General features: G+C 44.4%; 17 protein-coding genes and 2 long non-coding RNA genes across 38 annotated transcripts; 7 read left to right on the forward strand and 12 right to left on the reverse strand.

Annotated features, from left to right (window-relative positions):
* Positions 1-6,352: 6,352 nt before the first annotated feature.
* Positions 6,353-11,809, reverse strand: LOC108925129 (ras-related protein Rab-35-like). The gene is made up of 7 exons (XM_018736890.2): positions 11,743-11,809; positions 10,104-11,128; positions 9,222-9,272; positions 8,715-8,838; positions 7,454-7,578; positions 7,010-7,134; positions 6,353-6,861 (listed from the first exon to the last, which is right to left on the reverse strand). The coding sequence occupies exons 2-7, from the start codon at positions 10,156-10,158 to the stop codon at positions 6,712-6,714; spliced, it is 630 nt and encodes a 209-aa protein (XP_018592406.1). The 5' UTR covers positions 10,159-11,128; positions 11,743-11,809; the 3' UTR covers positions 6,353-6,711.
* A 3,651-nt stretch (positions 11,810-15,460) lies between these two features.
* On the reverse strand, positions 15,461-27,181 carry LOC108925133 (matrix metalloproteinase-25-like). The gene is made up of 11 exons (XM_018736896.2): positions 26,929-27,181; positions 25,534-25,629; positions 21,441-21,573; positions 21,055-21,202; positions 20,564-20,865; positions 18,182-18,361; positions 17,925-18,021; positions 17,621-17,703; positions 17,221-17,370; positions 16,678-16,965; positions 15,461-16,009 (listed from the first exon to the last, which is right to left on the reverse strand). Exons 2-11 carry the CDS (start codon positions 25,627-25,629, stop codon positions 15,771-15,773), a joined length of 1,716 nt encoding a protein of 571 aa, XP_018592412.1. The 5' UTR covers positions 26,929-27,181; the 3' UTR covers positions 15,461-15,770.
* A 9,925-nt stretch (positions 27,182-37,106) lies between these two features.
* On the forward strand, positions 37,107-42,267 carry LOC108925132 (uncharacterized). 2 transcript variants are annotated; one of them, XM_018736894.2, is made up of 2 exons: positions 37,107-37,377; positions 39,738-42,267. In XM_018736894.2, exon 2 carries the CDS (start codon positions 40,440-40,442, stop codon positions 41,616-41,618), a length of 1,179 nt encoding a protein of 392 aa, XP_018592410.1. In that variant the 5' UTR covers positions 37,107-37,377; positions 39,738-40,439; the 3' UTR covers positions 41,619-42,267. The 2 variants fall into 2 exon arrangements, with proteins under 2 accessions (XP_018592410.1, XP_018592411.1); XM_018736895.2 differs by having other exon boundaries at positions 39,743-42,267.
* Positions 42,268-44,576: 2,309 nt separating this feature from the next.
* Positions 44,577-56,901, reverse strand: LOC108925134 (uncharacterized). Its single transcript, XM_018736897.1, has 8 exons — positions 56,173-56,901; positions 50,275-50,473; positions 48,774-49,059; positions 48,074-48,290; positions 47,103-47,222; positions 46,217-46,290; positions 45,839-46,093; positions 44,577-44,815 (listed from the first exon to the last, which is right to left on the reverse strand). Exons 1-8 carry the CDS (start codon positions 56,246-56,248, stop codon positions 44,774-44,776), a joined length of 1,269 nt encoding a protein of 422 aa, XP_018592413.1. The 5' UTR covers positions 56,249-56,901; the 3' UTR covers positions 44,577-44,773.
* A 6,235-nt stretch (positions 56,902-63,136) lies between these two features.
* On the reverse strand, positions 63,137-71,960 carry LOC108925146 (paired box protein Pax-6-like). Of its 4 annotated transcripts, XM_029246861.1 has the most exons (11): positions 71,627-71,960; positions 71,241-71,394; positions 70,751-70,854; positions 69,155-69,398; positions 68,403-68,626; positions 67,752-67,919; positions 67,150-67,232; positions 66,699-66,855; positions 65,129-65,199; positions 63,566-63,698; positions 63,137-63,414 (listed from the first exon to the last, which is right to left on the reverse strand). In XM_029246861.1, the coding sequence occupies exons 5-11, from the start codon at positions 68,506-68,508 to the stop codon at positions 63,317-63,319; spliced, it is 816 nt and encodes a 271-aa protein (XP_029102694.1). In that variant the 5' UTR covers positions 68,509-68,626; positions 69,155-69,398; positions 70,751-70,854; positions 71,241-71,394; positions 71,627-71,960; the 3' UTR covers positions 63,137-63,316. The 4 variants fall into 4 exon arrangements, with proteins under 4 accessions (XP_029102694.1, XP_029102696.1, XP_029102693.1 ...); XM_029246863.1 differs by having other exon boundaries at positions 70,751-71,394; positions 71,836-71,960; XM_029246860.1 differs by having other exon boundaries at positions 70,751-71,394.
* An 8,210-nt stretch (positions 71,961-80,170) lies between these two features.
* On the forward strand, positions 80,171-85,541 carry nosip (nitric oxide synthase interacting protein). Its single transcript, XM_018736893.2, has 10 exons — positions 80,171-80,542; positions 80,877-80,965; positions 81,073-81,178; positions 81,965-82,046; positions 82,140-82,275; positions 82,704-82,870; positions 83,065-83,181; positions 83,913-83,983; positions 84,096-84,204; positions 84,844-85,541. The coding sequence occupies exons 2-10, from the start codon at positions 80,896-80,898 to the stop codon at positions 84,913-84,915; spliced, it is 930 nt and encodes a 309-aa protein (XP_018592409.1). The 5' UTR covers positions 80,171-80,542; positions 80,877-80,895; the 3' UTR covers positions 84,916-85,541.
* A 63-nt stretch (positions 85,542-85,604) lies between these two features.
* Positions 85,605-91,040, reverse strand: LOC108925142 (sarcoplasmic reticulum histidine-rich calcium-binding protein-like). 2 transcript variants are annotated; one of them, XM_018736904.2, is made up of 6 exons: positions 88,407-91,040; positions 87,827-87,903; positions 87,175-87,243; positions 86,818-86,872; positions 86,674-86,710; positions 85,605-86,532 (listed from the first exon to the last, which is right to left on the reverse strand). In XM_018736904.2, the coding sequence occupies exons 1-6, from the start codon at positions 89,473-89,475 to the stop codon at positions 86,496-86,498; spliced, it is 1,344 nt and encodes a 447-aa protein (XP_018592420.2). In that variant the 5' UTR covers positions 89,476-91,040; the 3' UTR covers positions 85,605-86,495. The 2 variants fall into 2 exon arrangements, 1 of the variants encoding a protein (XP_018592420.2); XR_003797172.1 differs by lacking the exons at positions 85,605-86,532; positions 86,674-86,710 and adding an exon at positions 86,717-86,730 and having other exon boundaries at positions 86,818-87,243.
* A 718-nt stretch (positions 91,041-91,758) lies between these two features.
* LOC108925154 (transient receptor potential cation channel subfamily M member 4-like) lies at positions 91,759-117,555 on the reverse strand. Of its 2 annotated transcripts, XM_029246857.1 has the most exons (28): positions 117,223-117,554; positions 113,930-113,991; positions 113,666-113,843; positions 112,244-112,424; positions 108,131-108,300; positions 107,828-108,005; positions 106,884-106,948; positions 106,574-106,810; positions 105,498-105,600; positions 105,265-105,386; positions 104,079-104,372; positions 103,788-103,889; positions 103,462-103,590; positions 103,107-103,236; positions 102,068-102,213; positions 101,317-101,429; positions 100,682-100,786; positions 100,507-100,553; positions 100,180-100,412; positions 98,603-98,718; positions 97,858-97,990; positions 97,229-97,403; positions 96,820-96,985; positions 96,225-96,406; positions 95,090-95,222; positions 93,574-93,646; positions 92,834-92,927; positions 91,759-92,559 (listed from the first exon to the last, which is right to left on the reverse strand). In XM_029246857.1, the coding sequence occupies exons 1-28, from the start codon at positions 117,295-117,297 to the stop codon at positions 92,534-92,536; spliced, it is 3,768 nt and encodes a 1,255-aa protein (XP_029102690.1). In that variant the 5' UTR covers positions 117,298-117,554; the 3' UTR covers positions 91,759-92,533. The 2 variants fall into 2 exon arrangements, with proteins under 2 accessions (XP_029102690.1, XP_029102689.1); XM_029246856.1 differs by having other exon boundaries at positions 103,107-103,590; positions 117,223-117,555.
* An 88-nt stretch (positions 117,556-117,643) lies between these two features.
* LOC108925127 (protein ADM2-like) lies at positions 117,644-129,619 on the reverse strand. The gene is made up of 5 exons (XM_018736889.2): positions 129,580-129,619; positions 120,261-120,380; positions 119,338-119,460; positions 118,971-119,120; positions 117,644-118,329 (listed from the first exon to the last, which is right to left on the reverse strand). Exons 3-5 carry the CDS (start codon positions 119,439-119,441, stop codon positions 118,176-118,178), a joined length of 408 nt encoding a protein of 135 aa, XP_018592405.1. The 5' UTR covers positions 119,442-119,460; positions 120,261-120,380; positions 129,580-129,619; the 3' UTR covers positions 117,644-118,175.
* LOC108925128 (uncharacterized) lies at positions 120,329-123,919 on the forward strand. The gene is made up of 3 exons (XR_001965382.2): positions 120,329-120,407; positions 120,906-120,964; positions 123,679-123,919. It is a non-coding gene; the product is annotated as an uncharacterized LOC108925128 (long non-coding RNA).
* On the forward strand, positions 126,726-134,415 carry LOC108925126 (synembryn-A-like). The gene is made up of 12 exons (XM_018736887.2): positions 126,726-126,949; positions 127,267-127,368; positions 128,754-128,846; positions 129,458-130,065; positions 131,469-131,604; positions 131,710-131,898; positions 132,241-132,335; positions 132,447-132,597; positions 132,688-132,783; positions 133,192-133,336; positions 133,438-133,714; positions 134,020-134,415. The coding sequence occupies exons 2-12, from the start codon at positions 127,276-127,278 to the stop codon at positions 134,144-134,146; spliced, it is 2,010 nt and encodes a 669-aa protein (XP_018592403.1). The 5' UTR covers positions 126,726-126,949; positions 127,267-127,275; the 3' UTR covers positions 134,147-134,415.
* A 537-nt stretch (positions 134,416-134,952) lies between these two features.
* Positions 134,953-142,894, reverse strand: irf3 (interferon regulatory factor 3). The gene is made up of 12 exons (XM_018736906.2): positions 142,657-142,894; positions 142,290-142,346; positions 141,794-141,960; positions 140,596-140,851; positions 140,293-140,336; positions 140,146-140,188; positions 139,138-139,281; positions 138,193-138,318; positions 137,818-137,908; positions 136,523-136,824; positions 135,849-135,967; positions 134,953-135,602 (listed from the first exon to the last, which is right to left on the reverse strand). The coding sequence occupies exons 3-12, from the start codon at positions 141,956-141,958 to the stop codon at positions 135,465-135,467; spliced, it is 1,428 nt and encodes a 475-aa protein (XP_018592422.1). The 5' UTR covers positions 141,959-141,960; positions 142,290-142,346; positions 142,657-142,894; the 3' UTR covers positions 134,953-135,464.
* Positions 142,895-144,134: 1,240 nt separating this feature from the next.
* On the reverse strand, positions 144,135-172,016 carry LOC108925141 (proline-rich protein 12-like). 3 transcript variants are annotated; one of them, XM_029246854.1, is made up of 15 exons: positions 170,782-172,016; positions 160,604-160,761; positions 159,598-159,759; positions 152,884-157,283; positions 152,560-152,748; positions 150,466-151,084; positions 149,808-150,277; positions 149,190-149,306; positions 147,849-147,982; positions 147,208-147,632; positions 146,827-146,946; positions 146,629-146,726; positions 146,399-146,530; positions 146,031-146,126; positions 144,135-145,438 (listed from the first exon to the last, which is right to left on the reverse strand). In XM_029246854.1, the coding sequence occupies exons 1-15, from the start codon at positions 170,862-170,864 to the stop codon at positions 145,304-145,306; spliced, it is 7,338 nt and encodes a 2,445-aa protein (XP_029102687.1). In that variant the 5' UTR covers positions 170,865-172,016; the 3' UTR covers positions 144,135-145,303. The 3 variants fall into 3 exon arrangements, with proteins under 3 accessions (XP_029102687.1, XP_029102686.1, XP_029102688.1); XM_029246853.1 differs by having other exon boundaries at positions 147,208-147,635; XM_029246855.1 differs by lacking the exon at positions 170,782-172,016 and adding an exon at positions 169,209-169,240 and having other exon boundaries at positions 147,208-147,635.
* A 291-nt stretch (positions 172,017-172,307) lies between these two features.
* Positions 172,308-177,186, reverse strand: prrg2 (proline rich Gla (G-carboxyglutamic acid) 2). 3 transcript variants are annotated; one of them, XM_029246865.1, is made up of 7 exons: positions 176,396-177,186; positions 175,408-175,496; positions 174,806-174,969; positions 173,663-173,696; positions 173,082-173,202; positions 172,771-172,914; positions 172,308-172,618 (listed from the first exon to the last, which is right to left on the reverse strand). In XM_029246865.1, exons 2-7 carry the CDS (start codon positions 175,487-175,489, stop codon positions 172,579-172,581), a joined length of 585 nt encoding a protein of 194 aa, XP_029102698.1. In that variant the 5' UTR covers positions 175,490-175,496; positions 176,396-177,186; the 3' UTR covers positions 172,308-172,578. The 3 variants fall into 3 exon arrangements, with proteins under 3 accessions (XP_029102698.1, XP_018592424.1, XP_029102697.1); XM_018736908.2 differs by having other exon boundaries at positions 176,332-177,186; XM_029246864.1 differs by having other exon boundaries at positions 176,252-177,186.
* Positions 177,187-186,355: 9,169 nt separating this feature from the next.
* On the reverse strand, positions 186,356-211,957 carry LOC108925140 (AP-2 complex subunit alpha-2-like). 6 transcript variants are annotated; one of them, XM_029246780.1, is made up of 22 exons: positions 211,403-211,957; positions 209,706-209,917; positions 205,112-205,305; positions 203,254-203,383; positions 202,920-203,021; positions 202,146-202,405; positions 200,012-200,180; positions 199,788-199,925; positions 198,970-199,152; positions 197,520-197,617; positions 197,153-197,384; positions 195,918-196,106; positions 194,965-195,116; positions 194,347-194,409; positions 193,873-193,950; positions 193,451-193,533; positions 192,167-192,256; positions 191,931-192,054; positions 191,050-191,166; positions 190,240-190,309; positions 188,020-188,154; positions 186,356-187,418 (listed from the first exon to the last, which is right to left on the reverse strand). In XM_029246780.1, the coding sequence occupies exons 1-22, from the start codon at positions 211,467-211,469 to the stop codon at positions 187,341-187,343; spliced, it is 2,964 nt and encodes a 987-aa protein (XP_029102613.1). In that variant the 5' UTR covers positions 211,470-211,957; the 3' UTR covers positions 186,356-187,340. The 6 variants fall into 6 exon arrangements, with proteins under 6 accessions (XP_029102613.1, XP_029102614.1, XP_029102615.1 ...); XM_029246781.1 differs by lacking the exon at positions 194,347-194,409; XM_029246782.1 differs by lacking the exons at positions 193,873-193,950; positions 194,347-194,409.
* Positions 211,958-215,775: 3,818 nt separating this feature from the next.
* On the forward strand, positions 215,776-220,835 carry LOC108925157 (protein arginine N-methyltransferase 1-like). The gene is made up of 10 exons (XM_018736929.2): positions 215,776-215,865; positions 217,086-217,181; positions 217,520-217,675; positions 217,807-217,870; positions 218,046-218,188; positions 218,272-218,359; positions 218,504-218,619; positions 219,137-219,287; positions 219,387-219,508; positions 219,627-220,835. The coding sequence occupies exons 1-10, from the start codon at positions 215,839-215,841 to the stop codon at positions 219,708-219,710; spliced, it is 1,047 nt and encodes a 348-aa protein (XP_018592445.1). The 5' UTR covers positions 215,776-215,838; the 3' UTR covers positions 219,711-220,835.
* Positions 220,391-226,451, reverse strand: LOC108925139 (prolactin-like). Its single transcript, XM_018736900.1, has 5 exons — positions 226,412-226,451; positions 224,828-224,946; positions 224,621-224,725; positions 221,784-221,966; positions 220,391-221,314 (listed from the first exon to the last, which is right to left on the reverse strand). Exons 1-5 carry the CDS (start codon positions 226,449-226,451, stop codon positions 221,126-221,128), a joined length of 636 nt encoding a protein of 211 aa, XP_018592416.1. The 3' UTR covers positions 220,391-221,125.
* Positions 226,452-232,035: 5,584 nt separating this feature from the next.
* Positions 232,036-236,821, forward strand: LOC108925145 (uncharacterized). The gene is made up of 3 exons (XR_001965384.2): positions 232,036-232,350; positions 235,586-235,695; positions 236,582-236,821. It is a non-coding gene; the product is annotated as an uncharacterized LOC108925145 (long non-coding RNA).
* A 4,885-nt stretch (positions 236,822-241,706) lies between these two features.
* Positions 241,707-266,155, forward strand: LOC108925156 (serine/threonine-protein kinase BRSK2-like). 5 transcript variants are annotated; one of them, XM_029246803.1, is made up of 20 exons: positions 241,707-241,796; positions 241,907-243,143; positions 245,629-245,723; positions 247,110-247,195; positions 247,718-247,858; positions 251,005-251,121; positions 251,425-251,458; positions 252,518-252,586; positions 253,096-253,242; positions 253,723-253,754; positions 253,886-254,050; positions 255,053-255,150; positions 256,351-256,504; positions 259,942-260,002; positions 261,287-261,566; positions 262,382-262,430; positions 262,540-262,663; positions 263,473-263,683; positions 263,984-264,073; positions 264,170-266,154. In XM_029246803.1, the coding sequence occupies exons 2-20, from the start codon at positions 243,056-243,058 to the stop codon at positions 264,379-264,381; spliced, it is 2,253 nt and encodes a 750-aa protein (XP_029102636.1). In that variant the 5' UTR covers positions 241,707-241,796; positions 241,907-243,055; the 3' UTR covers positions 264,382-266,154. The 5 variants fall into 5 exon arrangements, with proteins under 5 accessions (XP_029102636.1, XP_018592444.1, XP_018592443.1 ...); XM_018736928.2 differs by having other exon boundaries at positions 241,707-243,143; positions 256,354-256,504; positions 264,170-266,155; XM_018736927.2 differs by having other exon boundaries at positions 241,707-243,143.
* The last annotated feature ends 3,094 nt before the right edge of the window (positions 266,156-269,249 follow it).

Below are 269,249 nucleotides of genomic sequence, written 5' to 3' on the forward strand. Positions count from 1 at the left end.
TGCCCTGTGTGTTGCTGGGTTAGGCTTCAGTTTGCCGCGACCCCGCTTGGGACAGGTAGCTTCAGACAATGTATGTGTGTGTAAGTTTCATTGGAGAAAAGTAAACTCACTCACTGTGGTTAAGCACTTGTCCAAAGCAGGGTCGCAGCAGTCCGGAGCCTATCCTACAAGCACAGGGTACCAGTGGACCGCAGTGAACTCATCCTACGACTTGTGTCTTCTGCAGTTTGAATATTTCAGCTTTTGGTCAACTGGACATATACTCTGTTCAAGGGTACTACATCCTCATCCCCACTAGAGTGCCTTTGAGTAAAGTGCTTAGTGTCTAACTGCTCCAGTAAAAATGCCAAAATGCGTCATATAACATGCTGTTACATTAAAGAGTCTACTAAGCAAAGCAATTAACTGCATTATGCAAAAAACTGATTTATCCACAGCTGTACTCATATATCGATGTATTCTGTTTCATGGCAAATGATGAGTACTTATTTGAATTCCAACAATAACAACTACTTTAGGTGGCGTGCTCCATTCATTTATGGATGCTTCTGCTGGCCACTATTGTAGATTTTCCTGTTGTCCAACACCTTGGACAATCCTACTATCCAGAGGATTTCAAATGTAACCAAAAACTGAAAACAAAGGGATCGTGTACTACACTGGGCGCATCTCGGCATGGCTTCGCGAGCGAAGATTAGGAAGGATAGGGTCCACGTCTGATACACGAATGCTGGTGGCTGATGAGACCAATGCGAGACAGGCATTGTCTGCCACAGTGGTTGCATGGGAGGGACTGGTTTATGGTTGGTGTTGAGGGAACAGGTTCTTCTGTTTTCTTCTCTTCTCCTCCATGCTGGCCCTGCGGTTTATCTCTAACTGTGCAGTGACCTGCTGAACTGTCAGCCTACACAAGTCTCTGTCAGCGGCCTGGGATGTCCACTGAGAGTGATCAATACCGCAGAACGCGAGGGACTTTTTCAGAGTGTCCTTGTATCGCTTCCATGGTGCCCCTTGGTCACGATAACCTGTGGACAATTCGCCATAGAGTAGAATCTTGGGCAGGTGATGGTCGTCCATCCTGGAGACATGCCCTGCCCAGCGCAGCTGTATCCTGAGGAGCATGGCCTCTATGCTAGTGCACTCTGCTCTTTGAAGGACTTGGATGTTGGTGACATGATCCATCCAATGGATGCCGAGAATGGCACGGAGACAGCACTGGTGAAAGCGCTCAAGAAGTCATAGGTGGTGATGGTAGATGACCGAAGACTCAGCGCCGTACAACAGGGTGGTCAGGACGATGGCTTCGTACACCCTGATTTTTGTGTCTGCTTTGAGGTTTTTGTTGTTCCAGACAAGTCTGGAAAGTCGGCCAAAAGCACTATTGGCTTTGGCCAGTCTGTTAGTCACCTCTTTGTCGATTTTGACATCAGAGGATATCTTACACCCCAGGTAGCAGAATTGTTGGACTAAACTACAGGGCACATAGAAAGGGATTTAACACACCAGCATAAAAGCACATACATTATATTATGAGGAAATGATGCAAAGAACGGCTCAGTTACACTTCTGTTCCACTTCATAGACACAATACCAAAGAGATGCCAGGTCAGATTAGCACGCCTGCAGAGAAAGTCAAGTGAGCGACAGGGGATTTCGGTCAGATTCACCCCAGGTGCGTGAGGTTTCTTGCACTACGCTCCAGTGCACCATAGCATAATCATAGGGTTGTTTAAATATTAGTAAAGGAAGAATAACAGAACTTTTTTTTGTTTGAAACCTTAAAATCATAAATTCCTTCACGGTTTCTGCATCAGAAATACTGCTTAAACATTTTAAGTGGCGTATACAGTAGAATATACAAACAGGATGAGTTTAAGAAAACAAAAGTAGAACTGAATCAGATTTTTATTATTGCTATTCATACTTCTTCAGTTCATTGTTTTAAATCATCAATATTTATCTTAGCTGCTATACAAATAGCATTTAAGCATTAGTTAGAAAGGGGAGCAATTGAAACAGGAAGGTCTTGAGCACACACATGTCCGATGACTGCTGGAGTCCAATGAGATCAGCTGGCAAAGCTGAAATGAAAGTTCTAGAAAGATCTCCCAGAGTGCCAATCCATCCACAATAAGCAATATTACAATATTACCATTGTTCAAGAAGCTGTATTTTCACTACACTGCAAGGTGGACATTAAAGAAGCAGGAAAGGATGAAAACAGAATCCATTGACCTGTCACTGTGGACTGAGGAAAAGAAACAGATGGATGTTGGATCAAACCATAACTCTTGCTGGAAGCACAAATGATGAGACTGGGGTTATGATACTTCGCACACGTCTTGCTACAGTTGGATAATCTCAGAAAGACGGCAATGCTTGGAAAAGTTGAAGAAGAAGAAGAAGAAAAAGAAGACAACTGTAAAGCACATGGACAGACTCAATCACAGCAACAATAGACACAACCCTCTTGAGCCACAGGATCTTAATAAGAGACAGAATATTCTGGAGACACTCTGTATCAATGGTCACCAAGACTCAATATTAATTTAATAGCAAAAAAACAGTATAATTAGTATAAAAAAGATTCTTAATGAGGTGCTCTTAACATAGCAAATACTCTCGTTTAAGTTGTTTGCATCAACAAGTGAAAGAACTGATTAAGCAATAAATGGGAAAACCCTATTTATTATTCAGATATACGAACACAGACACCGTATTACAGTGTAGAATTCCAGCACATTAGAGTGACACTCAGCACTTTGGATTATTTACAGACTGTTACCATGGTGCTGAGAGGACGTCACTTTATAGCAGGATCAGACGAGACTGAAACCTTGTCTCTTTGTATCTTTGTCTCCTTGTTCATGCTCAGCATTGATAGATTTACTGCAGGTTTATAGGCCCTTCAACTGGTTTTAGGAAGATGCATTTAAGCTGAAGTTTGATGGAAATATGCATATATGTTGAATTCCAAGATAAAATGTATTCATTGTTTGAAAATGTTTTAAGTGTTTGCAAAATGTTAGAAATATTTCTGTAACATGAGAAGGATGCAAAAGAATATCAAGCAAGATAACTGTCAATCATGGAGCTCGAGTGTTAGAAATGGAGCAAAGACATCCACACGTCTACAACCAAGCAGAGACACAATCATGTGCCACACACTTGCATACCTTTATCGGATTTTTGACCAATCCAAAAAACAGATGAAAATCAAGCTGAAATTTTTTTCTTCATTTACCTTCAACAGAAACCAGAAGGGAATCTTCATACTTTCACATGTATTCAAATACCAAGGAAAAAAGTACCAGCTAAGCTTCCTTAAGGTATTTTGATGGAATTTATTCAGTCCAATAAATGCCTATAAATGACATGAGGATTTATGACTATTCAGGGAAGCTGACAGCATAGTGGTTAGAGCTGCTGCCTTTGCACTCTTACCTACTGCTCTCATACCCTTGAGTAAAGTATTTACTCTAAATTGCAGTAAAATCACCCAGCTGTATAAACGGATAAACAATTGTAAGTACCAAAACATTGTAAGTGGCTTTGGAGAAAAGAGGAAGCTATACGGTGATTATACGAAAACATGTTCAGGTCAAACAACCAAGAGCTTCAATGTTACCATGTGCACCATTTCAAAAGAAATGTTCCAGAAATCATCTTTGAAATTTCTGCAGAGGAAACACAGCAAGTGTGTCTTACAGTGAAAGTTCAATAAGTGGTCTGCATATATACATTCCTTCTAAATATTGTCAGTCACACGTTGCCAAAGAATGCGACAGTGCATGTAGGTGTGTTAAACATTTTTTAAACTGTACCGCGGGATTTACTTTATATATCTGTTTTCCTTTATCATTACTTTATTTCTGACCCGCACGGTATATACTGAGATCACATATTGTACATCTTGTGTATGCATTGGGGGTGCGGTGGCGTAGTGGGTTGGACCGGGTCCTGCTTTCTGGTGGGTCTGGGGTTCGAGTCCCGCTTGGGGTGCCTTGCGACGGACTGGTGTCCTGTCCTGGGTGTGTCCCCTCCCCCTCCGGCCTTACGCCCTGTGTTGCCGGGTTAGGCTCTGGTTTCCCGTGACCCTGTATGGGACAAGCGGTTCAAAAAATGTGTGTGTGTATGCATTGCTCTGCTTTATATACCCTAAAGTCAGGCAAGTACATTTACAGCTGTACTTTGCACACACAAGTGTACTGTGGGGTATCACACACCAGTACCACAGTACTTAGAGTTACTTTCTTACAATGGGAAGGTCCTGGGTTTAAATCCCATCTCCTGCTGTAGTAGGGTGACCGAAAGGTAGCAGAGTAAAAGAACTTTTTCTTTACAGATGAACTTGAGTAAAAGCAGAAAGTATTGATGCCAAAAATTACTCTATAGGGTTCAAATCTCCAAAAATGTAAAGTACAAGAAAGAAAGTAGATGTAACTCTTTACTACTCAACTCTGAAAAGGCAGTAGTAAGTGTTGTGGTGGTCATACTGGTTATCCCACCTCCTGCTGGAGTACCCTTGAGCAAGGTACTTACCCTAAATTGCTCCAATAAAAAGCTGTATAAATGGGCAAATATCTGTAAATAGCTTAACATAGTAAATGTAAATGTTACAAGCTCTGAATTCCCTCCTCTTTCACAGGAAAGTAGCATTTTTTCATTAATGAAGACACATCAATTAGAAAACAATCATTTTATTGTGTGTTAGTCAGTGGAAAATTTTTGCTTGCTTAACATTTTGGCGGGAAACAAGTTCCTCATGGTTCTTTGGATTCCGGCTCCTCAGTGCCGCCCTCTAGTGACTGATTTTAGTCATTACAGCATAAAGGACAGCGCGTGCTCTTCTGGCCCTGTGCGTGACCCTGGTGCGACCCTGGTGCGATGTGTGCGCCGGCCTGAACCCAATGGTACGGAAGTACATTGCTGCTAAAATAAAACATGTACAAACAATGGGAATGCTTTTAAAGTAATTTTATTACATCCTGTAATACACACCCTAAAAGGACACCAGCCTATCGTTTAATTTTTGGTTAAATTTGATGTGTTTTAGTTAATTTATTAATACTCAAAATGTTTGGTGGGGAAAAAGCATCTTCAGGTTTTACATGGCATCCTGTCTTTTGATGCAAAAATGAAGAGCAAGATCTACTTGACATGTAATTTCTCAAGTGCTTCCACAAAAGACTCACATTACATCAAGTTAACAGCTGCAATATTATTAGTTGTAAATTTACTTTGTCTTTTTTCATCTAGAATGCCCAGGAGGGGTGGACTGCCACTGGTACATTGACTTTCACTGGGGAGTTTTTGTTCCTTTCCTCTATGACCAGTAGACATACTTACAGCTATAATAACTGGATGGATAATGTATTGCTCTAGTATATAACCTATGTTCAACATTCTTTGTCATTGTACGAGAAGAGCTCTGTAAATTTAAACTCAACTGAACACACACACACACACATTTTCAGAACCGCTTGTCCCTTACGGGGTCACGGGGAACCGGAGCCTACCCGGCAACACAGGGCGTAAGGCCGGAGGGGGAAGGGGACACACCCAGGACGGGACTCAACTGAACATTGAAACAGAAAAGTCACATTGACAACTTCACTTTCTCATCTTAATGTGTCAACTTGGCCAAAATTCAAATTGACAGCTATTCATTTAACACTGCCATTATTCAAATAATTACATTTGATCAGTATTAACATTTTCACTAATTGCCAGTCATTACTACAGTAACTACCAAATAAGAAAAAAAGCAAGAAAATTAATCTGAAAATTTTTCAAAAACATGTAGATTAAACAAGTTGTGGAATGACAGCAGAAAACTCAAATTTTGAAGTAAAATGGTTATAAAAAATATTTACTGAAGTGAGTAAAATTTGGTTGAATACCAAGTATCTGTCAGCTACAGAAAAGGTTGTTGAGTTTAGGCTGGTCCACGGTGTAGGTTGTAAGTTCCCTGACAAAAACTAGCAAATCATAACAGTTTTAATAGCAAATGCTACTGAAAATCTGTATCTGGGAGAAAAAAAAAAAGTTGAGTAAAAACTTAGTTCTCCCCCCACTTAAAAACTGCCTTGAAAGCTAGAAAATAAAAAAAATTATAATTTTGGAAAACAAAATTATTTGCATTTGTCCAAGACACAGGTTATTTTTACAGCTTAGCCAAGAGTTCTAGCAGCAGGAGACTCAGTCAAACCAAGAAACCTTCAGATTGTACAGCAGCGGTTCCGACCACGTCGTCACCTGCTCTCCCTCGTGACTGACACATGGGCTATGCATTGTTCCTAGAACCCACAGCCTGCTGGCAAGACCATTATGTGTACTGCACTTCCAAAGAAAGAAGAGGATATCTGTCAGGTCACCGTGGGGTCAAAATAAATAAATGCTAAATCTTTTATTGAAGACCTTTAATCTTTACTGAAATTACACATACAAAGTAGACAAACATCTCAGCTGATCATGGTGCAAAGGTTAGTCAGTACAATGCATAACCTTAAGGCCACACTACAGAGTCCAGTTCATGAGTAAGGTATGTTACATGTCCAGTTCTTTTTAATATTTAAAAAAAACATTCGTAAAATAGTGAAAACATTCAGCGCGTTACAGTGGTTAAATGGACACTATCTCCTTTCTCTGTCCACCTTATTGCAGTTTCAGTGTTTTAAGTACTTAAAGTGTTATTGTCCTTGGGATTTATTAGCAACACTTCTTGCCCCTCTTCCTCCTCTCCCTGTCTCTGTGGGAGTTGATGTTAACAGTGTCTTTTGCTCGCTCTCGTTCCCTCTCTGCCCGCATCTGGCTCTGCTTCTTTGCTCGAAGCACCATGTGAGTGAAGGCCATGAACATCTGGAGAGGCACAGGAGACAAAGTGGAACATCAGCATCAGTTCAAGAGAGGGGAATATATGATCATGTAAAACAAATATTTCACATTTCAATAAATCTGAGTCAGAAAAACAGGCTCTTCAATGTGGGGCTAATAGGCAGTTCCTCACTTCTTCTACGTTGATGTTTTCCTTGGCACTCGTCTCAAACACTTTGACGCCGACTGATTCGCCAAAACGGTGGGCATCGTGGGAGTCCACCTGCTTTTTTGAAGGGTCGTCATTCTTGTTGCCAACTTCAGGAACAATAACAGGGGTACAAAGTTTTTAAAAACAGAACTGAGACGGTCAAAGCATGATGGACGCAAAACAAGAAAAAAAAATACATTTACAAAATCTTTTTCAGTGCATCATATTCTGACCTTTATGTGAATTTTTTAATGATAGTGCACTTCTATACAATTCGAAAGTTTTAGGTACAATTTCAAATTTTTATTTTAAAATATTTTTAGTTGGGTACATACGAGCACAAAAAAAAAAAAAAAAATCTACTGAATCATTCTGAACATAAGGCAATTTCCAATAAAGTTCTACATTTAACAAAACAAGTCTCACCTAGGATCTTGCAGACATTGTCACAATTCTGAGAGATCTCATTCAGCCATCGCTTCACATTAACAAATGACTCAGGGTTCGTGACATCATATACAATAATAACACCGTGAGTGTTCCTGTAATACCTGTGTAAGAGGAGGGTGAGAAAGAAAAAAGTGGGGAAAAAAGTGAATGACTGGTCTCATGAAAAAGAATGCAGTTAAAAAGTAATGCATTGCAGCTACGTTGTTCCATCAGCCCTCACTCAGCGATGACTTCACTTAGTTCAGTGTACACTTTGTGAGTGGAGAAGAAACCACAAGGACCAGGGAATGTAATTACGTATAACATAAAAAAAGCAAAGAGTTAGAACTGTCCAGCTTGCAAGTCACAGCTAGTGTGATATCAGATACTGTGTCCCCATTCACAGAAACAGCCCTTTTTTGGAATGTGCTTCATATTAACACTATGGCCCCCAGCAAAATAACTTGCACCGTGTTATTTCCCACTGGCTTACACTGCAAACATTCAACATCATAAACAAATGTTGTAAATTTGGACTGGGGCTTCCACTGGTACACCAGCAACTAAGTGCTGAACATTCATGTTGGATTAACTGGACAGAGCTTTAAACTTTTTTTTTTTTTTTTTGACTGCCTGTACATTTGTAAACTTGACCAAGAAAGTTAAAAATAAAAAAAAAAAAAAAAAAAACTCTTCCAAAGATTTCTACTGCTTTATTGTGGCCAATTTGGTAAGATGTAGTAGTTCTGAGCAAAACATTCTTGGGAAACCCTGGAAAAGGTCACCTAAATATCTGTGCTGCACTAAGGTCATAAACAGTATGAATAATGGTCATATACACTATGAACAACAAGGGGAATTAAAAAAGTATCTGAAATAACCTGACATTCCAAAAATAGTTGTGCATAGTGATGTTTCTGCTGTTCAAAAAAAGAAAAAAATTCTACCCATTCACTCATCCTAATGCAGCCGAACAGTCATTTAGCTGACTGCTTCTCTCCAACACTAGATACAATAATGTAACCATTTGTACAGCCAGGTAGTTTTTACTGCAGCCCTTTAGGGAAAGAATTTTGCTCAAGGGCACTGCAGCAGTAGCACTGCACCAGTAACCTTCAGATGAAGAACAGCAGCTCTAACTACTGTGCCACCTGCTGCAGATCACAGCTAACTGCATTATCCAGCTGGAACATTTAGGGTGATGACACACTCCTCTACCCATTTCCCAGTAAAAGCACAAAGTGTTTATATGTATTACGTGGATGTGATGGTCCTGAATCTCTCCTGTCCTGCAGTGTCCCAAATCTGTAGCTTGACTCTCTCTCCATCGATATCCACGGTGCGGATCTTGAAGTCCACTCCTATTGTTGTGATGTAGCTGCCTGGATGCCATGTACAACAAATGATACTGTTAACAGACCAACGTACAACAGTAAAAAAGACACACAGAGACAAGCGTATCGCAATAAAGCGCCACAACACACACAAAAACAGAGAGTCTGAGCCGCTTGTCCCAGGCAGGGTCACGAGGAGCCAGGGCCTAGCCCAGCAACACAGGGTGTGGGGCTGGGGGGGAGGGGACACACCCAGGGCGGGACGTCAGTCTGTTGCAAGGCACCCCAGGTGGGACTCAAACCCCAAACCCACCGGAGAGCAGAACCCAGTTCAACCCACTGCGCCACCGCATCCATCCCCCAGCACCACAATAATGTCTCAAAATTATCTTTTTCATCCCATATGAACTGGCAGGAATGAGAAGGCTCACCTGAGAAAGTGTTATCGGCAAATCGTAGCAACAGACTGCTTTTCCCAACATCTACACAACACAAAAACATAAGACCGTGTCAGTTATACAAGACATATGTATCAAGATACAAAATTTAACTGATCAAAAATGTTGTAACACTAGATTAACACATTTCACCCAGATGCTTTGCTTTTATTGCCCATTCTTTGTACTTTACTAGTAGTAAATTTTACCAAAAATTAATGATTAATTATAATCTATGTTAATAAATAGATACAATAATAGTAGTAAGGGACTAAACTGACACAAAGTGAGTCAAATTATTCAACTGCAACGTATTCTTTCTTAACCTAAAATCATTTCTGCAATCATACATTTACCCTTCACTCCATTTTCAGAAATGCTTATTCTGGGGGAGTTACAGTGGTAATACATTCACATATATTATTTTCAAAAATTAAAAGCCCTTGATTACACGTTTTATAGTTATTTGATTTAAATTAAGATTTTTACAGAAAAGCTGAAAATGATTACAAGTTGGTTACAATAAACGAAACTAAAAATGCAAATCCTAAGAAAATAACTGACCAGTTTGGGATATCTGATGGGGGGGGGGGGGGGGGGGGGGAGAGACACAGCAAAATACCATAATTGAATGTGATAATACACAGCAGACAAATATTTAAAAAATACTAACACCATTGAACCATATGAACAATGCTTACAAATATGTACAATTTAAAAAATGTTAAAGAAGGGCACTTCTTAATAGCCGTTTTTTTTTTTTTTTTTTAAGTTTTCCCTTTTCTGGATCCAGCAACTATATTTTCTGACTTAAGTTATGAAACTACGGAGTTAATTTAAGAACTTTCACAGGTATTTTGTGTTCAAATTACTGACTGGAGTCTCCGATGATGAGCAGCTTGAAAAGATGGTTGTAATCCTTGGCTGCCATTGCTGCAGAAGGCTGTTCAGCCACAAGGAGAAAATTCCAGCTGTGAGAAATCCCAGTTAAAGTTCTTCTTGATTTCCAGATCAGATGATGTAATTTTTGTTAAAAAAAAAAAAAAAAAAAAACCCTGTAAATCACAGCAGCTTAATGCAGCAGACAGTCGATCATTTCTGTTTGCCAGGTCACTCCCTGTTAATTTGATTCATTCCTAAGCTACTGCTAAGAAGCATCACTCCCAGTTTGCTACAGAGGTATATCCCTGCATTTCCCTACTTTACCACACCACATTTTATTCCATGCCAAAGCCCGCTGCTGTCTTACTCAGCTCTTCCCATTTTCTCCCATGCAAATGTTTAGGTTATTGCTTAGGATCCATAAAAAAGACGTGAAGTTAATTCCAGCCACGAATCAGCAGTGCATCCAAGTGTCGTCCTCCCAATCTCCGCCTTCAGCTCTTCACAGCCCCTCAAGTCCACGTGTCAGACAGCACTCACATACCTATAGCTACCTGGACCTGCGGTTGCCAACGCTAAAAAAAAGCCGTTTTACTGAAAGACGACCCCTTTATATTGTATTTTCTGTCATTTTCGTGTGCGCGGGGCTTCCGTGCACAAATATCCTAAAGGGGCAACACTCATCTTTGTTCCTGCACTCCAGTCTCCATCTCCGCTCCCTCTGCCACACTCATCCTACCATCTGTGGAATGTGCACGATCACTGCAATCTAGGCAATAAAATTTAAATAAGAAAGAGGTGACAGGGGTGAGGGGAAAAAAAAAAAAAAAAAAAAAAAACACTTCTCAAACTTCTTAATCTCAACCCTCCAGTTCACACTTCCTTCCTCTCTTGGTTACTTGTCTCTCCCTTTATTCTTCTTCAAGGCTCTTCCTTCTCAAACAAACAAAAACAAACAAGCATGTGCTTCGGGACTCTCTTTCCTTTCTTCTTCTCGCCGTTCTTCCTCAGTCCCTGGGCTGTAGAAAGATGTAGAACAGAGGGATGTGTTTAGAAAAAGAAAGTGGGGGAAAAGGGTACTTTTAAGGAGCGGGACGCAAAAGGCCGAAGGAGGAAGAGGAGGAACGGGTCACATGTCGCACTGGCGCGTGCAAAACATACACTTGTAACGTCACCGCTCACACACCCCGAAAGCAAACAGTCATAATCGCAGTACCGCGAGACATTCATAAATGATACATATCTTTATACTTGGCAACTCCCTGGTGGCCACGTTAACGCCACGATATTAAAAAAAGAAAAAAAGAAAAAAAAGAAAAAGGGCAGGAGGGTAAAACCGGCCCGTGCTGTGTCAGTTTAATGAAAAAATATGCCATCCTTCATAAGTCAGCGCAAAAGCCGTGTAAACTTTCACGGAGAAAACTAGGACGTTTAAAGTGAAACTGAAAGAATCAGCGACAGAAATTTTCTGAAAGTTTGCTGTAGGACGGCGAAATCAAGTGACATGCTAGCTAATTAGCATTTGTGATCCGAAAAATAAACTACTTTTTTTTTTTTTTACTCGCTGCAGCATGTTAAAAGGAGTCTGATGAAAAGATTAATGTTTCTTTATAGAAAGTGAATTATTCATTACCCGACCCATCCCAACCGACAGCTGGGGCGGTGGAGGGAGAGAAAAAGGAGACGACGACGACGACGACAACGACGACGCAGCCGCCGCTCCGCCGGATCCGAGTCTCGCCCCGGGCGGCGGCCTTCAGGAAAGTTCGCGGTCTTCGAGTGGCCCGAGGGTTCGGCAGCCCGCAGTAGGCCGCACCTGAGCACAGTATCGACTCGCGAGCGCCGGTTCGCTGCGCTATTAGCGGGCAGTCAGTCCCCCCCCCCGTTCCGCTGTTCCGCTGTTCCTGTCCCCTCCCTCTTCGCTCAATCCCTTCCTGCGTCAGGATCCTCTTTTCTGCGGCGCTCTTGCGCCACAGCGCGAGAAAACCGGCCGCGCCTTTTCCTCTCGTTTCTGCTTCTCCTCCCTGTGAGACACCGGGGCTCCGCTCATTGTGCTTTAGTTCCTGAAACGGGCTGTTAGGTGCTAAAATACTGCACTCGAAGACTCCAGTCTCTAAATTAATAAAAGTACGCATAGATACACGCGCACATTCAAATGCTGATACTGTAATATTAGTGTAGTGGCGCTGACGGTATGTGAACCTAGTGTGGATGGTCATTATTTCTTGTATAAAATATTAAAATAAACTTACAAAATTTAAATGTTAAATTTTAAAATTAAGTTATAAATTAAGTAAACGATAACGATTCACACCCCTGACTCTACTTACCTACTTGGCTTAATCAGTACAACTTTGGCTTCACTTATTTCACACTTTTTTTTTTTTTTAAATTAAAAACTTTATTTAATAAAGTTGTTAATACAATACACAATTAAAAACAAACATCAACAGATTTACGCTCAACCAAATCCAAAACCACATTTCCTACAGTTGATCAACAAAGCCAGGTCAACAAAACCATTACATAAAATGCATTATCAAGACAGTAACAAAGTCTTTCCCGTAACAATCCCCCTTCCTGGCTTCAAAATATATAATTCACTATTTTACACTTTTACACTACTTGTGTGTTTCTACTACACACACAACTTTCTCTGAAGAACATATGGAACTGGTTGTTACACACTAGGCTATTACGTCAGGAGCTCCTACTAAAAAATAATGATAATTATTATTATTAGTAGGAGCTCCTGACATAATAGATGTGTAACTATTATTATTATTATTATTACAACACACCTATTATGTCAAATGAGAAACATAACTATTTCGTGGTAAAATTAAGCGACACAAGGACTTCACCTACCTTCAACTAGCACCGTATGTGACATAAATATATCTAGATATGGGCATGAATTATGAATAGGTTTAAATAAGTATAAATACATTTTGTAATTATTTATAAGAAGATATATGAACAATATGCGCAGAACACAAACACAGTAAGGCACCATTACAGGTGGTCCCCGATGTACGATGGGGTAACGTTCCGCGAAACCCATCAGAAGTAGAAAATATCATAAGTCAAAAATGCATTTAATACACACCTCTGCATGACAGACCGGGAGATGTGGATCGCTGCCCAGCATCTCAAGAGAGTATCGCACCACATATCGGTTTCCCAGGAAAAATTCAAAATTCAAAGTATGGTTTCTACTGAATGTCTATCACCAGCTCAACATCGTAAACTCAGAAAAATTGTTTTAATGGAGGCTTTATACATAGCGGCCAACTGGTAGTGCAGTGCTTAGCACTGTTGCATTTGGATGCCAAGGTTTGTAGGTTCCAATCCCCCCTCCAGCTGTAGTACTCTTGAGCAAAGTTCTTACTCTCCATTGCTACAGTAAAATGACCCAGGTGTATAAATAGGTACATACTGGCAAGTAGCTTAACATTCTAAGGTGCTCTGGCAAAAAATGAATGAGTGTAACTGGACTGTTTACAGCAAAGGTTCTTTTCCCACTGTCATTGAAGGCAGGAAGGTTTCATTTATTCATCTATTTGCAAATGGGTCCATCCCCTCATTTTGATTGCTACCTTGGCAAATACCAGTTTTCACTGTCTGGAGGACTGGGTCAATAATAACAAAATCCTTATGAAGTTCATAGAGCTTCTCCCAGATGTGTCCCATCCTATTCCCCCAGATCACACACTGCATGGTCATCTCTACTTCCCTGTGCTTGTTTTGGCTCTGGTGTCTGGCCCATAAATATTCTTTAACTTCCTCCATTCTTAAGTGCAAGAAGTTTTCCCTTGTCTCTCCCCCCTCGGGCTTAACTTTAGTGGGGTTTTTTACAGGGCGTTTGCACTTGTGTTTTGCCTTCTAGAGGCTTCTTCAGCACTTCAGAATTGTACTCTGCTAACCATACGATCCACCCAAAGATAGTTTCTGGTCAATAGGTACTAAAATTGGCTGTGATGTGGCTCTGTTGTTCTGCATATGCTGATGGCTTGCAAGCACAGTAGCACAACAAAGTGGACAAATCTTATTGACTGTACCGCATATAATATTAGTCAGAAACACTCATAGGTCAAGGACAAGGTCACTAATTCCATCAGGCACTGTGGTGCACTGCAGAGGCCAAATGGCTTGCCCATCTATTCGTACAGGCCAAAAAAGGTAGTAACGGAAACTTTTCCCCTATCTTCTTCACTGAAAGAAAACTGGAATAACAGATGTCAAATTTGGGGTTTAGAAAGACCATACTTTCTTGAGGGCATCCAAAGAGTCCTCTATTCTGAGAAATTAGTAGGCATCCTTGCAGGCAATTTTATTGAAGCAAGTACACACACAAACACACCATCTGGAACTGCTTGCCCCATACAGGGTCGCAGGAAGCCGGAACCTAACCCAGCAACACAGGGCGAAAGGCTGGAGGGGGAGGGGACACACCCAGGAGGGGACACCAGTCACAAGGCACTCCGAGTGGGACTCAAACCCCAGACCCGCCAAAGAGCAGGGCCCAGGCCAATCCACTGCGCCACCGCACCCCCTTGAAGCAAGTAGTTTATTGAAAATAGTCACAATATTAACAGTTACTGTCGTTCTTTATTTGAACTATAACTGTAGCGGATGCCAGGGGAAGAAAAGGAAAAAATTGTCTTGCCAACAACTCCATAAGATGAAAGGGCTTCCTCAACGTCACCTATGTGCCTGGTATGGTGGACTATGGCGATGAATACATGTGCATTTTGTAAGCCCATGCAAAATGTGTATGTATTTAGTTATAGTTGAGGCTAATTCTAAACAGCTTGAAGTTCAGCAGATGCAACCCGTTAGTCCAGATAAAACTATCCAAGTGTTGTGAATTTTTTTTTTTTTTAATCAAATATGGAGTGTTTCAAGTTTTGGTCAGTAAAAATGGGCTACAATTTACATGTGAAGAGTTTTCAACATTCTTAAAGGATCAAGAATGTTTTACTCTCTTCTGTTTCTCAGCTAATGGACTTGCTACGTGGTTTCTGCCTGTCCCCCAGGGTTCTGCTAGTTGGCAACAATGTCTAGACTATTTCTTGCTTATTTATTATAACACCCCAAATGCCACAACTGAAAATGAAAAATATTTATTGTAAATGTGTGTGTGGGGAGCAGGTAGTGTACTGATTACGGCAGCCCCTTTGCACTCAAATGACTAAGGTTCAAATCCCACCTCCTGGTATAGTACCCTTGAGCAAATTTTCTGTAGGTAGGGAAGTGGGTAAATCATTGTAAGTAGCTATATACAGTACATCACTTTGGAAAAAAGTATCACCCCAAAAGCATAAATTCATAAAAAAATAGTATTTTATTTAGGGTGTGTTGAAACTACATCAAAATTCAGAGAATATAATTGATTTTGCTCCTGGTATCATGTATTTTAAAGTACATGATCTGGAAGAGAGGGTCTGAAAGGTAGAGAAACAGGGTTAATAGTCCGATGCAACGTTGATGTTAGTGCCTAGATCACAGTACGACATTTCTCCTGTCTCGTTTACAGACTTTTACATTCTCTGTGGATTTTTCATGTGGAGCGATATCACAAATATTCTAAGGTATAAAAAGGACTATAGGCTGTATTTCCAGTTTTAGATAATTAGCAACAGACATTGTGCAATGTACTCACCAAATGACATTTAGTGAGAAAACAACAGAAAATACAGAAAAATTCAGAAGCAGCCAGTCTGCAGTTCTAACAGTGGAATCTGCAGTGAATGAACAAATGCAGTTATCATCCCGTGGAGGAGGCTTGGGACATCGCATCCAGTCAACCGCTGTTGATTTGGCAGCTAATGCCTCCTGCTCCGTTTCTCCGCTCTTGAAGATCCAGTACGAGTTTCCCTTGAAGAAATAAGCCTCTCCTGAGTCAGAGATGGAGAGAAGACAGCGACAGAGAAGGTGGATTGTATGTTAATTTGTGGGGTTTTGAAGAGTAGCGGCATACAGAATGTAAAATACAGGAAACAGATGGTTAAGAGTCGGTTAGAGGTAAGGAAGTTCTTAAGGAAGTTCTTTTCTGAAAATGTGTCACAGCGAGAGTGTGTGTTGTATGGATGAGTGACCTATTGTAAGTAGTGTATCTAGCAGTGTAAATCACCATAGTGAATAAGGCGTGTGGACTGATAACACTACATAGAGTTCGTTGGAAATCATTTTGGAGAAAAGTGTCTGATAAATAAATAAATGTGAATGTAAAAAATTTAATGTACGTTGATAGATTCTTACTTTCATTGTCTCTCACTTTTACAGACTCTTGATGTCAGTAAAACAATTGTATACATTTGTACACAGATGCTGTTAGTAGACATATTATATGCAGGTTCTAAAGTGGTTAGAGCATCACTTGAAGTAATAGGTTTGAATCCCACCTTCTGCTGCAATACTCTTGAACAACATACTAACCGTGAATTATTCCACTGAAAATTATCCAGCTCTATAAAGGGGTAAATCACCGTAAGCTGCTTTGGAGAACTGTGAGCTAAATATGTAAAAATAGTATTATGGCAGTGAAAATTTTCCATTTTCTCACCATTTCTCCAGCTTATAATATCATCAGGATCACAGGGCACCCCTTTCCACAGAGCAGCATCATGAGGGTATCCATCATCTGGATTTTTTCTGAAGATTTTTTCTTCTTCAGTAAACCTCCAGAATTGCCCTTTGCTGAACAAGTAGGTCTTTCCATTGTGTCCCCACACAAATACAGCGTCCACCCTCTCGACCTCTGTCCCATCACTCGCTCGCATCCCCAACTCTGACAGTGGACGTGGGTACCCAGGGAGAGACACTGTGTCTTGGAAGACCCAGTATTGATTCCCTGTGAATGCAGAGTAAAAGAAAGAAGTTCATTATTAGTATTACTGACAATAGTATATTCATATTTTACTTCTCACTGGAAAATACACATAGTCTCGAAAAGGAACATATCCCTGCTACTTTCATGAAAACTGGCCGACTCCGTTCATGACATTTTTTAAAATAGATGATCAGATCCACCCAACTCCATCCACTCCAGGCAGTTTCTGAAATTATAACTTTATCAAGCCTGAAGTACAACACTGTTGTATCTCACCAATGAAGAAGACAATGTGACTGTCACTCCGCTCGTATACTGCATCTATTTTCTTGGTTCCTTCAGGAAGCCCCATCCAGAAGTTCTGAATCAGTGCTGGAGCAAGTGAGACTAAAGAACCTGATCGCTGTATACGCCAAAAGTACGGACCTGAAAGAATACAGTACAAAGCAAGAGCAAATGTGGATAAAAGGACGCAAAAACAGAACCTGGAAAGCAATATTATGTAGAACAAGGCAGAAAAAATCCTGAATTATCAGAGTAGCCATGAAGGTCCAGAGATGTTCCTTCTTCACAGCAGAAACTAAGTGCAGTGCAACTGCACATGAAGGTAAAGTTTTTGGAGGACAACTGGACAGCGGTTAAGGCATCTGGCTACAGCCATGTTGCTTGTTTTCACCTTTGAAGAAGAACACTTCTCCTCTGATGTTGGCCACAGCATCAAAGCCACCCTTACAACGATCTGGAAGAGATGAGTCTGGTCTGAAAGGTGAAGAAACGGGGTTAAGAGTCAGATGCAACATGAACATTAGTGCCTAGATCACAGTACATTTCTGCTGTCTCGTTTACAGATTTTTACGCTGTCCGTGGATTTTTCATGTGGAGCAATACCACAATGTGTTAAAGTATAAAAAGTACTATAGGTTGTATTTACAGTTTTGAAAGATTACTGTAATTATTATGATATTTCTTAATAAACTTACTGTTGTGTTGGTTTTGAGGGGGGAGGACTGGGGAGCAGAGGAATCCTAGGAGTTGGAGGAGCTCCAGGATGAGGTGTGTTCTGGTCCATCCTCTTCCCTTTTTGATAAACGGAAATATGTGATGCTCATACACTATTCATACCATCTGATAATTTTTACATTATGGTGACAAGAAATAGTGGAAATGTTTGACTGAAAGAGGAGAAAGTAGAGAGGCTGAAAGACACTTCGGAAAAGTCAGGTACGTGTCATCTCACCATACAGCATCTGGATACCAAGTATGTCATCCTTAGGAAGGGTATAACGGTTTATGTCCCCCACAGGTCCCTGGTAATAGGGCCTCATTATAGATGGGTCAGAGGACGAATGAGAGAGGCCAAGAGCATGGCCAAACTCATGGACAGCCACTGTGAAGAGGTCTGTGGTGGAGCTGTCACCTGAAGGATGGAATGTGGCAGATTCATACATAGCTTGCGTGAAGTTGTTATAACATTGTTATAATAATGTTCAGTTGTAGTAATGTTCGGTTTTCAATCTGTAATTTACACACTTCAGAAATTCTGATTTGAAAAATACAGTACAAATTCACCTGTTATAATTTTGCATGTAGCCAGCCATATGCTACATAGAAACACTATGTGAATTGTTGACACTTAGATATGATTATGATAGTTATGATTATGTATTATTCATGTTCCAGTTGTGAATTTTCAAAGATTTTACAAACATTTTTCTATTTATTTATTCCTTTTTTTTTCATTTAATTGTTGGCAGTAAAATGCACCTCGAGTGGCAACATACAGTCAGATTTATTCAACCCATTTCCCCAGTGTTTACATCTTGTGCATCTGGTGTTTTGTGAGTCCTGATGATCAGTAACACGATGAGGAATGTTGGATATTTGTGAGATAAATAAGCCAACAATCACCTTTAAACAATAATTTGTGAAAGCATTTTTACTTTAATTAAATCATATTTAACCATTATTTATTTATTTATTTATTTATTTATTTATTTATTTATTTAAGAAAGTGTGAATTTAAATTGTGACTTTTTTAATTAAAATTGAGTTTAAATTATTACTTAATTTTAAATTAGTTTTGTTTCAAAGTTATCAAAAAGCTAAAAGTCTTACAGCATACTTTTTTTTTCGGAGACTTCTATAAAGGCAAATAAAATGAGGTACGCCTCAACTATTACACATGACTGCATGGACAATAGTAACTAAACCTTGAAAATGAACAAAGTCGCCAGATGCTGAGGAATGTTGTCCGTGTTGTTTCCAGTAGAAAAATAATTACGTAAAAGTCTTGCAATGGCCTGGTACCCCTACCTCACGCCCTATACCTCCAGACCAGGCTCTGTACCACAGCGACTCTATGTCAGATGAGTGGTTGATGAAAATAGAAGCAAATTAAATAATTACAGCTTTATTGTAGGTTTTTACAGAGCCTAACCTGTGAATAAATGAAGGGATGTGTGCGTTATTTTGACTTTTTAAATTGTTTACCGAACAGTGCTGGGTCACAGCAGCGGATGAGCGGAAAACTTGCAAATACATTATCATACACAAATCATAAGGGCTGAGAGTAAAAGGGTTGCAATGTTTCACACATGTATCCACATAGCACTCTGTCATACAGATCAAATATTTGTTTTTCAAGTGGCAGAAAATAAACACTTTTCTCACCCACCTATTTAAAGCGGGAATTTCCAGTGTGAACCATAGAATTAAAATACATTGCCTTGACAATTATGTAAGGGTAATTAGTTTACTTTGTATAATGTCATCAAAAAAGAATGTGGGTTGTGTTTTCATGAGAAAATACAGGGGAACAAACCTTTAAAGGTTTATTAATTGACAATGAAGTCAGCATCCTGATTAGTCAGATACATCAGTGTCCTAGAAGTGATGGGAGGCAGAAATGCCCCAGAAATGGACCAGTGCTGTACTATGAGATTCGTGCTTAACAGAAATTAATTTAACAGAAACTTAATAGGCCTTATGGGCAACATAAACTTTGCACACTCTGTCCATAGGAAATGTAGTGTACTTCCACTCTGGAAATGTACAGAACTAAAAATAAATCTGCAAATTGTTTCTTTTTTTTTTCCTCCAGTCATTAAGTCCTTGCTCTACTCTGATTGTCTTCCATCTGCCTTCAAAACTGCCAACATCTCATTGCTATTAAAGAAACCTTTCCTGATCTCCATCCGTTTGCCCCTAGTTGTACATCTCTTTGGAGAAAAGCAATAGACCAAATTTAAAAGATATCAAAAAGTTTTGAAGACGTTTTTGACAAAGTTTTTTTTTTTCTGAATAACCTAAATTCAGATTAATACAGATTATTGTGAATGGTTTTGACTTCCCCTCATAAATGTGAATGTAAGCCAAATGTTTTCAGAATATAAAACACTGAGGTGTTGCATTGCATGGGCATTGATAAAACTAAATTATAATTTATTCTATTAAATTAATCACATTAATTAATCTAATATCTTGCAGTAAATTTTTTATTCATTATATCGTTATCTGACATTTTTAGCAGAACCAAACCTATAAATAAATCCAGAGATTAAGCTCCAGTATCAGCACTAAATATGCACAGAATTTAAAATAAATATAATTCTGAAGATACCTCCATAGCTCCAGGCTTCATCATCATCGAAATGCGTGTCTCCTGCAATGTCATTGTCACTTGTGGGAAAGAAAGCATGGGCCAGGGTACCACCTCTGCCATCAAAAGGGTACCCATCCTCATGAAAACGACTAGCAAAGGACACTCTGATGTCTCCATGTTCCGTTCCTCCTCTGTCATTGTGAGAAAGAAGTCTGAAGTTCAGAGGAGTGACATCGCTCCAGGCTTTCAGGGCATATGTTAGGATTGAAGGGACACCTTCCTTGGAGAGCGAGGATAAGTGTGATGGATAACTGTGAAGACTGGAAAAGGAGAAAAAAGAGAAAGAGGGAAAACAGATTACATAAAAAGCAATGTTTTAAATGTTTTAAATAAGATAAGATAAGATAAGATAAGATCCTTTACCATACTTTCCTTTATGCAATCTTAAAAAGTGCCATAATGGAGACAGAGTTGCCTTGATAACCTCTCTGATTTTACAGAATACACACCTCCAGGTAATTTCATTCTTCTGCCAGCGTGATCCTGACAAAGTGTATCTTTTCCTTCTCTTTCTCCTTTTCTTCAACATGTCTTCGGCTCTCACAATGTCAGGGAGAGAGCAACGTGGTGTCGACATGAGCCGAAGAGTATCTTCATCTGTTCGGAAATGTAAGAGGGGATTGAAAACTGTGAATGTTGGTGTGTGGAGTGTGTGTCCATGTCTCTGTGAGCAGAGGTTTTCTTTTTTTTTTAAATCATTGCAAAAAATGTATTATTATCCCATTGCTGTCACAGTAGTGAGCAATATACCAATACAGTATCAGAACAGTAACAGTGTGGAGAGTGGAGCCCACTGATCAGACACAGATAGTACACGGGAGAAAGGAGAAATGACCTAGAATTCCAGTCTCCTTCAAGCCAGCAAACTTTTGCATTTCCCTGAGCGCTCTCTCGATACCCTGCTTCGTCTGAAGCCTCCCTATGTGGCGGTCTGGAGGCTGTAAGTATCCGTACCGACTTAGCCAGTCCTGAAAAGAGGAGAGAAGATGCAGATTAATCAGCCAATTTAAAATACAGAGTCTCTACTCCTCACTCCAACTGATATTGAAATTGAAATTGAAGACTTTCTTGTCATTGTACTGCTGTGCAAAAACAACAAAATTATAATGATATTTCCTGAGTTCTTCAGACAACAACATAAAACAACTATATAAAACGCAACCGCTTAAGCATAAAATAGAAAATTAAACAAAATAATACAGTAAAACAGTAGAACACAGTACAGTAAAACACTAGAATCTAACTGTAGCACAATCTTGAATGATTCCAGATAAAAAAATTAAACATCGTCTGAGACACAATCTGACTGGCTGAACCGCCTTAGCATCAGCACCCCTTCCAAACTTTTGTAGATTTACCCATTAACCGGTACAGAAGATACTGTTACTATGGCGACAACTGTGTCACAGGTTTAGGTAGATATAAGCAGACTGAATTTTACATCGATCCAATTATTGTATGATACTAAGTACATGGAATATAATTTATAATCACAATATATATCCAGTGGTTTTCACAAGCTGTATTTCCAGTAATATTTGCAACTGTAGTGCTGTTTCCATTTCTCTTTTCTCTCATTTTCTCTGCTACTCAGCAAGGACATAATTGTTTGTGTCTGTGGTTTCCTGACAAGAGTTCATGTACAAGTCATCCACAAGCACAAGGAGTCTTAAGCTGCTTCAGCGTTAGACCTACAGTAGTGTAATAATTTTTCTAATAAAATCGACATTACAAAAATGAGTATATTTTGCCGTAAAAAGTTTGTAACATAGTCGGAATAACAATGCACCCTGATGGATAATGCCTTACAAATGAAATAGTTGTCAGGTAAACTTGTTGGTGATGGATGCGTTACTTTCTTTGGTTTTTGTCTGTTCTGCCATTGCTCCATTCTATTTAATGTTGTAATCGCTGCAAGAAGTTTTATGACACTTTCTTATGATAAAGCTCCTCCTTTTAAAATAAGTAACATTTACCTGGGCATGTCGATACTTCTGTCAGTTTTGAAAATTCATTGTTCATATCAAACCCATTTCTGGAAAAGTTGGGATATTTTCTAAAATGCAACAAAAACAAAAATCTGCAATTTGTAAATTCCCTTAAACCTTTAACTGGCAAAAGTACAAAGAAATGACCTAATGTTTTGGTTGACTAACTTGATTGTATTTCATAAATAAGCAAATTTAGAATTTGATGGCTGCAACACACTCAAAAGACATTCAAGTAACACTGTTTTGGAAGATTCTTAACTGGTAAAAGGTGAGGGTACCATGACTGGGCATAAAAGGAACGCCCAACAAAGGCACAGTCTTTGCATGCAAGGATACAACCCATCCTCGTGGCTCACCACCACTTTGTGCCAAATTTCGTGAGAGAATTGTCAATCACATCCAAAAGAACATTTCTCAACGCGAGATTACAAAGAATTTAGGTCTTTCACCATCTACAATACATAGTATTGTGAAAAGATTCGGGGAATCCGGAGAAATCTCAGTGAGTAAAGAGCAGTGCCGGAAACCCATAACGAATGTGCGTGACCTTCGAGTCCTCAGGCGGCATTGCATGAGAAACCGTCATGCTACTGTGATAAATACAGCAACGTGGGCTCGGGAGTACTTCAGAAAACAACTGTCACTCAACAGATTCCGCCGCTTCATCCAGAAATGCAACCTGAAACTATTACACAAGGAGGAAGCCGTATATCAGTTCTATGCAGAAACCCTGTTGAGTTCTCTGGGGCCGAGCTCATCCGAGATGGACCGAAAGGCAGTGGAAACTGCGTGCTGTGGTCAGACGAGTCCACGTTTCTGCTTGTTTTTGGGAAAAACGTACGTCGAGTTCTCCGTGCCAAAGACAAAAAGGACCACCCAAACCGTTATCAGCAACAGGTACAAAAGCCAGCATCTGTGATGGTGTGGGGGTCCATCAGTGCCCACAGCATATGTGTGAAGGTACCACTGATGCAGAGGTATTTATTGGGATGTTAGGGACGTATGCTGCCATTAAGGCGACGTCTTTTCCTCGGAACTCCATGGTTATTTCAACAAGACAATGCCAAGCCTCATTCTGCAACGTGCTACACCAACGTGGCTTCGGAGACACAGAGTGTGCGTGTGTTAGACTGGTCTGCCAGCAGTCCACATCTGCCTCCTATTGAAAATGTATGGCACATCATGAAGAGGAGAACCTGACAGCGGCGACCACAGACTTGAGCAGCGGAGGTCTAGTGTCAAGCCAGAATGGGCAAAAATTCCACTAGTCCCCAAATGATTAAAACATGTAATTAAAAGGAAAGGTGATGTAATACAGTGGTAAACCTGCCCGTGTTCTAACTTTGAGTGTCTTGCAGACATCAAATTCTAAATTTGTTTATATATACAAAATACAATTAAGTTGGTCAATGAGAACATTGAAAATTTTTTCTTTCTACTTTTGTAGGAGAATTAACAAACCGCAGATTCTTGTTTCATTGCGTTTTAGAAAGCATCCCAATTTTTCCAGAAATGGGGATTGCGGAAAGCAATATTAATTAATAAACTCAAGATACATAAGTGACTTTCAGCACTGCCACAATCATTGAAACTTGATAAAAGAGCATTTTGTAAACTATGGAGTTATGAAAAATACGAATTATGAATATAGACTTGTGGTCCCAGCTGTGTGAACCAGTTTATTTCAGTTGCTGTTGTTTCTGTTTGTTTTTGTTTTAATGTCAAGGAAATACTATAACATCAGTGCAATGTACGACACAAAGACAAAGACAGAAAGAAAAAGTGCAAATATTAGAACTGTCTGCTCGTTTTAGAAAACTAGCAATTACATTATTTAGAGAAATTAAACAGGCAATTGCTTGACCTAAAAATTCAATTTATGTATGTACATCAAGTGTTATAAAACCATAAATGTGGAAATGGGTGAACTTCCCTGTTTGTGTTTGTCAGATGAGAAGCGAGTGTGTTTCATTTGCTGTTGTTCTTGTTCTTTTTCTTTTGCAATCAAAAAATTTTGTAATATTGGTGCAACAGCTGTGTCACAGACTCCGAGCACAAGCTAGAAAAAGAAAGACCTGCAGCACCTTCTGATCAACGATATCACTTAAAAAAATTTTATTTCCGATTGAAAATGACCCGCTATTATAATTTTAAGCTAACAGGAACAGAAAATTCGCAGCTACATCAGTTGGAAAAGTTAAAACTGCAGCTGCTTCATATAAAAAAATTAAGATCAACACACACCTATAAAAATTTTAAGACCTTAAATATGAATATGAGTGAACTTCCCCATTTTAATCTGTTTAACAACCCATTAGGGCAAAGGAATAAAATTTCATTTCAACCCTTTTGTCCTCTGTTTCATAAATAAACCTCACAAAAATCAACGGCAACTTAATTTAAGTAAACTCTTCAGTTTATGCTTATTTATTGTCTCTTTATTGGTGTTGTATTTACAGTCTGCGTGTGTATTGCCTGGTTTGTATCTATAATTTTTACACCCTGCAGGACTCCAGATCTGTTGTTCTGTCCAGTCACTGGGTATATTAAGTAAGGTGGCCCAGTGGCACAGTGGCACAGCAGTCTCACAGCAGCTGGCTGGTGTGAGAGGAGGTGGGTTCAATCCTACTCAGTCCGTGCGGAGATTTGCATCTCATCCTCCTGCCTATGTGGGTTTGCTCTGGTTTCCTCCCACAGTCCAAGGACATGCAGGTCAGGTGGACTCTAAATTGCCCTTAATGTGTGGAAGGGTGAGTGTGTGTGGCTACCCTGCGATGGACTGGCATCCCATCCAGGATGTACAACCCTCAGCCTTGCGCCCAATGCTTCCGGGATAAGTTCTGCATCACCGTGACCCTCATCAGGACAAGTGGTTATTGATCATGTTATTACTTTAGTCGAATGAGCTCGTGATTCACTCCCGCAATTGATACTTACCACCCCTCGGGAGTACTGGTCCGCAGGAGCGCATAGCACACACACGCTCATGGAGAGCAGGGCTACGACCACAGCTCTGCCCCCCATGGACAGCATCTGCATGCACCGTGAAAGCACATGATTAGTTTTGTTTCTGGTGCTTTGGAGGCAGCAGGTGAGGCACGGTGATTTTGCTTCACCTTTTACCACACCAGAGCGAAAACAGGGACAGTAGGGTGCTTCCCATTTACTCGGTCTTATTGTGGGTCAGTTCCAGCACTTTCTATCTCAGATCCCCAAACCAAAGTTATAACTTCCACATTTACTCCACGTGTTTTCATGATCCAGCCACACACACACACCATTATTCTAGTCTCACGTTGCACAGGTACTGGGTTCAAATAACTGCTACCTTGCTCCATTTACCTTTGATCAAGGTACACTACTTAGTCTGAACTGACGCCCTGTTGTATAAATGGAAAAATCAAGGTAAAGTTAACATTTCAGGTTATATGTCGCCTTAGACAAAGGCGTCAGATAAAGAAATGTTAACAAAAATGGTATCAGAATATCTGTTTAGTAATTACATAAAGTCATGTAAGGTTGCTCATTTTCCCTTAAAAACAGATCGTAGCTTGTAATTTTCTACATCTTTTTCTGTACCAGGCAGTGCGATCTGGAAGAATCCTTGGTTTTTACAGTTTCTGTCCATCTCTCATTCACTAAAATGGTTTTGTTGTTATAAGAAACATCAACTGACAGTCAAAACTTAACTTGGCTGTTGAAATATCGCCGAAATTGTGTGTCCCCTGACCTCAAAAATCTGTGTGTCTCTGTGTGCCGGGTGTGGTCCGTGAGTCAGAACTTTACCGCTGTTATAAAGTAACGGTTCACCAACAGTACAAACAGTGGCAGAAAGTATTACAAAGGCATTTTATGAAGAGAGGGAGGCACGTGTTCACTGGTGGTCAATTATCATCTAAAATAAACCTCTGGGGGTCCAAGTGCCTGCGGCAGCCCACCCAACATTGTGTGCTACATTGGGACTGTATCTATAAACTAAAAAATGGTGCAGTAAGGATGTAGAGAAGACAAAAGTGACTGTCCAGCTCATCGGGTGAGTATCACCCAACATTAATACACAATGCGACGCTTCATTGAAACAAGAATTCACTGTAAATTAAATAAAAGAAACACGCTGGAGGACCCCGTGCTGCTAAATAGGAGGTCGACCGCTGCCATCCACTGCGCCAGCCAGCCGGCACACAGCCCTGTTCACAGACCCAAGTATGAAAAACATAGCACAACACTTATTGGAAGGTTTCAAAAGTCAATAGAAGCACCTCAAGCTCGTGGAAGTTATTGCGCGTAAAAGAACTCTTTTCCTAAAGCAAGAATGTCCAAAAAGCTACTCACATAGTCACCCAGCAGTCTGTGCAGGACTGAGACGTGCAGCCTCCTGAGGTCCTTTTTCTTAGCGATCTCTTCAGGTGAGAGGGGCGAGGAAACGATGAGGACTAGTCAGCACCACTCCCACCGATGAGTAAAAAACTGAATGGTACAGTCCCAGCCATAGGTGATGTGGTAATCCCCTCCTTTTCATTGTTCTGACAGCCAAAAATACAGCCAAGCCCACGCGTATGTCAGTCATTCCTCAGTTCTGCGAGGGTCATACCGTGCTATGAAGCTGCTCCTGGAGGTGGACAGGAAAGACGAACGAGGGAGAGGTGGAGAGAATGCAGTGCGGACCCCAACCGACGTTCGCTACTGTAGCGAGCACTTCCCTTTCTGCCGTCAGGCTTCTTGTGATCTATCGCCTTTTCACAGGCCATTAAAAATTCGAGACCCACAGCCCTCAGGTCAGTATTACAATGACCCACAACTTTAAACAGACAATAATAAATTAATGAAACACATATTGCCTGCATTGCATTTATGATACAGTTGATACACGTCTGGGGAGGTGAGGTGGCGCAGCGGGTTTGTCCAGGTCCTGCTAAGTAGCAGGTCTGGAGTTCGAGTCCTGCTTGGGGTGCCTTGTGGTGGACTGGCATTCTGCCCGGAGCGTGTCCCCTCCACCCTTGCATCCCGTGTTGCCAGGTTAGGCTCTGGCTTGCCGCAATCCCACATGGGGCAAGTGGTTTTAGACAGTGTGTGTAATACATGTCTGTTACATTTACAGTATTTTTATCTTCAATACTAGATCATCCTCCCACCTCCTGCTGGCAGCTCACCAGGGTAAATGTAGCAAGTAAGGATTGCTCAGGTTGAGTTGTGGTGAACCGCAGTATGTCCCTAGGTTTAGCTGCTGGCTCAACTGGGATCACCTCTCCACCCAGCCTGAGTGTTCATTTCTTTGGCTCCTGCAACCCTTCAGGCTTTCCCTCCCCCCTGGAGAAAAGTAAAATTATTGTAAGACCTCCATTTCAGGCTAAGCAGAAATTCTGTGACCTCAGATTTCTACTTTCCTGTTCTCAGATATCTGGCTCATTCTCAGCTCTAAGTCTGGTAGCTCTTGGAGTTCACCTGTGGGACCTCTATCAACCAGGAGAAAGAACCAAACAAGGACCAAACAACTTGACTCCTAGGAGGGATATTCTTTGGCTTTACCTGGGCACACCCCAAGGAAATGGAGAGTTGAGGTGTGGCCATCTTCAAGGTCTGGGATCAGGCTGTGACCAGCTGAAATGGTAGAGTAGCTATGATACGATGGATAAGATAGGTCAGGAAGACTTAACTCAACAGCACTATCTGTTCAGTGATTTTTGAGCCGCTTGGTAGAGTCCCAAAGGACTCAGATAACATCACATCCCAAAACTGACTGAGAATGGACTCAAACCATTATTACTAGTTTCTCATGCTCCTTGTCAAGTTATTTTTCGGACCATCAATAGGTTTGGTCCATCTTATGGGACAGAGACAATCAAGTAACCATTCTCATGCTCTCCACTCACAAGACACTAATAACAGTTCCTAAAATCAGTTTGAAAACTATAGGTGGCAGAGCATTTAGGTAGTGTCCCTAAGCTTTAGAATGAGTTAGCAAACGAGACGTAAGATGCCCATTCAATGTCAGCCTTAATATCGGGATGAAGATTTACTACATTAAATTAACTTTTAAGACCCTGGTTATAGCGCACAAATGTATCAACAGAACTGCTCATAGCTATTTGCAAGACTTGATCAACCACTACACCCCACTCCACATCTGCTCGCTTGGTGGTTCCATGCACGAAAGGTAAAGTACGGAAGTTCTCGGTTCTGGCTCCGTTGTGGTGGAACGACTTCCACGAGCCCAACCCGGCAAATCCCTGGCAGCCCATCATGCCTTACAGACCACAAAATCATGAAACTTACACCTTACAGATCTGGATGCTTTTGTCCATGCTGACTCTAATGGGCTTCAAACGTATTCTAATACATTTCAGTGCCCAGGATGGGTAGGAAGCAGAGTTTTATTTTTCTCCCAGTTCCATGGTCTGGGAGTTTTATTTTTGCTTGTTTGCTTTATTCTCCCCATCTGCTGAATGGCTTATTTCTGAATAGTACATAAGCAAACTGCCTTCTGTATTCATTTTGACGTTGCTTTCTTTTTATAGACACGTGAGTGAACTCTATGTGCTAATTTAAAGTATGGTGTATTGACACGTGTCCCTTGTCGCCATGGCAGAATGCCCAAGAGGGGTGGGCAGCCACTGGTATGTAGATTCCCAGAGGTTTATTTTCCCACCCCTACAGTTGGGAGATTTTTTTGTTTTCCTCTCCACTGTTGCCACCTGGGTTGTCTAAGAAAAATTATCTTCTTTATGTCTGTAGCCTTGGAAAATGAAAATCTATATTATACCACCCCCTTCTATATTGTACCACTTCTTGGAGGAATGTTCAGTGCTCTGTGTCACGTTGGTGAAAAAAGAGCTCTATGAATATAAACTGAATAGAACAAAATTGTTCAGTGCTCTTGACACCAGGCTGAAAAGCTCACCTTATAAAATAAATTGAAACGATATGAAATTCCCCTCCCACTGAGTGTCCACAACACACCAAGTAGCACAAACCTCATCTGGTGACATCACCATTCTTGAGTACCACTCTTTTTAGCTGCATTTTCTCAGTCTGTGTGGAGTTTGCATGTTCTCCCCGTGTCTGTATGAGGTGCCTCCAGGTGCTCTGGTTTCCTCCCGCAGTCCAAAGACATGTTGTTCAGACATGCCAGAATCTCTTTGAGGCCGACCGAAAGTCTTCCTCCATGGCCTCACCGAACTCCTCCCAAGCCCGAGTTTTTGCCGCGGCGACTGCCAGAGCCACGCTCCGTTTGGCCCGTCGGTACCCGTCAGCTGCTTCAGGAGTCCCATGAGCCAGCCAGGCCCGATAGAACTCCTTCTTCAGCTTGACGGCATCCCTTACTTCCGGTGTCCACCACCGTGTTCGGGGATTGCCGCCGCGACAGGCGCCGGAGACCTTATGCCCGCAGCTCTGAACCGCCGCCCCGACAATGGAGGTGCGGAACATAGTCCATTCGGACTCGATGTCCCCCACCTCCCTCGGGACCTGGTTGAAGCTCTGTCAGAGGTGGGAGTTGAAGACCTCTCTGACAGGGGCCTCCGCCAAACGTTCCCAACAGACCCTCACTATGCGTTTGGGCCTGCCAGGTCTGTCCAGCTTTTTCCCCCGCCATCGAATCCAACTCACCACCAGGTGGTGATCGGTTGACAGCTCAGCCCCTCTCTTCACCCGAGTGTCCACGACATATGGCCGAAGGTCAGAAGAAACGACTACAAAGTCGATCATCGACCTCCGACCTAGGGTGTCCTGGTGCCAAGTGCACTGATGGACACCCTTATGCATGAACATGGTGTTCGTTATGGATAAACCGTGACTAGCACAGAAATCCAATAACAACTCACCGCTCGGGTTCAGATCAGGGAGGCCGTTCCTCCCAATCACGCCCCTCCAGGTGTCACTGTCGCTGCCCACGTGGGCGTTAAAGTCCCCCAGTAGAACGACAGAGTCCCCAGTGGGAGCGCTTTCCAGCACGCCACCCAGGGACTCTAAAAAGGCCGGGTACTCTACACTGCCGCTAGGCGCATAAGCACAAACGACAGTGAGAGACCGTTCCCTGACCCGAAGGCGCAGGGGAACGACCCTCTCATTCACCGGGGTAGACTCCAACACATGGTGGCTGAACTGGGGGGCTATTAATAAGCCCACACCCGCCCGCCGCCTCTCACCTTGGGCAACGCCAGAATAGTGGAGAGTCCACCCTTGGTCGAGAAGAGTGGTTCCCGAACCCAAGCTGTGAGTGGAAGTGAGCCTGACTATATCTAGACGGTATCTCTCAACTTCCTGCACCAGCTCAGGCTCCTTCCCCGCCACTGAGGTGACATTCCAAGTCCCAAAAACCAGAGTTGGCGCCCGAGGTTTGGGTCGGCCGGGCACTCGGCCCCGACCACCGCCCAAATCACAATGCACTGGCCCCTTACGGTTTCTCCGGCAGGTGGTGAGCCCACCGAAGAGCGGCTCCACGTCGTGGCTTCGGGCTGAGCCCGGCCAGGCCCCGTGGGCATAGACCTGGCCACCAGGCGCTCGCATGTGAGCCCCCCCCCAGGCCTGGCTCCAGGGTGGGGCCCCGGTGACCCCATACCGGGCGGGGTAAACGGGCGCCTTGATTTTTCCTTCATAAGGGGTTTTTGAACCGCGCTTTGTCTCGTCTGTCATCCAGGACCTGTCTGCCATGGGAGACCCTACCAGGGGCATATAGCCCCAGGCAACATAGCTCCTGGACTCATTCAGGCACTCAAACCCCTCCACCACGGTAAGGTGGCGGTTCACGGAGGGGTCACTGGAAGTTGCTTTGGAGAAAAGTGTGTGTTGAATAAATAAATGTAAGAAAATGTAGTCACAGCCATTTGTGGGGGCAGTGCTACACGGGCAGGACAGGGGCACAAGATACACATCTAAATCAGTGAAAAGAGCAAAAAGAGTTTCGAAGAACTCAAAGAACAAACTATTCTGTGGACAATATTCCTAGTCACATCTTCAGCTATCTATCACAATCCTCCACTTACCACAGACACCAGATCTTTATTCAAGGGAGCTGTACATTCAGTCCAGGTCTGATGACGTCAACCCGCATTACACTATATACCATTACTTCATTACTAATGCTCATTGCTCGTAACCCACGGACAAATTAGGCGTTTGCAGTCTCCCTGATTTCACACCAACCATCTACGGTCAAGAGGCCCAGAGAACTGAAATACGGTCAGCGTTGCCACATTTGGGCGGGGATTAGACAGTTGGAGTGCAGCTTGGTGTGGAGGAAACCGCTCGACATGCTGTGTTTCCGTATTTGAAAAGGAAAACGTACGCAGCATAAAAGTGCAATAGGTGTGTACCTGTGGTTAGAAATGAAACTCTTTAGTTACTGGTTACAACTATATTTTGAAGAAAAAGGCAGTTACAGCTTTTCATCTTAACGTCTCTCATATTAATGAATGATAATAATGTTCTCCCTTGATTATATGGAACCTGGTACGTATAAATAGGCAGAAGTTTTCTCAAAGCATTTGAACAGCATCAGCTAGAGATACATATAATTTTAAATGACCGCAGTATTCTTAAATGTCAAACATGTAGATTGTTGTTAAGAAAATAAGATGGCTCATCAGCATATTGTTTCGTAAAACAAAATTTTCTGGTTTACGTTTTTAAATTTCCGTATTTTGTTTTAAAGGCCTTGGATTAGCTTTTTGTGCCAGCAGTTCAATAATTTATTTTGGATGAGTTTAAGCAAATCTGTTTAATTTATCTTGGTCACCTAGACTATCTTGCAGTGGCATCACTAGGGTTGGTGTCACCCAGTGCGGAAACCCTCCCCCCATGGACCTCCTCCTCATAAATCATAATTCCCGTATATCACTGAATGTAATGGCAATAATAGTGACGTGAACAACTAGCAAAATTAAAATTACACCTTTAAATTACAATATCATACACACAGCCTAAATGTATTTACATTTACATAGTTTTATGTGGTCAAAGTGAAAATCTGGGAAGAAAACAATAGAATTCGAAGTAAATACATTTAAGAATTACATCAAAATTATGTTTATTTTAACATTATTGATAGAGGTTCACAAATACTAATTACCACAATACTGTAGCAAAAAACACCAGAAAATGTGACAAAGTGACTATAAGAGCGAAGCGACTACAAAAACAGCAGCTGCGACGAAAACAAGAGCGTGGAGATGAATCCATGTGATCTGAAGCGTCACTGTAATTATAATTGTAATTGTATTGTAATTGGATAATAATGAGAGCTCTGAGCGAAGCGCATTGGAAGGTTCAAAAGGTCAATGAGCACAGAGTTTTACCCTTGTAGGAATATTGATACATGTAAACTGGGCTTTATTATGAAAAATGTTTTTTGTTCTATAACTACAGGGATATTTTTATAAAAAAAATAATACATTTCTGTTGAAACACTGCACAAAAATTTTGTAGACAATCATTTTGGTGTCACTCCCTCTACTGGTCCGCACCCCCTAGTGACGCCACTGCTACTTTGCTTGTTTAAATATTAATAAAAATCTATCAGCATATTACGGGAAGGATGTTACAGCTAAAGTCCATCAGGGGGCAGAAATCGGCTTGATTCTAAGAGGTTGAGGCCAACATGCAAGAGCACCAGTGTCACGAAACACCCAGTCAGTCCTGATATTAAATTAAGGCTTTTAGGAGGAAAAATAATAACTCTTCAAGGAATGGTACTGTCATGATCCATATTCTTTTTCATTTCTATTTGAATGCATGTCCTCAGACCTTCCAGCAGAAGATAAGAAGTGGTTTCTGTGGCGTGTGGGAGTGCCCTGTATGTGAAAAATTTAAATAAAGTGCTAAAAAGGAATCGTGTCTGATGATCCAGGGGTATGAGAGCTGGTTTTATAATTAGCTGACCCTTGGTAATTGCCTACGCTGCTTAAATTTGAGGCTCTGAATGTTGCAACAGAAGTCGCGTTTGCTGCTAAAATTGAGAAAAAGGAAACTTTGAAAAAATTAAAAACCTTACTTAATAAAGAAAGAGCTTTATTAGAAATGTGAGGAAGATTTTCCACCATATGTATTATGTTAATATAGTGTGATGCCTCGCTGGCCTGCACCTTTAAAATACACACACACACATTTTTCAGAACCGCTTGTCCCATACGGGGTCACGGGGAACCGGAGCCTACCCGGCAACACAGGGCGTAAGGCCGGAGGGGGAGGGGACACACCCAGGACGGGACGCCAGTCCGTCGCAAGGCACCCCAAGCAGGACTCGAACCCCAGCCCCACCAGAGAGCAGGACTGTGGTTCAACCCACTGCGCCACCACCTTTAAAATATTGCAACTTAATACATAGACGTGGGTCCACGCACTAAATACACACACACACATTTTCAGAACCGCTTGTCCCATATGGGGTCGCAGGGAACCGGAGCCTACCCGGTAACACAGGGCGTAAGGCCGGAAGGGGAGGGGACACACCCAGGACGGGACGCCAGTCCGTCGCAAGGCACCCCAAGGGGGACTCGAACCCCAGACCTACTGGAGAGCAGGACTGCGGTCCAACCCACTGCGCCACCGCACCCCTACGCACTAAATAATATATATCTATTTGTTCCCTTAACAAACCTGAGTCTTGAAAATAAGTTTAGTTTTCATTCCATTTTCATTTGTTAAAGTATACATTTGTCTTTTACAGTATACATGTATACATTGTCTTGTATGTATACATTTTTTTTTTTAATAGTAGGAAGGTGATCAGGAATTGTCAATATTCTGAGTATTATGCAGCTACTCGTGAGATGAGCATTGGTTCATATGATGGAAAGAAACAAACTGTACCTAATCACACGTCCGCAACTGTTTGTCTTTCTCCTAATGTAATGAACATATTGTATTTCTACGAGATGTTTGTCGCTTTGGAGAAAAGCGTCTACTAAAGTAATTCGTGCAAATGTAAATTCTTCTCTACATAAGCCAATTTCACATACGTCATAAATAATAACATAAAAAATAATGCATTTTATGCATAGATTCAAATTTTATTTTTCCTTCTTTATACCTTCTATTTATCTACAGTATATGAAAAATTAACATACTTTCTGTCATGTGCATGTGTGTGTGTGTGTGTGTGTGTGTGTGTGTGTAGAGATAGAAGTTCTAGGGGTGTTGGACTGATTCACGGCCACGAGGTGTACACCTCTAAGAACTCAGTATCTTTTTGTGAAACCAGACCCAGGTGATTTGTCCTCACCAGTGGAAAGATGCGCAGGAGTGACACAAGCCAACAAAGTCATCCAGTAGTGAAAGGTTGCTAGACCAGCTACTCCCTCCCACTTCCCTGCCACGGTGACTCAGGTCTTTAAAGAGTGAACAGCTCAGAGTGAAACTCTAATTTGTGCCTCTGAGCTCAACCTGCAACCTCGACAGCAGTGCCAGTTTAGCCAGTTAGTCAATTTCAGTTTGCAGACACCTGTTGTATTCTCAGTTAAAGCAGTCTTTTTATGAGCCAAAGTGACCAGTCTTTCAGTATAACTGTTTTGAACTACAGTGGTGTTGTTACCTAAATGCAACAGAAAATCAATTCCATCCTTTGTACCTAGAATACCTTGGAGGGGTGGGCAGCCACTAGCTCTTGGACCCCGAGGTTATTTTGCTCTATTGACTTTTGATAGGGAGTTTTTTTGTTTTCCTTTCCTCAGTTGCCAGCTGGGAAACTTCATGGCTTTAATAACTAGTATAGTTCTTATAGTCATTGGAAGTATAACCTTTTCACTATAGGCTCACTTTATATCTGATATATTTCTTATTGCTACTCTATATCTCTTCATCCTTTGTTCAGCACCATGTCACTGTCAGAAGAGCACTGTATAAAAATAAACTGAATTCAATTCAACGAAATGAATTGAGTGTAGATTCGTAATAGACCAAGTATCTTAAATTTACTGTCTACATAATTATAATAGTACTTCTACAGTTGTTATAAAAAAAGAAAAATCTAAGAAGATGATGTGATTGGAGTCATGTATTAGAGTAAGTAGTATAGGTATTAAACTATTCATTAAACTATTGAAATCATTTAGACCAGAAATGAGTTTACAGGAAGTTAACGTGTACTCATTTTGCAAGAAGAAAGATGGAGCAAACAAGAAAGGATGAAGGCAGGCCCACATACCACATCCTCTTGCTTTCACATGTTATGTTGCCGTGGTATCAAAACATCTTTTAGATGTAAACGTCGAACAAGCTCCTGTATGGAGCTTTTTCTGCAAGCGCACGCAGGTGTGCCAAGACAGCAAAAAAGGAGCAAAAGTGTAAGCGGGAGAATCAAAGTGTATGCAATTGCTAAGATGATTAAGATGCATCTTAAGTAATGTGGTATCAAAACTTCAGAAAAATCTTTGCTCATAAATGAAACATCTGCCAAAACAGTGCAATTTGCATATATTGGTACAGCTACGGACGGCCTTTGACATGGTGACATGCAGTGCAGTGTCGCGCTGGATGCCCTAAATACTTTTGACATTTAAGGTTTCAAGCCTTAGTTTCATGCATTCTCCATATATGCTTCTTCATTTGCGCATATTTTCTTCTGAATTTCTAAGAAAGAACATTGTAATTTCTAACAGTGTTCGCGCAAACAAAGGTTAATGCAGGGCTTACACTGTAGAAGGCGGGTTACTACTGCGCAGAGGCTCAGTTCACAGTCCTGGGTGTGGTGAAGCAGCAAAGGGAGAGCTGATATTTTAGTGGTTAGTGCTACTGCCTTTAGCTCTAAAGGTCATAGGTTTGATCTCCACCTCCAGCTGTAGTACCCTTGAGCAAGGTACTTACCCTAAGTTACTCCAGTAAAACTACTTAGTTGTATAATTGGGGGGGTTAACACAGATGAGTACAACACTTAAAAAAAAAAAAAAAAAAAAAAACGTGTCAGCAGAGGCAACCAAAGATTCCTTTTCCAACAATTATAATATGTAATTATGAATGTGGTTTGCCCAAAATAAAAAACACAGGGAATCAACAAATAAAATGAGGAAATGATCTCAGGAGCTTCCTATTTTCTCAAAATGACATGATGCTGAACAAGTGCGAGGAGGAAGTGGCATGTAAAATATTGCTTGCAAGGTGGTGTTGGAAAAAAAAAAATGCTTAGGCGAAGAAAAGTTATCGTGAACTCATAGTGTTACTATGAAATCACACGCACAGCGGATGCACGCATCTATTTTATTCACATTTTAAAAGGCAGCAGAATAATTGGATTTTTTAACCCCCTTATTTATACCTTATAAATAAAATGATTACATGTAAAAGTGGGAGTCATTAATTAATTCATTTCATTCATCCACTTATAGATACAGAAAATGTATTTATATCTTAAAAAAAATTACCAGTGGGTGAAGTAAATTATACAAATGCATAAAACACTTAGGGCCATCAGGTCTGAAATTTAAAAACTAAGTTATATTCAATAGAACCTAATTACAGTGAAAGGTTTTTTTAAATGATTTCACAAGAACTGGACCCCACCTCTGAAACACACCCACGCGCTACTTTCCAAAACATATCGCATTCTTAATTCATCTCACAATCATCTCACTATCCAGCAGTCTGCACATATTTCCTTTCACTCGAAGAAGACTTCAACCGGTAAACCTGAAAAAGTGACGTTTTGGCTTTCAAAGCCTTCCACTGTGACACATTAACAGAAAGGGGAAGACAACGGTTGTAAGAGGAAGAGAAAGACAGACACTGTTGAAAGCACGCTTCTGTCAATGGCTTTTTCATTCCTTTCTAACCGTTCTGCACAATGACATGAAGGTAAGCAGAAGAATATTTCCTCTAATATAACGAGTGTTTGTCTACACTCAAGAAACCTTGAATTGAAAAAAAAAAAAAAACTTCTTAAACATTAAGAAACATATTTCATGGACTGGTCCTTCTATTTTTTCATATTCAGAAAATTCAGCTTTGTGGCTGCAAGTGAGAGAGTGTTAGCTATAAGGAAGCTACTTGGTTGGGGCGTCAGGTTCCTTGTTAGGAATTAATTCCAAAATAGATCCGAATACAAAGTCACAGTGCGGGGAAGTTCATAGATTCATATTTCTGTATTTTCTTTATGTGAAACATTTGCTGATAATAAACTTCTGCCCTTTACTGAAAGATGTTCGTTCCTATGAGGCATGTTTCCTGCATGCTTCATGCACGATACTCAATACCTGGCATTAAAGCAAGATAGAATGGTGAATTCTTGCCAAAACCAAAAAATCAGGCGTTAAACTGAAATCTTTGACACTCTTTAGCATGTTGCATATATATTTAATATCTACAGTGTACTGAACTTAAACATTCAATACAGTATATTTCATTCATATTTCAGCCCACTAATGTCAGTATAGATATTAAGGAGTGTTAAAGTTCTGAAAAAAACACATAACTGTCTTCAAAACAGATGTACGACTAAGTGTACGGAACAACCGTAGTACTATTTGTACTGGGATTCAAAGGTGATTTGCTGCGTATGACAAAACCAGCGGTGCGTGAAAAGAGCTCTGAAAGAAGTGTCTATTTTTCCCTGTACGCAGAGAGAAAAACCTGCCCTCTGGAAACTGAGTCAAAACTCAACATTGGCAGTTTTACAGCATACAAGCAATCCAGTTATGACGAATTTGCAGGCAGTACAGTGGTTAGAGCTCTAACTATTAGGTCCAAATGTGGCCGGTTTGAATCCTACCCACTGTCGTATTGCAAATTACTTAACATACTTTGCTCCGGGGGGTGCGGTGGCGCAGTGGGTTGGACCGCAGTCCTGCTCTCCGGTGGGTCTGGGGTTTGAGTCCCCCTTGGGGTGCCTTGCGGCGGACTGGCGTCCCGTCCTGGGTGTGTCCCCTTCCCCCCCCCCGGCCTTACGCCCTGTGTTGCCGGGTAGGCTCCGGTTCCCCGTGACCCCGTAAGGGGCAAGCGGTTCTGAAAAATGACATGACATGACTTTGCTCCAGAAATAAATGACTGCATTGTAATGGCGCCGAGAGGGGCTGATGTAGAAGAACGTAAATAGTTGGTGTAAACGGTGTCTATTCCTGTACGTAGTCCTGTTGTCATGTCCATGCCCGCACCACAGTCGACAGCACCTGACACCATTCAAGTACCCGACTGAGCGCTCGCCTTTAAAAGACCCTCCTCAGCTCCCGTACGCTCACAGAATCTCATTTGAGACAACCGTCCTCCTGCGCTACGTCCTGCTCGTCCTCATCCCTTGCTTCATGTATCCGTTCTCCGGTTTCCCCCTGACCACGTCCTTGGATCCTCACTCTCTCTCCAACCACCGATTGACCGACTATTCGCTCGTCCTCGACAACGAGAACTCGCCTGATCCCTTGATTCCTGACGAACGACCCTGCACTTGGGTCCAGCCATCCCGGCGTCCTCGGTTCCGCGTGACACCCGTGTTCCGTTCTGATTGACTCTTATGTTGCTTATGCTTAGTTTAGAGGAATTCTGCAGGGTTCGAGGGGTGACCTCTCAACCGTTGTGTGGAGTAGGGGGTCTTGGAGTGGCCTGGGGGAGCTCTCCAGTGTTCATAGACTGCTTGGTACTGTGTGGGGTGTCTTTGTGAAGGCTGCTCTTGAAAAGACATGTATGTGGTCGATCCAGAGCAGTTTCCAGAAACCCTGAGCCTGTCTCCACTAGTTCCATGGGGGGACTCTGCAGTATCAATGGTTGTAAATAGTTTAACACTATAAGTTGCTTTGTAGTGAGGCAGCTGGTAATGTAACAATTAGAGCTGCTGCCTTTGGATCCAGAGATCGAGGATTGAATCTCTTCAGCCGCAGTACCGCTGAACACGCTACTTATCCTAAACGGCTCTAGTTGAACTACCCGGCTGTATAAATCGGTAACTGACAATAGCTTAACATTGTACATCGCTTTCGAGAAAAGCACCGGCAAAACGAATAAACGTAAATGAAGGAAAGCATCGGTGAAACGAATAGAACGAAATGAACGAATGAATAAATGTAACTTCCTTAAGTGGGTTATGTTCTGAGCTCTTTGAATTGTTCTAGAGATGGTTTCAGCACCTCCTGTCTTTGTACGAAACATTTGCTTAAGTGACATTGCAGTGTTCTTTCTCTCTCTCTCTCTCTCTCTCTCTCTCTCTCTCTCTCTCTCGCTCTAATAAGCAAAGAACAAGAGAAAAAAAGGAAGAGAAGGGAAGTAAGTCTCCAAAAGATGTGACTGTTACTTCACCACAGAAACACAGAGTGGAGATCAAGACGAAGATAAACGCAAATGGTCACGGCAGACTCTGAAGACCTACGTCACTGCTGAAAGTGGACTACAACACAAACTAGAGTGTGTTATAAACGGACAACACACTTTCAAGGACATCCAGCATCTAAACACTGGATTAAAAGATTGAATTTTTTAAGGACAACATCTACTGATGCAAATACCAGAACAAAACCTTCTTCTGAAACAGTACATCTGTGGGAAAAATACAGCATAAGACAGAAAGAACAGCAAAAATAAAGTAAATACAATAACTGAACCCAACTTTGAAAGAAACTTTGAATATTTTAGTCAAGTGCCGACACACCAAAAAACAAATACCTAATTAATTTATACTACAAATTACATCATATTTGTTTCGGAGCAGTGCTCACACTTCGCCCTCAAAATTGAACTCAAGATTGATACCAGCACCAGTTACTGCGACAACCGTAATCTTCAAGGAAGAACTTCACCATTTTCTTCAGAAGCGTGTGAATGAGCTCCATTTCAGAGAAAACCTCGAAACCTCGTAAAGTCATAGGGTTACCCAGCCTGGAACAAAATAATTAATTCTTTTGTACATCAGCAAGACGTACCCCGATATCGAGTTGATGAAAGGGTTAAGCTACAGCACCTTCTGCACAATGAGCAGAATTAATCATACAGTGTTTGCACTGATTTTTGTCATCCTATTTCTTAAGTTTCCTCCTGTTCCTGGCCAAACTGTAACATCACAGCAGGCTTTGAAAGAAGATGTAAACAGTCAAACCACAGAAGTAGGTGTCACAGAGCCTTTGGAGGAGACATCGCATCCACCTGAAGCCACTTCCCCAACTCTCAATGAAACCTTTATTTCATCTGTGGAACAAACCACTGCTGTGGGAACTACTTCTGGGCCTGGTCTGGGAACATCGCCCTCTCATTTCTCGACCATCATTCCTACTCCAGAGACAACGGCCGAGGCTGTTAGGCCGAGCACTGCTGCTGCCGCTCCACAAAAAGCAGAGAACGTAACGACAGAGGGCATCTCAACAGAATCTACGACCCCTCCTAAAATTTTCACATCCAGTCCTTCCATCACAGCAACTGAATTTAACCAGAAAACAGAAAGAAGCACAACTGAAGATGTTTCTGAAAACATCACTGTCACTTCTGCAACCCATCTCATTCTTTTGGAGACAACAAGTCCCACTCCCGCTGTCACCCATGCTCAGTCCGCTTCTCCTGCGGAGACGAGCTCAACTCTTAATCCTGTCCACACAATTTTTACCACCCCCGCCAATAGAAGTGGTTCAACGCCATGGATTTTAATAATTATTTTGATTGTCTGCATTATCTGTGTGGTGTTGATAATCACAGCATGCGTCAACAAGAGGAAGAAGAAGAGGTCAGAAACCTTTAGGTCCAGCTTAAGAAATGGAGGCAGCCATAAGGCCAAAAAGAAGAAAGGCGCAGGGTCAGATGCCTGGGCGGGACCCGTGGCTCTCAATGGAGACAAGGACTGGGAGGCAGCAGCAGAGGATGGAGGGAAAGGGGAGGAGACACTCAAACAAGGGGATGAGGTGGAGGTTGTACTGAGCACGTTCACAGCTCAAGACAAGGAGGACGGAAAGGGTGACGCAGGAGAGGACAGGGTGAGACCGAAGGACGAGGACAACAAGGCAGAAGAAGTGCCACTGTTGTCCTCGGCCAAGGATCCAGAGGAGGAGATACCCCTTCCTGAACCCCTAGAGGGTAGGGAAGGTGAGGAAGACGAAGGTGAGACTTTCTGTATGACATCTGCTGTGTAATAGTAAAGACAAGATATGTCTGGAACCAAGTGAAGATCTACAGACTCTAAGTGGACAGTGCAGCGACGTGCTGGGGAACGCTGGGGCCTCACACTTCCCCGGTCGCGTGTCTAAGACATGTGGCTTCATGAACTGGTGACTCTAAATTGCACTTGGTGGACCGAACGCCCTGCAGTGGACAGGTGTCCTGTCCAGGATGGACATGGCCATGAACACTGGGCTTATTATTGCAAACCTAATTTTGATTGTGAAAGGTTACATCAACGTGTACTGTAATTGCCAATTTTTCTGTTTTTTTTTTTTTAATTCAAGCTTCCAGATGGGATGTAATGTATTTGCTTCTTAATGAAAATATGATTCTATTAATGCCACTTTTTTTGCTGCTCTTTTTTTGTAAACCACATTTTCGTACACATAAGGAGCTCATTTGCTTCAAACTGGTGGCTAATTCTTGTGCTTTTAAAAGCAGTGGCTATAAAGGAATTAGTTGCCCCAACCTGAACCACTGAGACGTTGCAGTTTACTGTAAATTGTGGTCGTAGATGGAATGAGGATCAATCTCAGGAGCTGTCATTATTTTTCTGCTCTTTTGCTGTTGTTAGGGTTTGACAAAATGCTACTGTCTTGAGATAAATAATAAATGTATAATAATGACTATATTGTGGTATAATGGTATTGATTTTTCTGTTTCTGGAACGTTTACTGTACATAACAAGATAACATGATTTAGACGGTATAATAATAGCAGGTAGACGTTCATATTTTCCATGTTGTGTTGTATTTACTGCCACTTCTTTGAAACAAAACCAATTTCACCAGTGCAGCAAAAACATGTCATATAACATAGAAATATAAAATTTTAAAATAGTATAATTTTTAGAAAATAATTCAAGAACTTCATAATAAAAATTCAGAAACAAAAAGTAAGGGGGTTTGTGCTGTTGCAAAATTAGTCTGGAGGGTATCAGACACTGGATGCTCATGTGGCACACCAAACATTCTGTTCTTGTCACGTTTCATTATGTTTCCCAGCGTAACATCACAATAATGTCTTCGGAGAAGATAAAATATGCTCATCTGATCACTTCCTCATTGAATGAAAAAAAATTATACAAATAACATCATTTAATCAACTAAAGAACATCAAAGTATGAGTGTGGCACAGTGGTGCAGCAGGTAACACTGGTGCATTGTATTGCTTGGGCTGTGGGTTCAAATCTGGCTCGGTATCTGTAGGGTTTCTATGTTATGGTTGCGCTGGTTTCCACTGGGTGCTCTGGTTTCCTCTCACAGTCAAAAGACATGTATTTCAGGTGAACTGGTGACTAGAATTCACCCTTCAGTGCATTTATCTCAAAGAACGTCTGTGTGCGTTAGAGATTGCCCTGCCATGGACTTGTGTCCCATCCAGGGAGTACCCTGCCTTGCGCCTGGTGCTTCTGCCATAGGCACTGGACCACCAGAACCCAGCATTAGAACAGGCAGTTATGAAAGAACAAATAACATGTGATCCAGAGTGTAAGTTACAGCAGTAAGAAGAGTTCAGGACAGTACCTTTACTCAGTCAGGGGGCAGCTTCTTTGAGGAACATGCTGGAAGTTCAGTGCCCTCCCTGGTGCTCTGACCTACCAACAGTAGTGTAGTGGCCAAAGACTCAAGTGTCTGTCCAGTTGACAATGAGAAACTGCGAGCGGCTAGAGTGGTTACTGAATTACTTATTTGGGCGTGTGGTGTTTCTCAGTGCTGATTTTGATCAACAGGACTTGATACTTAACAGATGAAACTGTCTATTCCAGATCATCATTCTGACTGATGGGATGAGGTGGCCCTTCTGCAAGTGTCACAGCCACTCAAGGGTATCGCAGTCTGTCAGCAGCGATCAATTCATCACAATGATGGCAAATACTGCTTTTATAACAGCTTATGGGTGGAGTCGTGCTTCACTTCAGTCATGTTTTGCTGGTGTATTCATTACACTCAGACACAAATAAAGACAAGACACGATGGATTATGTTTTCTTCTTCCCATTTACCGAACCACGTGCAAGCAACAACTCTCGTTCTTTTTGGTACATATCAGTGGTCGACCAAACTCTCACCCACGTTACGATTAAGAGTAGCCTATTAACACTAATCCCTGAGTTTATGCAACACCCAATACACGATAACTTCGAAATATTCACGCAATTATTACCCAGATACTTTCAGACGGTTCCATTTTTGCTGCAAGACAGAAAAATGACACTAATCACATTTCCTTGCTGAGTGTTGCTAAAAGGCAAGAAGTAATGAAAGTGGGGCTTTACTCTTTACTATTTTACACAAGTTGCACACAAAGTTCTTCTGAACTTGGATTCATTTAAATGTGTCCTTGCTGAATATTACAGCCCCTCCCTCGTTCCCCTGCAGGGACATCAGGTGGTGTCCGAGAAGGTGTTAGTGCTCCTCGCATCAGCACCGTTCATGTCCTGGCACCCAGCTCCCTGAGCTGCTTGTAGCGTTTGGATGGCTCTAAACAACGTCTGAAAACTTTAAATTGCCAAATAAAAAACCAAATTAAAAAAAAACTCTGAAAACAAGGTAAATGTGACACCTGTGTCACCAGGGTTCAGAAGTTTTAACAGTGTGTATCAGCACAGAGAGCCTGTTACTGTTCACACTCAGCCTTCATGTCAGATTTTGTCTTCGGTTTTCACTTAGTTTCTCTGATGTGCTGCAGGACCGAGCTCAAGACGTCACTTTGTCTTTAGCTTTATCCAGAAAACCTTATCAGCCGAATTTAGATTTTTATGTGCAAAACACTGCTACACATATTAGTTTTCTAGGAAGACGTGATGTAAACCAAACAGTACACAATTCAATATTAATAAAACAAGTTCATGATTTAAAAAAAAAGGTATTTTGGTCATTTCATACATACAAAATTTTTTTCATTTAAAATGACAGCTTAAATATCACAATCATACATTTTAGGGCTCCATTTACATGAAAACAAACATTTCAGTGTCGCCAAAATGTGGTCGCCCCCATAGTTCCCCATGGGACGACGCAAAAGAGGAAGAGATTATCAAGTTTGACTTTCCCCTGAAAGCTTCTCACGCCAGAGGGTCATCATTCTGGAGGTAGTGATTTGCTCTCAAAGTGCCCTTCCAAGTGTCAGTCGTATTCCGAGACGTCCTCCAGCTGCACCACCTTGTCCTGCACGAACAAGGGGAAAGGAAGGTTTTGCACAACTTTTTTAATGTACGAAGACAACGAGTAGCAGCCTTGTGTGCCAATAATGTGTTACACAGTGCTTACGCAGCCCTCTGCTGACAGGGGCACGGAGAGAGTGGAGACACCGCGTGGTTCATGTTAAGTTAGTGCCTAAAAACCACGTGAAAACACACGCATGCGCACACACAATTATCAGATTCTTTCATTTCCCCTCAGGTCACTAGAGTCTAGAAAAATAAAACCACGAGATCCGGTCTGAAATATAAAACCTTTGTGTTGTTAACTGTAAGGTCTTTTTGCAGAAAAAAACAAGTTTTATTTTCAGGTTTTTCATATAAACATAAATACAACAACAAACACTCCCGCATCATCCCTCCCTACCTGCCCCAAACTGAGCTCCAGAAGAGGGAAAAAACTGAATGAATCAATCAATCAATCAATCAATCATTTAATAAACAAACTAAATTACTGGGAACATGTAGTTCTAACTAAATACAACTAAGTAATTAGGCAAACAAAGTTAGAGTTTAACCGAGTCCAAGCCCCCACCCCATTCAGGTAGAAGATCATCTAAGGTGTCAAAGCGTTCCGTAAAGGGGACCCTGCTTGGTGCAGAAAGGATTCACAGAACCTCGCACCACAAACTTCACTCTTTTGAGTTTTAGACGAGAGGCTAAAACTGAGCCTTATCCTTATTGAGCGCCCAGCTATAAGGGAGGCAAAAAGCAACGACTTCACACTGTTTGGCAGTCAGAACACAAAGAACATTTTAAATTTTAACATTTTTTAAAATAATACTTTTTATTTAATAAAAAAAAAAAAATTAACTTTTTTCTCGCAAAAACTTCCAAACTTACTTGTAACAGCAGTGCAATGAAAAATGAGTGATGGCGCGCGTGAGTTTAATATCATCACCGAGACAGCAAGGAGGAGACAAGATGGGAAAACACTGAATGTTAATGATGAAAGGCGAAGAGAGTAACAGACAGAGAGGGAGTCACTTACCCATCCACCCTGACTCTGCACCCAGGGGGCAAAGTTCTGCATGTACCGCTCCGCGTAGCCCCACATCCTCTGCGTCCCGGTTGCCGTGATGACACGTCTCGACACTTCCATAGTCACAGCTACGCGGGACAGCGTGGGGTTCTCAGCGATGGGGGATGGAGCGTCGTCCTCGCAGGCGAACATGTCGAGCAGCTTTGCGAAAGAAGGGTACGAGAGGCGGGCCAAGGTTGACCTCAAGAAAGGATCCGACTGGATCTGTAAGAAAGATCGTAAAAGACCACTGGAAAACACACAATATGGGCTACCGTCTCCAGCTCCTCCTGCCAGTCAGGCCACGTGATATCAGAATATTTCAAGATATACCCCCCACTGTAATACCTTTTTGTCAATGGCATCCCCCTGCATTGACAAAATCTGGACGAGTTGTCTCACAACAGCATCCTTGTTGTCATCTAAGAAAAGAAAGAGGCAAAATTAAAAATGTGTAACATATGTCTAGAGAACTAATATGAAACCCTGTCGTGCCAGTCATTTATGGGAGAGAAATTTTAAATTGCACATTTGACTCAAAGCGGTACCATGGTACACCATGTTGTGTTGTGAAGCTCCACATGGCGGCACTGGAGAGCCACGAGAACAGAGCATCACTCAACACAAAGTAATCTCACAAGATTTCTTCCTGCAGTTTCCACCCCAAAGGTTTTCCAATAAGTGAGATAAAATTAAAACAATTGACTAACCCCTATAAATCACATTTGACCACCTTAATAAAGTGAGACCGTGCTGATAAACTGCATAAAGGAATCCATGAGTCCACCCGGCACCAATCGAACCCTGACTGTACACAAGCAGCAACACAACCCTGTTTCCAGGGTGATTCACACACTGATACGATGGTTGGTTTACCAAGAAAGTAACCAGATGGACACCACTGAGGGCTAAAACCTTTTTGGCTGGAGACACCAAGTTTGTATCTCTGTCCCAAGACGTGTGATAAAAATGCCAAAGCTGTTGAGCAGAATAAAGTACCTGTTGTGAACGTAAAATAAGCAAATAATTGGCAAAAATGCTGTTGTACTGAATAAGAAGCCTGTTATAAGAAAAAAGGGTGTGTGTGTGTGTGTCCATAAGCTGCAGACCCCATTATAGAACGGCTGGGTGAAATGAACCTCTTAGTAGAATAATACTGTATTTTTTATCTGTACACCTAGTTTACAGTCTAGTCACTGAGTCTACCGTGGTAAAGAGTGAAATGGGTTCTCACTTGCTGTCATGGCGGCGGGTTGGCTGTCCAGGGTGGGCTTCACGGGTCTCGCCGCGGTACGTTTCTGTGCAATTCTGTCAAGCGTTCCTGCCACCTCATCATAGAACTGAGGAGGGTAAGCTGGGAGGAGGAGAGGCGAAGCAAGAGAGAGACGTCAGAAACACGGCCGTGATCCAAATTCACACTGATACACCACAGCAAACAGTAAAAACTAGAATGGAAGTGCTTTTCGAAGTTCATCTGCTCTTACAGGTACACTCCACCTGAAGAAGGCCATATCGCCCCTTAAACGTTTTTAAAAACAGCGACGCCCCACCAGAGTGCTATGCTCCTCCACCTCTGGGCGTCTGGTGGTTCCATAAACAAGCCGTCCGCAACCGAAATGCAGAAGGTTCTGCCTATCTACGCTATACGCAGCTACTAGGGTAACACGTGCACTGGACTAACTGTGTGTCAGTGTCTCTATGTCTCCATCTGTGGGCGAGATTCATTCGTTTACTCGGAGTTGAGTCACTTTGGAGAAGAAAATCCGTTAAAAAAATTAGAAAAAAAGCTATGAAAAAACTAAATGCTAATAAAAAACTGTTAACGTAAAAACTAAAAACGTTCTTAAAAAAAAAATCTGAGCCTAATCAAAAGTAGTACCAGTCGAGAGTCAAATGGACCCAAACTGAAGATGTGTTTTTGTAAACACAGACCTTATAACATGCAGGATTAATGGTCTTTGAACCCTGTAAGTTTTTTTTTTTAAAGTCATAATGTTATTATACAGAAACCCTTGGAGCTGCGCATCACTTTCCGCTAATAAAACTTTGTACGCTGCTAGAAAACACTCATATTTTAATGCTGCTTTAATTTTTCTTTCACCATTTTGTGAGCAAGCCCTAATTTTAAAGTAAGGAGCAAGTTTGAGTGTAGCAGTGAAAATCAACTGAGAACGCCAGGTCTGCGTCTCCATGGCGACCGCTCACAGGGGGACACAACTGCACTCTGTGGCTCCGCCTCCTGGCCAAGCGGCAGTGAATCAGGGCGCTTGGGCTGCTGATGCTCCTCAGCGATGCTCTCCTTCCTAGACGACTTGACTCTGCGCAGCAGTGACGACAAGCTCCTCAGCTTATTTTTCTTCTTTTTCTCCTTCTTCTCGCCACCCTCTGCAGAGGAGGTCGAGGATACAGATGCGGCGTCCGACTGGAATTCAATCGACAAAAAAAAACAAATATGGAACATCTCAGCTACATATTTCGATTTTTTTAAAAATAAATTATCTTTCCATTACACTCATGGCTGAACAAAACAAAACATTTTCAGCAGATTTATATGAAAGTTTAAGCCGCAAAACATTAAAATGCATCTTTTCTCACACTCACAAATTTTAAGAAAATGGTTTAACAAAAAAAAAAAAAAAAAAAAACTATTTGCATATTCATTTAAATTATCCTTCTATTTAAACGAGGATCTGAGGACTGTTGGCCTCCTTTATGTCCCAACAGGTTGCCCATCAGTCTACAGATCACAGCTAATACACCTTTCACAGGTCAACAGCAAATTTTTTTTTTTTTTTTTTTTTTTTTTAAAAAAAGATCAAGATGACTAAGGAATCACGGCAAGTGACTTCATACAGGGTGACCACACAGACTGAAATGATAACTGACTTAACTTTAGAAAACTTACTTCTTGCTTGTCCTGTTTAAGGGCTAAGCTGTTGTTGTTGCTTCCAGCAGAGATCTTCAGCTTCAACAAACCCATCTGAATGTCTTTCGGCTCTGGAGTGACACAACTCTCTGCCTTGGAAGACTCTTTCTTTGGGTGCTGAGATGCGGCGGAGCGACTCCTGCGCCGCAATCGCTTCTTTATCATGTCTTTGAAGCCATGCTTCTTCCCCTCTGCAACGCTGATCTGCTCATCGAGGGAGTCCCAGCCATCCTCCGTCCACCTTCGGCCCTCTGTCTTCCGAGCACTGGGGCAGGAGGAAGCGTCACAAACAGAGACACGGTCAGTTCTTTCAATGGACGTCGAAGAAATAAAGAATTAAATATAACAATAATGGGAAAGAATCGGGAATGAGAAAGAACGGGAGAAAAGAAAAGAAAAATGAAAGTAACATGCAGAAGCGCATGCATTTTAGGTAGATTTAATTAGAAAATCTGTAAAATAAGGTAAGGATGACTGTGCACCACTGTTGTTTCACCAGCTGTACCTGGCAGCTGTAACGGTGTGAAAGGAGGGACTATGTTGTGTTGGAAAGGCAGAGTAACACAGTTTATAGTGAGTGTGTGCAACACAACAGAAAATGACATTGAAGTTGTTCAGAATCTCTCCAAAATTAAGTCATATAACAGGTTAAATGTAGTCATTTCTGTGTTATTCTATGTTGTCCATCACTATATACAGGTATGTGTTGCAACATCCTGCTGGATGAATAATAAGTGCACTTTGCCCTTTGGTGCCACCAGCCTCTCGTGGATTTACTGTCCTCCAGCAGAGGTTACAGTAGAGTCATAATTACTGAGTCTAAAGAGGAACAGAAGTAGGCTGGATAACAAAAAAGTCCAGATAGTGGAACCATGTGATATGAGCTGTATTTGCAAGTAGGTTGTTCGATTGGCTCAGTGATGAAATAAAAAGCGATGTGCTGATTGTTTGTTTAAACACCAGAATACAGTGTTGTATGAAAGTATGTGAACTCTAATGGGATGGCCATTATTCTCGTATAAAATATAACCCTAACCTACAAAATGTACATGTTAAAAAAAATTAATAAACGACAATGATTTACACCCCTGACTCTACTTACCTACTTGGTTTAACCAATGCAACCTGGGCTTCGCTTATTTTCGGACCTGCATTACTTGTTGTTTCTACTATACACATGATTTCTTCTAAATAACATATGGAATTGGTCGTTACACACCTATTATGTGAGAAGCTCCTACAAATTATTATTATTATTATTATTACACACCTATTAAGTCACATGAGAAACACTTTCTCATTCAATAACCATTTTGTGGTAAAACTAAGGGACACAAGAGCTTCACACACTTTCAAGCAGAACTGTATATATTTCCATGCAGGTATGATCTCTTTACACTGTTTTATGCACAAGCAGAGAAGACTGGAAATGGGAGGAAGGTTATGCTGAAGACAGAAGATCAGTCAGGACCTTCATTACCTGAACTTGTTAGCATCTCTGTATGCTCCCCCGACCCTCCCGGGGCGCTGGGATGGGGCCACAGTGAGAGATTGCCGAAGGAATGCTCCCAGCACCAGTCTGGTGTCCTCCATGATCTCCAGAAGAGAAACAGAATCGCCAGCGGTAGGAGGACAAGGGTGAGTGGTGGAGGAGGGCTCGCTTGCTCTTGCTGCCATTCCTGCAAGGAGAAGCGTTGTTTACTGGGGCAGGAAACGAGCCAAACATCTGATCTCAGTGGTGGAGTGTAGAGTAGGTGGGCGACTGTGTAAGCTGCACAAACGCAGCCGTTGACACCACCACACAGGAGAAACAGCTCTTGGACTGTAGTGGAAGCCAAAGCTGAACTATGCTGCACTTGCTGCTGTGCGCTGGTTCCAGTTAACTCATCAGAGCCAATATTTCAGAAGAAAGATGGAACAGGTTTAAATCTCTGCACTTAAGCAATTAGAGCTTCGTATACCCATTTACAACAAAAACATTAATTTTTAAATAATAAATAACAGCCTACAGTACAGCTAACTGGAGGGAAGTATAGCTAAAGCGTTATTAATTAGAAGGCTGTATAGCTACAGTATAACTAAATTCTAGTTAGTTATAACATAGTACAGGCAGTCCTGAGTTACGAACGTCCAACTTACGAACAACCCGTAGTTACAAACCACCCCCTTACTGACTGGAAGTTGATTTTTTTTTTTGTCACCCTTAAATAACAATCAAATGAAAACTTCTTAATTAACCCAATTATATTAAAAATTAGTCAATGTATATACAATGATTTGTAATAATAAACGGACTCTACTTTGCAAGGTGCATCAAAACACTGGGCATCTACAGCGGTTTGTCGGCTTGTCGGTGGGGCGCGTGAGCCTGAGGTAAGACAAACTTTCTTCTTTCCCCGTTAACAGTGTCTCGTGTGTTCCTGGATTTGGCTTTTTGGCTTGGCTTTTGGCTTCTCCTTTCTCCTCTTGTGGCATACACAATCACCCCCTTATATTTACCATACGTCACCCAAATTCAACTAATTACAACTATTGCATTCTCCAGCTCAAACACACAGTAACACGGGTCATTACATTATTATTATTACTGTATTGTTATATTAAAGATGTTTTAGTGTATCCGAAGTGTTTCTTTAATGTTTTTTATGCATAGAAAGGTACACGATATACTAAGTCAAACATCTGACAAACTGACATTACATACCCACCATACCTAACTGTTCCGACTTACGTTAAAATTCAACTTAAAGACAGGTTAAGGGCACGGAGCTCATTCATAATCGGGGACTACCTGTATAGCTAAAGCGTAGTTAATTAGAAGGCAGTACAGCTACGGTATTCCTAAACTGTAGTTAGAAGGCAGACTGATGTCCCGTCCTGGGTGCGTCCCCTCCAGCCTTATGCCCTGTGTTGCTGGGTTAGACTCTGGCTCCTTGTGCCCCTGTATGGGACAAGTGGTTTCAGAGGGTGTGTGTTCTGACTAACTAAAATTTAGTTATACTGTAGCTAAGCATACTGTAGCTATACTGCCTTCTAACTAACTACACTTTAGTTATACTATGTTCTGACTAAGGTGGGTGGCACAGTGGTGCAGTGGGTTGGCCCGGGTCCTGCTCTGTAGTGGGTCTGGGGTTCGAGCCCTGCTTTGGGTGCCTTGTGACAGCCTAAAGCATAGTTAGAAGGTAGTATGGCTACATGCGCGTGCAAGGTGCCGAGTCAGGTCAGACCCATAGCGACCACTCGCGTGGTTTCCAAGGCAAGTCAAGGGAGGAACAGAGGTAGGTTACCAGGTCCATCCTCTGCATGTCGGGGGAAGTGAATACGGGACAAAATACAGAGCTGCAGTACACCCCAAGCAGGACATGAACCCCAGACCCGCCACACAGCAAGGCACCAGTCAAACCCACTGCATCACCACACCCCCCAGCATTGCGCCCATACGGCTAAATTGTAGTTATAAGGCAGTATAGCTAGTGTAGGAAAAGTGTTAGAAAGTAGTATACCTAGACTATGGCTAGCTAGAAGGCCATATAGCTAGAGTATAACTAAGCTGTAGCTACTTGGAAGGTACTATAGCTAAAGTATAGTTAGAATGCTATATATCTAGAGCAGAGTTACTGTGAAGGTAGCTGGTTGGAAGGAAGTATAGCTACACTATAGTGAAGTGTAGCTTTTTGGAATAATTAGCTGACAATTAAAGAGCTATTCGACAGTAGGACAGAAGTGCTACAGCTTCACAGCTCCTGGGCTGTGGGTTCAAACATGTGAGAATGTGGCTCAGTCTGTGTGGAGTTTGCATGTTCTCCCTGTGTTCTTGTAGGTCTCCTCCCAAAGGTGAACTTGTGACTAAACTGAACTTTTTATTAACAAGAGCAACATTGTGTCTGAGCTACATAAAACCAGGAACAACAAATTATGAATACATCCACATATACTGATGATGTATGGATGAGTGACCCATTGTAAGTAGTGTATCTAGTGTAAGACACCTTGGTGAATAAGGTGTGTGGGCTGATAACACTACATAGCATCCATTGCAAGTCACCTGGGAGAAAAGTGTCTGCTAAATAAATAAATGTAAATGTAAAAATGTAAATACAAACAAAAAGACCGGAAAACTGCAACTTTTCTAAAGTGTGATCAAGTGCGATGGTTTTAAAAGTCCACTATCCAAAACATTGTGGAGAAGTAACGGGGGCACAGTGGTGCAGTGGGTTGGACTGGGTCCTGGTCTCCAGTGGGTCTGGGGTTCAAGTCCTGCTTGGGGTGCCTTGTGACGGACTGGTGTCCCGTCCTAGGTGTGTCCCCTCCAGCCCTACGCCCTGAGTTGCCGGGTTAGGCTGTGGCTCCCTGTGACCCTGTATGGGACAAGCGGTTCAGTGTGTGTGTGTGTGTGTGTGTGTGTGTGTGTGTGTGTGTGTGTGTGTGTGTGTGTGTGCGTGTGCAGAAGTTATGCGAGTTATCAAACAGGTGAAATGATCATTTTTTTCCTGACACTCTAAACTGTCCTTAATATGCATCTATGTGTGTCTGAGATGAGACAGGCTGGGGTCCCATCCAGGGTGTTCCCCGATTCTTCCTGGGACTCGCTCCAGGCATAAACAGGTTCTGAGAACTGGATGGATGGATGAATAGATGGAAGAATGATTATGGCAGATAGGCCAATACATCTGACATTTAGTACTTCAAGAGTCAACAGTTCAGCATAAGTAAAAACCTCCTGACTTCAGCATTTATTGTGAAAAGCTTATTTTGAAACTTTCATTATAAATTTCAAAGCTTACAGAATTCTCTACAGAACACATTTGCAGTGTTGCAACACCATCGCCAAAACCACCAGATGCATAATCACCAGTCAGCAAAGACTAGCCATTAGTGCCTTTTCTGGTGACAACCTGATTTCCAAACACAGCCATTTGGTACAATCAATTGTTTGATCAACTCCTACATTGCCAGTCAAGACTGACAGAATATCATATCATAAATGTTATAAAAATATAGTGAATAATAAATTCTTGGTAATCTGAGTGTCCACAATTGAACAATACTGCACGTGGCAATTCCAGCAACGGTAATTCCCCATAATTTACGTCATAAACTGTTGTACAGGCCGTAGTTCCTCTTATACAAATCTCCCCAAAACTTCCTTAACCCAAGTTTTGAAGCCTAAGAAACTTCATGAAAAACATTTCCAAGAAGATTGTGAAACAGAAATATGCTTCAGCAGGCCCACCACTGTAACATTAAATAAAACCCTTAAAGTCAGTGTCCTACAATCTGCTCATGTATCCACCTACTTATAGGATCCCTCAGTTCACCACCACATAAAGCTGTATCCTAATTAGTTGGTGTGTTCTTCATATTTTAGATATGAGCAGTAAGAAAACGTATGTTATGCACTATGATTTACAGACTAAATATCTTTTTGAAGAGTCTGCAAACTACAGTATGGAATAGGCACACTGGCTGTGTGCCTGCTGATGAAAAAAAATGTCTGAAAATAATGTTTTGGGGGGTCACACCTTTGGTCCAACCATGCAATACCAGGTATGAAACTCTTTGAACAGCAAGCTCAGTAGGCTCCACACATATTTCTAGCTTGTAATGACGATGATGATCTCACTAATCCCTGCCGGGAAATCCACTCAGGCTGCTGCTGTGATTTCAAACACGGCTTTAAATCCAGCTCTGTCTTTGTGGAGTTTTAATGTTCTCCCCATGTTTGCCTGAACTTCCACTGGGTGCTCTGGATTCCTCATAAAGTCCGAAGACGTGTTTCAGGTGAACTGGCGACTCTAAATTGGCCTTAGTGAGCAAGTGTGTGTGACTATAATGTACTGCTGTCCAGGTTGTACCCTGCCTGATTTCCCACATCTCCAGGGTCGACTGTGGACCACTGCGACCCAGCAACGGACAATAGGTCACTGATGTTAAATGCAGGAGTAATGAGTTCTGTTATGATTTATTCTGTTTTAAAACACTGTGTTCTCTACCAGTTCTATATGCAGCTACGCATGTTATGTATCCTGGTTAAACGGTGGCATCAGACAAACTTTGCAAATAGTGTGTCTACTGCTATACCCCTCCATCTGTTGGTGAAAAGTACTTTAGTTTTCTCTGAGTTCTACGTCACTTTACAGGAAAGCCTCTGAAAATTCAATAATGATAAGTGATTTAAAGTCCAACAACAAAAAATCTCAAATATCATCAACAAGCACTACTTGTGCAAAGGAGATACTGCTTAGAAAGTATGTCTTTTACTAAAATTAATTCACATTTACAGTAAGTCCTACAGCATTCACCTCAACAGCTGGTGTAGCATGCCGACGGCAAGTATATCCGATTCCTTTACGATTAAGTGTGTCTAAAGAAAACAAATGAAAAACCCATATATGGGTTTCCAGGAGGAGAGTTAGCGGTAGGTTGGGTGTAGGCTGGGGATGAGTATGAGATGATGAGGAAAGCCTGGGCTGGGAGAGATTGGGGATTAGTTGGGTGCAGATTCCAGCTGGGCTGGAGTGGGTTGGGGTTTAGTTGAGTGCAGGCTGAGGATAGGCTGGAGTGGGATGAGTTGGGGTTGAGTTGGATTAGGATTTTTGAGGGTAAATTGGAGAGGGATAGGTTGGGATTTAATTGGGTGTGGGCTGAGTATAAATTGGAGTCAGCTGGTTTGGGATTTAGATGAGTGTAGGTACAAGATAGGTTGGAGGGAGTAAGTTGAGGTTGAGTTAGGGTTAAGATTTTTGAGGGTAAATTGGAGAGGGATGGGTTGGGGTTTAGATCAGTACGGGCTGCGGACGGGTTGAACTGGGTTAGGGTGGGATTCATTGAAGGTAGGCTGAGTTATGCATTTCGGGAGAGCTGTGTTATGAGAACTTCTAGAATATAATTCGAGATATCATTTTACGAAATATGAGAGTTGTATGGTTGTTATTTACAAAAACATCCATCCTGAAATATGAAAGCCCATTCCCAAAGTGGCACTTAATGAAATCAAAGCTAGGGCTCTGATTAAACCAAAAGCAACCTTGGCTTCTTAAAAAAAGGTTCGGCCCCTTTAGAAACGGAAGGTGTGTGAGATTCGTCTGGAGTAGAGAAGGAAGAGCATTTTGATACGTGACTTAATTCCATGCATAGTAGTTGACGAGAAAAAGAAGGAGAAGAAAACGAAACCCGGCAGCAGAGAAAGAATGACAAGAACTTCAATTCAGGGCCGGTATGGGACAGTAACGTCACCGAAAGGACGCAAATAAACGCGAAGGAAACCTACTCAAAACAGTGCAGACTAATAAAATGTACTGTTTCCCCCTCTTTTTTTTTGTTTTCCAAACGTGGAACGAGCTGAGCTCGTCGCGTCGGTCGGTTCGCGGACACTAACCTGCGAGCGCGCGCTCCGGCGACGCGGCTCCTGACGTGAGGCGACGAGTCATTGTTCGCGACGCGAGCGAACGCATAAAACACACAGACACAAACACACGACACGGCCTATCGTCCAAAGTGTAACAAAAAGAAATCCATGTTAAAATTTTTACGCGGTCACTTCTGCTCTGACACGATGATCGCGCGGAACTGCGCCGCACTCGGCACTGCAGCCGCTAACTTCTCTCTCTCTCTCTCTCTCACACACAGAGACAGACAGACCGCGTAACTGAGACGTGTGTGTTTACATGACCGCACGTCGCCCTTTTTCACTGAAACGTCTCTCCGCGGATCTTCCCATCTTGTGGTTCCTGGAGAAATGCTGAAAGTTCAGACAGTCCCACAAAAGTTCGTGATTGAGCGTTTCCTCCTGGCGTTCGTCACCGTGCCTCCCGGCTGTGCGCATGTCTCTTTCTCTCTCTCACACTCGCGCGCACACGGACTCGCTCGGCACGGTTGTAAAGAGCCCGTCTCCCGTCGACTGGCAGCAAAAAAAGACGTGCTAACACACTCATAATATTAAAGTGTAGATGAAACTTAGGCGAGATGAAGACTAACGGGCCATGAAATGAAGTCTCGCGCTCTCTGTGAATAAGCGCCAGTGCAGGGTCGCGGTGGTACGGAGCCTGTCTTGGTACGGTACAGGCTGTACGGGACACACCAGTCCACGGCAAGGCATCCGTTTGTTTTTTGCTCAATTAAATTATTAATAACTTTGCCTGAGGTGGCTTTCACTGATGAATAAACATCTTTACACCGGTTTACCCGTGTAAAAACCAGTTTCTTTTTTTTTTTTACTGCAGCTGTTCAGGGCAAGAACCTCAGCACTGCAGGGACAAGAGTGGGATCTGAACCAGAAACCTTCGAAGAAGGCAGCTCTAAGGATACTACTAGGTGTGGAACCTGGAGGGAGAAGTAATCGACTGTTAAAAGACACAGCAGAATGATTTGGACACGTGATATTTATTAGAGGATGGAAAAAAATCATGTACAAAACATTGGCCATAGCAAAGGTTTCCATATATAGGTTGGCGTCAAACACAGTGGTTCATCGAGTGATGATACTGCCGAAGCCGCGACTCTCGAGGGAAAGTCCTCTTCGCCGTCCCCACTGAACACGTGTCGAACCCCCAGCCCTGACACCCCCAAGCCCTGCCCAGTGTCTCTTTAAAATGAAACACTGGTACAAGGATTGGGAGAGACAGGACAGAGGGAGTGAAGGATACCACGGTACCAATAAGTGGGATGACAAAAAAAAAATTTAATAACAAGACTGCGACAGTTATGGTCGACTGATTCGAAGGACATTTACTCAGAAAACCTTCTTTAACACATCTGTTGACTGACCTCATAATTATAAGAGGGAAATAATTACAATGGCAATAAGTAGGTTAACAGTTCACCTAATTACGAAAATAATCAGAATCCGATTTATTTAGCCAAGTAGTCGCACACGTACAAGGAACTTCGCCTCGGTTCCCGATGGCTCATAGTGTAGAGTAGACAAAAAAAAACATACATATACATACATACATACAGGGATTCGTTTTGGGGGGGAGGAATAAATATGAGGGATGGAATAACTAAGAGGGAAAAAGTATTGCAGAGACTAACAACAATCAGCTGTTTGTGGACATAAATGCAATTAATTCATTTTGTCAACTAACATCTGTCCAAATATTAATGTAGCCATGATTTGTTATTTCTGCTCCTGCTCAGCACTAATAGCTCCCTTCGCACACCTACCTCTACCTCTGTCCCTTGACTTTGTCCTTATCATAAAGGACCATGCAGTGTCTCCTCTCTTGTTCCTTCAGCATGTTGTCCAGCTTGTGTCCCCCTTCCTACTTGTGGTCCTCTGCCCCGTTCTGCCTTCATCTCCTGCTCCGTGTCCCTTGCGCTCATTATCAATGCCCGCTTCTTGTCCTATCTTCCCCCAAGATCGCCGTTGACCAGGCCTGGGCCAGTGGGAAAGAGAGCAGGGTGAGGCATTTCCTTTGTGTCAGGAAACGACACCACATCAGAGGGTAAAAAAAAAAAAAAGAGACAGAGACAACGGAGACTGAAATGAGGGAACTGCAGACGTGTGTCACGTTTCTCCACCAGCACCGCAGCACTTCGATACTGTCGCAAAGCTGAGAGGAATTACCGTGATCACCCTTAAAGCATGGTGTGATGTATACCCCCCTTTATGTAGGTAATACATTCTTAAACATGAATTTTCTTCAAGACAGAATTTCCCTTAGTTTCACACACACGCTGGCTGAAGCCACTTGTCCCGAGCGGAGTCGCGGCAAGCCGGAGCCTAACCTGGCAACGCAGGGTGCAAGGCTGGAGGGGGAGGGGACACACCCAGGATGGGACGCCAGTCCACAGCACGGCACCCCAAGCAGGACTCGAACCCTAGACCCGCTACAGAGCAGGCTCCGGCCAAGCCTGCTGTGCCACCGCACCCCCCACCCTTTGTTTCAATGGTAAAAATTTTTATGTTCTCAAGTCCTAAAATTTACACCCATTTATGGTAAAATGTCATCAAATCCAATTAAAATGGACAGAGTCAGTTCAGTTGTCGGTAAAGAAAAGTGGTATCAATGAAAACGATGGAAATGAGTTCACGGCAAACAAGTTGTAATGCATGTAACCTAAATGTTTATATGCATCTCCAAAAAAAAATAATTAAAATAAAAATACTAGGAAGGAGATCAGGAATCGTGGATATTCTGCTACAGTTTAATACAGCTACTTGTATGATGCACATTGATTCATATGGTGGAAAGAAACTAACTGAACTTAAGAATCACACGTCTGCATCTAAGTGTCTCTTTCTCCTAATGTAATGAACACATTGTAATTTCTATGAGATCTTCGTCGCTTTGGAGAAAAGTGTCTGCTAAATTAATACATGTACATGTAAATTTAAGTTGACCTGGTTTGAACGGAATGGAGTGACAATTACTAAGTTTATTACAGGTAAAACTAGCAGACGAGGGCTGATGGAGGTTGAGAACTTCAAGCAGGACAAACCAAACTATACCTGCAACGAAAAAGTCAATGTGGCTCTAGTGTCGCTCCGCTCAGCTGTCAGAAGGTGCAAGAAATCCAAATTCGGTTCTTCGAAATGCAAAGAAATGCTTTATGAGCCAAAGTGGGGGTATTAAATGAAGGTCTTTGTGAAGTATAATTATTGTAACCCGACTGGCCATATCTCGGGGTATGATTCACATGAGTCTCAAAAATTCTGTTGCAGCTCCTGCGACTGCTGGTGAGTTGGATGACGACGAGTGTGGAAAACAAGGTGAAAAGTAACGGGCACATATATGACAGCGGTCAAACGGGAAGGGGCGCCGTGCAGCCCGGTGGGAATGATACGTGACTGAAACTCAAGACTCTACGTTCACAGCATCATTTTCACTTATCTCTCCCCATCTCAGTCATTAACTACAGAGTTAGCTGAAGCCAAAATTATATTCATTTTCTAACTGCTGCTACGGGGGAAAAGCTGAGATAGAAGAGAGTATATACACAGGAAAAGTGTACGAGAGATAAGGGAACCCTCACGCTGTTCTCACCAAACTAGGAAATTTAGAGAAAATACAGGCAATGCAAGATTTATTATATATTTATGGCATGCGGTGGGACTGCCTTGCGAAACACTCACGTTACTATAAAAGCAGAAGCAACAATTCATGTTTTGAGTAAAATGAAGCTCCTAAAATTTAAAGAGTTACGGGAACAAGCTTAGATGTGCTCTGCATTTTCATAACGTGTTGCACTATTATTGCTTCTCCCTTAACATAGTCATCCAAAACTTGACTTTGAACACGACTGTGGAATCGTAACATTTATCCGCGCTTTTCTTTCCTGTGCGCCCGTGCATTTCGAATGTTTGTTTGTGCAGTATTTTTAGTGGAGATGATAGAGACAAAAACAGGAAATGCCCATAGTCACAAAAGCAGGAAATACTACTGTAGGTTTGCTGGAAATAATAAGTAGATTTTCAACTGACACAGTCTTTTCTCAGCCATAACTGTATGTTTCCATAAGTCTTTTTTTTTTTTTTAGTATGCATTCCACAGTAGACTTTTGTTTGTATTTCTGCCAATTTTTTTGACCATTCAGTGTTCGCTTTTATTTTTATCTTTATGCACTGCGTAATTGTCCTTATAAACATTGCACCAAGGTAGCAGCATGAGCCTACCACTGATTTCGCAAAAAATACCCAATTTTAATAGATCATTTCACACACACACACACACACATTTTCTGAACCGCTTGTCCCATACGGGGTCGCGGGGAGCCGGAGCCTACCCGGTAACACAGGGCGTAAGGCCAGAGGGGGAGGGGACACACCCAGGACGGGACGCCAGTCCGTCGCAAGGCACCCCAAGCAGGACTCGAACCCTAGACCCACCAGAGAGCAGGACCCGGTCCAACCCACTGCACCACCGCGCCCCCCTAGATCATTTCATGAATGACAAAATAGAAACTACTCAGCTCCATTTTCACAGTTACATTTTTATTTCAGAATTCTTCCTCAAAAAGTTCAACAATAAAAACACTGACAAAGATGCCCAAACTCAGACAACATGTACTCTTCGACACAAAAGAGAGAGCCAGGAGGAGTAAAACGGTAAGAAGAAAGAAACTTAAAAAAGAGGTTACAGTAAAACAGGAAAATAGACAAAAGGCATAGAGAGAAAATGCAAAAATTGTACCTGTGGCTAAGCGTAGTCATAAAGAATTGAAATGGTTTGTGTTTTTAATTTTGCTTCAAAAACCATAAATCAAAACAATGAGTTTAGTTTCATCCTGGTTCATCACTCAGTAAGAATATCCAGAAGTTGATCCTGCAAGAGCAGAACCGAACACATACTGTATTAATCCATATAAAATTCACTCTCCTATGGCCCAAGCATAGCCACTATTCAAATAATGGGAAAAAAAAGTCCATTTATAATAATCAATTCTCGATTTTTTTGTTTTCCTTTTTCACTCTTCAAGATTGATTGTCATAAGTCAGCAGCTTTGCATACTTAAAGTATTCCCTGGATTTTGTATTTTTCTGCTTTGCTGATTGTCGTTTTTTCCACTGCATGATAAAATATCATTTGATTTTCAACGGCAATGTGAAAACCTCGTCTTCGCTGTTGAAACCTGAGAATGTTGTCCATTAGCTGGTGTCTCGCTGATTTTCATTCTTTGGTAAGCGTGAACCTATGTTTTATTGCAACTGGTTGGCATGAGCTGACAGCCTGATATCAAATATGATTTTCCATTTGCATGTCATTAATTGGATAAATTAATTCCTCCCTGTCTGTATGTATTTTCATCTATCGTCCCTATCTGTGTTTTCTTAAAACAAATGTACTGAAATTGCGTATTATATAGTTGCAAAATTCATTTCCATGCTGCAGTTTTCTTAAGGCCAATGTTTCTAATGAAATGTCAGGTGTTATTGTGAATTTTTTTACATTTTAAGAGTTTCATTTTTTTCCTGGCACTTTTGAATAAAACTAGCATGTCGGGTTTAATCTTGTTCATAGACATAATAAACAGAGGGTCACCTAGAACAATGCAAAAAATATTAGAGTCCAGGGTCATTTTAGTCAGGAAGGCGATGGGTTTGGTTTGACAAATGCAGACAAACATAAATATTTATGCAAATGTGACCTCACTTGTTCAGGAGGAGTGGACACCCAAAGCCAAGTGTCCACCTCCATCGTAATTCATATCTACATGCAAGTTCTCCTTTAGAGGGAGCGTGAGCAAGAACCCTACGTGACGGTTAAGTTCAAATATCCAGTCATTAGAGCAAGTTCCAAGAAAGGGGACGTTGTTGAGACGTCAGTCGTCCGCGTCCGTTCCGCTACAATGCAGCGCGTCGCCTGTCGCTCGTTCTTAAAGGCCGAGAGAGTGGAATGTCTAGAGCTGTGCGCGTGTAAAAATGTGGGGAAATGTTGGATTTCTGACCGAGAAGCGGCCAGTTCGAAGACTCCGTGCATATTTAATCAACGATTGTTAATAAAAAATACCGGTCTCTACATTAACCACTTTAGCAATATAAAGAAAAGAAAAGCAGGCAAAACTACGAACATCTGTGTCAACGAGAGGTCGAGTAGCAGAATTGCTCTAAAAGAAAAAGATTTTTAAACGTTTCTTTTGCATAGGCTAAATGGGATTGTTTTGTGCTTGGGAGGAAATTTTTTTTAGTGCTATGAACCAGTGAAGATAAATGTCATGGGCTTTAGAAATACATAGCTAAAGAATTATTTGATTGGACATTTAGTGGAAATTTTTAAATGATGTCTTGTATATATGGTCAAATAAGATTTACAGAATTGCCTATAGAGTTTATATTACACCATCATGTTCTTAATGTGAACAGTTGTCAGAATATTTGATCTGGTTTTGCATTCGATACAGTAATTCCGCATCACCGCATTCATGAGCCACGACTTCCTCCAGGAGTCAGTTTCTGAGCTGCGTGAGAAAAATACGTACCGTTCTATAAGTCTGCAGTTTTTCTTAAGCGCTGCAGACAATTCATCCAGACGTGGGACGTGGAGTAATTAAAATGTTTACATTTGGAATGAAAGTTGACACGTTTAGAAGCGTGAACTGGCGCACAGATTTTTACAGTGGTTGACCTTCACAGTGCAAATTATTCGGAGTTCTCTAAACTTAGTGGACGAAGCCTCCTTCTTCGTTTGGCGGAAGAGCCGAGGCTTTCGTTGATCTTGGTTCATTGTAAACACAATTAGTTTCATGCAAAGCAGTGATTTTATGGTAGCACCAAAATGGGTATCATCCATGGTAAACTACTGGGTCCTGTTGCATTTTTTCGGGCAAACATGGAAATGCCACTGGTGTTGTCTGCATATGTGTATATATATGTATATTTCCCTCTCTCTCTCTCTCTCTCTCTCTCTCTCTCTCTCTCTCTCTCTCTCTCTCTCTCCTCAGCTCTTTCCTTCCAGTTAGTCGCCATGTCTTTAGTCGTCTTTAATGAACCCCTCTTCACCGTTACCCGTTTATTGCCGTTGCGCTCCCTTGCCTGTCCATCATCCTCGTTCACGGACGTCTTCTGTCTCCCCCTTCTTGTCCTACTGCATTCGGGCCCAGTACTGACCCAGATTCTGACCCATGTTCTGTTCGTTCCCAGGCACCTGCACCGGCACGGACACTCCGGGCGAGATCAGGCCTGAGCGAAAGGAGGAGCGAGACAGAAAGACGACACAGAGCGGGAGATGGAGGGGGTGACAGTCGGAAGTACGTCCGTCGACACGTGTCGCCCAGCGGTACAATTCAAACGTACCGCGGTAATGTGCCGTCACCGCGACGGAGCTGCTCACCTGTACTTGAGTTGGCTGAAGGAGGCGGAGGCAGGTGAGGAGAAGGGTAAGGTGAGGAGTCGAAGCTCCGAGGGGCAGACGGAGATGGGGGCAGCATGCAGGAGTAAGAGGGGGCAGACTGGGGGGGTACAGACTGAACAATGACACAAGAACGGAGAGAGAGGGAAATACGAGATTAATAACAGGAAAAGGAAAGTTGTTTAACTATGAAAAAGTAATATATTCCCTTCAATTTCAGAAAAGCAGTAAAGGAACCTGGATCTAAATGTCACTCAGAATTGCTCAAAGTGTGTCTGAGTGTGTGAAGTTGCACTGCTGCGTCGTGTGATTTCACAGCAGGTTAGTGTATTAATATTAATCTATACTACAGTTACCATAAATATAAACATTGATATAAATTCTATTGAATTACATGATAACACAACACAACCACACACCTGAACAGACATGGCACCTGAATACAATGTGGGGGTTGGGGGGGCAGCAGGTAGCTTAATGCTTAGAGCTGCTGCCTATTGATCACAGGTTTGAATCCCACCTCTGCTTGTAGTACCCTTGATCAAAGTACTGACCCTGAACTGCTTCAGTAAAAATTACCCATCAGTGTAAATGTGTAAATAGTTATAAGTAGCTTAACGTTGTAAGTTTGGAGAACGCGTCAGCTAAGCCAACTAAACCTCTCAGTTTAGACATTTAAGATGCAGTGTGTCACTTGCTATGATTTTTACACATGTGGCCCTCAGTCCATTTCATTGTAACTGCTGTGGACCTGGGCCATAAACTGCTGGAAACACCTGTTCTAGTGTATACAGCCATGAAAGTCACCTTGGATAAAGGTGTGAGCTAAATACTCGTTAATAATCATGGTAAGTGTCACCTAAATAAATAAATGTAAATGTAAAATATCATTTGGTATTTTCAGGGCGGAGGATCATAGTGCAAAGTGTTTGTGAATGGAGCTTTTTTATTTTTATTTCAAAATTTACAGTAACTTGAATTATGATAGCCAGAATTAGGAGAAAAGTTGTGAAAAAAGGTTGACAAAGGAATTATGAATGTCTGCGAAATAAAAGTGACTGACGCTGTGCAGAACAATGCAGTAAACGGTGGTGTGAAAGTCACCATGAGGAGGCGCTGTTGCCCGATCTGTGCGAACAGATGAACAGCTACTGTATTCCATGCAAATGTATCACATGTATCCTGTCTTATAAATGTATCTTCTGCTCCAGTTTATCTCGTTCTTATGTTGTTCTGCACTTTTATTTTTCACTCGAGTCATCTAAGAACTTTTACTTCTTTTTATTTCATTCCATAATATCGTTACACCTATATAGTTTTTGGCAATCATGCATGTTTCTTTTAGTAAGCTGATAAAGTCCATTAAACAGTGTTGTTTACGTGACATTGCAGAGGGAAGCAATCATTAGCTGGAGATGAACGTCACCCATCATCGATCACTCCTTCTAAAGTTATTTGTCTGACAAAGTGATATGAACTCCATTGCCCTCATATGAAGTAGGAACAGTGCTGTGAGACCAAACCGATAATGAAAACAAGAATCACCTGGACTCCAGGGAAGACTGAGAGTGTGCTGTAGTTCGAGAGAGAGGAGTCATTACGACTGACCATGGAGCCTGAGCAAAAATAAAAAAGACAGAAAAATTGGAGAAATGCAGCAATGATTGAAAAACCTGTGCACTGGTACAGAATTAAGAATTTGCCATTATTTCATGGTAAGAAACAAGTAGAGATTATAATTGTAAAATGCAAATGTAATTTGTACGTTAAAATTTGTATAACAAATTGTCAGCTCACATGTACAAGAATAACCTTACAGGGAACGTAAATGTAAACCAAAAACTGGAGCACTCCCACACGGCACAGCTTCTCCAGCACATCTCAGTTGCCTTATAGCTGTGTGCCTGCTCATAAGTATCTCTCAGAAACCCTCTGACTTTTCCTCGCAGTGTAAAACCATTATCTATTATAACAACGAAGACGCAAAATAGAAAGAAAGGGCTAAAATAAGTTGAAAAGGCAAAGAAAAGCCTTACCTATCAGTTTAAGTGACAAAATCAATTTTCTTGAAAGGTAACATCATGACGAATGACTTTAAGTGATTTGGTTTGCATTAATTGATCACAAGAAATACTTTACAGTCATTACATTACAAAAATTGCTTCTTCAGGTGGTATCATTACTAGTATTATTATTACTACTACTACTATATGTAGCACACTAAAAGCAGCTTACAGTTGAGAAGAAGAACAAATGGGTTATAATGCTAAAGAAAAGAAATTTACAAGAAATATCAGAATTTAAGCATGACAACAAAAAAAGAACAGAACTCCTCAATTATTAGAAACCATTCGTCCAGTGAAGGTACGTGGTGGTCTGGAGCCTATCAAGAAAGCGCAGGATATGAGGCAGCATACACCCTGGATGGCATGCCAGTCAATTACAGGGCAAACGCTCCCAAATTTTCATTCGGTCACAGTCACACACTGAGGGCAAATCTGAGTCACCAGTTCACCTGAGGCACGTCCTTGGACGGTATTGTGAAACCCACGCTAATGTGGAGAGTACATCCAGTGCAAACTGCACAAGAACTGGGCCAGGAGCTATAAGGCACCAACACTACCCATTGTGCCATCGTGCAACCCAAGAACAACATGATACAGCAAAACACCTACAGAGAAGTTAACGATAAGATAGACAATGAGAGGAAAAATGGGAAAGAGGGTCAAAATAAGGGAGCGCTGAAAATGCCTTGCATTTAAACAGTTCGGAACATATGGGTCTTAAGCCTGGATTTAAAGGTGTCCAGAGTAGTGTTGCTATTCTACACTTGGTTTTAAATGAGATTTTTTTCATGTTTAAAAAATAAGGCGGGAATTCTCGATATTCGGACGTAAAGGCAAAAACCATTTTTTGTCCCAGAAGCGCATTGTTTATTTTTCCCATATAAATTAAGAACAAATAAGTAATTTACAACAATTCAACTTACGAGCAGTTTTTCAGGAACAAATTATTGTCGTCACGCAATGGGTACAGGTAATTTTTGACAAATTTTTGAATACTGTCTTTTATCATGAGACAGTAATGTACAGTAGGGCTCGAGACAAACACACACCTGCGCTGTTGCCGTGCTGATGGTGATAGACGGTCGAGTTGAAGGAGGTGCTCAGTGGGGCGTGAGCTTGAGAGCAGGATGTGGAGCTGCCTGATCTCCTCTGGTTGCGCAGTTTCTCCTCCCGCCTCCACTTGGCCCGTCGGTTGGAGAACCACACCTGCCCGTCGTTGCGAAAGGGAAACGTTGGTGCATTGAAGGTAGCGCTGCGGATAACGACTAGTCAGCGACAGCTTAAAACCTTCAAATCCAAGAGGATGAACCGTTTTGGTAACTTTGTGTAATTCGTTCAACAATAACTTTAGAAAAATACACTGCCTTTTCAAATGTTAAACCATGCTAGTCACTTGAGTAATAGGATTAAATAGGGAACAATAAACACGCAGTATTTACAAGACTTTCGATACGGGAGGATTTGGCAGAAGCGCATCGAGCCTCAGATAAACTCCCAAACCTGAATGCGTGCTTCCGGAAGATCAATTTTCGCCGCCAGTCTCTCTCGCGCAAAAACGTCAGGGTAATGTGTCCGTTCAAACTCTGAGGGACAGATGTTGTCAACGCAGTTACGGTACATTTATTAGACGTCTCAGAGAACATACAAGTGCCAGGTATGAACCTACTGTACGCTGGTGGAGGCCTCATTTTAAGCCCTTTGACCAGAAGTAGAAAGAGTAACATCTCAAGGATATATTCATCGCTTCTAGATGACACTTCTCTCCAAATCAACTTCCGGTTATTTACCCATTTACACAGCTTGGTAATTTTTACTGCAGTAATTCAAGGGAAGTACCTTTCTCAAGGGTGCTACAACAGTGGGACTTGAACTCACAACCTTCAAAGCTGCCCTGGATGAAGGCAAAACTTTGGAGAAATGGTTATGGGGGACGTCCCCATCCTAATGTGACATGTCTCTACAGTAAAACAATCTTTGAATCTGTACGTCAGAAAATTCCTCAAAATCCAACTTGGGCAGCAGGTCCAGAGGCAAAGCGGCCAACAGCAGCTCAAACGTAACGTTTCCCTCAAAAGAGCATCGGTTTGGAAAGGCGCCCTGACCTTTCTCCAGCGCCTCAATCTGCTCCTGCGTGAAACTGGTCCTGTTCCTCTGCAACTTCCTCTTGAGCTGCAGGCGGAGCTGCGATTCTTCGCCCTCGTCCCTTTCTGTCTGCACTCCCGCCCCCCCGAGTCCCCCGTCCACCTCCACCCCACAAGGCTCTGACACGGCTAGAGACGGGGTAAAGGGAAACGTGATAAAATATGAAACGGTCACACGGGACGTCAGCATGAGTCAAAATAACATACCAAGCAGTAGGACGAAAAGTTCACAACAAGTAAACATACATAGAATATATAAAAAATGTACTTATTAAAATTAACTGTGTCTTAAAAGACGCTCTGATAAATAGCGGATCAATCGCTAGAAAGCTCAAATACAGAGTAATACACATGTATATTACATACAACGTATATTAAAGTATATGTGAATATTAAAGTGCATGTGAACATTAAAATTAAATGGTGTAGAGTACTGCATGCAGTAATTATTGTTCATGCAGACATGGAGATCATTGGACATCCGTTCATATGGAGGACAATAGAGTTATGTATGAAAGTCCGTTGGTCAAAAATACATGTGCGTAATTCATCCGTATGAAAACACGAGCGCTCTCGGCTAAAGCGTCGGTTTCTACGGTGACTCACACATACCTGTGTTGTGCTGCGACGGAACCGCGTTCGGTTGGTGGTACCAGTTGTTTTGTTCGGTCCAGTTTGAGCCGCTTTGTAGATTTAACATAGTTAATTTTTCATACATTATAGACTTAAATACCCCCTGTTCCCAAAAGAAAGCGCCTTTCCCTGACCTTTTACCGTGACTCCCCTGACCCCTGACCCCTGACTCCTCAAACTAAGTGGAGCAAACCTAGGAAGACCTAGAGAGAAGGAGAGAGAGAAAGTGGAATCTTGATATTCTGTAATTGTTTGGAATGATATTCCGAGTGAGCATCAATCATAATGAACGTGACATCATCAACCTCATCATCATCATCATCACCATCATCATATAGAGGAAGTGGCTGAATGGGTCAGAAGTGTATCTCCTTCACCAAATACATACATCCCTGTGGGTCTGCTGTCTTTATTTGTATTTACGGGGCGCTGCACATGATTGTTGAGACATGCGCTGAGTCAGATCATTTGAAACCATCTCAAAACGCCGTAAACAATCCAACAGATGAAGTACTGAGACGTAATGAAACGCGAGAAAACGTTCAAACTCGAATTCTTCTCCCAAAGCTCACCTCCCCCGGATCTATCTCGACACTTTTTTTTTTTCTGGTGAGTCCTTATGATAACTCTGACACTTAGTGGCTTTGCCCTTTCTGCCCCCATCCCCCCCCCCCCCCCCAAAAAAAAAAAAAAATCACACCTCTGAAATTAATATGAAATCAGAAACTCACCAAGTGCGGAAAAGGAACGGGGTAAAGAACGTGCAAGCACAACCCGGCTGCTCTTCCTCCCTCTTTCCCTGGTCCCCTCTGTCCCTGAGCGTCTCTCCACTCGCTTTGTTGGCTATGGACTATATGAGCGCAAAGAGGACAGAGGGAGACGCGGAGAGAGAGGACAGAGATGGAGAGAGTTAGACGGGGCGAAAGAGAGGGAGGGAGGGCGAGCGAGAGAAACACGTCTGCAGGCATTCTTGTCCTCGAAGCCATGGAGAGAGAGAGAGGAGGGAAACGGAGAGAGAGAGCGAGAGACGAAGAGGGCAAGGGAGGGATGGAGAGGGGAAGAGGAGTGACACAGCGAGTCAGCATCATTGTCAAATTTGAACTTAATGGCAGAGAAAGGGGGAGGTGACATGCATGAGGGGATGGTTGGAGGAGCATCACAGACTGGGAACAGGGGCAAAACGATGGGCGACGCGGACAATGCATCCGAGAAAGTATCAAAAAGCACAACTTGGAAACACGAGAGCACGACCGGATCCCGCACCCGTTCCCCGGATAATGGGCCGAAACATTTAAAGTCAGGGTTTTGTTGGGTTACCTCCGGGAGTTTTGCTCTGCACGCCATCATTTTCAGATCGTCCTCGTCTTTCTCTTTCCTTCTGCTCATCACCTCTTCTTTTCTCAGGCGTAGAAGAGCAGGAGGGACATACAGGGTGAAGCTGCGACCCACAGGGACGCTGCACTGGCCAAACTCTAAACTCTCATCTTATTTTTTTTTACTTCAAAAGTGCACATTGTCTACTTGTACACATCGATATTTTATGAAAATAATTCATTAATAATCAATTAAACTGCCCCGAATTGTAACCCTAACTCTTGAAGTGATAAATGAGAATATTAAAATGAATGTTTTTTTCGAAGTTTGGGGCACAGTACGAGTACAGGGGTATAGATGGTAAAAATCAGAATTTGACTGTGGTTCACTTAACATTTGTTCTGTCGTGCGTTTTTCACGTTGCACGTAAATCGTAAATCGCGACGCCATAGGCGTAACAGGGGCCGTGGGGTCGGGGGGCCCCGGTGGACGGGTGTCTCAAAAAAGTCTCCGTTTGCGACCCCTAGAACTCCGTTAAGTGGTGTTGCTGACATCCCTCGTATTTTTGGTGGACCCAACACCAATATGTTGTTACACCTCCGCGTTCACTAACTAGCAAATAGTTAGAAACAACCATTAGGTAGATTTTGAATGCGTTTATCGAACGTATACACTGCTTTTCGGTGCCCGGGGACTTTTTGCTAAGTGGGACAATTAATACTTTATACTGCGTGCGGTGGAATATGCATAATATGGTCCCGGCGTAACGTACAGGGTGCAGAACGTCTCGAACTGAGCTCGGGACCGTTTTCTGAGAACATTCGGGGCATGATGCTAATTACCGTCAACATGGCAATATAATAAGATACTAATGAAAATGCGATGGCTGGTTAATGGAAGGGTGAAGGAAGGGAAGAGAGGGGGACAAGGGTATAAAAATATCTCTGTGCAGCAAACGGGAGATGGGGGGACAGGGAAAAGTGTGAGAAAGACAGGGGGAGGAGGGTGCCAACTTGTTTTATTTCCGGTTGACAAAACGCTGCGCTCCCTCTCTCTCTCGCTCGGCCTCGCTCTCCCTCTCTGTCACTTTCTTCAGAAGATCGCCTGAGAGGAGAGGCTGAAGTGACAAACAACAGAGAGGGAGGAGAGAGAGGGAGGAAACAAGTGCGAGAAAGACGGGAACGAGAAGAAAAAGGCCCAGGACTGCGTGTGTGTCCGTATGCATAAGCAGCGTCCTCTAAGCGTTTTTATATTTCGTTACATCGTATCGATGTTGCATACATAGATGTGCGTGCGTAGATCTGCGTGCATAAATCTGCGCCGTCCATCCATATGTTTCTTAGTATTATTAGGCATTACATGTAAGTTTGCGCAGTGCCTCGGGACGGCCTTTCACTTAAATGCAGTGTAATGTGCATGTGTTTGTTTGTGTGTGTGTGTGTGTGTGTGTGTGTGTGTGTGTGTGTCTGAGCGTGTCCCTCAGTTGCGTGTGTGTATACTTACAAAGATTTGTGTAGCTTTAGGGCACGGTCTCTTGTTAGTTTATTCCTGTCATCCTCTCTCTTTTTTTACCGCTGCAGGGGGGCATGAACCGAGGAAGGGGGGAGACGATGAGCGGTCACCATAGCAACAATGCCGGGACAAATTTTCATCAAGTCTGTAAAATAAAAACAAAACAAAGATGGGGTGGGCAGGGGGGGGGGGGGTAGGGTTGGTGGGGGGGGAGGGTCACAATAAATATGCTTACTGGCTGCCCGCTCCGGCCCATCCTCAAATTAACAACATCAGCGAATGGAGGCATGACGAATATCAGCAATAATATCGGCGAAATATTGCGCTTGACACGTTACGCCCGTCACCGTCCGGCCTTCGCCACCCTTGTCCCTCACCTCTCCCCGGTGTGTTTGTCTGCTTTTAATTTTATTTTAATTGGCCGGGCCCTGGCGCACTGGGCCAACCTCTGTCTCCCCTTCGCTGCGCCGCGCCGCACCGCGCCGCGCCTCGTCTCCCCCTTGCTCTCTCCACTGTTGTGTAGCCCCAGGTGACACGGTGACGCGTCCTCCCTCCGTCCCTCCCTCTCTCTCTCAGCCCCTGTCACCTTCAATTGCTCCATGGAAGCAGACGCAGCGCCCGGGGCGAAGGAGGAGAGAGAGGCAAGGGAAGAGGGGCTGCAGAAGCACTGAGTCGGGAAGGGATGGAGGGAGGCAGGGAGGGAGGGAGGGGACGGGGGCAGGGGGAGCAGAGACAGGAGCGCAGAGCAGCATCACGGGGGTCTCGCTCAGGATGCGGTCAGGGCGACGCAGGTGGGCTCTCGCATGGGAGGCCCAACCCAGTACAGCCCCAGAGATGGCAACTGGGAGAGATCAGACAGAGCGACGGAAAAAAAAAAAACGAAAAGCGGACAAATCGTAGCGGACGTCTCTTTGCGGTCACGAACACTTTTGCACGTCGGAAAGATCGCGTCCCTGAAAACAACGCTGCGCAATGCTGCACGTGCGGCTCGGCAATAGGTGCTTCACGCAGAGGCGACTTCGATAAACCCGAAACACCGATGAACAGATTGCAGGGCGACGGTGCCGGCGCACCAGAACTTGGAGTAGCCCGAACGCTCAAAAATGGAGGGAAATACGAAGAAATGCAGGCGTTCGTCGGAACACATAAAGTCTGCACAAAATGAACAGGGTGCATCGCGTGCCTAATTTCGTGTAAACATTTTTAATGTGGACATATGAGTATTAGATACACTAGATATGAGTAAACTCACTTTATTGCACCCCCCCACGCCCTTAATTCTTTAGCAGCCCCTTTGATTGCGTAGTGATGTCACTGAACGGCTCGTTTATCGTAATTCTCTGCTATATTTGTTGAAAATGCACGTGTTTTTCGTGTTATGTTTATTTTGGAATGCATGTTAGGCAATATTCAAAGTACAGTAACTACGCTGGGCGTGAGACGGCGCAGCCCTGTTAGAGGCCTCGGCTGTTTCTTCTGTATTCTGATGCCTTTAAGCCTTTAATATTTTAGAGCTTTTTAATTTTCTGCATTAGGTCCGAATGAAGCTTTTTAGAAACGTCCTTTGAACGCGGTTACGGTAAAGAAATGACAAACAAAACATTGCAGCGAACACTATTACTGCACCAAAGAGGGCATCAGCGGAGCTCATTTGGGCTGAAACGCAGAAAAAGGATTTTTGACTTTTTTTTTTTTTTTTTTTTTTTTAAATAGCCTTGCGGCGTTAATGCTCCGAATATCAGATCATGGTTTATATTTGTTTATATTCTGTCCTGTCGGTTTAGTACAGCTGAAACAGGAGGGAGGATCTGATGGCAATGGGCTGAGATGGACCATTGTTTTCCATAATTAAAAAAAAAAAAACATCCCTGGCATGTGGAGCACCCAGTGGGGTAATGTGCGTTGTGGCTGTTGGAGGGAAAGGAGCCGATCAAGTGAACAAAATGACGCTCCTTTCATTTCGTGGGCCCTTTACAAGTAATCTCTCCGATTCTCGTGCAGCTGCACAGGGCGCATTTCGTTATGACCTGCAAAGTATTGCAAACCGAGGTAAAGACGTAGTAAGGAATGAGTCCTCGAACGGATGAATCTTTAAAATACTTTATAGCTTCCATCACCATTATTCACCAGTTCTATTTCTGTGATGCATACATAATGAGAGAGAATTAGAGTATATGCTGTATATGCATATATAACTGTGCATATATATATATATATATGCATAGTTATATATGTATATACAGTATACACTCTAACTGTATGTATAAATATATATATATTATATATTTCTCTCTGTATATAATATATAAAATACATATATGTATATATAACCTATATATACATTTCTTTCTGTACATATATAGGTTACATATATAAATATGCATTTTTATTTGACTATATAACCTATATATTTCTCTCTGTATATATATAAATATACAAAGAAAGAAATTGTGTTTTTGTGTGCGTGTGTGTGTGTGTGTGGTTCATGGGAAGCGATTCGTCAAATACTGTAAAATAGTTACACTGTTAAAGATTTGATCATTATTAATTTCGAAATAAATGTCGGAAACGTTATGTGCTGTGATTTACATATTTTTTAACCAAATTTTATACGATCCAGCCCTGCTGCAGGAAGGACTTAACAGAGACTTTTCTGTTCCCTCTTTCACTTTCTGTTTCTTTCGTTTCTCAGAGGAAATTTCGAGAAATTATGGGTTCGACTTCATGTTTTCAGTTTAAGAAATTCTCCAGTTGAAGCCGTAAATGTTGCGCCGTAATGGTTTAATTTATATTATAGATGTATATAATATATGTTATTATTATATACTCTATAATATATAAGAATATATAAGTTATATATATATAAGAATTTGATGTCAATGCAGAATTTATCTTTAAACATTTTGTCGTGCTAAATAATCCGTCTCTTTTTATTTTTCTTAGTTTTTATTTAATTTAGAGCCCTTCTTCTTTCACTTGATTATTAGTTACTGTGTATTTGCGGGTTTATTTCCCTGAAAGAGCACGAAACTCATGATGATCATGTGTCTGGAAAACAAACAGCTAATTCTATTTCTCTGTTCAACAGTATAACATTGTTTTTTTTTTTAAATGTTCTGTTTTACATTTTTAGCTGGGAAATGAGCGACGCTGAACCGTGAAAGGAAAGAGAATAAAGAGAAAAATGAGCAGAAAGGCGCGCGCGCTCCATCCAGGTGAATAATAATTGAGACAAAAGTTCAAACTCAAAGTCTTTATATGTTCAGATGCACAGTTTAGGCTGAGCCGAATGTATTTACTGGTAAAAGGCAGTACTTTACCGCAGTGCAGCCACTGCGAAGCCGCCGAGCTCCGCGGAACCAGCGGCACGGCGCCCCCTAGCGGCCCACCGGCTCCGAGCGCGTCTAGCCAGGCATTTATTTTTAATTTTTTATTTTACCTACTTATTTACTTGGAACACGTGCAATTTGTAATAGAAAACTGCAAAGGGGGTAAAATATAGGAAATTTTTCATTTAGCCACATTAGACATGTGGACACATTTATAGGTATTTGAAATGATGTGCTCCATCACACCATGTGTAAATACAGCCCAAGCGGCCTATAAACACACACACACACACACACACACATATATATACACATATATACATACATATTTATACACACACTGTGTTGCTTCAAAGTACTGTATATGAACCCCTAGTTGTCCCTTAGTTTTACCACGAAACAGTTATTTAATGAGAATCGGTGTTTCTCATGGGACATAACAGGTGTATAATGATCAATTCCATATGTTGTTTAGAGGAAATTGTGTGTGTAGTGGCAACATGTAGAGTAAAGGTGTAAAAATAAGTGAAGCCCAAGTTGAATTGGTTACACCAAGTAGGTAAGTAGAACCAGGGGTGTAAATCAGAATTATTTACTCATTTTATAAGTTTAAGATTTAACATTTGCATAAGTTTATTTTAATATTTTATACAGGAATACTTAGCATCCCTGTAGGGTTCACATACTTTGGCAACACTGTATATATATTTTTTTCTTAATTTAGCAGTATTTACTCAACAGCTGGAATGATTAAATATACAATGATCATGTACGAATAAATCTATGTATATGTACCCGTTCTCTCTGCTGAATAAATACTGAACTATTACTTTAGGGACAGATGAAGAGATGCTGTATGTTGCTTATACCTGTCAGAGTCGACGGGGCTGTTGCAATATTCACAGGTTTGTGTGGATCTTCCTACAAACATTTATATTTAGTTCATGCGAAAATACTAATGAGTTCAATAATGTGCGTTGTGACATTTTATTATTATGCACAGCTGATGCCAAAACATTTAATGCCTGAAGAGAAGGGATTTGGGGGATGTTGTGCGTTTACAATCACACACTCACACACACACAGTGTTAAATGCAAAAAATGGCCTTGTTTAATTGATCGTTAGCTACATGACTGCAGGAATATGTAGAAAAGGGAGATACAGTGAAAAACCGCTGGTGATGTTTGCATGGAAAGTAGGGGCGACATTTGTTATGGTTAATTGTTATTGGTGTAATTGTTGGATGTGTGTATGTATGTATAAGTGTGTACATGTATGTTATTTTTATTGTGTCTACGCTACACTATAAGCCATTGGGAACCGAAGCCAGATTCCCTGAATGTGTGTGCATACTGGGCCAAATAAATCAGATTCTGATTCTGTTAATAGCAGTAATTCACTGTTATCATTTCCGAATGAAGGACTCGGCAGCACAAAAACGTTTACATAACTGATATTTAAACCAAGTGCTAATTTTTATTGACTCATAGGCATAAATGAAAGAGCCCTACTGCATATCTTGTGCAATCCTAATTCCTGGGAATTAAGCTCTGCGAGCGGAGAAAAATACAGTATGTTGTGCTAAATGGTAATAGTGATACGCAAACAAATGCTTAGGTGTAAAAAGGGTGGGACAGGGGGACATGTCCTCGAGTACAGCTGTTGACATTTTTTCTTGGTCCCCCAATACCTGTCAAGCTGCTACACTCCTGCGCACAAACGTATACAGGACTGCTCTCAGCAGCTGGATGGGTGAATAACGGTAAACGGGCTGATGGCAGAACAGCTCCCAGCAACATAGAAAAAAATCTAAATTAATCAAATGAATGAATTAATTATTAATTAATTGAAAAGCAACATAACTTTACATGAAAATTTCCTTTCTGTTTTTATTTATACAATGGGCTATGTATTACAGTATATATACTATACAGTAGTGTCAGTGTATGTGTATATATATAATCTACATTTATATCTACAGATATATACACATATTGTACACAATCCATCGTATACTGTGTATATAGTTACATATGTTGTACACGGTACAAACACACATACACAGTGACATTTGCAGTATATGTACCATATAATAATATATATTATATACATGTGTGTGTATGTGTGTGTGTGTGTGCGCCATAGGCTACATTCGAAAAAGGAAGAGCACTTCCTCCGCTCGGTCATGAAGCGGCTTAAATACCAGCAGCTGCCAGAATGCGTTTTGTTGGACCGACTTCTTGCATTTGCCCCAGAGAGGCGAAGAACACCAAAGCTCTGCAGAATGTGCTCAGGCCATCTCACCTCTCCGTCTCCGTGGGGTTACTGGGAGCAGCTGGCAGGATGCGTTCTTCCACTCTTATTCGAGTCTGGCTTATTTTACACCTTTGAACAGTGGTTCCCAGACTCTTTTGGTGGCGGCCCAGAGTACAGCTTTGTTCTGACCTGGCGACCCGAAATGCTGCTCCATGCAGTGTCACTGACCGATCACTTCCATACGCTGTGTTTATCCGTTCAGTTTAATTGAATTTTTACCAACGCATGATGATTTTAAAGGAGTTTTGAACTGGACAGGATGAAAAACAAATTTACGTGAAAATGGCTATCTCGCAATCAGAGACTTTCTGGGTTTACCACAGTACTGTTTCACTGATGACCCAGAACCCGATGTGAACGAACTTGAACATTATTATATTAAGTTCACATAGATGCTATATTACCCACAGTTATTCCTTGTACTTTAATTACTACTTCAGTAATCCTTCAAATTGTGCAGGTGGAATCATCCCCTTATAATACTGTAATATGTATCTTTTTTTTTTTTACCCTCAGCAGCACCCTCATGACACTCCTTTTGGGAGCCACTGCCTAAAAAGACGGAGCGCATCACTTTGCTGGGTGACCAGGACTCTGCTTTTCTAGGCCAACGTTCCACCGCTGCAAGGTCAGGAGGATGATCTTCTCTTTCTGACTTTAGCTATAAGTTAGAGCAGACAGTCACCGAACATATCCACTTGCTTCGAGGTATAACTGAACGGCGTCTGGCTCCTTTGACTCAGTCCCCCACAGCTGTCTACTTTTACCTACTGGTGAGACCGTTGTCCATCATCTTGCTCTTCCAGTGCAGCACTGCCCGAAGAGCTCAAATTCCTTTAATGAAGTGGCGGCAGAGAGGGAAAGCATCGCTCCCGAGGTCTCCGTGGTGAGATGACCCTGTGCCCCTAGCGAGGTCTGTGGAGATGCCTTCGGTTTACTATGAGGACACTGGCAAACAGCAGGCACAGCATTAGTGTCCCCACGCTGAAAAATGAAAGCTGGGGTTTTGCTGCAAGAGCACAGAAACATTGAAAGACAACCCTGAAACATAGTTTCTGTGGAAAAAAACAAGTACTTTCGAATAAGCATAGATGTGAAAATGAACTCAAATCTTCAAATACTTGAATTGAAGAAACTGACAATGGGAAAAAGCACAAAGTATAAATAAAATACCCTCATTCCCCAATTTTTAACATTCACTCTGCTATTTTTAATACTAGTTATCATTAATTTGGTGTGTATTCTTATGTGCCCAACCTGCCACATCCAGTCTGAGAGAACATTTGAAAACTGCACCGAGCAGCTGCGTGAGGAGACTGAGACGCACTGCATTGTGGGAAATGCGTACCCACGCTCTCAGCTGCAGTCTGGCACTCTACGGGGTCACTTGCGTAGTAATGTTTGTGTTTGCATCATTGTGCTTCAGTTTTATTATTCTTTTGTAGTGTTTGCCTTCCTCAAGCCAGCTCACACACACTATCACAGCAAGTTCATAAAATTATTTTTTAAATTTTTTTTCTGTATGTATATATATATATATATACAGCATATATATATAGAGATTATGTGCAATGTTATTAATCATCAGTCATTTTATTTTAATGTATTAAACATCTTTTTACTTATGATATTAGGCATAATTCATGGTGATTTTGGGGTGGACTTGGGACGGGCTTAGAATAAATTGGAATTTTTTCCTATAAGATATAATGAAATAAGTAATTTTACAGTCTGGCTTTTTGATATGTGACCTGTTTTCTGGACCACGTTAGGGCTGGATAGCGAGGATTGGTGTATAATGCAATTATTAGTGTATATATTTATTAGTGGATTATATATTATATAACACCACTAATACACATACACTAATATATATGATTATATATATATATTATATTAAATAATAACATATATGATCATATATATTATTGCATATATAATTATTTGTGGGATTGGTGTACATGCAATTATTATTAGTGCAACCTCCTTGCATGATACCATATGAATCGCCACTGAGTCAAAAGGTACTTGGACCTAGCTGTTAATGAAACAAAAGAGGGGACAAAACTGGATCATTTAAGACATTGATTTCATCTCCCCAGATCCAGTCAGAGGCTCTGACGTTTGATGTGTTCAGCCTTGCTGATGGTTACCAGCGGTGGCTTTCCACAGCCCCGGGGATGGAGGGGTGACTGTGTGGAATGTCAGCAACAGCTCTGGAGGTGTTCCCACACCTCAGGCCACTCCGAGGGAAGGTCATCCAGGGGGAGGTGTTGGCGGCAGCGAAGCACCGCTGCTTTTATGAAAAGGCTCGGATGGTCGAGCTTCCCTCCCTCAGCCATGTGTTCGAAGTCACTGTAATGGCAACACACGGGCTAGATTACAGGAGCAAACCCAAACCTGGCTCTTCACACCACTGGCTTTTTCTGAAACGTTCCACAAAAATCGTTCATATAATAAATGTATATAATACATATTCGTAAAATTCAGACAAATTTGCCTTTGTAACCCACTAATAGCAGAGGAATTCCTTACACTGTCCCTATTTCTATGTGCCAACAAAGTTGTTATTTTCCGCTAATAATATAATGGTCTCAGCGCTACACTGAACTCGTTTAAAACTGTAATGACAAGACACATCATATATGAACAATTTTTGGAACAGATATTACGTTGTAATTTGCATTTCCTACGTTATTATTAAATCCCATGCATACACAGGGAGACCACGCTTTGCATAAACTGAGCCAGATTTGAATCCACATTTACACATTTGTGAATGAGAGGATAGATAGGTTGTTGTAAAATGTCGTTATCACTGCAGGAGCTGGGATTTGAACCCGGGTCTGTTGAGTTGTTAGAGGTGCTCCCCTAACATTCACTATAATAATAATAATACATTATGATTATTATTATCCTCAATTCATGTGAACCATATTGGACCCTGTATATTAGGATGAGGACTCAGTTGATCAAAGCAGGAATGGTGTGTCTTTAACACTGAACAAAATAAAAAATAGAATAATAAATAAAATTTATCTTCAAAAATTACTGTTTGTAACAGAAACAAGTGTGCTTTGATAATATGTACATTACTGCTTTGTTTTCTGGCATTCCATTTATTGTTCAAATATTTTTTTAAAGACCAAATTTCTTTAATGAATTTTTTAAACCTTTAAATTTCTTGGTATATTTGGTATGGTTAAAATAAATTAGTGCTGCAGAACTGTATGAATGTTGCCAGAGAAAAGGGTTTTGCAGTAGAAAAGCCTAATATTCAGGAGTTAATGATAAATAACGATAAATATGGCAAATTACCTAATTTATTGGGAACGTAATGAAAATCAACAGATACATGTAACGACACATACAGTAAAGAGATCAATTTAAAAAAAAAAAAATGTTGTTCACCTCCGGTACGACAGGGGGCACAACCGATGTTTTTGTGAGCCCAATATGGCCAAACGATTTCCTCCGTCATTTAAATGCCTCCTATCCTGTCTTCCGGTCCCGTGCTCCAAATCCGATCCTGGATCGGCATCAGTAAATACTATCTTTCTCAGGTGTAGCGGGCGAGTTCAAGCGCGCTGATCCTACATCAGCGCACTATATGCGAACGTCGTCCAAGCAACAGTACGCGGTATCAGGTACGTTACTGTCCCGTTTTATTCAGGATATTCGCTAGTTTTGCATTTTAGACACAGATTTCCGTCAGTAGGAGTAAACTTAATGACTGAGTGTCGGTGGGCGATCGTGTTGCAGACGCTACGAGGTGCGCTCGTGGGTCCAACACGCGGTGTGTAACTCCGCAGCGGCAGTGCTGCGCGCGCGGGGCCTTCTTCTTCCGGCGATATTAAAAACTGCGCACAGAGTGACAGACTCGTCGAGCGGGTTTTACGCCACACTTGACTTGGCGGCTGGGAGTGGGACGCGCAGCTCTCTCTCCAGCCTTAGGGCTTAGTTCCACGCTCTTTCCCGCAGCCTCGCTACGCCGACAGCAATGACCCGCCACGGGAAGAACTGCACGGCGGGCGCTGTGTACACCTACCACGAGAAGCGAAAGGACACGTGTGAGTCTTTCTTCCTCCTGTCACACACAGTCACAGTGTGTCGCGCTCTGTGTGTGTGTGTGTCACTGTGTGTGTGTGTTCACTGGAGCTGCTGTGCCCCCCTGCAGCCGCCTCCGGTTACGGCACTCAGAGGGTCCGCCTGGGGAAAGACGCCATCAAGGACTTCGACTGCTGCTGCCTCTCTCTGCAGCCCTGCAGGGACCCCGTGGTCACGTGAGTCGCGCCTGCGCACTCGTTCCTTCGTTCGTTCGTTCGCTCGCTCGCTCGCTTGCTCGCGCCTTCGTTCCCGCGCTGTGCGATCGGCCGTGGGTTCGAGCCCATTGTCGGTCCGTGTTGTCCGTGCAAGTCACGTCGGTTTTCTCCAACAGTCCAAAGAAAGACGCGGGTTCCAGCTGATCTGGGCAATCTGTATCATTGTGTGAGTGACAGAGGCAGAATGCCCTGATGGACTGATGTCCCACCCAGGGTGAACTCTCACTAGACCAACGCCCTGTGTTTGTAGGATAGGCTCCTGACCACCAGGACCCTGCTTTAGGATACGCTGTTACTGGTAGGCAGTGACATCCTCCTGTCACGCTTTTCTTCGCTATATGGAAAGCGTAGCGGTTAGAGCTGCTGCCTTTGGACCCAAAGGTCGCAGGTTCGAATCCCACCTCCTGCTGTAGTATCCTTGAGCAGCCTGAATTACTCCAGTAAAGTCACCCAATGGTATAAATGGGTCAGTAATTGGAATTAGATTAACACTGTATGTCGCTTTGGAGAAAAACATCAGATAAATGATCTAATAAATGTTTTTTGTGTGTCTGTCTTTGTATCTTGTGAAACATATTCAAACTCAGTCCTTTTATCGCGTTCATTATAAACTAGTGAGATTTTTATAAATTGTATGTCATTTAAGCCATTAATTAGAAGGAAAAAGTGGGGGGGGTAATGGAGTTACTTCTGTGTCCAGTAACCTGTGTTTTTTTTTAAATTATTTTTTTATATATTATTTTGCAGTCCTGATGGCTACTTATATGAAAGGGAGGCAATCCTCGAGTACATCCTTCACCAAAAAACGGAGATTGCGAAGAAAATGAAGGTTGGTGTAGAACGATGCGTGGAAGACAACGCCGTTCGCCTAAATATTTAAATTTGTAGAATACTTAATGTACTCCGCTCGGGTCTCTTCCAGGCCTATGAGAAACAGAAGCAGGCGCTGAAGTCTGAGCGCCTGCTGGAGTCGCGCTCGGAGCAGAGGGACAAGATAGAGAAGTTCAAGACCAAGGAGAACAGCATCGTCTCCAAGCCCATCAACCCTTTTACTGCAGGTGATATGAGTGTCGCAAATACATTACGACTGCTCTGATGATGATGATGATGATGATGATGATAATAATATTGCGTGTTTGGTGGGAAGAATGAGGGTGAAAAACAAGTTCAGAGGCGTCAAGCACGGAAGGCCCAGCTATCTGGAAAAGTACATTCTTGCAGATCCTCTTTTAAACGCCGAGGAACAACGTTTAACGCCACAGGATGAGGTTCTCTGACGCCGTGGCGCAATGTAGACTCAGCTGCACAGGTCGTCTCAATTTGTCAGAACGTGCGTTTTTGCCTTCCCGTCGCGTTCATTGCGCTTCTTATATAGAAGCTCTTTCGGTTTTTCCTCCCTCCTCTCGCGTTGTCTGATTCGCTGCGTTAACGCAGAGCTTGGGCTCCTCGCCGGCGCCCCTCTTCTCTCTCCTCCTCCCGGCGTCAGCGCTATTCAAGGACTCCCTGAGTCCGAACGGCTCCGCCACCTCTACGGACGGCTCCGACGACGGCGCCCCTTCGTCCAGCTCCGGCTCCGCCTCCAGTGCCAAGCTTCCCAGTTTTTGGATTCCCAGCCTCACGCCAGAAGCCAAGCCCAGCGTGCTGAAGAAGCCGGTTAGTTCTCGGAGCGCCGTTCGCCGTGTTTTCGCGTGCCGGCGATCTTCCCGTCTCCGGTCCTGCAGAAGTGAAGCGCGCTCTGCTCGGCGGAGGCCGGCGCGGTCCAGCCGAAGGAGGCTTTTTTTTTTTTTGGACGCCAAAGCTTGCGTTAAGCCACACATTCACTGTGCGCGTTGACTGTCCTTCCGCAGGCGAAGACTGTGCTGTGCCCCATGTCGGGTCGACCGCTGAAGCTCAACGACCTGGTCTCCGTGCGCTTTACTCCGCTGGACTCCAGTCTGGACAGAGTTGCCCTGCTCACACGGCAGGTATGAACGACCGAAACGAATGTTGCCTCGTTCCATACAATTTGTGTGCTTTTTTTTAAATAAATAAAGTCTTGCAGTAAAGTTCTACATCATCAAAAACGATCACTTTTACATTTAATCATTCACTTACATTCATTAATTTAGCTCATGCTATTTTCCAAAGTGACTTAGTGTTAAAGTACTTAGTTATTTACCCAGTTATATAGCTGGGTAATTTTACTGCAGCAATTTAGAGTAAGTACCTTGCTCAACGGTACTACAGCCGGAGGTGAGGATCGAACCTGCGACCTTTGTGTCCAAAGGCAGTAGCTCGTAATCACTACACTACCAGCTTCCCCCTCCTATCACTTTCTCCAAAGAGACACACAACTCAAGTAAACGAGTGTTTCACCAGCAGAGAACCATATAAATATATTGTTGTGTGTGTGTGTGTGTGTGTGTGTGTGTTTATAATAATATATAATATATATATACACATAATGTACACTGTAGCCTGAAATTATACATGATAAATGTTTAAATTTGTTGTTTAAACAGCCTGCAATAAAGTTTTGGATGATAAAAAAAAAAATCACCTACCTATAAGCACAGTAGCCTAAAGTTAAAAATGATAAATGGTTGAGTTCAAACAGGGTTCCTGCTAGTCCTGCCGATCACAGATGAGCATGATGAGTTTTACCCCCGTGAACGTGGTATTTCAGAGTACCGACTGTGAAAGTTATGTCTCCCAGGACAGGTACGTCTGCGCAGTAACCAAAGACACGCTTGGGAACTCGGTGCCCTGCGCTGTGCTCAGGCCTTCGTGAGTAGAAATTTCGCCACGGGACACGGCTGCGTTTCGCACAAAATCACGAGCGTTTCGGGAGGGGGAGAAAAAGCGTGTCGCTAAGTAAGGAGGGTTGTGTTCCCCTCAGCGGGGCTGTGGTGACGATGGAGTGCGTGGAGAAGCTGATAAAGAAGGACATGGTCGATCCAGTGAGTGGGGAGGAGCTGACGGAGAAGGACGTCATCCAGCTGCAGAGGGTGAGAAGGACTCGATGGTGTAAAAGTGAAGCGGAACGGCATCACGGCGTCGCTGTCGGCGCGTCGAGCGCCACGCGCCTTCGCCGTGGAGTCCGCGGGGCTCTCGGAGGATTGCTGCCCTTCGCAGCGACTGGATCTGAGTTATCCCAGCAAAATATTAATAATTCCTGCATCCGGTCCTTAAGATTTTTTTTTTTTTGTAATAAAACTAGACTGGCAGCTACATCGTAGAAAGAATTCACCCCCCCCCCGACTGCTACCACAATTTACTGTTGTAAATCCAACATTTGGATTTTTTTCTCAATATGGTTTTAAAAAAAACGTATCTAATACGGTAAATAAAATGAATATGATGTCCAGCTTTAAGGAGTGTGTGAGATGTTAACCATTCACTCTGAATTTCCCCCAGTAATTGTTTCCCATTTAAAAAATAACTAAATAAATGTTGGGGTTTCCCGCATACAGCAGACACTGCGGAAGGGAAAAACGCACACAACGCACCTGCACTATACCGCAGCATCTTCAAAAGTCAAAGATGTCATCGTGCACAGCAGTGGGGAGGGCGACGCTGTCATACTGTAAATGTCTGAATGAAAGAACTTTTCTCTCATTTCTTTTCCTTTTCTGTCTGTGTCTCAGGGAGGAACTGGATTTGCAGGGTCTGGAATTGAACTCGAAGCCAGAGAGTCTCGTCCTGTGATGCAGGCGTGAAAAAGGCTAAACGCAGCAAAAAGAGGATAAGTGGAGATGTTGGTATGGAAACTGCTTCCTTTGTACACATTTTTGTATTTTTCTGAGCTGATTAGGGAGATGGAGGTGAAGTGTAAAACTATTCTGCTATAAGGAAGGGGGGGGGGGGTTAAAAGCACGTGGAGCTACAGCTGTTTATTTGTGCTGTTCTTAAAAATACAAATAGGAGCAAATTCCCTGGAATGGATTGCTGGATGAACATACATTCTGTGTGTTGTTTACTTTTTCTGTATTTGTTTATGAAAACTTCATTATTTTAATAAAGGTTAGAGCTGACTGCAGTGCCCCCCCCATGTTTTGCATATAACATTTACTAAACACCAGAGAGATTTTGTTTGTGCTGATATATTTACATTTATCAATTTTACGTTCACATTTTTAAGTTGTGTAACTGTACTGGGCTCCCTCTGTGTGAGAATAGATGAATCCTGCTCACCTTCCTACAAAATTTAAAAATAAAAAAAAGGTACACAAACATTAACGTACAATACAGGAGTAGGTCTGTAAAGGCTTGTCTGGGCATGATGATAAAGTTACGGTGCATGAACATTTGCACCATACATGAGCTGGAGAGATCTTGGGTGAAGTGAGCCTGGAAAAGGTGAATTTTCAGACTCTTCTTGAATGTGGACAGAGTTTCAGCAGTTCTGAGAGAGAGGGAGAGGTCGTTCCACCACAACGGCAGCAGCTGTAACCACTGTCCCACTATATGTCGTCATCAGTAAAGGAAGCTCTGGCTAAGATTTTTCACATTTCTGCAGGAACTGGTGATGTTCAAAAACATGTCTAATAAATCACAATCTGTCTCATGGTAATATTGTGGTGCACAGCGCTCTGGATTTGGAGGGGGTGAAGAAGGATACACGGGCAGTGTTCATGACAATCGTTTTATTAGAACCTGCGTCTCAAGCCAGCCATCCCAGCCTGCTTAGCCCCCCTAGACTCCTTTCTCCCTGGGAAACAGTCACTGCATTATTTTGTCCCCCAAGTCCCGCCAGTGGTTGCACACTTCATTCACATTTCCCATAATGCAACTAGTTACAATAAACAAGTTTCCCACTCAAACTCGCAGTAACATGGATTTTCACTGTAAAAGTCTTGCTGAGGGTTACAGAGTTTATGGAATTAGGGAAAATTCTCATGCTTTTGACAGAAGGCGATACAAGTTCAGCATTTTTGGTGTCAGCTAGTTTACAGACCAGGTTGTCTTGTATTTCAGTTCTTTTATTCTGACCTATTTAACACAAATTGTAGTTAAATGTCTCAAGTATTACATGTATTAAAATGCATGTAATGTCTTTGTAAGCAGCAACATTTTTGTCTATGTGCCAATGTATATAACATACATTTCAAAATCCTCTATGCTCTGTTGTTCAGTAATGGATACTAGGTGTGAGTAACACATTCAAACATTCTACTGAATATGAATATCAACATCCCCCCAACTGTACTTTTACATGAATATGGAGAAAACAATGAACAAGAAATTAAGTCGTTTAAGGACGTCCCTGGGGCTGCGGCTCCATGATGACGAGCGAAGTTTAGTGTCCAGGCAGCTCCAAGACATTAGCCATTGTCCTATGCAGGGAGAGGAAAGGATGACTGGAGACACATGGCACCATCCTTCATCACTGGACTAATTACCCACTGAAGGTAAAATAGGTCTTTATGGAGAACAGTAACCATACTCAGAAACATCTGTAAAGGTAGGTGGCTCACCGGTACAGCGATCCGCTCACTTCATCCACGAAGCCTCCTGAAACACGCAGGAGCAACCTGTAAATTATCTGCTACACAATCAGTCCACAATTTTGGACTCAGCCCAAAAAAGAAGTTCAACAAAAGCATAGCTCTTGTACTTACCTGGTTTGCAAACTGTCTCGCATATTACAGGACAAATTTGGCAGAAGGTGCACAACTAGGGAAAGTTGAGTGACAGTCATAGACAGGAAAACACACTTGATTACAGAAATGTTCACCACGCTGCCATGAGCTTAAGTGCGTATTTGTTCAATAAAACGCTAATATTTTGAAAGGAGCGTTGAACCACCAGGAACTAACGACTTCAAATGTGACGGTTGTTGTTCGACACTCACTTGTACAGCAGGAAGTAAAAGACATTTACTGAGAGCAGCTGGAGGAGAGTGTGTGGATTAGCTGCCCTTGCCCCTCTGCACTGTGTGTGCGCGTGATCGGTTCTCCACCAGAGGAGCAGCTTACTTTGCAGCGTCCGCAGTGCTCTGACTCGTCTCCGTTTCCACAGGGGCATTTCTTGCAGATGTCACAGTGCTGGGTATAGGTGAGAGAAACAGAAGGGGTTAATGTACTATAGTCACACTAAACAGTACAGTGGGTAGCACAGCAGGTAGTGCTGGTGCCGTACAGCTCCTGGGCTGTGGGTTTGGATGTGGGATCAAATCTGGATCACTGTGTGGAGTTTCCGTGTTTTCCCGGGTTTCCTCTAAGTGCTCTGGTTTCCTCCCACAGTCAAACACACATGGGTCAGGTGAGCTGGTGACTCTGAATTACCCTTTGTGTGTGTGATTGCACTGTGATAGGTCGGTGTCCCATCCAGGGTTACCCTGTTTCATGCGCTATGGTCCCCGGATAGGCTCCGGACCACCACGACCCTGCAGTGGACAAGCACTTCACAGTGATGGCTAGGAGGATGGATTATTAGACCAGTAACCTGAATTATTCTGAACCCTTGACACGGTGTTAATCTACTTGCAATTGTTTATTCACTTATACAGCTGGGTATTTCTACTGGAGTAATTTAGGGTAAGTACCTTGCTCAAGGGCACTACAGCTGGAGGTGGGATTTGAACCTGTGACGTTCAGATCCGAACGCTACCAGTTTCCCCATCCTTACCTTGCAGAATGAGCAGAAGCTGCAAAAGGATCCTTTGTGATATTGTGGGTGAAAATCGTTTTCTTCATTTTGAACACCTGAAAAAACAAGTATCAGTCAACACATGTATTAATTCAACACTCAGTTTGCAGGACATGCATTTACATTTATTCATTTGATGCCTTCTGCAAAGCGACTTAAAATGTTATTTACAATTATTTACCCATCTATACAGCTGGGTAATTTTACTGGAGTAATTTAGGGTAAGTACCTTATTCAAGGGCACTACAGCTGGAGGTGGGATTCCAAGGTTTGAAGGCAGCAGCTCTAACCACTAAACTATCTGCTGTCCCAATATGAACTGTAAATTTCCATGTGTATAAATCACTAAAATTTTACACTTGAATGAAAGTATTAGCAAAGCAACAAAATAGTAAAGGAAAGTTAACTTCACCTTTCTACCCTCTATCAAAAAAAAAAAAAAAAAAGAGGCACACAACTTTATTTTTCCTCTCTTCTTTGTCAAACAATAGCTACCATATGTATTAGAGGCACACTGTAATTACTGTGTATTTGAATTACATAAATACATTTCAGTTACCGAGCTGCTCTTCAGTGCTGTCTTTGACATCACTTTGGTTCCCATCGTCTTCAGGTTCACCATCCTCTTTGCTGTCAGTGTCATTGCTTTCATTATCTCCATCATCTCCATCATCCTCTGTGCTCTCATCTGAGTCATCATCATCACTTTCGCCATCATCATCATCATCATCATCAGTGTGATCCCCATCCTCTTCACTACTGAGTTCATCACTGTCACCATTTTTAATGCCTTCATCACCACCATCATGAGTGTCATCCCTTACTCTGAAATCATGTTTATCACGATTACTGCTTTCAGAATGATCATCTTCTGTAGAGTCATTCAAAAGAGCATCGTTGTCCTCGTCATCTTGTCTGTCATCAGTTTTATCACTGTCATCACTTTCACTATCATCATTATGCTCGATGTCATCATCCAACTCATCACCGTTGAGAATATCGTCATCTTCTCCATCACTGAACTCATCAACACTGTTATCGCTTTCATGTTTATTCAAGTTATGGTCATGCAGTTCATCATTATTGAGGTCACTATCATAGTCATCCTGTCCAGGTTTGTTGCTCTCATTATGGACTTCTGTGCTGTGCTCAGAATCATCATGATCACCATCGTCATCATCATAATGATAATCGTCATTCTCACTTCTGTCACTGTCACCGGTACTCTTGTACCGTTTGCCATCTCTCCGATAAGCATCCTCCCCTGCCTCCTCATCCATACTTTCAGTTCCTTCTACATAATGAAACCCATTGTCAGTAACGCCCTCTTCCTCATCGTCGTCGTCATCATCCTGATTTATATCCATTTTTGCAGCATCATCATCTTCACAATGATCACCTTCATTGTTACTATCATCATCAGTATTGCCATCATCATCATCAGCTCCTTGCTCTCCATCATCAGTACCATCATCATTATGCCCACGTTCCACTTCGTAACCATAGTAATCTTCCTGGCTGCTGTAAGCATCATCTGGAGTCGTGACACCCGAGGCCACAGGCGTGTGGGATGAGTACAGAAGAGCAATGATGACCGCTAATGACCAGGTTTTAAACGTAAAGCCCATTCTGGACCACGTTGCAGAACACAGAACAGAAATGTGACGGTTGAACACCTCCCCCAAGAAGAAAAGAGGCAAAAACACAAATTCACCAGTGCTGATGGACTCCAGCAGAACCACAGAAGACACGCATGACCAGTATCTGCTCACCGGCTATCATTTGAAGTGAGGAAAGACAAAAAAAAAAAAGCCCTTGAATCTTCCTGCAAAAATACGTTCATCCCCAGGTGACCACGGCGAGTCCACAAGCCTGAACCCTACTGATCACAAATATTTCGAGGACAGTGATGCAGTCCAAGAGGTCTTGACCTTTCCCGCCCAGCTCCTAAACACTGACAATGGTATTCCGTCTTCTTTTTAAAAAAGAAGCACCAAAAAAAAACTCTTTATTAATGATTTATTACTTAACTGACGACCAAGAAAAGCTCGTGTACGAAAGACAATGGGAAGATGCGAAGTGTCCTGTACCGAGAGGTGACACCAAGCAGGCAGCGAATGGAAACTCTGAGCAAGTGGAGTGGAAGCCTGGGTGACTGACAGCAGCAGGTGTAAATAACTGTGCTTTACTGTCCTTCACCCTACAGAGTGACAGGAGAATAGACACACAAGTGGCAGGGCGGGGAGAAGGGCCTCGGAGGGGGTTCTTCTATTGGCTTTCCTGCCATTATCTAGTTTAGCTTGAGGGGCTGGGGGAGACGTGTATTGCAAGAGCACAGAAATATTATTATGGACACAGAGAAAAAGGACATATCAAAACTCACAGCTTACCTCACTGATATAGTAAAACACAGCCTTTCCCGTAATCAGCAGCGAACTGATATTGAAGATCCATCAATTACTGATCATATTTAAAATTCCCTGTGACGTCATGGACACGACACTAGACTCCTAACCAGACATTCTGGATTCGAGACCTATATGACACTTTTTCTAATCACCACGCTCACATCGTCGGAAGTACCGTGCTCTTGAACCCCTGACCGCGGTTCGCACCCGACTTGCCGCGGCATCCTCTAGATGGGTAAAAGGCAAAAACAAAAGACAATGTGAGATAAATGTAGCTGTCACACAAATACACTCTCCTGCAGCGGGTCTCGTTGTTAAAACAAGCGTGTGTGTGCGTGCATGCGTGCGTGTGTGTGCGCCACAACAGTAGCCAACCTGACAGCTCTATTATAAACCTTCTTCATCAATGTAACATGATCTGTTCTACACTTCTCTGCTTTCACTCCCTCTCTAATCCAGCTCTTTTTAAGCCTTGCGAAGAAGTGTTTCCCTCACACACACACACACACACACGCACATCTCTCCTGCTCATGCTCTACACTTCCCACTTCTAATTAACGCACTAATAATCACTCAGTCACTATTCTTACGCACTTGTCCATGCCAGGGTCACAGCGGTCCAGTGTCCATCCCAGAAGCACGGGGCTCATCCCTAGCTAGGTCTTTGACAGCATTATAATCGGTTCTTCATTACTGCTCCTCTCTGACACTGAAACAGAACTTTGTTCAGTAACATTTACCTGTATTCATTTAGCTGACAGTTTTCTCCAAAGCAACTTACAATGTTGAGCTAATTACAATTATTTACACACTTATACAGCTGGGTAATTTCACTGGAGCAATTTTTTGGGTATGGATGTGGGATTCAAACCTGCAACTTTTGCACCCAAAGACTGGCATCCCGAGCATCCTGAGCTCCTGTAAAGGTCTCTCTATGCTTCAGCTGTCAAACGTTAGTAAAGAGTAGCGGAGTACCAGAGGAGAGGCTCTGCGATGAGCCAGAGTACTTAGAGCATGGCCATGAGCACTGACCTCACAGAAAGCACTGCAGCATCTAAAAATAGCCCAACAAAAACAAAGAGAAGCTGGAATAGACACAGCTAGGACAGATTTTTCCTACTGCCTGTATTAATTTAGCCCCGAGAGGGTTAATAGACTAAACCAGACAGAAACTACACAGAAGTCAACAATCAAGCACAAATCCCACCGCATGTCCAAAGTAAACAAACAAAATACCAAAAACCCCAAAAGACCTAAACTACACAGCAGAACCAACCGGAAATGTTCCGTGAAAACAGAGACCGAAAGGGCGTCAAACGCACGCCCTCGGTCCGGGCAGAACATGACACGGAGAACACGTTGGGGAAGTGTGCTCTGGAACAGCGTGGTGGCGGTGGTGAAGAAGAAACAAAACTTCTCAAAGTCCTGGATCTTTAGTTGCAGAGGATGAAGAATTTATTCAGGTTTCCAGCCATTGATCACATGGTCACCTCCATAAGAGCAGGTGGCCGGGTTCCGAACGCTACTCCGGCTCACGTCCGACATCCAACACGTTACATACTAAGTAGGGGTTACATGACTGGTTGGTTTAAGCCACTTGTTTATTTCAACCTACCCTCATCCAGGTAAGATTTTCTACTCTGGGTTTTATGGTTTTTGAACAGTCTGGACACCTTAGCCCCAAATGGACATTCCAGGGTTTACGGCCCGATACAGTTGTAGACGAAGAGTCCGCTCTCCTTTCAGGGGGTCTGCAGCAGATACAGGGTCCAGAACACACTGCACGTTTTTCGGGCACTAAGCAGATTACACGGCACACATTTGCTTTATATATAGACACTTTGACAACAAGAGGAGGAAAATGAAAGCTAAAAATTACAGCTGTACACAAAGAGGCAGAGCTGTATGCAGAAAACACTGTAGAACTTTCCCTCTAGTTCAACCCTAAAGTTCCTACTTAAGAAACATAAGGTCACACATACTAGTTGGTTCTATAGTACATAAGTGCACCGCACTGAACTGCCTTTAGTACAGTTACAACATATGCATCCAAGGTATCCCTTTAAAGCACCAGTAACAACCCCCGTTTCTACCCAAATGTTCCATAAGTGCAGTAAGGACCAGGACCAGTGCATCCAGTGTCCATCGTACCACAGACAACTGGACACTTTCGGAAAGGCCACGTCATTCATGGAAAGGCTTTAACAAGCACACATGAGAGACATGTCCTTTTCCGTTTTTCCCGTCCGTTTTGCTTCCCTTTTGATCTCACATGGCATCAACTCTGAGGGGCAGGAGATGGTTCTACGGAACAAAAGATGACGACATGAAGAATAAAGTGAACAACTGAATTCACAACAAACACAGAAAAAGAGAAGTAGGAGCTGAAACAGGAACATGCCAAAGGGCTCAGTAAAAATTTCGTTGGAGCGAAACGTTGTTCCTTATTTCAACTTTGGATTCCAGATTTTGTAAAGTACAAAATCTGGGTGACTTATGCATATGGAGGAGGCAGGAGCAGAAAGGACAGAAAAAAGGACAAACGTTGCCTAAGACACGTATGACGGAACGGCAGTACCTTTCAAGACCGGAGGAGGCCGTGTGACCTGCACTGCGTTGCTCTGGGAAACCGCCTCCACCATCCAGGAGAGGACGCTGGTGCAATATGCCAACTAGGAAAGAAAAAAATGTTCACGGTTTGGTGGTGACAGTGTAATTGCAGACTATAAATTTTGATTATTTTTAAATTAATCAATCGCCCAAGATTTCTCCAGCTCATGTAAGGTGTAAATGTTCATGCACCATAACGTTATGATCATGCCCAGATAAGCCTTTACACAGTCGCTACTCCTGCATTGTATGTTAATGTCTGTGTATCTTTTCAAAAAGATTTAGAGGGAAAAAAAAAAAAAAATTAGTAGGAAGGTGATCAGGATTCGTCTATCCTGAATTTTGTGCACCTACTTGTGTGATGAACATCGGTGCATAAAGTGGAAAGAAAACTAGGTTTACTTAAGGATCACATGTCTGCAACTATGTCTCTCTTTCTCCTAATGTAATGTATAAATTGTATTTCTCTGAGATGTGCGTCGCTTTGGAGAAAAGCGTCTGCTAAATGAATAAATGTAAATTATATTTCAGAGAAGAACAGGTGCGTGGGGCTGCTTGTTACCTGCTTCAGATGAGTAATAATGCACTTAAAAAATACCTGGAGATAATTTGAATAAAGAAAACTCCAACATCTCACCAGAATTGAAGCTGCACAGCGATGCTGACAAAAACTAGACAGACATACATACATAAATAAATAATAAATACCTCTGATTCCAACACTTTGAGTCTACGATCATTATCTCGAATCTCAGCCATCTGTTTCAGAACATTGTCCACCCTGCACATGATAAAACGAAAAACAAACAAGTCCATGCTCTGTTAAGTAGTCACAACACACACGACAATATAACCACACTGGAAAATAAGCAATAAATAACTAAAGCATAAGGAGTGTGAAGATATTATAAAGCCTTGACCCATCTCAGGTGACCTTTTTTACCCCATTTAGCATCACAGGGGTCTGGATCAATCCAAATGGTATAATGCACGATGCCTGTCACGTTATAGCAGGGACAGAAGCGCACACACACACACACGCACCTCATCTGAACCGCTTGTCCCATACGGGGTCGCGGAGAGCCGGAGCCTAGCCCGGCAACACAGGGCAGAGGGCCGGAGGGGGAGGGGACACACCCAGGACGGGACGCCAGTCCGTCGCAAGGCACCCCAAGCGGGACTCGAACCCCAGACCCACCGGAGAGCAGGACCTGGTCCAACCCACTGCGCCACCGCGCCCCCCGTGCACAGACATTATAAGAGCAATTCACAGTCTCCACTTAATTTACCTGGAGGGCATCTTAAATGGGTGAAGGAAAACAAAGTGTAAGGAACAACACAGAAGAACAAGCAGACAGACCGAGGGAAGACCTGGACCCAGAGCACTGGAGTTGTGAAGTGAAAACGCTCCCCTCCGATGCACCTTGCCATGCAAAGACAGCCATACCAGCCACAAAAGACTACTACAACCATTGCCCCATAACACGGTTTTATTTGTTCGCTGAAATCACCACATTAGCCAAATTCTTTGTGAGGCCTTGAAGTTATTTTTTAATTTACATTATTTTTTTTTAAACGGGGTGGGGGAAAAAACTGTTCCTGTACCTAAAATGAATTAATATTTTGTAGTATTTTTAGGTGACAATGAGCATATTTTATAATATCTAAAACCAAATTATGCCTGGCTTGTCTTTCAATATTACATTTTCGTTTAATCACTCATCATCACTACCACACAGATCCCCAACGGCTGCACTGAGTGTGCTATTTTAATTATTTTATGATTACCCTAATCAAGGACAGTGATTGGTTGAGACTGTTCCTGTGAGAGGAAGTCAGAAGTAAGAAACACATATGGTAGCTGGTTATTTCATGGAACAAAAGCAGTATCCACATGCTTTGCAAAGTGAAAAACATAGCAGCCAATGAATAAAATACCTTTTGTTGAAGTAAAATGACAATGCAGTGGGTAAAAATGCCGTTGCAGAGAAAGAGTGTGCGTATAAGAAAGAGTGTACATTTTTACCACCGTTGCAGGATTTTTGAACGTTTTGAACGTTCTGGTTTTTGAGGGCTGGGTGTGTTCGAGTCCTGGCTCTCTATCCCCGACAGCGGAACATGCAAAGCGCTCATTCCAAGATTGCAGATCCAGGCTCCCAGAAGACCACGTGAGGGTGACGAGGGCGGAAGCCGGTTGTGAAGCGCGAGATGCAGGACAGATTACTTGGAGGAGGTACGCTTGAGCCGCTCCGTGTCACTCTGTCTCTGGATCCTGTTCTGGGCCGTCAGGAAGCACTCCTTCTGGATGGCCTCCCACGTGGTCAGCCTGTTGACCTTCCTGCTGCTCAGCTCCAGCGCTGCCAGAGTCACACAAACAGTGGATATTTACGCCGAAGGAGCTCCCCACCTGCAGCCTCGGCGCTGTTTATGTTCCGAAATTAATCGCTTCCTTGTTTTCACTGCTGTTTACATCGGGCCCCAAAATTATGACGCAGAACCCGACTGCAGTTTTCAACAACAATCGCTGGAACTAAGTACTAATACAGGTTGTTCGCTGCTGTGAATGATTATGTTGTTCACCTGTGTCCAGTGTCAACAGCGCAGTGCAAACATACTACATGTGACAATGTAACAGCTGTTGCAGTGTGCTCACCTTTTTACAACTTTATTCACTCTTTCATATTACTACTTACTTTTGAGTATTATAATTTACTATTAATTATTCACCATACGCTCTTCACATTTGCATTTATTCATCTAGCTGGCATTTTTCTCCAAAGTCACTTACGATGTTAAACTACTTACAATTATTTACACATTTAGACAGCTGAGAAATTTTGCTGGAGTAATTTAGGGTAAGTACCTTGCTCAAGGGTATTACAGCAACTATCAGCTACCCCATCATCTTTATGTGCTTTTATTAGGGTGCCTGTGACATGACCTGCTATAGAGAGTTCTGGAATACAAAGCACCTCTGTAACTTGGAAATTTCCCACAGACCCTTTGTTTTCAGAACATATTGATAATTATGTTTCGGGCTGTATTAAAAGATGGGACAGACGTGCGCTGGGGGCGAGCGCAAGCACACGGGACACATTAACATCAGCACAGCCGTTCATCCTTTGCAGACGTGCACATCTGTGACGGATAACATCTGGTGCGAATTGCGATAAGCCAGCTTTTTAAGCTTTCTTGAAACTACTGGAACTCCAAAGAACGTCAAGGATCAATTGCAACATCGCCCACTGCAATGAGATGAGTGCACAGTGTAAATGTATTACTTTTGCTTGTCTCAAGCGCAAATGATGGGTGAATAAAGGGTGAATGTGAAAATGTTTTTTCTTAAAAGCATTCCTCACCGAAGCGATAGTCTTTAATGGAGGGAATCTTGCGGATCTTCTTTTTGATGAAGAGGTGAAGGTGGGACAGGAGGATGAAGGGCGGCGGGAGCGAGGGCCGCGAGTGGTACTCCACTATTAGCTTGTAGCGCTGGTACTTCCAATAGATGTCGCTGTTCTCTTGGACCTTGGAGAACGTGTGGCTGAGCAACGTGGGGTGGGAGGGCAGCAGAGGGTAAGCAACAAGGAGTCTAAACTGAGCACAGCGATACGGATGCAGCAAGATGCTCGGAGCAAACACTCAGCAAGCTCTGCTGGCTGACCTCAAGTTTATCTTCAAAACTACAAGGAGGTGCAGCAGGGAGCAAAGTGATTAGAGCCGCCGCCTCTGGACTCTGTATAACTGGGTAAATCGCTGTAATCACGCCATTCGGAAAACCACGTGACCCCACCTCCCGTCTAGTGTGCTTCACTCACGCAGCCTTATTTTATATGAACTATCATTGTTGGTAAATTTTTGTTGCATCGGTCGTCTCAAAGAGTTGCACTACATACAGCTGATTCCAGAGTTCACGCACACAGCTGTCAGGAGTGTATTCGGAGGTCCGAGCCTTACCTGAACATAGCGATGAGCAGGTTGATCAGCAGGATGTTGGTGACCAGCAGGTACACGACGAGCAGCACGATCACCAGCCAGTTAGTATACATGTTCATGCAGGGCTCGTACCCGGCGTGGATCAGCGTCACGTTGTTCGTGCAGTTCCCCGCGTCCGCCTTTGCCACTGGCGGCACGTAAACACAGGCAGCAAACAAAAGAGCGGAAGACAAAGAGTGAAAAAAGGTGACACGCTTGGCGCCACTGGGCTGCAGGAACCCCTGTGGAATGACCATGCGAGCAAAATGTGCACAAGTTTTAATAAGAAGGAGAGAAGTCACTACTGTAATTACAATGATGACACCCTTTATGTTCTGAAGCACGGAGAGGATGCATTCTGTAAACAGGCGAACCCAAAGAAAGATTTTACCGTCTATGTCGTTCAAGGGTATCTGTCCGAATATGTAGAGGTACGGCCTGTAGAAAATGCGCCGCAGAACCCAGTAGGGGCGATGGTCGTACGAGTACAGCAGGGCCTGGTTGGTGACTCCGTAAGCCAGAAGCCACACCGCCAAGAAGAAAAGGAAGAAGAAGACATCCTTGACCTGCATGGACCAGACAGAAGCGGGTGAACAAATTAACGGAAAGGAGGAACATTGAGAACCACTATAGCGTCACTGTTTGTTTGCAAAACACTGAATACAAGGTTATAAAATTATATAAATATATATATTTTTTTTTAAATGATTTTTTTTTTTTTTTTTAAACTGTGTTCACCCAAGCCAACTTTCTCTTTAACCCAGGGTGAACAACGTAAATATTTATTTTTAGCTCAACTCCGTCTACTTGTTGCCCAGTGCGGACAGTGAATAATTATTAAAGGATTCTCATGTAATCTCCACTAAACTGTGCTGCCGTCATATTCATGACTTGAGGCAAGTGTTGCTGTGTGTTTCCTTCGCATGTCACTCAAAGAGGAAAAGTCTGCTTATTTTTTTTTTTTTTTGTTTTTGTTGGGAGGTAAAGCTCATATAAAGCTGCCCACGCTCCAACACTCACCATCTTGCCCACTATAATAATCTTGGGGCCCATCTGCTTGTGGATGGCGAAGATGTGGATGAGCCTCAAAGTAAACACGAGGAAATCGAGGGACAGGATGGCGCGACCGACCTGGTAAGACTCCTCAAACATCCTGAAAAAGCGATGAGAGGTGAGCAGGTTTTCCGCTGCCCACCGGGACAACTCATCTACAACAGCACTTGTAAATAAAAACAGGAAATATTAAATAATTCATGCACTGTACCATCATGTCTGTTAAATGCTTTCATCTCTCTGAAAAAGAGGAATCCCTTCGGCAACGTTTCACCGTAACGATATACAAATATTTCATTTCCATCACCGCACACCCATCCTCACATAGCGCAGTCAATTCACCCCTTTAGGCAAATTCCCACTCGACACCGAGTTTGCACCTCTGTGCCGAAACACGCGATACGAGCCAAAAACCCGTTGACAAGGTACAGAGGCTAAAATGCCGTCATTCGTATTAAAAATTCTACTTAAATAAAAGCGATATATTTTCATAATCTGTTTTTCATAGGATGGGGATGAAAAACGAGCGCGTGTGAAATTGTTCCACCGTTGCACTTAAACGACTGGGTCACCGATGGCGTCAAACAATTCCGAGCAACAAAGAACGACACGTTTAGTCAAGCAACAGGGCATCATTTACAGCGAAAAGGGCTCCAGTGAAAATGCTGTGTTCTGTAAAGAGTCTCGGTCCTGTCGCCGCAGCCCACGCTACCTGCAGACGAGGGCGATGACGAAAAGCAAGAGCGCTGTGAGGTCACACTTGTTCCACACATCCTGGATATAGGTCTTCATTCTCCGAGACATGGACTTGTTAGAAATAAATAAAGTCTGAGAGAAGACAGAAATGCGTCTGTTAGCGATGGTAGAGCCAGTGGAGTGGATGAGTGATGTAGATACAAACAGACGTATGTGCGCTAAGTGCATTGTGCTCCTTGTAAGACAAAGATTCAGAGCCTACAGACAATTTCCATTAAACGGGCAAAGCCTCACACTGGTTCCTCACACCAAAAGTCACTTTTTTTTTTTTTTTTTTTTAAACTATGTTAAACAATGAACATAATTATATTCCTTTTTTCAAATTGCCCATAACATTATTGTTGTGATTTCATAATAGCAATATAATAGCGCAAACTTATTTCTACTGCTTGCCTTTGTTTGGGCTACTTCTTTTTAGAAAATGCAAATGAATAAAAACAGAGAACAGAGTGTTTGAACTGTAAACACACGCACATTTTCAGAACCGCTTGTCCCATACGGGGTCACGGGGAACCGGAGCCTAGTCCGGTAACGCAGGGCGTAAGGCCGGAGGGGGAGGGGACACACCCAGGACGGGACGCCAGTCCGTCGCAAGGCACCCCAAGCGGGACTCGAACCCCAGACCCACCGGAGAGCAGGACTGTGGTTCAACCCACTGTGCCACTGCACCCCCCCGAACTGTAAACACTTTTCATGTTTTATGACTGTAAACATTCTCGCCATTCAAGAAAAATGTCAAAAATCAGCAGAAAACTCACCATATAAATGGCACGCATAGCGTACTGAGCCCTGTGTGTTTGCGTATTTTTAAGCAGTTTTACATTTACACAGTCTATTCCTGGAAAATAATTTCAAAATATACAGTATATATTTTTTTATTCATCACATCCACAAAGCTTTTTCGAATTATGCACAACTCTAGGAGCAAACACAGCCATATATACTGTGTAAAAACCTACTGCACTCTTCTGCGTCAGACTTTTTCTTTTCTTAAACTTTACATTTCGAATAAAGAACAAAGAATTTTCTTTTTATTACATATTATGTATGACTTATTTTTTCTACTCCATAAATACATGAACTTGTCTTTGTTTTGTCAATTTGTTTTTAAAAGGTTTACTAGGTCTAAGGTGAGGGGGCCGCGGTGGCACAGCGGGTTTGACCGGGTCCTGCTCTCCGGTGGATCTGGGGTTCGAGTCCCGCTTGGGGATGCCTTGCGACGGACTGGCGTCCCGTCCTGGGTGTGTCCCCTCCCACTCCAGCCTTCCACCCTGTGTTGCCGGGTTAGGCTCCGGCTCCCCGCCACCCCGGTTTCAGAAAATGTCCGTGTGTGTGTGTGGGTCTAAGGCAAGGTACTAATGGAAATTTTATTATTGCAGGGAACTGTGCACTGAACCCCTGCCAATATACAGCCTTATTAAATAGTTGGTGTTGATGTGAACAGGGATACTATACCGTGCATGTGACTGAATATTTTTACCAGTGTAAAGATTGGAAGGATAGAGAGCTCGGCACGCAGGCCTGTCGCTATACCTGCCGGATCTCCTCGCAGACCAGGGTGAAGGCCCAGAAATACAGCACCAGCTCCGTAGGGGCGGGGCCGAACGGCGGAGGCGGCTTGAAGTCGACCAGTAGCACAAAGGCAAACAGGAAGAGGAAGAGGAAGTACATCAGCACGTTGACGAAGAAGACCGTGACCGGGGCGATCCAGAACTGCCTCCATCGGGACACCAGGAACGGGCATTTACGGCTTGTGGGCGCCGGCGCTGAGGGGCGACACAGCGAGAACGGTTAGTGGGCCAAGGCAAGAGTAGCGGGACGACAAAACGTACGTTCGTACAAAGGACGACACAAACAGACCGTTAGGTGAACTTCTCAGCACATTGTATTCAATCTCTTCTTGTTCGCTGAGAGGGAGACAATATGTAGAAAGGATGGTTACGCTGCTGGTGGTTCATCAGATCTGCTCAGCGTAAGAATAGCACACAAAAAAAAAAAAAAAAACTACACAAAAACATGCAATATTAATCTTTACCTGGGTTTAATGTCTTTCAAAGAGAAGATGGTCTCTCCATAAAAATTGTCACAGGGGTTATCAGGGGGAACGTCCTCATTCTTCACCTCCTCTTCCTGCTCCTTCCTGGGAAAGGAGGATGAGATGAAGAGGGGAGAGCGTAGGGTGGACGTCACAGGTGAGTAACTCAGACTGGAGAACATCTGCTGCAGGCTTTCAGAGCTCCTAGTTTCAGAGACGCTCTCAAGTTATTTCAGAACATCCTCCGATTGTTACTCAGGTCAGGTCAGCACGTGCAAACTAAACGCTACTATCATCCGGCTGCACCGCTATGCCTGCAATGGGCCGGGCACCTGCCAGAACAGTGCCGATGCCTGTCTGTAGGACTCGAGAGCCCTGCGGATGGCCAAAGTATCTAACTTTCTTCTGCAGTACAAACTAATGATGTGTGTGAAAATTCTAAGGAAATTCCAGAATGTTCCATGCCCCTCTGGAACGTGCCAGGAGGTGCAACAAGAGCATGTGTGAAATAATCAGTCCTTCAGTAACAATGTGGATGAACATGAACGCTAGAGTGAGGCTGGTAATAAAACAGTTGACAAGCTTGTGATCCATAAATAAAGAGTCCATCTCAGACTGTTCCGGAAGACACTCACCGGAAGGAGACGAATGTGCTGTAAATGAGGGGGGGGAAGAAAATTGCAAGGAAGAGTTTCCATATTTGAGTGTTGCTCTCCATGTCTCCCCACCAGATCTGGGAGAGCAGGGACTTAGAGAAGGAAAGAGTAACAAGAGAATTATTAAATTCAAGCTTTATGGGGGGAAAAAATATTTCCAAGACAACTATGGAAAAAAAAATGCAAAAACCACAACTTTAAAAAAATAAAACTAATGCATTAATTAATTAATAATAACAACAACAACACTTTTCTGTGATTTACATGAGGGGCGCGGTGGCGCACTGGGTTGGGCCGGGTCCTGGTCTCCGGTGGGTCTAGGGCTCGAGTCCCGCTTGGGGTGCCTTGCAATGGACTGGCGTCCCGTCCTGGGTGTGTCCCCTCCCCCTCCGGCCTTACGCCTTGTGTTGCCGGGTAGGCTCCGGTTCCCCGCGACCCCGTATGGGACAAGCGGTTTCAGACGGTGTGCGTGCGTGCGTGCGTGCGTGTAATTTACACTGCTGGCCGTCTAATAATGCGACAGGTATGGACGAGCAGCGTTTCCAGCTCTACGGACACGGGGGGTATGTAATCGGAAAATTTTCCAAAGGGTATTACAATAACCTTCAGAAGACAAATTAAGAGACTAACATTTAAAACCCACCTGTACCCGCCCACCCGCCGGACAATAACCTCAATACATTTTGGCCATTCCTTAGACGTATCGGGGTCCCTGCGCAAGAGGACGCACCTGCACGCCGTCGTTGCTGAAGAAGAGACGTGCGTCCGCAGCGCTGGCCATCTGGAGACAGGTGGCGCCACCCCATACCGTGGACTTGGTGATGAGAAGCGTGAAGGAGCGGCACTCACTGCTCTCGTAGCACTTGCGGTACACATCTACTCAGAGCAGAGGGGTCGAGAAGAGCGCCCGCGTCACACCCTCCGCAAGCTCTAATACAACGAACAAGTCGCTGACCAGGACCGACTAATCCGCACTCACTTGAGTAGCTACTCAAATATTTCTTTTACTTGCCTTTAATCATGTAATAATTTAATAGTGAACTGCAAACACACAAAGGTATATACGTTATGTGTATTTATATATGCATTTACATTTATTCATTTAGCTGACGCTTTTCTCCAAAGCAACTTACAATGTTAAGGTTACAATTATTTACCCATTTATACAACTGGGTAATTTTACTGGAGCAATTCAGGGTAAGTACCTTGCTCAAGGGTGCTACAGCCAGAGATGAGGCTCGAACCTGAGACCTTTGAGTCCAAAGGCAGTTGTTCTAACAACTATGCTACCAAATATACACAAATATATACCCATACAGCGTGTGTGCCTACAGTGCTATCTGAAAGTGTGTCAACCCCTTGTGTCCCTTAGTTTTACCACAAAATTGTAATTTAATGAGAAGTAGTGTTTCTCATGTGATATAAGTGCATAGTGATCATTTCCATATGTTGTTTAGAGGAAATGGTATATAGTAGAAATACACAAGTAGTGCAAGTCCAAAAATAAGCAAACCCCAAGCTGCACTGGTTAAACCAAGTAGGTAAGTTGAATCAGGAACTAAAATCAGTCATTTATTCATTTTATCGGTTTAATTTAATATTTAACAAGTGTACTTTAATATTCTATTCAAGAATAATAACCGTCCCTGTAGGGATCACATAATTTCAAGCAGCACTGTAGATGTTGCTTTATCTACAGTATAATATACAATATTTAATATATATTTTTTCAAAAGCTCTCCCAAACACACACCTTCACTTCTACTCACCGTGCGCCAAGCTCTCGAATTTACTCGCCAGTTCCTCCATTGAGCACTCAGTCTCAGTGTCCTCCTCCAGCCTGGAGAGCTCCCTCAGTATCTTACAGGCACCGAGGGCACTGAGAACCGACTCCTCTGCCTGGTAGGATGGAGCAAGGGTGAGGAGCGAGGCCCCTGCCACAGGGCCACAGGGCTGGGAGGGGCCCGGCCGTGCAACACACTGCCAACCTTCAGAGTACAATGACTGAACAGCGTACTTACGACATGAGTGCTTCGATCCTGTGTACGACAGCTGCACTGGGCCCTGAGATGATCCAGGCCAACTTGCACCCCCGCCAACCCCAGCGACCTGTGCCGGACTTACCATCTCCCAGAAGAAGGTGGCCATTTCTCGGCGGTTCTGCAACACAGCCCAGATGAAGAGGGCGGCCCAAGGAGACGGACAGCTCTCCTCTCGGTATTTACACCTCCCCTTCAGAAACTTGTTCACTTTCTAAGGGACACAGAATTAAAGTATTAATAAAAGGTATTTCCTTATCCAATGAAACATATTATACATACATAGATCCATACAATGACAGAGAGAATTTTATTTATTTAATGAAATTTATTATCATGGGATTTTATTTCACATATACATTGCTGAGCAATACAAGGAAGAAGAGAAGTACTAGTCTTAATCGACTAAACCTTGAGAGCCCTTCTTGTGCTTATGTCCTTGTCCAGCTCCAGGGGGTCATAATAAAACGGTTGGCACACATCACCCAATATATCGGACAACACCCGCGACACCTGTGCGAAGGAAGAGTCACGGTTAAAACATCAGAGACGTACATGAACATTAACAGCAGCTCTAACCACTATGCTACCAGCTGCCCAAAGCGGAGCAACCGAAACTTAATCCATTATGTGTACAGGTGTATATTTTAGCGGAACGAATCCACTCAGCGTTAATGGCATTAAGGACCGGCGCACTCTGACCTCGTACAAGGTGAAGGCGCGGCATCCAGACAGGGCGTCCTCCATGCCCTCGGCAGTAAGGCTGCGGGCCATTTGGAGGGAGGAGGCGGAGCCGCCGCTCTCCTGGCGCTCGTTCAGGCGCCGCTGCAGCAGTGCGCAGGCCACCGAGTTGTCGGACACGGAGCTGTAGAGCGCCTCCAGCCTGCCGTACGTCAGGTAGTTTATGATATTCAGACCATTCTCCGTGAAGAGGCGCACGAACTGGGGCTTGTCATTCAGCAGGGCATCAGTGAAGGAGTCCTTTAGGTCGTCATACTTCAGCGGAGGGGCAGCAGTACACACAGGTTAAAAAAAAGTACACACTTGGACTGGATGTGTGACATGAGAGAACACGGTCAGCAGTTGCCGTGTGCAAGAACTCAGGAAGGCTTACTTGAGAAAAATGTGCTCAGATTATCATTTTCATGTCATACTGTAACAACGTAGGCACATGTGACACGTCTAATACCACGTACAAGTGCCTCCAGAGCTCACATACAGTAAATAATTGTGATCTCAAATAGAAGGATATAAACTCACAGGTAACCATGGAAACAACATGTTGGTATTAAGGTTATGCTACATTATTTCAGTATCTTACTCACGATATTGGGTCTTCTCATTCAGATTTCAAATATTATTATTACAGAAATATCAGATTTTAATTAGAAAAAAGGTGTTATTTTAATTCTGATTAATTACAGCCACTACCTTTGAACTGGAAAGACTGCTATACTACTGGTGAAGTTACTCCAAATTAACATGGTCAGAAAATTACCCATTAATTGTCTTAATTAACTGTAAAAGGCTTAAACCTTTAAGTTGCTTCAGAGCAAAGCATCAGCTAAATGAATAGATATAAATTCATACTCTGTTAATCTGATAAAAGGTCACGCTATTAGCTCCACAGCTCTATGTTGGTTTTAGTATCTGCAAAGGACAAATGTGGACTTCGTAACAAGTTTTTTAAAAACATAAGAAAAAAGCTGCAGCTAACTTTTAAACTGTATCCACTTTCCTTCATGCTACATGCCTCTCTTGCACGCAACTGAATTTACTGAATACGAAATCAATAAACTATTTATCTTATCTCTTCGGCTCTTTGAACAACCCGCCCCTCCTCAGAGGGTTGAACGTCTCCTCCACGTGACCACAGGGCGATGCTCACCTTCCACTGAATGTCGCCATTGAAGAGCTCGCTCTTGGCAATGTCCACTCTGTTCCAGGTGACGGCAAGCTTCAGCTCCTCCGTGTGCGGACTCGCCTCCTGGGTCTGCTTGTACTTACGAGCTGAGAAACCCGGAAAGAAGAGCCTCAGACTGGAGACGCATGGACAAAAAAAAAAAAAAAAAAAAAAGCCCAGAACCAGATCTCCTGTGTGACTCAGGAGAGTTTCATCACCTCTGACAAGGACTCTGAGAAGAACTGTGTCAAAATCATCGGGTCCCTCCTGCTCTTCGTGGTAGATAGTGACCAGGTCCCTTTTCTGATAGATACTGAAGGCCTGGTGGGGAGTAGGGTGGGACAGAGGACAAGGAACAAAGAAAAAGTAATGCAAGATCATAAATCATCTGGAGTGATAGAAAAGTGACAGATATTGCCTGTCTCAGCCTTTAAATCCAGGCTTCACACATACACGTTCACTCTGGCATATCAAGAAGCAGTGTAGTCCCAGTTGGCCATGCTTTTTTCCTTCTGTATTAACCGGTCTGACCGCTTTAAGTCATAATTTAGCAACAATTTCTTCAAAAACCACCTGCCATGATGATGACACATACGTTTGTGAACTGGGACATCAAGTTAACCCTCAGCTGCAATATTATTATTTTGAATCGACTTAAAGTCTTTTTTAATCTAGAATGCCCAGGAGGGGTGGGCAGCCACTGGTACTTATACCCCCAGAGGTTTTCTTTTTCCTCCCTTGACTTCGCTGGGAATTTTTTTTGTTCCTTTCCTCCATGACCAGTAGACATACTTACAGCTTTAATAACTGCATGGATAATGTATTTCCCTAGTATATAGTCAACTGTCTTATTTATCAATTTGTTCAGTGCTCCGTGTTACTGTGTGAGCAGAGCGCTTTATAAAAATAAATTGTATTGAATTGAATATTAATACCAGTTAATTCCAACACATATACCAGTGGTGTCCAACCGTCTCTGACCAAGGGCCACATGTGTAAAAACAGTAAGTGACAGACTGAATATTAAAAGTCTACATTGAAAACTCATTCTTTAATTTATTATACTTCATTTAGACATTGTGCGTGTTCAAGTGTGTCTGTAACCATCATCATGCGATTCAAAAGAATTAATATTTCTGGTAGGAACAGCATATATTAACAATTACAAATGTTCTTGCAGGCCACACGTTGGACACCCCTGACAAATACCAATGAATACACCAATATTAACTATATTTACTACTGTTGTTGTCAGTGCCGTGTCTGGTGCTGCAAACCAAGCCCACCCTCTCACCCTCTCAGTGAGCTTCTCCATCTTCCCCTCTGCACCTGGGGAGAAGTACTTCTTCACCAGATCTCTGATGTGCTCTTGCAGGTCATGGCTGGGCACCTGGCCCGCCGCTTCGGCGCACGGAGGACCCGAGGACGAGGAGGAAAAGTCTTCAAGAAGGTCGCAGATGAAGTCGGCCGCACCCCCTGACCCCTCCAGGACCAACCAAGGTATGGAGGTGCGCAGAGACAGGTCCATACGCTGAGAAAGGAGCACAGCGTCAGTGTGCATGGTCTGTATGGGTACGAGGGATTTTGCGTCCTGACGCACTCACCTTCAGCATGTTGGCGTTGCCCGCTATGAGCATGCACAGAACGGGGATCTCGATGCTTCCGCTGCCTGGCAGACAGACGGCAACAGTGAGTTCGCCAAACACCAGCAAAGCTCACATGCCAGACAGACTATTCCCAACAATAAATAAAAGTTTACAGAAACCATATGCAATTTATTTAATTAAAAAAAAAAAAGATGCAAACAACTCACAGCATTTTATTGAAAGGCTAAACTGATTTATTTATTGCTTTTACATAATGATTTCAACTTCACACATTTCTTATTCACACATATTTATTCATTTTACTCATGCTTTTTTCCAAAACAACTTACTATATTAAGCCACCAACTTTGATAAACCCATTTACGCAGGCGGGTAGTTTTTTTTTTTTTTTTTTTAACTGTATCAATTGAGGGTAAGTACCTTGATCAAGGGTACTACAGCAGGAGATGGGATTCAGAAGTTAGACCTTAAAATACAAGTTCTGGAGCTCCCATTTGAATTCTAACAAAATTAAAAATGTCACATTTTGCTCTTTTCAAACTATTAAAGTCCAGTTTTTACGTCTTTAAAAATTGCATCAGAAATATCAGCACTTAAGGCAATAAAAAATATTTCCATTGTAGTCAGAAGAATGCTTGGATGACAACTATCAAGAAATTCAAACAGTACCCAAACTTTTTTTTTTTTTTTTTTATATTAAATTAGCAGCATTTCCCCTTTTATTTCTTTCAACTAAATTTATGCTTTACTGTTAGGCAGAAAAACAAACAAAGTGGAACAAAAACAATACAATTCCAAACAATGGTGACTCCAAGTATTTGGTGACAATCTTTCTGATTCTTAGGGTAATGTCTGGAACTAATAAAAGGCATTCATTCATTTTTCCAAGTAAAGGACAAAAAGTATGCAAATCGTCCTCGGTTCCCGTTGCACACACTCACCCCAGATGCCGGTTCTCTGGTGGGAAATGAAGTCCTCCAAGGAGGCCCTGAAGGCTGCCTCCCCACCGCTTCGCCCTACAGTGCCATCGTCCACCAGCAGGAAGGCCTCGTAGTTGCCGTCCAGGCTGTGGGAGTCACGCGAGGTGTTCGGAACATAGTACTTGGCCGGAAAGCTACCCTGGGGGGGGGGACATAGCCGACAAACACACACAGAAAGGGTCTCCATGTGACTGCTGTTGCGCAATCTGTTTTTGAGACTCTATGTGTGTGTGTGAGAGAGAGAGAGAGACAAGGCCGTGCTACCTTCGGGTTGACCAGCTGTTCTCTGTTCTGCACCATGCCCCAGGGAGCGATGCCCAGGGCGATGACCGTGGAGCAAGAGAATGAGGAGGCCGCAGCTTTGTGGTCCTTAACCGCCTCCCCCACACACCGTCCCACACCCTCTCTTAGCCCGCCTGTCAGTATCCAGGCTCCTGAAAAGCACGGGGGAAACATGGTGATCAGGGTTTCCTCTTGGGGACACAACACAGTGATCTTTCTATTTTATTTATCTATAACTACTTTAAAGATCATACACAAGATCTATTTCGAATAAGACTGCATTACACTGTTACATTTATTCATTTAAGCAACATACAGTGATTAACTAATGCACCCATTCCTCCACCTAAGAGTATAATTTGTTCCTGGATATCCATTTGTTAGGCAAAAATTCACAAATCAAAATTACATATATCACTGTTTATTTTGGGGAAAAATCCCAATTAATCCCAAGTACACCAACCAAAAACACCCAAAAACCCTAATTAAATAAGAAATAATATTCCCATCTCGCTAGAGAAAACAATAATAAAAATGTGCAACTGCTTAAGTAAACCAATGCCGTAAAAAACACAGTACTGTACACAGAGATATAACTAATTTATTAAATACAATTGTTAGAAGACACTATATATGATACTACTGATAAATTAATGTCTACCTCTGTTTGTACTATATTTATGCACGTACTGTAAAAACAAAGATAAATTAGATGAAAAATGTTACAAAAGTATATTCCTATTTTCTGATAAACTTACATTTATTCATTTAGCAGACACTTTTGTCCGAAGCACAATACAGCTCAGAAAAAGTACAATTTATGCATTACATTGAGAGAAAGAGACATGGCTGCAGACATATGACTCAAGTAAACCTAGTTTGTTACCTATCACTTGCTGCACCGAGGTTCATCATTCAAGCAGGTGCATAAGACACAGGACAGACAAATCCTGACACCCTCCTACCATTTTTTTTTTTGTTTTTAAGATACACAAGCAAGCAAATACAAGGCCAGAGTAGTGGCTGATAAAACGCTTTATCCGGTGATGCTCATGAAGTTACAGTGCATGAACATTTATACCGTACATGAGCTGGAGAGATCTTGGGCGAAATGGGTCCGGGAAAGGTGAGTTTTCAGACCCTTCTTGAATGTAGACAGAGTTTCCGCAGTTCTGAGTGACAGGGGAAGGTCATTCCGCCACAATGGAGCCAGAACCGAGAATCCCCGAGCTTTACCTTTTGTGCGCAGGACCACCAAGTGAGCAGAAGTACACGAGCAAAGGGGTCTAGCTGCGGTGTAGCGGTTGATCAAGTCCTGTAAATAGCTGGGAGCAATTCTATTGATGCATTTGTAGAGAATAACCAGGGTCTTGAATCTGATTTGGGCAACTATAGGAAGCCAGTGCAGAGAAATGAGGATATACGTGGGAATGATCTGGCAAATGGGGGGTGCGGTGGCGCAGTGGGTTGGACCCCAGTCCTGCTCTCTGGTAGGTCTGGGGTTCGAGTCCCGCTTGGGGTGCCTTGAGACGGACTGGCGTCCCGTCCTGGGTGTGTCCCCTTCCCCCTCCGGCCCTACGCCCTGTGTTACCGGGTAGGCTCCGGTTCCCCGCGACCCTGTATGGGACAAGCGGTTCTGAAGGTGTGTGAGTGAGTGAGTGAGTGAGTGTGTGTCAGAGATCTGGCAAATCAAGCACAACTCGTGCAGCAGCATTTTGTAGAAGCTGCAGAGGTTTGATGGCAGTAGCAGGAAGGCCACACAGGAGCAAGTTGCAGTATCCAGACGAGAAGTCACTATGGCCTGGACAAGTAGTTGGGCAGAGTCAGTTGTGAGGTAGGGATGGATCCTGCGGATATTATGCAGGATTGTGGCTTTGATGTGCTGAGAGAAAAAGATAGACTTGCGTCAACAGTTACTCCCAGACTCTTAGCCAAGGCGGTAAGCAAGGTGAGCGAGTTGTCCAGTTTGATCGACAGATCGTGACAGGAGGACGGGCCAGCTGGAAGGTAAAGAATCTCTGTTTTGGAGAGGTTGAGCTGGAGGTGGTGATCAGACATCCATGAAGAGATGTCTGACAGGCAGGCAGCGATGTGTGCGGAAATGTCTGGCATTCCAGGTGGAAAGGAGAGGAAGAGCTGGGTATCATCAGCATAGCAGTGGTATTTGAATCCATGGGAATAAATTATCCTAAACGTAAATACAATCAATCAAGTTAACAAGTCAGTTAAAGAAAACCTGACAGGCAGGAAGGTGACGAGAGGAGTTGGCAACAATTTTCCTTTTATCTGCAAAAAAAAAACATAGTCAATCAGATGTGGAGGTAATAAATACAAACTGACTGAGATGTATTGACGTCCCGTCCAGGGTGACGAGGCGACCAGTGTATTCATTCATCAAACATCGCAAATAACATCCATTAACAAATGTGGCCAACTTTCGAGAACTTTCTTTTACAATTTGATGTTCGCTCACATTAGAAAATTAGTTTTAACTTAACTCGTTCAATTAAAAAGGCTTCAGAGAATACCTTGTTTATTTAAATAATTTAACCTGTGCATTTTCACAGTTCTTTTAAAACATTTACGTCCATACACTTATGATGACAACATAATACCGACTCACGGAATAACTAGTTTTTAATTAAGACCTGTTTAACCAGTACGACTCGTGGCCAGTCGCTAGAACACTTGCTGACCCGGGGGGAGGTCTTGAGGAAAAACAATTCGGCTGTCAATCAAACATAATTCTAGCTCTGATTGGTCTCACGGCTAGCGAACTTCGAAATCAGCTGACGGCAAAGACATTTCTAAAGGTTCCTGGGAACACGAGCGACAGACAGCAGACGAGAGCGAACAGGTGAAACGCACACACGAATATTGACATGATTTGAAAATAAAAATGTTGCACGTGGAAAATGATAAAGCAACGAAAAGAGGGTGACAAATGTAACAGTAAATAAGTTAAAATTTCTTTACAAATGCATTCTATTAAAAGTAAAAAAAAAAAAAAGTACATTTGAGTACAAGTAACTTTACAATAACCGACCGCACGCTGTTAGTACTAGTTAAAAAGATGAGCCTGCAGAGACCATCTGACCCCGACTTTAGAAAGTGCTGGAATCCCTAGCATCACTGACACAATTTACACTACTGACATTGTTTCACATCAAAAACAAGTACACTCAGCTTTTCATGTTCGCATTCCTTTTTCTTCATCACATTCTTTTGCTTTCTCCATTGTTTGCTCGGGGACAACAATTTTTTAAAAATCATTTTTATTGGATAGCATCAACTGCTCCCTTTGTTAGTACACTTTACCACAGCAACTGTCATTCATCATCCGTGAATATCACTACAAAAAAATGTTTTTGTGAAAGCTTCCTCGCTGTTCTATGTCAGTGTTTTTTTTTTTTTTTTTGAAGATCTACACTTGGAATAGAGGTAAGAACAATGAACTTTGTTTTTATTTCATTATATTTTACATCTAACATCTATTTTCTTCTACTCTAAATTACTAATTATAGCAGAAATTAAAGATTTATAATTTATAGTTCCTCTTTTTTTTTTTTTTTTTTTTTTTTTAAGGTTTACCAGATCAAGGCAAGTGATTCACGAAGGCCTAGAGTCATGAAATAGAGAGTGAGAGCAGCAGTAAGAGAGTAAAGCGTACAACGTCTTGACAGGAGTGATACAAAGTGGTGCGGAGAGGTGGACTGAGGGTCCCGTGTGACCATTTCCCAGTATCCTCGGGCCCAGAGCAGGAACTCCTCTTGCCTCCCTGTCTCTCGGAGGAAACCTCATTGTCATCTAATTTAGCAGCACAGCTCCTCCATTCGGCACGGGACATGTAGCAGGACCACAGCGTTTACGCAAAACTGTGTCCAAAATCATCTCACAGCAAGACACACTACTGAGGATGTCGACGAGGCTGGAACACACATACCCGGGTGGGTCTTGTTCGGACTGTATGTGCACAGGCAGGCATGAGCTGGCACGAGCTGGCACACATTCACACCGACATTCATTCACGTAGCAGCCCATGTTCAAAGCGAATGAAAGGAAGGAGAAGGGTAGGGGGGGGGGGGGGGGGGTCACCTGTACTCTGCGCAGCCCTCACGAGCCCCTGCCTGAGCACGTCTCGAACCCAGCTCTTCAGTTTCATCTTGCCCTCTCCTCCTGCCACAGACACTACCAAGTTGGGGCGAGGAATGGCCCAGTCTGTGGTCAGCAGTTTGTACACAACATCTGGCTGGGTGTCACAGGAGAGGCGTAGGAACTGTGGGAGAGATGGACAGAAATTTAACACACACACACACACACACACACACACGCACACACGCGCGCGCGCGCACACACACACACACACACACGCGCGCGCGCGCGCACGAGCGCACAAAGGGCAATTTAGAATGACCAATCCACACAAATTTAGGAGAAGAAATCCCAATCCCCACACAGACTAAACTGGCACCGCTGCCACCTGCTGTGCCACCATGATGTCATAGGTTGTAATTCGCATAACAGATCATATATTTAAATGTAATTATATCTCACAAATAACCAAAGAACAAAAATTTCAGCATTTCATAATATAACTTTATGAAACACTGATGCAAAAACACAGCCATATCTATAAAATCACTTATAAGTCAAATAATTTATTTTCTAAAATGTGTTTTGGAGTCAAAGCAACCTGGGATTCCTTGATCCCTTATTTGCGGGCAGTTAAACACACACACAATATAAAAATGTGGGGTTGCCTCCGCTCAACTCGCTTCCGCAGTGTTTACAGCTCATGTCCGGTGCTTGTGAATGCTGGTGATCAGTAACAAGTTGACGAACGTTATACATGTTTATGGGATGAATCAACATTACACAGGAGTTGGTGCAGACAACATTTTTAATTTCATTACTTTTAAAATAGTTTTAATGAAGCTGAAAATTTAAAAATGAAATTAATGTGAAAATAAAACTCTTACAGGGGATGTTGAGCTTCACTGCAATTTTAACATAGGTTTTTAAAGAACCTAACTGACGAATGAGCGGTGAGACACCTATCATTAATCACTAACGGACCGTAACTTGGGGCGGTGGGTTTGGCCGGGTCCCGCTCTCCGGTAGGTCTGGGGTTCGAATCCCGCTTGGGGTGCCTTGCGATGGACTGGCGTCCCGTCCTGGGTGTGTCCCCTCCCCCTCCAACCTTGCACCCTGTGTTTCTGGATTAGGCTCCGGTTTGCCGCGACCCCCGCTCTGGACAAGCAGTTTCAGACTTTATGTGTGTGTGTGTGTGTGTGAGAGATTGTAACTTCATGGTAAAAGAACTTTGGAGGTGCAAATAAACCAAGTTTCAAACAGACTTTCAGTTTTAATTGTGTTTGTGAGGTTAGGGGACAGTGTACCTCTTAATACCCCAGTGAAACTGGTGTGAAACAACAGGGATGCGTGCACCTCTCTGTAGCACCACACAGATTCCATCCTCCATCTCTACTGGCAGGGCACAGTGTTGGCGGCACTCACGCGACTCTGTCTCTTAGACGTTCCGGCGAACTGCAGCGCTCCAAAGGCATCTGTCGGATATTCCGACGAGTGCTGGGCGCTGTCCCACTGGTTCACGATGGCCGTCCCGAAGCAGTCCTCCATGGCCACGCGGGTATGCATTTCCTGTGGTGCCCCACACTGACACAGAGCCCCGTTGCTGGGGGGGCAGTGGACACAAAATTGCTGAACCAGGCATAAAAACACACTCACTTCACATCCATTTCACAAACATACATACCGTACCTAAACGAGTCCTCAACAAAAGTTGTACACACTCTCTTCTTGATCATTTTTGGTATCCAGCTCTGCAATAATGAGAAGATGCTTTTATGTGGTTTCAGTGGAAAGAAATGCAAGCAAGTGTTCTACATTAATGCCTTTCAATGGCTTTTTGTGAAAATGGAAACTGGTCAAACCTAAACCACGGTAAATGATATTAACAACATTAAAAAAAAAAAAAAAAATGTGTGTGTACATACATATATATGGAACAAATCTACAAAGGGGTGAAGCAGGAGTAGAGTATACAAGATATCAGCACACCATAAATTTCAGTATAATCATTAAGATTCTGCGTGCCTGAAGTCCTGAAAATTAATCTTCCCTCTCCTTAACACCTTCTTTAGATCAAATTAATTTCACACTTTTTTCCCCGTTTTCTCAAACACATTCCAGAGAAAACGAAAAATTTAACCTGTCTCCTTAACAATAATTTCCTCTATTTAAAAATGTAACTAAAAAAAAAAAAAATCTAGTAAGATTTAATCATCTCTATTCTTCTATTGTTGACTTAACATCGGGTGACAAAGCAACAGATCACCAGATCCTTCTCAGCAGACTCAAAAATATACCCTTTCTCACAGGGTGTGTGTTCTCACCCTTCACATCATCCTTTCCTGGAAGGCATCAGTCAAGCCTTGCTTGGACTACCCCAAAGTCGAGTATCCAGAGCCACAAAGTTCAGCCTTACTCTTCTCTTTCTATGTTACCCTTCCTGGGGACATTTCTGCTGATCTTACATTGTTATGCAGACAGTAAATTAGCAGTTCCTAATAGCTGTGGAATCCAACCTTAAACAAGAGAGAAAAAATTAACCTTCTTCCCTTCAGTTGAAGCAATGCACACCTAAGAGGTCAAAAATGACAGATTACCAAGGATTCTCCTACAGCATTCAGTCAACATCACTTGGACAGGTGAGTAGCCAAGGCGGTGCAGTGGAACATCAATTTTTTTCAATCAAGGCTTGAAGACACTCATTCTTTAAAGCTGGTCTAATTATATGATGAACATTTTTAGCTGAGAATGCAGCTGTAATAGTCAAAACAAGTCTTTAGCAGCTTGCACAAGTATTCTCTGCAACTACTTGTCGGTTTATATGCTCCTTTCCAAGACATTTCATTCAACACGAAACGCTCTGCATGGGCTTGCCTCTTCTAATCTCAGACTTCCTCGTGTCATATTATCCATTTTGGCTTCCTTGCTCACCAGTTGCAGCTTACTTGAAATTCTCAAAGAGAAGGAAAAAGATAACGAGAAACACGATATTTAAGAATACGGACTTGAACCTGAAGGTTGGTCCATCAAGCCCCTGGAGAACTCTGGCTGTTTTATCCTTAAGATAGAAATTTATCTTCAGTAAATTCTACACCTGAATAAATAAGTGGAATCATAAGTAGTTTTGGAATAACGTTCCATCTAGCCAACAAAAGAATTGTGACAGGCTAATCTAGACACCCAATTTTCGGACTACTATAGAGCATCTGCTGAAAAAATTCTCAAAAAAAAAAAAAAAAAAAACAAAAAAAAACAAACGAGTGGTTCAGCAAAAAGGAAGTTCAATGTTACAGCCCGCAGACATATTGGTATAAACGGACAGAGGGAAGGAAACCGACACAGTGTAGTTTTTCTATTATTACTTCTCGCTGATGCCTACAAAACCACAAAAATAAAATCATCCTCAAACTATTTTAATCCATAAGAATGAAAAAAATCCAACACATAGTTCTGCAATAACAATTCCATCTCTGAGCTTCTGCTCCAGCACTGAGGAGCTGAGACTGATGGCAATGGGAAATGAGCTCAGGAGTAAAAGTTTCCATCTCTCCAACATCTCTCCAGGGAAACTTGATGTTCCATGGAAATAATGGCAGCGGTCCATTAAAAAAAGGTTATAAATGATCATATAAAATGAGCAGTAGATCATTTGGCCCCAGAGTCTAGTCTTTGCTTGCTATGGATGCTCTGTTTTGGACATGCAATGACACCGCATTACACTCTGAGGTTTATTTTTCTCCCTGTTCCTTGGCTTGGGAGTTTTTTTTTTTGTTGCTGTTTTCCTCTCCTCACTTGCCAGACAGCTTACCTAAGTACAGCTTTTCAGTGACTACTTTATTTTGTCTCTGCCTTCTCATCACTGTCTGCGTTAGCTGTGCGAAATGCACAGCTCCAGGGCTGTGAGGTTGGACCTCGATTCAAATCCGGCTCAACCTGTATGGAGTTCGCATGTTTTCCCGCATTCGCGTGGCTTTCCTCCAGGAACTCAGGTTTAACTTCAAGTAAAGACTGCAAAGAGTGTTTCACGTGCCTTGCGATGGACCGGTGTTCTAACCAGGGTGTTGTACCCTGCCTAACGCCCTACGCCTGAGGAGAGCAGGGTCAATTGCTCTTTACACTTTCCGGGGAATTCGTTCAACTGAAATGAGTACTAATAATAGGTTCTTTTCACGGACGTGTCTGGACAGAGTTGACTGTTTCTGACAGCGACCCGTAAGACGAGACCGGTCCAACTGTTCCTGTTGCACCTCAGAGTAATCTAGCATCTACCCATTTTACTGTCATAAATTAAAAATGGAATCTCTTTTGTGTAATAAAAAAGGTGGGTGGGGAACCACCGCATAACTGGATCAAATGGAAATGATGTAACTTACACAAACACACTGGACTGGGTGTGTTGCTGCGCTGAGGAGTGTCAATAAACAGAAAGTAGTAAGTGTGTGTGTGTGTGTTCATGATCTGTCTCCGGGATTGTACAGCACACAGTACACACACTGCACATGATTTTACACTGTACAGCATTCGCATTCTGGGCTTTTACTAAAAACCTGCCGTGTCGTCAGACTAGTGAGTGTGAATAAAAGTAATATATAGCGACACTGACGACAGTGCTGCACACTGACAGGAATGTGAACTAAATCATGGCGGGAAATCTTCACCGTTTCCACACTAGAAGACGTGCAGCGGTCGGGCGCCAAATTGTAAGTTTAAAGCGAAAACACTCGACGACACGACACGCGCACTCGTCTCGAGGAAGGAGCACCGCGGCGCCGAGGCGGTTATAACGGCGAAAAATGTGCATTTACGCCGGTTTCCGCGCTTTTCGCACCGCCATGCATGCGGCCCGCGACCGACTCCAAACGGAGACGGGACAAGTGGTTCTACCGCACTGTGTTCGCACGTCACCACCTCGCGGCGCTCCACACAGAACCCACCCGGGCGGCCGTGCGCGAGCGAGCGAGCGAGCGGCGGAGGCGCCTTACCTGCTCTTTCTCGGGGCGCCGAAGGGCTCCGCGGCCGCCTCCCTCGGCCCTCCTGGACTGTCCGCGCCCGGCCATGGTGGCCTCTCGTCCCGTTGCTGCAGTTCAGGTGGGGTAGATGTGGCGGAGCCGCGGCGCGAGCTCATACAAGTGAGGGTGTGGCAGAAAACGCGCCGCGCGACGCCTTCGCGCACCTGGCGCTGGCCCCCGTGCGCGAGCAGTCCTGGTGCCTCCCGGAAGTTCGTGTGTAACTCCTCCGGGCACTACTGCCAATTTCGATAACGTATTAACGCCGTAATTTTCATACCCTTACATTGTTTATTCTTTAAATTGTATAATATTTTGTAATTCATTTTGTAATATTTTTGCTCCCTCCTGCTGGCAGGTCGGTGCAACAAGTACCCAGCAGCCGCTTTTTTGGTGCTGCTCCATCCGATGTCGACGCGTGTGTGGCAACAGAAATGACACACGAGATGTGAATGAGTATTTTTATTATTTAAAATACCTTTAATTCCAGTAGCCACACATGGGACATCTCTATATACAAAATAACATTGGTATACAACACAGGTGAAATATGTACACGCTGCACATTCCTTATGCAGATACATGACTGACTGAGGCCCCCCCTCACACACACACACACACACACACACACACACACACACACACAAAATCTGAAAGCGAGGAAAAGCTGATACATTTACATGTATTCATGTAGCAGGCACTTTTCATATAGGTCTAATGAACCCCCCCCCAATATTAGTGTATGGCTCCATCGAGTAATACCGATAATATTTTTGCCCACCCGATACCCGACCTCTCGTCTCGTTACACCACCGGTGTGCAACAGTTGTTCTTCAGCCTTAAAATAAATACTTTAAATAAACGTGTGTCTGTAGTACACTTGTGCGCTGTGATGCCCCCCCCCCCCCCCTCCGCTGCCACGCCACCCCTCATCTGCCGTAGCCGTGAGGGTCGCTGGCCCTGTGCGACTCGTCCTTGCCGGTGCCCTTGCCTATTTGATAGAGCGTGTTGGCCAGGTTGTGTATCTGGCAGGTTCCGAGGACGCAGCCCTGCTGGGGCGCCCGCTTCGCACGGCCGAGGAACCTGAAACGCAAACGGAGTCCTCTTAGTGTCGCAGAGCGTAGAGCCGCAGGATTTGTTACAATAAATACTATATTACCATGTTTCACATACCCTACGTAATATGGTACGAAGAATAAGTTAGTATATGTACGGGTTCTGTTGCGTTAGACATACATTATATGTACCTGATGTGTTACATGACATGTTACATGGTGTGAACATGTTACAAACTCCGATATGAGTATATGTTACATATGCAATATGTAATGAAACTTTGTGTTACGAAAAGGGAGCTTTTCAGTGGCAGTGTGACATAAGTGATAGAAAAACTTGATTATATGTTATTTTTCATATAATAATAGTCATATTATTCATTTTTGTTCATTTTCTTAGCCCAGCAGCGTAAAGCTCTTAAGTCATGTGCCTCACAAGATCAGTTTTTATACCCTGTTACTTAAAGGCAGCAGCACAGTGGCTAATTGTCACAGGACAGGAACAGGGTTGTGTCACATCTGGGCATATGATGATACATCCGAGGAACAAAGGAGGCGTTTCACGAAGACCCTACAGCGGACGGCTTTGGAACACGATCCCGCTGCTCGATCCGTGTCCGTAATATTAGGGAAATGCTGCAGAAGAGCGCCGAGGGGTGTGCGAAGTACCTGCGCGTTTGTTCCTCGCTGTCCCGCAGGTGTGTCGGCTGGACGGACTCGACGCCTGCTCTGCGCGCGCCCTCCGTGTCCGCTGACCTTCTCACTTCCGGCTTTGGCCGCGTGCCCCTCTCCGGTGCGTCCGGCAAAGTCCGAAGTGCCCTGTTGGTGACAAAACGGTTATTAATCGCGTGTTAAAAAAAATCATGCTCGCATATAAATTATGTAAAAACAGTAAGGTGGCATGTTCAGGACAGACATCACAAGCGAGAAGAAGAAGTAAAAGGTTTGTGCCGCACCTGTGTTCATGTGCGTGTCAACACTGCGTTTCTGCGAGCGGTGTGTTGCTATGGTGACCGTGTGTGCGTGGCACACTCACCTGAACGGGGGAGGTCTCGCAGGTATGCCGACGGCTCCAGGCAGCACCAGCAGCTGCAGCATCACGCTGAGCGCCAGCACAACGGTCATGCCTGCTGGGTACATGTGGGTGTGCCCTGTGGGGCTGGGGGGGGGGGTCAATTACAGAAGGATTAAAATATTATCACTGACTTAATAACAATATGGCTAGAGCTAATAGTTTAGGCACGAGTGAATAAGGTAGAAATGGGGCCACTAGGTAACATAATGGGTAGAGCTGCTACCTTTGAACCTGAAGGTTGTGGGTTTGATTTGCGCCTACTGTTGTAGTGCCCTTCAGCACCAATAAAAAAAATTACACACACTTGTCCCAAGCAGGGTTGCGGTGAGCCGGAGCCTAACCGGGCAACGCAGGACGTAAGGCTGGAGGGGGAGGGGACACACCCAGGATGGGACGCCAGTCCATCACAAGGCACCCCAAGCGGGACTCGAACCCCAGACCCGCCAGAGAGCAGGACCCAGCCAAACCCGCTGTGCCACCGCACCTCCCTTGCTTTAAAAAAATTACATATCTCTCTATTTTGAACACAATCCTGCCCCCCCCCCCCCCCCTCCTGGGGCAGCTGGTAGTGTAGCAGTTAGAGCTGCTGCCTTTAAACCTGAAGATTGCTGGTTTGAATCCCACCTCCAGCTGTTGTACCCTTGAGTGAGGTCCTTACCCTACAGTTGCTCAAGTGAAATTATCCAGCTGTATAAATGGGTAAATAATAAGGTGTGAGCTAAATGGGTAAAGCATGGTAAATAGCTCTGCAGAAAAACATAAATGAACAGAAATAAAATTCAGTACATTCCTTGCCTATACACACAGCTACATGTGCAATTATTGTGTACTAACAGTAATTGGTAGAAAAATGCGGTAGATCTCTCCTTAATATGTGAACTCACCCTGTATGAAATTGCTCTGATTTTGTGAGATTAAATCCTCAGACTGAGTGTCGCCTCCTCCTCTCTTTCATTCTCTCTCGTCTCCGAGCTGCTGCTTCGGACCTCCGTGGCGCCCGGTGCCTTTATAAGAAGAGGGGCGAGAGGGAGGTGTGAGTCGCAGTCGCTCTCTCCATTCTTTTCCTGTGCCCCCCCCCCCCCCCCCCCCCCCCATCTGTGATGCCACGAGCAGCACAGCATCATTATTGTTACACAGGAGTTCCGCCTACTGCACGCACACCTTCATTCGCGCACCAGTGGCACCGTCTCGTCACTGTGCTCACCTTTCGCCTCCTGTACCACCGACTCATACGCCGTAAATCACGTCGCCGCACCGTGCTTAGCGCTCTTACGCCACCCGCCACCTTCCCCTTCGCCGCTGACATCACTCGTCACTTCCCAGTGGCCCTCATCCCTCCCTCCGCGCTCCCTTTGTCTTTCCTGCAGCGATTGTTTCACTTCCATCACCTGCAGGAAATATCGGCTCAAAATAACTTCTCCATCTCTCCCGCTTGTCTGCCGCGCCGCACACTTTTCCCATCGCACCCCCCCCCCCCCCCCCCACCACCCACCTGTGTATTTCTAAATTTCTCCCTCTGTGTGTCATAGCGCTGAGAGCCCCCCCGCTCCCCCCAGGAGATGCCCCTAGAAAGGACTCCCGTGCACAGGTGAGCAGGATGACCGTACTCACGGGATCAGCAAAACACACGCTAGGACTGTCTGTCCAGGGAAATATGAGAGTGTGATACGAAGACATGATTGTTCGGTGGGATATTTTCTCACGACGGGACCTCACCCCCTCTCCCCAGCTCTCTCGGTTTCCTCCTTGGGCCCATTGTGCACTTTTCCTGCAAGAAACATCTGGAGTTGTTTTCGGTCACAATAACGCACTCAGTCGCCGCACACACACACACACACACACACACACATACACACACACGTGTGTGCCTGCACACATGCGCACACGTGCGACATATCCGTGGCCCGAACATTCGGAGGGTCGCTTAACTTCGCATATGACGAGCGTCCGCTGTCGGCGTGGGAAGTTATACCAGCGCTTCATCGTCATTATCGGTCGCAGGTTGGACAACGGGGAAAAGGAATCTTGATTTAATTTTATGTGATATTCTCTGTAAAACACTTCCCAGAAAAGGGTCCTTCTGAAAGTTACATTTATTTATCAGACACTTTTCCCCAAAGCAACTACCGATGAACTCTATGATAGTGTTATCAGCCCACACACCTTATTCACTGTGGTGACTTACACTGCTAGATACACTACTTACAGAGTCACTCATCCATACATCAGTGGAACACACTCTCTCTGTCACACACACTATGGGTGAACCTGAACAGCATGTCTTTGGAGTGTGGGAGGAAACCAGAGCACCTGAAAACTCATACTGCTAGATACACTACTTACACTGAGTCACTCATCCATACATCAGTGGAACACACTCTCTCTGTCACACACACTATGGGTGAACCTGAACACCAAGTCTTTGGAGTGTGGGAGGAAACCAGAGCACCTGAAAACTCATACTGCTAGATACACTACTTACACTGAGTCACTCATCCATACATCAGTGGAACACACACTCTCTGTCACACACACTATGGGTGAACCTGAACAGCAAGTCTTTGGAGTGTGGGAGGAAACCAGAGCACCTGAAAACTCATACTGCTAGATACACTACTTACACTGAGTCACTCATCCATACATCAGTGGAACACACACTCTCTGTCACACACACTATGGGGGAAACCTGAACAGCATATCTTTGGAGTGTGGGAGGAAACCAGAGCACCTGAAAACTCATACTGCTAGATACACTACTTACACTGAGTCACTCATCCATACATCAGTGGAACACACTCTCTCTGTCACACACACTATGGGTGAACCTGAACAGCATATCTTTGGAGTGTGGGAGGAAACCAGAGCACCCAGAGGACCCCCCCCGACAGACATGAGAAGAACATGCAAACTCTACACAGACTGAGCAGGGATCAAACCCACAACCTCTCACACCACCCAGGTGATGTGAGACAGCAGCACTACTCACTGTGCTGTGTCACCCATCATTATTACCCTCTTTGCGTTAAGCAGTATCATGTCCCATCTGTATAAGCTTCTTACAGTGTTTCCATCAGTGTGCGGGTTCCCATAAATGGTTTCTATGAAATAATTTGTTGCAGCTGTTAAAAATGTTATATTTGGGGTTGTGGGATTCATTCAAACTAGTGCAGGATTTTCTTTCAACATTCTGGGGTCTGGTTATTACCTTTCCGCACCAGGCAATGCTGGCTGTGTGATGCTGTGTGATGCTGTGTGATGCTGTGTGTTGCGGTGGTCAGATCTGTAACAGAAGTGCTGCATCATACTTGTTTTCTTTCCCAACTCGTACCCAAGGCCATTACTATACAAAGAGCTGCCCAGATACTGAACACGATACACACTTTATTACTCATCCGGTTTATCGGAGACACGCACTCGAAGTCTGTCGAACTCTGAGCAGCTGCATATGAAGCCAGTAGTTTTCACGTATGAATCCCAAGCATTTAATTATGGCCACATTAACCAGATCTTTCACAGATCTTCCTTTTTGCGGAACAGGAGCAGCATTTTTTTAACGGTTCTGAAAACAACACCTGAACAGACTTGGCGCATATACTGTCTTTTTAATAAGTACATTTTCTGTTTTTTTTTTTTTTGTGTTTACATTCAGTCGTTTAGCTGGCATTTCTTTCCAAATGCGACTTAATAATTATTTACCCATTTATTCATTTAACTGATACTTTCTCCGAAGCAACTTACAATGTTGAGGAATTTACGATTATTTACCCATTTATACAGCTGGGTAACTTTTTTTACTGAAACAGTTTAGGATAAATAAAGTGCTTAAGGGTACTAAAAGAGGAGGTGGGATTCAAACCTCTGACCTTTGGGTCCAAAGGCTGCAGTTGTAACCACAGCAGTACCAGCAGCCCACGGTAACTACTGACTTGTGTTAACATTATTTACTCTGTTCCTCGTTTCTTTCCGTGTGTCATTTCTTTTTATACTTATATAATGTGCAAAGGTAAAAGAGCTGACGGCCCTGATACCCAATGGGAATGAAGTGTTTTCTCACTGATGCTATTAGTCGGTGTGTGTGTGTGTGTGTGTGTGTGTGTGTGTGTGTGTGTGTGTGTGTGTGTGTGTGTGTGTGTGTGTGTGTGTGTGTGTGTGTGTGTTGTGTTTGCTACGGGAATTGAAGCGAAACCTTTTTCCAGCCACATCTGAGACAGGCATCCTGTTATTTGTTGCCACTTCACGCCAGCTTGTGTCAAGCTTTTTTTTCTTTTTTTTTTCTTTTTTTTTTAACTTTCCTTCTTTTAGGTTGCCCACTGGGTACAAGTGCCAGTATCCTGTTAGGAAATGTCCTTGTTTGCTCAGATAGTGACTCGTACACACTTATGCTCTGCAAGGCCACACACTTATATCTACAAGACCCGATCGTCCGCTGCACCCCGACCGACCTGCTACGCTCCTCCACCTCTACCCAGTCGGTGGTCCGACATACAGAAGGTCCAAAAGCGCGAAGGTTCTCGGTTCTGGATCCGTTGTGGTGGAACGACTTCCCCCTCTCACTCGGAACTGCTGAATCTCTGTCCGCATTTAAAAAGGGCCTTAAAACTCACCTGTTCCAGACTCACTTCTCTCATCATCTGTTAAGTTCATGTAATTTGTAAATGTTCATGCACTGTAACTTTGAGATAATAACTGTTGAACAACAGATAAACCTTCATGCACCTACTCATGTAATGTAATGTAAATGTCTGGGAAAAAAATTATTAGGACTGTGACTAGGAATTGTCAGTATTTGGATGAAGTTTTATTGCAGCTACTCGTGTGATGAACATTGGTTCATATTGTAACGATCCGCATTACCAAGAGTTTGGGCGGGAAACGGGTCTATTGTAAATAGTTGGATTCTGGGTAAATTGTAAATAGAGTTCAACCACTGGGGGGAATTCCGGTGAGTGTGAAGGGGTGGCTGTGTTTCTGGGTGTGTGAAGAAAAAGCTTGGGGGTGATAGACAGGCTGGGAAGGCGCATAGATTCTTGAGGAAACAGGGTCCTTGGAACAAGAGCATTATTTCCCTGTGTGCCGGTGTTCTAATAAAACGTTCATCACGAACACTACCTGAGCGTCCTTCTTCGCCCCATCCGAACCCAGGGAGCCACCCACAATACGGTAAACTAACCGCACTTAAGAATCACACATCTGCATCCAAGTCTCTTTTTCTACTAATGTAATGAACACACTGTATTTTCTATACAACGGACGGGACGCCTGTCCATCGCAAGGCACCCCAAGCGGGACTCGAACCCCAGACCCACCTAAATGAATACATGTAAATGCAAGGTAACAGAAGGTGGCAGCTGGAAGGGGTTGACATGCGTCCCCAAAGACGTACAGGGTCAAAGTTATAAAGTATTCTAACAGCGAGAGAGTATACAGGGAGACACGACTGCACTTCGTAGCCTGTCTGCTGGGGACATCTGGCGTAACCCTGGAGAATTACTCATGTATTCTGCCTCCTTTTCTTTCATTCTGCATTTTCAAGATTCAAGAGTTTATTGTCATGTGTACAGTAAACAGTTTGTTACACCGTGCAATGAGATTCTTACTCTGTGAATCCTCTCAGCAGCCTATGACATAAATTATAAGGACATAAGGAAAGAAAAACACAAGGAGAACAGAGGGCGTAAATCACTAATTTACAAAAATTACTATTAGTGCAAGGTCAGAAATTACTAAAATTACTATTAGTGCAAAACTCCAAGAAACGAGGTTATATACATGTATAAAGCGTGCAGCGAGCAACGTAAACATGGAAGTCGTACATGTGCAAAGTCCTGCAGAGCAAAGTCCTCAGTATTTTATACCGAGTTGTGCTTTTTATTAATATCCTAAAATAGAGGTCAGCTGATCTAAAGCGCCAGTGACATACGGCACGAGGTCGTGACTCATGCTCTATTTCCTTGTAGTAATGCTGCTTAAGGTTCCGGACTGTTCCCCAGGGGAGGCTGTCTGGAAGCCTGTGTGTGACAAAGACGGCATCAGATTTCCGGTAGATGGAGGAAACTCTTCCTCTTTTCCGTTCCTCAGAGGCTTTCTCACTGAACGGGCCGGATTTTATCATCCAAATTGAAATTAATGACATTCTGTCAAAATTGTTCGGAATGGAGACGTGCCTCGTATTGCCGGCAGGAGACGCAACAAAGTGCTATTTCACAGAACAGAGAAATAATGATAAAATATCAAATGCGTGTTCTATCAGGGTGGCATGATGGTACACCGAGTAGTGCTGCTGTCTCACAGTGTTTCCATGGTGTGAGAGAATGTGGGTTCGATCCCCATGCAGTCTGTGTGGAGTTTGCATGTTCTCCCTGTGTCTGTGTGGGTTTCCTCTGGGTGCTCTGGTTTCCTCCCACAGTCCAAAGACATGCTGTTCAGGTTCCCCCAGAGTGTGTGAGTCTCAGAGAGAGAATGTGTGTGTTGTGCTGATGTATGGATGCGTGACCCAGTGTAAGTAGTGTATCTAGCAGTGTAAGTCACCTTGGTGAATAAGGTGTGTGGGCTAGTAACACTACATAGTGTTTGTTGTAAGTTGCTTTGGAGAAAAGTGTGGGCTAAGTGAATAAATGTAAGTACCTGGTTTGTACTGACAGCTCACAGGACTTCCTTACTCATAATAAATCAGTAAAGTTGCCATAAATGAAAAATAACAGCATGTATCCCCCACTTGGATGATTAAAGAGGGGAAATAGGGCAGTAATGCAAAGGAAGGAAATCTCCTGGTTTTGTCCTGGATGATAGAAATAATCCACAGTAAAGTCATGTGAAAATATGCATTTATCATAAATGTATATATTACGGGGGGTGCGGTGGCGCAGTGGGTTGGATCACAGTCCTGCTCTCCGGTGGGTCTGGGGTTCGAGTCCCGCTTGGGGTGCCTTGCGGCGGACTGGCGTCCCGTCCTGGGTGTGTCCCCTCCCCCTCTGGCCTTACGCCCTGTGTTACCGGTTTGGCTCCGGTTCCCCGCGACCCTGTATGGGACAAGTGGTTCTGAAAATGTGTGTGTGTGTGTGTGTGTATATATTATGGGGGGGGTGTGATGGTGTGGCAGGTCGGGGTTCAAGCTATGTCTGGGGTGCCTTGCGAGGGACTGGCGTCCCGTCCTGGGTGTACACCCCCCCCCCCCCCCCCCCCCCGACCTTCCACCGTGTTGACGATGGCTGGTATATATTATAAATCATCATGAAAAAGACATAAAAGCTGAATATAATCATTTGTAGTATTCAAGTAAATGTTACTTAGTTCTTTGTTTAGTGCCAGATGGCGCAAGACGAGATGTGGGACGGTGGGGCAGCGAGGAGGTGGACGGAAAAGGGAGCGAGAGGATAGGATTATAACAACAGGTGAGTTGCAATGTAGGATTACACTAGACAGACAGAGCGAATCAGCCCGAGGGACTGGAGCAGCATGAGACAGCGGCACAAGTGAGGACAAACGCAAAGGAAATCCGAAGAGGGAAAAGCACAAGAATTACATACAATTTATAAAATAGACTTCCAGTTCATCCAAAGCGGGGGAAAACAAGGTAAGGGCAGAAGAGACGGCTGAGAAGCGGTGCTGAAAAGGAGGAGGTAAAGAGCAGGAGGGCACTGCTTTGGCTCACAGATAAATCTGTGCGTCCTTTGCGACGTCCGAACGATCATCATCGTAAGCAGCGGTTCAGTAGTCGATGCTTTTCACCGCGGTGACTGCCTGGATGTATTTGTATGTTTAACTCACACCTATAATTAGAGAGCTGTATTTTTACGATGGAGCGAGAAGCAAAAGCGGTTATCCAAGGTTGCCAAGGGCACGTGAGATGTGGCGCGTGTTCAGTGAAATATTGTTGTTTTGCTTGTGAAGTGAACGGACATGATGGAGCCGGATTTGGAGAGGATTATTCAAAGCATTGCAGAGGAGGACCAGGAGGTCTTTCTGGCAGAGCTCCAGAAGTATAACGATGAGGTACCGGACTCCCTTCTCCCTGACCCTGCCTGAGCGTGCGCTGCGTTGCGCGGCGCCCGCTAACGTAACCGTAACGCACACGGACGCGGGGCACCGCGCTCACGCCCGTCTCCGCTGATCTCTTTCTCGATCCTCTCTTTCGGACAGCATGCGCTCTGCTTTTTCTTCAATGTGGAAGAAAGGGAGAAGAGAAAGGTGAGGCGGAAATAACAGGAGACTTTTTCCCGTATATTCGAATTTCAACGTATTCCTTCGGTATTTTCATTCACCGTCCCACTAGAATCAGGGCCCTGCGCGCAGCCGCAGCACCGCAGAACTGTTCGGCCTCGCGCGCTTGCAGCACGTGCTCGGTCTGGAACGGATAGTCTTTACCGCGCTTAAACCCGAGATGCTCCACATTCTGCTTGCGCCCCACCCCCGCTCCCCGCATCGCTGCGATTACTGCTTCTGCTGTATCGGTTGCCCCTGATCCGCCGTTCTCACCCTGCCAGGGGTTTAGGGTGCGGATTAATTAAACAATTAGCGTAAAGCTTGCTCATCCACTCTCGCTTACTATGCTCTACTTCTGTCTCCCGGGCACATGATTTACCCAAGAGTACCCTCTACTGTAACTGAAACTCTTCCTTTGTGACACTGACTTACAAGTTACATGCTCTTTTATTTCTTCCCCATCCCTATAATTTCTTTGACTGCAGCAACGTGAACTGGAGGAGGTAACTATTCACACACTATACTGTATAACATAATCATAGTGTAGTAAAACACTCCAGTGGTAATGACATCATGTGGTTGCAGAGTCCGTCGGTGGACAAGTGAGTCTCTCTTAGTTACCGTTCGTTCACCTTGTCAGCAAGTCTTACTGCATTTTACACAACAAGGCTAATGTGGTGCCACTAATGTCCTAATGCTGCTGCAGACTACGGGTGACTTACAGAGCGCACGTGATAATTCAGGAAGCACAATACACATAACTAAACTAATACACTAAGCTAAATTCAAAAATGCTAATATGACAATCGACATGGTGTTCTGAGCCAGAGATACAAAAAGATTAATGAACTCTGTAAATAAAAGTCCAGTTATTCATATTTTACAGTGCGAGTTGGACCGAGTGAATATTAAGTATTTGCAGTGGAAATTTGTATTGATACAGAGTTGATTTGACTGCTGTGGAAAGGACAGGGTTCCTTTTAGGACTCCTGATAAGCATGATGCGCATTAACTCATATTTCTGCCAAAAATGTAAAAAAAAAAAAGAAAAAAGAAAAAAGAAAACAAAAAAACAAAAAAATAGCCTTTGCCCCGTGTCACCGCTAGATGGCAGCAAAATGCAATGTGTAATTGTCCCCGCCTGACCTCCCGGAACTTTCCTGTTTCCCTTTCAGTTTAGGCGTAATAAAGTAAGAGATTATGTCCCCAGCTCTGACTCGGACCTCGACTCCGATGGCAGCGAGACCCCTGAGCTCATTCTCAGACAGGTAACACAGCTTCTCTCTATTTTCTACAGTTTCTGTCACTTGCAGGGCAATAATGTGCTGCGCTTCCCCATGTCGCCACTTGGTGGCAGCAAAAGGCACATAGAGAGGCAGCATAGAGACTTAATAGGAGCGCAGGGCCGCCTTCATTCCCGCCGCTTCTACGTACATCCCACAAGCGTTTATTGATAAGGCATGAAAATATTACAGTGTTTGTTTATGTATTATAGCTTTATGTTAGGTTTTTAAAGGATCTAACCCATTAATTAATGAAGGTATTTCAGAATATTCAGCATTTAGTGATTGCAACTTCATGCTAAAAGTTAGTGTAGTTATGATCAGTCGAGCTATGAACAGACTTCTGGTCTCAGTTATGTATATAAAATGAGGAGCCAGCATATATTTAGAAATTTTTGATATCAGACCCAAGAGGACTAATCAGTTCCTGCAGCACCGGGCTAAATAGCTTATAGCACTGCAGGTTGCTTTGGAGAAAAGCGTCAGCTAAATGTATCAGGGTAAATGGTCCTCTGGTCTTTTCACATTTTCCGATCCCTCTGTCCCTGTATGCGACTCTGTCCATTTACGACTGTTTGCTCCTCATCTTCTTCCAGAAATTGGCAGCTGCCCTGATCCGGTACGTCAGGAGTCAGTGGCAACCTCAGGTGCTTAAGGTATGCCTTCGCACCCTACGCATCTTGTCCCGTGATTGGCAAGCCTTGGGGTCCCTACTCACCGATACGGCCCTGCTCACGCTGGCCAGGCTGGGGGGCATCAATGCACTCTCTGTGATGGACGAGGAAGACAGCAGCATGAATCCCAGCTGTGGAGACGGTACCACTGGCCTCTCCACAGGGACAGATGATGAGCCCAGCTTGAACACACACACTGATGGGGTCAAACCCCATGCTGGATGTCACACCCAGAGTCATGAGTCTAATGTGAACAGTGAGACTCGGTCCCAGCAACCAGGCGACCAGCAGAGTGAATCTAACATCAACACAGACACATATACCCAAGAAACATACCACATTTCCGCTGGTGCACATACGAGAAGAAACACGCACGAGTGCCTCGTCAGAGGAAAGAGAGACAGCAGAGCGAAGGGTGACGACGAGGAAGACAAGGAGGAAGGAGAAGTGTGGAGGAAGGAGGCCATGAAGACTTTGTGCAACATTGTCTACAACAGTAGTTGGGCGCAGGAGAGAGCCAGTGCACTGAGGTACTGTGGTACTGAGAAAAGAAACCGAGCAACAGGAAACAGGAGGAAAAGGAGGAGATAAGTGTTTTAGAGCGAAAACTGTGTTTTTCAGGTAACTGCATGTCGGAGACGTAACTGTTTCCGAGCAGAGGTAGGTAAATAAGACAAAAACGGTACGGAAGTAATAGCATCACTTCAGGAAAGTTACTCAAAGGCAAAAGTGCTGATTTAATATTTTTCTTGAGCTCCAGTAAAAAGTGTCACATTAAAAAACTACTCAAGTACTAAATGTTCTGAATTATTACTTGTGTCAGAAGCTTAAACATAGTTTTAACTCTTGGAAAAGTATATATACGCACCTTTTCGGCATATTAAAGGTGTTGTGCCAATAACATTAGATCAATTTAATCAAATTTTTTTTAAAAATAGTTAATTGATTAAGGACAACAGTCCACAAGGTATTATAACTTATTCACTACTGATAGTTGGTGGTACACGGTTGTGGTGGTAGATATGACCAGGAAAGAGTAACAGTGGTCCCAAGTCAAAGACAAGGATAGACAGATACTTCACAGGATAGGTGCTAAATGCCACAAACACACAGCCTCAAAAATTACCACTGAATTCTTATGGGTTAGTGACCCAGTGTAAGTAGTGTATCTAGCAGAGTAAGTCACCTTGGTGAATAAGGTGTGTGGGCTCATAACACTACATAGAGTTTGTTGGAAGTTGCTTTGAAGAAAAGCGTCTCCTCAATAAATAAAAGTAAACATAATTCAGTGAGCACCTAAGTGGCCCCATCTCAACAAAACTGTACACTGTGAGCTTCATAAAGCTGGAATTAAGGTCAGGGCTGCAATTCAGAAACCCCATGCAACCCCTGAGCAGCAGAAAATGATAATATGGTCTGATGAGTCTTCTCTCACAATATTTTCTACATCCTAATTGGTTTATGTTTTCAGAAATCCAAAGGATGCTTTCCTTAATATTAAAGTATTATGTATTTCTATCATTTTCTCTGCGCTTTAAAAAGTTTATTGTTTTAGAACTGAACAACACCAAGGTGCAGCAAGTAGTGCTGCTCCCTTAAAGCACCTGGGTGGTGTGAGAGACAGTTGATTGACTCTTTGCTCAATCTGTGTGTAGTTTGCATGTTTGCCCCATGTCTGCGTAGGTTTCCGGTTACCCTGTCATGGACTGCCATCCTGTCCAGGGTGTACCGCCCTACCACATCTTTTACCCAATGCTGCCAGGATAGGCAACAGTTCACCAGGACCCTGCCAAGGATAAATGTTTATTGAAAATGGCTGAGTGTTTTAGAAACAACCACATTCAGTATTCGTATCTTGTGGAGCAGTTTCCTGTGACACACCACAAACTGAAATAGTTGTGTTTTCCCTCTTTTCTATTTTCTTTGCCATCAGTCTTCTACCAGGTTTGTTAGACAAGCTGGAACAGGGCACTCGGGCTGCAGCACCTCCCAGTGGACAATTTTATGAACTGCGGCTCCTTTTCCTCCTGACAGCACTGAGACCAGAACTGAGAGTTCAGCTGCAAAAGGTGATCTTACTCTGTGTGTGTGTGTGTGTATATATATATATATATATATATATATATCACATTCACAGCCCCTATTTTATTCATCCCATACCTTTTGATTCTCAGGAAGGGGGAGTGTCCCTGCTGACCACTGCCTTGGAAAAGTGTTTATCGCCACAGTGGAAGAACTTCCATGAGGCTGTACCGGATCCCTCAGGTCCCCCAGTCTCCACAGAACTGTCACAGTGCGCCACTGAAATTCTCAAGATCCTGTTCAACGTCACATACAGCAATCGCAGGCAGCAGCCCGATGATGTGAGAGAAGCTTTACGCCATCGGCTTGAAACTCATGCATTCGCTGATCAAGCGAAGATGTTATTCTGTTATGTCTTTGTGCCACAATGAAGTCTGCAGAGTGAATAACTGCACAATTATAACCTTTTTCTCATCTAGCACTTTTAAAGGTCTATAATTTACAAGAATAAGGAAATTAATTTTCAGTAAAAGTCAGCATTGAAAATTTCAGTAAAACAGAAGAGAAATAAATAATAAAGAGTAAATAAAATGACAGAAAAAAGGTGCAAGAAAGAGATGAGCTTGCAAATGTGTTACAAGAAATCAGTTTTCAGTGTTATTGAGTGTCTTTTCACTTCTTAGGAAAGTGCTGCTCTCTACCGCCACCTTGCGGCTGTGCTGCGCCACAGCCTCTTACTGTCCTGCGAGAGAGATGAGAGTACAGAGGAGCTACAGAGGTGGGAGGAAGCAAAAGGACGACTCTGTGTCCTGTAATTATATTCATCACATTTAACTGCCTATATCTCACCTTCAATAACTCTTTCTGTCCCATCTGTCTCCTCCCCCAGTCACGCCGTGAACCTGCTGTCCGCCCTCCCCCTCGAGTGTCTGGACGTGCTGCTGTCGGTGCCCTTGTCAGGGGGCTCACTGGAATGGGAGGGCTTCAACATGGACTGTGTCCATGCCCTCATGCTCTTCATGGAGAAGCAGCTGAACAAGGTGAAGTAAACTGGGAGGGGCAACACATGGATGTGACGATCCATAAAAAGAAGTAATCCAGGTTAATAACAGCAGGTTCTCATCACCTAGACTGAGAAGCTCAAAGAGAGGCTCACACCCGTCCTGAACCTGCTCACAGAGAGCTGCCGGGTCCACAGACAGACGCGGCATTACCTGCGACGGCAGGTAACTCCACCTCTCCCTCCATTTTCTTTTATTCATTAGCTTTAGATACAGACATGGACTTCTGAAGCACAGAGAGTGTGTAAAGTACCACATTCTACCAGTAGCTGCACGTAGCACTGACAGTAAATACGGAGGTGATCATGACAGATGGTGTGACGATAGTGTGTTGAGGAGCTTGCAAATGAGATGCGTTTCAGACTCTTCTGCAGCATCGAGAAGGATTCAGCAGCTCTGAGGTACGGAGGGGGTTCGTTCCTCCACACGGAAGCCAAAACGGAGAACGTGTGGACTTTTGGATTGTGGACGTTTCACGTACATGTAGATATGCATAGAATGTCGGACTGTATGAAGTCAAGTCGCTGGTGCGGTTCCAGCACTGAACGGTGGTGACCACATGCCCTCTCTCAGATCCTGCCCCCGCTGCGGGACGTGTCCGTCAGGCCCGAGCAGGGGGACTCGGTGAAAAGCCGGCTGGTGCGGCTCATGACCCACGTAGACACGGACGTGAAGGACTGCGCGGCGGAGCTGCTCTTTGTGCTCTGCAAGGAGAACGGTAAACACCAAACAACAGCCACACAGAGGAGGCTTCGATCACCGCTGCCCCCCACCCCTCCCGTTCACGTGCGCACGGTGATCTCTCGGTGTCTCTCGCAGTGAGCAGGTTCGTCAAGTACACGGGCTACGGCAACGCGGCCGGCCTGCTGGCTGCGCGGGGGCTGCTCAGGGGAAGAGGGAAGGGTTCGAACCCCCAAGGCGAGTACTCGAGCGACTCCAACTCGGACACAGAGGAGTACAAGCAGGCCAAGGCACGGATCAACCCGGTGACGGGGCGCGTGGAGGAGGACCATCCCGACCCCATGGAGGGTATGACAGAGGAAGAGAAGGAGGAGGAAGCGCAAAAGCTCATCAGTATGATCAACAGACTGTCGCGGTGAGTCCACACACACACACACACACACACACACACACACACACACACACACACACACACACACACACACACACACACACACTGGGGATAATGCCTTCTTTTTGCCCCGTTGCCCCAGTGATGTGCGTGTGCATGTTCCACAATGCGTTGACGGGACTGCGTGTGTCTGTGTGCTCCAGGAAGTCCACGTCTCACAAGGAGCGGTTGGTATGACCACAACTGGCTGTCCACAGCGGTAATCACAGTGGTCACGTCACCATTCTCCAGTGTGCTAACTTAACCTCATCCGTGTGTCTGTCTTGCAGAGACCAGATCAACGAACCCATGGCTGTGACTCCCGAAGGGAAGTTAGCACCGTTGGAACTGCCGAAACAGGAGGCGCTGGCAGAAGACAGGCAGTCCGAAGAGGACAGCGAAGAAGAAGACAAGTGAGGGTGGAAACCAATAGGTGTCTTCTAGATGGAGCACCTGAGTAAAGGAAAATTGGGGCGACGCTCCAACGAGCACTTAGGAAACCATATTAAGAAAATCCTGGACAACTTAGACTGGATTTACCTCAAAAATTACTCAGATAAAATTAGTGAAATACTTTTACACAATAAATTGATTAGAAATGCTTAACGTGGCAGAGCCGTGGTGAGGTTCGCTGCACACTCTTGTTGGTCATAAACATATCAATAAAGGCTCAAGTTGTCATCATATCCTACCTGTAAGTGCCTGAGTTTTATTTAAAGCTGTTCCTCCCACTGATGCAACGAGACAGATTTACAGATTATTCTCGGTAAACTGCAATTAACTGCATGTCTCACGTGATCATTTGCTGTTATTTAGCTGATGTCTTCCTCAAAGGTGACTTACAGCACTAGGTAATCAACTTTATAATGATTTACCCACTAATACAACAGAGTATTTTCACTAAAGATATTACATAATGATTAGGGGCACAAGACCAGCAGTGCAATTCGAACCAGGGGCCATTTAACTAAACATTTCCCTACCTGCTGCTGCCCTAAAGTAATGCTTACAAATTGCCCTTGCTCTCATATTACACTTGGTTTTAAAATGAGATGGACACAAATGTCTGGATAGGCACAGAAAAAAAATCTTGCATTTAATAGAAAATTTACAGCTGCATCAATTTTGCAAAATTTGAAAATCTTACAGCACTTTAGTAAAAATGGATCTTTTCTGAAGACTAATTTTACTAATTATCTTAAAAGTCTGATCAGTTAAATTAATTTTAAAATTCTAATTAAACTTTAAAAAAAAAAATTAAGAACCCAAAACCTGGTGATTCCTGGTCTGAATCTACTGTAAACATGTTGAAATGTTTATGTTTGGAAAGTGTAAGGATAACTGCTGGGTAATTAACCCCACACAAGGAACGGGACCAAATGTGCAAATATGTTTCAGCATCTGTTCATCTCACGGCACACAGATGTTGCTGCTTGAGGGCACTGGAGGATAAAAACGTACGAAAGGAAAGCACTTGCCATGCTGCTTGGAATACTGGCCAGGACCTCGGCATGTTCCAGAACACGAACACACTTCCTGAGTATGGTAGAACCTATTAGACCTATTATTACTACAATTCCTGCTCTAGTAGCTAATACACTACTCTCTGAGCAGACAGAATATCAAGGAAATATCATGTTGCACAATTAAAAGGGCCTTTTGTGGCCATTTACATCACACTTTAAATAACTGGAACCCCGGAGGCAGAGAAGAGCCTCGCCGTCCCATTTGCCCCTCAGTAGGTGTCCATCCATTCCATCAAAGTGTCCACTAAGCTGGGAGGGTCAGATAGCTGCAATTCCACTGACCGCAGAGAGGAGGCGCCACCATCCACTGCAATCATCTTCAAGGCTTCCAGGGAACTAAGGACCACCTGTAAGGACAGGCAATGCTTTACAAGAAGGACAGAGACAGCAGTGTGTGTGTGTGTGTGTGTGTGTGTGTGTGTGTGTGTGTGTGTGTGTGTGTGTGTGTGTGGCCTGCAATTCCTGCAAAGCATGTGTTCTCTATACCGGGCAGGAAAAAGAGAGTGGCTGCATGAAATAGCTCTGAGAAGGAGTCCAAGGGTTGGAAGAAGGACAAGTGCCGGACACTGTGGCCTCGTCACTGTCTCTCTTACCTCAACCATGATAAGTTTCTTCTCCCAGGGTCGTTGATCTGGCCATTTTTCACCCAGGCAGAAGAAGAGAGAAAATGAAGGTGCTTCACCTTTTCCTTGCTTAATGAACTCCACGAGGCCTGGGGGGCAGAGAGGACTGAGTGTCAGTCTGAAAAGGTCCACCTTCATCACATAATCCTGGACAGTGTAGTCTGGTTGACACTGCTAAGAAGAACAGAAGGACTTCTGCTTTTCTTTGACTTGTGCACAGATTGGCTTGTCTTTCTGCTGCTAGTCTCTATTCTGGACAATGTCTCAGCAGACCCCTTTCACAAGGTGGTCACCATGAGCTTCCTCAGCCACCAGATTCTTCAACTATGGGGCATAAAGAGGCACTTTAGGGGGGACTTTCTATCCTACCTTCTATCTTGCTCCTCGTTATAACCAGACAATATAACAAATGAAGAATAACTGCACCTTGTTTTTACATGTCGTGCTGCACTGCTGTGTGTTAGTTTTCCTGGAGGATTAATCAGGCACTGATCATGTGCTGATTTTGTAAACATCCTCTCTCCAAACTCCAGGGGAACCCTTGTTACCACACACTAGTCTTTTAACCCCAAATGTTAACTCTAAAGAGCAGAACAGCTGGCAAAGTCAACGCCCAAAGTGATGCAGACACCAGATCCCCTCACCTGCAACAAAGTCCTTCAGCTTGTACAGCTGGTCCCCGTATTTGCCAACCTCCCGGGGCGTGTCGCTCCTCTCATGCTTGCACAGGCTCCAGTAGATGTGTGTGTCGCCCCGGCGCAGCCCGTAGATCACAGAGCCTTCCACCCGCACTTCCAGCCCATCCCCCAGCTTGTCCAAGATGCGTCCAGTCAGCTGGGCCTGCATCTGGTCAACGATGTTGACTTGATCCAGACCAGGCAATCTGACAAGTGTCAGAGTGGGGTCATACTGGGCGGGCGGGGTAAAGGGCTGAACCTGCTCCGATCTAGTGAGGTGACAGACCAACAGGGCGTGAAGAGCATTTATCACAGGGGTTTCACCAGCATACAAGTGCAGCAACCGGTGTCACTTAATTATTAAAATTAATCAGCTTCTTTCTAATTATTTCCATCCATCAGTGATAACTGGATGCCTACTACTGGGTTCAGGTGGTCTGGAGTCTATCCTGGAAGCACAGGGCACAAGGTAGGGTAGTAATAAAAGTAATTACCTTATGACAGCTGTACCATTATACAGCGTTCACACAAAAAGCAGCTTCTCAAAACAACTGACAATGAAGATGCAGGGGTCACAATTCCAAAAAAATATTAAAAAATATTCCACCGCGTCATTATTTATTGAACATTACATTGATTCATTTAGCTGATACTTTTCGCCAAAGAAACCTTACAGTGTTAACATCCTTATTATTTACCCATTTATACAGCTGAGTAATTTTACTGGAGCAATTCAGGGTAAGCACCTTGATCAAGAGTACCACAGCAGAAGGTGGGATTTGAACCAGCAACCATTGAATCCAAAAGCAGCAGCTCTAACCACTAAACCTGACAAAAAATAAGGCAACATGCAGAAGCCATGTGTAAAAAACTAAGTTCACCCCATGATTTGTTTATGCACAGTTCTTTAATGGTACCACCACAGCATCTTGGTGGGGTTGAGGTTTTGGACTTTGACTTGGCCCTTCCAACACCTTGATGGAATCTATTTTTTGCTGAATAAATAATGACACTGCAATCTTCTATGTGTTGTTTGTTATCTCAGTCTAGATTTGTCTAGTTACAGAAGTTGGTTGGTATGCTCATTGTCTCACGTATAATTAACTGTAACCAAAAAATACAGCTTTGTATCAAAAGCTGACAATCATCACCCTTTGTTATAAGGTGTGAAACCACTAAAGCAGAAACCTTTGGAGATAAAGCTGAAGGATCATTCAATGGCTTTTCACACCTCCACATGCTTAAGGCATTTTCATTATTACCTGAATACCACCCTGAACCCCGCACTGCTCTCCACCAGCTGTTCCCGAACCTTCACTCCTCTGTAGTAGACAGACACCCTAAAATTAGTACCTGGGAGAGACAGAGCAAAGCGAGAAGGAAGACATAACAAGAGATCAGGACAAAAGTTTCCTCTGAAGCATTAATGACCACAGTATCCAATCCTCAGTCCACCTCTCACTATGTATCCCGTCCTGCTACCACTACATCCAACTTGTCCTTCACATCTCCACCCTTTCTATTATTTATTCTGTTATCTACCCAAATATGTACTGTTATAATTAAGACCATTTCCAAACAACCCCAGTCCCTCTCCCACTCTTTGCCCATCCTTCTATCTGCCTGTTTGCACTTACTCAGGACATTGTCCACCATGGTCTCATTCATCTTCTCCTTTAACTCGGCAAGTTGATGCATTTCAGCATCCATGCCTGCAGCACCATCTGCGTGATACATCTCCAGTACAACCGGCACTTGTGTTTCTAGAATAATAAGAAGAAATTTTACATGAAAATAAACTAAAGGTACTGTAGGTAGGATATTTGTTCAGGTAGTCCTCGACTTACAGCATATAGTATGCGACATACTGTACATCGACCTGCACTTACGACAGCTGTCAGATGTAGGAAATTGGATGAAACATGACTCAGACGCCATTATTTTTCCATTTCTCAGAGGCGCAGGTTTTGTGCTCTGTAGACCACATTATGTTTCTTTCCGTTTGTGTCGGACACAACACCATAAACAACCGCCATAAATTGCAGCTTTGTGCATCTCATGATGTACAGGTTTTGTTTAGACCAGTTCACAGAGGTGCTGATGCCATTTTGTGGTTATTTTTGACGTTGGATTTTTGGGGCATTTAGCAACTACTTTGAAGTGTCCATCTTATGAAGTGTGTGTCTGTGTCCCTGTCTGTGAGTTTCAACTTGCAACCACTGTTATTACTGGCTGATGCAGCTGTCATTATTTTTGACACTGCTCCTCTTGATAGATTAAATAATTTTGCAGTTTTTGCGACCGACCCACCTGCAGTTCAGGAACCAACTATGTGGCCTCTTTGCAACTCTTATTTGCCTCATATTGCTTTGAAAACTCACATATGAAAGTGCTCACTGTTAGACCTCTTTCATAGTTGACACACACATTGCTAATTGGCAAACAACTTAGTACAACTCCAGTTCACAGCTGTGATTCTACTTAGGATTGCCACTTCAAGTTAAAATCCTTCCCATGTTGTGTTTCTGTTATTTTGTCCACCCCCTGTATTTCTTCAGATTCTTATTTCATTTCAGGTTTACCTTGATTGACATCACCAATAGTCAACCCCAGAAGTGCATTTAATGGATCTTGATCTATTCCTGGCTCAGGAGCCAAATGAGGTGACACGTCTACTGCAGAGTAGTGCTGTGGAGTCGACAGGACGGAAGGAAGAAATGGCTGCACTGGAAAGAGATGGAAGATGATCATCGAGAATGAGACAGTTCATCAAAATGAGACAGGTGTCATGCTTAAAGGCAGGGTGGGGTAAATTCTGTTAAGTCCGATTCGACTCATAGCGACCTCCTGAAGCTGCCTCATAATGTGGTGGAGACCCCATCTCCATATTAGAGGTTTTTAACCCGCTGAGAGGCCACGGAGCCCTTCAAGAATCTGAAAAAGTTCAGGATCCCTCGTAGAAATTCTATTTATTGCACTGCAACTTGATTACTTTCACATAGAATTGTGTCATAGAGAGTAATATTAGAGTTAGATTTTTATTTTGCTTTTACCTTCTCTTTAGTTAGCGTTCTTTCCAAAACAATCCTGTGCTTCATAGATGCCCTGAAGCTCACCACAGACCCCCAAGGGGCCTATGGACCCCAAGTTAAGAATAACTGGACTAGATTAATTAAAATTTGCATTAAAGTCCTATCAATGATTAGTTATGAAACTAACAAATAAAACTGTCAGTGGACCTTTGTTGTATTAACTTCCAGGTGAGAGCTGCTAGAATCCAGAACAGCAGTAGAAACAATACATACACATACACACACACACACACACACACACACACACACACACACTTTCAGAACCGCTTGTCCCATACGGGGTCGCGGGGAACCGGAGCCAACCCGGTAACACAGGGCGTAAGGCCGAAGGGGGAGGAGGCACACCCAGGATGGGACGCCAGTCCGTCGCAAGGCACCCCAAGCGGGACTCGAACCCCAGACCCACCGGAGAGCAGGACTGTGATCCAACCCACTGCGCCACCGCACCCCCTTATCAGTAGACACAATATTATATCAAATTAGAATAACTATATTTACCTTGAAAAGTTGGGTTCTGTTGTACGAAGTCTACCGAAGGATGCTAACAAAAAACACAAAAAAAAAAAAAAATTTTACATTGACAGTACCAGAAAAAGGATCTCTCTATTTATCAGGATTGGTAAAACATAGAAATAATCTTATTACCTGGAGATCAGTTGGACTTTGGTACCCATTAAGTTCCTGGGACCCTAATCGCAGTGGAGAGACAGGTCAATGGAAAGAGAAAAAGTGTGTTATTGAAGCATTATGCGTGTGGGTGTTTATGTGTTCATTGTGCCAGTGTTTCCTTACCCCGAAGCATTTTCCTCCCAACATATAATAACTGTAACCTTAAGATTGCAAGTCGCTTTGGAGAAAAGTTTCAGCTAAATGAATAAATGTAAGTAATGTAAACGTAACATATTTTTCACCACAGTGCGTATAACGGTCAGCACACACGTTCCATACCTATGGTCCCGGTGCTGCTAACACTGACGTCCTCCCTCACTTCTCTTCTGGACCGCCGCCGGGCTCGTTCTGCGCCCTGCTGACCCTCTCCATTAGGCAGCAAAAAAACCTTGTGAGGGTTCGCAGCATCATTCCTGTTGTCCACGACCAGCTTGAAACCTTTGGCTCTGAGTGCACTCCGGAAGTTCCTCTTCCACATAGAGGGGTCAGCAGGCATCTCACCCTCCACGTACAGGCCACTCTTCACAGCCCAGGCCTTTGCAAAGCGTGAGGACAAGACGAGTGGAGATAATACAGGATGCTGACAAAACACATCTTTGAATGCGTGAATGATTACACGGAGTTCACAGTACAGCACTGTATTTAACACTATAAATCACCTTGAATGAAGGTGTCAGCTAAATACCACAAAGTAATCTTTCTACATCGCTTTGGACAAAGACGTGTGCTAAATTAGTAAATGTATGAAAATATATGTAAATTTAAACCCACACCAACATGAGCAGTATGTGCAAACTTGGCCCAGATCTCTCATAGATCTCATTATTGATAACCACTCCAGTATGTTAATAACCAATTATAAATCACCAATATCATGTCTTTGGACTGTGGGAGGAAACAGGAGCACTCAGTGGAAATCCACAACAACATGGTGAAAATATGCAAACCAAAAAAAAGGGAACTTCTTATTCACCCATCTATGATACAGGGGAGGTTAAACACACACAATTTTCAGAGCCGCTTGTCCCATACGGGGTCACGGAGCCTAACCCGGTAACACAGGGCGTAAGGCCGGAGGGGGAGGGGACACACCCAGGACGGGACACCAGTCCGCCACAAGGCACCCCAAGTGGGATTCGAACCCCAGACCCACTGGAGAGCAGGACTGTGGTCCAACCCACCGCGCCCCCGCGCCCCCGCGCCCCCCCCAAGGTTAAACAATTGTTTTAAAGTATTTTAAGCATACAATTATGTAAATAAAGGGTTCTAGACCCCCAACCCCGGAAGTGTCAGTCGCAACTGGGGTGGAAACGAGTACCAGGTGTGTGGCCAATAAACCCTGAGTTATTTAAGTGGACTCTGGGCAGAGAACTAGTGGACTGAAGTTTATAAATCACGTGGTACAATGTTGCCTTTGTTCCATATGTCTTGCGGTGCAGCCGAAAGGTCTTAATTTGCTTCGGCTTCTCACGCTCACCTTGAAAATGAGAACATCGTAGCTGGAAGAGTCCTGTCTCAGACCGTGTTTCCATGGAATACAGAACTTAGTCTTTTCCTCGTTGGTCCAGTTCACCCCGGGAAAACGTCCACTGTCAATCTGTTCGATCAGCCAAGGAATGAAGAGGGTCCGCTGCACCGCCATTCCTGTACAGGTCATTCATACAGCAAAAAGACTGAACTCTGATCAAAAATCAAAACATTTAGGCAGTAGCACCTCACACATACATAGTGTAGCACCATGAACATGACTACAAAACAATCACATTTTACAAAACTCGCCAGTTTAAGAAAAAAAAAAAATCTGCAACCAGTAGGTAATGGATTCTAACCCCACGCTGCACTAGATTGACACTAGGTTGAAATGAGTGTGAAAACAGGTGTGAAAACCACGGAACGTGGTAATTTCCCTTGGCCGAAGGCATCGGAATAGTAAAGATCGTTATTAATAAGGAGACAACGAAGTGCAGACCCACCTGCTGCGAGTGAGAAGGACTCCTTCGGCCTGCGGCTCGCGACACACTCTGCCGATCCTGTCAAAACCGCACAAATAATAATCAATACACGCGCGCTAACGCGGGCGCGCGCGCGCACGCACGCACTGTCACGCAGAAATAGAAACCGCTTCGCCCGTCTCGCTCTGTCTGTCGCAGCACCGTGTACTGCGACAAAACACACCGCCGATACGTAATTATTTTAAAATGCAATTTATATATATGAGTAGATAGAGAACGGCCAGCAGAAGTTAAAGCAGCTCCGGCGCTGTGTCGAACTGTCACAGAAAAGTGAACAGAAACACACGGATTCTCTCGACGCGGTGTGTGTGTGTTCGTGTGCGCTCACTCGTCCGAACTACGTCGTGCTTCGCACGGAAATCCCAGGGAAATTTCTGAGTTTCGTTTTCTAAAACGCTCGTCAGAGCTCGTCGCGAGGCCCCTCCCCCTCCCAGGACCCTTCCGCCAGGGGGCGCTCCGCGAGGGGCGCGGGCTCCGTGTGGCGCGGGGAGCCGGAGGCGCGTGCTGTGCCAACGGCGGGAAAGAGAGGCGGAGGGAACGAGGCGAATGAAAGCGCGAGCAGGAGGGGCGCGAGACGGCGGCTGTGACGCGGTTCAGGGCAGATGCAGAGGCCGTGGTCGAAGAGTGGACTTCCTCCACACGACGCGTGCGAGTGGTTCCTGAAAATCATGTGCTCATTGAGTCGATTCTCCAGAAATTAACTCTTGATTCGACTGTGGAAAAAAAAAAAAAAAAACGAATGAGCCACACAGGTTCACTCATTTTTTTCCCCAAGTAAAATGACTGTCTTTCAAACACTGAAGATGTACTCTCAGACCAAGTCTGTAATGTCGGAAGTGCTCTGGGCACCTTTGCGACCGGGCGCAAGACCTACGTGTTCAAAATCCCTTATTAATAACACATTTACTTTTTCTGTCAGCGTTTTCTCTCATTTTTTTAATCCTTTTCACGTCGTTTTATTTTGTTGTCCTTGGGTGGCGCTGTGGTGCATCACAGCTCGTGGATGAGTCTGTGTATAGTTTGCATGTTCTCTCCATGGGTTTCCTCAGGTTGCTCTGGTTTCCTCCCACAGTCCAAATACATGTGTTTCAGATGAACTGGTGACAAAATTGCCATCTGTGTGCGTGTGTGTGAGATGGACCAGCGACTCATCCAGGTTGTTCACTGTTAACATCCTCAAACCAGGATGGACTCTGGATCGCCGCCCTGCACTGGACGAGCAGTTATTACGCTTTTTAATGTAGGTATTTTTTGTAACCCACATATCTGTGTTCTGAGAAGTTTTTTTTTTTTTTTACAAAAATACTCTTCTCAAAATGTAATTACAGTACTGTATTCCCTCAGAACAGCTCTCTAAGCCATTTCTAAAATGTAATTCACAATAAATGAACAGCACATCCACTGACAAAAAATATTGCCTTTGAGAAAACTATGGATTTCATCACATTTTAAACTGATAGGGAAGGCTTTACTTTGCCTTTTCATTTTGTCAACTTCTTTTTGCACTTAACATTTTCACCACCAGCATTTGTTATACGAGGGAAGCCTGAACTTACCCTGCTGTATGAATGAGTGAATGACTGTAAAAGGTGATTAACTTTATGTCCCCTTGGACAAAAGGTTAAAAGTGCGGTTAAAGGAAAAAACAGCAAACATTTAATAAGCATCCAATTTTTCTTACTTTCATTCTTTTTAACGCTTTTATTATTTTGTCAAATACAGGTAGTTAATGTACAGAACAGGGAATCTCAGTCAAGAACTGTACAGTATTTACACAAACTTAAACAAAACAAAAGACAGCTCCCAAAAAAAAGGAAAAAAAAACGATAATTATAAACATACAACAGATAGAAACGAACTGTTAACACATTTTTCCTTTATTACATTTTTATAATCTTTGCCACTTTCTTTTAGAAAACTGAAAACATTACATATTGACTCTTCCCTTCATTGTTTTTAAGAATGAACAGAAACAACACCATTTATTTAGATTTAAATACATTTCACCCTCTCTTGTTTTTTTTTTTTTTTTTTTTTTAAACACACAAAAAGACAGCATGTATTTTCTTTCTTATCCCTTTCTCTGCTCCTTCTGGCATGGAGAAAGAAGAAAAGAACAAGGGAACGTGGATAGAAATAGGGTATAAATCTTATTTATACCCTGACAAAATGTCATTTAAAATAGCAATAACAAACTACCCCAGCTTGTGAGGGTGCTTAAAAATGTCCTTGTATAAATAATAAAAATAACAATGATTACTTATTATATGTAGAACACAGCTTTTGGACATTGGCTGCAGCGCTCAATGGCAATAACACGTTTGTTTCTCACCCTTCCCGTTTTTTGTTTACTACACTCACCAGTTTGTCGTTCCTTCACACACTTCCACAGTATACTCACACAGTTCACTTCTTCCTTACTCATGGCATTCTGAACTCGGATGCTTTTAATGTTCTTGCACAAAAAAGTATAAATTATGATAAATCGAACCATTAACACAAAGTGTTCTATCACTATCAAAGTAGGACTTGGTACCTCAGGAACTCTCCGAAACCTGTGTGCACGCGTCTCCGTCTCTCGATTCAATTCAATTTATTTTTATAGAGCGCTCTTCTCACGCAGTGACACAGAGCGCTTTAACACACTCTAAGACACTCCTCTTGTCTTCTGAGCCAGTGAGCCGCCCCTCTCCTCACTCGGCTGGAGTCCAGGATGAAAAGCCGGTCTGGGCAACTCCGGTCATGGGGGGGTGCTCTCCAAGCCCATCACCATCTCCGTTATCCCAGGGAAGTCCTCGCTCATGGAGATTCGGCTGCTGATTCACACTAAGGGGGGTGGGGGGGGGGAGGCCTGGCAGATGCGAGTGGGGTGTTTTACTATGTGCCAACTTCAAGCACCCCCCTGAGGACTGGAGCTGCCCACACTGGACCCCCGTAGCTATTCTCATCTCGCTCCCTTTCCTTCCCCTCATCCCTCAAGCCTTGCTACTGAGAGTGAGCAGCTCGATGAAGGAGTTGAAGAGCGTCTCCAGCCAGCCCTGGTTGGCCATGCACTGCTGCACCACCTCCTCCTGGCCGGGATCCTCCGCCGCCTGCTCAATACTGTCCGTCTGCGCACAGAAAAAGGAGGGGAGGGAGGGGAAACAGGGGTTCCTTCTTTGGTGGGGGCGCAGTGACTCAGCTACGGTATCACTTTAATACCGACCCAGAGGTAAATGTACATGTCAAACGCCGCTTTGTACCTTTGCAAAAACACTGCGCCAACTGCGTTCCATGCCTAATACAATTATTCCACAAACATGCTGCTCCATTTGTAGCCAGTGTTTCCTGGTCAGTTCTTTCTTATTTTGCAAACAAACTTTGCATTTAACAAGTCATTGCTATCGGTGCTGGAAAATACTTTCATTCACTGCCACTAATCAGTTTGTCAGAAATCCAAAATCAAAATGTCAAATTATGTAACCAAAGCAAAGTCCATTATCAGTCGACCTCTTTCCTAAACACCACGCAATACGCTCTTTTTTTTAAAATTTGAGCCTGGCTGCTACGAAAATGGGAAGTGAAACGGTTCCCGGTGTTTGCAGGCCTAAAAACAAGACAAGTGATCGGCGTGACTTAACATAAGATAAAAGCTGTACTGTGGAACATCAGATTTCGTGTATCCAAGGTCACAGAGCTATACAGACGCTAGTGTCATCCTACCTCTTTCTTGCAGTGTAGGAAGGTGTGGTATTTATAATGATGGAGGGAGTGATACAGACTGTAGAGCCGGCATGTTTCTGCTGACAGTTTAAAATCCTGTTGGACATTGAAAGAGTGAGAAGAGGGAAAAAAAAAAAGTCACCATCGCCTTCCCTGCAAAACGTGTCAAACCATCGACACTGAGATGCTGTTAACAACAAAATGCTAATTATGAACAGGAAGAGTTGTCACTTTCTATGTGTTTTGTTACAAAAAAAGTTAATTCATATGGTAAATGCTGGTAAGGAATACACAGATTACCAAGTGTTAGGTCAATAATAATGTTTGGAACACAAATATGTTCCAAAATACAGTCATGCACTACTCGCCTGTTGCTTCGGCAGGCTGCGCTTCACTCTGTTCAGGGTTTTGCGGTTGTACCCCTCCCCGCTGAGGCGCACCCTTACTGCCCCCGAATCCAGGGGGTCTGCAGTCATCTGAGGGAAGGCGTGCAGCGCCTCCTGGAGGAAGAGCACGGCAGCAGGTGAGGGAGAACCCACGCAAACACGCGTGACCCCACAGACTGAACGCACGCGTCACAAACGATCCGCTGACGTACCTGGTGCTGAGAGCTCATGTTCACTCTCCGCAGGAGCCGCCTCTTCTGCTCGTTGAGGATACTGTCAATCTTCCTCATCGGAGGCAGGTACAGCTCGTCTGCGTAAGGAACGACAGCAGAGATGAGCTCCGGCGGTTTCACGCTTCACGCAGAAGCTGGAAGTCGAGACGTAACGGAAGCCGCGACCAGGTGCCTCACCGTGAGTGTCCTCCAGGGCCTGTATCATGTCGGGGTCCAGAGCGGTGCTGACCAGCATTTCCACGTAGCTGCGGAACATCTCTCTCATGGCCCGACTGTTCACGCCACCTCGCACCGGCACTGGCGGGAGGAGAGCATTTGGACATCTCTGTGAAATGGAGTCTCAGAGCAAATCGGCAGACGCGCACACACACACACACACACACACAACCAAACGCACAACCTGATCTGATCTTTGTGTGTGTGTGTGTGTGTGTGTGTGTGTGTGTGTGTGTGTATGTGGAGGGGGACAAACATGGGTTAAGCTAAGCTGGACACATGTCCACGGGTGCAGAAATGGAGGCGGCAGAGCCGCGAGCACAGAGAAAATGCGTTTCTCACTCTCGTCCTCGCTGGGTGGGTCCGCGGACGAATCCGAGTCGGACGACGAGGGCACCTCCTTCAGCCACTTTTTCCTCTTCTTCGGCGGAGGCTCCGCTTTCACTTTCACCGGTCGCGCTTTGGGAGGCCGCTCCACCTTCCTCTCGGCTCCAGCAGCCCCTCGCCGCTCCTCCCTCCCTTTCCCTCGCTCCACCGCTCCTCCCTTCTTCTCCAGCTTCACCTGAGGCGCCGGGGGGTTCTTCTCCCTCTCCCTCTCTTTGGCCTTCTCCTGCTGCTCTTTGTTCCGCTGCTCTTTTTCTCGCTCCTTCTCTCTCTGCCCACACTGCTCCCGCTCCCTCTGCCTATCCCTCTCTTTCTCCTCCTTCTCGACGCGGGGAGGAGTTTGGCTGCGAGGGAGCACCGCCGGCTTGGGAAGAGACTGACGCCTGCTTTGAATGAAAAGAGCCAGCAAGGCAGGTCACGCAGCGCCCAGCTTGCACCGCAAGCGCACCGACAAACAGGTGGAACAAGACGGCAGCGCTTTGCGCTAAAGCACCGTGACGGAGGCCACGAGCTCAGGGAGAGGCCACGGTCGCACGCAAATGCGGGCCGTCCCTGTGAACGTGGGGGGAGAGGGAAAAGTGGGCGGCGGCAACGCGTACCTCAGTGCCTGTGCGGGCCTGTGCCACGGCTTCCGCGAGCACACTCTCACGTAGTCCTTCTTGTTGACGTTCTCCAGGAACTTGACGTAGAGGCGCTGGTAGCGCGTCTTGGCGTCGCCAAAGTACCCCAGATACTGGACAAAGGAGAGAGTGCCGGGTGACTGGGGTGACGCAGGCCACCTCTCAGTGAAGGCACGGGTTTAAGTAGTTCAGCACGAGCGGTACACTTGCACAGGGGTCCGTCGGCAGAGTGCCGACCTGGCGATGGACGTGTCCAGTAGAGTAGTAGGCACTAAGGAGAGCCACACGTGTCCGAATACCCAGGCAATCGAGCAGACGTTAGTAACCGACGTTCAATAAAGCAGGTCTTACAGCAGCTTAATCTTCTACTTCTAAACATAACATTCGTAAAACATTCATGCATAACATTGGACTGTGGGAGGAAAGCAGAACACCTGCAGGAAATCCACGCAAAGACACACAGTTCAGGTGAACTGGCAACACCAAGTTGACTCTGTGTGTGTGTGTTACACTATAATTTTAAGATGATGCCCGGATAAACCTTTACGCAGATACTCTTGTAATGTAACGTAAATGTTTATATGTATCTTTAAAAAAAATAATTTACTAGGAAGGTGATCATGAATCGTGGATATTCTGATAAAGTTTTATGCAGCTACTCGTGTGATGAACATTGGTTTATGTGCTGGAATGAAACTGACTGTGCTTAAGAATCACACATCTGCATCTAAGTCTTTTTCTGCTAACGTAATGAACACAGCGTATGTTCTACGAGACATACGTCGCTTTGGAGAAAAGCGTCTGCTAAATTAATAAATATAAATGTGTGTAGCTCCCTGCCCAGTCTTGTGCTCTGTGCTTCTCGGATAGGCACCCGACCACTGTGACTCTGACCAGGAGAAGCATTTGGCGAAGGTGAGACACTATGATAACTATATCCAGGATTTTCACATTACCCAAAGCAAAACGGTTCCATTACATCCATTGCCGAGCTGTGAAGTGGTACAAACGACTTTGTGGTTACTAACAAATCGAATTAAGAGCAAACGCCCTGTCCCAGCTGCACTTGTAAGTCGAGGATTCAGGATATAAAGACGAACGCATGTCGTTCTCAGCTCAAAGTAAAGAATCCCAGCTGACAGCGTGCACGATTATACAGCAACAGTTTCAAACGCATTCAAATGCTTTCAGTGCTCAGCCTGTCAACAACAGGTCACTGCCTAACATTTCACGAATAATTCCCAGAACTGCTGGGAAGAAGTTTTCACAGCACTTCGCGTTGCCTTAAGCGCATTTTAGGAAGGGTGGTGGGAGACTCACGTTGCTAGTGGCACAGAACTGCCTCTGTCCGTCCTTGATCTCCGGGGTGAACTTCTGCAGGAGGGCTTTCTGCACCCTCCAGATGGGGGGAGGCTCTCGGCCGGTCTGCAGGGCCAGCTGAGCGGGACGAGATGAGCGGTTAATGGCGGCAGGATGCCAAGGCTGCGCCGGTGCGTCAGAGGTCTCGCTCACACAGACGTGACGGCCGAAACATGGAAAATGTACAAACCTCAAACTTCAACAAAGGGCACAGAAAGAGATCGAAATGGATGGAAATGCAACGGGCGCCGTTACGCGCCGTCAGAACAGATAGACTAAAAATAGAGACACAAAGAGAACGCTGCCAATAAGGGCGAGAAGTCTGACAGCAGACAGCCTCACACGTGAACACGGATAAAGACGACGCTGGTGAACATGCCAACAGACAGCAGAAAAACAGAAGGGTCAGCTGAGGGTGACATGTGTGGCTGAGGTTTTGTGCCCAGATGCAGTTTTTAATAGTCAATAAATGTGCACCATGCCCATACACATACTCACAAAGAAAACCGTACGTAAGAAAACACACATAAATACAAGCAAGGTCACAAACACACACGCGTTGGCAGGGTCAGACGATACCTTGAGAGTGGCGATGTCTTCTGTCCGCACCACAAACTCATCTCTCTCCCTAAAGATGCCCTCACCACCGCTCTCGCTGTCCTCCTCCTCGCTCTCCCCAGCAATGGCGGCATTGGTCTGCTTCTTGGCCAAGTGCAAGGGTGTGATCTGGGGTGCGGGGGCATCTTCAGGGGTAGGGGGGGAAGGTGGCGATGGCTGGGGCAGCTCAGGCGCAGGGGGAGGGGAGGGCGGGGGCGGAGTACAAGATGGGGGGAGAGTGGGAGGAGGAGGGGATGGGGAAGGCTGCGATGGAGGGAGCGGGCTTGGGGCCGGTGACTTCTGTTGGTGCTGTTCTTCTTGTGGAGGCAGGGGGGAGGGGAGGGAGAGGGGAGGCAGAGGTGGAGGGGATGGGGAGGAGGAAGGAGCGGGGGATGGAGAAGGGGATGGTGGGGTGGGGGGAGCTGGTGCTGGTGGCGGCTCTTCTGGGGAATCTGGCAAATAGTCAGCGATTTACATACATTTACAGAGCTGGGCAGAGAGAGAGAGAGAGTGCTCTGATCCCACGGAAAATTTAAATAAATAAATTAAATAAATAAGTAAGTAAGTAAATGCTGCGTATTTAAATAACTCAACGGGAGTGCCCATAGCGTGACCCCCTTCCCTACCCCCTGACCCTCACCTTCCATCTTCGGCGCTCCCAACACCTCCAGCTCTGGCTCTCTGTCCTCCTCCATCTCGTCATCAGCTTCCTTCCTCTCCTCTTCCTCCTGCTCCTCTTCCCGTTCCAGCTCCGCAGGCTCCGGAGATGGCTGGTGCACATGTGGGGCCGGCGGAGGGCTCAGGGGAGGGGGCTGCTGGGAAGGCAGCGCAGGGGTAGGCGGGGGTGGAACCGAGAGCGGGGGCTGGGGAGTGTCGTACAGAGCTGAGATGGCAGAGGAGATGCTCTTCTGCAGGTCTTGGTTCTTGCTGACTGAGTCTTCCTCGTCTGAGGAGAAGGACGGGAGGGTCTCCAGGTTCCTCTTGAGCTCCTCGTCCAACCTTTTACACGGACTGGGGCAGTTGCTGAGTGCCAGGCCTCCGTCCCCTTCTGCCTCCCCGAATGCTGGAGCCGGAGGTGGCGGGGGCGGGGGTGGAGACAACGGGCGGATGCCGCTCTTTCCGGGGGAAGTGCTCTCGCTGCCCGGAGCTCCGGCTGGTCCCAGGGGGCCCCCTGACCCTACGGGTCTCTTGCCGGCTTTCAGAAAGTCCAGAAATGAGGCCATGAATCCCGATTTCATCTCTGGTTCCTTCTCATCCACCTGGAAATATTGACAAAGTGACCGGGAACAAGTTAAACTTAGATTACAGGCGGAAAAAACTATTTAGAAATACATAAGCTGATTTTTTTTTTTTTTAAGAACCGGGTGCGAATCCCACCTCTTGCTGTGGTTGTTATCCTTGAGTGAGTGAAGTAACCCAGAATACAACTTGTTGTATAAACTGCAAAATAACTGTCAATCCCAGAGTATACAAACCTAACACAATGTAACCAAAGACCAAGGCATCAGGTAAGTACAAAGACAACACTGAAACCAATATTTTAAGGAACAATACAAATTGAACTAATACAAACACATTTTTAAGAGAAGATTTTGACAAAAGCAACAAATGTCATTAGTATTTCTAACATGAAAAAGTTATAAAATGTTAGAATAAAAAATTACATTTTTTACATTTACTTTAATTATTCGCATATTATATAATTTATTAAATTTATAATTATTATAGATATTAATTGAATATTTAAGTTGACAGAACTATCCTTGTGTTACTTTATTTTTCGTACATTAGAAGAATTGACGAGCTGGAAAACACTACTACACTACTAAACACGCACGCGCGCACGCGCACCCGCACGCGCACCCGCACGCGCGCGCTACCAACAGGCCATCAACGTGCTTGGCAAGTTGGAGCAGCTCTGACGTTCCCCTGCCGGCGGAGTGTGATTAGCGCTGCTAACCAGCAGAGGGCGCCGTGGAGCTGCGCTCAGTCTGCGCGTTAGTCACCGGAGTGAAGGCAGTGACGTCGCTCGCGCAACAAAAAAAAAACGCGTTTAACGCTTCACTAAACAAACCTTATTCGACATTCCGCTATAATAAACGCAATAATAATAATAGTGCAAATTACAAGAAACGTGTTTTTTTTAAAAAATGCATTTTTAAAAAAACGCCCAACGTCCAGAAGTGTCACGGGAGCGCGGAGCCCCACCCCCACATTTTTTCCCGCCTTCCCACCCCACCCCCGCATGTCGCGCGCGTTAAATAGTGTGAGAATGAAGCGCGGGAAAATTATAGTTCTACCGTAGGCCTGAGCAGACAAGGAATAATGTCCAGAAGTTATACGTCAAAACATAACGTGTGAATGTATAAAACTAAAAAGGGGTGAGGCGCGCACCCACTGCGGTTCGCTGCCGAAGTGCTTTCATCGAGCACTCTGTTTTTTACTGACAAAATACCGGTCAAAGCTTGGCGGTTCTGTCAACTTCTTTCCAACATGGGCTGCTTCACGTGCTTTGGGCTTTTTGGAGTGAACTACCATCAGTTCAGTTTGTTCAGTCATTTATTTCGTGAGGAGGACAGTTCATGACAACGGGAACAGGCATAGGGGATAGTTGGGTTTCTTACAAAACACGGATAACGTCATGATTACCATCGAGTAGATGGTTTAGCAGACAGTGTTTCTCCCACTGAGTGAGAGAGAGAGTGTGTGTGTGTGTGTGTCTCTCTACACTCACCTCCTGCACTTTGGGCTTCATCTTCTCCACGTTCCTGCTCATCTCGAGCCCGCTGCTGGATCCGGGACTGAGACCCAGCGAGGGAGCAGATCCCACAGAGCCGTCCGACAGAACCGGGTCGGTGCCGGACAACGAGTCGGTCCTGAGGAGTGCGTCGGAGGGAGGCATGGACGGCACGGGCAGCTTTATCTAGGCAAGAAGAACACACTTCAGCCATTAGTGGCAACATAATAAAAGCCGGCAGGTTCCAACATATACTGCACTTCCCCCACACATGTGGACTAACTCCGGTCCACTCGGTCCATAAACCTCTGCTTGGCTCACCTTGATGGGTCTAATGGGCTCCGAATGCTCCTGCGGAGGGTGATGAAGCTGCTGCTGCGGTGGTGGCGGCGGCTGCTGCTGAACCTGCAGGTGCTGATGGTGCTGGTTCTGTCCTTTATTGACAATGTCCATCATTCCCTCGTCCCTCCTACCGCGACCTCTCCCTCGTCCTCGCCCCCTCCTGCTCTCACCTCCAAGCCCTGGTCCTAACCCTCCCATGATGCCCCTAGAGTGGTGGGGCTCAGGAAGAGGGCGGATACGAGGTCGGCCTCTAGGTCTCGGAGGGCCCTCCCGTTTCGGCTTGGTGGGCTTCCTGCCCCTCTTCTTGGGCCCATCGTGGGGCAGCAGCTGCGGAGGAGGCCCAAGGGACGGGTAACCCGAGGCGTGGCAGAAGTCCAGGTCGCCCATGAGAGGGCTGAGAGCACCCTCGCCACCCACGGACCCTCCGGATTTCCTGCAGCTGGAGACCAGGTCAGGGAGAAGGTCCGGGAGCCGTCGGCTGTTGAGTCGAATGTCGGCAGGGACATCTGCTTTGTCTTCGTCATCCTCGAATTCATACTCCTGCGCATAGCTCTTCTTGGGCAGGGAGTTGGGGTCTCGCCTCTGTTTCAAGAGGTGGAAGGAGCTAGTCTTCAGTAGCTTCTTGGGGCGAGACGAGCAAAAAATGGGAGACGTAAGCCCACCGGTGCTGGTGCCACCTCCAATGCCTGCCCCTCCAAGCATCTTGTTCGCCGAAGCGTCACCAGGTGCGCCGGTGCCACCCATACCCAGGCCTGAGCCCTGTGACTGTATCAGGCCCAGTTGCTCTGTGTTGACCGTGGAGGGAAGCTCGTGCGTCTTGAGTGAGTCTAAGTCCAAGTGTACGCTACCGCCACCCGACTCAGAGAGGCTGTGGCAGTATTGATCGTAGCCTTGGTCTCCATGTTGCCCCAGCATGTCATAACTACCCCCACCAGGTCCTCCAGCTGTCTTGACAGCCTCCATAGCCTCCTGCCCCCGACGGGCCTCAGCAACACCATCTTGCCCAGTCTGCCCCGACCCAGCACCCCCGCTGCAGCTGGACTTGTAATCATCCGAGCAGAACATGTCCTCCATACCAGGGAAAAAGGAACGGTCCTCGTCCTGCAGGAGGGAGTCAGGGAAGCAGATGGACGTCAGGGGTACAAATCTCTGCTGCTGGCTCTGGCCACCTTTCCCCACGGGACTGCCGGTGTCGAACTGATGCTCCTTGAGCTGCTCCAGCTGTGACTGGGACAGCTGGGCCGGGTGAGCCTCCTGCTCTCTCTGATGTTGCGGCTGCTGAGGGGGCACAGAGTTCGGAGGCGGGGCCATGTGGTGAGGGTGAGGATGGGGGTGCTGGTGGGGGTGCGGTTGGTGTGGGTGCGGGTGCTGGTGGTGAGAGTGGGGATGTGGGTGGGGGTGATGCGAGGGCATGTGGTGCATGTGGGAAGGGGCTGACAAGCCCAGGTCAGGTTCGGACAGGAAGTCGTGCAGCTCTGGAGCAGGGTGTGGTGCGTGGTGAGACTGGTGATGGGGCGGGAGCCTGTGCTGCTGCTGCTGTTGCTGCTGCTGCTGCCTGTGCCGGTCGCCACGACTCCCTGCACCGCCTGCCCTGTCCGTAGCTCCCGCCACCTCTCTGCTGGAGGTCTGAGACAGCGAGTGCTCCAGCATATCCAGCGGAGAGACGGAATTCTGGCTTGACTGGTTCTGGTCCTGCTGGGAACTGCGCCCATAGTGGGCCTCCATTGCTTGGGACTGGAGCTGAAGCTGTAGCTGAGAGGACTGTGTTTGTGAGTCCGGCGCTGCCCTCCCCACACCAGCTGCTGCCCCCAGCATAGCTTGCTGACTCATCGAGTGCTGTGGGGCCTGCGAGTCCATCTTGCTGCGAGTCGTATGGGACAGTACTGACTGCAGCAGGTGAGCTTGCTGAGGTGCCCGGGGGGGTTCTGTAGGTGACTCCAGCAAAGAGAGAGGAGCTTGAGGCTGCGGTGGCGGCGCCTGTGGCGGCTGCAGATCAGGGGTCTTGCGTAGGTAGGGCAGCTCAGATGGGTCCTGGGATTTTTTCGGGAGCTCCATGTGCGGATGGGAGTGAGGCTGCGACAGGGAATGGTGCGGGTGAGACGGGTGCTGGGGTAGGGGGTGCTGGGAGTAGGGGTCTCCCCGGCCGTAGTGCACTACAGAGCCCATGGAGTCGTGATGGTGAGGGTGCGCGTGAGGATGCGGGTGGGAATGCGCCTGTTCAGCACCCCTCCTGGCCCCAGCACCCCCTGCTGCTCCAGGTCTCTCATTTTTTGGAGGCTGCGGCTGCTTCTTCAGGGACATGTCCATCTGGCTGTCCAGGTTTGCTCCCACGCCAGCTCCAGGCCCAACTGCACCACCCATAGTAACCGCCACACTGGAAGTGGCGCTATTGGTGCGGATGACACTCTGTAAGTGGTACCTCTCTTCAGAGCTCTTGCTAAGCTCATATCCCAACCCTTTACCGCCATCCTGGGTCTGCGGTACTTGTTGTGTCTGGGGCTGAGACTGGGGCGGCTGAGGGGGTTGTGGCGGGTGGTGCTGTGGGGGGTGTGGTGCCGGGCTCTGGGCTTGCAAGAGGTGCTGGATTAGAAAGTCATCGTCGTCATCCTCCTCGTCACCCTGGGTTCGCTCAACCCCGAGAAGGTCTGAGTCTGTCTTCGATTTTGGAGGCGTCGGGTGGTAGGACGGGGCTGGTGCTCCTCGGCTGTCAGGGTAACCTTGGGGTGAGGACAGGAAAGCCGGGGACAGGACAGAGGAAAGGTACTTGTTGCTCCCAGCTCCTGCAGGAGACTGGGCTCGGCGCGTCGGCGCGGGGGAGTGTAGCCCCGGGCGAATTATTCCAGAATTGCCTGATGGGGAGGGGCTGGAATCCGGCAGATGATAAGAGCTTCCTCCTCCTCCGCTCCCAACACTGCTGCCACCTCCTCCAGAACCAGCGCTACCACCACCGCCAGTGCTGCTGCCTGCTCCAGACCCCGCACTGCCGCCTGCTGAGCTGCCACCTCCACCTGAAGCCAATAGAGCGGGTGAATGCCCTGGGCCACCATAGCCAAGAGAGGGGCTTCCAGCCCCACCCAGAGAGGCTGGCAGAGACCCGTAGCCCGAATCTGCCCCATAGACCACTTCCGCAGAGAAGCTCCCATAGCTTTTCCCTTGGCCAGCTCCCCCTCCTGAGCTCAGATCCTGTGCTTGGGGGGAACTGAAGCCCCCGTATGGCTGGGCAAGGTGCGAGGGCGGTGGCTGGCTGGGTGAGTAAGACTGGGCTTGCTGCTGGGGGGGAGTTTGCCCAGGGAGGGCTGAGGATGGCTTCACCGGGGCAACGGGGGAGCCGTAGCCCGAGAGACATGGCTTGGGAGGAGGCTGCTGGGCAGAGGCAGAAGAGGTGGGAGGGGGCAAAGGAGGAGGAGGAGGGGCAGCCTGGGGTGGGGGCTGCTGCCTAGAGGGGGCAGCAGTGGAGCTGGAGGTGGGATTCGAGTTTGGCGGGTGGGCTCCCGACGCAGAGGATGATGACGAGGATGATGATGAGGTTGAGGACGCAGAGGGTGGCGTGTGAGGGGTACGGGAGGAAGAACCTGAACCCGAGGAAGAATAGCCGCTACTAGAGCTGCTCTTTGCCCCCTTGCCAGCGCCCCCCGAGGACGATGATGAGGACGAGGTGTAAGGGGGCTGGATGATGGGACGATATCCTTGGTCCGCCCTTGGGGAAGGTTTGGGGTCGGACGAGGGGCTCTGATCTCCCAAAGGACTGCAGGAGACCCCAGCGTGCCTGTGGTGGGCTATCTGCTGATACCCCGTTGCTCCACAGCTTAGATAGTGCTGCAGGGAGTGGGCCGCTGAGGAGGGCAGCTGCGACTGGGAAGGAGAGGGCCGCTGGTAGTGCTTGATGACACTGTCCTGCCTGGGAATGGCACGTTCCTGTGGTGCCGGTTGTGGGGGCGCTGGAGCCGATGAGAACACGGAGGCGTTGTACAGCTGGGAGGACTGGTCTTGCAGTTGGGAGGACAGGAGATTGAACTGGTGAGGGGGCAGGTGGCGTGAAGAGGAGGTAGAAGACGCTTGAGGTGGTGGTGGGCCTGTGGGGTCTTGGCCTCCCCTGTATGCTGCCCCCTGAGAGGACAGCAGGCGGTCAAAGCCCAGACTGGACTGAGAAGGGGGCTTAATGTGCAGCAAGGGGTCGTGAGGAGACAGGAGGCCATTGGAGGTGGGGCTGAATGTGGGCGTGTCCTGGAGAGACAGTGATGGGGTAACCCCAGGGAAGGAGCGTCCGGAGAACGAGGCAGGGTGCTGGTAGGCTGAGAGGGCAGAGGACGAGGGGAAGGTGCCAGAGCCAGGCAGGGCACCGGAGATGAAGAGCTCAGCTGGGGCTGGGGTGTGCATGGCTGCAGGACACGCGCGCACACACACACACACACAGACAAACAAAGCATCATTACCCATTATATGCACACTTCCATACACAAGTTGTACAGTACAAGCTAAATGAATTCACAAAAATCTTCCATATACATTCACCTTGTGAAATAAAAACAAAGTACATTTTCATTGCAAACAACAAAGATTCAAATTCAATATTCAAAATCTGCATTCAAAATGCAAAATCAGTGGGATTAATGAAAATATGACACTATTTTCCCTTTCTAAAAACAAATTAAATCAGCACATTTTTTGGATTGAAACCAACTCGCACCACTCAGTGCATTTTGTTTCATCAGCGTTCTTTGTCTCAGGCACGTATGACTTATGCAGTTTGAGACTTAAACCAGTCGACTTTGTGGCCCCAGTTCCAACTCATTAACCATATTTATATCACAATCTTCACTACATGGCACATGCAAGTGCCTATTTTCTAAGCAAAATTCTGTTACCACCTACAAGTCCAGCCAGCCAATAAATTAAAGTTAGCTCAAACTATATCATGTACAGCAGGAAAAACAAAGTACAGGCCAATTACTTGACAGCCAGCACATGTCAAAATTTTCTTTCTGGACATTTCCCAGCCAGTAATATAAAGACAACCATTTTTTTCAGCGTTATCCATCCACTGTTAATCAATCCACTAGCTGCAATATTTTTTGAAAGCCAGAAAAGCTATCTCTAAAAAAACAAGCATATAGCAAGAGCAGGCATGAGTTTTAAGCACAAAGAGTGAGGACATGAGTGTCTCTGGAATGGAAATCAGGGCGACAGATTTCAATGCGACTAGTACACGTTAAGCGCTGCTAAACGGCAACAGTGCCGGATTATTGCAGGACTCCCTATTTCAGTATATTCATAAGGTTAATAACCAATTTCTTTGCCGCTTTCAGAGGACTGTAAATGCTTGTTACTACACAAGGAACGTGAAGAACAAAGGCCATTTCCAGGGCCCTGCTGGAGGTCACAGTAAAGGAATCATTTTAAAACAGCTTCAAAACCATCAAAGGTGACAACAGTGCAAATTCTCAAAAGCACAAAATAAAACATATGCAGCAGAAATAACGGTGTAAGAAACAAGCGGTAGAAAAGATAAAAGCACCACTGTTGACTTCATCCAGCATTGCATCATGGTTGCACATTCACGCAGCTGCACTGTGACCCAGCACCCTACTGTGATATCTCAACAGAGCAGCTCACCGGCATACACTACTGGTCATAAATTTGAGAATACTGGCTGGAAAATAGATTTTTTTTTTTTTTTTACCCCCACTGGAGCATTTGTCGAACAACAATCAGTGGGAAATGGTCTAACGTGTCTTCCCAGTTCTTCTGCTGCAGAAGGCTGCAGGTTGCCCACACATACACAGTGCTTTCGTTGCTGCTGTCCATAATGTAACAGGATTCAAAAATGGGTGTGTAATGTCATAAGGTCGTCTCGTTAGTTTCTTTGCAAACGATCACCAAACTGGAATGTCGCGTCCGCCCAGCTGCGTGTTGCTCAGCTTGGCAAACATCCTCGTTACTCAGTAGGACTGAATCCTAATTTATATCAGGACTTGGACTCAAATAGGCTTTATGGTTCCGTCTAAACACATTTTGTACCTTTATAGAATAAAAGACTGCTTTCCTTTCACTTTATGTTTTGTCTTGTCAAAAAGCACCTGAATTGGTAAAGTGCACCAGCATAACTAAAGTAATATGTAAATGCACAGCTAAAAAGTAATGAGGGACAAAACTTGTACTGAGCACAGACTGGGAGGTGGTGTTTGGCACGATAGTGAATCAAGTTTTAGTTCAAGTCGGAGTTTAACTTGCAGAGCTCCTTCTCTGGTGCTGAGCCTGCCGCAGAACACCAGTGTGCGCAGTATGTGCGTGAAGGAGAACAAACTAAGTTCAACCTCCTGCTTAAACTGGTGACCCCAGATAGTGTAGAGGTTAGAGATGCTGCTTTTTACTTACAGGATCCAGGTCTGTATCCCGCATCCTGCTACAATACCCTTGAAAAAGTTACCAACCTTAAATTAATAGCTAAGAACAGCTGTATAAATGACTAAAGAATTGTAAGTAACTTAACGCCGAATGTTTCTTTGAAAAAAGCGCTTGCTAAATGAACAAATGCATATTACGATTCTGCTGGCAACTGTAAAGCAACAGTATTTCTCCCCGTTACAAAATCCACAGATGACCTTCAAAAACTCAAAACACACTGGCGAACTGTAACAGAACGGTCCACGCACCATACAACGTGACCGGCACACAGACACACTCGGCACTCACCTGTCTGCCATGATGACGTGCGGAACTGGGAGAGGAGGGAGGATGCCGACGGTGGGGGCTGAGGACCCCTGGACTCCAGAGCCGAAATCAGGTTCATAACAGAAGCATCTGGACCAGAGGGGCTGGCATGGTGCAGGCCGGTGTCAAACAGCCCCGACAGACCTGTAAGGACATCATGGTGCCCTTCACACTGACCAAACTGACCAACTGGACACCACAACCACAGTTTACAGTTCATCAGGTCTAACAATCACCATGGGTGTTATAGCCAGTAGCCCAAAAAGTACTGAAATCCAAATAATGTGATTAACCCAACATATAAGACATCAAATTGACTTAACCTTGTGATATATCGCCTTTAAAGTCATCGGCAAATATTAATCCCTAATTATAGAAAAAAATAAAACTGACAAGTTGCACAGCACATAAATTTCCATTCTTCAGAATTCTAGTGCAAAACACGAAAATAGTTTTGCTTGATGTAAACAGAGAATTTTGGAAAACCTACAGGAAGTCACCGTTCAAGGTGAATGCAATGGCGCTCACTATGTGTGCATTTTGAAATCATCTACTGATTGGGGGGTAGCAGAAAAACTTTTACATGAAATTAATTCTTTTTTCCAGGTGTATCGTACAAGTAATTTACTTTTTTACTCCCATTACTCTACATTATATATTGGCTGTAAAAGGTGAGAAAAATATATTTCAAAAGAAAGAAAGAGCTGTCCTGACTTCCATCCTTTGACCTACCAGGACCTGCACTACGGTAAACTGCAATGTGGCATTAAAATGCCTTTCAGTAAGGCCTGACCAGTACACAGACTATACTGGACACATCAGCAATTAAACTGCACAAACACTAAAATTACACACATCATTAACACCCATCTGACAACAGTAGCTTTTTTAAATGCAACTCCGACTATCACGTGCAAGAAGGATGTCAAACAGATGTTCATTAAATAGACACAGGAGGCAAAATACAACAAAAGATGCACCCACGTACCCAAACTGCGTCCAGCTGCCCCCCAGGCTCCGCCCTGCCCAGAACTAGCTGGGTGGTGATTGGTTGCATAGCCCTGCAAGGGGTGGGGCGTAGCGTAGGCTTGGCGATGGAGAAGCTCGGAGTCTGGGTGGGACGATCTGGAGCTCCCATAAACCAGACTGCAACAGAAATACTTGGTTTCAATAAAATTTGCTGTTCAATACACAGATGAGAATACACCGAAAAGAGCGAACATTAAATGTTTGAACTACGACACTTCAGCGAAAAATCACTTAAATTAAGAGCAAAATCTTCCGTTAAACCTAAAGGAAATTGCAAGATAGCGTTTTCTTGTATAGCTTTTCGGTGAAGCACTCAGTCCTTCATATGGTCACAAAGGAATTGTTTTATGCACAAAAGTGTGGGTGGCGATGCAAAATTTAATTCTACCCTACCGCTAATCTTACAGGGAAGAATGAGGGAAATTAATTCTATCCAGTTATGCTAGATGTTAATAAAATACCAAAAGCTTGGATATTTAATGAAAGTCGACTGCTTCTCACATAACAAATTGACTTTTTAAAAGCATACAACCTCACTGAGCCACGCTGAATTATACATTTAACTGCATTCCCACACAGCCATGCACATGTGCTAAATTATTTACATAATTTCCCATGTTTACAAATTGAAACCGAGGCAGTCCCCGGGTTACGAACGTCTGACTTACGTACAACCCGTAGTTAGGAACCAACCCCAGTAAAGCCCATTACTTTAAAAATTCGAGTTACATACAATGATTCGTAATAACAAACGGGCTACTCTGTGACGCACATCAAAACATTGCGCGTCTACAGCGTTTTGTCAGCTATGCACAATATACTAAGACAAACATATGACTACGTGCGTACCTAACTTTTCCGACTTACCTACAAATTCGAATTAAAGACACTTAGGAACGGAACTTGTTCGTAATCCGGGGACTGCCTGTACATTAATGAAATTTTACAAAAAATTAAAAACTATCGTCATTAGTCCATTATTCATCCATGCAAAGACAAGTAAGTGCAACACACCAGGGTGTGTGGGAGTCTGGGAGTGACCAGGCAAAGGGTAGCAGTGGCTTCTATTAGGTTTTATTCACATTCCCCGTATTTACAGAAGAACACAAGCGCAAGTTCAACATTTCCTAAAAATAAATGGTGAAATAAAAGCTGCCCAAAATTAACAGAACTGGAAAGAAAGACAGTTGATACATTTGAACACAGCATTACATCTACAAAACTCCCTTTCTTCTGTCCAGCGGTCCATCCTTTTATGCAGTCTTTCAGTAGTTTATTGGCCGCACCTGATACTCACTGCCCCTTTAACAAGTCATCGTTATAGGTTCAAATGTCAGGCTGGAGCAGACAAATGCAAACCTTATCGGTCCTAAAGGAAACTACCTGAGGATACAACAACATACATATGACAATATAGTGAGGGAAGATGCTGGAAAAACGCCGGACCAAACAAATATGACATTTAGAGAAGTATACAAGAATTTAAAATAGTAACACGAACAGCTCAGAACCACATTTACTGCTCCTCCGTTAAATTGAAACTTTCAAATAGCGCCGCTAGTTTTTTGCTTTCGATTGTCATAAATGAGAGACGCTTGACAAATTAAACCACAGATCACAAACAGGTAATATAAGGAAATAGACTTTGAATTTTGATTGTTGTTGCTCCAAATCAATGTCGTATCACTCTTGATCAAAGTGTGGGGGGGGTCCAAAACGGCAATATCCTGCTGTAGAAAATTAAAAACTGCTAATCATTTCATACAAAAGGTATCCAGAACATAATAATATCAATTATAACTAGACTTGCTGGTGTGCAAATAATTACTCGTCTTGATTTCACACCCTTCAAGAGCATAATGACAAACAACACATTTCACTTCCAAGGGGACGCACACTGAAGGGCCGCGCAGAGACAACTTCCGCACCGATGTCCACAAGTTCACACACAGTAGTTGTTGGCGTGTCTAAACGTCTGTCTGCTAGCAGTGAGCAAAATCCACCAAGAAGCCACTGGTCAAGCAGCAACGTCAACAAGCTTTACTCAGCCAGTTTGAAAAATTTCTCCCTGTAATGAAAAACAACTACAGTAAAAACACACAAAGAACTGATCATCGTACATACACAAGGTTGTCAAATGTGTTCCAGCAGTAGAAGACTAGAAAAAGTTCTACCTGTAAGCCTATATATATAATTCCCAGATTTCGTGCAGTATTTATAGCGTGTTTCGCCGCTTCAAGTACTCATTCTCATCTGCAGTACTTAATCTGACATGGCTGAGTAAATACTCGTGCTGTACAAGTGCAACGCCACATAAGTGGCTCTGGATGAGTGTCTGCTAAGCAAACAGGTCAAGTAACTCATTCCCTTGGGACGAGCGTTATAAAACAAGAAGGAACGAGTCTCGAGTGCGTGTCAGATGAAACCGCTATCGTGGTTCCCTTGTACCCCTGGAAATGGAACCACACTTCAGTGCCTCATACCAGTGCTGCAGAGTCGGAAGCAATTGCTGGGTTACTGGAGTTGGAGCTGGTAAAAATGTACCGATTTGGACTAAATCTACTGTAAATGCCGGCGTACAAGTCGAACCCCAAAAAATTAGAGGTGTAATATAGGTTTAGGCCGATATTCGCCAGATAAGTCGACCCCGAAAATAACGTGCAACTTTCGGGCAGTGCTGCGGAGTCGGAAGCAATTATTGGGTTACTGGGATCGGCGTCGAAGGTTTTGTGTACCGACTCCACAGCCCTGCCTCATACCTAGACTAGAGGACGAAGATGTAAACTTTACCACAGTCCAGGTGGTCAGGGATCAGGCCCTGCTGCTATGCTTGAGCAAAGTTCTTGACCTACAAGCTGTATTGATGGGTAAAATATAAAAAGCAAGCTGTGATAAGGGTGTGCTCAGCAAGCACAACAAGCAAACTTATGCCCAGTCATATTTAGCGGCCACAGCGCGCTATATCCCCCCTGGCTTCAGCGGCAGTCAGCACACGCGTCACTGGAGACGTGCCTCTTCGCAGGCCTCCCAGCCAGGGTTTCCCTGCCATTAGTGAAGCTCACTGCCACGATGTATCACTAAAGAGACCCGCACAGCAAGTTCGTTGCTTTTAAGGGAAACACTTCAGTTAATTTGTAGTCTTCCAATGTATTATAGCATAGACTCCTTCGCTGAATGTCTGCAGTGCTAATGATGACATTTACAACAAACAAGAGTCGCCTTTATAAGAGTTTTAAAAAGCACTTCTTGGTACACTGGGTCCGCAAACTATAGTCACGTGAAGAAGAAGGTACAACCTCTTTCAGTTCGGTGGTTTTATCCCTCAGGGTATGATATCTAAATAACACTGGTCTGGTCCTCACCAACTTCCAGAATTAAACAAATCTATCCTCAGATTATCAGATATCACATTGCACTGTCATCGTTTATTCAACAAAAAGTACACCCAAATGCAGAAACCATGTGGAAGATATTAAGTGCACCCTTACTGTTCGCTAAGAATTAAGGTCATTGGAAGCCAGGTGCTGCTGATCAAGTGCAATTCATCAGATGATCATCAGGAAGTGCGATCACCTCTATAAAAGCAGAATTTTTGACAGCTTGGGGGTCTGGAGCATTCAGGTATGTGTGTGAACACCCTGCCAAGGAGAAGACCTCAGCAATGAACTCAGATGAGCAATTTGTTGCTGTCAATCAATTTGGAGGGAGTGTTATAAGGGTGTTTCCAAACACTTTGCATCTCATCATTTTACAGTGAGAAGGATCATTTACAAACAGAAAACATTCAAGGAGGGGGAATCCCAGCTAATCCACCCCAAGGTCAAACCATATGATGCTAAGAGAAAGGGCAAAGAACCCAAGAGCTGCATTTCATAGCAGTCCTTGGTTATCATGTTAAATGTTGAAGTTCATGACAGCTCAGGGGGTGCAGTGGCACAGTGGGTTTGGCCAGGTCCTGCTCTCTGGTGGGTCTGGGGTTTGAGTCCTGCTTGGGGTGCCTTCCAATGGACTGGTGTCCTGTCCTGGGTGTATCCCCTCCCCCTCCAGCCTTAAGCCCTGTGTTGCCGGGTTAGGCTCCAGCTCCCCAGACTGTGTGAGAGTTCATGACAGCAAAGTAGAAAAAAAAGGCTGAAAAAGTATGGCTTTCATGGAAGGGTAGCCACTAAAAAGCAACTTCTCTTGAAATGAACATGGCAGCACAGCTTGGGTTTGCAAAGTTGTGTCTAAACAAACTACAAGATCTCCTTTGGACTGACAAGGCCAAAGTGAACACGCCTGGTCATTATGCACAATGCCATGTTTGGTGAAAACCAAACATAGTGTATCACCACAAACACCTCACATCAACTGTCAAACAGAGTGGTGGGAGGGTGGTGATTTGGGTTTGTATTGCTGCTCCAGGGCCTCAGAACATTGAAGTTGTTGAGTAAATCATGAAATCTTTAAACCATAGTATTCTAGAGACTAATGTGAAGCCATCTGTCCTACATATAAATCTTGGCCAAAATTGGCTCATGTATACCAGGATAAAGATCTCCAACATGCCAAGCTGGAAAAAAAGAGAGAAAAGAATCAAGGTGCTGGAATGGCCAAGTCAAAGTCCAGTCTTGAACCCCACTAAGATGCTCTAGAGGGACCATTAGAGAGCTGTGTATAAACAAGTGCCCTCAAACATCAAGGTAGGGAAGCGGTGTTCTCTAGAAGAGTGGGCCAGCTCTCCAACGTGAGAGACTGATAAACTCATACAGAAAACAATCGCTTCAAGTTATTGCTGCTAAAGGTGGTTCTTCATGCTACTAAATCACAGGTCTACTTAGTTTTTCCCACATGGCTTCTGCATGTTGCCTTGTTTTTTTTCTTTAAAAAATCAATAATAGTGGAATCTTATGTCTTCTCACCTAAGGTTAGATTTAAGCAATTTAAGGACCAGATTTTGTTATGACCTGATATATAAAACCATAAAATTGAAAGATGATGCACTTTCTTTGGATCATAAGTCTGTAATGCAATTTGATCATAAATCCAACCACTATGTTGCAGTCAAAAGTTTATTCATACAGACATCCCATGGGTTAAGTTTTGTAGAAAACCTCAGACAAAGCTATAATAAATTAAAAATTTGCTTCAAGACTTCTGTTCATTAATTCACCTTTCAACCAGAGTCTAGAGCGCAAGTCCAGAGTTTGTCCTGGAAACATAGGACTTCATTTACATTTATTTACATTAACAGAAAAAACTTGAAACAGGACAGTCTTCAAGTCTTGGATCTGCATCTGGAAAGGACAGAAGCTCAACTGGGAAATAAAATGCTACCTTTGGGGGACATTGCAATTTAGCTATTCCTAAACAGCTTTGCTAGGCAACCAGATATTTTGCCAGTTTATATTATATATATTATACATTTATATTTAGCTGCATGCCTGGTGGCCCCGGCAAGTAGCTGCAGTGTATAGCTGGAAAAAATGTCACAGGCAGGTAGCTGCTGAGACTGCATAAACTGAAATAACACATAACACACAAAGTCCCTCGCTAGTAAAATAGGAAGCGGTGCAATGGTTAAAGAACTGAAATTGTTACCAAAAACTGCAGGATCATTAGCCAGGAGGCACCTTGCAATTTAACTGTATAACAGGGTGCTTGAAACAAAGTGCTGAACAAACCCAAAATTCCAGTTTTTCTCCTCCTCTCCACTCTTGCCAGCTGGCTTTCGCTATTATTTATATGTGTTATAACTAATTTTGGATCATTTTCAGTGATCTGTGTTACTGTGTCAAAAATAAATTGAACTGAACAAACTGCTGGACAAAAGCATCACCCAAGCAAATCACTTTTGTTCAAACACCTACTTATGACAAATGCTTCATGTCTCCGTAGGGTTACATATTTTCGTCGTCGTTCACAAAATGACTTGGGCACAGGCTTAAATGTGACATTTTTACCTTTATTCCCTCTGATTTTAAATCAGTGTTTCTCTTTCGGTGAGTACAGAGGGTTTACCTAGGCCGCATGTGTCACGTACCAGTAATGGGTGAGAAACACAGCGCTGCTCAAACAACGTCGGATTATGCGGGTCAGCGTTCTGCACCCATTCGCACTCGAGGGCTCGGGTGCCGAGGAGACGGTGGTCACAGCGGTCCACACGCGTGACCTCTGATCCGCTGGAAAGAGCGACGGCCTGCAGCGTTCCAGTGTCTACACACAGCGCACATTCCGGCGGGATTAAAACCAGACTACGAGCTATTTGTCCAAGTGTTGCTTCACCAAAGTTACACCCCAGACCTTATGAGCCTCGCAGTACCGGGAATAAAGCACACAAGAAAAGCTAACATCTGACTTGAACCGACAACCTGACTGAGAACATTATCGACAAAGAATCTTCCGAGGAAAAAAAAGTAAAAATAAACTGTGTGCATCAGCAAATCTGAGTGTGGGACAACTCCCATTATTATTATATTTTTTTGCTTACTGTTATCGCACCCAATCCATCCGAAGTGCAGTGTGATTGGAAGCACTGAGCGCGACCAATGTGACAGGTCTTGCCAAGTATGTGACAACACATGGCCCGCTCAGCATAACTGCATCCCTCCATTAAAACAGGCATGAAGCACATCTGTGCGTCACACACACGCGTGCACGATTATATAGACATTTGCAGCTCGTCAGAAAACACCACCTTAATGTCCCTTTTTTGTAGGAAATGAACTATTTCAAAGAGGGACAAGAGCCTTAATATCAGCTATTAAAAAAAAAAATGTTTAAAAACCCTCTCTCTCGCTCACACTCACACACACACACACACACACACACACACACACTACTGACAGCTCCAACAGACTATATGGACAAATCAGCACAGTCACATATTAAAACGGCCATTCCAGATTCCAGTGGCACATCACAGTGTGTGTCACATGCCCGCTGAACCAACCCACAACTGTCCAAAATGACGCTGATCAAAAGTAAGAGTTAACATGGCAATTGACAATTTCACGTCTCTTTTCTATTACAAGAATCTCCATTAACCCCCCGCTAAGTTTAAAATAGCGATGAATCGGTTTCGGAAAAGGGTTTCACACACGGGGAGGTTTACAGGGTTCGAGCCAGGAATGAGGACTATAAGTTTATGTTGCTCAAGCCCATCTTGTGATGAAAAGCAGACCTCTCACACACATGCACCTTCAGAATAATTCGGAGAACAGCCTGCTGCTGGGAAAACAGGAGGACTCAAAGGGTAAGGATGAGGGTCAGCTGGCAGCACTCCCAGAATGCTTTGGGGTCAGCCCACCGCTGCCTTACAGTGTCCCCAGAAATAAGAACGTTAACATACCTATAGAGGCCTCTGGCACTGAAATATGATTAGCAGAGACTGCACACACTTTAAATCTTACATAAGTATTGCAGCGCTTCTGCATATATCATTTATATGTACACTGCCATGGCCAAATGATGAAATCCGGAAGCAATCGACAAAAGTATTTGATTCATTAAAAATAATCAATTTACATAAATGCAGAAGTCAGAATTTCCCATCTGGCCTACATAAGCATGAATCTAAACCGCTGGTATCTCAACGGTCTAGCAAGAATAGCCTCACGGTTTTTTTTTTTTTTTTTTTTTTAAATAAAACCCTCATTTGGATCGAGCAGGTTTGTTAAAGTGGCTGCTTATTTGACTTTAAACTTACTGAACTAATAATTGCGCCTCACGGTCATGTCAGCAAAATGCCATCTGAGGCCGGTTCTTCACCGATTTTAAAAATCCTGCACCGTAATAGTGGAAAACAGAGGGAGTATTAACCTCAACGCCCGACGACAGGCCAGCCCACACTCAGCCACTGGCGCAAAAAAATCACTGCAAACCATTAAAATCGACCTCACTTTACAGTTAGCACCACGGGCGACGGTAAAGGAGCACGGTACCCTCGTTCTCCAGCTGACACTTTTCTCCAAAGCGACTTACGCTGATTTACTCATTTGTACCACGGATAGTGTGACTGCAGCAATTCAGGAAAAGTACCTCGATCGGGGGCACTACAGCAGGAGCAGGATTCAAAGTCGGGTGTTTCGAGCAAGGACAAGGTATCTGCTCCAACCACCGCGCCCCCCCTATGTACAGCTACGGGTCATTTAGTGATCTGCAATTCACGTGACTTAAAACTTCTCATATGGGACCGGTCCGTGGTAACGTGTCAGGTACCCGGGTGGATGCAAAAATCATCGGCAACGGCAGCACGAAGTCTTACACGAAGAGCGGGGGCACATGAGGCCGCAGCCAACGCGGTCACGCGTGTGCAAGGCACCACGTGTGGCCTTTCAAAGGTGGGCACCCGTACCGGGACACCCGAGGCACTGGCAGCAGCCTCTTACGACACGACTGCCCACTCGCACGAGTCACAGGGCTCCTCGCAACTCGATGTTACGCTTATTCATGAGCTGGCAGCGATGACATCAGCGGGGCCTCAATTCCACCGACATTTTCCAGTAAATAAGCGGAAGGTTCCGGTCGCAGGCCCAGCGGCAAAATTCATATTCGTCTTTTTGCAGGTGCGCGCGGGCCCACCGTACCTGCCACGCACCACCATTTCCGGCGTTCGCTGCTGAAATAGATGGGCAGACGCGATAAGACTGTCCTCGTCGGCAGCGCGAGCGGGATTTATTTCGGTTGTCACGGCGACTGCTGGCTGGCTGGCTCGTGTATGAAGAAGAGGCGGGCGGGCGGGCGCGCGTGCGTGCGTGCGTGCGAGCGCGCGCGCGCGCTGGCAAAGTAGGCCGCGCGCGGCTCGCGCTTAGACACGCAGACGCACACGGGAGTACGTGCGCGCACCCCAACGGTTCCTTTGAGGCGTGTTAGGGGCGCGCGTTACGACTGTGGCGCGGTTGCGGTGCCCCCTTTCCCTCCGGGGGGAGAAAATAAAACGGCACAGCGGCGCAACAGCGAATTAGTCCGAGCAAGGCCTGTTCGCAATTAATGTACGTGTAGTACGTAGCTCGCTTTCGCCGCCCGTGCGCACTGCACTACACGAAAACAGCACAACTGGTGCAGAGAGTAGCTCAGTGACAAGGTTTTTTTTTTTTTTTTTTTTTTTCTTTCCCCCTCTCTCTTTTTGTCCTCCGACGAAGGCCTTTCTTGTCAATAGCCAGCAGTCTGGCAACCCCAACGGTTCACATATACCCGCGTTTCGCATCCTTTAGTGCCTGTGAAAGCGCGTCGCCGCTCTTAATTAACCCATGCCATGGTTTCGGGGGCCTGCTGTCACTATCTCCATGCGAAAGAGGAGTAAGCAGCCACTAGCAACTTATTTATTAGAGAGCGGAGTCGTGCTAGTCGCCCTCATTTGCATGCCTTGTGCGAGCGGGAGGAAGCAGCGGTAGCAGCTGCCGGCTGCTGTGTGTTAGCGGTACAGCGGCGCTGCGTGACCGCGCACAACGCAACGCTGCTCCGCGCGCCGCTGCGCTTCCTCCCGATAAGGCCACTGACACAAAGGAACAAATCTGCTGTTTTTCATGACGTTCGGAGGGGGGAGAGAGAAAAAAAAATCAGACGTCTTGCACTCCTCACCATGAAATTGCACCACCCAGCAAACGGCTCAGGCGGAGATACCATTGGAGGCTTCCATTTTCGTCAGCCAGCTAGCAGGGAGCGCGCACGCATCCCAGCCCGAAAGACGACATGCATCTTTCTCGCTCGCGCACTGTACCATTATTGCATCAAGACACCAGTGAAAGCGTGTAATTGACACTGAGGGGGGAAAGAATAAACATACAGAAAAGATCGCATTTGATTTTTTTTTACCCCCCCCCTCTCTGACCGAGCGACACATCCCCCGACCCATCCCCCCGCCGACTCTGTCTACCTTTCTTACCACGCATTAACTCTGTCAATCGCATTCCTTGCATTTCAAAGACCCCCCCCAACCCCCTCCCTGCACCCCCCACCCCCGCTCGTTAATAATACACGGTTGCTAACTACCTGTGCGGACCCGCACAATGCAATCAATGCACCCAAAGGCGGAACGCGAGATGCACGGATTTTTTTTTTTTGTTGCATCCATTCAGTGAGGAATTGATATGTTGCAACCTGGGACACATTTCACGCGTGCGGGGTCGCGCGGACGAGTCCCCGCGAGCAAACACTTACCTTGCCTTCGCCGACCTCTCGTAACTCCATCCCGTCCCTGCGCCCAGATCACCGAATCCGGCACCTGGGTAATTCCTATCCATGAAAATATGTGGCGGCTCAAGATGGGCAAACAGTGAGTTCGTGAGGGGGAGGAAATATAATACAAAAAAAAAGTCTTTAACTTTGACACAGAAACGAGGTCTCGGGTTGTATTTCCGATTTTCAATGTCTGTTTATTTCTTTTCGTCTCGCAGGCAAGTCTTCAAGAATGGGAAACGGCATAGAGAGAAGGGAGAGAAATGGAGCGGAGGAGAAGGAGGAGGAGGAGAGGAAGAGGGGAGGAAGAGGGGAGGAGGGGGATGTGCAGGGGGGTCGCACCAACAACCAAAAAAAAGGAGAAAAAAAGATCGGCGTTCTTCTTCCCCTCCCCTCTCCCGTGTTTCTTTCACTATCTATTGTCTCTGAGCAGAAAGCCCCGTAGAGCCGCTCGCCGTTAGCATGCTAGCTACAGTGACTAGAAGACGGCGCGGAGGGGCACAGCGTTGTTGCTGCTGCTGCCGCCGCCGCAGCCACACGAGCACCGCTCCGTCCCCCTGCGCGCTCTCCGCCTCCCCACCGTCTGATTCTATACTCTCCGTTCTTTCGCGCTCGTTGTGCTTCTCAGCTTCGGCGAACAGGCGTCATTTTCTCCTCCGAAAAGCATGACCGGGCAAGCGCAGCGCACGCTCCCCCCTCTTATTTAATTTAAAAAAACAAAAAAAAAAAAAAAAAAAGGAAGGTTTTGTGGCGGCTAGCGCAGCAATTAGCCAGTTAGCCGTGTCGACGCATCAGTCAGACGCGCGCGTGTCGGCGCTTCTGCCTCAGCCCTCCGCCCGCCCGTTTCCTGCCCTCGCAGCCGAGGCACGCGGGCGGTACGTCTCGCGGCGAGGATGCGATCCGAGCGTGAGTGCGGGCGCGCGCTTTCAGTACAGGCCTCCGTGCGCGGTCTGTCTCAGTCATTTTGTTCCGAAGACGCCATTTTTGAACGCTGCTGGCTCGCTCGCTCGTTCGCTCGCTCGCTCTACCCCCCCTCCCCTCGGCGCGTCTCTACCACACACATACACACACACACACACAGTCTGCCTCTCCTCCTCCTCACGAGTGAAAGCCATTCCCAGAATACATTTCAGGGCAGTATTCCACAAAAAGAGGAGCGAGGAAAGGGGGGGAGGGGAGCCCAAGACATGCATCAGATGAAATCTCTCTCACACACACACACACACACACACACACACACACACACACACGGAGTCCCAGTCCACATGGACCGACCGAGGCGCCCAGCAGCACTTCCCCATTTATCACCAGTACTATTTATTATTATGTGAATGCCTGTGCAGCACTGTACAAATTCTCCAAAGTGACAAACTGTAATATCCATACATACATACATGAAATGTGTGCAATACGAATAGTGACATGTGGATGCAACCTTGTGGAATACCAGTCCATCCTGAAGCAGTGCAGTGTTTTTTTTTTTTTTTTTTATTATTATTATTAATAAAATTACAAAATTAAAAATGGTCCAGAAGAACACACACTCACACAGGAGGTCTGGGGCACGTAGTGAGGTGTAAATAAATATGCACATTTCCAATGAAACTAACAGTACGAACTTGCGAACAGTTTTCCACGTGATGAACCCTTTGCCCTCCACTGAGGCCTTTTGGTTTCCCTGGATCCCGTCTTCCCTTTGTCTACCTCCATCCACCTGACACGGTTAAGGCTCTGCGCCGCCGGGGGGTTCGGCTCCTAACCCGGACCTCCTCCCTGCCGTCAGTCTTCCGCAGGACTCGGCGCGTCTGCCTGCGCTTCCCTGGAAACGACAAGAGAGACGCAGTTTGACTTACTTTCACAGCAACGGTACACGGGCGCAAAAACGGCAAAATGCAGCAGCGATGACCACTGTCACGAGGGAGTCTGTGCCCCCCCCATCAAACGCACAGAGCGGGAGGGTGGGACACGAACCCTGAGTACGGCGGCGGAGGGGCATCGTGCTGCCCGCTCCGGCTCAGGGCTTCGTTGTATGACGGCAGTCCGGGAACCCCTATTCCGGACAAGGGCACCATCTCGGGGGGCGGAGGGGCGTCCGTGGCAAGGTTCACCGGGACCCTGGGCCAAAATTAACGAGATTATGAGTATTATTATGAAAGTGTAAGGAGTGCCGTACACAACAGCAGCAGAGACCTGCAGTCAGGAAACAAAGGTCGACGACGGACATGTGCATTACCATATGCTCACATGATGCACTTTTTATATTTTCTATATTTCTCTTTTACCTGCGCCCTGTCCTCTTCGACTTGTGGAAGTAGCAGCCCAGAATTATGGCAAAAACTATGATGACCACCAAGGCGAGGATCCCCGCCACCAGCCCTGATATGTCCACCCTAGGCGAATGCTCTGAAAATGAGAATACACTAGAACTTATGTTTGACATGACTGACATCACCCTACTAATCATGCAAAAACTGCTGGGGAAAAATAGTCATTTTATTTCTGTATTTGAAAGGACACACTAGCAGAAAATTGAATTATACACAAATATTTTATTATAAATGCAGACTTAATATGGAAGTGCTGTGCCTTAAGTGCTGTTCATATTTGGTCTTGTCATGATGCCATGCTTTACTGAAATGAAATGTGAACATATAACAAGATTTTTAAAAAAATATAATTTTGGCATGATGGTAAAGTCACGTATATGATGCATTGGAATAACCAGATCGATTACATATGTGGAGTTACTGTTACCTGCTGAGCCGCTGGGCTCAACTTTAAACATCTTTATTACTCAGCAAGTTTGTGTTTTGGCTTAGCAATAGAAAAGATGGTTAAACACAATCAAAATGGATCATTTTACCATGACTGTTGACATAACCTATCCAAAAGGAGTCCTGAAAAAGGAAAAAAAAGTAAATCAGAGCGAATACAAAGTACTCTATCCGTGCCACTGCAAGAGTACACTGTATCTTGTACTAAAATTAATTTTCAGTAGTTTCTAAACATCCAGTCATTGTTGTCCGTTGGTTAGGCTCTGGTTCACCGCGACCCTGCTCGGTTGTAGACACTGTGCGTGTGTACTTTTCCTTGGAGAAATAAATGTGGTAAACTGTGAATGCCATGTAAAAAAAAAAAAAAAACTAATATATATAATTTATATATACACATTTACTGTGATGTTCTGGAAAATGTCACCGACAGTAGAATTTCAAGAGAAACCATCATTAAGGCCACCTGTTTTGGGAAAGGTGAAAACCTCAAGGGAACAACTGTGACAGTGCTGTGGGAGCAGAAAGGGGGGGCATCCTGGGTGCCATTTTTCATTAAGAATCTCATTCAGTCCGTTAGTCCTTCCTCAACATCCAGTTCTTCAATGCATATCTGTACATTTGTTCAGTACTGATAACCATTGTCCTAGCTCTGGGTCGTCGAGGTCCGGAGCCTATCCCCGAACCATAGGATAAGAGACAGTACACCCTGGACAGGACACTAGTCTATCACAGGACAATCTCACTCACACACACAGACAGACAGCAGGTAATTTAGGATCTCCAGTTCATCTGGAGCACATATTCTCTCAGTTGTGGGAGGCAACCAGAGCACCTGGATGAAACGCACACGGACACAGGGAGACCATGCAAACTCCGCATAGACTGAGCTAGACTAGAAGCCAGATGTTAACCCGTTGCTGCTGGCACCATGCCACCATGAAAGAATGCTGTAGAGCTTAACACGTGTTATGGACCAAAGTCTCATCCCACCATAACATGCATAAGATGAGATTCCCCAAAAAGACGAACTCAGGCCTGCACCCATTTCCCACTCGTGATGCTGCTGCTCAGAAGGCACGCAGACCCAGACTTAATCACAGGAGCACATCGTTTTACACCGTACCCATTTACACAGCTGGACAGTTCTGCTTGATTGTTTTCGGGGCTCATCCTAGGGGCTGACCCTACAACCTTCTGGTTAAAAAGGCCACGCAGATGTGCCCGTTTCTTACCGTTTTAGACGTATTCTCAAAGACTTCCCGTGCCTCTTCGTAGGAGCACACCTCCTCGTAGCACTCCCGCTCCAGGTTCCCGGGCACAACCAGTTCAAAGTCCCAGCTGTTGTAGAGGAGGCGGCGAGACAGGAAGGACAAGGCCGACTGTTCGGGGATGAACACTGGGCAAACACACACACGCACCACAATTATATACACATTTATCAATTTCACTGATGCTTTTCTCCAAAGCCACTTACATTTATTCATTCGTTTACTCAGCTGTGTAGTTTTTACTGGAGCACTCCACAGTCAGCACCTTGCTCAAGGGTACTACAGCACGAAACGGGATTCAAACCTGTGTCCTTCGAGTCCAAAGGTGGCAGATGCCTTCAAAAATGTTAGTCTGAAGTGGGATTTGAGCCCACACCTCCAGGGGAGGCTTCGACCTGAACGCAGCGCCTTTAACCACCTAACCATCCTGGGTACCGCGTTACAATAAGACTAGTGCCACACGATACACAGCTACACTACAGACAAAATGTCGAGTTCTGAAAAGGGGGCAAGGTGATATCTCCGCATGTTCTACAGGTGTTTTAAAGCTTCTCCATCACACTTACCGTTAGCGCTGCGGATAACCTTGGTCTCCACCAGGTGCAGAGCGATCAACGCACCGACGAACAGCCCTACAACGCCCAGCATCGCAGTCCTGCGCAGAAAGGCATCTCAGCACTGGGGAACTTAGCAATTACATGAACTGCACTTTTACCACGTCTGAATGATACGCAACAATACACATCAATTCATTAATACTAATATGAAGAGAACCGGTTCCCCACTTTAATGACCAAAAATCAGAAAGTTGTCTCTGTCGCCACCTAGCGGCCACAGCGAGCAACGTCACAGTCCCGAAAGTACAATAAATTGTGTAAAAGTCCTTAAATCATCTCTTATTTCTCTGTTGTAAAATCTAACTTCTGCTGGGTATATACATATATTAATATAATATGCCGTTACATACTGGTATGAGGCAAATATTAAGCTGTGTAACGAAGGCGTGGTCAATTAACTCGTATCATGTTTCCTAGACACAGAGTTTTCGCTTCAACATTTCAAATTATCATGCAGTTAACAGTGTGGTTCATTTAATCTGTCAAACTGTTGAGCCTTTAAACCTTTTTCGATTAAACATTTCCCTGCTATTTTTAAGAGTTTCCAGGAGTAATAATATGCACCCCCAAGTCAAGTGGTAGAGACGACGAGACGAACAGGTTATTTATTTTACACCGCCAGTCGAAAGTCGAGCGCTAATAATATACTTACACTTACAGGAATATTTCTTTATCTTCTTGTAATTAAATATTACAGTTTAAGCAGCTCGTTGGTGAAATATCCCGAATTTTGCCCGTTTACAGCAAGTGCCAAAAAAAAAAAAAGGCAGTTCGAGGCGGTTGTGTTACTCACCCTCTCGGCACCCACGAAATAGGGAATTGGAATTTTTTTGTTTGTTTTTGTTAAATGAAGCCCGAATTTGCGTAGCCCACCTGTGCGTTTCCTCCTCGCTCCGACACCCTTCCCATCACGTGCCCTACCTGTTCCACCGCATACCTGGCGGCGGAGGCGCGCACGCGCTGCGAGCTGAGGCGGCGCGCGGGAGGCGGCTCGCGCCACCGGGCTGATGTCCTCCTTCAGCAAAGTAATGCGCGCGCAGGTGCGCGAGTTCCCTCCTCCGGCTGTGTGATCGTGGCGCAACTGTGACGCGCACGTTTCCGCCCAGTGCTGTATTTTACCTTTTTAGTTTATTAATAATTTAGCTTAGTTTTACTTTATTCCTCTCCGTTTGACACTTCCGTCTAAAATCCGTGGTTTACAGGCCTCGTTTACCTGAATCACACCTTGTCGGGTGTCACTGTAGTGCTTAGCGCTGCTGCCTTAACTTATTACCCAAAGGCTACAGGTTCAAATCTGGTCTAGTAACTGCACTGCAGTACCGTTGAACGAGGTACTTGTCCTAAAATTACTCTAGTACGAATTACCCAGCTGTAGAAATGGGTAAATAATTGTAAGTTGCTGTGGAGAAATGAATAAATGTAACACTTTGTTTGTGAACTCCTCAGTGTGGTATTTTTTGCTGTTTATTTTAATTATAGTCTCACCCGTCCATTCATTCGCTAGAGCCAAATCTGGCAGGATTACAAAATGTGCACAAAACACCCAAAAAATCAGTTTAACTGGTATCATTATCTGTTCAGATGCCTAGTGTGGAGGACGTCATGAGGCCTCACGGCAATCGGGTGAAAGAAACAGTATTTATGACAGGCGAAAGTAGTGAACTGGTGAAATGAAAGAAGCGAGAGGGAAATTCACTTTTGTTGCAGCAGCAGCAAACACACACGCTTTCTGGTGGGTTTGGGGTTCGAGTCCTGCTTGGGGTGCCCTACGACGGACTGGCGTCCCGTCCCGGGTGCGTCCCCTCCCCCTCCGCTCCAGCCTTGCGCCCTGCATTGCCAGGTTAGGCTCCGGTTCACCGCGACCCTGCTTGGGACAAGCGGCTTCAGCCAGCGTGTGTGTGTGTGTGTGTGTGTGTGTGTGTGTGTGTGAATGGAAAAACGTGGCGCAAAACTGATAATAGACAAAGATTCTGATTTATTCACGTTACGACCCCAGGGTGTCAAGGGTAAAGGGGTGTCACATTCACAAATCTATTTTTGTCTGTTACTGCTTTTGTGTTACATAATACCAGCTGGAGACTGAGGAGAGGAAAACAAAAAAATCCAAATACAGCCGTTCCCCGATATACATCCCAGTTCCGTTCTGACCGACCGGTCGGGTCTCGAAATGGACGTAAGTCGGACATACGGCAGCATGGTGTGTAGAAGTCGTGTACCTGCACGTCATTCTTTTATCCTTCTCGGTTTCTATCATGATAGTCTTGATTTTTATTACCCAGCTTTATTAACTGACATTTTTTATGATTCTGTCATTTTTTTTACCTTTTATTTAAGATTCTTTAGTTCATATTTCATCATTTTTATTTTTTACGTTATGCAAGTTCTATCATGATTATCTCATTTTGTTTAACCAGTTTTATTAATTGACATTTTATGGTAAATGTCGTTGCTTTGTTATTAACACGCACTTCATACTTGCCGAACCTTTCACTGCTTCCAGTATTTTTTCTTTGTCCATTAAAATTGTGGAGACCGTCGAATGGGACGACTGTAGATCACGTAGAATCACATTAACTTTTTTCCTCCTACATATTGGTTGATTACATTCATTTTAAATTCCAAATCGAGCGTCTTCTTCAGCTTCCTGCCAGGTCTATAGGGAGGAGATGTGTTTTTCCTCTTGTTTGTCATCTTATTTGGGATTTAATACAACAATGGTTTAATCCAGCAGGAAAATTCCTTAGATTGACTCGAATAACGTGAATTACCAAATGGCAACTGAGAGCGAGTACTGAGAGAGATGCTGTGATGGACACAATGCCGGGAAATCGTCCAACGGTCACTATCGTACCCTTGCTGCTGTTAGCACTGGCGCACGTACGACCAAGCGGAATTTTTATATTTACATATATTTCTTCAAATTTAAACAAAATTTAGAAAGTGTTTTTTTCTGGTCGTATGTACGAATTGTCGTAAGTCGCATCAGTCATAAGTAGGGGAGGGGCTGTATAAGAAAAGGGAGAAAAATAAACCATTGGGGGTCCAAGTGACCAGGAGTTCCCCACCCCTCCTGGGCATCGTAGTGCAACAGTAGCATATGATGTTTGAGTAATTTACCACACAGAGGTCAGAAAGGAAATGGGTCTGAAAGAGATGGGTCTTAGACCCTTCCTCAATACCTGGATGAATTCACCAATTCTGAGGGAAGAAGGGAGTTTGATCTACCACAGTGGAGTCAAAACCAGGAACCTGAAGACTTCTAGATTTTGGGGTCCTCATGAGCAGGACAAAGCAAGCGGCCAGAGGTGGAGGAGCACAGCGCTCTTACTGGGGCGTGGGGAGCAATCCAGTCCTGCAGGCATCTGGGTGCAGGTCCTCTGATCTCCTCGCAGGCTGTAACCAGGGCCTCCAAGTCGATGCGCACAGCCGAGCCGCTAGACACATGTTCAGTAAACCACTGACATCTGAACTCAACTAACGTTTCCAGGCAATTAAAAACAGGAAGAGACATATGAACATGACTTCCGGACAGGTACAGGATCTTGTTTTTCACTTCGTTATTTTCAAGCCCACACTACGCATGTCTGAATCCACTGCTGGCGTGTTTTGAGTGCGAAACACTACCGGACTGCGCCCACAGACATGTCTGCTGATTCGATGTTAATGACTTAATGTCCGATTTTGCATTTTCACACGTATTGTCATTAGTAACACCTCTTCGCTTATTGAGGGAAGTACCGCTGGTATCAACCTTCGAATGGCAGGATTTGTCTGACCCATGTGGACCGACGCACAGAGGCTCAACCGGGGCTCCTCACTCGTTCTGCACCGCAGTCTTAGACCGAACACCTGCCCATCAAGGTTCGAGACGACGTGCTCCCATGTATTTTTTCTTTTAAAAGTAGTGTTGTCCCTTCCCAATGATGCACAATAATATTTCAACTCATGCAAAGCATAATAAAACTTTAACATAACCAGGGTTGTGGAGTCGGTACACAAAACCTTCGACTCCAGGACTCCAACTCCACAGCAATGCCCAAAAGTTGCATGTTATTTTGGGGGTTGACTTATCTGGCCAATATAGGCCTAAACCTATATTACACCTCGAATTTTTGGGGGTCCACTTATACGCCAGATCGACTTATGCGCCGCATATAAGGTACATTTAGTCAGAGTCGGTACATTTTTACCGATTCTGACTCCAGTAACCCAATAATTGCTTCCGACTCCGACCCCAGGACTCCTGTCACGTCCACGCCCACATCTCAGACAACAACACCTGACTCTGCTCCAGCGCCAGATTAACCACTCACCCTTTAAAAGACCCTCCCCCCCCCAATACCTTTGCAGAATCTCGTCAGAGACAACCGCCCTTCCTTGTAACTCCTCGCTCATCTCCAGCTCTCAGTTCACGTTCTCTGGTTGTTGACCCTTCGCTTTGTTTCTCGACCATGTCCACGGATCTTCGTTTCAACTTCGATCGCCGTTTGACCGACTCTTCGCTTCGTCTCCTGACCTCGCCCATGGATTCCCACTCTGACCCCGACCGCCGATCGACCGACCCTCCGCCTATCCCCGATACCAAGAACAACTTGCCTGATCCTCCGAATCCAGACGAACGACCCCGCTCTTGGGTCCTTCCGTCCCGTTTCATCGCGACAACTCCGAATCCACAGCACTGCCCAAAAGTTGCACATTATTTTTGGGGTCGACTTATCCAGCAAATATAGGCCTAAACCTACATTACATCTGTAATTTTTGGGGGTCGACTTATATGTCAGATCGACTTATGCGCAGGGATATACGATACATTTAGTCCGAGTCAGTACATTTTAACCGACTCCAACTCCAGTAACCCAACAATTGCTTCTGACTTCGCGACTCCGACTCCACAGCACCGAGCATAACTATACTGTGAAAGACCAGCTGAACAGGATGCTGCGTTATTTGCATTGCTGGGGGTCAACAGTCAACATGTCAACAAATGCGCAGCTCTCTCCTTCTGCACTCACCGGGGCCTTTACTGATACACGGCCACCAGGAGAGCAGAGAGGAACGAGGCACACGTGAAATGGGTAGAGCTGCGGGTTTGAGGGGGTGTGGCAAGTAAGAGGGGACGCCATGCAACACTTCGTACGTCAAGTTAAAGACACTGAAGTCAACTGTCTATCCTGTGGAGGAGCAAGTGACCTGAGGAGCAAGTGCATGTCAAGAAATATGCGGAAGAGTTCTGTACATGTTGTAACTCGTTGTATTGCTGAGAGCAAAGACCAGGAGGCGAAGATTATGGTAGATCAGCCATGAGAATACAAATTATTACAAACCCCTTTGTAGTGTCATTGCAATGGGGGTTAGAACACAGTGTTTCTGAAAGTATAACATGGCTTGTCCATAGTTTCCCAGATTGCAAGGTACCCTAAAAAAATTCTGCACCAACCCTTCCTCTCTGAGTTCAATAGTTAAAGTCCTGCATTCTGTTCCGTAGGTGCTTAATTCGTGTGCCTGTGTTTGTGTTTAACTTGCCGAAGCGTTTGCATGTATCTCCTCTACTCTTTTCTCTGCACTGGCTTCCTATAGCTGCCCAGATCAAATTCAAGACCCTGGTTATTGTCTACAGATGCATCAATAGAACTGCTCCCAGTTATTTACAAGACTTGATCAACCACTACACCCCAAAAAGACGGCTCCGCTCATCTACTTCTGCCCGCTTGGTGGTCCCGCGCACGAAAGATAAAGCACAAAGGTTCTCAGTTCTGGCTCCGTTGTGGTTGAATGACCTCCCCCTCTCACTCAGAACTGCTGAAACTCTGTCTACATTCAAGAAGAGTCTTAAAACTCACCTCTTCAGGACTCACTTCACCCATGATCTCTTAAGTTCATGTAAGGTGTAAATGTTGATGCACCATAACAATATGATCATGTCCTGATAAACCTTTACACAGCTACTCCTGTACTGTAGGATAAATGCACCGTAACTTTAAGATGATGCTCGGATAAACCTTTAGACAGCTATTCCTATAATGTAATGTAAATGTTTACACATATCTCAAACAAGAATTACTACAAAGGTGATCAGGAATTATGGATATTCTGATAAAGTTTTATGAGTTACTCATGTGATGTAAATTTGTTAATATGGTGGAAAGTAACTAACTGTACCTAAGAATTACATCTGGATTTAAGTGTCTCTTTCTGCTAATGTAATGAACGCATTGTATTTTCTATGAGATGTGCGTTGCTGTGGAGAAAAGCATCTGCTAAATGAATACATGTAAATGTAATTCAAATTAAAATAGAAGCAGGTGGCGGTGGTTAAGGACATGGACTCGTAATCGAAAGATTGCTGATTCGATTCATGTCCCAGGAGTAACTCTTGAGCAAAACCGCAGCCAATCAAACCTGATTCATGAACAAGATTGTTATAGTTCAAGTTGTGATGTAAGACCAAGACTATTATTGGTGCTAAACATTTATATTTAATTTGCATTCAGGCATCTTTCCATACAGATGATGAGAGAAGCCATGGGAGGGAATGACCGACCTCAGGAAAGTGGTGTAGATCAAGAAAGGCAATAGGACAAGGGCAGAACCTTGTGGAACACCTGTTGAGAGAGGCATACAGAAGGAGCCACACTAAACCAGCTTGTAAGATCTACCTGAGAGGTAGGACTCAGACCTCTTAGTCCTTTGATACCAAGCCATTTTAGCAAGGTAAGGTTGATGCGGTGTTTGACTACGCTGAATGGTGGTTTTGGAGGTTCTAAAGAATGGGAAGCGAAGATACAGTTGGAGCAGGCTGAGGAGCTTCTAGCATTGTGAGGAGGGCAGTTTCGGTGGAGTGGCCAATACACACTGATATCCACAAAGGAGATAATTCTGGGCATGATTTGAAACAGCATGCTCAAGAGTTTTGGAAAAAGAATGGGACTGGTCTGTATTTCTGGACATGGTCTGGACCCGAGAAGGTTTCTTCAACAGATGTGAGGCATTGGCCGGTTTAAAAGTGGATGGGAAGCAACCAGAGAAGGGAAGGGAACTGAAGGTAGGCGACATAAAAGGAACTGGTTGCAGGATGATGGTCTCTAGAAGATGGGGAGGAGAATTTGAGGGCAGGTGGTGGCTCAGCGTGAGAGTCGGAGGTCTCGGAGATGTCAGTTTCAGTTTCAGTTTTTTGTCCAGTTTGCACACTGCTGAAGCCTGACATGACAGATTCACAAATTAGGGTGTACAGCCAACCCACAAAATGTTCTTTTCCCCAGAACTCTCCCATCGTAACATGTTTCACCAGTTGTTTACTGGTAGTGATTGTGCAACATTTGTGGTGTTCCCACATTCAGGAATTCAAAGCATCGCTGTTTCAAGTCCATGTCAACACTGGTTCTCCATTTCATAGAAATCTTCAGATGAGACCAACATCTGTGAAATGTGGTAACAATGGGATGGGGTCGCAGGTTCAAATCCCAGCCGCAGCTGTAATACCCTTGTGCAAGGTACTTACCCTAAATTGCTCTAGTAAAATTACCCAACTGTGTACGTGGGTAAATAATTGTGAGTATCTTAACATTGTAATTCACTTGGGAGAAAAGAATCACTTAAATGAGCAAACGTACTGATTGTTGTGTCTTGTCGGCACATCTATGGAAGTAGAATTACTGCGTACCAGGCAAAAATGCCACTGTACTGGCCTGTTCTTTGGGTGGATAAAAAGGAGAATGAAATGATTGATTTTTCATTCTGCAGGGTCCAGTTACATGTATCCCAGGCCTTTCTCAAGTCTACACTTCTGAGTGTAAAAAAAAAAAAAAAAAGTGTAAAGTTACAAGTGCAAGGGGCCTGTGAATCAGTTCTCTACTGATTATATCTGTGCAAAACTTTCTCCCTCTTATTCCCTCCCTCTTTATTTATTCAATCCCTCATTATTTACTCCTTCCCATCCTTGTACTTGTTGTCTGTATATATTTTTTTAATCTACTCTACACTATTAGCCATTGGGAACCGAAGCCAAATTCCCTGTATGTGTGCGCATACTTGGCCAAATAAATCGGATTCTGATTTGAGAAACGACACTGATCACAAATGCATATTTTATTGGCGACAGAAGCTAAAGAGAGGTAAGGTCTGTGTGTGCGCGACTGAGACCGAGACCCAACAACTGTACGGGAGAGCAGCCAGTTACCATTTTTGTTTGATACCTTGAGAAAGGAAGCGAGACAGGAAGAAGTTAATTTTTCAAAGTGGACCGTTGGCATGTGCAGTGCAGTCCTCAGCATGCAGAGCGGCTCACAGATGTTTTCAGTTTCCCAGTTAAATCGTTACCAAGAAAACGGTGTATTTCAACAGAAAAAGGCAGTTTATCCCCCGACTTCCTGAGAGGTAGCCAGGCGACAGTTCAATGGAAGCCGGGGGTTTTGACCATAAAGGGTTAAAGTGTTTATGTCCTGGTGGTTCATTCCTGCTCTGTGTACAAAGTGTGGCTTTTTATTCAATAAATTTAAAAAGAAAAAAAATAAATAAAAAAATCAGGAAATACATTACTTCTGCATTATTTGGTATAACATTATCCTCATCTACATTGTGTTTCGTCCCTAAACGTTGCGTGTTTGACACCGAACACAGTGTGTGCTGGAGCTGAACCTGTGTGAGGAGAGACAGTCGGTGTCGATCTCACTCTAAGAGTCAGGAGACCACACAGTGTGTTTTCAGACCCCCCCCACACCCCCCTTTTTGGACTCGCTCGATGTACGAAAATGAACCTGAACATCGTTTGTGCTGCAGTGCGGTCTTCCTCCGTTCAAGTGGATTCCTCCAAATTCCTCAGTCGCTACCTTTCAACACAAACCTCAACAGATCAGTGCTGTTTAGTTAAAAAAAGAAAACATATACACACATACACACACTGTGTGTGTATATGTATATATATATATATGCATATATGTGTGCATATATATATTATATACAACCTAGTGTCTAGATTCTTTAATAAGGTGATTTGGTGAAAGACAAAAGTGCACATGGGGACGGCGCACACAGAACCACCTAGAGAAATACATTTACCACAATGCAGCACATTACACACGTTATACTGTATATTATCAAGACGCTGTTGCAAGTGTTCCTAGGCTCACGTTTTCCCGACACTGAAGTACATTTCCTAACTGTGTCGCTGACAGATGAGCAGAAGTACTTGTTTTTCTCTGTGTGTTTGTGTGTGTGGGGGAGAGCAGTAAGGGTCAATATTCTTGAATGTAAAATAAAGAATAAACGGGGGGGGGGAACAGCTCAATAAAATACATGATACAGAAAGTGAAGGGAACATGATTTACTTTCACATTTTTCAGTACAGCATAATTCTAACTTTTTTTTTTTTAAACAGATACACAGAGCTGTGCAGCTACACATGATATCCTCACACATCTGTAAAACGTACCACCTCCTCCGGGTTCTAAGGGAGAGACACGCCGGTACATAATGACGGCGGATCCCCACGGGAACGACGGCGCTGCGGCACGAGACGCAGACGCACGGACGGCCGCGGGGGGGGGGGCCGGCGGTCAGCATGAACCCGAGAGTCAGTGAAAATGACAAGCGGTGCGGCTGGTTCCACATTAATTGTTGGTCGTCACACAAGCGCAGTGTATTTGTGCCCTAAAAACTGCCAGCGGATTTCCAGTGTAGTAACACGTTCCACGCTACTGCATTTCACACCGTCGTCCATTTGCACGCCTTGATACTTTACAGGCCCGAGTCCCGTCCCGTCCCTTCCCACAAGGCTGCGCTCGGCCTTGACCCAGCAATCCAGCAATGGAAAACACGTCGCCGGAATGCGTGCGCACAAATACCACTGCTATGCTGATGATACCCAGCTCTTCCTCTCTTTGCCACCTGGAGCGCCAGACATTTCCGCACACATCGCTGCCTGCCTGTCAGACATCTCTGCATGGATCGTCTGATCACCACCTCCAACTAAACCTCTCCGAAACAGAGATCCTACACCTCCCAGCTGGCCTCTCCTCCTGTCATGATCTATTGATAAAAGTTGAAAACTCACTCGTTTCGCCTACCTCCTCGGCTAAGAGTCTAGGAGCGACGACCGACTCGATCCTATCTTTCTCTCGGCACATCGAAGCCACAGCCCGGACCTGCAGATATATCCTGCATAACATCCTCAGGATCCATCCCTACTTCACAACTGACGCTGCCCAACTGCTTGTCCAGGCCACGGTGACATACCGTCTGGATACTGCAACTCTCTCGGGTGTGGCCTTCCTGTTACAGCCATCAAACCTCTGCAGCTGATACAGAACGATGCTGCTGCACGAGTTGAGTTTGACTTGCCGAAGCGTTTCACATGTATCTCCTCTACTCGTTTCTCTGCACTGGCTTCCTATATCTGCTCGGATCAAATTTAAGACCCTGGTTATGGCCTACAAATGGATCGATAGAACTGCTTCCAGCTATTTACAGGTCTCGATCAACCGCTACACCCCAACCAGAGCTGCACTCTTCCACATCTGCCCGCTTGGTGGTCCTGTGCACGAAAGGTAAAGCACCTCCCCCTCTCACTCAGAACTGCTGAATCTCTGTCCATATTTAAAAAGGGTCTTAAAATTAATCTCTTCCAGACTCACTTCGCCCATGATCTCCTAAATTCATACAAGGTATAATTATTCACAATCATGCTCGGATCAATCTGAGACGTAAATGTTTATATGTATCTAAAAAAAAAAAAAAACTACTATGAAGGTCATTAGGAATCGGCAATATTCTGGTAAAGTTTTATGCAGCTACTCGTGTGATGAACATTGGTTCATACGGTGGAAAGAAACTAACTGTACTTAAGAATCACATGTCTGCAACTAAGTCTCTTTTTCTACTAATGTAATTTACACATTGTATTTTCTATGAGATGCACGTCGCTTTGGAGAAAAGCGTCTGCTAAACGAATAAATGTAAATGTCAATGTGCGTACCGTGTCCGGCAGCCCAGCCATCACTTTACCGCGATGCCAAGTAAAAGTGCCTCTGACAGTAACTGAAACATTTGAACCACTTCTTCATTGTCAGGAGCTCGCTCCCCGAACGGGGCCAAGAGACGAGGGACGGAAAAGCGACTTTCGCAACGTCGTCCAGCCTACGCAAGGATGGGACTTGTACTTCATAAACAAACCTAACTTAGAAACGAATATTAAAAAGGACCGCAATATAACGTTTGAATATAGAAATACGTAACACCACTGAAATGTGTAGACAATAAGCCATAATTACACAAAGGATTTTTTTTTTTTTAAAGAAATGTAGTCGACGCTTGTGTCATCTGCGGCGGGAAAGACACCGATCGGGGGGTCAGCACTCATCCTCCGGAGCGCTGCTGGCCAGGGTCTAGAACGGACAACCACCCCGCTCACCCAGTGACTCAGCAGCTTCCAGCACGGAAGGGACAGGGTTACAGGAGGACAGGGCGCTGCCGGAGGATGCAGGTGAGCTCCGGCACGTTCCAGAAAGTGCACGAGTCAACGATCGGTTCCCGTGAGCCAGAAACACAAGGAAGGAATGTTCTAGATCAGTGCCTTGTTTGCGTCTAACGCACTTGTACCCTCGCGCTCCCAACGGGAAATAAGGACAAGTGAAGGAAACAAGCAAAACAAACGCACCGCCATACACAAGTGTGCATACACGCATATTGTTACTGGCAATAAAAACAACGATAATGACAGTAAGCACGACAATAACAGTAACAATAATAATAATAATAATAATAATATAATGAAGAGCTGTCGTGTGGTGATAGTTACATTTCCCTTATGTAAGCATGTTGGAGGGTTTTTGCCATTCCTTTGATGACGGACGCATCGAGGAGCGCACGGCCTCGTCCCCACGCTCGTCCTAAAACTGCTCCGCCAGCAGCTCGCAGAGGCGCTTCGACACCGTGTCTTTGCTGCTGCGCAGCGTCAGACGGTACATCTGCGGAAACGGGGAGAGGCATTGGCAACATGGGCATCGCTCCAGCGTTCGCACACACCTCAGAGCTCGCAGCAGCCGCAAGAGCGCGGAGGAAGAGCGGAGACACGTGGGCCGACCGTACACTACAGCGCGGTACAGCTGGGGCTGCAGTGGGAGTGGGGAGCGGGAGGGGAGGGGAGGGGAGGGGAGGGGGTGAGGTTTACCTTCTCATCACACTTTAGTCGCAGCAGACGCAAAGAGACAGAAAGGCGCTCGGTGAGAAAGAAAAGCAACGGTGAGAAAAGCAACATCCATGCAAATTAGTGCACGTATGCAAATTTGCCCAAGGAGAGAAAGGAAGGCGGACGCTGTTGTACGCCAACAGCGGGTGGTAGTTTAACCGAACCGACACGCAATGACGTCGCATGTGTCTCCCGCGCAGCGTTTTCAGTCCGACTGGTGCCGCGTACAATTACCGCACGGCAGTCAGGCGATGTGCTACTTTACCGTAGAAAGACCTTGCTGCTGCTGCTGCTGCCTGGATGCTGACAGCTGCACAGTCGATGCCGTGACGTGCTCGGAGAGCTCGTGTGTGCGGAAGCGCGTGCGTGCGCACGGTTACCTGGGCCTGCGCGTTGGGCTCCAGCCTCAGCAGACAGCCCACCTGCTTGGCCTTGGTCTGAATGACCCCGGCGCACACAAAATTCTCCGGGTTCGGGTCCACGTTCTCCAGCAGGGCCGTCCCCAGACCCAGCAGCTGCGTCACACACGACACAAGACACGCTCGGTCACTCGGTCAGCGGGTCAGCGGGACACCCTGAGACAGGCGTGCGGTGCCACTTGTATTCTCCTCACCATGCTAACATTCATTTTTTTAATATTTTTCCTGATAAATAAACTTCAGAACTCCGATGACTTTCAAAGTCAAATGCGACAAAAACAAATACGGCTCAACGTATTTATTCTGACAGCATTATTTATCAGCATCGGTGTTAAGAACGCTGAACGGAAGGTGTTTCACCTCATTTTACTCCTATACAGACACCCCTCTAAATGTGACTTTCGTAAATCCAGATTTCCATAAAAAATTCTCAGAAAACACATTATTTACCGATCGCGCTTTTATTTTACGCGAAACGTGTGAAATACGTTAAGCGCGAGTCGGCGTAACCAGACAAGTCAAGAAGCTGCATCTTCCCAGTTCCCGTGTGTTTTGAGTCTTGAACATATTTCCTCTTGCTAGCGTAGTGCTTTTTTCCCCATATTTTTTTACCCTTTTCATTATTCACAATTCCTGGTGGTAAACGTGCGCCTGAAGGAAAACGAGAAGCGTCTCGCAAGCGTCCAGCAATCGATTTGGGGATGAAATTGAAAATAATAAGGAACTACGAAGGTGGACAAAGATTACGGTCTATAACACGGGAACCAGGTTTAGTCGTGTCGACTGCGAATACGATACCGAAGGATGCTGCACGTATAAAGGAGCACTGAAAGGAATAGCTAGCATGAAAACAACGGTAATAACGAAGAAACGTCAAGGTGCAATGACTGAGATGGAGAAAATGTTAATGTCATTATGTTGAATGGTGGGGGAGGAGGGGGAATACGACATACGTAACTTTTGACTTACGTAAGGGGTTGAAGAACGCTCTATTCGCGCAAGTCGAGGGGTGTCTGTATAATCATTGTGCGTTACAGGCGTACGTCTGTATGCATCGCCTCATAACGCTGCGGTATCGATGGAACGCCTAATAAAGCTGGTGAAAAATCACTTTTTTTGAACAAACGATTTTAGAATGACGTACACCCATAAATTAACCGAAACACTTCTGGAAACGCACCGTAGAGCCGATATAACGCGGGATACGAACTCTCACGTCGCGTTAGTAACGACTTTCCGGTTTTAGCGAACGCTGAACGAAGTTTAACTCCAGTTTACTGCTGAGAGAAGATCAACGCGAGTAAAAGTAACGGTCCGCACACGTGCGAGCGAAAATAAGCGACACGCCGCAGTGCAAATAACTCCGTAATTAGCGATAACACCGAATAAAGTGCAACTGAACAATTCTCGTTTTTTTATTGACGAACCAAAATGTAATGAAGCAGAGTTTCCACGTGTGATCAGTTCTGCAACATTAAATGCACTTCCTCACAAATTACCTCATTGCAGGAATTTACAGCAAAAACAGACTGATGTTGATATTGTGCAAATAGCTAAACAGGACTTTACAAAGTTGTTTTATACGAGTACATGGACTAAACTTACCGATTAGTTAAAATAAATAAATTTTAAAAAGAGTCTAGGGTGGCTTGGGGAAAACCCGGACATTTTCCACAAAATGTCCACATTTTTAAAATTTATTTTTCACCGTAGGTCTGAGTTGTACGGATTGCTATATTTCGTAAATTCACCTTTCGACTTTGGGAAGCGTGTTTGGGAACAACCCGCTTCTGAAACACGTGGAAAGGAACTGATGGGAAAAACTGTGGGGGTCAAACCTCGGAGCGTGCGATGTGCGATACCGCGTTTTACCGAGTCTACGGTGTAATTTGGCTCGCGTACAGCGAGCTGAGCACACACTGACCAACGGGTCACCCGGCGCTGGGCCAGAAATGGAAGAGTCACAGAACAGAAGTCAAATACAGAGCTCAGCTCACACGTGTGGTACGATAAGGTAAAATTAACTAGGGACCAGTAAACATCTCTCTTCTCTTCCACCATCTCAGCATCGAACGGCAACGCGGAACTTGTAAAAATGCTACAACACCGCAGGCGCGGTACATGTCCGGCAGGACCACAGACCCCGGGGGGGGGGGTCGATCGCCGAGCCAGCGACTCTACCTTGGCCTTCAGCACTTCTGCGTCCATGGCGTTTTTGGCCTTGAAGATCTTCTGCGCCTCCTGCTGCGGCCTGAATAAGGAGAGGGATACACCGGTGATACACAGGTTTACACTGCCCGGTTACCAGGGTACTGAACACAGTGCCACTCCAGCCACACGGATGCAGCATTACACAAAAAAGTGTCACCCGAGGGGTTATACTGCATGTTGTCATTTATTGTGATAATAATAATTATTAACGTTTCATGTCCTGTGTTTTACATCATTATACGTAGTTAAGTATTTGGGACAAAAGTGAGACTTTCAGTTTTACGTTTCCAGTATCTCTCATTTAAATGAGAGAACAGAGTTTAATGACGTTTGTGACTTGAAATTTCAGGAATCAAAGTTCGTAATGATGTACGGAAAGGGTTACATTTGAGTTTTCTTGTATTTTAATGTGTTTTTCACTATTTATTTACTTATAAACAATGTAACAAATAAGTGTATGTATACAGTATATAAAAGTATCAATGTATTCAATGTATATACTATGTTATTGAATTATTTACTACATTGTTTATTATTTTACATATGTCCACACACATTTTGTGATGTGTGTACATACATATATACAGTATAAATAAAGGGTATCAAATTGAAACAATAGTTGACAATGATCTGCGGTGAAACCTGAAAACCTGAAACTATGGTCAACCTGTGGAAACAGAAAACACCCGGAGACACACTCAAAGAGTAGTGGAACCTCATGCCCACACACACGCACACGCACACGCACACGCACACACACACACACACACACACACTCACAGACTGAGCTGCTTCCAGCGCTGAAAGAAGTCCTGGGATGACATCTCAGTGGGCTGGAAGAACTTGTTGATGGTGATGGGCAATTTAAGCGTGATGTTTTGCAGAGCGCCTCCATACCTGACACACACACACAGACACACACACACACACACACAGAGAGAGAGACAGAGACCGACAGTGAAGGCTGGCTGAGTGGACGCTGCGTCCCGTCTGGGTCGGACACTGATCAGTTCAACGCCCCGTACTTCCGAGGTTCTGAACCACCACGACCCAGACTTGGACGAGCGGTTAATGACAGTCAGCAGACAAAGGACATAATCCCTCCTTTCCGGTGTATTCCTGCTCAGCTAACAATCAAGTAAAATGTAATTTTGGAACCAAAGCTTTGAATTCCACCTCCAGCTGTAGTACCCTTGAGCAAGGTACTAGTAAAACTATCCCGCTGTATACATAGGTAAATAATTGTCATAATTTATGAATGTAAATGTAAAAATGACAGTGTAGCATCCCACGGTTCTAGAGGAAGGAGCAGGGATCACGCTGTAAATAGCTGATCTGCATGTGGATTTCCATTCAACCCCAGGACTGAGTGTGTCACTACTAGGGGGGTGAGAACCTGTCCTTGCATGGGGGTATTAGCTCCCAATAAAAGAGCAAGGTCCCTTTTTGAACTATTTATTGCAATGTTATGATTTTCTTTCAACTTCTAGAACCTTGTAGAGGGTACAACGGAAGGTTCAGCTCTCAGGACTTGAACCAAAGGCTCAAGTCTTGTCCCCAGTTAGGACTCCTGTGGACTAGGCTGAATTTCAATTCACTCACTCACCGTTTGGTCAATGTCACCGCAAACCTGTTGGCACGCTCCTGAAATCGGCGGGTACCTGAATTTGATGTTGAGCAGTGGCGCCTCGGAGAAGTCGGAGAGACACTCAATGTTGAGCACCTGCTGCACCTGCGCTCCACCCTCCACGACAGGCTCCGCCGGCTTCGTCTGAACATTGAGCTGTAAGGCCTGGGGGTCAAGGGCCACCGAACTGCAGATGGGCGCCAAACGTGGGCAGGGTACAGAATGTACCTCGCTGTAGGGTACGCAATGGGCCGGCGCTGTAAAGGATATGAGACTGCAGCTCCCCGGGGCAAGTGACGGCGGTGCTGAAATTGAGGAACTGCACTGACGTCTTATTGCCGTAGAAGAGGTACATCCGCCCTGCAAGGATGCGGTGACAAGTACTTCACTGTTAGAGAGCAGATGAATGAGCGGGACCATCGATGGGGACAAAAAAAATTCAGGTAATACAGACATGTGTCGCTTAACGATGGGTACGTTCTGAGAAATGCGTTATTAGGCCATTTCATCATTGTGCAAACATCACAGAGTGAACTTATGCAAACCTAGATGTTGTAGCCTCAATCACAGAGTGTACTTAAACATAGATGGTATAGCCTCGATCACAGAGTGTACTTAAACATAGATTGTATAGCCTCGATCATAGCGTGTACTTATACAAACCTAGATGGTATAGCCTCGATGCAGTCAAGAGACGTGGTAAATATGACATTAATGACGCTGCTGATGGCGGAACACAGTGCACTGTTTTACAGTAAACTTTTTTTATAACTAGAAAGAGTACAGTGTAAAATAACGATAAAAATACAGTATAGAAAACACATAAAGCAGTAACATAGGTGTTTATTATCATTATCAAGTATTATGTACTGTACATAATTGTATGTGCTATACTTTTATACGACTGGCAGCGTAGTAGGTTTGTTTACAGCAGCACCACCACGAACACGTGAGGAACAAGTTGCGCTACGACATTATGACGGCTACGTCGTCACCAGTCCATAAGAATTTTTCAGCTCCGTTGTAATCTCATGGGACCACCGTCGTACATGTGGTCAGTCGATAAGCGGCGCATGACTGTATTGAACAATTTTTAATATGAGCTGTTTGCACATGGACTGTTAGACGGGTCCATCAATGAAATTTATTTGTGAAAACCGTAAAAGCCTTCATTTATTAATTTTCTCTTTACTTGTTTCCATGTTTTTTAAAATAAAACCTAAAAGAAAGTTAAGCCACTTACGACACTGGTTTAGCAAAGGTTAAAAAATAAAATCAATAAAAAACTCACTCTTCTCTGTTGTTTAGACAGGGGTAAACATCATTGCTAAACTGGAACTGTTTTCAATCAAAGGCATTTGGCAAAACATGCAGAATAAAAATTTATTTATTTTTTTTTTAATTAAAAGAGTAGAAGTACCTGTGGCCAGATAAGAAGGAAGGACACAACCGAATTTGATACAATAACTGGTGAGCAGCTACAACTGAGAAAAGGGGAAAACAGGGCGAAGGGTCAGAGCCCAGGTGGGGCGGCGGAGAAACGCGCCGACTCACCGAGGTTCTGACGATACTCGGACTTGACCCCGATCTGGAGCAGCTGGTTCTCAAACAGAACACCGTTGTTCTTGCACACGAACCTGATGGTCGAGGAGAGAGACGGAGAGTCGGAGTGACAAGGCGAGCAATTACATGGAGAGGAATGAAATTCTTTACCCTATTGAAAAAAAACCCTTTAAACCATTAAAAAAGACCTTTTACCCTATTAAACCCCCTTACCCTATTAAAAAAAAAAAAAACCTTTCACTCTATTAAAGCTTTTACCCTATTAAACCCTTTATCGTATAAAAAAATCCCTTTACCCTAGAAAAAAGGCCCTTTACCCTATTAAATAAGCCTATAAAACCCCACATCAGTCCGACACCGTCAAATGCAAACAAATGCTGTGTGTGTTTTCGGTGTTTGACGGAACTTCCTACTTGTTGAGAAGCTCGTCGGACTCGGGCAGAGGTGGAGAACACTCTTCGGCGCCGAACGAGCATGAGTTGGGGGCGGAACTGAGGAGGAGGAGGAGGAGGAGGAGGAGGAGGCGATGCGAAGAAAGGTCAAGTGAAACGGAAGGGAGGGTTAAGGGACCGAGAGAGAGAGACAGAATAGAGAGAAGAGAGAGAAGAGAGAGGAGAGGATAGAGAGAAGAGAATAGAGGGAGAGAGAGTAGAGAATAGAGCGACGAGAAAAGAGGACAAACTGGTCACAGGTTCGAACACCTTCCGTCCGCAGTGAATAGTGACAAAAATACGTTTGACAACCAGACGAATAAACATCCGAAAGCCTGTACTTGAGACGTGAACCCCGGCCGTTTTACTACGGTACAAACGCTGCTCTGACAGGTAACGGGACGGCGGACAGTTCATCGGCACAAGAGAGCTGCGCGCGAGTCTCGCGCCCCTTACTCCGTTTCCCCGGGAGCCTCGACCAACACTGAGTCGGAGGCCTCGGCGGGACGTTCCAGATCACTGGCGGCATCGCGTCCGGAGCGCACAAACACGCACACGCACACACACACGCGCACGCACACACGGGGAGGTTGGGGGGGGGTGGGGGGGTAGCGAGAAACAGCGAGAGGGGAGGGAGAGAAAAAGGCAGAGAAGAGAAAGTCACATAAGACAACGAGGACGGGAATAAAACACACAGTAAAAGAAAACAGTAAAGTTTGACACACAGCACATCCAGAAAAACGAACAACGGAAACACGGCCTCTAGACCGGGGGTCTCAAACTCTAAATGGAACCCAGACCAGTAAAGTAAGAGGGAAACTGAACTTTATCATAAGAGCACAATTTGAAATGCTTTTCTTTAACCCAGTGACGTACGTGTATGCGTGTGTGTTACAGAGTAGCGCTCTGAGCTACACGCATGGATCCACACACACAGTCGTATTTTCACTTTTTCGCACGTGTCACAGCAAGGGCCGCATTCCAACGCCTTAGGGTCGCTAGTTCGAGACCCCGCTCCAGACCGACGAAGAGACGACCCGGTCGCGGAGACGGGCTCTGCGCGGCGTCACCTACCTCAGGAAGTTCTCCTCCGCGACGGCCGACGGAGCTGCGGGCGCCGCCTCGGAGAACACGTCCACCAGCAGGCTGCTGGCGCTCGGGGCCGCGGTACCGGCGGGGGCTCCGCTGCGGAGACCCAGCAGGTCGGCCGAAGGGGACGGGGTCGACTGTCGGGGAGGGAAACGGCGCCGTGAGCGTAAATCCGTCGAGCGGAGGTGCGAAGACCGGTTCTCGTCCCTTTTAACTGCGAAGCCGACGGTGCGCGGCTGCGCCGTCCCACAGCACCAGGAGGGGTGCGACGGAATGCGGGTTCTATCCCCGCACGCTCCGTGTGCATTTACTCCGGGTGCTCTGCTTTCCTCCCACAATCCAAAGACCTGCTTCAAGTGAGCTGCTGACTCCAAATGACCCGCGGTGTGTGACTGCGGCGAACCGACGAGTGACTGACTGTAGGTCGTGAACTTTACCGTACTCTACTATATCTAACGCTGTAAGTCACCTCACGTGAATACGTTTACATTCATCTGACACTTCTCTCCAAAGCAACTTACAACATTCAGGTATTTACTATTAACTATTGACCCATTAAAAGAGGTGGGTAATTTTACTGGAGCAATTTAGGGTAAGTACCTTGATCAAGGGCACTACAGTTCTAGTGAGACTGGAACCTGCAACGTTTGGGTCCAAAGGCAGCAGGTGTTAGTAGCAGAGTACCAGCTGTCCTGGGGAAAACTATAGTGTTCGCCCTACGCTCGCGCACACACACGCATGGCACTGTAGCGGTTACAGCTGCTGCTTTTAGATCCCGAGGTTACAGGTTCGAATCCCAGCTGCAGTTTTCTTGAGCTAGGTACTTACCCTAAATTGCTCCAGTAAAAAGACCCAACTGTAAAAATGGGTAAATCGTTGTAAGTCGCTGTGGAGAAAAGCCACGTCCAACCGATCGCGGCCGCGGGACTCGCACTCACAGCGTTCGAGGCGATGGTCGCCGCAGCATCGATGCCCCTCTCCGCACCTCCGTTCAGCTCTCCTCCGTCCCTCTTGCCTTCCTCGAGCTCGGACCCAGACACCGCTCCCGGGCCCTTCTTCTTCTTCAGCTTCGCCAAGATCGAGGACTCCCTCTCAGGGAAGGGAGGCATCTCCTCAAGAACCGTCGCCTGAGACAGAGGGAGGGATGGGTGAGGAATTCAGTCAACAGGAGCTGTGGGGAAACTCTGGAGTGGGACAGAAATCCCCCCGATGAATAAACTCAAGTCACTAAGTCCATTATTAACTGAGATGGCCGAAAAAGCAGCAGTTACCACAGTTGCTGCTGCCATTGTGCCCAAAGGCTGCAGGTTCGAATCCCACCTCCAGCTGCGATACCCTTGAGCAACGTACTTACCCTGAACAATCACTAGGTCACTTTGGAGTAGTGTGTCTATCAAATGATATGGAAAACATTCATATCTTTGAAAGTTCTTAACTCAAAAGGTTCGTAACTCAAGGAGCCAGAGCGGATTCAAAGCATCGCTTAAAAAAGGAATGGTAAAGTAGTTGCATAACATGGTACAAGATGGTATTACAGTGGTCACAGGTTCAAATTGCACCTCCAGCTGTAATACCCATGAGGAACATACTTACCCCGAACAATCACAGTAGGTCACTTTGGAGAAGTGGGTCTACCAAATGATATGGGAAACGTTCATATCTTTGAAAGTTCATAACTCTAAATGTCCGTAAAGCGAGGAACCGGTGCGGATTAAAATAGCTTAAAAAAGGTATGGTAAGGTAGTTGCAGAACAAGGTACAAGATGGTAGTGCAGTGGTCACAAGTTCGAATCCCACCGCAGTTCTAGTTCCCCCTGAGCAAGGAACTTACCCTAAAAAGTTGCTCCAGTAAAATTACCCAGCTCTATAAATGAGTGAATAATAAGTAGATTAAAACTGTAAGTCACTCTGGAGAAAAGTATCAGATGAATGAATGACTGTGAATATAAGTACCTTGCTTGCGGGCTGGGATTTGAACCTACAACCTATAGGTCCAAAGGCAGCAGCTGTAACCACTACACTAGCAGCTGCACCCCAGGTACCGACCCTAAATTGCTCCAGTGAACTTACCCAGGTGTAAAAAGGGGTAAATAAGTGTAACTAATTTGTATTAAACCCACTCACAGCGGAGTCCACTTTGCTCAAAGTCCTTCGTCTCACACATTTCTCTCACCAGGACGTCCGTGCTGGCGATGGAGGACAGCTTGAGGTACTCGACGGCCCTCTGCTGCAGCTCCACGTCCGAGTTGCGGATCTGGCTGTCGCAGCGCAGCACTTCCTGGATGGTGGACTTGGTCTCGGGGAACAGGTTGATGAACTTGATGTAGGTGGAGAGCAGCAGGGCTCGGGTGGGAACAGAGCACAGGTGGAACTTGGAGTGCAGCAGGTTGAACTGGATCAGGGGACTGCGGCAGAAACCAACAAATCGAATGTAGGACGTGGTTTTCGTCGGAAGGAAGCTTCCGGAAGCGAGTTATCGTCGGCACCGCCCGCTGCGCCACCGTGCCCTTTGTCGCGTGTTTCCGGAAACGCGAGCTCACCTGGAGCGGGGATCTCCGGCAATGAGGTTGCCGAACTCCCCCAGGATGTAGCCGCCAACCTTCACCATGTTCTCATGACACGCCGGCGCCTGCAGGGCCTGAGAGCAACGGAGAAAAACACCGTTAGCCCTCTCGCGCGAATGCGTTTTCATCGCGACACCAGAGGGAAATGCCACAGCTGCGGAACGGGTTACAATGTTTCTCAGAAAACATCCATCACGTTTGTTGTGCGCAGAGAATCAGCAAGGTGTCACACGGGTCAAATCAAAGCTTCGTCTAAAAAAAAAAAAAAAAATCCGTTCAAGACTTAAAGACATTAACACAAGTCTAACAATTTCAATGGAATTTTGAAGAGTCTATATTTCCGCTGATGAACGAATGAATGAAACTTTATTAAACCCAGAAGGAAATTCTGTTTGACTGCAGTGCATTTCATATCATATGTAAACATACTGATTTTTTTCCTCTATACTAAAAGCCCAAGTGATGATTTCAACCGGAAACTCTGTTGTACTACAGCAGTCACCCCAGTGTGTGGTAAGTCAGCGAAAACGTACCCTGCGGGGGTGCGGTAAACGTCGGAGCGTTGAGACACTGAACTGAACAGTTATTGATAACGAGTACAATGAATGAAAGCACAACATTAAAAAAAAGAAGAAATAAAGCTTAAATAAACAGTCAGAGTACTTGGTACTTGGTAGCGTAGCATTTGGACCCAAAGGTCGCAGGTTCGAGTCCCACCTCCAGCTGTAGTACCCTCGAGCAGTGTACTTACCCTAAATTGCTCCAGTAAAATTAGTTTCTTTGAACAAAAGTGTTTGCTAAATAAATGTACAGTACTGAATATTTCGTTATATTACCAGTCTCATAGTGGGCACCACCTGCATGCCACTGTACTTTCAGACTAATTTGCATTGAAAATAAGCAATAAACAAATAAAAATAAAATGAAGTAAAACCTATACTTTAACCATGTCGTTAATTGTTGTCATTAACAGACAACACACTGGCGCAAACTGAATTCCACATTTACTTAGCAGACGCTTTTCTCCAAAGCGACTTCCAATGAACTCTATGTAGTGTTATGAGCCCACACACCTTATTCACAGTGGTCAGTTACACTGCTTGATACACTACTTACACTGGGTCACTCATCCATATATCAGTGGAACACACACACACACACACACACACACACAGTGGGTGAACCTAACAGCATGACTGCGGACTATGGGAGGAAACCAGAGCATCCAGAGGAAACCCACACAGACACGGGGAGAACATGGAGAACATGTAAACCCCACACAGACTGAGTGTGGATCGAACCCACATCCTCTCGCACCACCCAGGTGCTGTGAGACAGCAGCGCTACTTGCCGAACCACCCTCGTGTTGTGCTTTCCACATATTGCAGCATATCGGCGGGAAAGTCCAGGAGGGATGCCTCCTCACCTCGAACACGGTCTTCGCAGCGTAGCCCTGGACGTCGTCGCGGTTGATGACGATCTGGATGACCCTGTACCAGACCTCCTCGCTGACGTAGTCGCCGGCGATGCGGATCAGGTTCAGAATGGTGTCCACGTACCAGGAGTAATCCACCGCGTACTTCTCGGCCAGGATGGCAACTTTGAGAACCTGCGGAGAGAAAGGGAGACGGGAGGGGAGACGCTGTGCTCCACACAACTAGCGCGGCGGACATGAGGGACACAGTGTCGCGCTGCTCGAACCAACTGGGTCCCGGTGACACCGGAACACGGGTCCAAAGTGAGGGCAGGAAACAGGCTGCAGGAACTCCTGAAGTATCCGGAGTTTCTGACACAGCTGGTAGCGTAGCTGCTAGAACTGCTACCTTTGGACCCAAGAGTCACGGGTTCGAATCCCACCTCCAGCTGTAGTACTCTCGAGTGAGGTACTTACCCCGAACTGCTGCGGTAAAATTGCTGGCTAAATAATCTCAATTTGGTGAAAAGCATCAGATAAATGTAACATTCAGAAGTGGTGACAACAAGTTGATGGTTCACTGATCCACTAAACTTGGGTTGGATGTTTGGAAATGTACTTTTTTCTTTTTAAAGAAAGAAGACAAAGGAGAACAACATGTCTGGCTGAACCTGGTGGCACATTAGAGGAAAAGGCAAGAGGTGGATGGATGGGTGGATGGACAGACGGATGGATGGATGGATGGATGGACGGACGGACGGATGGACGGACAAACAGATATGTAGGTAGGCAGATCAACAGGTAGATGGATAGACGGACAAAGGACAGACCATCTCCTCCCTGATGGAGTAGTCGGCAGTCTCGAGGTAGCTCAGCATCTCCGCCACTATCTGCTTGGCGTTGCTGCGGTCGCACATGGCATAGAGCAAATCGGCGGCCCGCTGCCTCACGCTCACGTCCCGCTCCGTCTGAAAAACAGCATTGACCAGGGAGCGCTCGCTTCCGTCTTCCTTCCGGATCTCGCCCCGTGGACGGCGGGGACGCCGGAGCCCACCTTGAGAGCGCTGATGACCGTCTCGATGTGCGTCTTCACCGCCTCGTGGGAGAACTCGGAGCTGGCCAGCGTGCACATGCTCTCCAGCGCCAGGTAGCGCAGGTTGGTCTCGCGGTGCTGCAGGAACTGACCGAGTTGGTTACAGGCCCGGACCAGCAGGTTGGGCTCGCTGGGCGGTGGGGGGCAAGGGAAAGAAAAAGAAAAGTATTTCTCGGTTTATACAAGCATCGTGTTTTTACTTACTTTATTTTATTGGATCACATCTGTTCATCATTACTGTCCCGCCGCAAAGAGCCGCCTGCTCGCTGCATGTGGGAGCATTACAGCATATATCTTTTTCTGTATTAGAATTTACATTTTCGCATTTATTCAATACAGACGCCCTTCGACTTACTCAAATAGAGCGTCCTTCAACCCGTTACGTAAGTCGAAAGTTACGTATGTCGGATTCATCCACCTCCCCCACCATTCAGCATAATGACATTAATAATTTTTCCATCTCAGTTATTGCACCTTGACGTTTCTTCATTATTATTGTTGTTGTTTTAGCTGTTCCTTCCACTGCTCCTTTATACGCGCAGCATCCTTCACTATCGTATTCACAGTCGATACGACTAAATCTGGTTCCCGTGCTATAGACCACAATCTTTGTCCGCCTTCATACTTCCTTATTATTTTCAATTTCGTCTCCAAATCAATTGCTGTTCGCTTGCGAGACGCTTCTCGTTTTCCTTCAAGCGCATGTTTACCACCAGGAATTGTGAATAATAAAAAGGGTAAAAAAATATGGGGAAAAAAGCCCTAAACTAACGAGAGGAGATGCGTTCAAGACTCAAAACACACAGAAACTGGGAAGATGCAGCTCCTTGCCTTGTCTGGTTACGCCGACCTGCGCTTAACGTATGTCACGTTTTGCGAAAAAAAAAAGCACTATCCATAAATAATGTGTAAGGAATTTTTTTTTTTTTTTTTAACGTAAATCAAGGTTTATGCAAATCAAATGTATATAAGTAGAGGGCGTCTGTATTCTTTTCTGTATCAGCACTTAAACCTTTTTCTTTTAACTATTATTATTAGAAAGACAATTCTTGGATGTGAAACTTTTTTTGCAATTATGTTTACATTTAGGGGGGCGCAGTGGGTTGGACCGGGTCCTGCTCTCCAGTGGGTCTGGGGTTCGAGTCTCACTTGGGGTGCCTTGTGACAGACTGGTGTGCTGTCCTGGGTGTGTCCCCTCTCCCTCCGGCCTTATGCCCTGTGTTGCCGGGTAGGCTCCGGTTCCCCGCGACCCCGTATGGGACAAGCGGTTCTGAGAATGTGTGTGTGTGTGTGTGTGTTTACATTTTTCACAGCATTTATTATTATATTGTAATAAATTGTTTTTATCGGGGGTGCGGTGGCGCAGTGGGTTGGACCGGGTCCTGCTCTCCGGTGGGTCTGGGGTTCAAGTCCTGCTTGGGATGCCTTGCAACGGACTGGTGTCCCGTCCTGGGTGTGTCCCCTCTTCCTCCAGCCTTACGCCCTGTGTTGCCGGGTTAGGCTCCGGTTCCCCGCGACCCCGAATGGGACGAGGTGTGTGTGTGTGTGTGTGTGTGTGTGTGTGTGTGTGTGTGTGTGTGTGTGTGTGTGTGTGTTGTTTTTATCGTACACATTATAATATATTGTAATATATAGTTCTTTAATGCAGCACCATGGTCCTGGAGGAACGTCGTTTCATTTCACTGTGTACTGTAAAAGCTGCATATGGTTCAAATGACAATAAAGCCACTTTGACTTTGATTTAATGTAGTGTTCAGAGTGGCGATTCCAAAAAAAAAAAAAAAAAAAAATCCTGGAACACGGAAATGTACTGTACGTGACAAATGGACTGTACTCTAGAATCATGTGTCAAATCAAATCTCTTCTGTTGATGTGATGCACATCTGGTATTTTTCTCTGAGATGTACGTCGATTTGGAGAAAAGCGTCCGGTAAATTACTAAATGTAAATGTTACCATTTTGCTACCCTACGCATCCCCGCACCCGAGTCCATAGATGGGAAACGAGGCGTTCCTAATTACAGCAGTTAATCCAGAAGAAGCACAAATGCATCTCGGCTGAAGGTTCCGCTCCGCCGCCGCCACCCCCCCCTTACCTGTCATAGTGAATGATGAGAGCGATAGCCTCAAACAAAATGGCGTTCTTTGCGTTGGAATGCTGAACCTTCTTGGACTTGGGCGGCTCCTGGGCCTTGTTGAGGATCGTTTCCAGACACTCGACCAGCCTGCCCTTGACGGCGCCATCCTCTGGAGGCGGGTAACACTGCAGCAGTCGCAGCAACTTACAGGAGAGCCAGGGGGCCGGGACAAAGTAGTAAGTGTAGTCCTGAAGGTCCGTGGAGGCTGAGGACACGATCTGGATCAGCGAGAGATGTGGGAGGAGGGGGGAATGTCACCGAGAACCGTTTGAGCACAACAGCACTCCTGAGACATATATCTCTCTCTCTCTCTCTCTCTCTCTCTCTCTCTCACACGCACGCACCGCTTGCAGAAGGCCACCGCATGATCCCACGAACAGGCTGCGCGGTGGGGGGACGTGGGTTTGATCCCCACTCAGTCTGTGTGGAGTTTGCATGTTCTCCATGTCTGTGTGGGTTTCCTCCGGGTGCTCTGGTTTCCTCCCACACTCCAAAGACATGCTTTTCAGGTTCCCCATAGTGTGTGAGTGACAGAGAGCGTGTGTTCCACTGATGTATGGATGACTGACCCTTTGTAAGTAGTGTATCTAGCGGTGTAAGTCACCGCGGTGAATAAGGTATGTGGGCTGATAACGCTACATAGAGTTCGTTGGTAGTTGCTTTGGAGAAAAGCGTCTGATAAAAAATAAATGAGAAATAAATAAAAAAAGAGAGGGGGAGGACGTCCCGTACCCTGCTCAGCCGAGACACGGCCAAGGACACGCACGTCTTGAACTCCTCCGGGTTCTTCTGGCTCAGACAAGTGATCAGAGAGATGGCCGCCGTCACCACGCCCTGAGACGCAGGCAAGAAGACGACGGGTCATTGCGGACGCGCCGACGGCACGGCCGTCATTTCGCATTCGTTCTCGAGCCGATAAACAGTTACACCGGGCGCCTTTGTACAACTGTTACTGATTAATTTCATCATCAAGACAACGGTAATTCCGTGGTGAGAATTAAACCAGGCCTACTGTTATTCGGTAAAGAAACCCCTGTGGTCACCGCGCTCCGGAAGAGATGCTCACCATGTGCTGGTCATTGAGCAGGTGCACCACCCGGGACGTCCACTCCCCCATGAGCACGAGGTCGGGAGACGTCTTGTACAAGCGCAGGAGGCACAGGGCTGCCGACTGCTTCACGCTGTCCATCGTATCCCTGCCACGAACCGCCCATTAGTGGTCGGAACGCCGCGCGTGTCCGCGTCCCCCAAAGCACGCATTTCAGATCCCTTCACGTTGCCCCTCCCACCTTTGTTGCCTGACTTGAGGAGCATCAGGCCACAAGAGAGTAAAAAGCGCTCAGGAATTATGACTCATGAGACGCAGGGCCTCCAACGAAGTACTCAGACCCTTCGCCGAAGGGCTCATTTATCGCAGACGATAGAAAGAAATTTCATTGTTATATTTCACTTTAAAACTAAAAGTTAAGGTAGCGCAGGGATTAGAGCTGTTGCCTTTACACCCGAAGGTCGCAAGTTCAAATCCCACCTCCAGCAGTAGTACCCTTGAGCAAGGTACTTACTCTAAATGGCTCCAGTAAAATTACTCTGCTGTATAAATGGATAGAAAATTGTAAGTTGCTTTCAAGAAAAGAAAAAGCTAAATCAATAAATGAATGATAAAGTGACACAGTTTTTTCACTCAACATCCTTAACCGCTGGTCCAATTCAAGGGTATATCTTGGAAGCACAGGGCGAAAAGCCCCATCACGGTAAAACCCTGGATCGGACGCCAGTACATAGCGGGGCAGACACTGCTCTTGTATTGGAAAATATTTTTAAGGGGAATAAAAAATTAAATAAAATATGCTGTTTGCATAAGTATTCAATCCGCTGCGTTAAGGAGGCACGATGCAGGTTTGCGTACGAGAGGGAGGCACCAAAGAAGCCATTACTCAACTAGAACCACGTCAGGGTACGTTTGGACTCTGCCGGAAATCATGAGTGACCCAGCTTATAACACGGGTTTCGTGGCCTCATTTTTACTTTTCTAACATATTTTCCAACTTAGAAAAAAAAGCCACCTTAGAATGATTTTGAGAGTCTGTGCCTAAAAAGAAAACATTGGTGAAACTTCACTGTACTGATTGTGATCCAGGGAAATGAGAGAACTGATCAACGGGGCGAATGCTTGTCTAAAATTTTCTTCAGACTTTTTTTTTTTTTTTTTTTTTTAAAACTCGCTCTTCCACAACTACCCGCTTGGTGGTCCCGCGCGTTAAAGGTAAAGCACGAAGGTTCTCGGTTCTTGCTCTGTTGTGGTGGAACGACCTCCCCCTCCCACTCAGAACTGCTGAATCTCTGTCCACATTTCAAAAAGGTCTTAAAACTCACCTCTTCCACACTCACTTCTCCCATCATCTCTTAAGTTCATGTAACGTGTAAATGTTGATGCACCGTACAATATGATCATGTCCTGATAAACCTTTACACAGCTACTCCTGTACTGTAACGTAAATGTTACATATATCTAAAAAAAAATTACTAGGAAGGTGAGCAAGAATCGTGGATACTTGGATAAAGTTTTATGCAGCTACTCGAGTGATGAACATTGGTTCATATGGTAGAAAGAAACAAACTGAACTTAAGAATCACACGTCTGCAACTAAGTGTCTTTCTCCTAATGAAATGAAAAAATTGTATCTTCTATGAGATCTCGGTCGCTTTGGAGAAGAGCATCTGCTAAATTAATAATGTACATGTAATGTAAAGCAGTGTATCCAGTATGTCGTTAGTTCCTGTACTTAAGGTAAATATCATCATTTTATTCACCCGGAGCAACACCGCTTTAAAGTTCACTTTGACTCGTTTATTCAGTTTTACGTTTCACTGCCCAGCTGTTCCCCCGTAAAAGCAGAGCTTTGCCCGACGCGTCGAGAACTTACCCGGCGACCAAGATGCGCGGTATCTCGCTGGCAAAGGCCTCCGCCATCTCCCTGCTGCCCACGTTGGCGATGCAGTGCAAAGCCAGGCACATGAAGGTCGGGTTCCGGCTGGCCAGGTCGTTCTTAATAGCATTATTGATGAGGCGGATCAACTCGCTGTTACTGTTCACCAGGACGGAGATGAACAGGTAACCCTGGTGGAGGGAAAAGCTTTCCATTAGAAACTCTGCAAATGGAGGGAAAGCCTCGGAACGGATCAGCCGCAGGGCAATGGATCATCCTCTCATCTCCTGCAAGGAGACACAAAACACACACACACACACCCACAAAAACACTTTCCATGCTGCTGCAGAAGTGGTGAAGGACAGAGTTATAGTCATGAGCCGTTTAACATTTCACTTAACGACTGACCCCATATACGACGGTGGTCCCACAACATTATAATGGTGCTGAAAAATTCCTATTGACTAGTGATGTCGTAGCCATCGCAACACAGTAGCGCAACGTGTTCCTCACATGCTCGTGGTGGTGCTGCTGTAAACAAACCTCCTGCGCGCCCAGTCGTATAAAAGTACTATAACACATACTACTATGTAGAGTACATAATACTTGATAATGATAATAAACACCTATGTTACTGCTTTATGTATTTTCTATACACATACACACACAGTCTCTCAACTGCTTGTCCCATATGGGGTCGTGGGGAGCCGGAGCCTAACCTGGCAACACAGGGCAAAAGGCTGGAGGGGACACACCCAAGACGGGATGCCAGTCCGTCGCAAGGCACCCAAAGCGGGACTCGAACTCCAGACCCACCGGACAGCAGGACCCAGTCCAACCTACTGCACAACCGCACCCCCAGGTATTTTCTATACTGTATTTTTTATTGTTATTTTACAGTGTACTCTTTCTACTTATAAAAAATGTTTACTGTAAAACAGTGCGTTGTGTTACGCCGGCAGCAGCGTCATTAATGTCATATTTACCGTGTCTCTAGACTGCATCGAGGCTATACCATCTAGGTTTGTATAAATGCACTCTATGATTGAGGCTATACCATCTACGTGTGTATAAATGCACTCTACGATCGAGGCTATACCATCTACGTGTGTATAGGTACACTCTATGATGTTCACATAACGACAAAATCGCCTAACGACGTATTTCTCAGACCGTATCCCCGTCGTTAAGCGACGCATGTCTCTACTTTGTTCTGTGAAATTCCCCTTCTGAAGGGCAAAGTTACCATTATTTCTTAGGGGTGGGAAAAAAACATTTTAATCATCTGTTCCCAGACAAAAATATGTCATGGAAAATTTATTAAAATACCGAATAAAGTTACTTTTATGTAGGCCAAAGATAAAAATGCACACATTTCACAATAACCGGGACAAATTTACTCGCACGATCTTATCTTTTTGAGTTACATTTTACTTTTATTCGTTCGAAATTAATAACATTTTGCCCAATGCCGGGTCACAGAGGTCCGGAGTCCCACCACAAACCACAGGGCGTGAGACATGGTACACCCCAGACAGAGCCTATCTGGTCATTTATGCCATAACTTTTTATGATATAAAGCAATCAAGTTCATGAGATCACTGCCTATGTCTTTCACTCTGCAAAGTATAGACACCATGCCGTTATGATTTCATCAAAAGTTATTAATCCCAAAAGGAAACTGTACAGCGGCAGGTGCTACATTGTGTAACTAATGTATATTTGAGCCTCTCTCCTGCTACAGTACCTTTGATGAAGGTACTTACTCTGAACTGCTCCAGTAAAAACTACCTGGCTGTATAAACAGGTAAATCATTCTAAATACCTTAGCATTATAAGTCACTTTGGAGGAAAGTGCCAGTTAAATGAATTAATAATAATAATAATGGTACTAAATCTGCAGTATCAGCTGTGATTTAGATGTCCCGCAACTGATAGCTGTGATTGGCTGAGACTGTCAACTTGCTCCAAGTATATCATCACTCTGGTGTCGTGACGAGTGTGACCATGTCAAAGAACCGAAGGAAAACGATACGATCGAACCACCGAGGTACAAAAACTTTGGGCTGGACACACCCAGCGTGCAGCTCTGTTCCGAGACATCTGATAGAAGACGCTGTACAGGAAATATGGAAAAAGTAAAACGGGGGGGGGGGGGGAATTCTCGCAGCTGAAATTTTTGGGAGATCCCCTTCAAATAAAATAAAAGTAAATTACATTAAAAAACACACACACAGAGCTAAGTAATTAAATAATTTGACAGTGTGTGGAGGAGGTGCCTATATTTAATAACAATAATATTTTCTAACGGTTCTGCCAACCCGAAGGTGTCACCGACACAAACAGTTGCGTTATATCGATATAAGTTATATCGATATCGTGAAGCTTTCTTCACTCTTGTCTCCACTGCAGCAACCTCCGCTCCCCATAACCGTGCAGAGCGCTGACCAGGTGGCTCCAGTTACAGCATGGTAAACCGCAGTACCAGCCAGGCACTTCAGGGCTCATGCACCTGCGCTGTCCACGTTTCTCGATGCACATCTTCCCGCGGTTCCTTGACGAAACTTGTAAGAAGAGCACCGAGGGCTCTGCCCGCCTTCCCATCGGTGCCTTTGTCCGCTTTCAAAGAAAACGTGGCCCTTCTCGGCCCCTCTGAGAGCCGACGCTCACGACGCGGACAGTGGTACAGTAAGAACCTGTCCGTCGGAGAGCATCAGTCTTGACGGCACATCCATACTTTCTGGAACTTTCCTAACAAAACGCACTAAGGGATCAGCAACAGGGGGGTGACGGGCGGCACTCGGCAACGAACATCTTTCCATCACACATTACCTTCCTACTCAAACTTTTTACTGCAAACTGTACAAAAACACGTGCCGGGCTCTTAAAATTTGGTGCCATGACCGAAGAGGTTTCCCATCTGCATCTTCTTCAACCCAAAGGCTGTAGGTTTGATCCCCACCTCTGGCTGATCAAGGTACTTACCCTGAATTGCACCAGGAAAAAAACCCAGCTGTGTAAATGGATAAATAACAGCGTAAGCTTCTTTGGAGAAAAGCATCAGCAAAGTGAATAAATGGAAAATGGGCAAAAATGTTGTTGCACTAAATAATAAGGCTGTTGTATGAAAAAGAGGGATACATTTTTATAAGCCACTGCAGTGTTTTTGTTATATGCGACCCCGTTATATAAAAGTATGTATATACAGTGTATACACACACACACAGTATAAAAGGTAGTGAATTCTGCCTAGAAAAGAAGGTAAGGTATTCAGCTGGGTTATAGCAAGCTGGCCTTCATATTCCAATTTTATGAAACACAAAACAATGTTCAATTAATGAAAAGATTAGTTTCTTAATCCTTTAGAAAAATCTAAGACAAATATATAAAAATATGAAGACAGACAACAAAAAAAAAAGTCCAGAAAATATCTCATATTTACATAATGAAAGTAGGACCCTGTGGAATAAGTGGTCACCATTATTGCACGCAGCGCAGTCGATATTATAACAGTAACTTGTAAAAGCAGCACAACCGCAGCTCCTCTCCGCATGTCGGGCCATTACTGTCGATCCGTACCAGGGACCCAAGAGCACTCATCTTTAAATAAGTCTCAAAAGTACAGAATGAATTCCATGCGGATCAGTTTGAAAGAAGCTGTTCATTCAGTATGGATTTTGCACGTTCTCCCCATGTTCGTGTGTTTCTGCTGGGTGCTCTGGTTTCTTCCCACAGCCCAAAGACGTGTGTTTCAGCTGTACGGGAGGTCCCCGATCTACGATGGTTCCACTTGCGATTTTTTTCGACTTCACGATGGTGAGCTGGCGACAGACATTCAGTAGAAACCGTACTTTGAATTTTGAATTTTGATTTTTTTTTCCTGGGGAACTGATATGTGGTGCGATACTCTCTCGTGATGCTGGACAGCGACAGCAATTCGCATCTCCCAGTCTGATACGCAGAAGTGTGTATTTGGTGTATTAAATGCATTTTCAACTTAGAATATTTTTGACTTATGACGGGTTTCGGGGAACGTTACTCCATCGCAAAACGGGGACCACCTGTGTAGGGTATCCAAATTGCCAAGAGTGAGTAAATGTGGGAGAAAACAAGAGTGTGTGCGTGTGTGTGTGCGCGCGTGTAGCAGTGTTCTACTACATAAACAGCGGAATGACTGCAGGGGGTTTCGTGCACCATGTTAAAACTAAGTGGCCTTGGAGAAAAGCGTCACCTTAACACTAGTCGACAGTCCCTGCGCGTCGCTGTGGAGAACAGAGCCTGCTAAATGAATACGCACAAACTCCAAGTATTTTCATCTCCACATATCTTCCATTATATATCTGAAAACGAGAGGCCTAGGATAACATCTAGGATATGAAACCCGATGAAGTGGCTGCATTTAAATGCGTGCAGCGGTAATTAATGTTTTGCATATTTCGTTTTGTAAAAAACTGGAGCAATTCAGAAGACGCATGACCATGCAAGCATGTGTCCCCCGCCCCCCACGCCACGCCACGCCACGCCACGCTCCCCGAGTTCAGACAGGTTCACAAGAGGCGTTAAGAAGGATAAGAGCAGCCGTTCCACTCACAATCTGTTTTTCTGTGTACTTGTTGGAGCTCAGCAGATTGACGGCTTCCATGTGGCCAAAGTCAATATCGTGGCCCAGCAGGAAGATGAAGAGCAACTTGCACACATACTTCTTCTTGCTGTAGCCGTCCAGCGCCTTGTCGCCTTTAAACTTGGAGCGGATGTTGGCCAGTTCCTTGTTAATGCGCTTTATTTCGGCCTCCTTGCTCTTACCTGCGTGGCAAAGCGATGGGCAGCGTAAGACACCGACAACAGTGGAGAGCCATGCTGGATATTTTGGTGTGAGCTATTTTTTTTTTTTTTTTAAATAGTTAAAAGTTCATTGAGGAGCACATTTAGAAAATGTAAACTGCACAACTCATTTTTTTTTTTCTTACAACAGTTCTTATACAAACCAAAACAGGGGAAAAAAAAAACACAGGTCTTATGTCCTGTGAAGTGTACTCCTTAAAAACAAACTGAACTAAAATTGAATACCTACAGGTAGAGGCAGAATACACAGGTGGAGTTACGTTCAGGTGGTGTGTTTTGGGGGGATAAACATGGCAGTTTAGTGCTCAGATCACACTCCTGAAACGCTGCACGAAGGTATGGAACGGAGTTCTGTCTACGGAAAGGGAACATTAAAGAGCAGGATAGAAACTGGGGACACCTGTGTCGCCTTCAGGTGTGTAATGAATAAATGTAACAGCACAGGTAGGAGGAAAGGCAGGTGTTCAAGGGGCCAAAACTGAGAGATATGCGGAAAACAAGGTAATCGTGGTAAAATCAAGCACACAACTCGCGGTATGTAAGACACTGCACGTGTAACGAGGGTCCGTCGCGTCGTCGAACATCAACAAGGTAACACAAACAATGTTTCAATGCGCCACAGTCGGCCGGAGATCAAAGCGAGCCGCCGCGATGCGCGCTCTGCTCTGACTCGTCATGCACCTGTGCGCGAGCTCCCGAGCATCGCCCCCTGCGGCCTGCGATCTCAAACAACGCGGTCCCCGTTTGGGGGGGGAGGGGGGGGGTTGGAATCTCAGCCCCGGGTTCGAAATGCTGAGGGAAGCCACGCGGGCCTCGCGCGGAAGCCTGAGCGCGGCAGCGCCTTCCACGCGCCACGGTGTGATGGCGTGCGCCAGCCGCGCGCCCTGTGACAGGGACGTGGCAAATTCCACTCGCGTAAAATAGCACCATCCCTTTTAAAATACATATCTCTTCAAAACTGTGTGTGTTCCAAGCAGATCATCGCAAGCCCATCCGCAATAATCATGTGAAGACACTCACTGTGTGTTATCTATACACTATATATAATATATATCTATATATGTATACATACACATATTAATGTAATGTATCTCTTCTGTATACGTTTTTATACGCATTCTGTGTACATAAACCTGGGTAACAATTATTTATCAACAAGGCTTGTTGGAGCCCTCAGGTACAGCACTTGCTCACTGCACTCATCATGTTCACCTTACAGACACAGTAAATTCTGCTCTAACGCGAAATAACTGGAAATGTGACAGATGCGAGGGGCGGCGGATGCAGCGGCCCGTGCGTGGGCTCAGAGTACCGCCATAAAAAAAAGCGGCACCTAAAATAAGCGGGAAGGGAACAAAAAAGAAAAAAAAAAAAAGTGTCGGAATATTCGCTTCTGTTAACTGTGTCTCCGCAGCTGCGGTATTTTGCAACGAAACGGATACTTACAATTCCGTATGTCCGAAATGAACACGGCCAGTCCGCGCATTCCATCTCCTTTCGACACAGCGGGCATCTTCTATTCAATTGTTATTATTATTATTGTTATTGTTACTATTGTTGTTGTTCTTTTTTACGTGCGCCTGGAGAAAGAAGCCTGGCGCGAGCGCTCCTGTGAATATGTGTATCTCTATGTACCTGTCAGGACACACCAGGCTGCCGCGAGGTCTAGCTCGCGGACGGTAACGTGACGTGCGTCAGAGGAGCGCGAGCCGCGGCCATCGCCAGCTGGCGGCTCGGAAGCGCTGCCAGCGAGTGTCAATAAACGCGCGGTCCCCGCGCCGCGCTGCCCGCCTAGCTAACACGAGCGTCGAGTCACGCGGCAGCGCGCATCGTCCGCCCTGCCGCGAGATGAGGCGCGCAAAAATTAGCACTGCCGCCCGAAGTGAGAGAAGCTGCGCGGCAAATGTCCCCTTCTTAACAGTAATAGCTACTTCGTGCGGCTGTGACAAAGTCAACGGCACTCTGCGCACGTGACCGGGAATAGTGACCGCCGAATGCTCGGAGTGGGGGGGAATCCTTGGGAATGACCTTCGACTGCGCATGCGCCGGGACCGGAGCGGCTCTCCTATTGGATGGAGTGTCGGTTAGAGACACCCGGAAGTGGGAAGGAGATACTTTCGCATCATCCTCCTGCGATCGGCAACGTTTGTTCTTTTAACATTTTAACACCGTGCAGCAAAATAAAACGAGAATATAACTAAGCAGTTGCACCGGTAAAATGGATAGCAGCATAAATGATTGAAGTTCTAAGCTGCTTTGTGTAGACGCGTGAGCCGAGCAAGAGGATATTTAAAAAAAGATGTCAAATGAGCAAACTAGTCACACTAGTGGCGTGATGTTCGGTCACTCCATCTTTTCCTACGTGAAACCGGGACTGCAGTTTTTCGGACATTTAGTTACATTAACATTTCTTTATCTAGCAGACGCCTTTGTCCAAAGCAACTTCCAGTGAACTCTTTGTAGTGTTTTCAGCCCACACACCTTATTCAGCAAGGTGACGTACTGTTACATTGCGAGATACACTACTTACACTGGGTCACTCATCCATACATCAGTGGAACATACACACTATAGGTGAACCTCAACAGCATGTCTTTGGATTGTGGGAGGAAACCAGAGCACCTCACATAAACCCATCGGGAGAACATGCAAACTCCACATAGGCCGAGCAGGGATCGAACCCACGTCCTTTCGCACCACCCAGGTGCTGTGAGACGGCAGCACCACTCAGTGTGTCGCCTAGTTCAGTTTGGGTCATTATCCATGACCTTTCATAATTTGCTCGTTTGCCATCTTGAAAGTTAGCAAATATTTTCCGCTCCTGTAACTAATACTTAAAAGATACAGAGCTACCTAGTCACCTAAAAGACCAAATAATTCAACTACCTTCCGTTATCATTATAAAATGTTGAACCGAGATTGCAAAGCACCAATCGTGTGCTTTGTGTAACTTTTCCCTGGCTATATATTATAATATCTCCCAATTATTAACATACCATCCTTTCTTGAGAACAGTTAGGTGTGTTTACAGGTACAATCAAGAGATGGTGAATTGAAAAGCATTCATTACATTACACTTACTTTTATTTATCTTTAGAACAAAACAACTGAAGGCATGCAAAAATGCACTCAGCAACATATGAAAAGCTTTAGATAGCGACACATAGTTGTCAAGGTAGTTTGCTTGACCCTGCCGTTGTAGTGGAACTCATTACTCGAGCTGCATGTAGGACTTGTCCAATAGCAAATAAATTGATGGTTGTAACAGATAATGTTGAAAAAAAGTATGTTGTTCACAGGAGAACAGCAGAAAAATGTGTCCAAAAGTGGCAAGTTTTGAGATCCTTCTTGAATGATACGGGTGATTCGGTAGTTCTGACAAAGAGGGGGAATTTGTTCCGACACATCATGGCCAGATCTGAGAACCAACAGGCTTTTGATTTTGGACACCTTGTAAGTGAAACAGTTAAGAGGTCTGAGACAGTGGTGCATAAAGCTCTTAATATGGTTGTAAGGTTTCACTGGGGGGGCGCAGTGGTGCAGCGGGTTTGGCTGGGTCCTGCTCTCTGGTGGGTCTGGGGTTCGAGTCCCGCTTGGGGTGCCTTGTGCCGAATTGGCGTCCCGTCCTGGGTGTGTCCCCCTCCAGCCTCACACCCTGTGTTGCTGGGTTAAGCTCCAGCTTCCCGCCAAAGCGAAATACGTCTCAAACCAGACCAGACAGAGCTGCAGTGATCCCAGTGAGATATTGACATACTTTGGACCATTATCATTCTTTGCACAAGAATAGGGGCCACTGATAGCATAGTAGTTAGAACTTCTGCCTGATCTGAAGGTAACTGGTTCAGATCTCACCTACTGCTGTAGTACCCTTGAGCAAGGAAACCTACCCCTAATTTCTCCAGTGAAATTAGCCAGCTGTATAATGGATAAACAGTTGCAGGTAATCTAATGTGGGGTGGTACAGTGAGTAGTGCTGCTGTTTCACAGTGCCTGGGTGGTGTGAGAGGATGTGGGTTTGATCCCCATTCAGTCTGTGTAGAGTTTGCATGTTCTCCCTGTATCTGTGTGGGTTTTCTATGGGTGCTCTGGTTTCCTCCCACAGTCCAAAGGCATGCTGTTGAAATTCACACATAGTGTGTGAGTGACAGAGAGAGAGTGTGTGTGTTCCACTGATGTATGGATGAGTGACCCATTGTAAGTAGTGTATCTAGCTGTAAGTCACCTTGGTGAATAAGGGCTGATAACACTACATAGAGTTCATGGGAAGTCGCTTTGGACTAAAGCGCCTGCTAAGTAAATGTAGATGTATGTTGTGAGTTGCTCTGGAGAAAAGTGTCAGTTTAATTGATAAATGTAATATAAACAGGAGCTGGGTGGAGTTTGGTGCAGACAGATTCTGTAGAAGAATCTGTAAGTTTGGGTTATGACTCCAGTGTGCTGGAAGAAGCAAAGATTTGAGTCAGTTGTTACTCCCAGGTTTGTGGGAGTAATGGGGTGGATGTGGTGAGTAAGTTGTCTAGCATGTTACAGTTCACAATAGGTGGAACTACCCCCGAGAGTATTTGGGGGTCAGTAAGGTTGAGCTGTAGATATTGAGTGCTCATCCAGGGGGAGAGGTCAGGGAGACATCAGCCAACGTGTCGTTGTCATAGCAACAACAGAAGCTTGATTTTGGCTGTAGAAGCATTGAGCCAAGGGAAGTGGTGTGGGTGTAGAAGAGCATGGGGCACAGCACCAAGCCCTGGCATCACTGAGAAAGACTGAGATGGAGCTATTGAGATGACACCATTTCCTTAGGTCCTGCGCCACTGCCTATCACAGCTTCTCCTACTACTGGTCATGTCAAAAACTGCCTTATTTTCCCCACAACACCAAGGTTTTGAGGACACAGTGTCCACAGTCTCCCTGTCTGTGACAAGGCCTCCGGTTTTCAAAGCCTTACATTTCAACAGTGGTCTTAAATCGTGGTCCTGGAAGGCTTCAGTGTAAATAATTTAGGTTGGGTGATAATATTTAGAGATTTATATTAGATCTTTAGAGATGTTGGACAGCTGGTAGGGTACTGGTTAGAGTTGTTGCCCAGATCCAGAAGTCAAAGGTTCGATCCCCATCGCTAGCTGTAGTACCCCTGAGCAAGGAACACTACCCTAAAAATCGCTCCAGTAGAACTAGCCAGCTGTATGAGTAAAAATCTGTAGTTAGATTAACACTGTAAGTCGCTTTGGAGAAAATAAATGTAATATTTTAAACTCTTAAACGTCCCGATATAAATGGAAAGCGATGATGCACCACAGCCTCCAGATCTGAGAATCACTGCCTTGGAGTTGGATTCTGCTCCATGATTTAGTGATTCTCCAGCGGTCCCAGAAATAACACAAAAGCGTAACATCGGTAACTCTAAGATGCCTAACTCCGCACACTTTCAAGAGCAGCTGAAGCATCAGAAAGCGCGGATTCTTTCCCATCCTATCAAACGTTGGCGAACGAGAATTAAACGCATTATCTTTTGCCCATTTAGCCGACACTGTTCTACAAAGGGACGCAGAGCTCAGAACAGCGCATTTCACAAACCGCGCAGAGTTCCAGATGCGCACACGCGCTTCTCGAGGCACATCCCGCTCGACGTCTCACCGCCTACTATTACGCGGCTTCAATCTGATTGGACGAACGGTGAGATGCAGATTTGTGGAGCTGCTGGGAGGTACGATAACCGATGATGGACGTCATGTTCAGCCAATGAGAATGCGCTCTTTTGGAACTGCCGACCTTCTACCGTGATGCATAAGAAATGCGGCCGCTGATTGGTGGTTGTGCCAAGTGAAGTGACGTTTCTTTAGTGCGTCAGGCCTAGAGTGGCCTCGCTTTCTCGGCTTGGGGAAGAGATGGCGGAGACTGCAGACAGGATGGATGTGAGTAGGAAAACTCCCTTGAAGTAATGTGTTGACCATGTTCATAAAGAGTCAGCGTGTTTTGCCGTGTGTTTCCTATGTATTTGAAAGTACAATTTGAAAAATCTGTTTGGGTATAAGTTAAAACGTGGGTGTCCGTTCGAATTTCGGGGAGAACCATTCATTTAAGTCTTTTTTTTTTTTTTTTTTTTTTTTTTTTTTTTTTTTCCTGGAATAACCAGTGTAACTGGGTTGCCATGATAAGCTGTGAATTTTGAAAAATGCTTAAAATCACGTAGTACCTACATTTTATGAAATGCGAAGTGAGTATTGGCGGCTTATTGATTCTACGACTGATCACCATACATGATGTCGTTGGACGTTCTTTGTTCACTCAAGTTCTTTTACCAATAGAAATGCCGCGCGGAGAACGTTACGCGGGAGTGGCCGTTAACGTGGGGTCTCCTTTATTTATTTATTTATTTATTTATTTATTTTTATTTTAAACTTGGTCTGCTCTGCTCGACTTGCCGCAGTATTTTAGCCGCGCGTTACAACGAGCACGTGCGCACGTCGAGGCCTTTTCTTGTGCTCCCGCGCGACCGCGTGCCACGAGTCCCCCAACCCCTCCCCTCCTGCTCCCTCCGCGTGCTAGAAAGGCGAATAACGCGAGACTTGAGCGTAGTGTCGCGTTACTACGCGGAAGGACCGCCGGGGTTCCGCTGATGTTCATAACTTAAAGTCCAAAAACCTTAACTTTAACTAAATGGCTCTTCAGGTTTGGTTCGGTCGCGCTCCCCCCTCCTTTCCTAGGACCGCGGTCGTTAATGATTAGTGGCACACGAAGTATAACAATTTTAATTTACGTCGATGTGGTGAAATGAAACCTGCATTACATTAGTAGCGCATGAATGAATGGAGAAAACGGGCTTCTTCGCCTTGTAGAAACTGGCGAGCTATACCAGGTCCAGGCTGTGAGCGAAAATGTGACTTGAATGTTGAAACTTGATTCTTTCGGCCTGAGGCTGGGCTTGTTACAGTATTTCTTTCAACATAAATCTTGATTTCCTCCCCTCCGGTGAAATGTATTTGGTCTGATTTGCCGGCATGATGGCCTTCCGTTTGGGTTTCATCCACCATCGTCCGCTATTGGGCAGCTCTGTGGGTCCGAGCTCCTCACCTAAGGGCTTCCCTGCGGATTCATCCTTTAATATTTGTTCACGCACCGTTCTTTTTCTTAGGTATCTCATGAGGACAATGCTGGGAAGCCTTCCGCAGAGGACATGACCTCAAAGGACTACTACTTTGACTCCTACGCCCACTTTGGCATCCACGAGGTACCTTCATTTTGCCCTTAGAGCCGTATCTTACGCTGACCTTTTACTTACTTATTTAGCTGATGCTTCTCTTGAAAGTGACTTGTGTTGGTTTTACCTACAATTTATCCTTTTATTCAGCTGGGTAAATTTACTGGTGCAACTGAGGGTAAGTACCTTGCTCAAGGGTACAACAGCTGGAGGTGGGATCAAACCTGTGACCTTCAGGTCCAACAGCATCAATGGTAACAGCTGTGCTACCAGCTGTCCTGCTTTTGATTGGTGAACTAAGCTGCTGCTTCTCTTGCATGTTTTTTTGGGGTTCTGTCCCCTCACTGTAACCATCTTTCCCTGTGCAGGAGATGCTGAAAGATGAAGTCCGCACTCTAACCTACCGGAACTCGATGTTTCACAACAAGCACTTGTTTAAAGACAAGGTGGTTTTGGATGTAGGAAGTGGCACGGGGATCCTCTGCATGTTTGCCGCCAAGGCTGGAGCCAAGAAAGTCATAGGAGTAAGTGGAAGCTTTTGCTTGCCACGTGCACTCGTAGTTGTTGCATTGTGCTGCGTTTTGGCACTGACCCCTGTGGCAGCATAACTGCGCTGAAGTTGCATGCATTGCTTTACTTTCTGTCCTCAATGCAGATTGACTGCAGTAACATATCTGACTATGCTGTCAAGATTGTAAAGGCCAACAAGCTCGATCACAGTAAGTACCCAGATTGGTGTCCTTAAACCTTTTGTAGCCCTTCACAAAATATCAGTTGTGCTGTCCAACATGTAAGCAGTATAAGTTAGTGTGAACCATGCGTGAAGGTAAATCTGGTGCACTTATAAGAAAATGAGTTTTTAATAACTATTCCCTTCATATATTCCTTCTCCAGTCATAACCATCATCAAGGGCAAGGTGGAGGAGGTGGAGCTGCCTGTGGAGAAAGTGGACATAATCATCTCGGAGTGGATGGGTTACTGCTTGTTCTACGAGTCCATGTTGAACACAGTAATCTTTGCACGTGACAAATGGCTGGTAAGAGCATGCTTGGGTGGGAGTTGTAGGACTCTTGGAGCTTGTTTTTGGCATAATCTCTCCGCTATTCTCTCTTCTTCCAGAAACCAAATGGCTTGATATTTCCAGACAGAGCAACATTGTACATCACAGCTATTGAGGACCGACAGTACAAAGACTACAAAATCCATTGTGAGTAATAATTTGGATGTTTCCTGGGACCTTGAGTGTGAGAATTACCCTTAAGCGGCTTTACTTTTGTGATACGTGCAGAGTGTAATGCAGATAGTATGTCACTGGACACTTCACACATTTAAAAATGCCTCTTTCTTACAGGGTGGGAGAACGTGCATGGGTTTGACATGTCCTGCATCAAGGAAGTCGCTATTCAGGAGCCTTTGGTGGATGTAGTGGACCCCAAACAGCTGGTCAGCACTTCCTGCCTTATCAAGGTCAGCTTTTACTTACTGTTTTCTTGAGCCTGAACACTTCTAATGTTTAGAAAGGTCAGTCTCAGGATTATGAGCATTTATTTAGTAACAAAAGGAAAAGTTCTGTGTGACCTGCAGAACTCCCATGCCCCATGTTATAACTGTAAATTATTGTAGTGATGTCCTGTATACCCCAGAGTGGTCCATTGTGGTTTATCTTCATGTTATGCAAGTCAATCCTCAGCAGAAATGGTTGTAATTTGCTCCATGGGATCTTAAATGGCCAATGAATACAGTTTGGGTTTTCCTGTTGGACCCAGTTAGTGTTTTCAGCAGCTGTCTTTTCCTTCCCTTTATGTGCATGAAATCCCCAAGGCTGTATGGCTGTTCCTCTAATACAAAGGAAACGGACAGGTGTCTAAGACCTGAATGCATTTCAAATGGGCAAAAAAAAAAGTCCAGTTGCCCACTGAGCTGGAGGGGATAATTAGCAGCAAGTAACTTGGGCTTGTTTTTACATACTGTATCTAATTCTCAGGAGGTGGATATGTACACTGTGAAACTGGACGACTTGTCCTTTTCATCTCCCTTCTGTCTGCAAGTCAAGAGAAATGACTATGTCCACGCACTAGTTACCTACTTCAACATTGAGTTCACATGCTGCCACAAGAGGACTGGATTCTCTACTGGTAAGAATTTTTGGGCCATATGTAAATTCCTCTAACCATGCTGCATAAGTGTGTCTGTCTCCTCAGTTGGTGACTACTGTGATTCACCACTACTTGCAGGCCCAGAGTCTCCTTATACACATTGGAAACAGACTGTTTTTTACCTTGATGACTACCTGACTGTGAAGACTGGAGAGGAGATATTTGGCACCATGAGCCTGAGGCCTAACGCCAAGAACAACGTGAGTTTTCTGCTAAATTATTCCTTGGAATGCTGTGACATCTCCTCTTTGTTTGAAATAAATACTTGGTTTGTACTCTTGGCCTGCTTTTCAGTCTGAATGTTTCTTTTTCTTCCAGAGAGACTTGGACTTCACGTTGAACATTGACTTCAAGGGTCAGCTCTGCGAGGTCACCAAAACGGCCGAATACAGGATGCGTTAGAGGTCGCCTCAGCCCTCACGTGTGCCCAAAGGGGCACTTTTAATACTGTACATTCTGTTTGACTTTTGTGAAGTATTTCTTTGGATTTCGCTATTTTTAACATGACTAAGTGGGGATACTGTTGGAATGGAACACCATGGAGATATTGTGCAATAGTTACATGGAATGTGTTGTATTGGGAAATCATGTCCTTTAGAGATCAAGAAACGGGATTCCTAAGACAGCATTGTGGTATATTGGTTTATTTATACTTGACCTACTGCTCTCCCTCCCTACGTAGAATCTTAAGTGTTCTGTTCTGTCACTAGTGAATGTTGGAATGAAATGTCATGCCTTTCAATATAACGCCCCCCTATCCCCAGTTCTGCTTTGCAAGGGCAAGTTCAGAACACACACTGGTAGTACCTGGCTGCCATAAAGTTGAACCTGTTGATACCTACACAGGGTAGGAAGGGTTGGGTTCCACAGGTGGAAATGTGACCCTTAAACTGCTTTGGTACATGAGCAGCTGAACGAGGGTTGTTGCTGGGTCTGTTGCCACTTCCACTCTGGAAGTTTTCGTTTGAGGGTCTAATGAGCATGGTGGCATAGTCTGACTTTTTTTTCTTTTTTTTTAAAACAAAAAAAAAAAACCTTTTTAAGCACTATAAAGCTTTTTTTTTTTTTTTTTTTTTTTTTTCCAAAATTGGTTGACTTTAGACAGTTTTAACTACACTTACTATTTCAATTCATGAGAACGATATACAGCTCACTACTGATTCCCTAAGCTCCAACTGTCAAGGCTGGGTACGGCTCAGCCCTTTTCTCCTCCCATGTTGGATTGATCTACTTGTCCCCTTGACTAATCTACACTCTGTAGTGCTGTATGTGGTTGAGGGTGGCACTAGTGGATCACCCTGTGCCACATCACATCCTGTTACTGTAAAGTCTATTTGCTGAACTGCACATACCAGGTATTCTGAGCATTGGCTGTAGCTGTGGTCTCCTGTTACTGTAATCAGAATGGGAACAATGGTAAGGGTATTTAACGCTGGTGTAAGGATGGAAAACAAAAACCATAGTGAGATTTTAAAATATATGAGGTTATACAATACTGAAGAGATGGGTAACTTTATTTTCCAGAAAGTATAGAGCACCCGGTGTTGCACTGAATAATCATTTTTCTAAACAAATACTGCTCCCATGTCTGTCTGTACATGGAAATAATGTACATTCAGTGTGTAAAGTATCAACAGTTTTAGCAGGGATCAGCAGAATACAGTGTGTGGAAAGCCCATATAGGAATAGAGTTGCTTGTGTTTTGCAAACTAGAGCTGTGCAAGTTTAAATAGTTGATAAACTTCCTGCCATGAATCTCTCTGCTATTTCGTGCTCGTGTTCTGTGCGCTGTCCTGCTATGAGGCGGTTCAGTGCCATTAGCACATGTCTGGTTTCTGCTTGTTGGCTCTGCAGCGGAGGATTTTGAGGAAATTGTCGATTTTGTGCGAGTCCCTCCGGAAACAGGACAAGAGGAAGTGGAAGTTGACAAGCCGGGAGTCGTCGTCGCCGCCGAGGCTGTTCTCGGTGTATCGGAGAGGGATGTAGGAGCTGGAAGAAGAGCCCATCTGTAGTAGAGAAAGAGTGCCATTTACACACCACCCTCCCATTCACCATTAAATATTGTACACAAGCAGAGCTGCAGCGGCCAAGGAAATGCTCGCACACCACCAGGTTTCGAGATGAAAAGAAAAAGTGCACGTTCCCATAAAGTGACTAAATGCTAAGAAACGGTCATACAGCAGGTGGCGTAGTGGTTAGAGGCACTGCCTTGCACTTCCTGGTACAACATTGTGAGAGGAAAATTCCACCTCCATAAGAATGGATCAGTAAAGCAGACACGTTTTAAAAATGTGTGCATACAACCTGTAAAAATTAAAATGACCAGGTGTAGATCGTCCGCAATAATGAAAGGAGGACAGATTTGCAGCGGCGTTCGCTCATTAAGGCAAAACCAACCGGCAGGGGAAAGACACTGAATTCCACACCCGCGTATGGGAACAGAAGCGTAAGTGGGAGGCCGAGAAGGACGAGCACCTTGTGCGCGAGCCGGCTGAGTCCGGTGCCCAGGGTGTCGGAATTCTCCCGCAGCTGCTTGGCCTTGACTTGGATGGTGCTGGTGGACGGGTGGGGGAGGGAGGAGGCCTCGGAGGAGAGAAGGAGCAGGGCGTCCGTCCAGGACAGAAGGAGGGACTGAACGAGGGACAGCAGCTCCGACTCCTGGTGCCAAAGCAGGGGGAATGGGGTTATTCGTACATCTTCAGCCGTAACCACAACGGTGAGGCTCAGCAGGGAACCCCTGTCTTGTCCTGTCTACTTATGTCCAGCGCAAGACTGTCCTGCGTGTCCCTATGGCGCTCAGACTTACGGCGGTTGGACGTCAGCGGAACTGCAATGACGGAACTCCGTTGCCTTGCGGTGACCGACTGTAGTTCCAGTGCGGAGAGAATGGGAAATTTGCTACGTAGCACCCTGACACACAGCTGTGTGAGCTATGAGTGTTTTTGCTCTTGAACTGGAAAAAGCTTTTAGACTGTTTATAAATGAAGCCTTTAACATTGTATAAAGGGGTTAAAGTGAGGTGCAGTAATGGTACGCTCAGGATGTTTAGATACACCTGGTCATCTTTACTGTACCAGTTGAGGGTAGGTACTCTGCTCAAGGGTACTACATTTACATTTATTTATTTAGCAGACACTTATTCTCCAAAGTGACTCCCAATGAACTCTATGTAGTGTTACCAGCCCACACACCTTATTCACCATGGTGACTTACACTGCTAGATACACTACTTATAATGGATCACTCATCTATACATCAGTGAAACACACACACACTGTCAGTCACACACTATGGGTGAACCTAAACAGCATGTCTTGGGAGCGTGGGAGGAAACCAGAGCACCCGGAGCAAACCCGCACAGACACAGGGAGAAGATGCAGACTCCTGATTCCAGACTGAGCGGGGGGTTGAACCCACATCCTCTCGCACCCCCGAGGCGCTGTGAGAGAGCAGCGTTTCTCGCTGTGCCAGCGTGCCGCCTACTACGAGCAGGAGGTGGGATTCAATCCTCAGGACCTACAGCGCAGAGCAGCAGATCTAAGCACCACACCCTGTGCCACGCTGTTATTCTGAGAAGAGCACGGAGCCAACAGTACCAGTCTGTCAGCACAGCCTACAACTGTCAAACTGGCAGCCCGATACTGTACTAATTATAGCGTTCGAATGAGGGCGCACGCAGCACTGAAATGTCATAACCGCATATGGCTTATCTACACTTATCGGCTCTCATTATCCTACAACTGCGATCAGCTTGCTTAGTTAACACCAGATGTTTGTCGAATTAAATGGCGAATTTGCCGTAGACGTTCTGGGTAAACACGAGATAACCTCTACCACAAAGTCAATCCCGTAATCTTTTATTTTAAACAAAAATCGCCATCGAGATAAGGCCTTGGATCGGTCGCGCTCTTCCCTCCGGGTTCTTCGCTTTCTTTAATTGTTTGGCCCAGTCGTTTCTGTACACGCAATGTGACGCCACCTTCGGACTGAACGGTGAAAACGGGAAAAGCGCCGGCCGAGTCCAGCGTCGTGTTCAGCGCCGAAGTCACTGGGCGGAAAACGGGAATGAAGTGCATTAAAATTACAACGTGTTTTAAAAGTGTTTAATTTGACAGCAGCACTTATATTCAACATAGTATCCGGCAAAATCTTCAAACCTTCACACACCTTAACGCTGTGATTTTTACACGTTAAGTACTGTTCTAAACATGGGATAAAGATAAGATTAACCTAAAATTCCCTGTTTATCGATTTTGTGTTACGCGTCACGGTGGCATAGCGAGTAGCACTGCTGTCTCACAGCGCCTGGGTGGTGCGAAAGAACGTGGAGTCGATCCCTGCTCAGCCTGCGTGGAGTTTGCATGTTCTGTCTGTGTCTACATGGGTTTCCTCTGGGTGCTCTGGTTTCCTCCCACACTCCAAAGACATGCTGTTCAGGTTCACCCATAGTGTGTGAGTGAGAGAGAGAGAGAGTGTGTGTGTGTTCCACTGATGTATGGATGAGTGACCCAGTGTAAGTAGTGTATCTAGCAGTGTAAGTCACCGCGGTGAATAATGTGTGTGGGCTGATAACACTACATAGAGTTCATTGGAAATTGCTTTGTGAATAAATGCTAAGTGAATAAATGTAGATGTACACGTGTGAGAGTGTCATGTTCTTCCATTAGGAGTCACAGCGCGGTGATCAGAGGAGGGTGGGTTGCAGTGTAAGGCGGGATGACGAGGGCAGAAAGAATTGAACGTGTTCCACCTTAAAAGCACTATAATATAAACGCATCTTTAGCCATTTGCTGAGTAGTTTCTGTAAAAGTCTAGGATACAGCAGTAACACATTTATTAGTAAAACACTGAAGAGTGACTGAACTGATCTATGGAGCTGCACCCCCCACCCCAACAGTGCCCTCTGAGTTCGCTGCCATCCAACGGCACCAATGCAGGTCATTTCTCGTTGCGCCGCACAGATTTTAGCAAACAGAACATTTACATATTTAGCTGACGCTTTTCTCCAAAGCGACTTACAGCATTAAGGTTACAGTTATTACAAGCTTACAACTGTTCGCCCCTTTATACAGCGGGGTAATTTTACTAGAGCAATTTAGGGTGAGTACCGTGCTCGAGGGTACAACAGCTGGAGGTGGGACTCGAACCTGCGACCGCCGGATCCAAAGTAAGCAACGCTAAAAACTTCGCCACCAGCCGCCTCAGAACAGCGAAGCAAATGCGATTAAAAATAAACAAACTGGACTTAAAATAATTCACAACTCGGAGGTTAAATAACCGGTGTCGATTAATTCTGTGACCATTTAACTCACCGACAGGCTGAGCACCTGGTTCTTGTCCATGGGCGTTTTGAGGGGTGAGGTGTGGCACAGAGACAGGTGAGGGATCTTTTTTCCCACCGCAGGTAAATGATAATCCTGGGGGGAATGAACACTCTGGTCACTCCGCTGCTGTTCGTCCGTCGACGCTGGTGCTTTGGGGATTCGTCACATCACACACACACACACACACACACTGACCAGGTCACTTTTCAGGGAGGTGCTGAGAAAATGCACTTTGTCTGACAGCTGAACCGCTCTGTCCATCAGGTCCCCGAAGTCAACGCAGTGGCAGTGGACAAAGAGGGACAGCAGCACTGCTGCAGAAAGAGACCGGGGGGGGGGGGGGAGAACACCTGAACGACTGATGTCTTTTAACACCACCGTAGTGCTGGGGAAAGAGTGTAAACAGAGTTATTTCCAAGCTGAGGCAAAATGCTGTAGAGCAGAGTGGAGAGGTGTCACCTGGCAAGCCCACCTGGGGCAACAAGTTCAGTTTGGAAGTGAAAGCAGAGTACGTTTACCCAGCGGGGTAATTTTACTGGAGCGATTTTAGGGTAAGTACCTTACTCAAGGGTACTACGGCCAGAAGTGGGGATTAAACCTGCGACCTTTGGGTCCACATGCAGCAGCTCTAACCTCTACCAGCTGCCCCAAGTTAAGGGTAGCAACTCTGACCACTAGACCAAGTAGCGATTTCCTCTTTGGTGCTTTAAAAACAAGCACTTTGAAAACATCCAGATTAATTTTAGTGAAAAGCAGTGTGAACCACACCAGTTAACATGTTGATGTGATACACACACACACACACATCTTCAGAACCGCTTGTCTCATAGGGGGTCACGGGGAACCGGAGCCTACCCAGCAACACAGGGCGCAAGGCCGGAGGGGAAGGGGACACACCCAGGACGGGACGCCAGTCCGTCGCAAGGCACCCCAAGTGGGACTCGAACCCCAGACCCATTGGAGAGCAGGACCCGGTCCAACCCACTGCACCACCGCGCCCCCCTGATGTGATGCATTCATTCTATTTTCCTGCAAGATCTATATTTATTCATTTAGCTGATTCTTTTCTCCAGAGTGTTCAGATCCTGCTCGGGGTGCCTTGCAATCAACTGGAATCCCATCTGGGGTGTTTCCCTTCCCCCCTTCAGCATTGCACCCTTTCTTTTCAGGAGAGGCTCCAGCTCATCATGACCCCACATGACCCCAGTTGGTTTTTCTCTAAAGCAACTTGCAATGTTAAGGTTATAATTACTTACCCATTTATACAGTTGAGTAATTTCAGAGCAATTTAGCATAAGTACCTTGTTTAAAGGTACAACAGCTGGAGATTGAACCTGCCACCTTTGGGTCCAACGGCAGCAGCTCTAACTACTACACTACTATCTATGTACATGTTGAGATGTACGTTGCTTTGGGGAAAAGCTTCTGCTAAATGAATAAACATAAACGCAACTCCTACACAGTCGGTGTTACCCTCCCTTCAAGTTTTCGTACATGACACGTTAGTTCAATCGCTCATTCGGTGTTACCAGCAATATCCAGGTGACAAAAGTGAACTCGTGAAATCGACGCTAGGGGTGAGGCCTGCTGTTGACGCCACGCCATTTCTCGACATTACGGCGAAAGCAGCTATCGGTCCACTCGGCTACTCCGACCGGCGGCGCCGAACTCATGCCTGTGCGCGTGAACGGTTCTGATTAACCAAAAAGATGAAGTACGAAAAGGACAAAAACACACCAACAACCCGGGACGCACAACCGCTCACAACGACGTTCTCACCTGACCACAGCAGTTTGCTTCCTTGGGCTCGTCGGAGCATCTCTGCCACGTTGTGTCTTCTATGTCTATCTCGACTTCGAGGGATTTACTGCTTTCCTCTGCCTTTTTATAGTCCCCTGCTCTCCCATCTGTATATTCACAGGGTCCACTAGTCTCCTTTGGACGGTTCCAAACTAGTTCCGTCTTGTACTTAACTAATGAGAAACATTGATGTGGCGTCATAAATGAAAATAGCGAAGGTAGGGAGTGAGTAAGACTGTCTGGTGACATGAGTACAGAGAGTAATTGAAACGATCAGCTTTCAGTGTGTTAGTTGTTGTAAAATGAAACATCATCAAGGAAATGTTATTTTGTCGCCTATTTGTTCTTTTCAAACTTATTTACACCAAGCCCTTCTTTGTGTGGTGTCATACATTGGAAATAAACTGGCATTTGCTTTGTCAGCATGGTAAATAGGTGCATGGAAAATATATAATCCGCCGTAATATGATAGGCTTTTACATCTCCAAGTTTTTCTGTGTCTGCAGTTTTGAGAGTAGAAAGCAAAGTAAAATGGGCTTCATTTTCATGGAATCATGGTTTCTTGGTGCTTCAGCTGGGCTTCTTCCTTGTGATCTATTCTGCCAAATAACAAATATTCCAAAGTACTGTAATGTGGTGTGAGATTATGTTGATTGAAACCATAAACTTCAATCCAGTGTTTTCTATTCGCTGTTTACGACATCGATTCGTACCTCTAAAAGGCACAGCCAACACCTCACCAAACTCTGAAAAAAAAAAGTACTAAAACAAAGCTATGGTAAAATCTCAACATATTTACTCTACATATTTATGTGTATTTTTCCACCATATGTATGAGCTTATGGACTTTACAAGATCATCATAAGGTCTCAGAACGCTTTCAGTAACTTCAGCAGTGGTGATGGCGGAAGAATACAGTTATTTCATTGCAGAATCACGATTCACCGCTTTAACCTCCATTTTGAGCGAGAATAAAATTGCACAAACGTATCTCCGTCCAGTCGAGCGATTTGTTATACAAACATGGACAGAGCAAAGTGAGAATGATCGATCGCAGCGCTTTCGTTCGATGCGTTTGCAAGTGTCAAAGCTGCTCAGACACTGTATCCCAGGGAGAAAACAGATCCGCACAGCAGAACAATTGTACATTTTGTGTCCGCCCAACATTCTGGTCGAATTTCATTACCTGTGGGCCTCGAACCTTTCTAAAAATAAACGATTCTCCGCCTCCTTCCCCTCCCGCCATATCAAGCCCATCCGAAACGGCGGAAGAAACCGCAACCAGTGGCCAGGAGGCCATCTGTCTATGATAATGACTGTCAACATCTTCTCCTTCATGAATATAGAGTAATGTGAGCTGTAGGAAATTAAACAACCTGTGAGACTTTGAGTAAATTCATGAGTATGTTTTTTTTTTCTTTCACTTGCGGTGCCCACCCAGATGGATCACGCTTGCGGTGGCTGCTCGTAAAGCACAGTAAATTCAAGAGTGCAGGAATACAGGAAGGATGAGAAGGTGAGATGCTGGTCCTTCCAGGGTCATACTGACCTTGCTGTTTTGTGCTGAAGCTCCTCTTTGTCAAAGAGCTTGAAAAAAAGCTCTTTTTTACATGCGTTACAGCCAGCTTGGATGTATTTGTGATGTTTCTCTGCAACATATTTCCCTTTATAACCTTCTACAACCACCATGTTGTATGAGAAAACTGTCAGCTTCCGATGACGCTGAGATGACATGTATTGTTTTGCGTTATTTCTCAGTCATGTTTGAGTCAGTGGGCATTTGACTCAAGGATTTGTCAGGTTTTGGAGAGACAACAAAACTATGAACAGTACTCAGAGGAATAATGTTATCCCACCTGTTTTCTGACTTATTTAAAATTCCATGCCATTCCAAAGAAGAAAAATTAATTGATGGTAATTCCCTGTGAACTTTTTCAGAGTGGAACATGTTTTAAGTAGTTTAATTCATGCTTAAAATTCTATATTCGAATGTAAATGATAGCATTATGGTGAGATAAGATCACAGGAGGTACAGCAGTGTGAAATCACCTATTGTTTTATTGATAATCCTGAGGATTTTGAAGGTAACTCATAACTTCTCCAGAAGCCATTGCAGGGATTCTAAAACAAATGCAATGTGATCTTTTGTGTGGGACTTGCTCAGGATTCTTGCTACTGTCATGATATCCTCCCGGAACGCAGACGTCGGATTCAAGTGCGGAACACAGGATGGTTTTATTAAAGGGAAATCCAAAACTCGTCATCAAAAAACAGGCAGGGGTCGCCGGGGCGCAAACGTAAGCAAAGGGAAAATCCGAAAGGCGTAATCCGTAAAGACAGGCAGTAGGTCGAGGGAATTCAGGGAGGCATAGAACAAAGGAGAAGGGTTTGAGGACAAGGAAAAGGAGAAGGAGAAGGAGAAGGAGAAGGAGACCAGCGAACGGGGTGAACAAGGGAGCAGATACACCACGCAGGCGAGTAGTAAGGCTGAACTAAGGTTCTGCGTCTTGCTACGCTCCAAGCTCCCTTTTATGTACGCGTCTCGTGATCAGTCGCAGGTGTTCCCTGTTGCGTGGAGGTGGAGGGCGTGACAGTAGGCAGTAGAGTTCCGTTGAGGTGGATTTGAAGACCCCAGTAAGTAGAGCTTTACAGTACTCAATGCTCGTAAATACAAATTTAACCGCTTTCTCAGCAATGCAAAACGACAACATGGGACAAATCAGGTTTGACGATGTTCTGCCCATGTTTATCAAATTCGAAGAAAGGACCAAGTACAGTTCTTAGATTTTTAAATTTAGTTTGAAGCATAAGCAGTGTAACGAATGCAAATCGATCTAGCATTTACTTTGTGCAAGTGGGGGGCATGGTGGCACAGCGAGTAGTGCTGCTGTCTTACAGCGCCTGGGTGGTGCGAGAAAAAGTGTGCGTGGAGTTTGCATGTTCTCCTTGTGTCTGTGTGGGTTTTCTCTGGGTGTTTTTGGTTTCCTCCCACAGTCCAAAGACATGCTGTTCAGGTTCACCCATAGTGTGTGAGTGTCACAGAGAGAGTGTGTTTCACCGATGTATGGATGAGTGACCCATTGTAAGTAGTGTATCTAGCAGTGTAAGTCACCATGATGAATAAGGGCTAGTAACACGACAGAGTACCCATTGTAAGTTGCTTTGGAGAAAAGCATGTGATAAGTGAATAAATATCTGATGACATTTTAGATGTGGGAAGTTTTGAGTAATCTAGGAATTAATATCAGTTATACTCGGACAGTGCTGACATATCTAGTTTAATGTCAAGTTTACTATGGATGTAGGTTTGAGTATCATCAGCATATAAATTAATGCTTAGGCCATGTAATTTTAATAAGTGACCTTGAGGAAATGTGTAAGTGTGAAATAACAGGGGACCTAATACTGAGCCTTGAGGAACACCAGATTTTACACTCATAGCATCAGAAGTGAAAGTAAGAACAACAAGGTGGTGAAGAAGAGAGCAGCAGTCAGGGATAATGGCTTCTAATGGTTCTTGGTTACAATCCTCATGCTGCCACCGGAGCTTTGGCTTTGAGAAATGCATTAACCCACAATTACTCTAGTATTATTTTTTTCCATTTTTTCTGTTTTCATCAGGTGCTTGCCTTTTGTAGTACTGGTGTTTCACGGTACCCGGACTGTGTGTTTGGACACTTGTTCAAACCTGGCTCAGTTTTTGTTAAGTTTGCATGTTCACCCTATTTTTGTGTGGGTCTCAGATGCCCTGGTTTTCTCCCACATTCCAAAGGCATGGGTTTCAGGCAAACTTGTGACACTAAATGGCCCTTTATGCATGTGCACTATGCTTCTGGGACAGGCTCTAAACCACTATGACCCTGCAACAGACAAGTGCAAAACAGCAAATAAAGTTAAAAATCAGCTCATCAAAGAACCCTCATAGGTTATGGTGCCATAATACACAATAATAGTGTATATATATATATATATATATATATAAATAAAAATGTTCAGGGAATGCACAAATAACAATAAAGATAAATAGTACAACATTGCACCCATATAAATATCGCCACATTAGAGCCATACCGCATCTTCACTCTTTTTTCCACTTTCTCTCACTTGAATGCTGAGCAGGTATCACAAGCCACCTGCACTAGGTTCACCAGCTGGTATTTACGATTATTCATTTAGCTGATGCTTTCCTCTGAAGCGGCTCACAAAGATTTACAACAGGGAAGTTTTTAAATGGTACAAGGTGCAGAGGAAGACCACCAATGAGATGGATCGATGCGATTACAATGATGACAGGGCGGACGCTCGAGGATCTCATCAGACTAGCACAAAACCGAGCCCTTTTTAATTCATTGGTCTATCAAGTCACCAAGACTCGAACCCAAGTTGATGGCACATGACAGTTTTCAATGGTGGGTGCGGTGGCGCAGCGGGTTTGGCCTGTGCCTGCTCTCTGGTGGGTCTGGGGTTTGAGTTCTGCTTGGGGTGCCTTGCAACAGACCGGTGTCCTGTCTTGGGTGTGTCCCCTCCCCCTCCAGCCTTGTGCCCTGTGCTGCCAGATTAGGCTCCAGCTTGCCATGACCCCACTTGGGACAACTGGTATCAGACTGTGTGTGTGTGTGAGTGTAAAGGTGTGAATTCAGGGTTAGTGCCCAGATCAAGGGAACTCCAGCAGAAGGTGGGATTTGAACCTGGCTCTTGCCAGTGCAATAAGGCAGCTCTAACCACTGTGCCTCCTGCTGGCATGTGGTGCTTCTTGATGGGTCAGTCATTCATGTGTGGAAATGAAACAATCTATGGGCAGAGCCTCTGCTGTGAACGGTGCAGTTTCCAGATGTGGCCACAGGATGGCGTGCATTTACAAAATTCATGTGAGAGTTCCGAAAGCCAAATAGTTTCTCCGCTGAGTGAACTTTTCAGTGCCTTGAAGTAGTTCAGTGCAGCAGTAGCGGTGCTTGTGGGATGTCAGCTTCACTGAGTCGCCCGAAGAAATGAGTCAAGTGTATTCTGTACATGTACATGTCCCGGTCCAGGGGCCTTTCTTGCAAGAAGCGCTACAAGCGTCTGCCTCGAGATCTGCAGCCACCAGGTAGCGCCGGTGAGTATTTCCCCCCCGCAATACAGGAACGCTCCCTGTTGCTTTTGCGCGGAAAAGACCCGCAGCGCCTGGTTCGGGCAACAGTTTCCAACAGTTTTGTTATTCAAACACCTGAAAGAATTTTAGGCATCCCTATTTATTGTATATATCGAGAAGATCAAAGGATCTCTGTTATTTATTTTGTCACAGTTAACTGTTTGGTAGGTTTTTTTTATTAATTCCTATTAATTTCTGCTATTGTTTAAAGATTTTACTGACCAAAATGTATGAAAAGTGTTCATTGCCTGGTGGGAGGGGGTGGTCAAGTAGGACACTGCTTTGGGCCTTCAAATGTTGAGAAATGGGCATGACCATGTCACAAACGCGGGTTTGAGACACACCACTCCAACGGGGTCACTGTTACGACACAGTTTGTGTCGAGTTAGACGCCAGCTCGTCGTCGAGAGCTCCACTGGAAGATCCCCTTTTTCAGTGTTCTCGCCGACACGTGTCAGGTACACAGCGGCTCGCCCTGCTCATCCCCACTCATACGTGCACATGCCTGCACGCTCCGACCCTGAAGCAGTCGGTGACACAGCACTCGCATTCTTTTGCACTCTGACAAACACGCGGTGCTCCCCGCGCTCCCTCCTCTCCCTCCCGCCGGCCCGCCTCTCGCTCCAACTCCCTCTCCTCTTCCCCACGTTTGCACACGCGCAAAAAGCTTTGCACGGACACACAGCGCGCAGCAAAAGATGTCCGATTCGGAGAGCTCAGCCGCTGCCCCGACCGAGACCCCGGTCCCTGCTGCCTGTCAGGCCATCAAGGCAGATCTGGATAAATGGTGAGTGGGACCTCCATCGTTAAGGTGATCAGGGGACGAGGGTTCGACGGCGCTCAAACCGCTCTCTTCGGCAGCCCCCTGTTGGCACCCGGTCCCCGTGGACTCCATTGCGACCGTTTGCAGATGTTGTTGTTACAGCTGTGTCCATTTTTGTGGTTGATGGCAAAAGGTGGGCTCTCGTGTAGCTTTGCGCGGCTGCAGGGGGCTAAACTCTAAAATGGACGATCGAGGCCATCTGCCATTTTAAACCGGCATTTTCGGAGGATGGACTTACACTTGTAAAAGACACAAGGAGGTACAGAGGTGCCGATAAGAACATATGACGGTTATGAGAATGATGAGGGGAGTTTCCGGGGTTATAGTCGAATACAATGCTCTTCGGCACGGCCGATTTCACAGGGGGAATGTGAGCGTCCCAGTTTCGGTCCATGAGCCCATTGGTACATCAGTTCTGCTCCTAAACTCCCTCTTTTTCGTGGTCTAATGTACTGTGATGCCCAGTCGTGGACAATGTTTCCCGTTAAGGGCGACTCTGCTTAATTTGCAGGGCTGGAAGAGCACCGCGGACGACAGCTGATTCTTCGCACCGTGATCTTTAATGAGGTTTTGCTAAAAGGCTGCGGAAACGGCGGCCAATGAGACGACAATGCCAGCAGCAGAACCCCAGCGCCTTACGTAACGTCACGTGCACTTACGTGCAAGTGCATTATTTGCATCACGCATTTACATTTTTCAGCAGAAAATTCAAACTTTTCCCCCTCAAAGTTGCCTTCAAGTGACGGAAGCCATTAAATCTTGGTGGGAACATAAAAGCCAAAGGAGTGGCCTCCAAATTATGGATGTAGATCTGCACATGGACAAATGAAGGAGGACTGTGAAGACCAGGTTTTGTGATGAGCTGGCTTGTCTACAAATGAAACAGAATTTTGCTCTGTGGTTTCAGTTTATAGATTGCTTGGTTCGTTGCCTTAAATGACTGGATACTCTACTTGTTTCAGTCTTCACATGTGGATCATCATCATTATTAGTACTGTACTGGGGCTTTCTGACCAGCTCTGGAATTTTTCTCATTCGTGGCTCTAGAAAACAAGTGCACCTGTCATCTCGGAAAAAGGGAAGCCGAGGAGTTGTTAAGGTGAACCCAATCGCGGGTGTGTTCATTGCAAACAAATCAAAAGCGCAGGCGAAAAGCGTAGTCGGGGACAGGCGTGGTTGAGGCGATGAGCGGACGTTTCGTTGGATGAGGCGAGGAACGTAGTCAGGAAAACACTGCGAGAGTCAGGAACCAGGAAACGAAGAAGAGGAGAGGGTCGACAGTGCTAAGCACGCAGGAGTTGCGGTTGCTCGAGAGGAGGTTCCGCAAGTAGGCGTGGAGTCCCAGACCTTTTATACCATGCCTCCTTGATCAGAAGCAGGTGTGGGTGTCGTGCGCGTGGCTGTGGGTCCGACGGCACTGATGAATTTACAGTTGTGTAAAAGGACTTTACAAGTAAAATACAGAAAGCTACGACCTGTCCCATGTTGTGCATCATGTTACCACGTGCCAGTAGTGCAGGTACTACTCACTGTTTGTACCGTTGGCCACATGCTGCAGATACGCTGTCACTGTGAACTCTGAAAAAAGGAAACAAGAGACACTCATCGTTCATCATGAAAGTGAATGGGAGCAGTTTGAAAAACGCTGTGGCTCTAGAGGATCTCTGCTTTACGTGTTTTCATACATGGGCCTTTTCAAGTCATTCAGTGTTTGACTCATATTTCACTTTGAACATCCAGTATTTAGGCAGTATAGTGTGCAGCGATTTGTCATTTCATCTACTCTTTCTTCACATCTGTCTATGATTTCTATTCATTCCTGCCTCCCCCCCGAGCTGTGTTGAGATTAAATGCCAGCCGTGTCTTAACCCTTGTGTGCCACAGCGCTCATCCACACTGGTGCTGCACACAGTGCAAAGCAGCTTTCCTGTACCAGGTGTCCTTGATAATGTACAAAACGGCACTCTTTACCACGAGATCTACGGCAATTGCGATTTTCTGTAAACTAAATTCCTCGGAATGAAGTATGAACAATTTCATTGCATATATATTTGAACCAGATAGCACCAAACATAGAGTTGTGTCTTGAGTAATGAATATACAGTCTCTGCTTTCAAAAGCTGGTCAATACAAAAATGTATTTTGGCCCCGGATGAGAAGAAATTTTGGCTGAGTGTTCCCAGGCAAGAGAGAAAGTTTAGCAGTAAATATCTAAAGTTTATGCCCAGAATTGCAGGCAATTTTTGGAAAGGCCATAAACAGGTGTGTATGCCGCTTTTTATTATTTCTGTACAGTAGAAGAGACGTTTACCCCAGCAGTCATTATAGTGTTTATGAAGACGGCTTGATGACTCAGCAAGAACTTAAGACTGAGCCAATTTGCTGTAATGTTAAAGGCTTGTATTGCCATACAAGTGCATGCAGAATATAACTATGCTGCATTTTAAATGTTGGCTATATATTCCTTTAATATAATATATAAATGTAGTTTTACACACACTCATACACACAAACACACACATACTGTATATATATATGACAGAAAGTGTCCCAGTGCACTGTGGAAAGGAGCTGCTCAGACACACCAGTAGCCCCAGAGAAAATTCCACTGGTGCCGTTTGCACTCCCTCAGTCCCTTGCATCAGAGTTAATGAGCAACACCCAGTTTGTGTTTGCGTGCCACAAACCCGTGTTTGCCCCGCCGCCCCGCCACCCCACCTTCCCCCACAGCACAGAGATCCATAAACCGCTTTAGTCTGACACAGACAGCTGTGCGATTACGTCAGGAGTGACGAAGGAGAGCGACGGAGATGTGAACGCACCAACGGTCAGAAGCACACAGGGTTTACGCAACCGAGCGCTGCTGGTGCACACGGTGTCCTGCTTGCCGTTGTCATTGACCAAAGTGAGCAAAGAGAGCGTATTCCAGTCCCCAGTGCCTCTTTTTTTCAAACTCCCTCCTGTCTTTCTCTCTCTATGCCTCGATTCCATCACTCTAATGTGTTGTGTCAGGTTCTGGCGCTGTGTTTTGGCTGCACTCTGCCAGGAATAATCTCCCCCTTGCTGCCCCGGTGGCAGGGCCGGTCAGTGCATGCGTGTTGAGCATTCCGTCTTAATGAATACTCTGGACTCACCGTTATCCCACTGAGTGGGCAGTGCCACGTTAACCCCCGTCTGCTCTGCTCTCCCCCACCACCAGCATAAAGGAGAATGGGGAGGAAGCATGCAAAGAGCTGATGGAGGCCTTCCAGGCCTGTCTGAAGACTGCGGGTGAAGCATCCTGACGAGGAAGGACACCACCTTGGAGATGTAAGTTTCCACTTTAGATGGACCCTCTTTAAAGGATGCAGCAACTGAAATGCAGATACAAAACAGGGCACCCAAAGATGGTCACTATATACAGTCTAAATATCACTTCTCACACATGTGATACTGGGATTTTTCAGATGCATGTCTCTAAAACACAGCAAGTTCAGGCTCCAGGTAGAAAGTAAATCAATGGTTCAGGAACCTATGACTACGACTTCGATGAAGTGATGCGGGTGTTCCTGAGGGTTGCGAGATTGTCTCAAAAAAAATATTACAGTATTATAAGGGGATGACTCCACTGGCACAATATGAAGGATTACCAAAGTAGTAATTAAAGTAAAAAGGAATAACTTTGGGTAATATAGCATCTATATGCGCTTAATATTATAATGTTCAAGTTCGTTCAGTGCGGAGCCTATTGTTGAGCAGCGTTCTTATAGGAGAGCGATGTTATAGATGAGTCTATAATTTTAGCAAACGGCGGAGCTCACCCACAAAATTAAACAGTACCGTGGTAAACCCAGAAAGTCCCTGATTGCGAGACAGTCATTTTCATGTAAATTTTTTTCATCCTGTTCAGTTCAAAACTCTTTTAAAATCATTATGCGTTGGTAACAATTCGATTAAACTGAATGGATAAACACAGCGTATGGAAGTGATCGGTCAGTGATACTGCATGGAGCAGCATTTCAGGTCACCAGGTCAGGATAAAGCTGTACTCTGGGTCACCACCAAAACAGTTTGGGAACCACTGGCTACATCTGATGTGAGCAGTAAACATATATTTAACTGATCTGTCTCGTGGTTCTCAGTGATCCAGGTTCACAATTGATGGACTAGGCAATGTGAGAGTGACTTCAGTCTGACACTTCTCTCTTTCTCCAAGGTCCTCTGCTCCCTCAGCATTCCCTTCTGCACACTGCACTGCACTGGAATAAATCACTTTTGGGACTGGGAAAGTGGGACCTACAGAGGCATGAGGAAATGCCCCATATGAAAAATTAAATGCAGTCTACCTATCCCTATATAGCTGATTATACTGGTTTAACACAATGCCAGAAAAACCATAGGTTTTAAATGTGAATTGTCTATTTAAGAAGGCATATAAAATGCTGAAATAAAGAATTCAAACAGTAACTGATGTTGGCTTTTTCAATACTAATATTTCTCCACTTACAGCAAAATCAAAGCCTTTTTTGCCATGTGACAAAAATATGATTAATGCATTATACAAAAATGCTTTCTGTTTCCAACAACACAGAAAAGTTAATGAGGACAGAAGGGGAGGGCTCAAAGTCTGAGCTGACTAGAGATGGGGACAGTCAGCAATTAGAGGTGGTTAAGAAAGAGATGATCAAAGATTTCTACAAGTAGTTTCAGTCCTATCTGAGGCTGCCATGAGTAGATGAGCATTTTAACACTGATATTTTCAACCCAGGACAAGATTTTCAACTTCAGGTTGATCTTCTTGACAGAAAATTGAAGTGTGTATTGAACAGGGTCAGATTCACTCCATGGGTCATCACAAATAATAGCTTGAGAGTTGCCATGGCAACCTAAACAAAGTTAACATTGTATTTGCAGCCTCAGGTACTCACAAAGCACAAAACCTTTGTTGATTTATGGCCATCAAACACTTTTTATATATCCTAGTTTATGGACTCAGTATTTCTAGGTATTTTTAAAAATGTAATATTAAATAGGTTTTACAGAACTTGCCATTGCACCCATAAACACCGTATGTTTTCAAGAAGTGAAAACCATAAATAGTTTGCATTTTCCTCATGAGATCAGGATGGTTCTTTATGGAAGTGATAACCCCTGCATTTTTTTTTGTTGCTGCTGCAATGCTGCTACTCTCCTAATATAAAAAGAAAGAAAAAGCACACAATAAGCAGCTAACAACCAGTTCAACTTTATTGCCTATTATTACCCACTTATGAAGGCATAATATTTTTATTCTGAATGGTTACTATACCTATTATCATGCTACCATGGTCTCTGTGTGAAAATTCCATACAATAGTCACTCTGATCCCAGACTGAAACAGGTGGTGAAAATGTTGAATAGAGTAGTGAAATATTCCAGTCAGTGAAGAATAATGTTGGCGGCTAAACCTGGGCTGAAATGGTACTGTGTGAACATGTCTCAACTGTGGTCTAGATACAGTATATCACAGTACCCCAAACCCCATGCTCAGCCTGGTTCTCTCTATTCAGTGTTATTTAAATCTCCCACATTCAGTTGTGCAGTGATACCAGGAAGGAATCCTAGAGAATAGCTTGTGGTTGAAATGTGTGTGACTAATTTAATGACTGACCAGTCATCACATTAGATGCTGCAGAGGTTACTGACACTTGTCAGGCGGCAGAACTGTTAGATTAATGTAATCCTGGATAAGTGACATGATTAAAAAGTTAAGGCTATGATTAATTCCAAATCTTCCACTTACTTGAATTTAAATACAGCTCAAGTTATTAAAGAACATGAGGCTTTTCATTCACCATTTTTAATGGCCTGAGTGGGAAGTGATGTGGAAAGGTTTAATTCTGTAGAGAATATTATTTTAGAGGGGAGTCTGTCAACAAGAGTTGTTTTTCTGCCTGTTTTGACCAGTTGTGCCACAGGGCTAAAACATCATTTGGCATGCTGAAAAAACACTTCCTACATATCTGACAGATAGACCATGTGTCCACCTCATGAAGGTCCCCCCCTGCACTGTGCATGTGTACTCCTTAGTGTGAAATGTGTAAAGAAAGAAAGATAATGCTAGTGGATGTGACACAATGTGCTCAGGGCAAACATGGGGGCACTGGAGAAAGCAGAGTCCAATACAAAATTGGGATGACTCAACTGGACTAAAAATGAACAAAAACATGTTCAAAAAGTTTATTGTTAAGCACTGTAAATCCAGGATTGTCTTGTTTGGATTTTTTTTTTATAATGAAACCAAAGACACACTAAAAACCACTGCAGTGCAAAATTGTTAACTAGTTCAGCCAATGGTTTTGGTCAGTGCAACTTGCACTTTTCCACCAGCGAACATAGCTGGACATTTTGGAGCAGTTCAGGGTAAGTACTTTGCTCAAGGGTGCTGCAGCAGTAGCAGGGAAAGAGACTTGAACCCCTGGGTCTTTTGGCTGAAATTCTATTTCCTTAACTGCTGCTCTACCCACTGCCCCTGAAAGCACAGGAAATAGTTTTAGAATTACCCCCTTTCCTGAATGCCATCCCTCCCTCCAATTTTACATTTATATTTATGCATTAGGCAGACACTTTTCTACAAAGCAGTGGACAAATCAGAGTAAACAAAAGAGCATTTTACCGACAAACAGGGGACTTATTTACATACACATGACTACTGAAGCACAGATTGTTTGACACACCCATTGTCAAAGATCACATATTTCAGCAGCTACCTGTACAAGTGGCCTGATGGGTGGACAGATGTGCCATGGAGTCGAGTCCGATTCAGTGCAACCGCTCATGTGGTTTCCAAGGCATGGGAGGAATGAAAGTGGTTTGCCAATGCTTTCTTCCTTGCGTGTCTGGGGAGTTCAAAGACGGAGAGAAACATGCAAACTCCACACACTCCGAGCTGGACTCCAACCCCATGCCCACTGAGCAGCTCAGGAACTGTGAAAAAAAGGGAGACAAGAAATAGCAGGTGGTGAAAGACTTGCAAAAGTGTCAGGACCTTGGGATGGAAAAGGGTACAAAAGAGATGAGTTTTGAGATCTCATGAAGTCAGGCACTTCGGTTTTTGGCACCCTTAGGCAAGAATCAATCCAGCACCTTATACTTTATCTCTGAAGGCACACACACACGCAAATTATTATTAAATATAGATATATACAGATCATGGAGAAAGGAAAATGAAGTATGAATTTATAAATAAAATGTTTTATACAATGATTTATGATAGCATGTATATGAACATCATGTATGCACACAAATTTATACTTCAACGATTGAAAGCGGACTGAAAACTAAACTTATTTTCAAGAATGAAGTTGGTTAAGGTAGCAAATAATTCACTGCATAAAGTGACAGTTTGTTTCATGGGAAATGTAAAGTCGTAACATGTCAAAGACACGGGGCAGCAATGTGTCACACAATGTTTACACAATATGTAAGGAGGCGGCCCTTCAATTTTCAAATAAAACTTTATTTATTTCTAAGCAAGGTTTTTAAATCAGTTTTTTAAAGATTACAATTTATTTTTTTTTATTTTAGTAGCAAAATTTGCCACCCAAATTTCAGTACCATCTAGGTGATTACCTAGGGTTACTTGACTATAAACCTAGACCTGGACATAGTAAATACCACTCGGGCCCTACCTGTCCAAAGTCCAGAATACTGTTGTTTCTAGTGGTCATTTAAGCGGCTGCAAACGGGGACATTTTTGATTCTTCCTACTAGTGAGACTACTACTGCTGGGATCCCCCTCACTGACATGCTACAGGTCACAGATAATGTGTGAAAGGACTGGGCTGGAGTACAAACTCCAGTACTTACACTCACAGGGTGACCACTGAAAGGAATAAAATGGACACAGTGGTTAACAAGATGTAATTGTGAAGGCTGCCGGTATACGTCTCAGGAAGAGCTCAGCACAAGCAAGGTAATTAACATGAACTTCCGTGACAAAATATCTTGCGGTACAAATGGCAAAAAAAATTGTCAGACGTTTCAAAATGAAAGCACTGGATGATAACAACAACAAAAGCAACAACAGTAATAGTACCTGCAGTTATAAGGAGCGGCAATTATTGTTAGGACACAATGGATATATTTTTATAAAACCTCTTCTGCATGCAAACTAGGTCCAGGGTGCTGATAAACTGTAGAAGTCAACTGCCTCCTGGTGGACATGTGAGGGAGTATGTGTCAATTTTGTCTTCAGATGAGCAGGCTGTGATAAGGAGAGAGTCTTGCAAGGATGATGGACACAAATTCAGCCCTCCATTACCGAGAACCACTTGTCCAATGCAGGGTCATGGGGGCTGGAGTCAATCCTGCAAGTATAGGGCTCCCGACTGGGGGGACGCTGGGCATTAGACCGGTCCATCCCAGCGCAAACACACAATCAAACACCTGAGCACCTGAAACATGTCTTTGGACTGCAGGAAGAAACCCACAGAACACAGGGAGAGCAGACAAACTCCACACAGCTGGATTCGAACCCGTGACCAAACCCGCAGCCCAGGAACGGGGAGGCACCAGCGCTACCTGCTGCATCACCACATCACCCAGGAACTTACATCAACTATTTTTTTATAAAATGGTAATCTAGTGATTTAAATGACAGTAATAATCACACAAGTGGAATATTATCCTGCACATCAGAGGATCATAGGAAACTATACAGATCTATGGTAAATACAACACATACCAAGTACATGGAGGTAACAGACCACTTCCGAGGCCTTCACATAGACAAAAATAACTGAAGATATTACTATATCACATCGCATCGAGTTTAATTAGTTTGCGTTATACTCCATAGAATATTACTTTATTTTCCCTTTGTTCCGTGTAACCCGTGAGCCTAAGTTAGTGCAAAATAGCTATGTGCATGTGTAGGCGTCCATGTTAATAAAGTAAACAGCGTTAAATTTAAATAACCTCAAACTATAAACATAAGGGCTATTGAATGCCTGGAGAAGATTGTCTAAATATTAAATTGTACGTGTATTCATTGTCAGTAAATCTTACATCTGACGTGAACTCAATTCAGCGCGTTGTGGTAAAGATATATATATGGCTCATTAAAAGAACACAACGGGATAATCATGTGAGATTAAGAAAATATACTGAGCTCCATAACCTCCTTCGCACTCCAGTTCATCTAAACTGGACTAAATTCCACCGAAAGTGGGAATAAAGGCGTTCTGACGTATTTTAGCCCAGCGAAAAGTCGGCGAGCGGACGAGCAGAAACACAAGGCGCGGGGTGGGTGAGGGGGGGTGCTGGGGGTGGGGGGGGTGGGGGTGCTGGGAGGATGGAGAGGCTGCAGGACCCGGATGCTGATGCTGCTCGTGTCGGATGAGGAGAAGGAAGAGGAGACAGGAAAGAACGATTTATAGGAAGAAAGAACGGTAGTAACAGAAGGGGTGTTTGTACAGACTACATTTATTTTAAAAAAAGAAGAAGAACAAGAAGGAAAAAAAAACTAGAGTCGTCAAGTGAACGTGTATTTTTTTTTAAGGAGGAAGCCGAATGAACGAGCCCCGGACCGGCACGCGAGCAGGAACGCAGGGAGGGAGGATGCTGTGATGCTGATGCGCGCGCGGACGGAGGCGGGTGGGAGCAGCGCGAGCGGGGCGAGCGCGAGCAGCCGACGGAGGGAGGGCGACGGCGCTCCGCCAAAGATGCTTCTTCCAGCGCAGCCGGCCGTCGCCGACCGTGTTGCAGAATTAATTTACTCTTCTTCCGCCGCCGACGGCAACTTTTCGGCACTGAAATACTGACGCGCGTCGAGGCTCTTTTTCATTGACGTGCCGAAGCCTGGCGCTGTGCGTGCGGCGTGTAGGTGTTTTGCTGCTTTTAATGAGGAAAATTCCAGAGCTGTGAGCCGCGAGACAGTGCGAGCGAGGAGGTGCATCGATCGCATGATACAGAGCATCTCGGGCTCTCGCGCTTGGATGTGGGCTCGGACCCGGGCACACAGGGCAGGGGGCCTGCGAGGAGGATCCTCCGCTCCGGACAAACGGATCAATGCCTTTTCCAAGTATCCACCTCATTATTGTCTCCCAAAACTGACATTCGAGCATCGTATCGGAGGGAGGAGAACGAAGGGGCGAAACTGCGCGTAGTGGCGAGCAAAAAGCAGCGAGAATCGGCGCGACTGATTCATACACGAGCAGAGACAATTGCGGCTGAATCGCTTTCCCCGTCACAGCCGCTTTTGAATTATTTCCACATCAGTCTCAAGCTTCAGGCTTCTTTTAGCACCGAAACGAGCGCCGTACTACTACTGCCACCTTCACCTCCCCGATCCTTATCTTCTTGTTTTGATTCCCCCCTCATTCCTTCATTAGAATTGATTGTCACAACAACAACAGTGCGCCTGCCTTCATCCCAGCCAAATTGTAGGGAAAATAACTGCTAACATTTTAGCCGGAGCCCTTAGCAGTTTTAGTTCGAATAGCAGAAACTGAGGAGTAGGCCGGGGATCAGGCTGCACTACCAGCCTCCCGCTCTCCGCTTCCTACTGTAGTATTACTCACCCTCGCGCTCGGTTATGTCTTTAGGCAGCGGCTCAGCGCACGCCTCGCACAGTCACACACTCCCTTTAACACTATTATAGTCGCGTACCGTCATTGTAGTCGTTTAGGGTAAAGCGCGCAATTGCAGCATGTCCAGTAAAGAGCTGTCAGGGAGTCATTCGGCTCAGTACGTCGGGCCTTACCGACTGGAGAAGACCCTGGGCAAAGGGCAGACAGGTAGGAGCCGGCCAGCCTCTCCCATGTGCTCCTAACATCTGCATCCTCTTCCATATGTTCCCTACATTTGCACCTGCTTCCATATGATATGTACCCTACATCTGTAACCTCTTCCATAGTTTCCTACATCTCCATCCTCTTCCATATGTTTCCTACATCTGCACCTGCTTCCATATGTATCCTACATCTGTAACTTCTTTCATAGTTTCCTACATCTCCATCCTCTTCCATATGTTCCTTACATCTGTAACCTCTTCCATAGTTTCCTACATCTGCATCCTCTTCCGTGGTTTCCTACATCTGCATCCTCTTCCATAGTTTCCTACATCTGCACCTGCTTCCATATGTATCCTACATCTGTAACCTCTTTCATAGTTTCCTACATCTCCATCCTCTTCCGTATGTTCCTTGCATCCGTAACCTCTTCCATAGTTTCGTACATCTGCATCCTCTTCCGTAGTTTCCTACATCTGCATCCTCTTCCGTAGTTTCCTACATCTGCACCTGCTTCCACATGTATCCTACATCTGTAACCTCTTTCATAGTTTCCTACATCTCCTTCCTCTTCCATATGTTCCCTACATCTGTAACCTCTTCCATAGTTTCCTACATCTTCATCCCCTTCCATAGTTTCCTACATCTGGACCTGCTTCCATATGTTCCCTACATCTGTATCCTCTTCCATATGTTTCCTGCATCTATTCCTGCATCTATTCCTTCTTCCACATGTACCCTACATCCTTGTACAGTATACCCCAAGTAATCACCCTCATCCAAATATACCACACATCATCACACTCCTCAAACCTTGTGTACCTTACCTCTTCTCCTTGTTTCCTGCACTTTCTACATGATAATCCCCATCACTGTATATCCTCTATTCTCACCCTCATCCATGTACAACGTACATCAGCACACTCTTTTCTATGTTGCCTACATGACCGCCTGCTCCCACAGGTACCCCACATCACCACCATTTTTAAAGTGTTCATATACCCTCTCTCATCACCTTGTTTTCTGTATACTCTACATCATCACCCCCAGATCTGTATACCCTATAGAGTCACCCTCATCTATATATACCCTACATCAGCACACTCTTCTATATCTATCATACCTCAGCGCCCTATTCAACATGTACCCTGTCTCATTGCTTTGTGTCCTGTGTACCCTACATCACCACCCTTTTCCATATATATCCCATTACCCTATATCACCACTGTGTTTCATATATACTCTGCATTACCACACTCTTTCACATATCCACAACACTACCACCCTCTTTATTTTATACCCTACACCACCACCTTCCTCCCTGTGTGTGCTACACTTTCACCCTCTTTTCTACCATCCTATTCCCTTTAAACACTATATCCTGACTCTCTTCAAAATATACCCCAAACTCCTTGTATACCCTACATCTTCACACTGCTCTATATGTATCCTACACTGCCGCCCTCTTCCCATTATATTGTACCCTATCCTACCGTGTCACCACCCTGTTCTCTGTGCATCCTACATCACCACCCTCTTTAGAGTATACACTGTTCACACACACACACACACACACCATCATTCCTGGGTCATGGTTGAAAAGGGTAAACATAATACTTTTTCTAATTCTTTTTTCATTGGAGAAAGAGCAACCGTTTTAATCTTTATAGCCAACCACTGAACAGATGGAATGGATGGACTTGACTGAGTGTATAAGTTTTATAGCTGATCCAAATTCCTTTGTAATACATATTGTGTGACTACTTCTGATACTAAGTTTCTGTTGTCGTAAAGTAAGGTTTTGCAAGTGTCATGGTGCGTGCAGCACCGATGTGCGCTGAATGTTTCTGAGATTAATATGTATTCTTGCAATAGTGTAATGACACAATATCTGCACATAAAGCCACATTTTTGCAGTGCAGAAGGGTTCAACAACTCAACATAATGAATTGTCACAGTGGTTTCTGAACTTTGCAAGAAGACATGTCCAGAAAGGTGAGAAGCAATATGGAAAACTCGGACTCTTCTGTAGAGATATATCCCAATATAATATATAAAAGTGTTCCAAGTGACAAGGCTGGCTCCTGTTAATGGTAGATATGGTTTAAGTTGCCATCATACCGATGAGTCAGTAGAGATGTAGTGTAACAGATCTCTCACACTGGCACAATGTGCACTGTTTGAAGTTTGTGGGTGCAATATATAGCTCCTTAAAGCGTGAGCACTGAGAAAACGCCTTAAAGCCCCAGTTACTTTGCATCATGTCCATCAGTATGATTTGTATCCGTGTGGAATTTTAGACTCAGTGTTTGAGTTGTAAGGTATAATAGTTAATAGTCATTGCACGTCACTTTGGTGAGTCCACTAAATAAAAGGTGAATGCAAGGAAGTAAGAATAGATACAGTGGTATTAAATATGAATGTCCCTTACCTCTCTGCCACTCATTTTCTTCATCCCACTGGCACACACCTGTACCTACGTTTTTTCTAGGTTTGGTGAAGCTGGGAGTTCACTGCATTACAGGACAGAAGGTAGCAATAAAAATAGTGAACAGAGAGAAGCTTTCTGAGTCTGTGCTCATGAAGGTAAGAAGGTTGTTATTATTATGTCCATCAAACAGCAGTTGAGAGCTGCCCTATGATTAATATTTTACTGCCAAAGTGAGGAGGTTTACATGTTAATGATGTACAGGGCACATGTGTACAGGTTAGATTATATTGTTAATGTGTTTACGTGGCTGGAAAAGCCTGTTCTTTAATGTTAAACAATACTTTTTTTGTTTTGCATTTCATATTTGCCAATGAGACATGTAGGGTATCGGTCAAGATTTGATTGGCCCGTTTTAGGAAATCTGGGTAATAATTTTAATTTCTGACTTTGCAACATCAGGTTTTTTTCCCTAAGTGCTATTTTGTGATTTTTAAAAAATGTTTTAGTTTGATTATAACTAATGCACATGTTCAGAACCATACCCTGCTGTCTAATGTATTCTGTTAATGATAAAATGTATCGTCTGTGTGCTGAAAAACAACTTCTGTTGAATATGGAACTGTGCGGTTATTTTTTTTGTTAGTTATAATGTTGTACAAACAGATGCTGAAAGCCGGGGATAGTATTGTTCATATGTCAGGCAGAAATGGCTCTTAGATGCGCCGCACTAGCAGTAACAGAGGCGGCAGAGCAGAAGAGGTAGCTGTAGGGCGGCAGGGTTAGAAATGGCAGGAAGAACAGGCATCTTGGTCTCCACCCAGGTGGCTCCTGAAAGCCTTCAGGCCCAGATACTGTAGGAGGTCTAATGAAATCCTATTTTATTTTTCAAACTCCAATGCAAAATCCTGAATCGGCACTTGTGGGGCAGTTTAAATGAGTCGCAAACGGCCCCGAATCCTTGCACAGCCGGTATACGGCGGTGCTCGGAACACGCCACCCTTGCAGGCTGTACTTTGCTGTTGGCAAGCGCTGCAAGTAATGAACAGATGGCTAACGGAGAAACAGGCTGGACGGTTCCCTAATGGAGCTCACCTCATGTGAAAGTCAGGGTTATGGGTTTGAACCCAGGTCAAGCATTACTACTTCATGCAAAATCTAGGGTTATTGCTGTCATTTCCAGGTGAAACTCTATAGCCTCTTGCGAAACCTAGTATTGTTGGGCTAAATCCTATTTAACACTCTATCATGGTTTAGTACGTCATTGTGATCATGAAGAAAGTAAATAGATTTCTGCATATGTGACAATGTCAGCAATGGATGGCAACAGTAGGTTCATTATTAAATTATTCTATAATGACACATGTGAGGCCTACTTAGAAGAGCAATAAAGACGCTAAGGTTGCATGTGGTAACTGTGATATTGGCATGACATTCCTTAATTGACATGTGACCTCTGCAGTTTCTTGTGTTGGATCATATTAAAGCAATCAATAATAAGACTGTCCATAACCTCCCTTTCTCCACCATTCCATCCTCTCAAGGTGGAAAGAGAGATTGCTATTCTGAAGCTGATAGAACACCCACACGTGCTGAAGTTGCACGACGTATACGAGAATAACAAATATCTGTAAGGATTTTCTCCGCTTTCATCTAATTGAATTGCTGTACACATCTGTGCTTGGTGTATCACTGACTCCTGACGTTATCACTATGTTTCCCAAATACTAATTTTCACTGGGGGGTTTCAAATACCTTTTCAATTTGCCTTCTGACCTTTTTTCTTCTCTGCTTTCTTACTCCTGTGTCTGTCTCTCACCACTTTCATTTTTATATACTTATATACTTTATATACTGTAGAATATAGTCAACTGTCTTATTTATTTCTTTGTCTTATGCCTTTGTTCAGTGCTCTGTGTCATTGTGTGAGAATAGCATCATACAAAAATGAATTGAATTAAATTAAATTGAATTGAATTGAATTATATATGTACATTTAAGTATATTCAAGGTTTTATTCCACCCAACACCGCTGAGAAAACAAACTTCTGTAAGGAAAAAATAATTCTGCAAATTAGAAAAACAGTATCCAATGTATTTTGATGTTTAGTGCCATGTTTTGAAGTGATGGCGATGGTTCTGTGACTGCCAGGTACCTGGTCCTGGAGCACGTGTCAGGCGGGGAGCTCTTTGACTACCTTGTGAAGAAGGGCAGGTTGACACCCAAGGAGGCTAGAAAGTTCTTCAGGCAAATTATCTCAGCGTTGGATTTCTGTCACAGTCACTCCATCTGGTAAGATATATCTGTAGTCTTCCTTGAACTCCAAACCCTAACCCACAGCATATATAAACTGCCTTGTATAAAGGCTTCAACTAAATACTTACCATAAACTGGAAAAATATATTATACAATGGTCCATGTGTAAACATGGTATTTTTATTAATTAAAACAATATATTACTAAACACATTGTGTGACCTAATATTTAGAGTTCAAAAGGACAACTATAGTACACTAGTTTCTTGTATTATGAACATTCAAGTTGTGAATTTTTGAAGATATGAACATTTTCCAAGTTATTTCCAACAGCAATTTCCACATTGTTCCGTTTTCTAAAATTTCTGCGTGTTGTGTGATGAAAAGTGCCTGCGTTGCAGCGCTCAGCCATCAATTTGCCGTAAAATACACTGAGAATAGAAAGATTTTGAAAAAAATGTATTATACTTTGGTCTGAGGTCTTTATAGAACGTTGCATGTTAATGAGTTCAGGGACAAATGGATTATTCGGCTTTTAATGACTGTGACTTAGATTTAAAAGTAACTTTGGAGTTTGGAACCATTTGGGTTGTGAAAAGACTTGTGGTCCCTCTTGTGTCTGTAAGTTGAGGACTCAGTTTAAAGTAAAGTGTAAAATGTAGGTATTGTACAACTCAGGTGTTGTGTGTAAGCCACACACACCTGTCTGAAGATGTTGAAACAGACGTTTGGCTCACAGTCAGTTATTGTGTTATTGTGACATTTACACTCATTGTGATTCTCATTTATTACTCTTGATTATACCTACATTTTGTCTCACAGATGTATTTAAAATTAAATTTACTCATTAATGTACCTGGAATTGACCTTAACACACCCCTAAACAAAAGGGGTGTGGTGGCGCAGTGGGTTTGACCCGGTCCTGCGCTCTGGTGGGTATGGGGTTCGAGTCCCGCTTGGGGTGCCTTGCGACAGAGTGGCGTCCCATCCTGGGTGTGTCCCCTTGCACCGTGTTGCCGGGTTAGGCTCTGGTTTGCCGTGAGCCTGCTTGGGACAAGTGGGTTCAGACAAGGTGTGTGTGAGACACCTCTAAATGTTCTTTAAAGCATTTGAGCTCTTTAGTAACTGGACTTTCAACTTTTGTCCCTTTTTATTATGGTTCTACTTTCCTTTTTTCTGTGTGAATGTAGAAAACTAGCACGTTCCCTGACTGTACATCAAGTTTTACAGACCATGTTAAAATTAAGCATTTTTTTTCTATACTCTCTTTATTTCTTGCTATATAACCTTTTAATCAGTCCTTTAATCCTTTAATTATAGTTTGTCGCATAATTCAGTTAAAACACTGGTAGTTTTTTGGATGTCTTTTCGTTACAGATCCGTCGACATGTAGAGTTCAAGTGCTGATAGGAGTGCACAGAAACTATGGACAAAACATGCGTGATTTTACTGAGAACAATAATGAGCGAAGGCAGCGTTTCCTCCCTTTGGAAAGCAGACATTAGTACGGCTGTGTTCTGTGTACCACTAGTTTGCAGCGAAAGAGCCACTTCTTTGATCTGTCCCATCTCTCCGTTTTATTTATAGCTTCTGACTTCAGTAACTTTGCCCTGAGCCACTTCCTCGTTCTTAAAAAGAGAAAATATAAGAAAACGCCAAAGGCAGAGTTCATTTGCATGGATTTTAGACTGTTAGGTCAGGTGGTGTGATAGTTTGTGGTCTGAAACAGCAGTGAGTTTAGTGGTTAGCGCCATCAGAAGGTGCCGGGTTCAACTGCCCACAGCGGCTGCAGTAAGAACAACCAGCCGTAGAAAGGATAAAATTGATGTAAGCAACTAAGTACCTGTAAATTCCTCATTGTAAGTTGCCTTGGACAATGCAAAATAAATGAATAATATCAGCTCCCAGTGCGACATGTATTTTGCTTCATATTATTTAATAATTCAGTACACTGTTCACACAACACATTAAAACCTTTATAGTGGTAGCAAATACAACACTATTATACCAGTTTGTGTTTGCTAATATTACATGAACACTATATTTAAACATTTAAAGTATATTATAATTATAATCACACACACACACACACACACACACACACACACACACACACAAGCCGCTTGTCCCAAGCAGGGTCCCAGGGAGCCAGAGCCTAACCCAGCAATACAAGGTGTAAGGCTCAAGGGGAGGGGACACACCCAGGACAGGATGCCAGTCCGTCACAAGGCACCACAAGCAGGACTCGAACCCCAGACCTGCCAGAAAACAGGCACAGTCCAAACCCACTGCACCGCTGCGCCACTGCGCCCCCTAATAATAATAATAATAATAATAATAATAATAATAATTTAAAACCACAATGAAGTATATTAAACCGTCATAATTGAACTGCCTATTTCAGCAGACACCTTCTGTTTTCAAACACTGATTCCAGCTGAGCTGTCATTTCTTTTAACAGCATCATCAGTTATGCAGAAAATGTTGAATATCGAATGGCAGATTTACTGCGGTTAATGTCGTGTACAGAAGACCATCTTATGGCAATTAAATGTATGCAAATATAGAGTTTACTGAGTGTGTGTAAATCTGTGGGTAATGAATTCAGTTATTACATGTTCTTGCATCGTTCGTATTATGCTGATAGAAAAAACAGATGCACAGACGAGGTAAATTGCTTTTCATGAATGCTTTTTAAATTGGGTTTAGATAAAGTAACTGCAAATATGGTTAGAACATGGGGTATCAAAAGGTCAGAGTAAATCCATTTGTTATTGGGGTAAATTATTCATGGAGCTCTTCCTTAAAATTTTAGTGCACTTCTATGGGGAATTAATTTGCATTTATGGTAAAATGTATCTACAACTTCCATCTATGGTTTGATTGTGAGAAGGTGGAATAGTGATTGGCGTGTGTGTGTGTGAGTGAAGTGTTCTCAGACCAGGGCTAGCAGACTGCTTTATGGGGGTCTGATGTGTTTACAGTGCGGAACTGGGAGTGTGATGTGTTTTGCCATGTGGACTGTGGTACGTGTGTCCCGTGTGATGTGTTCTGCCCGATGTGTTGGTTTTGATTTGCTCTTTTCAATGTGTTCTGTCTCACGTGTTCTGAAGGACGAGTCCTGTGTGGTGTGTTCTTTGTAGTGTGTCCTGTGTGATGTGTTCTGTGCCTCGTCCCCCACAGCCACAGAGATTTGAAGCCCGAGAACCTGCTGTTAGACGAGAAGAACAACATCCGGGTTGCTGACTTTGGCATGGCCTCACTGCAGGTGGGGGACAGCCTGCTGGAAACGAGCTGTGGGTGAGTGCTGTGTGCAAGGAGTGCTGAATGGGGAAGGGAGGGCTATGGAATACTCGGGCAAAACAGGAAATTGATCCTATTAAACTGCACTTGGCACTCATTGTGGACGTGATGCTTTGCTCTCATGATGATTTAGGCATTGAAACAAAGCTGAAGTATTTCATAGAAATCAGGTAAAGAGGTGGTTTGAACTCAAATTTAGAAGAAACGTAGATAAATGTTGTAATGGATTTTTTAAAAATTATTTAAACGTATTGTGCTGAGTCAAAGTTTTTGCCTTTAATTACTTTTAAATCCTTTCAGATCCCCACATTATGCCTGTCCAGAAGTTATCAGGGTAATTTTCAATTTTTACTGTCATTATTCTTAGCCGTTGTGCTTTTATATTATGTTGGACTAGGTTTTATTCCATTTTCATTGTTCATGCTAGATATGGTTAATTTTAAGAATGGAAGATGCTATCCATGGAAAAATTTAATGGTCACAGTTCATCACCAGTATTTTTTTAACTAAGTAGCTAATCTGTTTTGTGCATGGAAAGTATTTTGTGCATTTCTGAAGGGTGCACTTGTACCTCAACTTCCGAACACGAGGAGACAGAGAACTCCATTGACGGGACACCAGTTTATGTTATTATATTTTACTAACGTGCGGCAACGTTAAAGTTAAATCTACTTTAAATTATTGAAAAATAAAAAAGCACAGTATTCTCCAGCTCACCATGTCCTATTTTTTGTGCTGTGCATCATACATGCGAGACACTGCTGTGCTACTTCTGCGTTTCAGGCGCCACAGGAAAAAGAAACAGTGGAGTAGAGAATGGACAGTGAGTTGGAGAATGTATTAAAAAGTGTTTGACCTTAAATACTGACAAATTTTTGGGCCACAAGGATGGGACTGGTTCCTCACACAAGCATTTGTTTTACCGTTAGTTTCAAAAAGCATGGTAATATACACGTACCTCTCTTTACTCACAAGGTAGTTTCAGTAAAAACTTACGATGTAGCGATGAAAAGTTAAAATATAATGAGAACTCCATCTAGGAAATCCGTGAGACTCAAAACCGCGTTGTACTGGGGCCACATGTCGGTCAGCCCTGCGCCGAGTGCATTTCAGTGCTCGCTAATGACAGAAAGCAGATCTGCAGGACATTTTCACCCTGTACCAGAGAAATTTTAGAAAACAGACAACCGAGGGAAACGCAGTTCAAAATTTTTAAAAACTTGGAAAAGCTTCTATCTTCAAAAATGTGTAACTCGGACGTTCATAACACGAGGTACAAGTGTACTGCGTTCCTGTGTAGGGTGACTTTTTTACTGTCCCGCACCATCCAGACAATGTCAACATGACGATAAATTAGTGCACGGCTAATGAAATGAGTGTCCCTTCGTCTCAGGGTGAAAAGTATGACGGCAGACGGGCAGATGTGTGGAGCTGTGGTGTCATCCTGTTTGCCCTCCTGGTGGTGAGACTCTCTCTGTCCTCGTCCTCTGCTTTCGGTGTCTTTCTGTCTATTTCTGCATCACCAAAGCAGAAAATAAAAATTACTACAGGAAAGTTTGACTAACGTGAATTATCCAAGGTATAACAGGAAGTAAAATGAGTAAGAAAATGTTATAAAATAAAAAGAGAGCCACATTGTAGAAATGTGCAAAAACCATAAGGTGGATCAATACAGATATTCTCTTCTTCTTGGTTAGGGAATGGTATCCTGGTCTGTATAGGACCATGGTAGGGTCATAAAATTCCAACGTGTGTGTATCTGTGTGTGTGTGTGTGTGTGTGTGTGTGTGGGTCTTGTGTTCTTTCTCTCTTCTCTCTTCTGGGTGTTTCCCTTCTTTATTATTCTTTCTCTATTTGTGCCAAGGTTGTTTGCATTGCTGTGTTACTGATCCCCGTGTCCCCCTCCACGTGTGACATGCCCTGCTTCTGCTCTAACCTGCAGTTCTTGTCCCCAATGTGTCCCTCTCTCAGGGCGCCCTGCCCTTTGACCACGACAACCTGCGGCAGCTGCTCGAGAAGGTGAAGAGCGGGGTGTTCCACATGCCCCACTTCATTCCCCCAGACTGCCAGGCTCTGCTCAGGGGAATGATCGAGGTCGACCCAGAGAAAAGGCTCACGGTGCGCACCCACCTGCTCTCCACTAGGGGGCGCTGCCAAACACAATGGTCACCGTGCAGGCGCGGGCTTCCGGAGAGTTCTCACAGGCCAGCTCTCTCAGTGTTTAGTCATGCCGGTTTTGAAAATGGGCTTTTTCATCAGAAAAATTGCTTTTTGTTTTGTTTTCACCAGTTTATGAAGACTGTAATGACTAATAGCAGAAATGTTCGTTATACATGAACCCCGAGTTTCCTGCACTATTACATTGATTTAATGTCACTGATGGAAACCTTTGACACTTCCTGTGTGTTTTTAAGTGGAACATTTTAAAAGTGCCATTTAACAGTACATGCAAATGAAGGAGCTGAAGTGTCTTTTGCTTTAATGTATATTCCATATCCTTTACAGCTTGTGGCAGTCATAGGAGGCAGCATGTCTTATCACTGCCCACACGTGTGTGGACTCTATATTAATCTCTCCATCTGTCATCTTTTCCTACAGCTAGAAGCAATACAAAAACACCCCTGGTATCAGTAAGTAAAGATTTTTTAGTGCTTTTCTGGATTATGGATTATTGCTGGTTATTCTCAATCTCTGTAAAGCAGCAGAAGTTGGGCCATGTTCATATGAACTGTTGTATTAATGGAGGGGAGTGTCTTGTCAGGGGGGGTAGGAACGAGCCCTGTCCAGAGCAGCCACCCCCCAGGCGAGTATGTGTGCGGCGGATTCTGTCCCTCACCGAGCTGGACCCCGACGTACTGGACAGCATGCACTCTCTGGGCTGTTTTAGAGACAGAGGAAAGCTCACGCGGGACCTGCAGTGTGAAGAGTGAGTCAGCCCCCTTTCCCTCTCCAGCGCTGTCTCTCTCTCTCATTCTCTCTCACAGTTTTTTTTCTTTCTCTCACTCAGTCTCCCTTTTGCACTACCTTTCTCTCTCAGTTTCTTATATTTCTTTCCTGTATACAGATACTCTCTGTCACATCTGTAAATGGGACCTGCTATGTTTGGTGGTTCTGAGAAAACTTCAGATTTCATTTTTATGTTGAACTTCAAATTTTGCATTATTTTTCTTGCAATTACAACATAATCTAGTTAATGTTGCGCCGTTATTTGTTTGATCTTTTTTCGTTTCACTCATTCTCACACAGTTTCGTAAGTTTGCCTCAGGGTCGTGGCGATCCAGAAACTGTCCCAGAATCGTTGGGTGTGGGGAGATACACTGTGGACAGTACACCAGTCCACTGCAGGGTAGCCACACACTACAAGTAGTTTAGAGTGCCCTGTTCACTGACTATAGGAAGAAACCAGGGCACCTGGTGGAAACCCATACAGACTGAGCTGGACTCGAACCTATGGTCACACCCCAGCTAGTTGCCATTACCCTTTGGAGAGAAATAAAAGATCCCACACTTGGGTTCTACCTCCCACCTCCTGGCTGTGTGTGTCACATTTTTTTATTTCCTTGTACACTGAATATTTCATTTTGTGTTTTTATTTACGTGAAAATGCCATTTTTTTAATGGCAGTTCTGTCAAATTGATTATTATAATACAGTGTAACAGCAATATATATTTACTTAGCAAGGTACATCATCATTGGGTGTCAATCAATCAATCATTCAATTAATGATATTATGTATTAAACCTAAAACTGAAATCCTTGTTCATTGATTACTGGTGTAATTTTTTTGCATGAGTTTTTGAACAAGATAAAATTACCCCTCTGTTGTTTTCACAGAGACCAAGTTGTGTGGTTTCATTTTTAAATGACTGCACTCGAAATCTAAACACCTCTCCTTCTTTTCCTTTCTTGCATCTGTGACTTTGTCAGAGATAATCAGGAGAAGATGATCTATTACCTCCTCCTTGATCGTAAAGAGCGGTACCCGAGTTGTGAGGATGAGGACCTGCCACCCAGAAATGACATTGGTGAGTACATCTTGTTGTGATTGTTTGTTGTACTGATCCTTTGTGCTGGATAAAGACCTGATTTCATTGCCTCTCTTTCTTTATAATGTATAGTTACAGTTTTCAACATGGTGATCATTTTAGATGAGCCTCAACATAGTAAGTCTGTCATCCCGAGGAAGAATCCTGCCATTTATTACACCTGTCACTGTGTAGAAGCACAATGTAATCCAGCAGATATAAAAGCATGGATGTCCCAGATTACATATACACTCTGATTACAGTGGTGAAAGGGGCAGATTGTCAGAGGCAGAAGTAGGCTGAAGAGGCAGGATTCAAGTCTTTTCTTAAAGATCAGAAGGAATTAAGAATCCGGTTGAGAGGGAAGATTGTTCCACCATTGAGGGGTGAGGGTTTGAACGAGATTTTGATTGCAATTTATGAGCATTCAGAGATGGAGAAGTCAGATGTTGCAAGAATGCAGACCTGTTAGATAAGGTGTATGGTTAGGTGCAAGTTTGTAGGGATGATGAAACAGTGGAGACTGGAAAGTCAAAACCAGGGTTTGAACTTTATCTGGAGTTTAATTTGTAGCCAGTTGATGAAGACCTGGAGGGATCTGACATGAGAATATACTCATGATGCTGTGTCCTCACAATCTTCAGGATGCTACACAGAAGGATCTGGTGATGTGATAGCTTCCTGGTCATAGAGTATGTTACCATCGCTTTACCCATCTTAATAGTGCGATATAAGTGTGGAGAAGCATAAGTCGGGATAAGAAAAATGTCCAGGTTCAGTTACAGTTTTAGTCTGATCATCCAGGATGAAGTATTAGCCAAGCGATAAATGTCTGTCAGAGGGATGGAACAGTTAGCTTTGAGAGGATGTAACGGAAGCGCTTTGTGAATTTAAAAAAGGGCATGACCCAGAACTCATCCCTGTGAGGCTCCTCTGGCAGGGCTCTGTGGTGAAAAGAGAGATGTGTGTGAGGACCCCTGGTTGGATTTTCCAGAGAAGTATGAAGAAAAGTGTTAAAGGGCAACCTTTGTAATGCCCAGGTTAATAAGTGGTGATAGATGACTGCTGTGACTGATAGTAAAAGATACCGTCAGCTAGTCCAGGAGTATCAGGATAGAAGAAGAATAAGAAATTTCTGGAAAAAATGACAAGCTGTACTGTATTAGGTGCCAAGCTAAGGGTCCAAGTTGCATCTCCCAGCAGATCCACCCCGGAAGCGAGTGGACTCCCCAATGCTATCCCGCCACGGCCGCTGTCGGCCCGAGAGGAAGAGCTTGGAGGTGCTGAGTGTGACGGAGCAGGGCTCTCCGACACCACCGCGCCGAGCGCTGGACACTGCAGCACACAGTCAGAGGTGAGCTCCCACCGTGCTGATACACCGTTTATAAGCATTGGCGAAAACAGTGCACAGAGCTCTGTAATGCCACAACAAGCAGTTTATACAGTATGTACAATATAAACGTGTGCGATATGTAATATATACCCCCTTTTTAATATGATTTAGAACAGTGGCATTTCTGCCTGTTACATGGTCTTTGCACTTCCAGACCAGATAGAAAAGGATTGCTGTAGGACTGCCAGTTGCCTTTGGTTTTTATGAAATTTCAAAACAATTTAAAAATAAAGCTATTTGTTGCTATTGCGTTTTTTTAAACCAGTAGTTTTTAGAGAGCAAGTCACCCAAAGAAGTGAACATAAATCATTTTTATGTACTGTCCTCATCAGGGTAAAATCTTTCACATAATATGTAGTTGTCCTAAAGATCTGCCTTCATATTATCGTGGATGCATAGAATGTCATCGGATCTATTTTCTTTCAGCTTGATTTTGAGTTTTTGACTGGAAAAATATTCTGTGATAGCACATCCGTTATTAACCCCGTGGGATTTTTTTCTAGTCCCATCTCCTTCTTTTAAGATCCAGTTGTGTGCTCATTTTAAAATATCTTTTTAATAGAAAACCAGAGTCAAAGTACTTAAACATAGTTGGGGTTTAATTCATAAGAACTATATAGATACTTATAGATTTTTATGAATTAAAGGCGCACTGAGTACTCCCTGCCTTTGAGTGATCGCCCATGGAGCCACCATTCGGCCTGAAAACTGGGTATCACCTGATAATTTGAACTGTGAGTTAGCAGTAAGGTAGGAATGATTTGGTACACACAAAGAATCTTAACACCTTATATATTTTTACAGAACGTTCCTTCAGCTTTCAGGCTGTTTGGCAAACTATAAAGACAGCGCCATTAAAATAATAAGGTTAACACATTAAAATTGTGGTTTTCATAAAAGGCAAGGAAATTTTTTCAGTGCTGTTGTTTAGTTCACTTTGGATTCATGTGTCTAAAGTTCAAAACCCTACAAAAGAAAACAAAATTAAGAAACGGAAAAGGTGCCTTTTAGCAGCAATGTGTTTTTATTTTAAAATGAGGAAATGAAACACTCAACAGTGAAGCACTTCTTCCAAAATTAGAACTGTGAAGTTTAAAACGCCGGCTGTCTAGGGATAGGTTACATCATCAGCTGTCTCAAAAACACAAGAACAAAGTATACATTTTGATAAAAGGATGGTAAAACAGGGTTCAGAAAGACACCACTTTGGTCTCAGGTTAGTGTGACGTTTTCCTCAGCAGAAAAGCTGCTTAGTTGTTTCTTCGACTGACATTAAAACCATGTTTAAAATATCAAGAGGTTATTGATAATGAATAAACGAAACTACAGAATTAAAGCACCAGCGAGAAATAATTTTTGTTATGAAATATGTTGGTGCTGTGGTAGTATTTTGCCATTTTTCATGATTAACAAATGAATTTTAATGAATTTTAGCATATTTTTTGTCCAGTAACCTGTTATTTTTTCGATAAAAATTAATGGTCATTTCACCCCCAAGGAACAACAGGGTCATTTACGAACCGAATTAAGTCCCTTATGCGAGCAGTGAGTATAACCGATGTTGGAATGCGTTCCATGTGATAATTCTGGGGACTGATGAATAAATTGAGTAATTAATTTATTTGAAGTAGCTTAAAGCTGTACATCGGGTGGCTTTTTCAATCACTCTGCCCTTCATTTTGAAGAGGGAAAGCTGTGATGTTCCAAGAGGTTCTAACAAGATCAGGATGGTTGCTGATCCAGTTTGACCTGTAATTCTGGATAATGGCCGGTAGTCCAGCAGTTTGTGGAACAAAAGGATATTTCCCGTCAAGTACAGAAAGGTTATGTGTCAACCTCAAAGTATCACGTATCCAGTATCTGTGTGCCGTATGCTCTATCTATATGCTATATATATGCTTCTTTACTGTGCTGTATACAATACAGTGACTGTGTTATGCTATACTGGCTGGAAGCCAGTGGGCCGCTGGTTGCCAGCGCTGGGGATTGCATCACTCTCTCAGCTGGCGTGTAACTCCCCTTCATGGCACCGTGTGGTTTGCTGGTTGAAAACAAAGCAAACTCACAGGAGCATAAATTGGAGAAGCGCACGTCATGCGTCCTCTGTTCCGCAGAGGGTGCAAAGGCACCGTAGGCTGGAAAAAAAAAAACAAATGAAACATTGGTACCCCTCTGATAATATTCTGATGCAGCTGTATGTACATCAGGGTACAAGTGATGATTTGCCCATGCTGGACCTTTGTGTAGGAATGACACAAAACACCAAAGTGCTCATTATTGAGTTATAACAACATGAAAAAAGTGCATATAACATTGTGCTAAAATGTGTGTCAAGGTATGGATTATAATTAAATTAATTGCTTTATAGTTTTCAGCAAGAAATGTGTGTCCTTGTCAGGCACAGACTGTGAAGCCTTACAGCCCTTACTGACTTGTCTCGTCACACTTTAGCTTAACTTTCTGTTACTGCTACTCTGTTCTTGTGCTGCTGTTGTTGCTGATCAAAGGGGGAAACAGATTGTCGCAGTGATTTAGGGAGCTCAGTTAATGTTACATGTTTGTAGTCCATCAAAAAGGACCTCGTGCTGTGGCACTTCGAGTAAAGGTACTTATTGGCAATTTGAACAGTAAAAATTTCCCAGTTTTATAAATGGGTAAATGTAAGTATCTTAGGGGTGCGGTGGCGCAGTGGGTTGGACCACAGTTCTGCTCTCCAGTGGGTCTGGGGTTCGAGTCCCGCTTGGGGTGCCTTGCGGCGGACTGGCGTCCCGTCCTGGGTGTGTCCCCTTCCCCCTCTGGCCTTACGCCCTGTGTTGCCGGGTAGGCTCCGGTTCCCCGTGACCCCGTCTGGGACGAGCGGTTCTGAAAATGTGTGTGTGTGTGTGTGTGTGTGTGTGTGTGTGTGTGTGTGTGTGTAAGTATCTTAATGCTCTAAGTCACTTCAGTTATTTTACTCTAAGTAACAGTAATAATAATCTGTTGTCGACAATGTATGGATGTTTCAGTCAGTTATATGTGACTAACCGCGGGGGTTAGGCTGTGCCTGCTCTCTGGTGGGTGTGGGGTTCGAGTCCTGTTTGGGATTCCTTGCGACGGGCTGGTGTCCCATCCTGGGTGTGTGCCCTCCCCCTTCAGCCCCGCACCCTGCATTGCCAGGTTAAGCTCCGGCTCGCCGCGACTCTGTTCAGGACAAGCGGTTCAGTCAGTGTGTGTGTGTATTTGACTAACAGTAACTGATAGTTGTGATTCGTTGACATTGTCAGTATGATAATATGCATGCAAAATTAATCATTTAAACTAAGTTATAAGAAAGTCCTCTGAGTTGTATTCTTTTTCTATCATGACGTGACCCCCCCCCCCCCCCCCCCCATCTGCCTTCTATTTCTTTCCCAAACTAGGTCTCGTTCAGTGAGCGGAGCCTCCACTGGCCTGTCCTCCAGCCCTCTCAGCAGTCCCAGGGTAACTTACTGTAACCGTTTGTGTTGAGCAGATGATGCAAAACTGTTTTTAAACTCTTTTAACAATCAAGAGTTTTTGAACTCTTAACAATCAATTACTCTCTTAATTGAATAATAACAGCAATAAAGAAATATAATCTTAATTTTGGTAAAAAAAAAATTAATGTTGGCATCACTAAGACTGTTTTAATTGTTCATTGACATCTGCAGTGATTCCAACATTAATTTTTGTACCAAAATAAAGATTGTATTACTTTATTGCTGTTAGTACTTGATTGTTAATTGTTAGTATACATTTTTTATACATGCATTTACTTAATGAAAATCCTGAAATTCTCTTGAAATGTCCATTACATTCATACTATTCCATTCCTGAGTCATTATACATTTCATGTCTGTATTTCCAGTTTTACATCCTTATACTCTTTAAACATTTAAATATTAGCTCTTTAAATAGTTTACGGTTTTATAGCAGTAAAATGTTTCACTAGATGATGCAAAATCTGTTGTCTTTTTCTCTTTGCAATGTCTCCATAGAAAGCTGTCATCACAGACAAAAAAGATACCACTTTAGCTTTGTCCTCTGAAAATTAAATACCAATGAGACAAGAGATTAAATTTTTATCTGAAAATGAGACACTGAAAAATATTTGAAAATATAATGAAAAAACTTAGTAGACTTGTTAAGTTTTATGTCTCTCGCTGAATGAAACTCTTTATGTGAGAAGTAAGAACGCTCACAATAAATAACAGTTTTAATCATTGGTAGAAAGGCAGCCGTGTTAGATACAAATTTCAGTCTTATCCCCACCTATATTTCCTTATGATTATTATTCAAAAATCATTATTCATAACACATGACATATCTCATGCCATTTCCTCTTTCCACTTTTCCATTTCTCCTCCTGTTCTCCTTTTACATCCCTGTCCCTTCACCCCCCCATCCCATCAGAGCCCCGTGTTCACTTTCAGCCAGTCAGAGGTCACCTCTGCCACTACCACCCAGTCTAAGGAGCCCAAACCTGGAAGTGGCACCACATCTCGTGCAGCACAGCGAACTCCAGACCAAAAAACTCAAACCTTGCCATCCAAAGCTCCTTCGGATCGCCCTCACCTCCAGTCCATGAAGTCTCTCCAGCTTCAGAACCCACCGTCCCCTTCCCCGTCCCCATCTCCTCTTTTGTCTCCTATCCCTCGCTTTTTCTTTTTTCCTGCTCCCTCAGTTTTAAAATCGGTCACCAAGAGTGTCCATCCTAACTCTGCCCATCCTAACACTGTGTCGCAGGTCACACCCCAGGGCTCTCCGCTCCCCACCCCACTTGGTACTCCTGTCCATCATCCTCAGCACCCATCTCCTACCCCTCCTTCCTCTTCTTCTTCCTCCTCCTCTTCTCGAGCGGAGGGCGGGGGAGTGGGTGTCGGCTCCCTCTCCTTGACTCCACCCTCCAGTCCTGGTGGTGGCGGGGGCATGGGGGCTAGCAGCTCTGCTCATTGGCGGACCCGTCTGAACTCCTTCAAGAACAACCTGCTGGGCTCTCCCCGTTTCCACCGTCGCAAGCTGCAAGGTGAGCGAATATGGATTCTGTGTTTGGTAATTACAGCTTAACAGAGAAAGACATACGTACACAGTAAGTGGTTAAAATGTACTCTTACGTACACTTTAGATGCTTCCACAATATTATTGTTTTTTTAATTACATCCTTTTAGAAAATTAAGCACTTTGTCTGGATTTTGCACAACATAATCATACATTTAATTAGCTTTAAGGGGCTGGGCTGTGAACATCCAGTATAAATAACACTGCACTGAGGACACAACGCAACAAAATTGTTGAAAGTTCTTAGTCACGTTGATTTTTGCATTGATTACGGGTAAAGTTTACTGATTACAGAAATACCACTAGTTCTCCTTGTGTCTGTTTTAGTTTGGTACTTTACAGCCACTGGAACATTCTAGAAAGTGCCAAAACATTCTAGAAAGCATCATATCCTAAAACATACATGAATATTTGGTCCTTGGAACCCAGTGCCAAATTTTGGCAAAATTTCCTAATTTCAAGAATGTGGAACATTTTTCAAAAACTGACATATAGTACAAACTAATGCCAAAAGTATGATTAATCTAATTAAACTGAATGGAAAATGCAAAAAAAATTGACATAATAGAATTTTTGTTACATTATGTTATAATCTGTATTTGACATGCTGAGTATACTGTAAATGGTCTTGCTAAACTCATTACGATCATTGCTGTAAAAATGCATTCATTGTTGATCTTCTTTCTGTCTGTCAGTTGCTTGCAAACTGCTATTAATGATAAATTAGTGGGCACTATTCCAAAATGATGGTTACATGCAGGCAGCTATTTCTCTTTATATCAGTCCCTACATCGGAGGACATGTCCAGCCTAACCCCGGAGTCCAGTCCAGAGTGAGTGTTGCAGATATACATATATATCTCACATGACTTGAATGTGTGTGTAGCTCTGCTGGCCGTTTACATGAGTGAAATCCTTTACTTTGTGTACCTGTGTCCACAGACTGGCAAAGAAGTCCTGGTTTGGAAACTTCATCAGCCTGGAGAAAGAGGAGCAGATCTTTGTCGTAATCAGAGACAAACCTCTGAGCTCCATCAAAGCCGACATCGTGCACGCCTTCCTTTCGGTGCGTGCTTCTCCTTCTTCACACTGGATGATTCTACCTTTACCTTGGTTCACCTCTCATTTACTTACTGTGTCATGCAATGGAACTGATCTGCACATGCTGTGTTTGGGTTTCCATGAATTAATTTATTTGTATTAGTTACATGGACAGCACAGGGCCACAGCGACATACAGATACAGAGGGTGCACAAAGATACTGCAAATAAGGTCAATGGTGAGAAGGCTCAAGGTCAAAAGATTATAATATATCACAGGTATGATCACGTAGCACTTTTATAATAATTTCCAGAGGGGTGTCTGGACATTCCAGAATTCCTTACAATTGTCATACAAATCAAATATCTTTCAAATGGTAGAAATTTTAACACTTCAGTCACTCTCATTTGTTTAATTTGTGCAACCCAATAATAAAATCTAAGTTAAATATTTGGCACAGGCACTCCACCCTCATCTTTCAGTTGATAAATCTTGGAGGGTTAAATTATGAGTCTTTTGTTGTTCCACATAGATCTAGAGATCAAGATGTCTAATTTAAAAAAAACATCGTCTGAAAAGTAACAGTAGAATTTTGGAACAAGTATAGCAGATGAGATGAGAAAACATTCATCCAGCATTTGGTTTTTTAAGTGTGTTTTGTTTTGTATAGTTGCCATGGTACAGCACCACCTTAATGCCACCGGCTTTTGTTTGGTGCTGCAGTGATTGTAATTGTGACTGAATGAGGTTGTGACACCTCTCGTTCTGACCTATTTGTACAAGGTGGTCCCAGAGTAGTGTAAACATACCAATCTGCTTTTCTCTCACTGACAGATCCCTTCCCTCAGTCACAGCGTCATCTCCCAGACCAGTTTCAGGGCAGAGTACAAGTCCTCTGGCGGTCCCTCTGTCTTCCAAAAGCCTGTCAAGTTCCAAGTGGATATCGCCTTCTCTGAGGGAGAGAGGGAGCGTGAGAGAGAAAGGCCTGAAAGGGAAGGCAAGCGAGAGTCGGGCATTTACAGTGTCACCTTCACACTCATATCAGGTATGGGGACAGGACCGTAAGGCAGGTGTACAGTAGAAGAGTTACAGCTTGCCGCTATATAATCATAAACAACTATACTGTTGGTTCCAAAATCATCATTAGCCTACTGTACTGTAGCTCCTTTGTTCAATAGGCGAACGTCGCCCATGTGCACTGACGTTACAGAAGACAGTTGCTCACTGAAATATTTTTGACTGCCAGTACCTCACTTTGAATGTCATATTGCCTCCATTTTTATGGCTGTGTGCACACATGAGCTTCCAAATGCGGACGCGCCTAGCAGCCTGTGTATTTGTGCAGGACCCAGCCGTCGGTTCAAGCGTGTGGTGGAAACCATCCAGGCCCAGCTACTCAGCACCCACGACCAGCCATCTGTGCAGGCACTGGCTGGTAAGCTGTCATCTATTGTCTTGCCTGTGTGCTTCATCTCTTGGGTGAACATTCTTCCACGACAGCCACGCCCCACACTCTCTCTTTCCCCGCCAGACGAGAAGAACGGGCAGCTGTCCTCTCGGACCCCGGGCACACCGACGCGCCAGAATTCTCGCCGCTCAGAAGGGGGTGGAGACAGGAGTGAATGGGGCGAGCGAGGGGATGCAGGGGGGATCGGAGGAAGTGGGGGAGTACTGCAGCGCAGGGGGTCTGGGAAAGAGAAGACCAGGCTTCTTTCTTCTAATGGAACTCAATCGCAGCCCTAAGAGGAAAATGCAATAACTAGTAACAGCAGTAGAGGGCCTCATTTTTATGCCAAGAAAATAAACATTTCAAAACACATTAATCAAAATAGAAGCTATTAGTTAATCTCCAAGTAATGGAAAAACTCCCCAAAGAAAAAGTTCACGATTTCAGCGTAAGATTATGGTAATCTTGTCACAGTAAACATGCTTTATGCATTCATGAAAAGGAAACCAAATGTGGAAGTACAAAGTAAGGTTAGATTCAAGTGAAACATTTTACTGTTTTACATGCCTTCATGAATTGCCACCACTCTTGTGAAGAGTAACATTTTTCAGTCATGTGTAATGTGTTGCTGGAAGTCACGAAAACCCATGGGCGTGAGACCGATGGCATTGCTGAAGTGCGTAACATGGAAATCCTCCCAAAGCAACTTACTGGATGTGATCAACAGAAAGCCACTCCAACAAGATCAGAAGAATGTATTGTACTGTATTTAACAAAAAGGATAAAAGTGATTCCGATTAAACTGACCCGAGCCTGGATACAATTATAAACATGCTCTTTCTCCGTTGCTTTCAAACTGTTTGGAAACCTGAACAACAACCAGAAATAAATGAAAACCGCCATACTTACAAAAAGAAGTAACCCCCACTTTAATAGCTGCCTGCATTTCAGAGACAAGAAGCCAAAGGGTGTAGACAACAGAATATCCCAACATGGAAAATGTATAAGGCCAGGAAACAGGTGGATAACTGGTCATTTCCTATCCTGGATTCTTTTCTCACTTTACAAACTATTCTAAGTGCTGAAGAAGCTGAAGTGCTTTCGGGAACTTTTCCAGCAGAGCAACAGCACATCTCATTTGCAGCTCCAAGTATAAAGGGCATAAACATTCCAACGGTTTTTTTCAGCTACTTTTAAATCTTGTATGATCTTAGTTGCTTGTTTAGGTGCACACATTAGCCACTAAGAGTTGCCCTTTTAGGGCAATAGCAGTAGAAGTGACGAGTGAAAAATCTTTTACATTTTACGGAACAGGACAAATTCACAATAAGAAGAGTTTTCTTTTTGAAGCCGTGCTGAAGAACCTCTTGGCCAACCAGCCTATCTGTCAAATAGCTAAACAGATAAAAGAGTATGTTTCAAAGAGGTAATGCATAAAGCCATTCGAAATATGACCAATCAAGGGTGAAACTGTTCTGTGGCCAGTTAGGACTGTCTTATTAAATTCAGGGATAAATCAAACATCTATGGTGGAGGACCCTCAATGAAAAACTGGAAAACTAAGCTTTCTCATCCTGTTCCATAATCATGCAAGTCACTAATGAGTCTAATCTGAGCAAGGTTTCCTAATAGTCTCAACATCATCATCTAGCACCATCATCAGACAGAAGAATCATTTTCCACTATCTGTGATGGTCCTTGGACAGCACGCATCTGCCTTCCTCGTCCAGCTGAAGAGGAAGTCCCCCAGCTCATCTCGACATGTTTGTTTAACCCTTGAGGCCTCATGAAGAGAGGTTCGGACTTCTAAAATACAGTAATAATGAAAAAACAAGGAGCTTGATGGACACAGCTCTGGAGCTTGTGTTCAGTACTGGAAAACACAAGCGGAGACAGTGACTCTTTGGAACTGCAATGCAAAAATGCTTAAAAACAAAAGGAAAGCAAAGACTCTGAAAACCATGCAAACTGAAATTCATCATTTTTGTTTTATGTGCAACTTTGCGACTTGTTTCTTGCTGAATGAAAGACAAAAAACTAACCTAGTGAATGTCAAAAAATGAATTTTATTTATTGTATTTATTTATGCTTATTTAATATTTATTTTAAAGAAGAAGACGAGGATAACAGTAAAGCAAAGAAAAAACGGGACAGACTGACTACATGGAATGAAAACGAACAACCTTCAGAATGTGGATTCAATGGTATTAAGTACTGAACAAAATGATCACGGAAATATGGACTAAAATGAAATGCAGAAATTAAAACACAGTGCAGTCCCTCATCAGATGCTTAGAAAAACAATATTGGCATCACTTGATGCATTTCTGAGTTTAAAAGAGAGAATTTTATAGTGAAGAAATGGCAAGACGTGGTCAGCGTGTTCTCCATAGAAAAACAAACCGAATGCCTACACTATATTTGTTTATTTCCAGCTGTGGACGTGATGCTGACTTTTGCAGAGACTGTGGATGTGAATAACTGAATGATTCTCTGTGAGCTTGTCCCATATATAAGCAGTATTCACACTTTTACTTGAAGTAATAGACTCCACAGACAACAGTACATATTCTTCTGGACTGAAAACTGGAATGCATTGTCCGAAATATAACACTAGGCAGGAAGACAAATGAAGTAGTTTGCCACTTTCAACTCCGAGCCACGTCACGTGTGTTTACGTCCATCCTTCCCCAACATCCCTGACCCAGGAACCTCAGACACGTTGAGCTTTTAATGCACTGAAGATGGCAGGTCAACGATTGGCTTCATTCTAGTTACTCTGCTGTCTCTTTGGTTTATCACGCTGATCGGCACAGGGCTTCCTTGCTGACTGAATTCTGCTATAACAAAGAGCTAACATCTTTTTAACTTGCTCTTCTGTTACCCGTGCATCAGTGCTTACATAGTTACCCTGCTGTGTCACTGACCACAAAGCTTACGGCCATAGAGTTTATGTAATAACCGTTTGAATGCTATGGTACGGAACATTTTCTATATCGATTCCTGGGCAATGTTTTATTGCATGTATCTATGTTTGCTAAATTAAAAGTAAGAAAAATTGAAACATAGAAACAAAGAGCATACTTCATTTGGTAGAATTCCCCCATCTATATATTCTGTATTTGCCTTGGGTATTATAGGTAAATTCTCTAAGAAATTTTCAGGAAATGCATACGTGCTGCATCTGATCTTCTTCCTGCAAACCGAAAACCTTTACTGTGTCCTTTTTGTTTGATCCAATGACTATTTAAATCCCACTGTATGTGTGTGAGTGTGTGTTGCCTGATCCATGTATCATTCTTCTGCGGTTGTATTATGTATTGTACCATTCTTCCTGTGATGTTGTGGGTATCCACCTTTTTTGAGAGACAGTGAATCTGACAGATGGCGGAGGAAGAATGAAAAGTGTGAAACAGGTCAAAAGACAGCTTAGAGGAACTAGAATGATACCCTTTAAGTCATCCTGTTTGTGTGCAATACACATTGAAGGGGGAAAAAAACGAAAACTTGGCACCAGTTCTGTTTCATTGAAAACACTGCAGTTCCCACAGTGCTCCCCTTTTCCCTGATTCTATTGCTCCCCCATCACTAGGTCTCTCTGTCTCTCCTGCTTGAACTCGTGTCCCACGTCACTATATATAGAAACACTCCCGATCTGCTGTTCCCCTCCTGCCGCCCACTTGTTAGCCCTCGCCCACCTTCTGTTGTGTACTGTAAATGTAAAGCCGTATGTCTCCTGCTTCACTGTATTCACTTTATGATTACTGTTATCATTACTGATTATTCCAGTTAAGATTGTAAACTATATTCTCCTGTTCCCATGCACAGTACAACATGTTTTTCCTATTAAAAAACTGAAAAATGAAAAAATACAGAAAACAATATCAAAAGAAATGTCTGTATTATACTATAAAGATAAAAGTGCACTATTATTACTATAATTGCCTGTGATTAAAATGAACAACGATGACATCAATTATAGTCATAAGTTAAAAAAAAAAATCACATTATTATGATGATTATAATAATAAACTATGAAAAGCTGTGTTTTATTGTTGGGTTAATGTGGTTATGGCAATTTCATCAACTGATGGTCAGCAGATGTGTATCTGCTGCATATCGTCTGAGTGTTTGGTGGCACAGTGGTCTGCACTGTCTGCAGGGAATATGCATATTCCTCACTTACGTGTGCTGCAGATGCTCTGGATTCCTCCCATGCTCCAAAGACACATTTCACATGCATTGATGGCTAAAATTGCCATAACGTGTGACTGTGAGAGCGTTTGTGCGTGTGTGTGTGTGTGTGTGTGTGTGTGTGTGTGTGTGTGTGTGTTACATTGCTCTGCTGTGTGAATGCCTACACCGGTAAGTAGCTTAGTGAAGTGTATCTATTGCAAGTTGCCCTGTACAAAGGTGTTAACTGAATGTGAATTCATTATGCAGCTGCAAAGCCTTTATCACACATCACCATATAGGACTAATATGGATGAGGTTCCATCTGGATCTTCAGGGCACCACAGCCAAAGGCCTATGGTAAACTTAAAGCGGTAACTCAAGGCGCTGCTTGAAGTCGAATGAATTGAAGTTGTTTTCACCTTCTTTAACTGGGGTGATTGACTGATCTTGGGGTTTTGGGGCAGCCTCAGCAAAGTACTGTGCACTTAATGGTGAGGGGCCTGGGTTTGAGTCCCCATTTAAGCACCGTAGTCACCTCTAGCTGGTAGGCTCAGGGTGTGCAGGCTGGACTGCCTTGCTTCGGGAGGGAAGAAGGCTGTGTTGCTCACAGAGACACATATGGTTGGCTGGCACAGTACCTACTTGTTCGTGGGTGGAATTGGGCAAATTGTGCTGTGCTGCAAGTGCACTGTACTGCCCAGTAAAGGCAGCCTCCATTACAGTAAAAATGAGCTGCTGTGCTTGAATTTGCCTTAGTATTCATGCTCATTTCTTTTTTTTACAAATTTATCTTGGCTAGAAGCAATGCCCCCTGCCCAAGTATATATCAGTTTTCAGTGAGATTCACAGAGGATTTTCTAGAAAAGTACTGGATGGTGTGGTGATCAGAGCTGCTTCCTTCTTCTCTTGCCTGAGGAAAATACTTCACCAAGTATAAATGGGTAAATAACTTTAAGTTATTTAAATGTACAAAGTTAAGATTGTAAAT

The sequence above is a fragment of the Scleropages formosus genome, chromosome 20 (assembly GCF_900964775.1).
Source record: "Scleropages formosus chromosome 20, fSclFor1.1, whole genome shotgun sequence".
Classification (NCBI taxonomy): domain Eukaryota; kingdom Metazoa; phylum Chordata; class Actinopteri; order Osteoglossiformes; family Osteoglossidae; genus Scleropages; species Scleropages formosus.

Excerpts from the sequence above, each read along its gene's own strand:
- LOC108925129 (XM_018736890.2), bottom strand. The coding sequence starts at position 10,158 with ATGGCAGCCAAGGATTACAACCATCTTTTCAAGCTGCTCATCATCGGA. Across the intron at positions 8,839-9,221 it reads TGCCGATAACACTTTCTCAG|GCAGCTACATCACAACAATA; the intron begins GTGAGCCTTCTC and ends CATGGCATCCAG. Across the intron at positions 6,862-7,009 it reads AAAACATCAACGTAGAAGAA|ATGTTCATGGCCTTCACTCA; the intron begins GTGAGGAACTGC and ends GTGCCTCTCCAG.
- LOC108925133 (XM_018736896.2), bottom strand. The coding sequence starts at position 25,629 with ATGCTGTCCATGGGGGGCAGAGCTGTGGTCGTAGCCCTGCTCTCCATG. Across the intron at positions 21,203-21,440 it reads GAAGGAGACTGGAATTCTAG|ATGAAGATACTCTTCGGCTC; the intron begins GTCATTTCTCCT and ends ATTTCCGAACAG. Across the intron at positions 16,966-17,220 it reads TCACATTGTCTTCTTCATTG|GGAATCAATACTGGGTCTTC; the intron begins GTGAGATACAAC and ends CTGCATTCACAG.
- LOC108925132 (XM_018736894.2), top strand. The coding sequence starts at position 40,440 with ATGAAAGGGTTAAGCTACAGCACCTTCTGCACAATGAGCAGAATTAAT.
- LOC108925134 (XM_018736897.1), bottom strand. The coding sequence starts at position 56,248 with ATGCGTTCGCTCGCGTCGCGAACAATGACTCGTCGCCTCACGTCAGGA. Across the intron at positions 49,060-50,274 it reads AGAGATGCTAACAAGTTCAG|TGCTCGGAAGACAGAGGGCC; the intron begins GTAATGAAGGTC and ends CTCCTGCCCCAG. Across the intron at positions 46,094-46,216 it reads GGGATGCCATTGACAAAAAG|ATCCAGTCGGATCCTTTCTT; the intron begins GTATTACAGTGG and ends TCTTTCTTACAG.
- LOC108925146 (XM_029246863.1), bottom strand. The coding sequence starts at position 68,508 with ATGTATGAAAAATTAACTATGTTAAATCTACAAAGCGGCTCAAACTGG. Across the intron at positions 67,920-68,402 it reads TCCGTCGCAGCACAACACAG|CCGTGTCAGAGCCTTGTGGG; the intron begins GTATGTGTGAGT and ends CCCCGTCTCTAG. Across the intron at positions 65,200-66,698 it reads TCAGCACGGCAACAGCGCAG|GCTCCATGGTCAGTCGTAAT; the intron begins GTGTGTGTTTGT and ends ATTTTTGCTCAG.
- nosip (XM_018736893.2), top strand. The coding sequence starts at position 80,896 with ATGACCCGCCACGGGAAGAACTGCACGGCGGGCGCTGTGTACACCTAC. Across the intron at positions 80,966-81,072 it reads CGAGAAGCGAAAGGACACGT|CCGCCTCCGGTTACGGCACT; the intron begins GTGAGTCTTTCT and ends GCCCCCCTGCAG. Across the intron at positions 83,984-84,095 it reads TGCGCTGTGCTCAGGCCTTC|CGGGGCTGTGGTGACGATGG; the intron begins GTGAGTAGAAAT and ends TGTTCCCCTCAG.
- LOC108925142 (XM_018736904.2), bottom strand. The coding sequence starts at position 89,475 with ATGGGCTTTACGTTTAAAACCTGGTCATTAGCGGTCATCATTGCTCTT. Across the intron at positions 87,904-88,406 it reads CAGCACTGAAGAGCAGCTCG|GTGTTCAAAATGAAGAAAAC; the intron begins GTAACTGAAATG and ends TTGTTTTTTCAG. Across the intron at positions 87,244-87,826 it reads GCTTCTGCTCATTCTGCAAG|CACTGTGACATCTGCAAGAA; the intron begins GTAAGGATGGGG and ends ACCTATACCCAG.
- LOC108925154 (XM_029246856.1), bottom strand. The coding sequence starts at position 117,297 with ATGGCCGGGCGCGGACAGTCCAGGAGGGCCGAGGGAGGCGGCCGCGGA. Across the intron at positions 108,006-108,130 it reads AACAGCTGGTCAACCCGAAG|GGTAGCTTTCCGGCCAAGTA; the intron begins GTAGCACGGCCT and ends CCCCCCCCCCAG. Across the intron at positions 97,404-97,857 it reads TTATTATAGTGGGCAAGATG|GTCAAGGATGTCTTCTTCTT; the intron begins GTGAGTGTTGGA and ends TGGTCCATGCAG.
- LOC108925127 (XM_018736889.2), bottom strand. The coding sequence starts at position 119,441 with ATGTACCCAGCAGGCATGACCGTTGTGCTGGCGCTCAGCGTGATGCTG. Across the intron at positions 119,121-119,337 it reads GCGAGACCTCCCCCGTTCAG|GGCACTTCGGACTTTGCCGG; the intron begins GTGAGTGTGCCA and ends TGTCACCAACAG. Across the intron at positions 118,330-118,970 it reads AGCGAGGAACAAACGCGCAG|GTTCCTCGGCCGTGCGAAGC; the intron begins GTACTTCGCACA and ends TTTGCGTTTCAG.
- LOC108925126 (XM_018736887.2), top strand. The coding sequence starts at position 127,276 with ATGATGGAGCCGGATTTGGAGAGGATTATTCAAAGCATTGCAGAGGAG. Across the intron at positions 132,784-133,191 it reads GGCATTACCTGCGACGGCAG|ATCCTGCCCCCGCTGCGGGA; the intron begins GTAACTCCACCT and ends GCCCTCTCTCAG. Across the intron at positions 133,715-134,019 it reads ATGATCAACAGACTGTCGCG|AGACCAGATCAACGAACCCA; the intron begins GTGAGTCCACAC and ends TCTGTCTTGCAG.
- irf3 (XM_018736906.2), bottom strand. The coding sequence starts at position 141,958 with ATGGCGGTGCAGCGGACCCTCTTCATTCCTTGGCTGATCGAACAGATT. Across the intron at positions 140,852-141,793 it reads ACGATGTTCTCATTTTCAAG|GCCTGGGCTGTGAAGAGTGG; the intron begins GTGAGCGTGAGA and ends CGCTTTGCAAAG. Across the intron at positions 135,968-136,522 it reads GCTGAAGGACTTTGTTGCAG|GCCTCGTGGAGTTCATTAAG; the intron begins GTGAGGGGATCT and ends TCTGCCCCCCAG.
- LOC108925141 (XM_029246853.1), bottom strand. The coding sequence starts at position 170,864 with ATGGATAGGAATTACCCAGGTGCCGGATTCGGTGATCTGGGCGCAGGG. Across the intron at positions 160,762-170,781 it reads GAGAGGTCGGCGAAGGCAAG|TCTGGTTTATGGGAGCTCCA; the intron begins GTAAGTGTTTGC and ends TTTCTGTTGCAG. Across the intron at positions 159,760-160,603 it reads GGCAGCTGGACGCAGTTTGG|GTCTGTCGGGGCTGTTTGAC; the intron begins GTACGTGGGTGC and ends ATGTCCTTACAG.
- prrg2 (XM_029246865.1), bottom strand. The coding sequence starts at position 175,489 with ATGCTGGGCGTTGTAGGGCTGTTCGTCGGTGCGTTGATCGCTCTGCAC. Across the intron at positions 174,970-175,407 it reads GGTTATCCGCAGCGCTAACG|TGTTCATCCCCGAACAGTCG; the intron begins GTAAGTGTGATG and ends GTGTTTGCCCAG. Across the intron at positions 172,619-172,770 it reads CCTCCGCCGCCGTACTCAGG|GGAAGCGCAGGCAGACGCGC; the intron begins GTTCGTGTCCCA and ends TGTCGTTTCCAG.
- LOC108925140 (XM_029246777.1), bottom strand. The coding sequence starts at position 211,469 with ATGCCCGCTGTGTCGAAAGGAGATGGAATGCGCGGACTGGCCGTGTTC. Across the intron at positions 199,153-199,787 it reads ACTCCATCAGGGAGGAGATG|GTTCTCAAAGTTGCCATCCT; the intron begins GTCTGTCCTTTG and ends TTCTCTCCGCAG. Across the intron at positions 197,385-197,519 it reads GCCGGAGATCCCCGCTCCAG|TCCCCTGATCCAGTTCAACC; the intron begins GTGAGCTCGCGT and ends TTTCTGCCGCAG.
- LOC108925157 (XM_018736929.2), top strand. The coding sequence starts at position 215,839 with ATGGCGGAGACTGCAGACAGGATGGAT. Across the intron at positions 215,866-217,085 it reads AGACTGCAGACAGGATGGAT|GTATCTCATGAGGACAATGC; the intron begins GTGAGTAGGAAA and ends TCTTTTTCTTAG. Across the intron at positions 217,871-218,045 it reads GGCCAACAAGCTCGATCACA|TCATAACCATCATCAAGGGC; the intron begins GTAAGTACCCAG and ends TTCCTTCTCCAG.
- LOC108925139 (XM_018736900.1), bottom strand. The coding sequence starts at position 226,451 with ATGCTCCGACGAGCCCAAGGAAGCAAACTGCTGTGGTCAG. Across the intron at positions 224,947-226,411 it reads AAGCAAACTGCTGTGGTCAG|CAGTGCTGCTGTCCCTCTTT; the intron begins GTGAGAACGTCG and ends CTCTTTCTGCAG. Across the intron at positions 221,967-224,620 it reads ACCAGGTGCTCAGCCTGTCG|GAGTCGGAGCTGCTGTCCCT; the intron begins GTGAGTTAAATG and ends CTTTGGCACCAG.
- LOC108925156 (XM_018736925.2), top strand. The coding sequence starts at position 245,517 with ATGCAAGGAAGTAAGAATAGATACAGTGGTATTAAATATGAATGTCCC. Across the intron at positions 255,151-256,350 it reads GCCACCCAGAAATGACATTG|CAGATCCACCCCGGAAGCGA; the intron begins GTGAGTACATCT and ends TGCATCTCCCAG. Across the intron at positions 262,664-263,472 it reads TCGTGCACGCCTTCCTTTCG|ATCCCTTCCCTCAGTCACAG; the intron begins GTGCGTGCTTCT and ends TCTCACTGACAG.